General features: G+C 39.9%; 6 protein-coding genes and 1 non-coding gene across 14 annotated transcripts; 5 read left to right on the top strand and 2 right to left on the bottom strand.

Annotated features, from left to right (window-relative positions):
- Positions 1-46765: 46765 nt before the first annotated feature.
- Positions 46766-77506, bottom strand: ERCC5 (ERCC excision repair 5, endonuclease). Its single transcript, XM_075563438.1, has 15 exons — positions 76974-77506; positions 71669-71844; positions 70010-70125; positions 69364-69450; positions 67615-67675; positions 64882-65025; positions 63889-64096; positions 62474-63586; positions 60709-60953; positions 60249-60368; positions 59894-60107; positions 58334-58478; positions 55458-55658; positions 54757-54841; positions 46766-47465 (listed from the first exon to the last, which is right to left on the bottom strand). The coding sequence occupies exons 1-15, from the start codon at positions 77059-77061 to the stop codon at positions 46875-46877; spliced, it is 3594 nt and encodes a 1197-aa protein (XP_075419553.1). The 5' UTR covers positions 77062-77506; the 3' UTR covers positions 46766-46874.
- A 6611-nt stretch (positions 77507-84117) lies between these two features.
- Positions 84118-119823, bottom strand: BIVM (basic, immunoglobulin-like variable motif containing). 6 transcript variants are annotated; one of them, XM_075563440.1, is made up of 11 exons: positions 118406-118717; positions 116278-116359; positions 114504-115101; positions 107460-107586; positions 100533-100628; positions 100153-100257; positions 99877-99971; positions 91948-92080; positions 89811-89897; positions 87596-87692; positions 84118-85829 (listed from the first exon to the last, which is right to left on the bottom strand). In XM_075563440.1, exons 3-11 carry the CDS (start codon positions 114979-114981, stop codon positions 85536-85538), a joined length of 1512 nt encoding a protein of 503 aa, XP_075419555.1. In that variant the 5' UTR covers positions 114982-115101; positions 116278-116359; positions 118406-118717; the 3' UTR covers positions 84118-85535. The 6 variants fall into 6 exon arrangements, with proteins under 6 accessions (XP_075419555.1, XP_075419558.1, XP_075419559.1 ...); XM_075563443.1 differs by lacking the exons at positions 116278-116359; positions 118406-118717 and adding an exon at positions 119733-119823; XM_075563444.1 differs by lacking the exon at positions 116278-116359 and having other exon boundaries at positions 118670-118757.
- LOC142461884 (U4 spliceosomal RNA) lies at positions 104506-104641 on the top strand. The gene has a single exon (XR_012787054.1). It is a non-coding gene; the product is annotated as a U4 spliceosomal RNA (small nuclear RNA).
- A 156-nt stretch (positions 119824-119979) lies between the features above and the next one.
- On the top strand, positions 119980-135347 carry POGLUT2 (protein O-glucosyltransferase 2). The gene is made up of 10 exons (XM_075563446.1): positions 119980-120493; positions 122055-122260; positions 123795-124000; positions 124170-124247; positions 125993-126165; positions 126283-126520; positions 127792-128001; positions 131620-131709; positions 132618-132725; positions 135143-135347. The coding sequence occupies exons 1-10, from the start codon at positions 120312-120314 to the stop codon at positions 135158-135160; spliced, it is 1509 nt and encodes a 502-aa protein (XP_075419561.1). The 5' UTR covers positions 119980-120311; the 3' UTR covers positions 135161-135347.
- A 3345-nt stretch (positions 135348-138692) lies between these two features.
- Positions 138693-147821, top strand: TEX30 (testis expressed 30). Of its 3 annotated transcripts, XM_075563447.1 has the most exons (7): positions 138695-138822; positions 142864-142998; positions 143221-143294; positions 143768-143998; positions 145638-145689; positions 146189-146394; positions 147049-147821. In XM_075563447.1, the coding sequence occupies exons 3-7, from the start codon at positions 143280-143282 to the stop codon at positions 147220-147222; spliced, it is 678 nt and encodes a 225-aa protein (XP_075419562.1). In that variant the 5' UTR covers positions 138695-138822; positions 142864-142998; positions 143221-143279; the 3' UTR covers positions 147223-147821. The 3 variants fall into 3 exon arrangements, with proteins under 3 accessions (XP_075419563.1, XP_075419562.1, XP_075419564.1); XM_075563448.1 differs by lacking the exon at positions 142864-142998 and having other exon boundaries at positions 138693-138822; XM_075563449.1 differs by lacking the exon at positions 146189-146394 and having other exon boundaries at positions 147049-147222.
- A 7133-nt stretch (positions 147822-154954) lies between these two features.
- LRTM3 (leucine rich repeat transmembrane protein 3) lies at positions 154955-213060 on the top strand. The gene is made up of 6 exons (XM_075562693.1): positions 154955-155182; positions 155290-155323; positions 155413-155455; positions 187299-206776; positions 207002-210822; positions 210895-213060. Exons 1-6 carry the CDS (start codon positions 154955-154957, stop codon positions 213058-213060), a joined length of 25770 nt encoding a protein of 8589 aa, XP_075418808.1.
- Positions 213061-259432: 46372 nt separating this feature from the next.
- On the top strand, positions 259433-272439 carry METTL21C (methyltransferase 21C, AARS1 lysine). Its single transcript, XM_075562644.1, has 4 exons — positions 259433-259559; positions 261627-261778; positions 270867-270984; positions 272045-272439. Exons 1-4 carry the CDS (start codon positions 259433-259435, stop codon positions 272437-272439), a joined length of 792 nt encoding a protein of 263 aa, XP_075418759.1.
- Positions 272440-278606: the final 6167 nt, after the last annotated feature.

The following is a 278606-nucleotide window of genomic DNA, read 5'->3' on the forward strand; positions in this document are numbered from 1 at the left end:
TCTTACTGTACCAGTGCTTCTTCATAATCCCATATGTAGTGCAGCAGATTTTTAATGTGGCTCTGTAACTCCCACTAAACGCTCTTTCCGCCAGTCTCTGTGACACCCTCTAAGCAATAAATCTGTATAAGAGAAGTAGGGAAGGCTACAGATAGGACTCAGTTATGAGTGATTGTTCACAATATGAATTGTTATTGCCATCCTGATAGATAGATGATGAGCCATCTCTTAGTCAAAAAGAGGAATCTGTACAAGCAAGAGAGAAGAGCCAAGAGTAGGGCATGCCCTTTTTGGTCCCAAGATCCCTGCACGTTGAACTTCCTTGGCCTTGGAGACAGGTTTGACACCAGAGTGGCAGAGAAGCAACAACAGCAGAGCCAGATCATGACACAAAGCTGTGGACCTCCCAGTCCACAGGGAAAATAAAAATGAGTATTGGCAGGCAAGAGTCTGGTTTGTGGAGTGGAGTCCCTCTGTGCACTTTATTGGAGGAGCTGAATTTGCTGACCCCAGAGTTGTAGAGTCCCATCAGGTTGGGACTCACAGCAGAGTTGCAGGTCTTAAATGAGCTTTGTAATATTGTTCACGCAGGGCAGGGGCCAACCTAAGTGGTGAAGGGCAGAGAGGCCTGCCTGCAGGCATGGCAGAGAAGAAGCTGTCTTGAACTGTATCCTGAGCATGCTCACGTGAATTCTAATCTGTTTACTTCCCTAATAAGCCATATAATCATGAGCATTATCTATGAGTTCTGTGTGGCCATTTCAATGAATTGTCAAACCTAGCTGAAAAATAGAGACTGCTGTGAGAGAGAGAGCAGCATGGGACTTCAAAATCCAAACGGAGACTGCAGCTATATAAAGGCACTGATGTATAGCTAAAGCACCTCAGAATCAACAATAGATTCTAGCTTTGGATAGTATTTTGAGACATCTTCTCTAGCAATCAAGGTGTTTAGGCCCAACTTCCATTTAGAATATCTTGTTTAGGTGACTTGGCACATCACAAAGAGCATGAAGGAAACGAATGTGACTTTTCCATAGTTCATTTCTTGATTGAACTCGCTCAACTAACAAGGAGTAAAGATAGGACCAGGTCACAGTTGACTGTATAGTAAAAGCAACTAAGGCTATTTGATCTTAATTAATAAAAATTTTTTAAATATACTTACCTAGTAGAGTTGCCACAATAGAGACAAGCCCTGTTCCAGCTCCAATTTCAATTACATTTTTGTCAGCTAGATTGTATTGCTTTGCATTCGTTTCCAGAAAGTAGCATAGAACCAGAGCCTATAAAAATCAATAAATAAAATTTAAAAGTGGTAATAACAGAAAGCAAAATTAAGCTATGTTAGATTTAATAGATTCCACCAATGGCATACTATGTATCTGTGTGCATGTGTGAGTGTGTGTACATACAAGAGGCCTTCAAAAAGCTTGTGGAAAATTTTCATTACCTTTTAATTCCATGTTTCCACAAAAAGTATTGCAATGCTTTGCAAATATTGACTTGCTGTTGCAAGTCAAAAGTACTGCTACAAAATCATAGAAACTTTTACTAAAGAAAAATATCAAAATGAGAAGCTATTGTTTCTCCATACATATTCCGGTTAGGTGCATAGAGTTTGAAGGCAGTGCTCTAACCCTTCCCCAAAGAACTCTGGCTCTTCCACTTACAGCTGGCCAAAACAGCAGCTCTGGCGGCCTTGAGGGTCTCAAATCATGTTCCTTTCAGAATATTGAGTAATGGAAACAAAACCAGACCTGGAAGGGTCAAGATCACGGCTGTAGGGTGTGTATGATAAGGTCCCCAATGCAGTTCTGCTGCAGCAGCCATTGCTGCCCTCACATAAGGAGCACATTCATGGCTGTGATGGAAACAAATCCTTCATGCAGGTTTCTAGTCTTTTTCTCACCAATGCTGTTTTACAATTTCTTAAAAGTTCTTTATAAGAAGCCCAATGATCACTCTCCATCTTTCTAGAATGTATATCAAGATTATTTCTTTGGAATCCTCTAAACCCTTCACCATCATCGTCTGAGATGCCCTCTCTGCCTTGAGTTTAACTGTCCCAGAGGATCCTCTCAGAAGTCACTGTTGATTGGACCTTTTTTAAGACACTCTACTGCACCTAACCCTATAGGACAGAGAGGAACTGCCCTGTGTATTTCAGAGACTATAAGCTTCATGGGAGTAGGGGGCTGCATTCTCCCCCATGGAGAGACTGCTGATCTGGCCGTTAGCCAGCCCAATGGTAAGCCACTCTGCGTTCCTGCGAGGGTAGGAACCAGGACTCCGATACAGGGTCACTATGTGTCATCACTGGCTTGATCTCAGTGAAGTTACTTTTTGGAATGAGACTAAGACAAGTATTACTGAGAGGTTTTGGCTGCAGTCACCATGGATCACAGATATGTTCAAATATGTTTTGTTTGGAATAAACCCAGGCATATATAAACCAGATCCCTAGTTGTAATACATTTTCCTCTTTTATATAAAGCGCACACACATTATTGCAGAATTTCAACAGAAAGTGTACACTCCGATAGGGACCCCGTGTGCCCTAGGAAAGGTCCTTGGGGATAGTGTGGCGGATGGCAGAGATAAAACCTGATGATGTCGGAGTTCAGGTGCTCAGTTTTGATGACCTCGAAAGGAAGTAAGTTCTAATAACAAGAGCCATTTCAAAGGCATGTGTGATGGTAGAAAGTCTTGGACATGTGGGGAGAGGGGAAAAAACATAGAACAAAATTCAAAAGCATAAAAAAGACAACACTTATTGGTATAGCAGAGACTCCTGGAACTTTTTGGCATTGTGACCCTTAGAAGTCCTTCAAGCCTAGACCTGGCCTCACCTCCAGAGATGAACTTTCAGACCAACAACAGCCAGGCTTACAATGTGAATAAGAGCACTAGGGAGCACGGTGCTCTCAGCACAATCAACCATACAGGGCCAGGATGGCAGCACACGCCCAAAAATAGAACTCACAAGTCAAGGAGGCGCCAGAAAGGACACATGGAAATGGGGAGCCCAGCAAAGAAGTGTCAAGTGTGCCGTTACATTGCTGGAATGGCAACCCCAGTCTTACAATAAAACGTGCATCAGTTATTAAATGGAAAACTACTTTGCTCTGTAGATTTTCACCCAAACTACAATTTGAAAGAGACCAAACAAAAAGTGTGTGGGATCCAGACAGGCAGCAGTGGGGGAGCTCTGCCACCCTTCTTGGGATAATCGGGAAAGATAATCGGGAAAGCCTTTGCAAATACTCCATGTGTTGAGACTTGAACAAAATTTAATCTACGCATTCAGCAAAAAGGAGCCAGTTGAATTCAAAATTCTATTTTTTTCCTATTCTACATTAATAGTTATTTTTAAAACTCCAAGAGTGTCAACAACCATCTCTTTTAACCTGACTTTACTAAAAGAAATAGAATTGATGGAAGCAAATCCCCAAGAGCTTGGTCTCTAAAATGTTCGTGTTTGAAGTAACAAAGTAGAATGATGGAATCTCTTTTCTTCTTTCAATCACATCATAATAATAAGGGAAACACAACTTAAAAAGAGTGACAGGTAGCAAACTTGAAAAGAAATCATACCGATGGCCAAACAACAGCACCATAACAGTCCACGGCTTCAGTAATGCGGATCTCATGTCCGGCAAACCAAAAGCCTTCCCAGGGCGTTGCTGTTACTAGAGCTGGGGCGAAGCATCTCGCTCTCATCTCCTCCACGGCCTGCTCGGCCTCGCGGTCGGCTGTGCTCTCTGAAAGGAAAAGCACACGGGAGTGGGTGCACCGAGCACATCAGCAACACAAAGGAGGGCTTGGTGGAAGGACGACATTTATACTTTTTTATTTTTCCAAAACCATTTTATTGGGAATTAATACAGATCTCATACCATCACATAGTTCCGACACCTCAAGCAGTACTGTACAATTGCTAGCACAGTCCATTTCAAAACCTCCTTTTCCTTCCTGAGCTCCTTGACATCGGCTTCCTTTTAGCGCCTTTTAGAATAATAAACCCTTAGTCTGCCTGCTGTCCCTTCCGAATCATCATCCCTGAAAACAGAAACACATACGACAAAAATCCAAGAGAGTGACACCCCCATGACATAACACATCTGAGGTAAACCCCAAGATGTACAAAGAGCAACAACAATACAGAAAATATTGAAAACCCGACCAGACCTAACGTGATTCAGTGGGGGCACCAAATGACAAGATTTTCATTGTTCAGGTCAGGTTTATCACTTTGATCTTCCACTGTTATCTCGCCAGTGCACTCTGGTGACCGCTTTCCTCCCATCCCTCTATTTGGACCGAGGCTCATTTCCTATGTAGCTCCCATAAGTCGTGACCCCTTTGGGGATCGAGTGACCCTTTCACAGGGGTTGCCTAAGAACATTAGGAAACATGTATTTCCCATGGTCTTAGGAACCGAGACACCGCTCCTCTATTGTCTCCAGGCGGGTCCGCCCACATTCAGATACGCCCACATATGGGTACCCAACGTGAAGACTGTTACTGCTACACCATGCTTCAAGACAAATTTTCATTTATGTGTCATTAGAAATCAATATTTCACAATATAGAATTACATATTGTTTTTGTGATGAATCACTATGCTTTCATGATATTCAATTTGTAACAAGGAAAATACATCCTGCATATCAGATATTTACATTACGATTCATAGCGGTAGTAAAATGACAGTTATGGAGTAGTAACAAAAATATCTGAATGGTTGTGGATCACCGCAACATGAGGAACTGTAATGAATAAAGGGTCGCGACATTGGGTAGATTGAGAACCACTGCCATAAATGTACCTTGGACTCCCATTGTCATACACAGCCTTCTGCAAACTGAGTCCATAAGAACCTCTAGCCCTTGTTTATTTCATGCTTCCTTCAACAAGACTGTGCTAAAGGGCCCCTCTGTGTCAGGCACAGTGCTAAATGACAGGGATGAACAGTGAGCCACACAGACCTGCCTCCTACCCTCCGGAAGTTGAGCCAGCATTCACATAAGGTATCAGAACTTGCTCTAATGGAGGGAAAGGGAAAGTGCCACAGAAGCACAGCAAGAACTCCTTATCAACTTGTCAAATTCCGAGAAAATGTCACCAAGGGCCTCTCCTTAAGCCTATCTTGAGATTTAAAAGGTCGCGTATGTGCATGAGTAAAGCACAAGAAGGAAGAGTATTGACACAGATATGGATGCATGAAAGGATATGATATGAGAGATAATGTCAGGGGAAGCCAGCCCCTCACACATCATGACAGGGCCGGTAGGTGCAATTGTACAGTGATAATAAGTAAAGATCATAGTAAAGTTACTGAGAGCATGAGAGATAGAAGTGAAGTATTGAAATAAATAGAGTCAGTCACAATTCATGGTAGCATGCTCACCTCAGCCCCACTTGAGGGTCCATGTAGAGGGAGAGAGAGAGAGCTTTAATGCTAGCCCAGGCTTTTTATATTTTCTGGGGATGTGCAAGCCCCTAATTACAGGTGAGGACATACATCACTAGAAGGGGCTGTCCTATAGGTAATACAGTAATGAGAGGGGGGGTGTCTAGGGACATACACACAATAGGAAGAGGGATTGGGGGTATACATATGACAATATGGGCGGACCCTAGATTCAAGATGGCGACCTAACCTTCATCATCCTTGGGCAGATTTGACCTCTCTGGGATCTCCTACAAGGAAACAGACAACTACAATCCTTATCAGAAGGGCGTGGGCCCTATTTGTTGTGGGATAAACAGTGGTGGCTGCTTGCTCTAGATGGCTGATAGCTGTCAGGGGGAATAACCCCTGACCTACTTCTGATGACCTCCAAGTATAGTCATTCCCAAGCAGCTGTCTGGCATACATTTGGGGGAGACAGCTTGGGAGAAATCCTTCTGTATCCCACAAGATAATATATTCTACAACTTTATACATTTATTTAGCTAATGTCAGTGGTGGTGTTTAGGGTCAGGGAGCCTATTTTTGACTCAGAGTAATCCTACGTGGCTGAGTCTAGCTGCACTTTCAGGGTCGCCATGAGTTGGCATCAATTCATTGGCAATGAGTTGGGAGCTTTTTGGAATCGTTACAGGAACAGGTGACCTGGGTGTGTTCAAACTACCGACCTTTCAGTTAGCAGCTGCGTGTTTAACAGTTGTACTCTGAGGACTCCTTATCTTATATATCATAATATATAATACCAAATAGTCCAATTGTTGGATGTGAGTGACAGATGAGCTCAAACACGTAAACATGTACCAAGCACTTGTTATAGGTGATGCCCAGAAGATACAGTTTTATGAAGTAGGAAGTGGAGGAACTAATAAAAACCTCTAAGCAGGAAAGTAGTCTGAGAACGTGTGGCAGTGATGTGGAGAATATACTGGAGGAAATGTTGCGTAATGGTTCAATGGTAAATCATTAGCTTAGTCCACAAGTATTTACTAAGCCATTGCTGGAGCAAGTGCTTATGGTATAGCAACGAACAAGATAGAAAATATTTCTGCCGTTATGTAGCTTATGTTGCAGCAAACAAAAGTAGTTTCAGAAACTGATAAAGGCCATAAAGAAAAGAAAATAGTGATGCCCAGAATTAACCAAACTCTCTGCCATCGCATCAATTCCAAATCATAGCCCCCTATAGGACAGAGAACTGCCCCATGCGTTTCCAAGGCTGTAACTGGTTACAGAAGCAGAGAGCCTCATTTTTCTCCAGTGTAGTGGGTGCTGGTCTCGAAATGAGCACAACACATAACCACTGTGGTAATATTTTACTTTGTAAGAGTTCATAACATACTAACTAGTATCAAGGAGTCCCAAACGCCCAACTCTTCCAAGATGCTAGTCTGCTCCATTTCCCTCCAACTCCTTCCTTGAGAATTTCCTCATGTTTCTGGTTTCTGTGAATCACTGCATAGGCCACAGACACTCAAGGAAGGTTGAAGAAATGTATCACATGCTGGTGGGCACTGCTCAGTCCAACATCCCGAGGCAGGGCAGGGATAAGCCAGAAGTTGTGTCCAGAACATGAGCTCCACTTCTGGCTCTTGCTGATGATGAGATCACACCCCTGCTTCTCAGATGGTAGTTTTTGTCCAACAGTTTTATGGGCATATAATTCACACATCATACAATTGAATAGTTCAATCACATAAAGAAGAGTTGTACAGTCATCACTACAATCAAGTTTTAAAACATTTTCCGCAATCAGCTTTAGAGCACTTTCTTCATCCTGGTACTCATCACTATTAGCTCCCCGTTTTCTCCCAACCGTCCCCCATTGCAATAACCTCAGGGGACTTTTAATCCAGTTACAATCTCTATAGATTTACCTGTCCTGGATTTCGTTTATAGAAAAACATTGAAAAACATACAAACAAATAAAGTACAACAGATTACAGACCTCATTCAAAAAGAAAGGAGAAAATATTAAACGTGAGAATGAATTTGAATGGAACATAAAAGAGATCAAACGATCGCATGCTAAATGTTCACCTAACTGCGTCTGCAACAATCCACTTTCCGAAGCATTCTGCAGTATAGCCAGGCTGCTCCCTGGTCCCTTCAGTCTTTTTTTTTTCCCCTTCAAACCGAAATAGTTTTAAAATGCATCAAAAGGGAAATCAAATGATGAAATCTTGCATTTTGGCCGAACCACATCCACGATAATCAACTTCACAGTGCTCTCTGATGACACGGCTTTCGCATCCCTTGACTATAGTCACCCGAGGCTTAATACAGGGACCCTGCAAATGGATTTGGGACTTCCACCATCTATAGCCTTCAGGTGTTCGCAATTTAAGCGCTGATACCATTCCCTCAGAGGCCTCGTTTTAGACACAGCATGATGGCATTGCAAGGAATCCTGCTCATAATTACTCACAGGTAAATCCTATCAGTATCTGCCCCTACCTTTGGCCCAATACATGCAGGGAGATGCATTTCATGGGAGTGAGATAAAGTATCAATGGTGTAATCAAATTGACATACAACTCTTCACCCTGAACTGTATCTTATGGATGCACATATGAACTGCACCCTCTGGCAGGATGTTTCCAGTAGGCACTGGTTTCCTATTAATCTTAATCAGGCCACATCAGATGCAGCTTTTCTCCTTCCAGCTGTTGCTTATCGTTCCTTGCATCCAGTGCAAGCAACAGTAACCAAGACAGCCCTTGAACAGAGTGTGGCCCGATTCACACTTTCTACTAAGATAAGACCGGAATCTCATCCTATTCCTATTAGTTAGCAGATAATGCCCTCCAAAATGCGACTAGAGCCACAGGCATATAAAATGCAGAATTATAATATATCACATAAAAGATTAGGACTGAAAGGGACATATTAAGTATAACTCAATCATGTCGCCACCAGGGCTCCTAATAAATAGTGATATAATGAAAAATCAATGGGTGAGGGCTACTTTTGATTATATAAGTAAATTCTAAAGAGGGTACAAAATACTGAACAATGTACACAAATGTCCTCCAGGAAGATTAGGTTTAAATACGAACTTGGTTCCATAACGAGCAAAATGCTCCATCACTTCTCACTTCACTTCCTCATCTTGAAGTCAGGGGTAATAATCCAAACAAAGCTCTCTGGCATTCTTTGAACGATTAAATTGTGCAGTTCACAAAAAGGAGCAATTTAATAATTACTACTAAAAGACTCCAACTTAGTAGTGATAGTCGTGATTGTTATGGTTGCTGTGGCCGCCATCATCATCACCATCATCATCATCATCATGGACCAAAAAGACTAGGAGGAAAAAATCCATTGAACTTGAGTAGTAGAACAAAGAGGAGGAGAGGAATAATTATGACGTTTATGTAGCTGTACACTGAAGTGATAAGGGGATAAATGTAGACCATAGATATTTTTATTGCAGAAAGGTGACAACACTGTGAATTAAGCAAGTAAGTTGTCACTCCAGAGAAACTGGGAGTTTAAAAATGAAAGAAGTATCTTTGAACCACCCCAGTTGAAGAATGATCCAGGAAGTAGATGAAATTGTGTACTAGAAAAATATGACTTCTTTCCCCATGTTTCCCTTATTGTGAGATTCTTCCTGCCAGAGAGAAGTTGCTCATCTGACGTGTCGCCGACACATTGCTTAGGCCTTTTCTGCCAGTGGAAGGGTAACTGTGCCATAAAAGTCAGCTCTCCCGCACCGAGCTCTCTTCCCCTTGTTCTCTCCATGGGAGGCTTACCTGGGCAACGTTCTGTCGCATAGGTTGCATGACCCATAGAAGCACGCAATACTTGATTTCTCATGTAAAGCAGAATTATTGAGCACATGTATGTTTTTCACTAAAAGATGCCTTTAAATTCAGGTTGGAATTGCATTCAGTACTATGAACTTCACATTTGCTGGTTTGAAACATAAAAGACAGAAATGTGGCTGGAAAGAGTGTCTAGGTAGTTCAATAGGAGGGCTTTAGTGGCATAACTTTAATATTAAAGGGGACATACGATGTCATTGCTGGCTGTTGTCGTCGTGTGCCATTGAGTCGATTCTAACTCACAGCAACCCAAAAGAACAGAGTGCACGTTCCCTGTAAGGTTGCCAGGCTGTACTCTTCAGAGAAGCAGAGCTCCAGGTCTTTGTGCCTGCAGAGCCTCCAGGTGGTGGTTGAGTATTCACCATTACAACAGTCGGTTCTTTTAAAGAGTATATATGCGTGTGTGTGTGTGTGTGTGTGTGTGTGTGTGTGTGTGTTAAGGAGCCTTCAAAAGTTGTGTGAAAATGGAATTAAAAGATAATGGAACTTTTCCACAAACTTTAAAAAATATATCCATATGCATATGAAACATATATGTGTATATACATATCATATATATATCAGATACTTCTATCAGCTTCCCAAAAGTTGGAGAGATTTCTTCTATTAGATACTTAGCTCTATGACAAGTCCATAATCGCAAAGGCAGTATGGGATTGGTACAACAGCGAGGTGGACCAATGCCGACAACAGAGGGCTCAGAGGCAGATGAAGGAAATTATAAGTGATGGGTAAGGTGAAGAAAATAAAGTGTCCCTATGTAATGTATTGTAAAACAGTGGGTTCTAGATGAATTAAAGAAATACATTTGAAACAAAAACAATAGTTAATAGTAGATATCTTTGCAAAGCCTCTTAACTAAAACCTTCAATACAGCAAATTGATGAATATCCTTATATCAAAAGTTAAGACTTCTATCACTGACAGACATCACATTAAAAGATAGATGGCAGGCTGGAGAAAAGGTATTCTGCAAAAATGTAAAAAACTGAAAAGGGGTGAATGTTTAGAATATACAAGAAATGGGTGTGTCAGGCACATCCAGTCTTGGGGTCACATTAAACCCAAGAAATCATCAAGACCAGCTCACATCACACGCTTTACCAAAGAACAGAGAAACAGTTCAGTCATCCCATTATCACTGTCAGTGGGTCATTTCTGTCCCTTGGTGACCCTACAGGGCAAGTAGAACTTCCCCTGTGGGTTTCTGAGACTGTAAGTCTCTACAGAAACAGAAAGCCCCATCTTTCTCCCTCGGTGCAGCTGGTGGTTTCAAAGTGCTGCCCTCCAAGTTAGCAAGCCAACCTGTTCTCACTACGCCATCGAGTTCCCAGACATTATATTAGCTTTGAGTTAATCAAATGTTTGAGCAACTTTAACTAGATAACGTTTAAGTTGTTAATTTTCTACAGCCATGAGTGATGTCATGAATGTCCAAGTGGCTCTTAGCAGAAAAACAGATTGCCCATTCCTGGCCTGAGTTCTTTTAAGAATAACCCATTCTGCTATTAGTATATGTCTTCTTCATATTTTAACCATCAGCAATGTCCCCGCAAAAGTGAAATCATCTGTATATGTTTATCTTCCTCCTACTTTATTTGGGGGAGAGGGAGCAAACATTATATTGAAGCATAGCATACATGCAGGAAAGCAGTAAATTATAAATGTACAATTCAGTTCTTAGAAAATTTTCAAAATTTATAACTTTGTAAACAGTACTCATCAAGGAATAAAACTTTGCCATTTAAAAAAAAGAGAGAAATAAATTTGTATTATCTCCAAATCAACAAGAGAAAGGATAGTAACTACATTGAAAAATTATCAAAGGAGATGAACTGACAGATTATAAGAAATGAAATCTCAAAAAAGGGCAGAAATCATATGAAGCTGTTCAAATTTAGGCATGTACAAATTAAATTAAGTTATAATTCTACATACATTAACATTAGAAAGTTGAAGAATGATGAATGTTTGAAGACTTGTGGGGTGGTGAAACTTTAAGTACTACTAGGAAGAATACAGAATGTTGTGGTCTTTATGGAAAATCATCTAACATATATTGACACATTACATGTGTAAATATCCTAGGACCCATTAATTCCACCCCTATGTATACATCCAAAAATATGTGTAAGTGGATATGTCTGAGAATATTTATTTCTACATTGTTTGGGAAGTGATTCATATGTTCACTCTTAGAGTAATGTGGTAAAGAACACACCTTGGTATACCATGTAGCAATTAGAAGCTCAGATTAGATCGATATATAGCAACATGGAAAGAACTTTAAAGCATACCAAAACCAAACTCACTGCCATTGAGTCAGTGCTGACTTCTAGTGGTCCACTGTAGGTTTCTGAAACTGTAATTGTCTACAAGAGGACAAAGTCCAGTTTTCCAACTTCAGACCATGCAGATTGTAGCCCAACATGTACCCACTACACCACCAGGGCTCCTAAAACACACCACAAAGTAGGGAAAGAAAGAACCTATAGACTGATAACTATAACACAATATAACTATTTAAATTAATTACTGTATACAAAACATTTCACACGCACAAAAAAACATATACAAGCAGATGGAAACCAACCACACTAGAATGGGTAGCATGAGGAAGAAGGAGGGAAAAGGAGTGAGAAAATGGGTGGAAGGAAATGAATGACTAAATAATGAGTGCGTGAATGAACAAAACGTAAAGACAGAGACACACAACAGTAGGGCCTTGCACGAATTAAAGAGGAGAGGGCACCATGAACTCATAGATATGGCTAAAGCATACCTCTGTAGCAAAAAATAAAAAGCAAACAATAAATACAAATATTTTTTAGAAATTTAGGATAAGTACTGAAATTTCTCATTCTGATCTTCATGGAAGTCAAGGTCCACCTAGGGAATTTATTTCACCAATATCAGCAGTTAAAAATCTTAACCTTTTCCACTACTGCAATGTCAAACTTTGGGAACCGATGTAGCATTCAAGATCATAATCTTGTGCCTAACTCTGGCACCACGTTTTCATGTTAACTACCTATCCAACTTGTTTAACCTCTGCTTCGATATTTACAGAGGGTAAAACAACTGCTGCACACAGTGCCCGTAGTATAATTCAAAACATGATCATTGAAGGTTTGCTAATAGTAAACTAAAATCGGACATTAAGGATTAAAAATTATATTACAAAAGATATAATATCAAATAAAATCAAAACCAAACTCACTGCCATTGAGTTGATGCTGACACATAGCGACCCAATAAACAGGACAGGGTAGAACTGCCCCTGTGAATTTCCAAGACTGTAGCTCCTGAGGAGAGTAGAAAGCCCCGTCTGTCTCCTGCTGACCCACTAGTGTTTTCTAACTATTAGCCTTCAGGTAGCAGCCCAACACATAACCATGACACCACCAGGCCTCCTAGTATTTCTAAAGATAGGCCCAAGGATGAACACTGGAAAAAAGGATTCAGACTTTTAGGGTGTAGGCACTATACGAAGAAAAATATATATGAGTTCATTAACAAACTTAAAAACTTTACATTCAACAGCAAGTGAAAATCTGAAGAGACTTTCCAATGCCCCACTGCATTCAAGTGAGAATTCCATTGAGAGGGTCTTGAGTTCCTGGGCCCCAAGAAAAGAAGCAATTACAGAGCTCTGTCCTACAAGCTCCAGTGATACCATTTCCTAATATGCAGGGAATAGAGGGGCAAGATAGAGATAAGTTAAATTTGCCATTGCTGAAAACTTTCAATCACAGCAGGGAACTTGTGTCCTCAATTCTGTGATTCCTGGTAAAACTTTGCTAAGGACCCAAACAGAACCAGTATACCCCAAAACTTCCAATGTAGCTACATACCACAGCACGGACTCACTCTACCACCTCGCCCTACCAATACGAGAGGGTGCTCCCCCAAAATGGAATTTGTTTCCAAAGCTATGTATTTAAATTTATTACTAAACAACCTTATCACTTTCAAAGTACTCTCCATTACACTTATACATTTTTCAAATCCTCAATTCCATTCTTGGAAACATTTTTCAAACTCATCTGTTTGGTCTTCACCTCTTCTACATCATCAAATCACTGTCCTTTCATGTCCCTCTTCATTCACAGAAACAAAAATAAAGTACACAGAGTGAGGTCAGGTGAGTCAGGTGCATAAGGCAAGAAAGGCATGCTGTGTTTTTTGCCAAAAACTGGCACAATGAGATGGCTGCATGCGTGGGTGCATTGTTGTGGTGACAAACACAGTCCCCTTGTCTGCCACAAATCAGGTCTCTGTTGTCCCACAGTTATGCAATCTTTTCAGAACCTCGAAATAGAAAGCTTGATGAACAGTCTCACCTGGTGGAATGAACTCCACATGCACTATGGGTCAACGTTTCCATCCGTTCAGGAAGTTGACACATGTTCAGACATAGGTTTGTCATCAATCGACATTTCCCCTTTATTGAAATGAGGAAACCACTGGTACACTTGAGTTTTTCCCACAGCGATGTCCTTATAAGCTGTGTTCAACATCACAACAGTTTCTGTGGCACTTTTCCTTACAGCAGGCAACAAAATTTCACAGCTGCATGCTGTTCTCTGAAGTCAGCCATCACAAAATACAAGGTTCGAGTGAAACTGCTTTCACGGAAAATTCACTGTGACTGGGTGCACTAACTCAGAACAGGTTGCACGATGCTGGCTTAGAGAGGAAAATGCATAGTACGAAAGGTCTGCCCAGCAGAGTGCTTTTCCTGGATTTTTGGGGGTACCCCCTCATATAAACTTTGAGTCTTGCCAGAGAAGCACAGAAAACAGATGGGAAATCTAAGTTCTTCAGCAAAAGCCGCCATTGCTAATACCTTTCCTTATACTTTCCCATAAATGCACGTAAGGGCCCTGAGAACCAACTAATATTGGTACTCTGTTTTATTTGAACTTTAGCTTTCATTTCCCTGTATCCCGTTGCCTCTGCAAAGATTGCAAGGGAGGGGCAACCTTACTGGGGAAGTTCTTTAGGGAAAAGTAGAGAACATTAATAGCTGTCTTGACCTTTAGCTGAATGGGTCCTCTAGGACCTCCTTTCACACGCCTTGTAAATATAGCACTTCTTTGACAAGTCACCTAAGGTATCAGGGTTTAATAGATGTTAAAGTACAATAAATCCCAGGAGAAGCTCTTAAAGTTCCACTCTTTGATATCAAAACTTTGCCACTGACTCTTTACTGGCACAATCTGACATCTCTGAAGTTGTACTTTCTTTTAAAGGTTAGTGGGCCACATTGGGGCTGCTGTCCTGACAGACACAGGGTGGCAACCAAGGAGCTCCTGGTACTTTTTCACTCCATCTTTGTAAATAAACAGAGCTACTCATTTATTTTGAAGAATGATCACATCTTAAACTTTACAGGAAACATGAGATTTTAAACATGTAAAGATTATCATTGCAAATTACTCGCACCCTCAACATTAAATATAATGGATTGTTATAAAGCAGCCCTAGTCATTATTAGTTGTACATAAACTCTACACACAGACAGCTCCATCTCATCATCTAGGATAATTCAATATTAGTTATCTGAGTATAAAACTATGAAAGCTGTGTAGTAGATGGAAAACACGATCAGATTAAATTATACTTGAGAATGTTCTATATTAATATATCCTTCTGTATTTAAGTATGACCGTGAATACTATGAGTATTCCATTAAATGTAACACTCATACAAATAACTATCATATTAACAGCTAAAATCTAAAATACATTTTTGGTTGTTTAAGGTAATCTAGATTTAATAGGTGAGATATTTCAAAACAACCACACACAATTTATTTTTTTCATTTTTGAAAATACTGGCTGCTGTTTTCCAACATTAACTTCTATTTAAAGGTTTTTACAATTAAAATAATAATGTTCTTATTTCCATCAAAAATAAACTTACATTGTTAGCAAGAACACTGTCATTTTAAGATTGTAAACAAGATTACATGAACTGAAATCTAAAGAGAGAAGGTGCACTGTCATAAGGGCATCTCTAGAGTAGCTTTGTTGTAATAAAAGAAAAAAATCTCCCTCCAAACATAATTCACAAAGAACACATTCCTCAACTTTTATGCTTATTTATTTGTAGAATGTGGGACCAAGTGTTAAGACAATTGGTGAATTAGTAGGTATTCACTGATTTTTAGTTAAGACTTGAAGAATTATTCCCTCCAAAATTGATGGAATTATTATATAAATGGAATTCAAATATACATGTCTAAAAATTAATTTCTATATATCTTCTCACTTTATTGTACTGATTATTATCTAACTGCATAATCATTATCTAGCTGTGTAATCTTTCACAGAATAATAAACCTTAGCTTCCTTATGTTAAAAAAAAAAAAGAAAACTTAAGATTTTCTGTATATTTAGAGAAAAACTGTCAACCACAATCTTGGGGTGTTGGGGGTGGGTGGAAACCCCAGTGACACCAGGATTAAGCACTTGGCTACTCACGGAAAAGTTTATGTTTCAAACTCAGCCAATGGCCTCACAGGATAAAATCCTTTGATCTACTTCCATAACAACTAAAATTCATTTCCATCAAGTCAAAACATGTTGATCGGTTTCCATAAAGATGAAAACTCACTTCCATCAAGTCAATTGCAGCTCAAGAAAGCTCAATATATCAAGTCAAGGCGGTAAATATTTAGAGGATCAAATAGCTTCATCTTTTCTCCCAAGGAGTGGCTGTTAGGTTTGAACCATGAACCTTAGCAGTCCAGTGTTTATCTATAAGCACTACATAGCTACTCTGTCACATGGGATCACTCTGAGTGAGAATCAACTCAACAGCCTCCAACAGCAACAACTTAATCTTAGAATATTATTGTACTAATGAATTTTTAACTGAAACATAACATTATCTCTGCTCTTTCACCTTCCTGCTTCCTAGGCCCCAATGGGGCCTTCAAAACCTGAGAGCTGTCAGTACTCTGCCATGCTTCCATTGACCTTGGCTTTAAGCAACTCTGTAGGGACTGCCAGTGATCCCTCCCCTCCCCTTTTCACCTTTCTGTTCATTGGGCTTGCAGCTATGTGAGTTGGAGAAGGGCCCTGGCTAGCAGCAGACCCGTGCACTTGAGTTGGACTGGTTTGGGATCCTTCTTGGTATAAAATAACTTCTTTCTATAAAGCTCTTTTTTATACATATGAGTTCCACTGGTTTTGTTTCTCTAGAAAACCCAGCCTAATACAACATCTTTCGAGTATTCTCTGTCAGCTAGGAACCATCTGCCAGCAGTAGTGCTATCCCTGAGCCAAGTTCTCTTTGAATCTGGCTTGAATTTCTGGCAGCTCTCTGTTGATGTATTACAACAACCATTGTAGAGTAATCTTCAGCAAAGCTTTACTTACATTTGTTATTAATGATATTGTTAGATAATTTTACATTATGTTGGGTCACCATTCTTTGGAACTTGTGCAAATATAGATCTTTTTCAGTCAGTGGGCCAGGTAACTGTCTTATAGATTTCTTGGTATAAGTTAATGTTTGCTACTAGTGCTTCATCAACTTGTTGATATTCTTATTGGTAGTCTTGTCAATTCGTGGAGTCTTCTTTTTTTTTTTTTTGCTAATGTTTTCAGCGAAGCTTGTACTTTTTTTTTTCAGTATCAATGGTTCCTGATGATCTGTTCACTCTTAAGATGTTCGAATGTCAATCCGTCTTTTTTGCTGCAGTGGCTACATTCCTTCTATTTTATTTTGATGCTTCCCACATCATTTGACATCTTTTCCATTGTATCATTCAATATTGCATCTCCAGGCTTGAACTTCTTTTCCGTCAATTCTTTCAGCATGAACTATGCTGAGCATATTTTCCTCTTTGGTATTGTAGCTCCAAATCTTTTCATATTTTATTGTAATATTTTACTTTGTCTTCTTGAATTGCCCTGTGAAATATTCTGTTCAGCTCCTTTATTTATGACTTCTATTTGCTTTAGCTGCTCATGCTGAAGAGCAGATTTCAGAATTTCTCCTGGCTATGACATCCATTTTGATGTTTCTCTCTCTCACTTTAAATGACCATTTTTATTTCATGCATTATGTTCTTGATGCCATCTCATATCCCAATGACGGGTTTTCTGTCTTTAACATTCAATGCTTCAATTCTATTCTTGAAATGTTTACAACATCCAGATGGGATCTATTCAATTTTATTTTTTGACTCTCATGAACCTAATTTTCTTCAACTTCAACCTGAACTTATAGATGAGCAATTGATGGAAAATTTAAAAAAAACCATAAACATTAAAAGTGTGTAAATACCCTTGCCGGTCTAGCCTGGACCTGCAGTCGCCCTGTTGACCTGACTCTGCCCCGCAGCTTGCACACTGCCACTGGTCCCAGCACACCTTCTGCAGCCTCCATCCGTCACCAGTCTGCACACCTCTGTGGCTTCCCAAGCAATAGGTGTCCACAGCACCATGCCTGCTGCCTGCAATCTCTGGCCCATGTTTCCTAAGAGGGTTGCCTGTCCAGCTCTTCAAACAGCCTCCCAGAAAGAAAACTCAGGGTTCCTTGATACCTAGGAAAATTGTGCAGAGGACCTCTAAAACGACACGCAGACAGCAACATGCACCAACAACCTCTACAAGAAAGCAAAAGAAACAAAATGTACTGTCAAGGGATGACCTGAACCTAACAACAACCATAAAAGAAGCTGAAATTGATCCATCACAAAAAGAAATCTTTAGAAAGCTGCTTAGAATCATACAGGATATGAGGGAATCAAACTATAGAGAAGAAGATAGAGTCTGCATACGAAAGGAAACTACAAGGGTTAAAGGACAAGTCAACAAACTCACAGAATGAGAAAAGAGATTTCACCAACAGCCTAGAAAAAGCATTGAATGATATCAGTGATCTAGAAGAGAGCCATGCAGATTTCAGCAAACAGGGAAGACATTCAAGCAAAGCAATCAAAGAAGCTAAGGAAAACTTGAGAACAATGAACAATGCTATGAAGAGAAACAGTGTTCAAATAATTGGGATGCTAGGACAAGATGCCTGGAAGAAAATTTCCCCAACTTAATGATTAAGAATCAGACAACCATTCAGGAAGGATAGAGGACACCAATTAGACTGAATCTCAGGAAGAACACATGAAAGCCTACAATTGTCAAACTATCCAACTTTGAGGAAAGGGAGAAAAACATAAGAGCAGCTAGGGTGGGGGGCGGGGAAGGCAATCATCTACAAGGTACTCAGATAAGAATATGCTCAGACTTATCAATGGAGACTATGAAGACAAGCAGAGAGTGGAAAAGCATCTTACGAAAGCTGAAAAAGAACAAAGCCAACCCAAGAAGCCTCTGTCCTGCCAACCTATCCATTAAAATAGACAGAGAGGTAAAAGTTTTCCCAGACAAGGAAAAATTTACAGAATATATGAAACAAAACCCAGCAATACAAAAAAAATTTACCAACTCACTGTGTAACAGAGAACATCATTCACCGAGCACAAATAGGAGACCACTACATAACACAACTCCAACCATAAGTCAAAACAACAAAAATGACCCCCAAGATTGCATTGGCCCAATGGTGAAAAGAAGTCAAGAAGGAATACACACACACACACACACACACACACAACACACTGATAAGGAGGGAGAGAGGAAAATACCTAACACAAAGGGTACGAGATTACAACAGAGAACCCCAGATGAATATAACTCTGCATGTCCATGGTCTGAACTCACCTATTAAAAGACAAAGGCTAGCCGACTGGATTAGAAAACATTAGCCATCAATCTGTTGTCTGCAAGAGATATATTTTAAGCTTACAAACAAAACTAGGTTGAGAATTAAAGGTTGGCATAAAGTATACCAAACGAAGGGTAATGTAAAGAAAACAGGAGTCGTAATACTAATCGCTGCGAAAATAGATCTCAGGGTATGTGGATATGGATGGGAAGTATATAATGCTCAAGAGGTCAATTATTCAAGAGCCACTGAGCATAATAAATATATACGTGCCCAATGAAAGATCTGTGGAATTCATCAATGAAATTCTTCAAAAGATGAAAGAAAGGTCACAAGTCCAACAATCATAGGTGACTTTAATACACCTCTCTCCAAGAAAAATAGATCAATGGGAAAGAAGCTTAATAAGGAGGCCACAGAAGTAAACACTAAAATTAGGCAACTACCAACTATGAAGGTCTGTACTCCAACGAATACAACAATTTGGAAGAAATGGAAAAATATTCGGAAAATAATCCCTCAGCAGATTATCCCATATAGAAGTCAAGAGCCTGAACAGACTCATAGCAAAAGAAGAAAAAGATAAGATTATCAAGGAACAGCCAACTAAAAAACTCCCAACCCAGACAGCTTCACAGGGCAATTCTACCAAGCATTCAGAGAAGAGCTGACACCAATTCTAAGTAAACTCTTCCAGAGCATAGAAAAGGATGGCAAAGTCCCAAACTCATGTTTATTAAGTGAGTATAACACTGATACCAAAAGTGAGCAAGGATCCCACAAAAATAGAGAACTTCTCTTATGAACATTGATGCAAAAATCCTTACTGAAATTTTGGCCAATAGAATACAAAAGTACATGAAACAAATAATTCACCATGACTAAGTGGGATTCATCCCTGGGATGCAGGAATAGTTCAACGTCCAAAAGTCCATTAACATTATTTATCACATCGACAAGAAAAAGGACAAGGACCGTATGATAAAATCAATAGACCTGAAATTATGTATGTTTTATGGTGTTTTTAATGTTAGTTTGTTCCTTTTATTCCCTCCTTTTTTATCCTTTTTTATTTTACTTTACTTTTTATGTCTTTTGTTTTCTTTTTGTTTTGTCTCTGTTATTGTTGCTTTGCCTACTTATACAAGATAGACATGGGAAGCAAGTCCGTGGACAAAGCAATGGGACCAACAGTTCCAGGAGGACTTTGGGAGAGGAGGAAGCAGGGTAAAGGAGCAGTGAGCAAACAATGCCATAGAAAGAGGAACTAGGGAATTAAAAGCAACAAGGAGGGTGTAAAGATCCCGGTGGTGTTACAGCAACAGCAGTCTAGCTAAGAGGGATTACTAAGAGGCAGAAGAAAGGTGAGTGTGATGGTGGGGCAGGTGGAAGGTAGAAAGAAACAGAGGAAAGATCTAGGAAGCAAAGCTATGAATAGAGGGATAAATATAGGTGTACATGAATGTAAATATGTTAATTCATAAAAGTAGAGGTATTGGCCTATGTACATATATTTATATGACAACATTGAGGAAGTTGACAGACTTCAGGCCTCTGCTCAAGCCCTCTCTTGACGCAAGAACCTTTTGTTCTAATAACCTGGCATTCTGTGATGCTCACCTTCCCGACATGATCACTGAAGACAAAATGGGCGGATAAGCAAATGTGGTGAAGAAAGCTGGTAATCAAAAGATATAGTGCCTGGGGTCTTAAAGGCTTGACGTTTTAAAAGTGGACATCTAGCAGAGAAGGAACAAGCCCACATGGAAGAAACACAGCAGCCTGTGTGATCCTGAGGTGTCTATAGGATCAGGTAACAGGCATCAGAAGACCAAAAAGAAAAAAAAACCCAAAACAAAAGAAAAAACACATTGTTGAGAAAGAGGGGGCAGGAGCAGAGACTCAAAACTCATCTGTGGACAACAGGACATTTCTTTACAAAAGGGCCACAATGAAGGGATGAATCAACCAGGACACAGTATAGCACTGATGAAACACACAATGTTCCTCTGGTTCTTTAAGGCTTCCTCATGCCCCACTATCATGACCTCAGTCCTTCCTTTCAGTTCTGGCTAGACCGGAGCATGTACACTGGTACAGATAAGAGTTCACAACACAGGTAATCCAGGTCAAATAAACCCCTCAGGAATAGAAATGGGAATAGTGATACCAGGATAGTAGGGGGAACATGGGAGGAGAAGGGGAGGAAAGAGGAGTCGATCCAATGATCGATGCATAACCACTGCTGCTGCCCCCCTCCCCCCCACACACGGGGATGAACAACAGAAATGTGGATGAAGGGAGACTGCAGCAGGTGTAAGATATGAAAACAATAATAATTTATAATTTATCAAGGGGTCATGAGGGTGAGAGTGGGGAGGGAGAGATAAAAATAGGAGCTAATACTAAGGGCTCAAATAGAGAATAAATGTTTAGAGAATGATTATGGCAACATTTCTACAGATATGCTTGATACAATTGATGTATGGAATGTTATAAGAGATGTAAGAGGCCCCAATAAAATTATATGTGTGTGTGTGTATACAGAAAAAGTATTTGACAACATTCAACACCCATTCCTAATTAAGACACTCAAGAAGATAGGATTGGAAAGAAATTACCTTAAAAGGATACAGGTGCATGTAAAAAACCAATAGTCAGCATTATAGTTTAAGAAGAAAAGATGAAAACAATCCCACTGAAAAAGGGGACCACGCAAGTCTGCCCCTTGTCCCCACTTTTATTCAACATCACTCTAGAGGTCCTAGTTAATAACATAAGGCACAGAAAGGACATCAAAAGTATTCATCTGGGAAAATAAGTGAAGTTATTGTTATTCACAGATGGCATGATTATGTATATTGAAATCCTCCAAAACTCCACATTAGGAGTACTGGAAGAAATAGAGGAATTTGGCAAAGTGAAAGGATACAAGATCAACAAACAGAAGTCAATAAGATTGCTATATACATCAGATAAGATCACAGAAATGGAGCTCAAGATGGTAATGCCCTTCACAATAGCCAAGCATAAATTGTGATATATAGAAGTATAACTAGCCCGACCACACCCCCCCCAAAAAAAAAAGATCTGTATGAAAAACTACAAAACTTTATGACAAGAAACAAAAATGACCTAGTTTGGAATGCTCAACACTATAAAGATATCAATTCTACCAAGGCTCTATATAAGTTCAATAATCCTGACACAAATACCAGCATCCTTTTTCAAAGAAATGGAAAAACTGACTGCCAAGTTCATATGGAAAGGGAAGAAGCCCAGAATTAGCAAAGAACTCAAGAAGAATGAAGTCAGAGGGCTTACATTACCAGACTTTAAAATCTATTGTACAGCCACAGTTGTCAAAACTGCATGGTACTGGTATAACGACAGATACTCTGACCAACAGAAAGCAACAGAAACCCCAGAAATAAAATCAGCAGCATCCAAGCAACTGATTTTCAATAAGGCCCTTGCCATTCTCCCCGCTAACGGGCTGTTCCGTGCAGGCCCGTAAGACTCGGGGGTTGCTGCACCTGACTGAGGTTTGTTCTCTCTCTCCTTTTCAAGTGGAGACATAAACGATACCATCCCCAAGCTCCCCATTTGCCAACTTTTTCTTTCCCTCCTCTCTCTGTGGGCCTTAAAGGCATGAGAGAGGAGGATGGGATGCCTTTCAGTCCTGGTGTTATCTGCAACTTTTTTGTTTCTTCTTTTTATTATTGATGCCCTTTGAATGCTGGGATTTCTGTTTGCCCCCTGACAGAGCACCTGGTCCTTTGATGGGAAACTATGTGGCATGTTCGTTTTCCTCTATACCTGTTGTATTGTATGAATTCACTTCAGTGGACTCATGTGGTACTTGTCCTTCTATGTCTGGCTAACTTCAATCAGCATCATTTCCTCCAACTCTTTCAATGGGTCTTCATAAAGCATCTCGTCACAACATCCTCAACAATCTGCTTGTCCTCCTAAATAAAGATAGGTGTATTTATCTAGGTATGTACACACAAATAAGTATAATAGGGAAGCACATGGACTTTGGACCTCTACTTAAATCCGACCACAGTTCAAGAATGGTTTATTCTAATAATGTGGTAATGTAGGATACTATCTTACTGACACGATCGCTGAAGACAAAATAGGTACATAAGCAAATGTGATGAAGAAAGTTGATGGTAGCTGGCTATTAAAATATATAGCATCCGGGGTCCTAAAGGCTTGAAGTCAAACAAGCGTCCCTCTAGCAAGGAAGTAATAAAGCCCACATGGAAGAAACACACCAGCCTGTATGATCATGAGGTGTCGGCAGGGAAAGGTACAAGAAGTTCAAAAAACAAGCAGACAAACTGACATGAAGGAACAGAGGCAAGGTGGAGACCCAAAGTTCACCTGTAAGACAATCGGACAGTCCCTCACAGAAGGGCTACCCTGAAGGGATAATATATCCTGGGTGCCGTACAGACTGATGAAACACAAAACCATCTTTAATTCTTCAAAATTTCCCCCTCCAACTATTATGGTTCTAGTTTTACTTCTTGCTCATCTTGCATAGGTGCATGGGTACAACCAAAATCCTTCAATGCACAAAAGTAAAGCTAGCGTATCTCCTCAGAAACAGTAAGGGGATCAGTGACTCCCTGGGGATATGGGAAGGGGGGAGGGGGGAGAAGAGAACAGATAGTTATGATGACTATATAACCTCAGAGGGAAAGGGAGCGGACATCAGAATTTGAGGAGAATGGACACATGAGATGGTAAAAGTTAAGGCAAAACTATAATGATAATAATAATATACTAAGAGTTCAGATGGGTGGGAGAGTGGAGGAAGGAGGGGATAAAGGGGAACTGATATCAAGGAGTTCAAGAAGAAAAGAAAATGTATTGAAAATGGTGATGGCAACAAATATACAAATGTGCTAAACACAATGGAGGTATGCATGTATTGTGATAATAGCTGTATGAGCCCCCAATAAAATGATTAAAGAAAAGAAAATGAGGGCAGTAACTGTACAATTATGTTTGATCTAATGAAACTATAGATTGTAATAATATCTTTGAGACCTCCTGATAAATTTTTAAGTGTGTAATAAAATCAAGGCATAATGCATTATTTATAAAATGTTTATATGTAGAGCTTATTTTTAATTCTTTTAGATACCATACCTTCATTTGATAAATACAAAAATCTTGACACCATTTTCCTGCTATTAAATCTTTGCTGATCGTGAATAAAAATCTTCCAGGTGTTCTTGGTCTCCTGAGAATTATAGGGGTTTCAAGCATGCAGTGAAAATTAGCCATTTTTAGCACATTATGATGATGATTTTCTTCTGAGGAAAAGTCAATAGTGAATAGGTTTCCAGGACTGGGATGCAGCAAGCCTTTAGCAATAGAGGTTCTCTCTATAGTCTTCTCTTTTGTATTTTTAAGATCAATAACAACAATAATGAATGGCAGGGTCAGAGCACAGCAACACACCAGCACGCACTCTTTAATAACGATGACAACTGAATTCAAGCTTCTACTTAAGGGCTGTCATGAAAAATCTGGCAGCAAAATTTAAAGTAAAAATCCTCTACTAAATGAAAGATACTCTCATCCAACCAAAATATCGACTCAGAGATGAATGTCATGGGCGTCTTAGAAATGCCTAGAAGTCTTTTTAAAGATTTAAATAAATAACATGGGTTTTTTATCGTATTATTAGGGGTTCATACAACTCTTACAACAATCCATACATACATCACTTGTTTAAGCACATTTGAACATTCAGTGCCCTCATCATTCTCAAAACATCCGCTCTCCACCCAAGCCCCTGGCCTCAGCTCCTCATTTTACCCCTCCCTTCCCACTTCCCCATCCCTCATGAAACCTTGATAATTTATAAATTATTATTTTGTCATATATCTCCCTGTCCGACATCTCCCTTCACCCACTTTCTGTTGTCTGTCCCCCAGGGAGGAGGTTACATGTAGAACCTTGTAATTGGTTCCCCCTTTCCAACCCACTCTCCCTCTACCCTCCCAGTATCGCCACTCACACCACTGGTCCTGAAGGAATCATTGGCCCTGGATTCCCTGTGTTTCCAGTTCCTATATGTACCAGTGTACATCCCCTGGTTAAACGTGTTAAAGACATTTGCACATCGGTAAGTGGTCACAGGCAAACCTGAAAAATCCAGTTGTGAAGGCCTAGCAATGTCAAAGTCTTGGGTCGAACCAATTCCTGTGAAGATTCTACAGATACCTTCTGCTGTGATTCTGTGTATCATCAATAATTTTACTGAGGCTGGAGCTCTAATCACTAGACCAAGCTTTACTTCATTTTATTTCTTTACAACAGAAGGATAATTCATCTTTCACTGAAATTGTTCAGGATGCAAGTAAGGGGGTGGGGGAAAGAATCAAACTGGATGTACACAGAGTTTCCCACTGAGCTCATAGTGGGGAAAAACAAATAAATTTCGAGAAAATGTGATAAGTCCTATAAAGGGGATATTTCTTTTTTAGTATTATTTTTAAAAAACATCTTATTGGTGGCTCTTACAGCTCTTATAATAATCCATACATTTGTACATGTTGCCATCATCCTTTTCCAAACATTTTATTTTTTTATTTTTTTTTCCCCAAACATTTTCTTTCTACTTGTGCTCTTGGTATCAGTTGTTTTCCCCCTCCCTCTTCCACAGTCCTACCCTCATAACCCTTGATAATTTATAAATTATTATTATTTTCATATCTTACACCATCTGCTGTCTCACTTCACCCATGTTTCTGTTGTCCGTCACCTTACGGGGTGGGAGGGAAAGTGGTTATACAATAGTCATTGCAATCGGTTCCCCCTTTCTCCCCACCACCTTCCCCCTACCCTCATGGTATCGCTACTCCCATGACTATTTCTGAGGGGTTTATCTGTTCCAGAGGCCATGTGTCCAGAGCTTTTATCTGTACCAGTGTACATGCTCTGGTCTAGCCGGATTTGTAAGGGAGAATGTGGGTCATGACAGTTGGGGTGGGGTTGGGGGAAAGTATTAATGAACTAGAAGACTGTTGTATGTTTTGTCAGTGCTATGCTAAACACTTGCTGGCCCGTCCCTTCCTTGAGCTCTTTCTGTGAGGGGATATCCAATTGTCTGCAGATGGGCTTTGGGTCGCCATACCACCCCCCTCGTTGGCATTGATATGATTGTTTGTTTGGGGTCCTCTGATACCTGATCCCTGATCCTGTCAACACCTTGTGATCACACAGGCTGGTGTGCTTCTTCCATGTTGTTACTTCCCTGCTAGATGGCCGCTTGTTTATCTTCAAGCCTTTACAACCTCAGAGGCTATATCTTGTAATAGTCAGGCACCATCAGTTTTCTTCACCACATTTGCTTATGCCCCCATTTTTTCTTCAGTGATTGTGTCGGGAAGGTGAGCATCACAGAATGCCAGGTTATTAGAACAAACTGTTCTTGCATTGAGGGAGGACTTGAGTAGAGGCCAATGTCCATCTGCTATCTTAATACTTAACATTTAAATATATGTACATAGACCTATATCCCTATCATTATATATTAATATAGTTATATATGTACATGCCTGTATTTATTCCTCTATAAAAGTCTTTTGCCTCCTAGTTCATTCATTTATTTCCTTTTATGTTCCTCCTGCCCCATAATAATATCATATTAAACCTTCACTCGGCTGTCAGCAATTCCTCTTGGCTACATTGCACTTGATCAGGCCAAAAGGGGATATTTCTAAATTGTTATTGGAAGCAGCACTGGTTGATTGAATGAGAAGATGGTACTACTAAATCCCACGCACCTCCCGCCCCCAGTTGCAAACAAACAAAATCCAGCTACTCACACTGAGAGAAGTCCAACTCATAACAGAATTGCCACTTTGTGTTTCTGAGACCTTAAACTTTCATGAGAGCAGACAACCTCATCTCTTTCTCCTACAGAGCAGCTCATGGGTTTGAACTAATGACCTTGTGGGTAGCATCCCACTGCATAATCCACTACACCGCCAGGGCCCCTGCCTATTTATTACTAAAGGAGGAGTCCAGAAGATGAAACCCATGCCTAGGCATGGAAGCTGGCTCAGGGAGCCCTTAGAAGCTCAGTAGGGCTTATGTACAAAGTGTGTTTTAAAGAGTTCAAGAACATAAGCACCCAGAAGTAAAATAAGGTCACACTAATGTACAGTAGTGACTTTTATTCTGAAGGGAAAGAGGAACCAATAATAGTATTTAATAGAAAATAGCATCATCAGGATTCCTGGTGGCATAGTAGTTACATGCAGGGCTGCTAAGTTCAAGGTCAGTCATTCGAAACCACCAGCTGTCTTACAGGAAAAGGACAAGGCTTTCTATTTACATAAAGAGCTATCTTCTCAGAAACCCACGGGGCTAGTTCTACCCTATCCTAGGATCACTAAAGGTCAGCATGGACTTGATGCCAACGATGAGTTCTTTGATTACATGGTCAGATTGGATATTGAAGAACTACCTCTAGTAGCCATGTACTTGGAGGCAAGTAGACACTTGTGCCAGAATCCTGGTAAAATATGACTAGAGTCTGACCTAGTGCACTGGCATTGAGCCTAAGAAGCAAGAGTGGATGTGTGTGCTTTTGACATAGAAGAGTATCTCCCATAGAGCAGAACAGTTGATTTTCAACCTTGGCATTCAAACCTGGGTTTTTAAGACATCTGAGCAAATCATTATATTTAGGAACATTTTTACTCAACACGTGGAAAATATGTTACTCTCATGTGTCAGATACTTACTCAGGTTGCTTTCTAATCATTTAAAATGTGCTAACGGAAGACTATGACTTTAGCAATTATAGGTGCGTTAGCATTCCAGTGAGTTTGTTAATTACTTCAAACTGTAGTTTGATAGGTTTCTTAAAAACAATAAAATAATACAAATACACTTTATTCTTCATACACTGAAACAATAGTTCTTATGCATATTATACCATCCATTTACCTAACTTTACAGATGGAGGAATATACTCATGAATCAGATTGATAGAAGTGGGTTTATTATCCTTTTATCCTAGGTCCAAAAGAAGTCAAATAGCTGATGGATGACTGGAAATACAGGATCATCACTGATGAGGAAATTGTACCCAGATCCATTGTCAAGTGCAATTTGGACTGAGAGTGACCCAATAAAACAGATGCCTACCCCCACAGAGTTTCCATTTGTAACCTGTGTGGAAGTAGTCTTTCTCCTGCTGGGTTTTCACCTCATAGCTGAGTGCTTAACCACTGCATCACCAAGACTCCCTGAACAAATATTGGGTGTAACCAATAGGTTTAATTATTAAGAGCTGGGCACATTGAATACAAAGATCCATATAGAAAAGTTAGGGCTCCCATACGTCAGTCCTGAAGATTATGTGTGTATCAGTGACAGAAGAGGGGGAAAGACATTCCATACACAGGAAACAATAAAACCCCACCTATCTGGACATAGTTTCCTAATAGAGACCCTTTAAGACAGAGTAGGACTGTTCCCTACAGTTTCTGAGACCGTAAATCTCAGCCTTCTCTTCTGCTACATATAGTGGTGGGGCAGCCATAGACGTGTGTCATTCAGGTTCAGAGAATCTATTGCACAGAGCATAGTTGACAGGGCCTGCTGCCGTATTTCAGCGCCTGGGAGTCCAGGCTTCCCCTAGGGGCTGCTGAGTAAAGGCAGCCAATTTCGGCTCAATATAGGAATTCCCAAGTGAGCAACTTTTGCTGAGCAACTTTCCCCCTGTCTGTCTGCAGGCAGCTTTCTCAAAATCATGCTGCAGTGTGAGGCTTCCTGCCCGATCTGTCCTTCTTGCTCTCCTGTGACAGGTGTCAGACTCGTATGGTGAGGGCTCTTCATGCTTTTCTTCCTGCTTTCTTTATCCTTCACAAGAATTCTCGCAATAAATATCTCGTATGTTTTATCCCATTTTAGGATGTTTCTCAGAGGACTTTGTTTGTCGGAGTCCTCAAACTGACACGAGACCATCTGACCAACCAACATTCCAGTTGGATGTCAAGTAAGCCACTGGACGGCAGCTAGAGGAGCGATTATGCACAGGAGTCACCGAATGTGGGATGAGGATGGACCTATGCCAAGGCGGTGGGCCCGCGGGAGGACTCCTTTGTCTTACAACACACTGCACAGTGTGCTGACGGCTGGAATGAATGGCTGTTGGCAAGAGACGGGTAACATTGGATATTTAGATGAGGGCCTAAATGATGATGTGACAGTGGAATCCAAGTACACCAGAGTAATCATTTTATTCTGTATATAAATAAGTGACATCCCATGATTCTTGGATCTTCACGCCAGTATTAAAATACGAGAACTGGGCCATGGGTTTGTACTCTTTCCAAAAGCAAAATGCTAAGAATAAAGAGTTAGGACAGGAAAAGTCAACCTCCTCCGTCCTCGAGAACTGAGTGTTCCTCTGCAAGAGGAAGCCTTTCCAGCAGAGTGCTCCAAGAACGCACACTTAATCCCCTTAGCGCTGTCCCTATGAGCATATTTTTAAAGCTTTCATTAGCTGTTGATGATGGCGGCATGTTCGTGTTGCAAAATATTTTAATACTACTTCTCCTGGTGTCAAGGGCTGCATTGGGCTGCTACCCACAAGGTCAGCCTTTGGAACTGGCTGACCCTCTAGAGGTGGGTGAGGGTTTCTCTAAACATTTGTGACTTTGGAAACGCACAAGAGCAGTTACCTTCTGTCTTTCAGGGTCACCGTGAGGCGTAACAGATTTGATGCCAATGGGTTTCGTTTGAGTTCTACCTTAACTTTGCCTTGCCTTTTCAAAGACCATTTCACTGTGTTTGGGGTGAAGTGGTTCTGTGACCTTGATTGATATCCCCACAATGGGTCAGCATGCTCCCATTCCCCCTGCCTGTCTTGTTTCCATCCATGCAGTTTCCCTGCCCCTCCTTGCCTTCCAATCTTTCCTTTTGGGCAATAGTTACCAGTCTGATCTGATACACCTGATTGTTTGGAGAACACTTGTGGGTTAAATTGTTTGTTTTTTCAATCAATTATTTGGCTAAAAGACAACCTCTGGGAATAGCTTCATTTCCAGGTTAAAGGGCAGCTTAGGGTGAGAGACTCGTGGATTCCCTCAGTGCCAAGAAGTCAGATTGTCTATACTATACCTTGGATGTCTCCTATTTATTTTGCAATTTGCCAAATTATTGGAAACCAAGAATATTGAGTAACGGTAATGATAATAATGTAATTTTATTCATAAGCCTCACAGAAATTGCATCTTCATTCAACTAGTCTAAATGGTTGACTTTTGTAAGTGATAACTTTAAATGTTTAGGTTTGCAAAACTCACTACAGTGAAAGCACTCATGTTTAAACCACATACGCTGCCAACACTGGGCATGCACCCAGCTATCTTGGCCTGAATATATGCTCGCTCACCTAGGTAGAAGCCACCTGGTATGTCCTTACAAAATAAAAAAGGGGAAAGCAAGTACCGTTCTTAGAAAATATCTAAAGTGTGTGTAGATATGAAAAAAATAAACCAGGGAAATTAAATATGTGTTACAACTGTTCTATAAAAATAGAATAATACTCCAAGATCAAAGTGTGAGGTCTACAAGCTTAGTAGTCAGAAACAGATGGTTCGAACAAGACGATAGCCCATAGTCACCCTTCAGGTCTGGAAATGAACTTATCCCCATGACTCAATGTTCAGCCAGGAAATAGATAGGTCTAGAAAGGGAACAGTAACACTAGTGAGGCATGAATACCTCAGAATAAAAACCATTCAAGAGCTGAAGGGCAGCATTTCCTCAAGGATAAACTTCAGAAAGATTGGGAAAGAAAGGGGAATAGAAACAGGAAGGACAGGGAGGCAGGGGGTGGGTAAATAAATGATGCTACGTTACATTGTGGGGATTGCAATCAATGGCATGAAACAAAATGTATAATGATTTTTTTAATGGACAACTGCTCTGCTCTGTAAACCCTGACCCGATTCACAATTATACCTTTTAATGTCAAGATAATGCAGATCATTTTATGGTAGAGGTCATGCAATGTTGTCCTTCTTATTGAGATCCAGTAAAAAGTGAAATGTCTGGTGGTGCAAATAGTTAATATGTTCAGCTGCTAATCAAAAGGTTGGAGGTTCTAGTACACTCAGAGGTAACTTGGGAGGTGGGGCGGGGGCCGGGGGAAGGCCTGGTTCTCTACGTCTGAGAAATCAGCCATTGGAACCCAGGGAGCATAGTTCTACTCCAACACACAAGGAGTTTGCATGAGTCAAACTGGACTCAGCTGCAATGGGTACAGTCAGACACAGTGACTCACTCTCAAATAAGTGCATCGGAAGTAGAATGCAAACTTTAGGCTTTTCTCATAGCTAGAGGTCAAATTCTATCATGTATTTTCCTCTAAAGCATCAGAGGATCATAAGCAATGATAGATTTTATAATTCCAAGTTCATCTTTCATCTAAACATTAGTGAAAACTAGTGGTTTTACAAAAACTATATCTCTTTTGCCACCTTCCTATGTGAAATGAAGTAACTTAGAAATCACAATATTGTGTCTAGTGCTTAGTACTTGGAAAACAAGGGCATTCCAGTTTTGCAGATCAAAATATAAAACAATCTCTAAGTAATTAATCAACCAAGTATACAATTTATTTCCTGTTAAATTTATCTCTAACATATCATAAGGAATTTAGGCATTATAGCAGTAGACATGAAATATTATTAAACTTATTTTCAGATTAGCAAACACAGGACAAGTTATAAAAAACAGTTGATGAAACACCTAGCTCTATTTAAGACATTAATGAACACTAAGATTAATTTTTATTTTCTATTTTTTTGTTGTGGAATTGGTCACTTCACATAAAAAAAAAAGATTTACCTTTTTGATCACTTGGATCCATGAAGTGATGAATTGATGGATGACTATATTTTGATGTTTTCTGGAATATTTCTTCAAGACTAGGCAAATAATACATGAGAATATAAAAATGATTTTAAATTATTGTTTTAGTATAGTATATATACTAACCTTTAACTTCAAATGTAACAAGTAAATTACACTAAAATAGTATCTATTAATAAATTGCGAGTTAAGAAAGATCACCTAAACATAATATATAGAATACAAATCTAAACAAGGACAAAGAATTTAGACTCAGACGTTTTAGAAGCTACTAGGCAAACGCTCTTCACTTGGGACCCCTTCAGTCTTCACAAAGAAAGATACCATCCTTTTATTAACCAGGGAAATAGCAATCCTAAAATTTAGGAGGTGATTAAAAAATTGAAAATAAGTGGATGTGGTTCAGAGTTGTGAAAGCCATGCTATGACTCCAACCCAAATTCTTTGCAGCAATCAAGGCAAAAGCCAGCTGCTCCCACTGCTGCATCAGTAGCACGTGTGCCATGTCAAACAGCCCGCCTGCCTCAAGGTCTTGGGAGGAGCTTGTACTGTAAAGGATCCTCACAATCGTTACAAACATATACAGCACTGAAGAGATTAAGGCACTTAGTGCCACAAAAGTGGAGCATAAAATGTGAGCAAACTTAAATCTGTTAGTAGTTAACCTCGGGAAAACCACGACTCGCTGTTTTACAACTTAATGTTGTATCATCTAATAAATAATCATGAAATGAGCATGAATACAACACTCCTTTCTTCCAAGGATCTCAAGACACTTTTTATAGTCACTACACTTTCCTTTACAGTTTCCCTCAGTTAGTTAGAAAGAAAATTGCTTCCCCTGCAGTTTACAAATGAGGAAAGCAAGGGTTAAATCAAGTCAGAGCTCACAAACTAAACAACAGCAAAGGTGGTCAAACATCTTGTTTCCAGTCTAGCATTTCTTCCATTAAATAAAGCAATCTTTTTTTCAAATCATTTTATTGGGGGCTTGTACAATTCTTATCACAATCCGTACTTACATCCATTGTGTCGAGCACATCTGTACATTTATTGCCATCATCATTCTCAAAACATTTGCTCTTCACTTAAGCCCCTGGCATCAGCTCGTTTTTTCTCCTCCCTCCCCACTCCCCCCTACCTCATGAACCCTTCATCATTCATAAATTATTATTATTTTGTCATATGTTACACTGTCTGATGTCTCCCCCCGCCCTATCCCGTGCTGTCCACCCCAGAGAGGAAACTATATGTAGATTCTTGTAATCGGTTCCCCCTTTCCACCCCACCTTCCTTCCACCCTCCAGGTATTGCCACTCTCACCACTGGTCCTGAAGGAGTCATCTGTCCTGGATTCCCTGGGTTTCCAGGAAAGCAATCTATTTCATACAGATCTGCCTGAAGCACAATATTTATGAACTGTTAAGACTGAACATACCTAAATGAGGCGGAGTTTCTAGAAGCTTAAAAAGTATCAGCCACAACTTTTGTTTTCCGGATGAGGCCTCTAATTGGTCCTGAAAGAATTGCAGTAAGGCAGCAGCTCGCTACTGTACGCACTGGCAGCAAGTCCACACGGAATGGATGAAGGATCCTGACAGCTGCAGCTGCAGAACTCTGGTTATAGAGCAGGCTAGCTTTGGAACACCCATAGAGAAGGAACTGATGAGCAGTAAGGATCATTCCATGGAAGTGTTTCATCAGAACAGGGAAAGAGATAGTAGATGAATATAGACCAATCCTTCAGTGAAGGGGGACTGTCTGGAGGAGATAACCCATTTTTCAACTCTGATGCCAAGAGTTTTTCTAAAACTGGCTGTGATGTGCTAGCAGATGAAGGCCGTGTATTTTTCAGGTCACTTGCCTGGGTGTCAAAACAGTTTTTAGAATGGGACAACCACGCCGGAGTGGCTGAGACTGTGCGCAACATTGCACTGGACCCAGGGATCAAATTAGGAGAATTCCTTCTCTGGACTGAACAGGGAGTCTGGGGCTGTATGCTAATCTGTGCGCATGCACATGAGCATGTACATGTGCATCTCAGGGTCTGTACACGTCAGTCTCTCTTGTCACTACAGATCTCCCTAAGACAAAGTTTTTGTATGTTATGAAATCAAGCAACATGGAAAAATTAAACTTAGGTGTGTGAATACAGCTCCTAAGAAACGCTTTATGTACGACTGTTTCTGTAAGGTTGAATAAAGGTCATTATTAATAGGAGGGGTCGTTTTTAAGAACAGGAGTAGGAGTCTAAAGCCTACTTTGAGTTCTCCTGTCCATAATTTGCTTATTTTAAGGCATTTACTTAGCATGTTTCTTGATTTGCTCATCTACAAAACAGGAATAGCACACTACATATTTGTGGAATTAATATTTTAGGTATAAAAAACACTCAAGGAAGTTCAAAATCCTAGACAATGAAAAGTATTTTTCATAGGCAGTCAATTCAGGACACAGAGTACTCCCTTGGAGAGGGAGAAACTATCATTTGCCAAATAAAAGTCATCTGTCTTTCTCAAGGAGTTATTTAAACGATTATGCAATCCTCTGTGTGGAATTTCTTTGGGGACAATCCTTCAATCGATTCTCTTAAGCAAAATCCTGACAATGATTCTTTCTGCTGTATTGAACTTTTTAAAAAGTATAGAGACTTCTGACTCCGGGCAGACTTTTCTTTTCTTGAGAAATAGAAAAGCAGGTTTTTAAAGACACACACACACACACACACACATCTGTGATGAAGACGTTAGTGAGTGGCCAAGGCAGCCAGAGTGCTGTGCGTTTGCAGATTAGTGTCAGGGAAAGGGTGAGATGCCAAAAAAAAAGGATAAACTCTAGGAAGCCAGCAGAACTTTAGACAATTGTTTAGAAGAGAGGAGAGAAAAGACTAGTGTATGGAATGACCAAAGCGTCCAGGAATTGAGGGCTCAAGACTACACAAAAGAAGTAACACAGACATTAGCCTGGTGTTCAGCACCAACTTCTCTCAAGGCATCTCCTGATTAAACTGCCAAGGGCAAGAGGCGCAATTGCCAAGCACTGAGCAACTAAAATCACAGAAATCTCACAGCAGAGTGAAAGACACAGGTTTCCAGATGGTACCCATGGAAATTACTTTCTAGAACTAGGGGTTGGGGGTGGCAAAGAGATGATCGAGTTTTATAATCTTGAATCCTCTTGAATCACCCCCATTAGATTGAGGTGACTGGCCACCTGCCAGAATACCTTTTGGAATGCTGTCTAGAGGGAGATCTAGTATAGCTATAAATTTTCAAACAAAATGTCCAACATTCAATCAAAATCTGCCAAACATACTAAGAAACGGATGATAAAAATAAACACACAGATGACCCACCATTGGAATTATTTGGCAAGATGTTTACAAGAACTATGTTTAATAGGTTTAAAAATATATAATATGGGGGAAAAAACTATACCAGAGAAATGAAAGCTATTAAAAGAAGACCACTCTCCATAAAAAGAAAAATACATATAATAAATGAGACCAGAAACTAAATTGATGGGTTTTATAGAAATAAATCTTTAAAATATATTAATGTGCTGGAAGATAAAAAATTTTTAAAACAATTTATTAGGTGCTCATACAACTCTTATCACAGTCTATACATATACATACATCAATTGTATAAAGCACATCTGTACATTCTTTGCCCTAATCATTTTCTCTTTTTTTCTCCTCTTTTCTTTTTTTACATTTTATTAGGGACTCATACAACTCTTATCACAGTCCATACATATACATACATCAATTGTATAAAGCACATCCATACATTCCCTGCCCCAATCATTCTCAAAGCATTTGCTCTCCACTTAAGCTCTTTGCATCAGGTCCTCTTTTTTTATTCCCCTCCCTCGCCGCTCCCCCCTCCCTCATGTGCCCTTGGTAATTTATACATCGTTATTTTGTCATATCTTGCCCTATCCGGAGTCTCCCTTCCCCCCCTTCTCTGCCGTCCCTCTCCCAGGAAGGAGGTCACATGTGGATCCTTGTAATCAGTTCCCCCTTTCCAACCCACTCTCCCAGCATCGCCCCTCACACCCTTGGTCCTGAAGGTATCATCCACCCTGGATTCCCTGTGCCTCCAGCCCTCATATGTACCAGTGTACAACATCTGCCCTATCCAGCCCTGCAAGGTAGAATTCGGGTCATGGTAGATGGGGGGAGGAAGCATCCAGGCTCTGGGGGAAAGCTGTGTTCTTCATCGGCACTACCTCGCACCCTAATTAACCCATCTCCTCTCCTAAACCCCTCTATGAGGGGATCTCCATTGGCCGACACTTGGGCCTTGGGTCTCCACTCTGCACTTCCCCCTTCATTCAATATGGTATATATATATATATATACACACACACATACACACATATCTTTTTTTTTTTTTGCATGATGCCTTATACCTGGTCCCTTTGGCACCTCGTGATTGCACTGGCCGGTGTGCTTCGTCCATGTGGGCTTTTTTGCTTCTGAGCTAGATGGCCGTTTGTTCACCTTCAAGCCTTTAAGACCCCAGTCACTATCTCTTTTGATAGCCGGGCACCATCAGCTTTCTTCACCACATTTGCTTATGCACCCATTTGTCTTCAGCAATCCTATCATGGAGGTGTGCAGTCAATGATATGATTTTTTGTTCTTTGATGCCTGATAACTGATCCCTTTGGGACCACTCGATCACACAGGCTGGTGTGTTCTTCCATGTGGACTTTGTTGCTTCTGAGCTAGATGGCCGCTTGTTTATCTTAAAGCCTTTAAGACCCCAGTCACTATCTCTTTTGATAGCCGGGCACCATCAGCTTTCTTCACCACATTTACTTGTTCACCCACTTTGGCTCCAGCAGTTGTGTCGGGAGAGTGAGCATCATAGAGTTCCAATTTAATAAAAGAAACTATTCATGCATTGAGGGAGTGTTTGAGTAGAGGCCCAAGGTCCTTCCGCCACCTTAATACTTAACCTATAAATATAGACACATAGATCTATTTCCCCATCCTCCTATGTATATTTGCATGTACATGTCTTTGTCTAGACCCCCATAAATGCCCTTTGACTCCTAGCTCTTTCCTCCATCTCCCTTGACTTTCCTCCTGCCCTACTACCATGCTTCGTCACCACCTGGGCTACAGCTATACCTCTTTTCTACGCAACCTTACCCTTGATCATTCCCCACCAGGCCTGCCACTCCCCCCTCTCTACCATTTTGGGTCCCATGTTGTTCCATTGTCCCTGTGTATAGAAAAAATATTCAATGACCATCAGCCTAAATAAGTCACAAGTGTATCTGGTCTAGCTGGTTTTTAAAAAGGTAAATTTGTTTTCATGCTATTTATTTTAATCAGGTAGTCTGGATTATAGGAAAAATAGCGCTATAGATTTTGATTTAGAAGACTGACTCAGTTTATAGCTTTTTCTGACTAGAGAAATGAAATTGGTTCAGCCAATTAATGACTCTTAAACATCTCTCTTCTTTTTTCTAAGAGTTTTATTGCGATAGTTTATTGTGCCAGCCGGGCAATAAACACAAGTGGAATTAATTGAAGGGTAGCAAGATAAATGGCTCGGTGAGCCTCGCCTTTCTTGTCTCTCGCTCTTTAATCATTAGACCAGTGTGCAGCTGCCTAGCTTGTTCTGTGCCTCAATTTAAAGAGTACACTACCTGTGAGATGCCCAGCCTGTGGACTGTATCACTGTAAGTTGAGGTCCCTTTAAGCCCACACGATTGGAATGTACATCTCTGGAGCTGGGGACTGACAATTGGTGACAGTTGGTGACCTACCTTGCTGTTTGCTGCCTGTGTATATATATAGCCCAGCTCTCTACAGAGGAGGAACTGGAAGCTCTCAAGACTTAAAGGAGTGCTAGTTTCTCACAACTCTCTCAGGGGAGTGAGTTGCACTGAGCCATTTGTACTGCTTTATAATTTAACTGTTCATTTCTTGTATTATATATCTATCTGTATATAATTTAACAGTTCATTTCTTGTGTTATATATATATATCTTTATAAATATATAGAAAATTACTAGCAATCTGGTTTTGTCTCTCTAGGGAACCCTGTCTAACACAACATGTAATTCACATATCATACCAGTCAATGGTGTAAACTTATTAAAAACAGAGTGCAACCATCAGCACAATCAATTTTAGAACATTTTCTTCATTCTTGTACTCATTATTTACTCCCCATTTGCCCTAAAGTCCCCTGCTATAACCCTAAGAAACTCTTAGTTCAGTTACTGTATCTACACATCTACCTACCCTGGATTCCATATAACGAAAATCATAAAAATGAAGCAAAATAATCAAACAACCAGAGAAAACCCTCAATTGAAAAAATAAGTAGATAATCATTAAAACTAGAACAAATTACAAATGGGTCAAAAGGGAAAACAAATCTAACATTTAAAATTTTAACCGAACTACATCTGCATGGATCCACTTTGCAATGCACTTTATTAAATAGCAACTTAGTCATGCCCCTAGTCAAGGGTCAGAGGATATTTGCAGGAGGCTTAGTTCCAGCGAGGACACTGAAAATGGATGTTGGCCTTTCACTGTCATCTATAGCCTTCTGAAAGACTGTTGATCAGAATTTAAGCTCTGAAACAGTTCCCTCCTCCAATCTTGGATTTGAATCGCACAAGCTGGTTTGCTTCTTGCATGTGGACTTAGCGGACTCTTTACTTAGATGGCTGCTTGTTTTAAGAAAAGCTTTTAAGATTCCAGAAACTATTCTTCTGATAGTCAGGCACAATCTGATTTCACCACAGTTCGCTATAGCATCCATATCCTCAGTGATCTCTTCACGAGGGCGAGTATTGAGGAGGGTTATGTCTTATAATGAAAGTCATATCTTAGAAAGAAATCTAATGAATTCTAAGATTAGGGCTATAATTAAATGTGAGGTCAAAATCTATCTTTCTATCTACATGTATACATGATTTATATCAGTCCTTGCTCTACTTTAGAGATATCATTATCATTTTTGGGGGGAAAATCATAAACCATTCCCATAGGGCATATTCTGTTGATGGTATCATTAATTCTGTCAATGATATATAATTTGAAATGTTATTGAGAAATTTAAAGTATATGTGCATAGGTCAGCTTTTTAGATGAAATTAACATCAATTAATAACTTGTACAGATTGAAAACATTTAAGTGGCTGGACACCATTTATGCAAACAATGAGGGTTTGAAATAAGGCAAAACTTTCAATAATGCGCATTCACAAAGGCAGAACTATGTCCGTTGGACTAAGGCAAACCATGCTTCTTCTTTAGTAAAAGGATTATACCTTAGTCACAAGGGTGAGGAAAAAACATAATATGAAACTTCTCTACAAATACTGCCCTTACTGAATAATGCTACTTTACATGGATGTCCACTTTCCCCCTCATCCTAATCCCATAGACAAGAGCTGGAATTTCAAGCATTTCTACATGTGGTCTTATGCTTCATTCAGGCCAGTGGATACAAACACACGTGATTTTTCCAGTCACCTTGAATATAGGACCAAGCAATTACTCTGGACTTTGGTCCTTTCACCTTTTAGGAGGTTTAAATGTAGATGTAGCCGTGACCCAGATTAGACCATTCAAGCAAGAGAGCGCACCCAGGGGATGGCGGGATTTGGGAGCTCATAATGACCTCGGAGAGCACAATTGCTGTACCAGTTCAGAATGGCCAAACTGTTGAGTAGGAGAGAAACAATGTTTTTATTTGGGCCATTGTATGGGCGTAGGTCAAAAAGTACTTCTACAAAATCACAGCCACCTTTACTAAATAAAAATATCAAAACGTGATACCGCTATTTCTAAACATATACTCCACTCAGGTCAATATTCATCTAACAATGGTGTTTCCAACTTCTCACCCTTGCCTGAAGCATTTGCTGCCCTTCCGTTTCTACCACAGGTGAACAGTGATGTTGGCATTCCTGAGAGATGCAAACTGTGTGCCCTTTCAATGTTTTCTGGGACATCAAAAAGAAGTCTGAGGCAAGATCACAGTGACAGGATGAATGAAGGTTGCCCAATGAAAGTCTCCAAAGGCAATCCTCGCTACCCTTGAAGAATGACCGAATGCATTGTTGTGAAAGAACAAAACCCCTGACCTTTTTCTTAAAACATCTTCATAATAATCTCCCATGATTACCTTGTGTCCATTGAGAAAATTTCTCATGATCACCCCTTCAGAGTCTGAAGAAACAGTCCCCATAACCTTCTGAGCTGACCTCATGACTTAGCACTGACCCAGCAAATGCTCATAGAAGCTGCTATTTTGATTGGATCATATTGGTAAATTCAAGACATAGCCAGCTATGACTCATTCACAAAACTGTCTTATTAGCTTCAATTTTGCTGAAAAGAATGGATCGGTTTATTGAGCTGGCTGATCTTCACACACTTTTGGCACTCATCATGCGCAGTGGTTGCTAAGGCCAAGATGCTTACATAAGATTGAAAATTCTAAGCTTGGTGAGGTCCCAACTGCAGCAATTATCACACTAATGAGAAATCTATGGTCTCTACCAGTTTCTGGACTTCAGTTTCTTCATTCGGTGTTGAGGTTGATAGTCTTTCATCCCTTGACATATTTTTGAGATCTTCCCAATCTTTCTTAAAATGTTTAATCCACCAACAAAACAAAAAATTCCCTGGACCAGATGGCTTCACCAGATTCTACCAAGCATTCAGGGAAGAACTAACACCAATCCTACACAAACTCTTCCAGAACATAGAAAATGATGGCAAACTCCCGAACTCTTTCTATGAAGCTAGTATAACTTTGATGCCAAAACCGGAAAAGGATCCCACAAGAATCGAGAACTACAGACCAATATCCCTAATGGACATCGATGCAAAAATCCTTAACAAAATACTGGCCAAAAGAATACAAAAGTATATAAAACAAATAATTCACCATGACCAAGTGGGATTCATATGAGGGATGCAGGGATGGTTCAACACACAAAAGACCTTTAGTATCGTTTGCCACATTAACATGAAAAACTATAAGAACCACATGATAACATCAATAGATGCAGAAAAAGCATTTGAGAACATCCAACACCAATTCCTGTGTAAGACACTTAAGAAGATAGAAATGGAAGGAAAATTCCTCAAGACAATACAAGCTATCTATGAAAAACCAACAGCCAATGAGGTAGTCAATGGAGAAGACTAACACAACAATCCCACTGAAAAAGGGGACCAGACAAGGATGCCCTTTGTCCCTATCGCACCGGAGGTTTTAGCTAACAGCATAAGGCAAAGAAAAGACATCATAGGTATTTGTCTGGGGAAGGAAGAGGTGAAACTATTGTTATTTACAGATTATATGATTTTATATATGGAAAAATCCCGAAAGTTCCACAAGGGGAGTACTGGAAGCAATAGAGGAGTTTGGCAGAGTGGCAGGATACAAGATCAACAAACAGAAGTCCATCGGACTGTTATACACATCAGGTAAGACTACAGAAGAGGAGATCAAAAGGTGGTACCCTTCACAATAGCCAAATACAAATAGAAATATCTAGGGATATACCTGACTAAAAGAACAAAAGATCTATATGAGGACAACTACAGAACACTATTAGAAGAAACCAAGAGCGACCTCAACAAATGGGAGAATATCCCATGCTCGTGCATTGGAAAACTCAATATAGTAAAGATGTCAGTTCTGCCCAAGGCACTATATAAGTTTAAGGCAATCCTGATATAATTACCCTCATCTTTCTTCAAAGAAATGGAAAAACTGATTACTAATTTCATATGGAGAGGGAAGAAGCCCAGAATTAGCAGAGACTCCTCAAGAAGAAGGACACCGTGGGAGGGCTTACTTTACCTGACTTTAGCACATATTATACAGCCACAGTTGTCAAAACCACATGGTATTGGTATAATGTCAGATACTCAGACCAATGGAAAAGAACTGAAAACCCAGAAATAGGATCATCAGCATACAGACAATCTTTGATAAGGGGCCAAAAAACAGCCAATGTGAAGCAGGTGCCCTCTTCAACAAATGGTGCTGGAAAAAATTGATATCTACCAGCAGAAAAATGAAGCAAGACCCTTATCTCACTCCCTGCACAAGAATAAACTCAAGGTGGATCACAGACCTTGAAGTTAAACCCCAAACTATTAGGGCCATACATGAGGGAATTGGGACCAACTTGAGAACTTTGGCACAGGGAATACACAGGCTATCAGAAATAGGGGAAGACATAAGCACAGGGGAGGCACAAATTGACAAGTGGGATATACTGAAGATAAAACACCTGTGCACATGAAAAGAATTCACCAAGAGAATAATGAGAGTCCACGGACTGGGAAAACATCTTTAGCAATGACACATCAGACAAAGGCCTTATTACTAAATCTGCAATACTCTGCTAGCATCCACAAAAACAAATTGCCCACTGAGGAGGTGAGCAAAGGACCTGAATAAAAGTTACACAGAGGCAGAAATCCGAATTGTCAATAAACATATGAGAAAATGTTCCTGATCTTTAGCCATAAAAGAAATCCAAATTTAAACAACTGTGAGACACCACCTAACACCCTCAAAGATAGCCCAATTCAAAAAATCAGAAAGCAACATGTGTTGGAAGGGCTGTGGGGAGATAGGAACTCTTGTCCACTGCTGGTGGACCTGTAGGTATATACAGCCTTTATGGAAATTGATTTGGTGATATGTAAAACAGATGGAGATTTACCTACCATATATTCAGGGGACAGCACTGAAGTTGCAGCTTAGGGAGAGAGATGTATCTGATCAAAGCACATGGGAGCAAATGAAGGGGGATGAAGACAGTGGAGCACATCCTGGCCCACCAAACTGGAGGATGATATTTCTGTCAGAGCAGCCAATCCACAGGGAAGACCATATGGCCGACCCCACTGTGAGACACGATATCTCTCACTGACCCATAACCCTACAGGGGACAACACTGGAGACACAGTGCGGGAATTCTGCCCGATCTGATCCCACCACATGGACAGAAAAGATCGAGGAAGTGCAACAGAACAGCAAGGGGAACAGAGCAACGAAGTCCCCAGGGAATACCAAAAATAGACTTTGGGGCCAGGGCTTGACACCCCATCAGATTCAACCAGAATACACTCCTAAAGGCCAACAAACAGTCCTTGAACTAACTACAAGCTTTGTGTGTGTGTGTGTGTGTGTGTGTGTGTGTGTGTGTGTTTGATCTATATTGTTATTGGATTTGTTGTTGTTTTATTTTCTTTAGCTGATTGATTTTTCTCTGTCTTGTTTATGTGCATGTAATTATCTCCGCAAGTCTGTCTAAATAAGATAGGCTGGTTGAACAATCTGGAGGAGAAAACAACGGGACCAACAGTTCTGGGAGGACATTGGAGAGGGGGAGGTGGGGCATAAGGAAGTGGTGTTAACAAACCCAGGGATGAGGGAACAACAAGTGATCCAAATCGGTGGTGAGGAGGGTGTAGGAGGCCTGGTAGGGTATGACCAAGGGTAATGTAACCAAGAGGAATTACTAAAACCCTAATGAAGGGTCAGCATGATAGTGGGACAAAAGTAAAGTAAAAGGAAATAGAGAAAAGAGTTGGAGGCAAAGGGCATTTATAGAGGTCTAAATAAAGGCATGTACATATGTAAATATATTTATATCTGAGGATGGGGAAATAGATATATGTGCACATATTTATAGTTTTAGTATTAAGGTAGCAGAAGGACATTGGGCCTCCACTCAAGTACTCCCTTAATGCAAGAATACTTTGTTCTATTAAATTGGCATTCCATGATGCTCAACTTACCAACACAATCACTGAAGACAATGCAGGTGCATAAGCAAATGTGGTGAAGAAAGCTGATGGAGCCTGGCTATCAAAAGATATAGTCTAGGGCCTTAAAGAGTTGAAGGTAAACAAGCGGCCATGTAGCTCAGAAGCAACAAAGCCCACATGGAAGAAGCATACCAGCCTGTGTGTTCACACGGTGTTGAAGGGATCAGGTATGAGTCATCAAAGAACAAAAAATCAAATCATTGTGAATGAGGGGGAATGCGGAGTGGGGACCCAAATCCCATCTGTAGGCAACTAGACATCCTCTTACAGAAGGGTCACAGAGGGGAGAAGAGCCAGTCAGGATGCAATGTAGTAACAATGAAACATACAACTTTCCTCTAGTTCCTAAATGCTTCCTCCTCCCACTATCATGATCCCAATTCTACCTTACAAATCTGGCTAGACCAGAGGATGTACACTGGTACAGATAGCAACTGGAAACACAGGGAATCCAGGACAGATGAACCCCTGAGGACCAGTGGTGAGAGCAGAGATACCTACCGGGAGGGTGGAGGGAGGATGGGTTGGAAAGGGGGAACCAATTACAGGGATCTACATATAACCTCTTCCCTGGGGGACGGACAACAGAAAAGTGGGTGAAGGGAGAAGTTGGACAGTGTAAGACATGACAAAATAATAATAATTTATAAATTATCAAGGGTTCATGAGGGAGGGAGGGGGCAGTGGGGAGGGAGGGGAAAAATGAGGAGCTGATGCCAGGGGCTTAAGTGGAGAGCAAATGTTTTGAGGATGATGAGGGCAATGAATGGTCAAATGTGCTTGACACAATTGATGCATGTATTGATTGTGATGAGTTGTGTGAGCCCCCAATAAAATAATTGTTAAAAAAGGGAAAAAATGTTTAATCCATCTAAAATTGTTTATGTGGAGCAGCATTCTTGTCAACTTGTTGCAAGACTTCAATTATTTGGGGAGATGTCTATTCGTTTTTAAATTTTGTATCAGCCCTGATCTCAAAATTCTTTTTCCTACGGCACTAAGTATTGTGTTGCTGTTTTGAAGGCACCCTCGTGAGAATAACACTAGTGTGTCACTGAGAGAACTTGGCTGCAGCCATCCAAGGATTGCAGAGACATGTTCAAACTGACTCTCTGGAATAAACCCATCCATGTGTGAACTGGAGCCCCAACAGCAGTACTTTATGATTTCCCCTGTTATGTAGACACTGTGTTAAAAGTAGTTTAGCCCTTAACCCAACTGATGCAATATTAAAATAAATCCTATGAAAATTATATGTTAAAGGCAATATTATTTGCATATATTTTATATAGTTTTGCTATAGACATATTTAAACTGTTACACTGTCTACAAATACATAAGGAAATGTCCAAGTCAAAGTAGCTTTGGAAATAATTTGGAAATGCTAATGTCCTGGCCCCTAAAAAAATAAGCATTCAACTTTTCAAAAACCACCTGAGAAAAGCAGCAGTAAGGTAAAATTGTGGGGTTAGTTGCATGGAAGCCATTGTTGTGTTGACGCTAGACAAACTTGCTAAAGAAAACTGGTAGAGGCCACACACATAGTTCAAAGCAGGAAGGAATTAAATCATGAGCAGAAACCCCAGCAGTTACAGTGGTTGTATATAAGAAATTTAACCAAAGGCTCGAGTAGAAAGAAAATGTTTTGAGAATGGTGATGGCAACAGATATAGAAATGTGCTTGACACAATGAATGTATGTATGGATTGTGATAAATGTTGTACGAGCCGCCAATAAAATTGTTTAAAGAAAAAATAAATATAGCTGGGAAGCAAATATAAATGACCGCTTAAACAGAGGAGCTGGTGACCATTCATATTATTGGAAGTATTCATTTGTATTTTGCTTTCATTGGGAAAGATTTTTCAACTATTTCCAGGGAGAGCAAAGGGAATCAGTAAAGATGGAAATACTAAATATACCAAAGCATCTCAGACAGAGGAAGGTGCCCCCGAAGGCAGAAGAGAAGTTTAAAGCAATAGGTAATACTATCTTCAGACCGTTCTTACCCTCAGGGTAAGCTCTCGGGGGTTCTTACTGTGAGATGGCTCAGCTGGTGCAATCTTAAAATAACCTTGGCCAGGCCCCTCTGAAGAAATATCTATATTAATAATAACGGACCCCTGAAAGGCACTTCTAAGGTTGGCCCACCTATTCAAGTTCAAGGACAGACCCCAGGGCCCAGATTAATTCAAAAAGTCAGCTTTTGATACCTGAAATACTTTGAAAACCTAAGAAATGGTCAGATGTTCCTATACAGGTAGTTGTTACCAGTGGAATGATGTTCTCTGTGTGGATTTTTAAATTATTTGTCTTAACAATGCAGGACAGTCTTCTAATATGTTCAAGCTGTGGGATTCCCTACTGCTAGTCTTTCCCCTGGAGCCGGAGGGAAAATGGGGTGCAGCAGGACACTCGGCCTCATGTAGGTGGGTGGAACTGCCCCTACTGTGGTAGGAAAAGTAAGCAATTTCTCCTCCTAAGGCAGAGGGAACACATGTTGTCAGCGAGTGCTGCTCCATATAAATCCTCCTCTATTACGCACGTCTCTGATTTTCAGTGCGTGAAAACCAGGAGGGGTGGAGCTAGAGACAATGTCTGGAATAAGGGATCCTTCGTGGTCCAGGAGGGAATGTGGGAGGGTAAGGGGGAACTGACACCAAGGAGTACAAGAAGGGAGATGATGTTTGGAAACGGATGGTGGTAGTGATTGTACAACGCTGCTTGATAGGACTGAACCATGGAATGGTATGATGTCTGGGTTAGGTCCTAATAAAATGGTTTGATTGAAAAAACATTAAAATGGTCAGAAAGCATTTGACACTAGAAATATGAATAGACAGTGCCTGTGAATACAAGGCAATGATGTAGAAAGCACTAGAAAAATGACATTGAGAAATAATTGGAAAGCTTAGCACCTACTTAAAACCACACAATACACACAAAGGCGAAGTAAAGTTGTTTAATTTTATTATGTCCTCACAGCAATTTCATTAGGAAATGTTACAGAAATTTTACCTCTCTATATACACCCACATACATTCAGAAATATTTTCTTACATTAGGTTTTTCTTTTTTTCCTTCTTAGATTTTTCAGTTTCCCTTGTTTCTTCCCAAACACAGATCTGGCAGTTACCATGACTACTTTTGTTTCCTTTTCTTCGTCCTCACTAGAGCTGCTAGTAGTCACGCCTTCATGCGTCACATGATCGTGTTGCACTCTGCTCTGCAAATCCGAAGGACTGGTTTGTGACCCTGTAACTGCTTTTCCTCTTTGGATGCCAATTAAAGCTTCACTTTCAGCATTCTCACTTGAAGATGTGTCGGATGATTCTGAGGGGTAGGCCGTCCCCAAAAACCCACCACATTTATTCTCTTCTTTAGAATCAGAGAGCCTCTTTCTTTTCAGGCCTGATGAATCTTTCAGTTTATTTGCTATGTTTCTCTTCTGGGTTTTTCCTTTTACCGTATCACGTAACGCAGATTCTTTCTCCATAGCAACAGAAACTGCTTCTATTTCACTGGCTTCTTCTTCCCGCTCCTTCCTCAGCATACATGTCACAGCTCGGTTGAGCCTACGGCTCTTTATACCCTTAGCATCTTGTTTCTCTTGTTGAGCTACTCTAAAGAAGGTATCAATCCGAAGCTGTGTCTAAAAAAATAGAACAAACGCAAATGAGAAACAGCAAGTATCCGAGACAAATCAAAGCTCTCGGCCTTCGTCACTAGCATCTGATCACTATAGCAAAGGGTAGGGATTCTCTATTTCTCAAGAACCACTCTGCTCACAAATGAATTACATTTTAATTTCTGTATTATATTTGATGTAGCTCTCACACCAACTCCGGCAACAGTCCACATTTCAAATATGAAATCTCTTACAGGTATTTAAAAATGTCTAAAGCCACATCTCCTGCCTTCCTTTAGAGCAACATAATCCTACAGGGCCTCTTTCTAAACTCAGAAGTCCTGGTAGCATAGTGGTTACGCATTAGGCTGCTAACTGCAAGATCCGCAGTTCAAAATCACCAGCCACTCCTTGGGAGAAAGGCAGAGATTTTGACTCCCTTAGAGTTACAGTGTCAGAAACACAAAGGGGCAGTTCTACCCTGCCCTGTAGGGTGGCTCTGAGTCTCAGAATCATCTGACACCTGTAGGGTGGCTCTGAGTCTCAGAATAATCTGATACCTGTAGGGTGGCTCTGAGTCTCAGAATAATCTGATACCTGTAGGGTGGCTCTGAGTCTCAGAATCATCGGACACCTGTAGGGATGCTCTGAGTCTCAGAATAATCTGATACCTGTAGTGATGCTCTGAGTCTCAGAATAATCTGATAGCTGTAGTGATGCTCTGAGTCTCAGAATCATCTGACACCTGTAGGGTGGCTCTGAGTCTCAGAATCATCTGATACCTGTAGAGTTGCTATGAGTTGGTATTGACCCTATGGCAGTGACATGATTTAGTTTTTCATTTCTAAATTCTATTATTTTCTTTTTAAAAAAATATTATCATCATCCAATACCTTTACTAAGTAAATCTAGAATCTACATTAGAAATATTCCTGACTTTTGTTAAGCAAATCCACTTTTAGGAAAATTTTTTAAAAATCACTAGTCGAGAAGGGGGGAAGACTGAAGAAGATGGTGCTCAATTATATTTACCCGCCCGGAGCTCCTACTGCCAGGGCAGATAATTGGGAGTTGCACAGGGAAACACCACATGCCATGTAAGGTGCTCCAAGTCCCATGAGACAAACCACTATGTCTTCCTGTGAGATCAGCCAGTGAAACGCCATCCTCATAGGCCCACAACCACCCAACCAGTGTCGCATGAGAGGACTATCCAAATCATATTCCAAAGAGTGGAGTACTGGTTGGCTAGGGTAGCAGTGAAATCACAGCAGTATCCTGACACCCCCCCATCGTCCCCCCAACCCCAGTGCAGCTACCAGCAGGTAGTTCGAAGAATCACTCATACAAGTCCCCCAAGAGAGCCCAGTGCTCTCCAACTCTGGAAGATGGTGCCAGGCTCCTCTAAAACAACATGTAGACAGCAACCAGCCCCAAGAGCCTCAACAAAAAAGCAGGAGAAACAGAAGACAATGCTGGAAAAGTCATGAACCTAACAACGTACATAGAAGAAGCAGACATTGATCTAACACAGAAAGAAATCTTCAGAATTCTGCTTGGAGTCATACAGGATATGAGGGAAGCAATACAGAAAAATTATGAAATGATAGAGGAGATAAAGGCAATGCACCATAGGGAAATACAAGACCTAAAGAATGAAATAACAAAATCCATAGCAAATTAACAAACTTTGCCAACAAACTTGGAGGCAGAGGATCACACCAGTGACCTAGAAAATAAGCAGACAGATTCCAACAAAGGGGAAAAGCAGTCGAAGAAGACAATCAGCAAATCTGAAGAAAACCTGAGAGCCATGTCTAATGCTATGAATAGGAACAATATTAGAATACTTGGACTACCGGAACAAGGCACAAAGAAGAAGTCAGCAGCGAAAATACTGAGGGAATTCTTAGAGGGAAACTTCCTCAGCTTAATAAATGAAAATCGGGCAACCATTCAGAAGGCTGAAAGAAAACCAGTCGGACTGAATCCCAATAAGTCACCAAGAAACATAATAGCTAAATTATCCAACTATGAGGAAAAAGAGAAAATCATAAGAGCAGCTAGGGAAAAACAAATAGTAACTTACAAATGAACCCAAATAAGAATATATTCAGACTTAAACAGAAGTCGATCAAACTGCTATACACATTAGACAAGATCACAGAAAAGGCAATTAAAAAGGTAGTGCCCTTTACAGATAGCCAAGCACAAATTGAAATATCTAGGGATATACCTGACTAAAAAAAAATCAAAAGATTTGTAGAAGGAAAACTACAGAACACTATTATAAAAAAACAAGAGTGACCTCAACAAATAGCAGAATATCCTATGCATGTGGATTGGAAGACTTAACATAGTAAAAATGTCAGTTCTACCCAAGATACTATATAAGTTTAATGATATCCTAATATGAATACCATCATCCTTCTTCAAAGAATTGGAAAGACTGATACCCAACTTCATATGGAGGGGAAGAAGCCCAGAATTAGCAGAGAACGCCTCAAGAAGGACAAAGTGAGAGGGCTTGCTCTACCTGATTTTAGCATGTATTATACAGCCACAGTGGTCAAAACAGGGTGGTACTTGTAGAACGACAGATATTCAGACTAATGGAAAAGAGCTGAAAACCCAGAAATAAAAATATCAGCATAGGCAACTGATTTTTTATATGGGGTGAAAAAGTATCAAATGGGAAGCAGATGCCCTCTTCAATAAATGGTGCTGGAAAAAAAATGGATATCTACCTGCAGAAAAATGAAGCAAAACCCTTACCTCACTCCATGCACAAGAATAAACTCAAGGTGGATCACAGACCTTGAGGTATAACACGAAACTATTAGGGCCATCAATGAGGTAATTGGAACAAACCTGAGAACCTTGGCACAGGGAATATATAGGCTATCGGAAATAGGGAAGGATACAAAGACAGATGAGTCACAAATTTATAAATGGGATATACTGAGGATAAATCAAAAGAACTCACCAAAAGTATTAAGAGAGCCCATGGACTGGGAAAACATCTTTACCAATGACACATCAGACAAAGGTCTTATTACTAAAATTTACAATACTTTGTAAACTTACAATAAGAAAAAAACTAACTGCCCATTAAGGAGGTGGGTAAAAGAACCTGAAGAGAAGTTTCACAGGGGCAGAAATCCGAATGGCCAATAAACATTTGAGAAAAATGTTCCCGATCATTAGCCATAAGAGAAATGCGAATTAAAACAACTATAAGATACCACCTAACACCCTCAAAGATAGTCCAATTCAAAAAATCAGAAAGCAACACGTGTTGGAAGGACTGTGGGGAGATAAGAATGCTCGCCCACTGCTGGTGGACCTGTAAGTATGCGCAGCCATTATGGAAATTGATTTGGTGACATGTAAAACAGATGGAGATTTAGCTATCACAGCACCCAGCAATCCCCCTACTGGGCATATAATACTCAGAAGAGACAAGAAACAAACCATGGCCAGACATCTGTGCTCCAATGTTCATCTTGGCACAGTTCACAATTGCAAGGAGTTGGAAACAACCCAAATTTCCATCAACAGACAAGTGGATCAAAAACTGTGGTACAGACATACAATGGAGTACTACACATCCCTAAAAAGCAGTGATGAACGCATGAATCACATTGCTGCATGGAAAGAACTGGCGGAAATTATGCTAAGTGAAGAAAGCCAAGCACAAAAAGATAAGTACAACATGAGTCCACTGAGGTAAGCTTAAACAAACAAACAAAAAATGGGGCATAGGCGAAAAGCTACTATATACATCTATCCCTGAGGTGAGGTCCACCAAGGATGGCAGGGGCCAAACCCAATCCAGGGATACATATGACAGCCAACTAATAATAGGGGGAAATAATGAGGAGGAAAAATCATGGGTAGGGGGGAGCAGGGCACTAACCCACCCAAGGGGAGGGTATTGTTTATACTTCCACAAGAGGGAGAGATAGACCAGGCTTCAACCCAATGTGCCAAGAGATGAATACAACATACCAGCATGTACCAGGGAGCCAGTAGAGAGGTCTGCAGGGCCGGCCCCAATCACAGCTATGTGGACAACCCCCTCTGCGCCCCACCCCTGCCTAAGAATGCACTTCAGAGGACAGCACTGGGGCTGCAGCTTGGGTAGAGAGGTGTGTCTGATAACAGCACATGGGAGAAATGAAAAGGGATGGAAAGGGAGGGGAGGACATCCTGGCCCACCATGCCCCAAGGACGATATTCCTGCTCAGAGCAGACAACACACAGAGAGGACCATAGGACCGGCTGTACTATAAGACATGACGTTCCTAACTAAACCAAAGCGCTGCAGGGGACAATACTGGAGACACAGTGCAGAAATTGTGCACAATCTGACCCCACCACGCTGGAGCAAAACACTAAGGGCATGCAACAGAGCAGCAAGGGGAGCAAAGTGATGAAATTCCCAGGGAACACCAAAAAATAGACTTTGGAGACAGAGTATGGCACCCCATCAGACTCGACTTGAAAACACTCGTAAAGGCCAACAGACCTTGAACTATTGATAGGTCTTTCCATATTTGTCAGTGGCTTTCTTTCTGCTGTTGTTTTGTAGGTCTTGACTTTCTGTGTTGTTTTATTAATGTCTATGTATGTCTATCTAGATAAGATAGGTGGGATAAATAATTTAGAAATGAAAAGAACAGGACCAATGGTTCTGGGGGGAAACGGGAGAAGGGGAGAGGGTAGAAAGGAAGGGGGGTTGGGAACCAACCCAGGGACAAGGGAACAACAAATGAACTAAAATCAATGGAGAGAAGGGCGTAGGATGCCTAGTGGGGCTTAATCAAGGGCAATGTAGCAGCGAGGAATTACTAAACCCGAATGAGGCCAAACATGATGGTGGGACAAGAGCAAAGGAAAGGAAAATAGAGGAAAGAACCATGAGGCAAAGGATATTTATAGAGGTATAAATACAGGCATGTACATGTGTAAATATACATATAATGAGAGGGGAATAGAATAAGGTGACTAGATTTTCACATTGGTAAAGCAGGACACCAGCGGGACACCAATGATAAAACTCATATCCTGGCGAAATAGCCACATGGCAGCAGAAAACCATACACCCTAGCTTGTCGTGCATTCTTTCCAAGTATCGGGACTTTTTAAAAATGCCGCAGGACATGGAAAAATTGTTAAAAATCGGGACTGTCCCACCAAAAGCAGGACATCTGGTCACTTTAGAATAGAACTATGTACTCATATCTATATGTTAAGAATTAAGGTTGTAGATAGACATTGGGCTTCAATTCAAGTACTCCCAGAATACAAGAACACTTTGTTCTAACAATCAGTCATTCTGTGATGCTCACCTACCCTACATGATCACTGAAGCCCAAATGTTTGCATAAGTAAATGTGGTGAAGAAAGCTGATAGTGCCCGGCTATTGAAAAATATAGTGTCTGGGGTCTTAAAGGCTTGAAGATAAACAAGCGGCCATCTAGCTCAGAAGCAACAAAACCCACATGGAAGAAGCACACCATCCTGTGTGATCATGGGGTGTCGATGGGATCAGGTATCAGGCATCTAAGACCCAAAACAAAACCATACCCAAGGTGAATGGGGGGATGAGGGTGGGGCAAGGTGAATGGAGTAGAGACCCAATGCTCATCTTTAGACAATTGAACATCCCCCTACAGTGGGGTCACAGGGAAGAGATAAGCCAGTCAGGGTGCAGTACAACACTGATGAAACATGAAACACACAACTTTCCTCTAGTTCTTTGATGATTCCTTCCACCACTATCAAGACCTCAATTTTACCTCAATTTTACAAATAGGATTAGACCAGAGCATGCACACTGCTACAGACAAGATCCTGCAACACAGGGAATCCAGGATAGATAACCCACCCACAGGGCCAACAAGGAGAGTAGAGATACCAGGAAGATTAAAGGAGGGTAGGGGGAGAAAAGGGGAATCCATCACAAGGGTCAATCTATGCAACCCTCTCAGGGGACGAATAACGGGAAAGTGGGTGGGGGCAATGGAGAATGATGTAAGATATGAAAATAATAATCTATAACATCACAGGTTTGTGAGGGAAGGCGGGAGAGGGAGGGGGAATAAATGGGGAGCTGATATCAGGGGCTGAAGTGGGAAGAAAATGCTTTAAAAATGATGATGGTAGCAAAAAAAATGATGGTAGCATGTGTACAAATATACTTGACACACTGAATGAATGTATGGATTTGTGATAAGAGATGTAAGAGACCCCAAAAAAGTATTCAAAAATTACTAGTCACCTAAGAGATAAACTATGTACCTAATATTCATCATATTATTATTCATTAACTGAAATGTAAGGGTCTAATAAGTAAACTAAACTAACATTAAATGTCCTTGATGAAATATAATCTGAACACTTGAAACTATGAAAACTATAACACAGCAAAAAGCTTACATTAATAAGTGGGGGAGGGAGATAGATGTAAAATTATACTTATCTATAATAATAAATGAGTACATAAGGAGGAGAGAAAAGATAAAAGGAAATTAGCCAAAATGGTAATATCTACATTAGAGGAGGTAGATAAAAGTAATTTTATTTTTTTTATTTTAATGTTTTAGGGCAATAAATATGTATTAACTTATATAAAGGGTGAAAGTCTTACAACAAAATTCATCTGAAATTAAGGCGTAACCAATGAGTCACCACGCCAAATACAGTTTCTTCGCTGTTGCCTCATAATATTTTCAGTAGAGAAAGTTATCAGATGAATAAAAATAGATATATGCTGGAAATATTGCTTGCTCTACCTTTTGTTCTGTTCTTTAAAATGAATCAAAACTAATAGAAAACAATTAACTTAATATGTGGTCTCAAGGCATGTGGCCTCATTTATTGAACTGATTTATTTGTGTTTTATCGCTTTGTTCTGGGGAGGGAGAGAGCTTGTTTTGGAGTGGGTAGAAACATTCTCACAAGTAAAGTAAGATGTAACTACCTATGTGGGTGAACTGAAGACCACACAAAAGGCCTCTTTCTCTTCCAAAACTTCCTTCACTAATAGAAGCTTCTCATTTTCTGCCTTTCCCAGTCAGACAGAACAAGAAAAGACTCTAAAGCCCAGCTCTCAAAGTGAAATTATAAAGTGAAGACTAAGTCCGCCTTTCTTTTTCTATTTGCTGCTTCTCTTATCTACAGCCCCATCGTTTTCAAATGTACTTGCCATGCCCTAAAATAAAAATGAATGGGTTTTCAGTAGCCACCAATCAAGACCATAACAATTTACCCTTTCTCCTGAACTTTAGAACAAAGGCCTATGATTACCTGTTGGACATTCAGTTGCTTTAATACTGGAAACAGAGATTCATCTGTCTTAGTCTTGGTCCAGCCAAAATACCGCTGACAAAACATGCAGGCTGTTAAGGCTTATTAATGTTTTCTAAAGCATTTTGAGTAATAAATCAAAAGTCCAAAGAACCCACCCTTGAGCCCTCACATCACCCAATAATGTTCATATTATAAAGATTAAAGTGGTAAAAGAAATGAATTAACAAAACAAATTATACCAATATACTCATCTGTGCTTCTCAATAGCCTCTAAGACAAGGCATATCCCACTACTATTTTAAGACATCAATGGCTCTTCAGAAAAGAAAACTGTAGCTAATTTCTTTGAGGATAAAAAAACAGAACCAAAAGGACAATAGTTCAATTAATTCTACTTACAAACTTTTCAACATTCATTCAAATGCCACATTAGAAAGCACCCTAGTTCTCGGGACAAAATTAATCTTTTCTTTCTAATATTTAGCTATGTGGTGATATTTATGAATGCTTATCACTGATTATTTCCATTTAAAAATCCTCTTAAAAACTAGAGACAAAAAATGTACTAAAAGGATATTCTTCAGCTAATGGAATATAAGGAGGAAAAATGAATCAGATCAGTCGATGTTCCTGAACTTTTATACTAAGACACATGTTGAGCTCAATGCTCCTTCGTGTTTTAAGGAATCAAAGGATATTCTCGAATTTTCTCAAGATCAGGTTTCCCCCATAGAAACGATCCCTGTGACTCATCCACGGCGGGCTTAAGGTAGGCTTCTGCGACCGCTGGGTTAGGAAAGCCAGGTGCGAGCTGCAGGGTCCGCAACTTTTTTTTCACTTTCGTGTCATGAGGATTAGGTCTTATCTTCTTATTTTTTTGAGCTTCATGCCACCACTCTCTACAAGGGGAAGAGGAAACAATGATTGATAGAGAAATACAGACACCGTAGGAGAAGACATACTGTGGAAAAAGAGCTACCGTTGAACGAAAAATAAAACCCAAAGCTGTTGCCAGAGAGCAGATCCAACTTGAACTCAAGTCCCAACTTCAAGACAAATGACATCAACTACAGGGTCACATGATGACTAATGTTACTCATCACAATACTAAATGATGTTAACATGCATTGAATCTTTTTACACACCTCATTGCCACCATTAGTCTTCCTGTTCACCTCACCTTACAGAAGAAACTGAACCCCAAAGGAATTAAAATTAAACTTATTAAATTAAATCCCTTAAAACTTCACAGCTGGAACTGGTAGTCAGAACCCCAACAATTTCCTCTAGAAACCGCACTCCCAATAATATAAGAGCCACACAAAATCTCCAAGTCTCCTTCTCAATGCTAAAGCCAATACGTCTTGTCTAGCGTGAATGAAATATTGACTCAGTAACCGACCAAAGAATATTTAATCAAATGCAAAAAGGCCAAGAACATGTTAAATTTATAAAGTGTAGGACATAGCTGTACATAAAATGAGTCCAATTTTGGAAACAAAATGTATCTATGTGGTAAAAGTAAATAGAAATATTTATAAGAAACAATTGTATTTTATTGTGCTCGGCACTACTCTACACGCTTTATCTGTTATCCTGTTAATTGTCAAATCCCAAATCTGTAAGAGCTATTCACTTTTATCACTTTACAAATTCAAAAACTGATACATAGCTATAACAAATTAGAATGAAACATGTTGGCTAAATTGTATCTCCCTGACAGGTGCGAACTTAACTATTCACTTTCTTCTTTATATTTTATCATCTTTTTTAAAAGAAAATCATGTACGTGACTATGGAAGGTTAGCCATGTCTGTGAATGGGCATCTTCGTGGATCCTGGGGCCCAGATGAGCTGCTTGGACTGATAACATACGGAACGGAGTCAGGGCATTCTACCAGGGAACGCCTTGCTGAGGCCTGACCAAATTATGAATTCGTAGGCAAGATAAATGACTGTTGCTGTTTTAATCTAGTGACATTTAAGATAGTTTATATCACAATAATAAATAATCAGACAAATTTATACAATTAGAAAAACATAGCATAAAAGTTACAAACACAACACGATAATCATCATCAATCCATATAGTCCATGAAACCTTAAAACAAAACAAAAATCTATAGCTCATATTCTACTGCTTCACATATCTATTAATACTAGAAACTGATTCAGAATCCACCTGCTCCTCAGCCAGTGTTTCCCAGCACTGATGCAGGGGTGCCATCTAGCAGGAAAGCAACATAACTGCAGTCTTCATCATACAGTACCTTGTGCCTCTGTTTTACAATATTATTTCCCAAAGTTTGCTGGGGGTATACTTCTAACTACATACTATTTTTCCATCTATGAAATAATAATGATTACTAGCCAATAGTATCAGCACACACACGGAGCCTCCTTATAGAAAGCAAGCCAGGGTCATCATACACAGATGAAAGATGGCACTTGCCAACTAGCTTAGTTGGGAAGGCAATAGAAGAACTGTTAAAATGATGATGGCGACATTGAAGGCCACATGTCCTGAGCAAGGTGTTAGGAAGAGAGGGACATCTGTTGAAGCCATCCACCTATTTGGAGGGCATTTGGGAATAGGGGCACTGCAGTGCTAGATCTCCTTTTCTTCCAGAAGAATCTAACATTTTCTGTGAAATCTTCCTACGTTTACTGTGGCTCTTTCAAGATTAAGACTCTAGAAAAGAATGCATTAAATAAGCTAAACCAAACATTGAGGTTGAATTCCAGGCTGCAGGCTGACCCCAATGTGCCTCTGCTTTAAAGGGCGACTTACTGACCAGCCTGGTTAGGAAAAAGTCCAAGCAGAAAACAAAGCAAGACAATATTTTCAATAGTGCTGTTCTGTTTCCTCTTTTCCTCTGTTAAGTCGGGAACTAAAATCCCACCCCCACCCCCCACCCCCACAAGCCAACCAAACACAGAAACTGTGACTGACTCTAAAAAAATATAAACAGTGGGCAGAAACTGTTGAACAAAAGAAAACTACATAATGAGCATTTACTAAATTAGAAAGATAACTTATTAATATACATGAAAAATATATTAACTCGCTACTACTTAGGAAATCAAATTAAAACATTAAGATAGCATTTTCATTTATCCTAAAATAACAAATGGGCAAGGACTCCAAGATACATCTACAAGGACACTCAAATAAATATGGTTATACTTTAAAAACTATACTTTTTAAATTAAGTAATCATTATACACCCAGACAATAGACAACTGTGGAGTCCCTGTAAACAAAGATATAAATCAATACAGTGCTGATAACATGCCTTGTTGCATCACCAAAGGGGCTGCAGACAATGTAAAAAGCCTATGTAGTAGCTTCTCATTTTTGCTAAGGTGGGCATATATGTTTATGCATGAGTCCCCAACTGACAACAGGACTCCATTCCAGGAACTCCTTTATAAATTGGTTCTGATATAGGTTGAATACTTTTTGTTCTTGTTGTTTTTGTTATTATTATGTTAAATGATGAACATCTTAACTCAATTTGCTAATTTGAAGTCTCACATAAATTTCTGACTTAAAATATTGTGAAGAACTTACGAAAATTTCGTGAGAGGTTCTAGCCCATGTCCAGGGAATTCATTGAGAATTTCCATGGCTGTTACACAACCTACAGTTGGTATTCCTTCTGTATAATCACTTCCAAGCAAATATGCCAAATTTATTAATTTGTTCCGGTCTAATCCTATAAAAGCAACAAACAAAAATATATACATAATTTATAGTTAAATATATACTTAAGTATAAATACATATACTTATATTATCTAAATATACATATATCTGTATGTATGCATGTCTCCCCATCCAACAATCTCTCTTTTACTATTTAAAGTAGAATCTTAAAAAAAAAAGTTCTGTTAAGATTTCTTGGTTACGTGTTGGGCTGCTAACTGCAAGGTCAATAGTTCTGAAACCACCAGCTGATCTCCGGGAGAAAGAGGAGGTTCCCTGCTCCCGTAAAGTTATGGTACCGGAAGCCAACAAGCCCAGTCTTGTGCTGTCTCATAGGGTCACTATGAGCCAGAATCCACTCTACGGCAATGCTTTTTTGGTTTGGTTAAGGTTTCTCTAAGTTTCACTGTCTCCCAAATGTAGACATTTGGCCTGGATCTCACTTCTGAACGGCAATCATGTATATTCAACGAGATGTCCAATATGCTTCTCAAATTTACCACACCCAACCCTGAACTCTGCATTTCTCCCCTCCTCTGCGCCACTCCCTCCTCGTATTAAATGGCAAATCCACTCTACCAATTGTTTAGGACTTGAAATCATCTTTGACTTTTTTTCTTTCCCTCACAGTGTAGAGCCAGTCCACCTGAAACTTCTTTCTCTAGCACACCAGACCCACTTTAGTCTCTTCGTCCTCTCTGACCTCAACTCTGCCATTCTCATCTTCATTCATGGCTTCCTTCACATTGGCCTCCACGCTCTCCAATAATATGCCAAGCAGACTTCTGTCCCGGGCTCTGCAGCCACTGGGACCTTTGTCTGACATGCTCTTCACTGCTTCATTCAGGTCTCTGTTCAAAATTTACCTACTAAAGTAGCCTTTCCTGACTAGCACTCAACCTAAAACAACACCCTCGTCCGTGTCACTCTCTCTCCTATCTACTGCTTTCTATTTTTTTTAATATGGCACATATCACCTAGAGTCACATTATTTCTATTTATACATGTATATTATATATGTATTTTATGTCATGTTTAGCTTCTGATCACCTACTAGGCTGTTTTATTCTCAGCTGTATCCTCATTGCCAAGAACAACATGAGAGTCATTCAGTATGTTGGTTGAGTGAATAAAAGGACAAATAATCATGCTGAAAACACTGATGCACAACCAGGAGGCAAGTGACTCTAGTAGAAGTGACTCCCCTCTGCTTTCTTTGTCTACACTCTGGAGATCCCAAGTAGACAAACTTGGGATTTTCATTTCTTAATCCTAATGAAAAAAAATCATACAGACAAAAAATATCATTTACATAAAACTTTTTAGACACCTGTTGTTTCCATTATTTCATTAGGAAGAAATAATTTAAACCATCAATGAGTTCTGAAGGGTGAATTCCAGAAAGTAATTATACTCTGACCCTTACCTAATTGGTTATGAAAATCCACATACTGGTAATATTCTATAAACTTGTTTTTATTAAAGAAGTTTTTATAGACATGCCGTGCTCCAAACAGCCAAATGTCGCTGTCGTCAGTGATGGTGCCCGAAGTCTGGTCAGTCAGGTCGAGGATGGCACACTGTGCCTCCGCTTCCATAGGGGCCTCAATGTAGGGGACGCCGAACAGGCGAAGAAGTTCCTGAGGAGTTAGACACCATGACACCACGGAAATGTATCAACTCGTTCTTTCAAAAGTCGGAGAGTATTTTATTTACTGCATTCTCCAAGGGAAGCTAAGCAACAGCGCTGCTTAAGGAAGCCTGCGGGTAAGTCAGCCTACCTGGCTTTCCAGGAACATCTGTCCTGTCACAGTGGCAGCAATCCGCTCCTGCTGCTGCTTTTGAGCTTTCAGTGAGTTCTGCTCCTCTAAAAGGCTGCTCTCCAGAGTCTCCAGTTCTTCCTGGATGACAAGTGCATTTGTAGATAAGCGTACTGGTAAGCCAATGACACTGCTTTGTTACCCATCCCTGCATATCAGCTGTCTGAAGCAGCCAATCTGCCATTTCTCCTCATGGGGTAATTCGCGCCTGGATTTCTGAGCAAGGTCCTGTAATATCTTTAGAGTGCCCTCACCAAATCACAGGGGCGGCGGGGTCTGCCCCAGACAGCGACCTACAAAGGAAGAGCCATCCGCAGGGACAGGATGATGCATGCAAACACCTACTTATAGTCATGCCTTCGATCCCAAAAGCACATAGCTGCCTTAGCCAGTAAGTGAAAGCACAGTGGTATATCATTACCAAATTAATATCTTGCCATTCGTTGAGGGAATCAGCTGCATCTTGTCCCGCTTCTTCGTGTGGCTCAATAACCACACTCGCCCTTTCAGCGTGGTCACCAGAGTCGGCTTCGTCCATCTCAGCTTCTGTCTGTCCTTCTGCAGCGACTGACTGCACACTGCGTTCCGAGGGAGGTTTGGAACTGTCCGGTAACTCAGCTGGACTCTCATCATTACTAATTACACCCTCTACTTCAATGAAACTCCCTGTTCCAAAATAACAAAACCATGTTGCAACGGAAGCACTAAAATCATCTTAGAGAAAATGCTTTACTCTAAACCAAGAAAACAGTTGTTAGAAAGCACTCATTAAGAGTGTGGAGACCAACGTTCAAACCCTGGATAAACTAAGCCATGATTTGAGGAACACCGGGCTGAATATAGGCGGGACCTCATCCTGGAGGAGCTCCTCTGTGTACTCTTTCCTAGCTCCCACATTAGGGCCCATAATTTTAGTTATAATTTTGCTCTTAATTGCCCCTTGTCTCATCCAGCTCCTGCAAAACCGGCTCGGCGAGATCACCGTATAGCAGTCCACCAGATGCTGCTGCAGCAATACCAGCCTCTCCACCCTATGCCAGGCCAGGCATTCCAGTACTCTGCTTGAAACCCCCCCTCCCTGGTGTGAGTTCGTCTTCCTTAAGTCCGCAGGAAGAAGTTACAGAAGAGACTGACTCCGCCCCTTTTCACTATAAAGCAGAGTTGGGTATGCCTGGTCTTGGCAAAAGGGACTCCATTTTAAATCCGGTGCCTTCAGCTTGGCTCTTAGAATTCACCTCTCATTGACCTCCCTCTCACTGACCTTTCCCCTCCCCTGCTCAACCCCAAACACCTGGGGCCGGCTCATCCCGAAGCCAGAATGTTTTCTGAAGATAAGCACACCCCACTCTACCCAGCCTGGACGTATAGCTGAAATTAACAAACTCTTCTCTGCTGAAGCCCTGGTTGTGCACAGATCCTCCCCAGCTTTGATCCTTCCCAGCTGTGCCTGCCAGCAGGGGTATAAAAACGCAGCCTGAATTCCCCAAGGCCCGGTTTCAAAGGCTCAATTCCCTGAGTTGCTGAATCTGCCCACAAGCCTCCCAATAAAGCCTGCTTCTGAACTTTGCCAATTGGATCTTTGGTTCTGTTTCGTGCCCCAAAAATCCTTACAAAGAGTTTACAACTAGTTATTTAATTTTAAAATACCCGTTACTTCCAAGCAAGCCTTTTCATTAGCTAACTAGCTGGCCTTGTGGCTGAAATTAGTAATCGAGTTTTCAAAAATTGTGTGTTGCCTTTATAAATTAGGATCTGCGGCAAGCTGGGAGGGATCAGGAAAATAAACTGAGGTGTGTGTTCATATGTGGTGCATGTGATATAGTAAATACATGATGTGTGTATCATGCCTACATAGGGAGAGAGAGAATGAGAAAGCTCATGTGAGAAACTGAAATCCTAGGTAAAGGAACTAGAGTTTTCTCTTATATTTTTTCAGCTCTTCTTAAGTTTGTAGTTATTTAAAATTCAAAATAAACAAACTGAAGAGTAGCGTTCCTTGTCCAAATAGGACATTCTCTCCCTTTAAAAAACAACCAAAAGAAGAGTAAAACAGGAAACCTCAATATTAACATGATTAGTTGTTCGTCTTTGACATGTAACATTCAAGTTCATTTGCAGTCAAAAGCCGGGCCAGGACTAGACTGAGATCGACCACGCCCTCTCCCTACAAGCGCACAAGCACCTACCATCTGAGTCACTGTCTTCAGAGTCAGCCTCCTTCGGCTCCGTGGGCTGGGGAACTGCAATGAAATCCTGATCTGCAGATTCCATCGTCTCACTTTCGTGGATGGTGCTCAGCACATCCTCCTGCTGTTTAGCATTAAACGATGCCACATTTTCTAAGTTACTTAATGGCTCTGTAGGGACGCTTACTGTGTTACTTGTTGCTTGCAAACTGACAGTGCCAATGATCTCAGAAGCCCGTTCTTCGCCTTCCGTTTCATCATCACTTGAACGACCAGAGGAATCACATGGACTCTCAGATGCGCCAAGATCGTTTTGCAGCTCCAGAACTTTGGGATCGGATTCATGCTGTGACAATGAAAATGTTGACACGGGTGGTACCTGTTCCTTTCTGTTCTGGAGTCCATGTGCATCACTGTGCAGCCCCTGTGGATTCTCTAAAGCAATCGGATCTTTTCTGCCCTTGACCGTAGAGTCACTACTGGTCTGAAAGACATCACGCACCACGTGAATAGGTGCTGTGTGATCTTTCTGAGGACTGGACGTACTGCCTTGACATAAGAGCATGCTTGATAAATGAGCGGAGGCAGACGCCTCTTCTTCATTATTCGTGCCGGCTGCACTCGCCTCTACAAAGTTCACACTGGTGGAGGGAGGCAGAGTTCTAGACAACCTTCCTTTCCCAGCCTCTCTAAGCCGAAGTCCTTCATCAGTTTCCACATCTGAATTGTTCGTTGGTGGTTTGTTCACTCCCAGCCTTCCCATCTGCACATCATTTTCAGTATTTACTTTAACTTCTTCATCCTCGTCAAGAGCTTTCTGGATAGCTGAGAGAGTCCTCGGTGAGACAGAGCCTTCATCGACGATGATGGACGCCTTCTCCTCAGGGCCCTGCCCTTTAGCTTCACTCTCCAGCTCCTCTTCCGAGCCACTTCCCAGCATGGCTGCCTCCATAGCCAGTAAAGTTCTTGGAGAAGGAGGGGCAGCCTCAGTCTTGATCTCTGGCTTTGGTTTTTCACACGGAGCTGAGTGCACGTCACAAGACATGCTGTGCCCTTTGCTGGAAGAAGGAAGAGACTCGGGCTCTACTTCTGCAGCGTTCTTAGCTCGAAGACCTTGAAAAATAAAATTTACATACGCAGTTTAGCAGTGTGATGATATCTTAGTAGGCAGGCAAGCGAATACTGGGGTTCTGATAAATGAAATTATAAATTTTTATTTTATCATCATCTTAGAGTTAATTCCTTGGATAATTTAAAAATAGGTTAACGTGATAGTAGTTAATTCACTGATAGCTCTAAAAAAATCACTATTATTTAAGTAGGACTTAATATTATCAAGGCTGATAATCTGTAAAATTCAGAGACGTGCCATATTTTTGGCTTTTAAGTGTCAAATACATGATGGTGTGTGATACCTTTTATCAAGATGTAATGGGAAGTGTCTTCGGAGACCACTCTCCTTGACTCCACCTCCTTCAGAAATCCCCCTTCATCTTTATATTGTCTTTCGATTTGCCCTGAATGTTGCTGATTCATTTCTTTTTGCACATTCTCTATGTGCTGGTTCAAGTAGTTTTTTTTAAGTAAGCCTTTCAGTTGATACTGTGAAAACTCATTGGACTCCTAAAAGCAAAACACGTTAAAGCAATGATTCTCAAAAATGTGAAAACCAGATGTTACCTTGATCTCCATCCCCTTCCTCAACAGTGAACAAAGAACCACGGATGCCTCTCACTGGCAGTATTTTCACCTTACTAAAGTAAAATTTGAATAGCAGGAAACTTATAACTGACTTTTGGAAAAGCAATCTTTAAAGCGGAAGAGATATAAAACTATTGACATCACGCATGATTTAATCATTTATTGAAAACTATTCAATGAGCATCTAATGCATATCAGTCATAGTGACAATTGGATTATGGCTTACCAGAAAACATTCTAGAAGTAGATGTGCAAAAGAAACGAGCACAGTCCTTGACACAGAAAACACACATAGTGAATTAGAACAACAGTAACAATAGCTGACATTTTGCTCTTCTAGTGATTCTGAGGTAGGTGTGGTTAACACAAGTGAGAAGGACATGTGCATTTATAAAGAGACATTCTATGATGCTAATAGAACATTCCTCAGGGGGGAAAACATTCATTGGGAGATAAGACGTAGTCTTGGGTAGAAAGTCAAGAAAGATCTCCTTGAGAAAATGTTTATAAATTCAAACCCATAATTACCTGGTGTTTCACAGAATCACTGAGATCCACAATTGTATTTTGCTAGAACTGTACTATTACCTAAGAAATACCCATTAATTTTCTCTTCTTTTTAAGTTAAAAACAAATGCCCATTAAGTGTCTCTTCGGTAAAGTTTGGGTGAAGTTGTAACAGTCCTGTACCACTGTATATGTTATACCTCTGGCATTGCTTCAAATAATGTTCGCCTTCGCTTGGTAAACTCCTTCATATCAGTCAAGATTTCGTGCTTTATTTCAGGCGGCAGGCTGCTGAAGTCTTCAGATTCGATATCGATTGCCTGAGGATCATGGAAGAACTCTTCCTATAAAGAACAAAATGTGGCAACACAGAACTTACAATTTATACATTTAGTTCAATTTAACAGGACACATAATCCTTGTGCTTCTAATTGTACATAATCAACAATAGGCCTAAAAGCTAATAGGTATATTATGAATATATTTATTCATTCCATAGAAAAAAAGAAATCATGAGTCACCTCTACTGTCTAGGCTCTATTCTAAATGCTAAAGTACCACACTAATCAAGCCTACTTAAGATTCTTTTTTTTTTTAAGATTCTTATTTTAAGAAATGGAGCGAGGCGTGTAACAAACGAACAAATAGCACTAAGTGTTTTGAAAAAAATAAAACAAGTACACTGAATAAGAAAATGATTAGGACAATAGAGGAAAGAAAAAAAAGGATAAACAGAAAGTTCCCATTGAAAAGATGGCATTTGAACTTGAGAAGGTCTTGGGAGACAACAAAGAGCCTGTCATGGGAGGATGGGACACGGAGCTCCCAAACTGAATGAATGAAAAACAATGGCAAAATATCTATGATAAGGATGAGCCCTTGTGATTCTGAAGAATGTTTTTATTTTCCTTATTTGTTTTGTTCCACCTGAAATTTAAACAACTCTAACACTCAATTAAAAGATCAAAGTTCAGTCAATCAATAAATAAATGATTTTTTAAAGGGTCAAAGTTCTTTAAAATTTAACTAATCACCAGAAGTATTTCAAACCCTTCACTACTACATAATATAATTTAAAAAATCAGATGCCTGTATGTATGCACACTATGTCTGATATAAATAAATAAAACAACAATGAGCACTTCCCATGTTTAGTGGGCTGCTATCCTCAAGGTTGGGAGTTGGAAACCACAGCTGCTCTTTAGGAGAAAGACGAGGCTTTCTGTTCCTAGAAAGAGTAGTTTTGGAACCCTACAGAGGCAGTTCTAGCCTGTCCTACAGAGTCACTACAAGTCGGCATCAACTCGAGGGCAGTGACTCTGGTTGTCTGTGAGTCCCATGCTTTATTTCACTAAATGTTCCATCCAAGCGATGAAGAAGGTATCACTATTTCTGTTCTACAAAAAAAGAAATAAAATCTTAAAACCAGTAATACATTTGATTAGGATCACACAGATAGGAAACAGTGCAGACCAGAATTAAATGTAGGTCTTAGGGACATAATTTCAAGTCAACCTGAAGCTATATAAAAGTGTAGGCATGGTATTCCACCTGTCAATCGGGTCATAGGCTGATGGTGCCTCCTTGTGGGCCTAGTCTTCTCATAAGGAGGCTCTGGGAACCTCCCCCGTCTATCTGCCTTCCCCTTCCGGCTGGCTGACCCTGACTGCTGCTAGATCCACCGCCGCTGGATTCATTTAACTTAGCACCACAGGCTGGTGATCTTCCTGCGCTCTGCATCATTGCATGTGGCTGTGTGAGTCTGAAGAGGGAGGATATGATGGAGTCATATCAAACTTAAGGACTTGAGTTGGACTGGGCTGGGCTGTTTTCTTGACATATAATTACTTCTTAATATACAGCTCTTTCTTATACATATATGAGTGTCTCTGGATTTGTTTCTCTAGTCAACCCAGTCTAATACAACGTCCTCTTCCAAAGTTGTTATCAATTACTTTTTACTACTTTAGAACTTCCAGAAGTTGTTTCTAAGAATTTAGCTGACAGGTCTTCTTCTAGATGGAAAAAAAAGAATACAAATAAACAAGATATAATTAATGTGGGGATCCCAAATTGCTATCATATGCACTAAAAAGAAAACTTGAAAAATGTTTATTGGAAAACCTTTCACATTTTCTACTTCAGCTTATAAAATGTTATCCACAAATACTGATTTTAAAACCTGTCCAGAAATTCTTAGAAACTCTAACTTTTGTCTGCCTTAACAGAAGTTCTTAGTACTTGCTTCTAACCAATAACAGAAGGGCCAATGCAATTATCTTCAACTGTGAGGCTGCAAGAGGCAATGCAGTTTCTGCTTAGCACTTCCTCTTGATATTCTTGTTCCTGGCTCACAGTCATCACACTGTGGAAAACCCCAGGCCAGCCAGAAAGGCCACCTGCAGGTGTCTGGCACAGCCCTCACTGAGCTCCAACAGCTGGCACCAACTACCAGACATGAGGTTTACAATCCAACTGCATCGGCCTTCAACCGTAGGGCTGAGAGGCTGAGCGCCAAAAAGAGAGACTTGGCTGTTGGCTGAGGGCCAATGACTATATCCTTACTGTTTCCTGATCCTGATGGATAACCTTCTACTAAAGCCCTTTAATTGTATTGCCTATGACTTCTATCGAACCTACATGGAAGCAGAGTGCCGTGGAAGGAACTGTTGGTGTCAGACGAGCAGAGAAAGATGGAGGGTCGGGGCATGTCTAACCTGTGCTTCACGGCAATAGGGAAACCTGGAAATCAGATAGGGCCCTTCTCCACCTTGTTTTCAAAGAAGGCATCTGCCTTTAGCTTTTATCAGAACTTTCAAAAATTCATATAAAGAAAGGAATACATTTCTTCAAAATAACAATTCAAAAATTACTTTCAAATTTAATTTTGGAAATTGTTTTTCAAAGACTTAAAATTTAACCCAAAGAAATACCTGTAATACTTGTTTTTGATTCATTCTTTCTTGCCATTCTTTTTCATCTTCCTCTTCGGAACTGGAAGTTAAGCACACATTGACAGTATTTGATTTACAGAAAGATTGAGTCCACGGTGCCAGTAGTTACAGGAGCTCAAAAGCGAACACACAAAGACAGCAAGAGCTGTGCTGTCATGAATCTTCCAGTCTGGTGAAGAACGCATGTAAGTACACAAAATACGTTATTTAGTAACTATCGTCACAAGGGAAAAGCAGGTTGTTAGAGGTGCTATAAAGTCACCTCACCCCCATTTGGGGGTTCATTAAAGCATTCCAGGAAAAAGAGGTTCTCACTGTAGAATCTGAGGGAGAGTAATGGGGATGTGCTCCAGGAAAAGGGAGTAAGTTCTACATATGAAAATAAGGCGGAAAAAAAAAAAGAAAATAAGGTGGGGGGCGCGGGGGGCGAAATGGTGTCAGAGAAGAGAAGAGGGAAAAATATATGGCTGGAGAAGTACATAATAGTGAAGTTCCTTTCTGTAAGAGAGACAATTCTGTAAGAGAGACAATTCTGTAAGAGAGACAATTCTGTAAGAGAGACAATTCTGTAAGAGACAATTCTGTAAGAGAGACAATTCTGTAAGAGAGACAATTCTGTAAGAGAGACAATTCTGTAAGAGAGACAATTCTGTAAGAGACAATTCTGTAAGAGAGACAATTCTGTAAGAGAGACAATTCTGTAAGAGAGACAATTCTGTAAGAGAGACAATTCTGTAAGAGAGACAATTCTGTAAGAGAGACAATTCTGTAAGAAAGAATTTCTGTAAGAGAGACAATTCTGTAAGAAAGAATTCTGTAAGAAAGACGATTCTGTAAGAAAGGATTCTGTAAGAGAGACAATTCTGTAAGAAAGAATTCTGTAAGAAAGACAATTCTGTAAGTTATTTCTAAAAGAAAACAAGACATGCTTCAGGCAGGAAAATGACAGTATCTGATGGGTGTTTTACAAGGAATTCTACAATAGGAAGCAGAGATTGGGATTGGTGGGGAGCAGCACTGCAAAGAGGTCAGGTCAAATAAGACGGGGACCTAATCCAAGGCGGTCAAAGGTGGCAAGAGCACGGGGCTAAGCCAAGAGTACCAGGTGCCTCTCGGCGCTCTGGGAGCAGAGATGGGTAGATGAGGCAAAGGCACGCTGCCAAGGTTCTAGTCCAAATTCATTTCAACCTCAGACACCACGAACAGCTCACAGAGAGCCAGAGAAAGAGGAGCCCATGAAAAGATGCCTGAGAAGAGTGAGTCAAAAAGTACCGGAAAATCAGGACAGCGGGGCAGCGACAGTGTTCAGTGGTGGCAAGAAATCAAATAAGCTGAGACCCAGGAAGTTTTTCCTGAACTTAGTGACAAGAGCACCTTACATGGTCTCTTTGTGTGGTGCTAGAAGAGAAAATACATTGCACTGCCAACTGGATAGACACAGCATGTGTGCCGTAAGCAACGTGCAAGGAAAACTAAAATCCACGTGTTAAATCAACAGCACCAGCAGAGACTATTTAAAATGAAAAAAAAAAGCTCCACTATCACATATCACCAAAATATAAAGACCAGTTAACAAGCAGAAAACTTAGTCTTTGATGAGCATTCTGAGCAGGGTGAACAATATACATTTCAAGTGCTTTAATTCCCACATGCCTTATCCTAGAAAGGAAATGTAAAGATTTAAATCTGTATCCACACAGCGTTGATTTTAAATAGTTACTCATTTACCTATTTTTTTCTTCCACTTGTAAAGGTGGCAAAGCATAGATGTCATCTTCTCTTTGCACTTGAGTAAGGCTGGGTAGTGCTTCATCTCTAAAACATACACATATATTTAAACAGAGTTCATATAAAAGTTACACTTTACATTAACCATACTATTCCATGCATTACATGAACCCTGCTCAAAAGGTGAAGGAGAAAACACACTGGAAATAAACTTGTCCCTGTACTGACCTAGCTCTGTCCTAGCCTACCACTTTGGAAAAAAGTCCATGGGAAAACTCCATTATCTTTCATTCTATTTTTCCATGAATTTTTGAAGCCCCTTCATAAATGTAGCCTACGGAAGAAAGAAGGAAAGTGGCTGCAGTTTCTCAGGAGAGTTGGCCACAGGCATGAATGCATTTGGGAAGGAAAAACTGCACAATGCAACTCATCTTTTCTTTCATGTCACCTTTCAATTTCAAATTGAACTTTTTCCATATGCACAGAATGGAGAATTTTCACAACCTCACGATCCTGGGTCAAATGTCACCCTTCTATTCCCTGCTCCTATGAGCCGCTAGTCTCAGTTGAGAGGCCAGGAAACCACAGGAATACAACCCAGTGAACATAATAATAATCTTAAAAATCACTATACTATTTGTCTTGCCTTTTACTTTTCAAGGCAGTTTTAATAGCTTGTCGTTTCAAAAACGTTTTCAAGAGCTTCTCTGTCGTCTTTCTGGAGTCACTGTGGGCCACGTCTTTTCTCTGCCTTCTCTTTGCCTGTCAAAACAAGGGGCAGAAGACTTTACTGATCGGCATTAGTATATTAAAAACATCTCTGTGATGTTTCCCCACTAAATTTGGCTTATCTGAGCTTTCGGGCTAAGGATAGTTTAGGATTCCTTCCTAATTTCTGTGTCAAAGATCTTATCATCTTCAGGTTTCAACTGTGTAAATGACACCCGAATTGTATATCACAAGATATTACACAAGGTATTTTAGAAGTAATAATTTACTTTCAACTACCTTTAAGTGTTATTTGATATTTTTAAAAAGCTTAACACTTAATAGAATCAAGTCAATGCTATTCCAAATAAATTATGCTTATTAGTATATTCATTAAAATATCTACGATGGCAAGTTTCTAAAATTGTCTTTCCTTGTAAATGTTTTCTTAATACATCGCTGATTTTACTGTTAGCTGCTGTCAAGTTGACCCACAACTGGTCATTCTGTCCTTCACCATTCAAGATTACATGGAGGAATTTCCACAGTGGGTATTCCCTGGTGTTCTGACCAATGGCAGTGCATTGTCTTAACCTTTCTGATTGTGAACTGGATGAATATGACAGAGCAAATCAGTTGTCCCTTCAACAGCGCATACTCCTTGTGTTCCAGATCACCAATCGGCATCCCCACATAGGAACGTCGGGTCTCCCACTTTCTCCCTGTGTTTCGCTGGTCCAACCCTCCTTCTTTCCCAACCTCCTCAACCTTGTCCCTGAACAAATGCCGGCCTTTGATCTCAAGTGGTTAATGCCTCTGAGGAAGCTGGGAGCTCCATGGGTTATTATTCCACTTCGAGAACTGTCGCCTGTTTGGCTGAAAATCATGCCAGTGCAGTGCGTCCAGCTCCAGCCCTGAGTCTCAGGTCTCCACTAGTCCCTATTTGACTAGTAAGCCTGGTCTCGTCTGTGATTTTGTTTTGTTCCACTTTTATCTCCCTCTCCCTCCAGGACCATCTAACATGATCTCTTTCAGAGCAAGTAGTAGAGGTACACAGGTACCGGCTAGGTCTTCTGATCTAGGGCTCAGTTCACTGAGCAAATTGGTGCCAAGAGCCTTCAGTCTTCTTCATTCTTTGATCCAGTTGTACCTTACATGGCTGCTCACCAGCATTTAAGATCCCTGTCGTGACTCATCAAAATAGGATAAGGAACATCATCTTTATAGACTTTGTTAAGTCAATTGACCAAAGTGTTTTGGAAACTATGGTCCTGAGACCCCAGGCCCCATGACTCATTCCTTCAAGGTAATTGGAATGACAGTATCATTTGATTAAATGTATAATACCTAGAATTTTCTCTAAAGGGGAATCTGACTTTTGAAAATTCAAGTACTTTTATTTAAAATTCAAATTTTATCACTTCACTTATAATATACTTCATAATGAAACTGCTTTTTTACTGTGTATTTGTGCGAGATAAATACAAACATAACTGAGAAAAATTTTCTTTGTGCCAGTTTCTAAAATTCTAAAGAAGAAGTACATGTGTTCTGTTAACTTTGTTTTTCTAAGACGCAGTCATTAGAAGACACTTACCAAAGTCTGCTTCTTCAGTAGTGGAGCATCCCCATCAAAGACAAAAACAGGACGAATTCGAAAAAACAAGAGTTTGCAGAGGCGATGAAACAAAGTGAGAAGATGAGCATTTTCGACGGCGTTCCCGTGGCGATCTCGGGCGCCCTTGAGTGCTTGGTTCAACCAGATGCTAATGTCTGAAGGAATTCTTAAGGAAAAATACTTTGGCATTTCTTATCCTATTTTCACAATTTCAAGTTCCAAATAAGTAATCACATCCAAATGTTAGACACTAAACATTCGTTGCTATTCACATAAAATTGGGAAAGTGTTTGGCCCAGGTAGAATTTACCCAAAAATGCTGTGCCCTCATTACTCCTACCTAGATATTGAGTTTCAAAAACCTTGCAGAGACAAATATGCCCTTGACAAAGTCTAATAGCAAAGAATTGCTTCTAAAACAAAACTAATGATCTCTAAGAAATTTAAGTAAATTAGCACAACCTTCCTAAAAGATAACTCTGGTGACAGCAAAAACCTTAACATCTTGCAAACTTGCATTCAATGTAGCCTAAGAATTCCACTTGCAAGCATTTACCCTAGGGAAATAATTTGATTTAAGATAAGAGTTAGGTGTAAATACGCTTGTTTATAATAATGAGAAGTGGGAAATGATTTAAATACTTATCTCATCACTTTAAAAAACTAAATTATGATACATTGATTTGCTAGAATACTACAATCAACCACCAAACCAAACCTATTGCTCGAGTCAATTCTGGAAACCCTAAAGAACAAAGTTTCTGAGACTATAAATCAGGTAGGTTTGAACTATCAACCTTGCATTTGCAGGCGAATGCTTAACCTACTATGCCACCAAGTGGAAGTTACAGAAGTCTATGTAGGGATAATAGTCATAAAACAAGTTTCAAAAGTATACAGAGGGTAATTCTATGGTACTCTTAAAACTTGAAAACTGAAGTCTCAGATACCCAAAAACGAGTAATTATCTATGGAGGTTAGAGGTAGCATGTATTTTGAGGGCCGGGGCATCTGCGGGTCTTTCTGAGACCCTCTTCTTTCCTCGTCTGCACCACCTTCCTAGGCTACCTCAACCCTCTAACTAGCCCTATCTATAGCTCTGTCCTCTGGCTACAGATTCCAACTGGTGTTATGTCAGGCCCAGAGCAGCAGCAGAACCGTGAGAAGGAAGAATGCAGGAGTTGATGTAAGGTCAGAGAGAGTCCTATACAGCTTCTGGAAGTTTCTAGGAGGGGAGTGGAGAATCATTTAGATGGACAATGAAGAACAGACTATGAGGAATGGCACAAGGGAAGACGGATAGTGGTCATGAAGGGAGGATGCGGTGTTGGCTTACATCTGTGTTGTATTGGATAAATGGTCATGTTTGGCTTTTTTGTATAGGACTACAGAAATTTCTACTTAGCCTATCACTTGTATAATGAATAGGAAAGTCTAATTTCAAGCAGTGGCGCTCCACTAGAATCTGATCTGAAGGTTGAGATGTCGAGGTTACTGGAGCCCATATGCCTTAAATTCTAATGTCATAGGGACTTGGATGGGCTCTTTTCTACTTATTCTTTTAATTAACTATAGGTTATGCCTAACCCTCTAGGTTGTGAGTTCTGGTTTGAAATTTTAAGTCAGTTATGAAATATGCAAATCAAGCAACTAAGACATGTAGCAAAATTTGGTTTATCTAATTTCAACAAATTTATATAAGGCAAAATTCAATTTCTTCTGAGATCAAAAAAGTTAAAATCTGAAACAAAGCCAGATATCATTTAGAGATTAAAAACCACAAAGTCCAATGGTACTCTAAAACAAAAAAGTAATACATCTTAACCCACTGCTACCAAGTTGATTACACCTCTCAGCAACCCCACATAGAATTTCAAGATTGCCTAATCTTTCTCCAGTGGGCTGGCTGGGGAGGAGCTTGAACTACCAACCTTCAGGTTAGCAGCTCATTGTTTAATCCACAGCACCATTAGGGATCCTTAGGTCTATAGATAACCCAAAACAAACCAAACTCATTGCCATTGTCAATTCCAACTCAGGCTGTAGAACTGCCTCTGTGGGGTTCCCCAGGCAATAATTCTCAATGGTTCCTGGAAGCATGGTGGTGGGGGGGTGAGGGAGGTGAGTGGGGGAGCCAACCATGATGGGGACAGGGGAATATAAGGGTTCTAAAATTGATGGTGAGGAGGTTATACCTTTTCTGGTTGTGTTTGATCAACAGACTTGTATCCTCTGAGTAAATGATGGATAAACATGATAGTGGGCAGGAGAAAAGAAAAAGAGGAAACAATATATGTATGTTTATATGTAAATATATCAATATTTAAATGTAGGTATATTTGTTTATATATGTACATAAATGCTAATGGAACAAGGAAACAGAAGGACGTTGGGCCTCTACTTAAATCTTGCCTCAGTACAAGAAGTCTGTTTTAATAATGTGTCCATGATGATACCTTCCTGACATGATCGCTGAAGACAAAATGGGTGCATAAGAAAATGTGGTGAAGAAAGCTGATGGTGCCCAGCAATTAAAAGATACAGTGGCTGGAGTCTTAATGGTTTGTAGTCAAACAAATGGCCATCTAGCAGGGTAGCAACAAAGCCCACATGGAAGAAGCACACCAGCCTTTGTGATTATGAGGTGTCAATAGGAAAAGGTATCAGAAGTTCAAAAACAATCAAATTGATGTGAAGGGGTGGGGATGTAGTGGAGACCCCAAAACTACCTGCAAGATTATTGGACAGTCCCTCTCAGAAGGTCCACAAGGAAAGGATGATAAATCCAGGGTGCAGTTTAGCACTAGTGAAACACATAACTATCCTCTAGTTACCCCCTATTATGGTTTTTACTTGTTTTACTTCATTTATCATGCTAGACTTGTGTGTTCATTTGTATAATTAAGATCTTTTGATACATGAAAGCCAAGATAGATAACCATTCACAAACAGTAACAGGAGGGGGGATAACATTGATGACTGTATAACCATATGTGAGGGGAGTGAACAGCAGAATTGTATGTGAATGGATTTATTGGATGGTGTAAGAAGGGGCAATAGATAAGCAGATAGATAGATAGATAGATAGATAGATAGATAGATAGATAGATAGATAGATAGATAGAGGGTTCCTGTGGGAGGGGGGATAAAGGGGAGCTGATATCAAGGAATTCAAGACAGAAAATGTTTTCAAACTGACTGTGGTAGCAATTGTACAACACTTCTTGATGTGATAAACAATGGAATGTTATCTGTAATAGCTCTCAATAAATTGATTTTTTTAAAAGGGTAAGTCATCTTTTTCCCAAGAAGCTGGTGGTTTCAAACTGCTGACCTTGTGGCTTGTAGCCCAATATGTAACCACTACACCAGAGATCCTTAAGTCTGTACTACAGTGACATAAAACTTAATGCATCCCCATTGAGAGTGTACTATTTTGCCAATACTCCGATATACCTTTCACAAATGTTAAGATCAGTAGGAGACAATGTTAAATTGTTAATTCTGTATTATTTGTCACATATTTAGATTTTATAAATAAACGATGCTATGTATAGGGCTCAAACACAACGACTGTTGCCACGGCACAGGACCCTGCAGTGTTTTGTCATGTGTAGGTAGGTTTGTTATGAATCAAGGGTAAACTATGAACTTCGTATGGTCATTAGAAGCCTCTCACAAACAAAGCAATAAATCTTAATTTATTTCAAATGTTCAAATGTCATACAAATAGGACAACACAAAATGAATTGTGGAAACAGTATTCTTTATTTCTATGTACAGGTGGGGCAGTGGGTCAAGCATCAGGTTGCTAATAACCAAAGCCGCCAGCAGTTCAAAGTGATAGGTCAGCAGTCCAAACTCACCAGCTGCTCAGAGAGTCGGGGCTGAAGGCTCTCCTCCAGAACGGGCTGTTCTACCCTGTCCTACAGGATCATAAATCAAAATATCTTGGACTGTCCTCTGATTTTGTTTTTTTCTTCGGTAAAATCTAATTATTCCAAGAGCACCCAATAAAAAATGTTTTAAAAAATCTAATTATCCCATAAAAATTACTTATTTCAAAAGACAACTTTCTCAAAATAATCTAAATCAAATGCTCTTTAATACTTATTTTGGGAATTTCCAAAAATGTAAATGATGAACATTCATATGCCTTTTAAATAATTTTAATTGTTATTTCTTTGCGCAGTAGGCAACATAAAATTATCCTTGAGTAACCGCTACTTAAAAAAAAATCTTTAGGCAAAAAAAATCTTGACTGCAATGATACTGAGAAACCACTGGAGGGCAGCAACAGCAATTGTGTCACTTTCTCCACACAGGGTAACCCGTACAAACACTTCTCCATAATCCAAAACAGAAGCAAATTGCCACAGCTTTCTGACGGACAGCAGCTACTGGGTCCCAACTCTCCAACTTTGGGCTCACATTTAAGCGCGTAAGCCACCGAGTTATCAAGTTGTCTAATTAAAAAAACTTATTACAGATGTATTTGAAGACAATTACCTTCGAGAAAAAAAACCCTTAATTTACTTTCATATTATCGATATTTCACACTAACATACAAAGGTAGTAAGACGCAGTAAAGCAGGGAAAACTAATGGTAGAAGTTCTTGGTCCTGATATCCCGACAGAATAGTAATTTTAAGATGAGTTTTCACGCTGTTCTAAACCCCCTCTCTTTAAATAACTCCTTTATTCCTCAAACCAACTCTGTGGGTAAACTACTCCTAGCACCACTAATAAATGAGAGAACTAACACCAAAATCTCCAAACTCACTCTCATGGAGCCCATTCCGATTCGCGACCTGTACAAAGCAAGGAGTGTGTCGTCTTCCCATACATAAATTAGGCCAGTCTCGTGACAACAGTTCGACTCCAATGCCTGGGAAAGCAAACCATCCTAAAAGAGACCGCCCAGGAGATTGTACATCCAAACTACCCACGGAGAGATTAAACTCCGCTTTGTTCATGAGTCCAGAAAATACTGAACGAGTCCAACTGAACGGGAGAGCCCAAGTGAAACAAACAAACAAACACGCTCAGGCGATAGACACTAGCTTCCGCCAACACCCCCATAGAAAGCCCAGGCTGCCCATGTCCTGCGCGGCCCGCCAGCCAGACCTTACCTCGGCTCCGTGCCCGCGGGCCCCTCTTGCCAAATCCCCTCCCAGGCACTAGCTGAAACCGTCCCCCCACAAACGCCGCTGTGCGTTCAAAGGCGAGCGGAAGGTCTCCTGTAAGCCACCGCATCGCGGGTGTCGAGGGTGCCTAAGGATACCCACGGCCAGAATCTTCCCTTCCAGGGTCTCCGGGCTGACGTGCCTCCCGGAGCATTCCAGCAATTTCCAGAGCCCTTGGACTCCCATGAGGCGGGTGTGTCCTCTGCAGAACCCCCGAGCTGGATCCGCGGGAGACAGGCGATCTCGGAGGAGCTCGTCCAAGCGACTGCCTTTTAATTTTAATTCTTCTGCGAGTTACACCACCGCCACAGAAGGGGCTCGCGGTTCCTACTCTGAAAAGAGGCTGGACTGGACTGGGCTGGGCTGGGCTGGGCTGGGCTGGGGTGGGGGTGGCATCCACGAGAACCTGAATAAGGGGGGCAGTGGGAGGGAGGGGCAGAGATGCACGGCTGGGCAATGTCCAGCGGCTGACAACCTCCCAGAAGAAGGAAGGGACCGGAGAATGACAAACGCAGGTCCCGACCTAGCCCAGCACTTTGGCCCCCAAAGTTGGTACTCGTACTGGAAGACAGGGATCGGCACGGGCGAGGGAGAGGATCCGGAGAGCTACCCGGGCCGCACCAGTGCCATACAGTTGCCTGCAGTCTGATAGGGTGCTCCGGGAGGAAGTCCCGCCCCTTCCGCGGTGACGAATATCGGCTGCGCCGGGAGCGCTCCGGAAGTGGGTGGGCGGGTTCTCCCGACGCTTTGCTTCCGGACCGTGCACTTGCCTCAACGCTCCCCTCAGCGTCCGCTTTCAGGCGCCTTGTCACATTGGAACGTTGAAACGTTCAATACGTAGTATCCGGCTGCCGAGGAGACGAATTTCTACGTGTATTTTTAACATCGTAAATCGCTGGGGAGGATTTTGTAAAGATGTACAGATCAGAGCTGGAAACACAGGGAATCCAGGCCAGATAAACCCCTCAGGGCCAATACTGAGAGTAGAGATACCAGGAGGGGAAGGGGGAGAAAAGGGGAACTGATCACAATGATCTACATCCTACCCTCTCCCCGGGCGGGGGGGGATACACAACAGAAAAGTGGGTGAAGGGAGACATCGGACAGTGTAAGTCGTGAAAAATAATTATAAATGAACAAGGGTTCGTGAGGGAGGGGGGTTGTAGGAAGGGCGGGGGAAAAATGAGCTGATGCCAAGGTCTTAAGTAGAACGAAAATGTTTTTGAGAATGTTGATGGCAGCAAATGTACAAATGTGCTTGACACAATGTATGTGTGGATTGTGGTAAGAGTTGTACAAGCCCCCAATAACATGATTAAAAAGAAAAAAATGTACAACTATGGAACCCAAAGGGACAGGTCTACTCTGTCCTGTAGGATCGCTATGAGCCACGAGTTTGAGTTTGTTCTTTTGTTTATGAATTGAAGTCTACTGGATGGAAAGGGGTGTGGTTTGATCTGGGTTTTCTTCCCAGTGGGCAGCCACCTGTCAATGTTTCTTGTGTGTTGTTTTACACGTGAAGGGACAAGAATGGATGCATTGTTGGTGCTATTAAACAGCTTTAACCTTTGAAATCTGGGTTCATTTTCTACAGCATCAAGACTTTGCAGTTACACAGTTTGAGACTTGGACATTTCAGGCCAAGATTCTGATTCCGACCTTATCACATCTTAGTATTTGACATTGCTTAGGTCACAATTTTCCAGAACTTCCATTTCTTCACTTGTAATATGGGCATGAAACCAATCCAGCAGTCTGTGTATTCTACTAAGAATTTGAAGTGATCTATGCAAAGCACTTGGGCTAGTAGTTAATAAATGGTAATATTACCATACACACTAATTCAAATTTGAACTAAAAACCAAACCTAAAATCGGTAAATGGGTTAATTTAAATGAGCAGGTAATTTTTAAAAGACAAAACTATACAGTGTTTAGAAAAGACACCTTATGCCCCAACAATGGTTCATCGTGGCCATGTTTAGTTGACTAAGTTACAACTAAATATCTCAGGAAAAAGCTGAATATACTTTCCATGTCCTCCATATGTAATATGATCTCCAGAAATCGTTCCCAATTGTATTTAACTCATGGCGCAGTGCTCGGTTCCAGGGAGCCGATCTTAGAAACCCAGTTTTCAGCAAAGCAAACACTACCTGGTCCTGTACCATCCTCACAATCGTATTTGAACGCATGGTTGCAGCCTAGCATAGGGCAATCCAATTTATCAAGGGCTTTTTTTAAAAAAATTTTTTTTATCAAGGGCTTTTTACTAATAGGAATTGCTTTTTCAGTTTTCATCTCCTCCAACCACAGGAGACTGCAAACTTATTGAAGCCAAGAATTACGTTGTTGATTTATAATCTCCCAAGGGTTCCATAAATACTGCGTAAATTATATCTTCCAGAGTCTAGTCCAATACTCCAGTTGCATTGTTGCTCCGTGCTGGAAGAGAATTTCCTTCAAGTCAGCACCCCGTTGGCAATGAAACACCTTTTGTATAGCTCATAAGCTAGTAGATATCTGCTATTGTAGCCCCACTGAGATCATTTCAGTGCCTCAAGAAGCTGTAACACTGACTTTGGGAAAGACTGTTAGAAAGAAACATAACTAAAGGCTTTAATTTATAACAAACTCATTAGATGCTTTTTTTAAAGATGCTACTTAAAGAGCCATCTATAAACAACCTGAGCAGGAAAATACACACTTCTCTCAATAGTACATCACTTAAATAGTACTTTTTATACCTAGACACTGTTCTCAATACTTTACGTGTATTAACATGTTCTTCAAAACAGTTCAAGAAGTTCTTTTATTGGTGGAACGGTGGCCCCGGGCTCAGAGAAGCGGGTCCAGGGCACTCTGGGCAGACCCAGAGGTAGTGGGGCGGCAGCATCACGCCTGGCAACCTCGGCAGCACAGGTGCGGGACTTTGCGGGCCACTCTGGCCTGGCCGCCTTGCTCGACTCCACCCCCCTCTGCTGGCCGCCCAGGTGCCTGAGATGGGGAGCCACCAGCTGATGAGAAACCCCTCCAGCAATGAAAGGAGGAAGAGAGAAATTTCAGCGGGCGCTGCTTCAGGAAGACTCACAAAAGGGTGGCTACTAGGCACAGGACCCAAAACGGCCACGGGCTCGAGGGGGCTGTGTGGTCCTAGAGCGTTCAGCAAGGAGCCCTGCCACGGGTTCAGGGAGGTCTGTGATCTGCATCAGAAGTAGACGTCTGGACTGCACTTTGGGTGGAACAGACAAAAGAATCTGATTGCTCGTAAAGACAGTTCCCGGGATGGACAGCGCCAAGGCTAAAGCGCTTTTGAGCAGTGCGGTTACTCTGGAGAAGTTGTCTGACTGTGAAGAAAAATTCTGGGGCACGCCTGCCCCTGCCAGGGGACTGCCGGGCTGGGTCTGAGACCAAATAGGGCTCTCAGTTCAAGGATTCGGAGGAGCAGTGGCTGGCGTCCTGGCGGAACGGGTATGTGCCCCAGCCTGAGAAGGTAGTCGTGCTGGGCACCATGGAATACATCTGCTAGAAGCCTTTTGGAATGGACGTTCATCCTGGTGGGGGAACACGGGGCCCTGTATAGTTTAAGATGAGGAGCGACATGAACTGGCCCTGAACCTGAGGACTTCCTGGAAGTGGGCTTCAAGAAGCTAGGCCAAAAAGTGTAGCCTGACCAAGATGCCTTTTTCTGAGCCCTTGGTAAGGTCTCCGTCCCAAGGCTGGGGCAGAGACTGGGAGCCTACCTTGACCTTTAGTCTGGGGGTGAGAGGGTTGCAAAACACTGACTCCCTCTGGCTTCAGAGGTGGAAAGCGGGCAGGCTCAGAGAAGCTGGCCTTTTCTCCTACCTTTGTTAAATATTGACCAGGCCCAGAAACCCTGCTGCTTTACCTCTGAATACATCAGGTCGCCTGCTGTAAGTCTGCAGTGACACAGGGTTCCCCTCAGGAACTGGAACCAAGCTGACGGGGAGCAGGCTGCCCTATTAGATGTTACCAGTTCTCTCAGTAATAATGTCCTTTGTAGGACTTAGGATTTTTATTTTTAAAGTCAGAAGCCCTTTTCAAATTGACTTTGTATTTTCTTGTCCTATTTTTCCTCTTCCCCTTCACCACTCCACGGAGGTGTCCCCACGCCACAGCATTTCCTTTGAAAATTCCCATACTTAGCAGAGTTCAGAGACTTTCAGAGAGCAGGGCTCTGTAGCAGCCCCTGGGGGATTCCTAGGTGGTTGCTCTCCCCTGTCCAGCACCCCTCCCCCAGCCAGCAGGGAGCCAAGGCACCTGTGCACTTTTACCTTGAGTTTCCTATTATTTTAGATGGTTATTTTGATGATGAAAATTAACCCACAATAAAATGTACAAATCCCGGGGGGCTGTACTATTACCACCTTCATTTTAAAAATGAGAAAGTACAGAAAAATAAATTAGTCTTAACTTGGCTAAGCTCAGATAGTGAAGTACAGACTCAAGTTTTACTCTGTAAAGCATCTCTGGAGACCCCTAAGAGGAGATGGTCAAGAATATTAGACCAAAGCTGGGACTAGCCTTGCCATCATGCAGTCTGTGTTGCGGATCCAATTAGGTTAAAATTTAACACCTATCATTTAATGTCCCTTTTGGTGCATTTTAAATTTGTTCATTTTTAATATTTTCTTTCTTTTCTATTGAGGCCTTTCTCTATTTTACTTTTGTCATTGTTTTTGGGGTGTGTGTGTGTGTGTGTGTGTGTGTGTTCTTCTATATATGAAATCCAAAATAGGTAAGTCGAAGGGGAGATTAACTGAATTAGTTTCTTGCAGGTATAGGAGGGAAGGTTAGTGGTGGTGGGGAGAGGGGAGCTAACAATGAGTACATGAAAGAAGAAAATGTTCCAGAATTGACTGGGATGATTGTACACTTCTGAATATGATTGAATAAGTCAACTGTACATATAAATTACATACTGAGATAGTTTATTGTGCCAGCCTGGCCGATTAACACAAGTGGGATTAATTGAAGGGCAGAGCGGTAAGTGGCTCGATGAGCCTCGCCTTTCTTGTCTCTCGCTCTTTAATCATTGGACCGGTGTGCGGCTGCCTTGCTTGGTCTGTGCCTCAATTTAAAGGGCACACTACCTGTGGGACACCTAGCCTGTGGACTGTCGCTGTAAGCTGAGGTCCCTTTAAGACCACACAATTGAAATTGACATCTCCAGAGCTGAGGACTGGCAGCTGGTGACCTGGCTGAAGGTTTGTGACCTGCCTCGCTGCTTGCTGCCTGTGCTGGGATAGGATAGCTTTCTCTCTACAGAGAACTGACTACCTGACAGCCCTCAAGACTTGAAGGACTGCCAGTGTCTCACAACTCTCTCACGGGAGTGAGTCGCACTGAGCCATTTGTACTGCTTTACAATTTAACTGTTCATTTCTTGTATTATATATCTATCTGTATATAATGTAACAGTTCATTTCTTGTGTTATATATCTATCTATATATAAAATTATCAGCAATCTGGTTTTATCTCTCTAGAGAACCCTAACATATATACCAATAAAACGTTAAAAATAAAAGTAGAGATAATATGATAGTAATGTTCTTGAACATGAAAGATGTATGCATTAATCCTTGTTTACTCAAAAACTCATTGCCATCAAGTCGATGCCGACTCATAGCAACCCTACAGCACAGGATTGAACTCTCCCTTGAGTTTTCAAGACTTACTCTCTACAGGAGTAGAAAGCCTCATCTTTTTCCTGAGGCATGACTGGTGGTTTCAAACTGCCCACCTTATGGATAACACAGACAAAATGTACCACTCCACCACCAGCTCTCTCCAACTCTTGCTTAGTTTCAGAAAAATATGCCTCATTCAACTTTGTCTGTCCCTTACAACTACCAGTTAAGTTAGTAAATGCACATATATAAAGACACAAAAAACTGGCTGTGATTTTGTGTCAACTTGGCTTAGGATTCTCAGTGGTTTGGCAGTTAACACCAAGTAATCTCCAAAACCTGACCTAACACAATATAATCACAGTCAACCCTTGTAAACCTCCGAAATGGAATAAGATTAGGGTGGAATGCAACAGTCAAGTCACAGCCAATCACTCTCCTCTGGTCTGTAGCCTGCTTTCAAGGTAAGTAGTCATGGGAGATCCTGTATTCTTTTTGGTTAGGTCTAGATCCTGCATCTGGCTCACTGACTTCACCTTCTTTGGACTTGAGCTAACAGCCTGCCATATTGCCTGCTGATCCTGGGAGTCATCAGTAGCCTATCATCTGACCTACTGACCTTGGATTCATTCACCTCTGCAGCCAGTGCCTGTCACCTTCCTGCCAATCTTGAATTCATCAGCTCTTGCAGTTATGCAGGTCAAGAGAAGCTTCCAACCAAACACCTGACTCACGAACTTGGAACCTGCCCATACTTGGACTTACCCCTATCTGTAACTACTTGAGCCATTTTCTTGACAGAAATTCTTTCTTATAGATAGATAAGCTTCAATGATTTTGTTTCTACAGAGAACCCAGTCTAAGACATTAACCACAAGCCATAGTGTGCATAAATTCTTCCTCATCCCCTAGGTGTCACCCTATGATTTTTCTTATTTTGTATTGTTTCCTTTCCCTTTAGCTCTTCTCTGATTATTGACTTAAGCTATATAAAATTGCTGATATCCAACCATGTTTGACCTTAAAAAAATGGCAACTTCATTTGATTCAAGCTAAGAGATAGAAGGTGCTATAGTTTATTGTGCCAGCCTGGCCGATAAACACAAGTAGGATTAACTGAAGGACAGAGGGATAAATGGCTTGCTTGTTCTGTGCCTCAGTTTAAAGGGGTACACTACCTGTGGGATGCCTAGCATGTGGACTGTGTTGCTGTAAGTTGAGGTCCCTTTAAGCCCACACGATTGGAATATTCATCTCTGGAGCTGGGAACTGACAGTTGATGACAGTTGGGGACCAGCCCTGCAGTTTGCTGCCTGGGTATATATAGCCCAGCTGTCTCTACAGAAGGAAACGAGTAACTGGCAGCTCTCAAAAACTTGAAGGACTGCTAGTGTCTCACTGCTTTAGAAACAACTGCTAATTTCTTGTATTATCTATCTGTATATTATTTAACGGTTTATTTCTTGAATTATATATCTATCTTTATAAATATATTTATATATAATTACTAGCAATCTGGTTACCATGTATTTCAAACAAAATTGCAAGAGGATTTTGTACCCAAAACAATCATTCAAAAACTTCACACAAATAAAAGTAGAAAACAAAACTTTATTTGATGAAAACTTTTTTTTCAAAGTTCCAGTATGAAGTAACAAAATCAGCAACCTCCAAATCTCTTTCGGTCCTTTGCATTTCAAGCAAAATATTCTCTTCAGAAAAATGACCATTTCTTAATATATATAACCCTTTCTGTAGGCTCAGCATGTATGAGTAAATTGATATAAAATTCAAATGATAAAAAATGAAAATATTTTAAAAATAAAATATGAACCTTCCCTTTGAAGTGTATTGCAATATGGTTATCAACATATTCAGCACCTTTTAACAACCAAGTTAGTGCTTTGAGCCCTGGAATAAGCCCCTGAAAGAAAAACCAAGACATCCTAGAGTTTAGTGACTCATAAGTTAGCAGCAGAAAAATCCACAGCAGCTAGAGAGAGAACACATATATGAAATTCACACTTTCAGAAAATTTAACACTCACTTTAAACATATAATTGTCTATGGGTTTATAAAAAGAAAGCTCAAGGTTTGGAAATTAAATAGTTGTTCTCTGAATAACTTGGGCATTCCTAATACATCTTTAATGCTCTTATCACCATGACTCCTTATCATATATATCATATATATATATGGCCTTCAAGGGGCCAAGCAGATATATCCCACAAACTACCTTGGATACAAAAGTCCCCTTGCTCTTCATTCTATTCCTAAAGGAAAGTGTATTCTCAGTTTATAGATGTCTTTCAAGACCCCAAGGTCTTGCAAGTATCTGGTGGTAACATATCAAGTCAAGAATATCCTGAATCAGTGCACTGTCACCTTTTTGCACCAAGAGAAAAGATCGGTTTCTTGAGTCCTTTTTCCTTTACCTCTTAATGGAGAATCCTGAGAAAGTTTACCAGCAAATCACATGTAGTGTGGCGGACAAGATACCACAAGTAAAAGAAGTGCTAGACTCATTGAATCATTTAAAATGAGCTTTTATCATAAAAGAAAAATCTAGAAATGCAAAATCTCCATTTTTTAAAAGGAGGGAAAATGGTGCCTTAAAATCTTAATCTTGAAGTAAAATTGTGTATAGAATTAAATAATTTCATGCTTAAGTATTCTCTATGTCTCAATTCTACTACTGAATTTGACTTTAGATAGCAGTGAAAGTTTTAATTGGGTTTTGTGAAACTTTTTATCCTGCTTATTTAAATTACCCTTAACTTCAAAAGGACAATCATCTGTGCTTATCTGCTCATATATCTGAGATCATCCACCATAATCATATACAAGCTTATTTACTGGAGAACTAGGTTATATTTGTACCACAAGATCTATTCATATTAAATGTACTGCGAGACTTAAAATCTTCTATCTTAATACAGCTGTATGTACCCAGCTGCACACACCAGCCAGATGTATACATTAGTTGCTCAGTACCCAGCACACATACAGTCAGTCATTCCCATCATAATCGCTGTAACCCTGGTAGCCACTGTTCCTTCTTTCATGGATACTAGACATCTTTTTCCATGCCGAGTCCGGATGGAAACTAGCACTGAAAGATCGGCCCAGACGCCCGTGTTGCTTCTTGGAGATATTGTCTTCACTCTCAGATTTGGCAATTCCTTGGGCATGTGGTGGAGGTTGTGATTCTGGTCTAATGGTACCAAATGGAAAATTCCAAAGGCCAAATCTTTGCCAACTAAGTCTCTGGAATGCTATGATGCAATGCAAATTTCCACCAACCTGGAAAAAGTGAGGTGAAGAAAATGAAGAGAAATTATACTAACATTTCTAACCTTATATACTTTCTTCCCCCTTTCACCTGCCTCAAAGTAGTACTTTATCTTTCAGCTACCAGAGAGTGCATTCCCCCCATCTTTCTTGAACCAGTACTTTTATAAAGTATAACAATGACCACAGGAGGCCAAGGACTGCATCCTACATGCCTCTGTACCATGCACACATCTCCCTCACTATTCGTTATTCACACTCTCCACCTATAAGAAGGGTTAGTATCAGTCCACGGTATCTACCTTTCACTGCCAACTGGCCCCAGTGGCCTGCATTGTAATTCATGGTCACAGTTAATGTGGATCAGGGGTCAGTATCAAACCAAAGCTAAGCTGGTTTTAGTCATCCTCTCTCGGGACTACAGAATTAGCCTTGAAACAGGTCTGTCTCATCTAGATTGCACACCTGAAAGAAGACCTAAGTTGAAAGAGGATGGCTCCAGAAAGTAAATAATCAAATACGTAGAATGGAAATACATGGAGGCTGCAAAAGAGAGGCAGACTAGCCACTTGGCCCGTCATTCCAAAAGGTGACAACAATCCCTTTTGAGTCCAGGCTTTAGGCAATTACACCTCTGTCCTTAAATTAATTTTCCTTTTTCTGTTTAAGATGATCTAAATTGGGTTGGTCTGTTCACACAATTGCCTCTTTATCCATGAACTCCTCGTGAGCTCATTGAAGTGTTCTGAAAATCCCACGCTTCTCACGGTTATCCCTAGTTTATTATGGACCAGAAGAGAAGAAGGCAAACACTGCGTGCCTTAACATCAGGAAAGGTGGGCATCAGTGTTCTATCCCCTCACCACACTTGTTCAATCTGTAACTGAGCAAATCATGGCAAGCTCGCTTATATGAAGAAGAATGCTGCATCAGGAGTGAAGGGAGGCTTATTAGCAATCTGTGATATGGAGATGCCACAATCTTGCTTGCTGAAAGTGAGGAAGACTTGAAAACTTTTTGATGAAGATGAAGGATTGCAGCCTTTAGCATGATTTACAACTTAATAGCAAATTCCTCACAACTAGAACAAGTAACATCATGATAAATGGAGAAAAGGTTAAAGATGTCAAGGATTTTGTCTTGCTTGAATCTCAATCAATGCTCATGGAAGCAGCAGTCAGTGGGTCAAAAGATGCACTACATTAGGAAACGGCTGTTACTATGAGGATTGAGGTGTGCCTCACCAAGCCATGGTAAGTTCAATCGCCCCATATGCATGGAAAGTTGGAGATTAAATGAGGAAAACCAAAGCAGAATCAATGCATTTTAATTGTGCTGCTGGAGAAGAAACTACCATGGACTGCTAAAAGGACGATCCAATTTATCTTGGAAGAAGTATGGCCAGAGTGCTCCTAAGAGACAAGGAGGGCAAGACTTTGTCTTACATACTTTGGACATATGTCAAGAGAGACCAATCCCTGGAGAAGGACATCATGCTTGATTAGGTGTGGAGGCAGCAACAAAAGAAGGCCCTCAATGAGATGCACTAACAGTATGGCTGCAGCCATGGACTCAGGCCTGGGAGCAATTGAGAGGATGGTGCAGGATTGTGCAGTGGTTCATTCTGTTGTGTCACTAAGGGTTTTGACCAACTCGAAGGCACTTAACAAACAACAACAACAAACTGGGTTTGCATTGTTTACAGTCTAAGAGCACTGAACAAAATGCTGCATTTTTAGACAACTAGGAAATAAGTTCAGCTACAACAGTGTTCTTACCTTTTTTGTTTTTCGATACTGCAGACCCCTCTCTAAGTGCCGGATATCTAGATATTCTGGATTTTGAGTGTTTAGGTCTGTAACAATATCCACCCATCTATAGTTAAAAAGAAAGAATGTAAGTACAGTTTTCAAGTCCAAAATATCATTGGAATAGAACTTTTCACAAGAGCCAATCACTTTAATATTACCAGGGCAATCCTTATCAGGATTGTTCCACCTAAAAACACCTTAACTTTTGGTTTTATGACAAATTTGTTTTTCAACTGTTGCACCAAGGTTTTCACTTTTAAAAGTCATTTTTCCTATGAAGTCAGTGCCACCTGTTAGAGGACATCCTTCAAGCTCAAGCAGAAACATTCTGTGTTTCCTTTTACATCGGTCTTTTAAAAATAGACAATGAACTTCTGTTCATCAAAAGAGATCATTAAAATGAAAAAGCACATCACAGACTGGCATAAAATATTGACATCCAATAAATACTAACAAAAAGAAAGTCCAGTTAAAATAGGCAGACCACTTCACAGAACATGTAGAAATGAAAACAAGAGCATGAAAATAAGTTAAGAGTGAGTAGCTACACTAGAAAAATGCAAATTAAAAACACAATGAGATTCAATTTCATATCTAGTCCTCCCATTGCCTCTAATGATTCCAAATCACAGCAACCCTGTAGGATGGAGTGGAAATGGTCTTGTCAGCAGCAGACTGTCACGTCGCTCGCCTGTCTCGCACCCCTACAAGAGCGGACTTCAAATACGAGTGAAATCCGAAGGGCTCCTAAAACACACTGTGCTTGTGGTAGTAGTAAAGCATAACACTGCATGGGAAATTTCTCAAATATACATCTATTCTGCAATTCAAATAGTCCACTCCTATCTGCTCAAGAGAAACACAACACATGTCCTCTAAAAGACTTGCACAACAAAATGTGATCTATCCACATACATACAATGGAAAATGACTCAGCTGATAAAGGAATGGTATTTTGAGCCATGATGTAATATGATGAACCATGGAAATGTCTTAGGTGAAAGAAGCCAACCACAAAGGATTGCATTACTGTATGATCCCACTTAGAGTCAATGTCCAGAACAGGCACACCCAGAAAGACTAGTGGTTGTCAAGACCTGTGGATAAGGGATTAACTGTGAACAGGTATGGGGTTTCTGTTGGAAACGAAAATGATCTGGAATTACACAGTAATGATTGATGCAGAATTCTGTGATAACATAAAAACCACTAAATTGCACTTTTAAAATTATGAATTTTTAAGTATGTGAATGATGTCTCCATAGTTATTACATTTTAGTAAAAGACTTGTCCATGAGGATCTACATGTGACCTCCTCCCTGGAGGACGGACAACAGAAAAGGGGGTGAAGGGAGACGCCGGACAGGGCAAGATATGACAAAATAATAAGCTATAAATGATCAAGGGCTCATGAGGCAGGGAGGAGCAGGGAGGAAGGGGGAAAAAGAGGACTTGATGCAAAGGGCTTAAGTGGAGAGCAAATGCTTTGAAAATGATTAGGGCCAAGAATGTACAGGTGTGCTTTATACAACTGATGTATGTATATGTATATGTGGTAAGAGTTGTATGAGTCCTTAATAAAATGTTTTTTAAAAAAAGACTTGTCCATGAATGTTTCCAATAGCTTTATTCACAACAACCCCAAACCAAAAGGAATCTTAAATATCCATCAGCAGGAGAATGGATAAAGAATTGTAGCATATAATGGAATATTGCTGTTACTGAGAGTCATCACATATAGGTTGCACTTCTTAGCAAACCCACAGGGCATCACACTGCCGAGTCCTGAGCCCTCCGCACGTGTCTGAGCCCGTGGTTGCAGCTACTGTGTCAAGCCATCTTATTGAAAGTCTTCCCTTTTTGCTGGGATATTTCTCAGCAGTTAAAAAATAAAAAAGGACTAAACTACTGATACACATGACAAAAATGGGTGAACATAAAAAGCAGCATTTAAATAAAAGAGGACAGACATAAAAGTGTAGTGTATGATTCTATTCACATGGTACTCGAGACAAGGCAACGCCGTTCTAGGGTGACAGAAATCAGAACAAAGACTGCACATGAGCACTGACAGGGAGGGCTGATGAAGGGACTGCTATAGCACGCTGGCAGTGTTCCATGTCTGTGCATTTAACTACTTATAAACTGTACTGCAACGTAAGAAAAACAAAGGTGTACCTACTTTTTACAATGAATGGCAGGATGTTTTCTACTTGATTCTCCAATTAAGATCCAATATTCTACGTCTTGTAAGGAGAGGGGACCCCTGCTGAATAGAAAATATATTCATAGTATCCTTAATAATGGACAGTTGCTCCCTTGGGAATGTTGTTTTGACTGTATTTTAATAACAGATATACTAAAGTTCATTCACAGATGGAATTCATTAAAACTAGAATAGATATTAGGATTTGGGCTTGGATAACTTTTGAAAGGAAAGCATAAAATGGGTTTAAAAAGCATAAATTAAAACTAATTCCCTACTACAAAACCTAGGGCCCAAAGTTAAATATAGTCCACATTTCAGACCCTAGGATATAAAAAATATTAATAATAATAATAACCTAGCACAGTACCAGCATTTGTTACCCTCTTTTAATTTTCACTTAAAATGTTTCAGACGACATCCTAGAGATAAAATTCTACAGCAGTGAGCCCCTGTGGAGCTTTAAAAAATACTAGTCCCCAGCTCCTTTTCAAGGAAATTCTGGACAAGCAAGTCTGGAGCAGACACCAAGGTTTTGCATATTTAAAATAAAAAAAGGAAGAACCTCAGTTGATTCATAGGTACAACAAAGGTAAGAAATTCTTCTCTGAAAGAGGCAAACTACTGACTCCTGTTTTTATTTGGTAGCTGGCTAGTGTAAAAAAACATGATTTAAAGAAAACAGTAAGAGAAAGACAAAATACCTCACTAAAAAATGTCACCTCAAGATTTGTAGAAACCACGTGGTTTTCCTCTTCCTTTGCTTTTTTTATTAAATCATTTGGGGGCGCTTACAGCTCCATACATACATCGTGTCAAGCACATGTGTACATATGTTGCCATCATCATTTTCAAAACACTATCTTTCTACTTGAGCCCAGGACCAAAAAATCGTATCAATATGAATGAGGGGGAGTACAGAGTGGAGACCCAAACCCACCTGTAGTCAACTGAACATCCCCTTACAGAAGGGTCACAAGGAAGAGACAAGCCAGTTGGGGCACAATATAGCACTGAAGAAACATACAACTTTCCTCTAATTCTTTAATGCTTGGCGCCCCTCCCCCACCTATCATGACTCCAATTCTGCCTTACAAATTCTCTTTCCATTGACAAAAATACAATGATCAGCTTCCTACGGTAATTCTCCTATGTCACTGCTGCCTCTCTCAACATCTCACCCACCCCATACAGTGTCTCACCCACCACATGGACCTCCAGCTTCAAAGAACCCATCCCATACCCAGATGACCAAATGATACTTGCCTAACCTGACCATGGGCCCTCCCCGACATGACCAATTACTGAGAGAGCACCACTGCTGTGCATCCAGATGTGGGCACACGAGAACCTCAGCTAGGTGACGGGGCCACCACTGTGTGCGCTCACAGCACTCACTGCTTCTGTGGCCACCAGTCTCAGTGAGGGCAGTTCTCCTGTCACCTATCTCAACACATCATGAAGAAAACTTGCTAAGGAAGGAAAAAGTATAAAACGTCGTCACTCTCATTTGGAAGAGACTATATCTTTGGAAAAAAGGTTTGAGTGTACTTGTATGTTAAGCTATTTATACTTAGAAGAAAATCTGGTAAAGAAAAATTAAATAACCATAAGGTTAATAGCTATCCTGTCTTTGAAATAAAAATTGTTGGCGCCGAAATATAAAAAAGAAATAAAAATTGCTTTTGAGATTCCTTGTTGCCAGGACAAAAAGAAAACCTTGATTAACTTATTTTTCACCATGAGAAGGGAAGATGCTTTTCAAAAATTTACTCTGTTGAGACTAGATTCTCCAATACACTTTTTCATATGTATCTGAAGAGGAGACTCAGACATAATTTGTAAAGTTCTTTGTAACTGTTTTCCCATAAACATCGAAGCGATTATCATATGGTTTTATCTTGTCCTGTCTCAGAACAACATAATCTAAGCAGATAATATTAAAGTACTACTTACAGAATGAATTCAATTCTGTTAAAAAAACAAACCAAAAAAACTTTGTTTTTTTAATGTATGGTTTTAGTAGTCTGGCATAATCAAAGGCAGGCAAATCATCAAATCTCCAAATATATTTTCCTGGTGAAATATCTACAGAAGATACTTAAATTCTTACCTGAATGCTTTACTAGCTTTAAAAGGAGTTGCTTCAAAGCCAATTGGGCAAAAATAATGGTTTTGACAATGATAGATATATGCCAAGGATTCATCTTTTAATCCATGAGTTAATTTGGACAATGCTCCTGAAGCTACAAAAACACGTGGACAAAATTAAGAAACCATAAAGCAATGTCCCTGCTTTAGACAAAGGAATAATTAGTAATTCAATGGTAGAAACGTCATCACTTGGAAGATATGCACATGACCCACTGCTGGTGAGTCTAAGCAGACTCACAGTGACCTGTTAGGACAGAACAGACTGACCGTAGTAATATGAAGGCTGCACGTCTCTATGGACACGCAGGGCCACATCCCTCCTGGCAATGCTGGCCATTAGAGCAGCACTTGGCCACTGCTCCACCAGCGCTCTTTCCCAGTATCATTAACTGGAGTACAAGCCGAAAAGCTAGTGAAATGTACAGGAAGTATTAATAAACGAATGTTCAGTTCTACCTTTTAAACTGAAATTCAGAAAGTGAATAGCAAACTAAAATATTTCTTTGCTTACTAAGACCTTCATACAACATATATAATGACCTATAAAATTTAAACATAGTATAAAGCCTAGTACTTATTACTGACTATACACATCCATCACAAAGTTTTTTATTAAGTACTCTAAACATTGGTTATAAAGTCTGTATATATATATATATATATATATATATATATAAACACACATTACTCTATGAGTGTCTTTATTAAAAAAAATTTAAACTCATGTCATCAAGTTGAATCTGACTCACAGCAACTCTATAAGAAGGAGCGGAATTACCCATATGGGTTCCTAAGATTGAAAACTTTTGTGAGAGTAGATAGCCTCATCTCTCTCCTGCAGTATGCCCAGTAGAGCTGAACTGTTGACCTTGCAGTTAGCAACCCAATGCACAAGCCACTACACTATCTAATAAATTTTAAAAGTAAGCATTTTAAAATCAGATTAAAATAAAGACATTGTAATATTTTCTTCTTATACCACAATGATCATTTTGCACAATCTATGTAGCATATAACTCCAATTAGAAGGCCAAAAGTGTAGATGGATAAACATAAACTCCAGGAAACAAACAAGTTCCAAAATGCAAACCTTTGCACTAATAAAGGCTTTAATCTTTTCTACAAAAGTTACACAGACAAGAGGAACCACTGTGAGATAAGAACATCACTACAGAGATACACTGATAGTACCACAACATCCTTTATAATCTCTCCTTGTATTTTTCTCATAACCATATTCATTGCAAAGTAATTTTCAAAAGTTATTAGCATAAGAAACCAATGTTTACCAGCACTCAGTCCCTAAAAGCCATTAACTGAGGTTTCATTTTCTTGCATCTGCTAGAGGAAACTAAATTATTCACTAAGGAATTGACCATTAAAACTAGGAATTCTAATAATAGGTGAAGTAGACACAAGCTTGCAAATCATAGCTTTAATAATTTACTTTCTGGATACCAAAATACCTTAAGACTGACTACAGGACATACAGCATACTGAATAGATGTAGCACAGTCAAGGAGACAAGAGTTCCCATCACACAAGTCCCTGCCACAGACACAGACATAGCTGACGATCTCCAGGAGACAACAGACAGCCTCACTGATTTAGATCCTGGCAGGTTTCAGCTATACCTTTCCCACAGATTTTCACTGCATGACTGCAAGGGGATTCTTTCTACTCAGAATCTCCATTTGACAGTGACTAAGATGAATGCCTTTCTGCATTTTCTGGCTCAATCCGCTGCGTAATTAAAAACCTGATACCCAACAGCAGCTCAAAGTGAAGAATTATAAGAGCTTCAAAAGAGGCAACCTATTTTTTCCATACCTGAACTTGATTGCTAATAAGGCACATGAACACCTATAAACGCATGAATTTAAACATTTCCTAAACTCACTAATTACAAAAAAGATGCTTATATCACTATCTGGTTTAGAAAATTCTTAAAATGTATTAAAAATTATGATAATCCCAAATAAAATGTTTTCAAGGAACTTACCCTTATAGTACAATAACTTTTATTGTAATTGTTTTTTATGGAAACCTTTAGGCATTTCAAACTTTGCTGCTTCTTTGTGTCAAATACAATTAAGTAGTTTGATTTCTTTTAATGTCTGTTATCAATTTTGATCATAGAATAGTAAGGGGTAAATGTAGTTCTGCATCTGCCTTAATTGTGACTATGACTAGTAATTAGTCACTGTCCTGGAACATACTCGAGATTTCAAAGGCAGAAGAAATAGGTAAGGAAGTTTGCCTCCATTAAGTATCTGCACGTTGGGGCTGTTGAAACACTCGTTCCCACACTCTACTTTTCTAAAAGCATGAGGGTTTTCTGCCCCAGAGTTATTTTTATACAGTTAGCTGCTGCTGGAAGGTATTTTGTTCTCCTAACTTCAAGGTATATAGTAACCTGAATGACTTAGATCAGGGATCAGTAAACTTTTTTTAAAGAGTCAGCTGTAGACAGGTGAGGTATATGGGTCACAGACAATATTCACTCTGCTCACCTCGGCCACTGTGACACAAAGGTAGCCTGGACAAAACCAAGCATAGGCAATATGTAAGCTCACGAGTACGGCCATGTTCCAATACAATTTTATCTAAAAAGCAAACAGTTGGTTCACAGACTAGAGGAGGCCAACCTCTAATTTAAATTACTACTCTTCAAAAAAACAAATTTCATTGGCACTGACGGAGTACATGGTAGACTACTCTATAGGCAAAACAAAACTGCTCTGGGGAAACAGAGGCAGGGAATCTAGGTGTCCAAGTTTCTCCTTGGCCACCCCAATGACAACTCTGGAGCATTCCTAGGGCCCAGCTGAACACAATTTGAAAAATCACTGGAATTCCAATCACTCGAAGTCCCAGATTTTTATTTTAAAAATATTAATAAGGTTGAATACTCTCTTCAGAAAGACAAAAAAAGAGTAGTACTCAAATGTGACCACCCAGGATTTTGAGAGTATGCACACCTAGCGTGTCTGATCCAGGAGGTCTGGGAAGACACCGGAAATGTGCATTTCTAACCAGTTAGAAGGTGATGCAGCTGCTCGTCCCGTGACCACACTTGCATAGCAGTGGGCTAGGGTTCAGCTGAGAATTTAACTCCATAAGCTATTTTTGAGCACCTACTAATGATATAAGGTACTACAAACAAACAAACAAACAAACAAAAAACAAAGTAAAATGAAGTACGTCGCATGTTCTAATACGGGATGTTACTGTAAGGCAGACTACAACAGTGCCGTAAACGAGGTGCAGAATTCAACGGAAAAAGAGCGGAGGTGGTTTGAGGAATCAAGAAGGGGTAGCATTCGAGACAGAACTTAATGAAGCAGTAGGATTTCAAAAATTCATACAGGAAAGAACACAAGCGGAAAACAAGACCACTAGAGGAGAGGGAGCGCAGTCAGGGGAGAGCAAGAAGTCCAGCTGAGAAAAGAGGTGGGGCAAGATAGTCAGCACAAAGAGCCTACCGTAGGGCACCCCCAGAATTTCAGGGCAATGTCAGAAAAAGTCACCCTGAAAATAAAAGACAAACACAATATTTAATAAGATAAGGTAGTTGCCCCCAAATAATTCTGTATTTGATTATTTAATCTAGAAGACCAAAAACTCACTGCCATCGAGTTGAGCACTTACAAGGTAGAAGACAGTGTTCAATGCACTGCTAACATAAAAACTCACTTTTTATCCGTAGAACAAGTTAACATCTAAAATTTGGAAAACTGCCCAAAGGCACCAAAAGATGGTAGTAGGATACACTTCATTGAGAAGAAAAGCTATGACATTAATACACAAGTGCAGATGATTACGTGCTCACATATGAGTTAGGAGAGAACAGGTACCAACCATAAGAAAAAACGAGCTGAAAGTAGGGAGAGGTGAGTATTTTCTTTTCTGCATCATTAGAAAGTGCATTCCCAAAGAAGAATTTGGGTCTGGGAAAAAAATGTCTTTTAGAAGCCCCCTATAATAATTTCTTAAATTCCTTTTGCATTCCTTAAACTAGGAACTTATTAGATGTATTCCTGAGCACCCAGGATACCATGCTGTGCATGGTTTAAAATCGGAAAAGGCGTGCCATCAGGGCTGTATCCTGTAGGCTGAAAAAGGAAGCAAGACACAGCGCTGAGTGTGGGATAACACCGCATCAGGATTGGAGGGTGAGCCATGAAACATCCTTGTGCCTCCAGAGAGCGCAATCTTGCCTGCTGAAAGTGAAGTGGGCTCAAAGCACTCACTGACGAAGTTCAAAGAACAGCCTTCGATACAAACTTCATCTCACACCCAGAAGACAGCAATCCTCCACACTGGGAACATCATGTAAATGGTGCAACCGTTGACAGGGATTTACTTTACTTTCTTCTGAAATGAATGGCCATGGAAGCAGCACTTAAGTCAAAGCCATATTGCACTGGGCAAATTTTCTACAAAAGACTTCTTTGAAGTGTTAAGGAGAAAAGACGCTGCTTTGAGCACTAAGATATGCCTGACCCAAACCATGAAATTTTCAATCACGTCACACATGTGAAACCAATGGATAAGGAAGACCTTCCTTATGAATTGGTGAAGAACAGTAACTAGATCATGAACTGCCAGAATGTAAACACATCTGTCTTGGAAGAAGTACACAAGAATGCTCTTTACAAGTGAGAACAGTGAGACTTTGCTTCACTTAATAGGGAGAGTTACCAAGGAAGAACATCAAGCTTGGTCAGCTAGAGGGTCAGCAAAAAAAAAAAGCGCCTTATGGAGAGGGACACATTGGTTCTAACAATGGGCTCAAATATAAAAATGACTGCAAAGATGGCATTGGGCTGGGTAGTGTTTTGTTCTGTTTGTTTGTAGGGCCCATGAGTCAGAATCAACAACTAGCAACAACAATGCAAGACTCCGAAGCATGAATGCAAATTGGTCCCTCCCACAGTGCTTGACCACTGGACCCTAGCAACAGCAACAATAGCCGCAAACATTTTGATCAGAGAATCGATACAAAAATCCTGATCAAAAGAGGTAAAATGTAGACCAAAATTCTCACTCCTCCTGGAATCGAGGATTTCTGAGGCCACTGAGGTCAAATGGTCTACCCCCCTCCCAATCTACTACCCTGAGATTGCCCCTAAACCTGAATTCTGACACCAAAAATATGCTCTTCTGTAAACCAAGCAATTCTACAACTTTAAGAAGTCTTCCTTGAGTCCTGTGTCTCTGTGAGAACTACCTACCTAAGTGAGATCAAACTGACGACAAGAACTCAAAAGATTAAACTGGTACCTAGGGGTAGTGCGTTTATGTTTGTTACTAGGGGGTTCGGACAAGTTGAAAATGTGGAATGAGACAATTGTCCAACTTGAAGAATGTAGTCAAGGCTAAATTGTACATGTAAGAAATGAAGGACATCATGTTTGGAAAGTAGGGGGTCCACAAAAAGAGGGAAAAAAAGTTTTAAAATAATGTAAGCTTCATGAAGACAAGAGTTGAATTAAATTTTATAGTTATAGAGGTGATAAATATTTGATTTGGCAAGGTGAAAATGTAGACCAGCATCACAATAAACTACAATAAACTTGATATTGATATTAGATGTGGAACAAACCTAATTATTACTTTTCTTTCATTTGGATAAACAAGATATGTCTTTCTATAAAAACAAAACAACATACTTTCTTTGGAAAGCTGACACATATTAATATTAAAAAGTACATTATGGATCACCAGGGGTACTAAAATTTCCCCTTCCATACAAATGCTGAGATTTTAAATAGGAGGTCACAGGAAAAAGGAAATTAATGCACTAAAATTATAGAAAACATTAAATAACAAAGCAGAAAAAAATTAATCTACCAATGATTATTTTTGGCAAGTTAGATACCTTGAGTAACCCTGTCGATGAAGTAGCAAAAAGAGTGGATACAACATGAACAGATCTTGTAAAAGACACACTGAGGAGACCACAGAGATTCACAAAGGAATGAAAGTAGGGACCCTCGGAAATAAGCGCGTTTGAAAGCTGGCTGTTGTCTGGAAAATTTCTGCCAAACCCCAGCAAACACAGATTTACTTTGATGCCTACAGGAGGTACGCAGCACAGAAATCAAGTCTAGAGTTTGCCCAAGAGGGAGAGGCTCAGGGAGAGCTTTTGGTGGCAACGTAAAGAAGAAATACACTGACCACAGTGAAGAGGACGCAAGGAAATCTGCCCCTCTGAGTTCTGGTATGGAAGAGGAAAAACGAACTTCCTTAAGAGCTTATTTATAACCAGGAGCAGGTAAAACTCATATTTTTTGTATATTCTCAAACAAACAAACAAGTCTCAATTAAGAGATTTTAAATTAAACAGGGAAACATAATTAATTGGAAATTTCTGAAGACTTTCATAATTCTTAAATTCAATCCAGGCCTCTAAGATTTCTACAGAATAAGATGAAGTTAAATAGATTACACACAAGGAAAAGAAATCTCAAGTAAGATCCAGGAGAATATAAGATGCAGAATTAGCTATATAAAATTTTCGAAACAAAAAAACGTTTTCAGCTATCAGATCAAACGCATATAAAAATAAAGAAAGCATAAGAATGTCAGTTACTCTGGTGGTGTAATGAGCCATGATTCTACTGCTAGTCACAAGGACAGTAGTTCAAACCCACCAGGTATGCCGCCCGTCTACGCCTGTAAAAGATCTGAAGTCTCAGAAACCCAGACGGGCAGTTCTACCCTGTCCTATAGGGTCACTAATGAGTCAGAATCGACTTGATGGAGAAGAAAGTTGTCAGAAATTTGAGTAAGGAACAGGAAACTACTGGGGGGTGGGGAGCAGATATAGAAAAGGACAGACATTTTTTAAAGGGAAAAATATGATTCCATTTTATCTATTCAAACTCCATGAATAATTTACAAAGTTAACGAGACACAGCAAAAGAGAAAAATTCAGAACGTGGAAAATATCATGTATTTCCTGTTTGATCAATTATTAAGAAGTGTGTCAGCAGTCTTTCTAGAAATGGAAAAAATAGATCTATGATTTAAAGCTTCCCTTTCTACAGGGACAGGGCAGGTGCAAACATGCAGAATTCAGTCAGTAATAATAATATCTAAGATCTATTGAATCTTCTGACTGTCACATGGCTAATAGACACTCTTTCATCATCACAGTAAGCCTGAGACTCAGAAAGTGAGCGTCTAAATGACTTGGTCAAGGTCATAAACTAATAATGTGTAGGAACCAAGATGGAAATTCCAAGTTTGTCTAACACTTAATCAATATAATATGTCAGTTATAGGTCAACAGAAATATCTCATTTTTGTCCTACTTTTAACCTCGGTAAGCATAGACTCTCTCTTTAGTACAAAGTAAAACCAAAAGATCATTGTGACAGATTGAAAAATGGAGACTACCAAGTCATACAAATGATTTGATTAGCACATGACTTAAAACAATCTGTAAAATCAACTCCATTGGTCTTTGTTACAACTGAGACTCTAATATAACTGTCATTTTAGCAGTCCATTGTCCAATTTTAAAAATTTTATCAAACAGACCTAACAGCAAATATTTTAAAATCCTTCCAGCTTTTCAGGAAATTCCTAAAAGTTTGCTCCTCCAAGTTTTACACACATACCTTAGAGACCCAAATAACACTGTGTGAGTTGTGCTTATGGCATGGCTTAAAGTTCAACATGCAAGGATGAGAAGAGGCAAAACTGCTAAACTATACAATGAAAATATCTTAAAGATTATGGAAACAAAGTAACAGACTATGCTTAGGGTTTAAATATTAGCCTGAATAAGGACAGCCATCTCTGAGATGTATGTAAAGCATTTATGTGTGAATGGATGAATCTGTTTATGTGTATAAACTTCTGTATGTTTACCTACCAGTTTCTCCAGCTGTTTTGTTCTTTCCATGAGGTTTATATAGGACATAAGAACATCCTTTTACATGGAAGTGGTCATTAATTTGTCGAAACCATCTAAAAATAACAAGATGTGTTCACATTAACAGTTCGGTTACAAAGAGGGCACTATTCCAGTTGTAAGACAACTAGGTATAGTCCAAGGTAGCTAGACACGTGGATTATTATGTAACACGTATCCCCAGTACTTCTTCTTCACTATAGAAATACATATTGCCTCAAAGTGGGGGCTTCCTACCTCATCAGTGTTGTGTTTCCAGTGAAAGGACCAAATCTAATATCTTCAAATGGGGGTTGAAAGCCCAAAATATGCAGAGCCTCTTCCTGGGTAATAGGTGGAAGACTACAAAAAGAAAACACTGCCTTTCATTGGACAATTCCAATCACTTTCAGCTTTAATGCAGATCTGATTTGCAGATAATTTGGGAATATTTTAATTAACTTTTATTGTATCAAAATATTATGTATATGCATTTTAAGCTAAAAGTCTGGTAACAAAGTATAGAAATTTTTTCTTAGTTTATAAAAATCTATACTTAAAAATCTAGCATCACAGAAAAGCAACACCAAATTCCTTTTGAAAGGAAATGTGGGGTAACCATTACTTAACACGCTTACTTTCCAGCTCCCATTGTGCTATATAAAAAGTTCCAGCAGGACGTCAATGAGGAGATGCCACACGAAGTCTTATATTGTGGCCGGCTGATGCAGTACCTGAGAAATGGAAAACTTCACTTGAATGACTAAAAGGCATATGCAATAAAAATATACAAAAAACATACAAATTTCACAATAAATCATAGCACAATTAAAACTTTGATCATGTTAGCTAATGTAAAAATTTTAGTCCCTAAGAATACTTTCATATTAAGTATCAGTCATAAATACATAACAAAGATAGCAATTATGAGTAAGTCCTTGTTAAAGTCAATATTATAATCAAAATTATATGCAAATTTTGATACTATTTTAAATCTTATGTAAATTCCCAACTAGGCTGAACACATGGTATTTACATCAACATTGGATAAAACAAAATACATTGCCCCATGCATCTGCTTCTCAAAGAGTCTTTGATTTCAATGTTAAAAACCTTCATTTATCACCTACTCTCAGAGACATCCTGTGGTGTAGGGAATTACACAAGGGGCTCTACCCACTTCACAGGAGAAAGATGAAGCTTTGGGAATTCCTGTACTGACTTAGTCTCAGAAGTCCAGGCCTACTTTGTCCTGTAGGGCTGCTATGAGTCAAAATCGAATCAATGGCAGTGAGTTAGTCAGATGTCAATTTGAAGCTGGCCCAGATTAAAGCATTCGCTTGCTAACTGAAAGGTTGGCAGTTCAAACCCACAGGGGTAGTAGCCTGCTTCTGTGAAGATTTATAACCTTGGAAACCCAATGGCACAGCTCCCTTAGTCCATACTAGAGTGTCTATGAGTCAAAATTGACTCCGTGGCAAAGGGTTTGACTTTTTGTGGTCTATTTGAGGAGTCTTGGTGGCACAGTGGTTAAAGCAGTTGACTGTTAATAATCAAAAGGTTGGTCAGCGACTTGAACCACTAGCTGCTCATACCTCCAAGATTATGAATCAGAATTGACTGAGAGGCAATGGGTTGGTTTATTTGGAATTTTTTTGGGGGGGGGCGTGGTATATATTTAAGGCATACCTGGACAGCACAAAAGGTTATATTCTTGGCTACTAATCGAAAGATTGACGGTCTGAATCCACTAAGAGGTCCGTTGTTAATCAAGGCCTGACCATCTGTTTTCATAAGCTCATAGCCACTGAAACCTTATGGAGCCAAGTTCTACTCGGCCACACAGAGGGTGTCGCCATGAATCAGAACTTGAAGGCAACTGCCGAGGCTTTTCAGTTTGGTGTCTGTCGAGGAAGCACTGGGTGATGCAAAAAGTATTTGCTGTTGCAAACCAGAAAGGCCTCATGATCTGCTTCTGAGAACAGCAGCTATTGAAAACCCCATGGGGACACAGTTCTGTTCAGACACCTCAGGACTGTCATGAGTCAGCATCAACTCCACAGCAACCCGTACTGTCGTCTAAAACCCGTGGGTAGAAAGCCATGGGCCAAGTGCTTACTGTCAAGAGGATTTAAAAGTGGAACAAACTAACCCAGTATGTCTTCCAAATATCCATGTGTCAACAGAAGTGCAAGGGACAAAAGCATACAGAAAAGAAATAACCTATTCAATTTTAAGGAAAAACTAATGTTAAATTTAAAATTACTTTTCTCTAAATACTTTCTTCAAAGTGCTACTGTGTAGTAAAAATGAAAAGATAACAACACCTATCATTACTAAGCAGTTTTAGTCTTATCAGAGAAGTTACAAAAAAGAAAAATTATGTTAAAACAACAATGACTTGTCCCTTTATCTTTAGTCTAAAGATACAAAAGCTAATAAGACTCTGAGATACAAAATAATGGTCACTTAACATAACATAAAAGTTATCACTTAGGGAAGACTAAAAATTAGTTTATGTTCATAGAAAAAATAGCGTGCCGATAGGTGATTGTATTTATATATATTTGCAAGTCTCTTTAAAAGTGAATTCTTAGACACAAATGACCCTAGCTTTAAAAGGCTTCATTATACAGCTGTATATGACGCTAAGATACACGCTCTCCGTGTATGTATGTAGCTCTAATGAACATTCTGTTCTGCAACTACAATCCATACAAATGGGTTTAGTGCTCGCCAGCACTTCTTACCTAGCTTTTTCATTCTTGTACGCATCTTTTTCATTACCTTGGTTGGCTTAAATCCCTACAGTGAATAAGAGCTCCTTAACAAAGGAGTATACCCTAAAGCTGTGTATGGTTACAAGTCTTGTGGCTTTTACACTGTAGTGACAAACTGCATATAAAACTCTTGGCTGGGTGTTGCCTCTTCCTGAACTGTTAGCTCCCCCATAGTCTGGCAGCTCATTGCTATGACGGTAAACACTGAGACTAAAGGGGTATTTTCTTCTTGAACAATCAATTTGTTTTTCTAGCTCTGTATTCATGAAGTTCACTTACTCCACAAGAACGTACCTCAGTGAAGAGTTAATAACAATTTTCTTTTCCTGGATAAAAATTGCCCTGTCAATCTAGACCAGTGGTTCTCAACCTTCCTAATGCCAGGACCCTTTCATTCAGTTCATGTAGCGGTGACCCCCCCAACCAAAAAATAAATTTCGTTGCTACCTCACAACTGTAATTTTGCTACTCTTATGAGTCGAGCGACCCCTGTGAAAGGGTCATTGGACCCCCAAAGAGGTGGCAACCCACAGGTTGAGAACCACTGTTCTAGACACTAGCCTCCCTTGACTTCGGGAACATTTTTCAGTCTTTTAAGTATTTTCTTATCTGTTCAGATCTCTTCCTCAGGGATGCCACATTTGGATCTTATGTGTCTGTTATCCCTCTTATCTACTCTGTCAGGTAGGCGCTGGCCTGCTAACCTCATGGTCAGCAGTGGGGAGGTAGCAGAAGCTCCCATGACTCACAGGCAGAGGAAACCTGTATTGTATTGCTGTCAGAATCAACTCAGTGACAGTGGTTTTTACTCGTCTCTGGTATGTGCATATATATTTGTGCGTTAGCGAGGGAGCGAGAGTGAAAACGAGCACAAGTATGCACTTGAGCTGTTACTGAAGATTAATTTACTCCAGAATGCTTGTCTTCAACACCAACACTGGGAAGTCTTCCCTTCGTTGTTAAGAGGGGAGAGGTGTTCTCACACTTAAAATACAAGCAGCCAGTTTTGCTTTCACCACCTTCCCCAATCCTGCAGGGGCTGTCCTCAGCAGAGAAAAGAGGTGGTAAGAATAAAGTAGCAGTTAGCACGGTGCCTCATTCTGTCCATTTCTTCCTGCGTTTTGTGAAGCACTGGAGATGCACAGAGAACGCCCCTGTGTCTCCCCTCCACTTACAGTGAGTAGATCTAGGGAGGCTCACTCTCCTAGATGTAGTCACTCTAACAGGAACACGGAATGGGCCTTTCAGGACCCTGACACATACTACCAAGGGATCTGTCCTGCTGGAGGTAACAGTGGGCTGTGCAGTTCTGTCAGTGCACAGTACACAGTTTAGGTAAAAAATGTTTGAGAGTTTGTGCTTTGGATATGTTGCTACTTCATTTCAGAAAAGATTGCCACCACCACCCCACTCTTACCCTGCTATTATTCATTTTGTTATTGTTCTTTTCATGGGTTTTGTAGTAGGACCCTAAATATTGCCTATTCTTTAATGTATTTAAATCTCTCTGTGATGTAGTGGTTATACATCAGCTGCCAAATGCAAGGTCGGCAATTCAAGACCACAAGCCACGCTGAGAGAGAGAGAGTAGGCTTTCTACTGCCATCAGTCATAACCTCAGAAACCCCAAAAGGCAGTTTTACCTTGTCCTCTACGGTCACTATACGTCACATTGACTCAAGGGGTAGTGAGTATGGTTTTGGTTTTAGGGATATTTTTTGCCAGAGTTTAAGCTTTAGGATTACCGTATATACTCGAGTACAAGCCGATCTGAATATCAGCTGAGGTATCTAATTTTATCACAAAAACTTCATTAAAAATGTGCTAAAAAAGCTTTGCACAGTGGCAATATCGTAGCCAATGAGGTTTACCCGAGGCGCGATTAATGCTAATTGGGAAAAAAATGTGCTAAAAAAACTCGGCTTCTACTTGAGTATATACGGTATCTTAAAAGTTCAACATATTTTATGCATGATAAAAATAATCATAATGGGGGAGGGGAAGGAAGTAGGGGGAAAAATATAGGCGCTGATTCCAAGGGCTCAATGGAAAGTAAATGTCTAGAAAAGAACAATGGAATATTTGTATGAATATGTCAGATACAAATGATGTATGGTTTGTAACAAGAGCTATAAGAGCCCCCAATAAAATGATTCAAAAATAAAATAAATAATAACATATATTTAGAAAGTTATTACATGCATGCACATTTTCTTAATAAAACTAAATTTGGCTTTAAAGAATGTTTTAAAAGGCTACCTTCAAGAACTTTTATACTTCTTTAATAATCCAAACTTTTTTAGTGATCTCATTCATACCAGTTGTATATTTTACTGACATTCTACTACCTTCTAGAGCTCTTTCCACCCCCACTCTAATCCTGTATTTTAATTTTCAATGGGGAACAAGTGGTTATTTTGATGATTTCCCCCTCAAGGCAATTTTTCCATCTGCCCTTCCGCATACAAGCCCTTATTAGGTTACATCTTATACTACTGAAATAAAATCATTCAGCCTTTTTTTCTTTTAAAATTAATCTTGAGTCAAAAGGATAGGAACCAAAATAGACTAAGTCTTTCTCAAAAGAAAGTAAAATTTATGTTATTTACAATAGTCTTCTCCAATACAATCTACATACTAATTACTACCAATTTATCTCTGTAAAATATCCATCCCTTTACTACTAAATTTCCCATGATTTCTCTCCACCTCAAAATAGGGAGGAAGAAAGGAAATCTACATCCTTAACCTGATAATATCCAATAAATAGATCAACCATGCAATGTTAGCAGAAGGGGAGGAGTGCTGGTGGAGAGAGAGAATGAGAGAGAGAGAGAGAGAGAGAGACAGAGAGAGAGAGAGAGAGAGAGAGAGAGACTGAGGTTTTGAAGTTTGACTCTCTTTATTTGCCGTACAAATCTCCCATTTCATGTTAAGCAAACTGCTAAGCTTCTCTGAGCCTCATTCCAGATAAGCTGGTCTGCTCATTGTTAACTTGCCATCCCCTTATAAGAGTTTTATTTACTCCCTTAGCACCCAACCCAGTTCCTTGGCAAAGTGTTTTGGTGATCATGATAGCTCCTCTCACGTTAAATGTATTCACACCAATCATTTGGGAAATTACTAAGGTTATTTATATTGTTCTGTTTGGTCCCGACATTCCCTAAACTAGGCTTTAAACCTTACAAGAGCAAAGGTCATGTCTTATGCCTCTCTGTATTTTCAGCCTATGATAAAGGCTACTGTCGACAGTATTTCTAAACCCTCATCCGGTTACTTCTGAAACCTCACACAAAAGTTTTAAAAAATTCAAATCAAGAGATTACAAATAATTAAAGTTATCATGAACTAAGCATTTAATTCCTAAAATAAAAGCCATACTGCAAGGAAAACTAATCAACTAGTACACAAGCTTTGTTTTCCTTTAGTCAGAAGAATAACCACTAATAAAAGTAGAAAGAATTCTGAAAGATTACCAGTTTGCAACAAGAACTCATGCAAAGAAATGAATTTTGCTATTTAAAGTAAAGTCACTGGAGAACTGAAAAAAAAAAAAAAGGGATAGTTGGTTGTCACTATTTGAATTTCATTATCACTCTTAAATGCAGCACCATTGAGCCTATTCCAACACAAAATCACACTATATAGAAATGTCCAGGCTGTAAATCTTTATATGGAACCCGGGTGGTGTAATGGTTGCACGTTGAGATGCAATCTCATGCTCGGCAGTTCACACGAGCAGCAGCAGGAGAAAGACCAGGCTATCTGCTTCCATAAACAGTTACCATCGCAGAAACTCAGAGGTTCGCTATGAGTCAGCATCGGTTGGATGGCAGTGAGTGAGTTAAAAAAATCTTTATGGAAGCAGATAGCTTCATCTCTCCTTCGGGCATTACCTGATAGGTTTGAACTGCCAACCTTGCTATTTAGCAGCCAAAAGCTTATAATCTATTAATATTGACTAACCAGATATCCAGTGCTTCTTGATGTAATATGAAGTACACAACATCACTCAAGCAATATTCTTGCTTTAAGCATAATCTAATCAAGCCATTATATTTAGTTTCAAGTTTACAGGTAGTTAGATGAATAGGTAGAAAACTAAAAGGAAAAATTTCAGATAAATCCAGAAGGTAGGATATTCTAAAAGATAGCAAGCTAAATCTCTTGAATGAGTCAATCTCCTGAAAACAAAATAAAACACAGTAATGGATGATAAGGGAGTGAAGAGATTCATTCTTCCTCTTAGATAAAGAGACTTATAGACTATCATAATGTAAGGCTAATGGTTAGGTTCCACTTTGAACAACCACGTGTGAAGACATTTTTAATACAATCTATGAAATCTGAATATGGCCTAGAAATTGGATATAAATGAAATACATTCATTTTATTAGCTATGACAATAGCGCTATGGCTACATATTTTTAAGTTATTTTTTATAGATGCATTCTTAAGTAAATTGAGGTGAATTTAATGATAACTGTAACTTACTTAAAAATTCTTCAGCCCAAAAAAAGCATTTAACAACATCAAAATTTTCACAACTGTGAATCTAGAAATCACTTATGTGGAATAATATAGAATGATTCTTATGACTAGGTACATCTGGGAAATGGCATAGCTCAGTATTTATCTACTTCAAATATTTGTGGTACACTTGGAATATTTAGAAATCCTGGAAATAACTTTAGAATGAAAAACATTTACTATGTATTACTGGTAAACAGCAAAATTATTGCCCAAATAGATATTTTTAAAATTAAAAGTTGCCATAACAATTACCATCGTCTGAGGTCTAATACTTTCCGCTGTTTAATATCTTCAAGAGGAGAATGCTGAAGACACTCTCTCTGATGTCTTCCTTTTTTATCAGAAGTTTTTTTCTTAGAAATTTGCTTCTTCACATTGCCTAAAAAACATGAGTATAGGATGAGCAAAATGCTTAATATGTGAACTGCCACAGAACATAAAATTAACCCACCTCAGAATTTAAAACCGCACTAGTTCTAAAAGTGATATTCACAAAGATGATACAAGTATCTTTAATAAAACTGCCCTACCTAAGAGAAAATGAAAATAAATGTAATAATCATGTTATTTCACACCAAAATCTAACATTCCAATTCCAGAGCTGATTTCATAATCAACAGCAAAACCTTAAGTCCTATCCAGAAATTCAAACTGCCAACAGTAAGACACTGAACTGCACTTTCTAGAAAACAAATCCTTTCCATAAACATGAAGACCACATTAGTGCAACTCTGTTAAGAAACTGAACACATTAGGTCCAATAATGCGTTGATGGGATGTTTAAAAATATCTCCAGGCCCACAGAGACCAGTAAATGGATGAAGAATGATGCACAAGTGTACATTATTGAAATCCAACTTTAGCTCCAGGAGCTGAAATGGAAAAAGTCAGACGTGTGTGTGTGTGTGTGTGTGTGTGTGTGTATGCGCACGCGTATGCACATGCATGCACATCTCTCCTAAAGGAAAAGACACAACAAATCACAGTGGCTACCTAAGCATGTGTTTATTTGGAGGGGAAGGATAGGTAGAACAGAGGAGGTTGGAAATTGAACAAAAGGTAGACAAGAGTGAAGAGTGAGACTATACACTATTTTATTTTTATACTTATTTCTGATCCATATTAATGGATTACCCAGTCAAAAATCCCATAAAGCTTTAAAAATAAATAAAATGCAAACTTCATTTCACTAAAATATTATGAATATTTTAGATAGCCATGACCAAATATTATGCTCCTTTACACATATGCTGTGAGTCTTTACTGGAGCAGACAGCCTCATTTTTCTCTCAGGGAGCAGCTCGGGTTCTGTACATATTCTATTTTACTTAATCAAGTCTGTCATAAAAATTAACTAGAGGCACAATGAATGCATATATGGATTATAATAAGAATTGTATGAGCCCCCAATAAAATGATTTAAAAAATAATAAAGAATATAATAAAAAATTAACTAGAGGGCGGTCCCGTCTGGCTCCTGCCCTGACTGGCCGACGGGGTCGGAGGCAGAGGGGTGCGCAGCACCCATGTTCGCCCGCCCACGCGCGTGCGAACACTGGTCGCCAGCTGCGGTGAGCTCCGAGAGGGGAGCATCAGTCTGTCCATCTCCGTAAATGGAAGAAGAAAAAACACCAAGCAGCAGCAAGGTTGAACCAAGAATGGAGGCCAGTCTCCCAGGGAAGTTAGTGGCACCCAAAGAATAGAGTGGATCTGGGGCTGGGGGCATCATATACGAGTAGAGCACCAGCAATCTTAGCCTTCTGTGGTTGTGGGGAGACAGTTGAAAGGGCTGGTTTTGTTTCATAGGTATGAAACAGAAAGCCGGGGGAAAGAAGAAAAGACACCATGAAGCTGCAAGCTTGAACCCAGAATGGAGAGGCCAGTCTCCCAGGGAAGGTAGTGGTCCGCACAGAAGAAAATGGATCTGGTGGGGGTCATTGGAGAATGGAGCACTAAGCACCACACCTACCAGGCACTCAAGCACTGAACATGTCTTAGAACTGTCACACACAAAAGTAAGACTAAAACGTGTATTTTTTAAGTTAAAAAAATTAACTAGAGGCTAGTATTTAATTTTTAAAATCCATGTATTATAGATAAACCCCTAGAAAACAGAAGTGGAATTCCCCATATTGTATTTTATTCAATGGATCAATCTGACAGCCAGAAACAAGCTAGTACTCAGTAACAGTACTTCCAAGGTGATTTGCTATAATGTTTTAATGTCGTAATAATGAAGACTATAAAATTAAAGAATGAGGCCCTCTCACCCACTTTCACTTTAGTCATTCTTTCCACGTCTTCTCAAAAGCGCCAAGGTGCTGGGCAAACATTAGCAAAATCTCATTTTGCCTAATTTTCTTCATTAATGAATCCCAAGCCCGGAAAGAGAAAAACCAGTTTCTTGTCAAACTGTATAAATGTTGGGCTTTTTTCTTTCAATCATTCTTTAGATGTCTTCAATGACCCATAATGACTCAATTCTATAAGTAGTTTTCCCATCTGTTTAAAATGTAAGGGGCAAACGAAGCATCTCTGTCCTCATATTTAAATCTTCCCTCTGTTCTCCACTAGTTTACCCAATTGCCCTGCTGAAAACGAGCTTATATGCTTCAAATGAACATACATCACGAAATCCACACACTCTACACAGAGAATTGGTTTAACAGAGCAAATTCCACTCAGGGTGAGGGAAAGACGCTAAGTCACGGTGAAATCTAAGTGTGAGACGGGCATATAAAAGAGCAAAGCCTGAAGATTCCTATTCCTTCATCACATTCATCCTAGAAACCTTCGCCCTTGACCCCACTTCTACCCACCACACTGGCTTTTAGAGGAAGATGGGAGGATAACAGAAAAAGCACAAGGCGATCATAGTCACTCGAAGATGAGGTGAAGGGTGCTGAGTAAGCAGGGTGCAGACTGGGAGCTCAACATCTGGGTATAAATTTTGATTTAAAATTGGGCTGACCCATGAACAAACAAGCACAGAACAAGTTTCATGCAGTATGGCTAAGGCTGAAAGAAATGATGGAAGATTTGTGCTTACTGCTACCCAACACACAGACTCTACAGCTGTCGTCCAACCAGCTAACGCCACCAATTACAGAGAGAAAGAACAGCAGGAGCAAAAACAAACTAAAAAACTCCCAACATTCTTTGGTGGAATATGCTAGTATCTAGTCTTTATAACAAAGAATTCCAAATATCTAGGACACAAACCCAAAGTTAGAGCATGTGAGAAATTAGAAAAATGCAACACATTCTCAAGATAATTAAAACCAGCTTTGATATGACCAGGTTGTTGAATTTTACAGGTAATGACTTTAAAGCAGGTAACACATGGCAGAACCATAAAATGGTGATAAGTCAACAGCCACTTACAACTGCATGAAAACTGTGTTCTATGAACTAGATCAGGGGTTTTCCACCTTCCTCATGCTGTGACCCTTAACACAGTTTGTCATGTTGTGGTGCCCCCCAACCCCAAAATTATTTTCATTGCTATTTCCTAACTGTAAGTTTGCTGTTATGAATTGTAATGTAAATATCGGTGAGTTAAAGTTTATTGTGCCAACCTGGCCATACACATGTGGGATTATTTGAAGGGTAGAGAGATAAATTGCTCATTGAGCCTTGCTTTCAAGAAGAGTTCTCCAGTCTCTTGCATGGTGATGGTCTGACCAGGGAGCAGCTGCCTTGGCCAGTTCCCTGCTTCAGCTGACAAGGCTCACTTCCTGCAAGATATCCCTGAGAAGGCACATGGACCTAACCCAATGCAGCTCTGGGTGCTGGAGCATCCGTATGGAGACCCCTGCCAGCACTGAGATGCTTACACATTCATTAATTCAGCTTTCCTCCTGCAGTTGCCGTCATGATGTATGTTTTGTGAGATGGAGGAGGACTTTGTGGATTGATGTTGGATATATGGGTTAATGTTGGGCTTGTGGATTTGGGCAGCACTAGGTTGGAATGCTTTCTTGATGTACACTTAACCTTTATATAAAGCTCTTTCTTATCCATGAGTTTCTGTGGATTTGTTTCTCTAAAGTACCCACACTAACACAATCGATAGGCAGGATATATTTTCATTGTTACAAATTGAACATAATTAAAACATAGTGATTAATCACAAAAACAGTATGTAATTATATACTGTGAAATAATTATTTCTAATTACATATAAATGAAATTTTGTCTTGAAGCATGGTATAGCATGGGTAACAGTCTTCACACCGGGTATTGGTATGTGGGTTTATCTGCATGTGGGCTGACTCGCTTGGAGACGGATAGAGGAGTGATGTTTTCGTTCCTAAGGCAGTCAGAAATATGTGCTTTCCAATGGTCTTGGGCAACACCTGTGAAAGGGTCGTTTGACAACCCCCCCTGGGGTCACGACCCACAAGTTGAGAACCCCTGAACTAGACAAAGCACTCTTACAATAAATGCAAAGACAGCAAATCGCTGAAAAAAATTACTACTAGAAAGACCCAAATGAATACTCCAAAACTAAAACAATATTGATCTAAGCAATTCACAGGATAGACTCTAAAAGATACACTTTAAATATAAAGTCACAGTTAAGTTGAAAGTGAATGAAGGAAAAAGTTATACTACCAAGCACACTAATGTAAAGAAAACTGGAGAAACTCTATTAATGTCAAACGAAGCAGATTTCTAAAGAGCAAATACCACCAGGGATAAAGTGAGTCAGTTCATGATGATGAAAGGGTCAACTTATCAAGAAGATATAAAATCTTAACTATACCTACCAAATAGTAGAGCTTCAAATTAGATGGCAACAAACCCTGACAGAATTAAATAGGCAACGAACAGCTCCAAGATCAATTGTAGATTTTTAAAGCCCCTCTTTCAGCAATTGTGTAGAATTAGACAAGAATTTTCTGGATATACCTAAGACGTGAAAACGATCAGCTTACCTTGGCCTAATCGAGAATTTGGAGAACGCAGTCTTTTCAAGGGCATATGTCCATTCAGCACTATAGACCATACGCTGGGCCACACAACACAAGACACTGAAGGACTGAAATCATATGCTCTTTGTTCTCAGGGGAATTAAATTAGGAATCAGTAACAATATTTGAGGAGAAAAATAAACAAATCTGCAAGTATAAAACATGCTTCTTAATATGGCCTATTATCAAAGAAGAAATCATCAGAAAAATTTTTAATATTTCAAATTAAATGAAAACATATAATGCACTATAACCAAGTCTGTGGACTGAGATTAAAGCAATATTAAGGAAGCAATTTGGAGCATTAAATGCTTATGTCAGGAAAATCACAAAGCAATGATCTAAGGTGCTATCTTAGAAACTAGAAAATGATGAACAAAGTGAACTAAAAAAAAAGAAATAAGAAGAGGAACCAGCAAAACAGTAAACAAGTGGTGAAGCTAGCAAAGCTAAAAGCTGGTGCTTAAAACTGATAAACCTCTAGCTCAATTAGTGAAGAATTTTATAAAAAGTGAACATAAATTACCAGTTTAGGATAAAAACAGATTGTCACTAAAGGCCCTACAAAGGTTAAAGGATAATAAAGAAATATTTCAGGCAACTGTATGGCAATAAACATCACAAATTTAAACATTAAAATTTGCCAGAATTAATAAGAATATAAACCATTTCATAATGTTAGATTTAAATACCCATCATTCACCAATTGATACAACAAATCAATATATTAAACCCGACACAATATGGAATGGAAAACCTAAATAGTCCTACAGCTATCTTTAAAAAATGAATTACCACAAGCTTTCCGACAAAGAGAACTCTAGATCCTGACAGTCATATTGGTTAGTTCTATTAAATTCTTAAGAAAAAAAATAACACCAACCCTACATAAACACTTTCTGAAAATAGCAAAGAATAATGCCAACGTGTTTTAGGGAACCTAATCTCCAAATCTGAAAAGAGCACTATTTTTTAAAAAAAAGAACAGACCAATATCACTCACATAAGCAAAGTAAATGCCCCTCGCATCCTTAAAATAAAAAATTTACATCTCATTCTGTAAAACAAATTAATTTTGAAAATGATTTAGAGGTTGTATTGTACATGATCAGAAAAGCATAGGATAAAATACAAATCTTAATTCAACATCCTACTAACTGTGCACCTGTGCAAATGAAATATACCTTCAAAGGCTTAATTCCTTTACCTATAAAAGGGAGATACCGGTAATAGTTCTTATCTCAGCAAATCTTACATGAGTTCAAAACAAAGGAGTTCAGAGCGTTATTAGCTGCCACAGACCCATTGCACTGCAGTTGGGAAATGGATCAACTGCACCCCAGGTGAATACCGTGCTCAAGAATTATGCACTACATGACTTTCTCAGATGTGCATGAAGACATACAAGTTGCCTTAAAAAAACCTTCAACAACCAAGAAAAGATTCATGTTATGTGGTAGAAAAGAAAGACAAATGTTTAATTAGGAAGTATGACATTGTTCTACCAAAAGAACACAGTAGTATGTTATTCTAGCCATGTCATGAACCTTGTCTCTGCTACTATATACTTCCCTGTATTTTTACAGTATCCTTAGAGTTTTCAATGCTCTCCAAATGCAAATGTTATGCTTGAAGTTTCTAGAGGTAAAACATTAAAGAACTAAATGTCAAATGTCCACTACTAGTTGGTTTTTAACTGTGCAGGCACACCACAGAGATATGGTGGGTTTTGTTCCAGACCACTACAATAAAACAAATATTGAAGTCATGGGAGAAAAAAAATTGCTTTTGTTTCTATGGATGGAATCATGGTGGCACTAAGGGTTAGGCATTGAGCAGCTAAGGGACCAGTCAGTGGTTCAAACTCACCAAGCTCTGCAAGGGAGGAGAATGAGGCTAAGAGACTGTCTGCTCCAGTAGAGATTTATAGTCTTGGAAATCCAATCATGGGTTTCTAAATAAACTCAAAGGTAGTAAGTATGTTTGGTTTTGGCGTCTATAGCTTGCAACAGCATTATGAAAACAGTCTGCAATATTGTGAGCATCGGGCAAATGTGACACAGAGACACAGTGAGTACATGCTGTTGGGGGAAAAACATGACCAGTAGTCTTGACACAGGTTTGAGCACAAACCTTCAATTTGTAAAATGCAATCTCTGCAAAGTGCCACAGAGTACAAATAAAATGACATCTGCCTGTACTAAGACGAGATGGCAGCAGTGTTCCCACTCAGTATTAAAGGAACAAACACATGCAACGGCAAGTTAAAAACAAACAGTTTTATTCGTTTCACATATGAACTTTCATGGTTCCTCCTTACCTGATTTGTGCTTCAAATGTGTGGGCACCCCATCAAATTCAGATTTATCGATTTCCCACGCAAGAGGTAGCTTGCCCAGGCTGCTAGATAAGGCTTCCAGGCTATTGTCTTCATTATAGATGATTTCTGATGCACTACTTGGGATGCCGATGTATCTGGGTGAGCTATTTGCAGTAGACAGAGAGGTACTATCAGTGAGGCAAGAGGAGCGTGTTGGATTTGGAGTCTTACGGATTGAGGTTGCCTGGTTGAGAAAGGCGTAGTCTGAGCAGATGGCATAGATTTTTTCCCTAGTATGAGTCACAGGGCAACTCCAGGGATAATGACCATCTCCTTTAGGGCCCAAGGGTGCTCCCGAGGCACTTGTGCAGAAAGACCGTACAGCACCATGGAGATTCTCTTCAGGAGATGTCCTCTCAGGTCCGGGCTCCCCATTTCCAGACTCGTTTGACCTTTCTGTTTCCGCAACGTTAGGCATTGAATGAAACTATAGTTTTTCTACTATTACAAAGAAGCTGCAACACTTTGCTTCTCAAAGCACAACTTTCTCAATTGTTTACAGCATTCTATTAGAATGTGAAAACAGCACAACGTATTCCTGAGAAGAGAAAGAAAGGAAGATCAACAAGCCACTGGACACACAAATAGCACTAAAAAGTCTATCAAATGTTACTCATATGCCTTCCTCCAGAATTTATTTATTTTACCACTAGCTTTAGATTGCTAACTGCAGCGGTTTAAGCCCACCAGCCCCTCTGAGGGATAAAGATGAGGCTGTCTGCTCCCATAAAGATTTTCAGTCTTAGAAACCCTATATGGGGTCACTGTGAGTCAAAATCCACTAGATGGCAGTGGAATTTTTTTTGGTGGGGAGGAGAAAGGTGAGGGGGAATTACGCCTAATCTGAGTCCTGATGGCCCAGTCAGTAGTAGGGACTTGGCTGCTAACAAGGTTGATGGTACAAATCCAGCAGCCACTTCTTGGGGTAAAAATGTAGCATTCTGCTGTCATAAAGATGTATATAGCCCTGGAAACTATAGGGGCAGTTCTACTCTGTTCTATAGGGTTGCTAAGAATTGGAACTGGCTCAACAGTGATCACAGGATTGCCGCGAGTCAGAACAGACTTAACAACAACTAACAGCAATACACAAATGGTGGTTCCTGAGTGGTGCAAACTATCTGTGCTTAGCTGCTTGAAACCACCCAACTGCACTGAGAAAGAAAGGCCTAGCGATTTGCTTCTATGAAGATTACAGTCCAAAAAAAAATCTATGAAGCAGCTCTACTCTATACATACAAGGGGCCACCAAGACTCAGAATAGACTCAACAGGCAATGGCTTTTTAAACACCACTGACTACGTCTTACTAAATAATCTCCCCCCAAAAAAGTTTAATTTTAACATAAAATAAATAATTCATTTTATTTTAAAAGGGCATAGCCATACGGGATACATAATGATTATATGCTTATATCATCAAATTAAGAGAAATTCTCTTAAATATGTATCACCTAACGAAAAGAAGTCAAGAACCAATTCCGGTAGTCACTAAAATCTGTTCCGTTTCAGAGGTAAAATTGCATTTCAAGTCTAAACTAACTTCTTTTTAAATTAAAACAGAAAAGCTTAAATAGCAGTTGAGGGCATTCAAGGAAGTACCTGAACAATATAACCATTACAGGTAATCTAAGAGGTAACTGGATCCAAGTGTCTGGGGCAAGGGTACTCTCAGAAACAGTAGCATTTGTAGAAAGAAACTCAACACTCCTTACCAATAAAGTACGATCTTTAACATGGAATAGCTCTTGCCCAGTCACTTACTTAAAAAAGATATCTAAAATTAACTTTCATAGCCTAAAAAGAAATAAAACTGTATAAAAACCATCATACAAATACTGAATAAGAAAAACTGATTAAAAAAACAAAGAAAGAAAAAGCTGATTATGGCTGTAAGAAAGGAACAGAAATAATTCACACACACAAAAAGTTTCTTGGTTATCCTAAGTCTGTGAGAAGTAACAATGTAATATAAGTATTTCCTGAACTTTAAGGAAACAATAGTGCCACTCAAAATCCCATTACTCAAACACTGTTACTGTACCTTTCTTTCTATATTGAAAGTCTGATTCTTGTTTACCCCTCCAATTACACTTTAAACGCTCTGCTGTCAGGGACCAAGTGTCCTTTGCTTACAATTGTATACAGAATACCGCTCGGATTCTAACTTTCTTGAAGGGAATTCAGCATAATTTATTACTAAAAAAATCCTTAGATCTCAGCTGTTCCATTATATTTTAGTAAGTCTCAGGAAATGAGGTATACAGCCACAGCTGGCCCCTCCAATGACTAGCCTGCAGCTTGCAACTTTGGCACAACTTAAATCTCTTTAGGTCCCTATTCTTTTAAACCATCTAGTCACAGTTCCATTTCCATGCCTAGCTCTCACAGTCCTCATGGTCGGTTCTCCCCCACTGAGATTAGAAAACAAAGCTTACTACGTTTAAATACGTTTAAATCCTCACTATGACCTTGGAGTGTCCCTCTGCTCTGAGAATAAAAATCCATCTCCTAATCTCCACTTCACCTCACTGCTGCCCCCACCCCCTTCTGAGTTCACCCCCACACACCTCCTTTTGGCTCCTTATAGATGGCTCCTCCCACTCACTCCCCTTTACTAATTCCTCTCATCTTTCAAATCTCCAGTCAGGCGTTCCTTCGCCTGGGTATTTTTCTTTTCAAACAAGGCAAGGTCACCCTGCAGATACTCAATACGGTTTAACCTTCAGAGCTTTTATTGAACAAAACATTTAAAAAAACTAGTTCCTGAAGACACAACCAAACCTGTTTCCTTGGAGTAGATTTCAATTTATGGAACAGCATAGACAAACCCTCATAGGGTTTGGGGGCTATAATTTATTACTTAAAAAAGAAAAACAGACGGCCACATCTTTTTTTCTAGGGAGCAGCTGCTGAGTTCCAAATATGCCACCAGGGCACTAAGTTTATATTTATTTATGGTATATGATGAACCCTTAACACCTGCATCTCTGGTTTTGGTGACTTGTATCCCCGGGACGGTCCCATAGTTCTCTCTTGCTAATATCCCACCCTCCACCAGCCAACCTGCAGGAAGATTTACAGCCTTGGAAAGCCAGCTGGACTTTCTTTCATTGGGTCGCTATCAGTCAACACCCACTCCAAAGAAATAGTTTTAGTTGGTTGTATCCCTAGGACCTAGCATTTGAAGCTATTTTATTCCACAAATATTTCTTGCGTACCCACATCATGTCAAGCACAATTATAAGCAGTGATTAAGAGTGTGGATTCTGGGAGAGTTTGCTGTGAGAACCGAGGCTCACCGCCCCGTTCAGATATGTGAGGCACTGCTTTATTAAAATCTATACATAGGAATTATTGAAGGAATGAAGTCGCAACTTGATTTACCCAGATGATCCCGTGTCACTGGGAACACGACTGTTTTTAAATCGCTTTTGTGTGTGAAGCATTGTTTTGACACTAGCAAGCTTTACATGCATTCTGGAAGCAACGATTTAAAACCCTGGGGATGAATTATTCTGTAAAATACATGCGAGCCATTTTCAAAGTTCATAGTCATCACCTAGTTTGGGATTTGGGGGCTGTATTTCAAATCCATATTTCTAAGTATCTTAGAGACACATTTTTTTTAAAAACCTGCCTTCCACACAGGGCAACTAGTTCAGTCTACATTCTGTCTAGAAAATAAAGTGTCTCCCACCCAGGCAAGACAAGAACAGCTGCGTCCCATCAGGATTCTCTTCCCAGCCACTCTTCCCAGCCAATTCCCACCCCGCCCCCCTCCAGCCCCCTTCTTCCCCAGCAGCGCGCAGCTCCCCTTCCCGAGCGCGGAAAGCCGTCAACCTGCGAAAGGATACCGGGGTGGCACCGCACCCGGTGCCAGGACCAACCCCGGCTCGAGGGCAGCGCCGCGCGCCCCGCACTTCGGGAAGCTCTCGGCGCGGCCGGGCGGGAGGCCGCAGGCGCCGCAGGCCCGGAGCGGTCCAGCCAGTACGGGGGCGGCGCCAGCGCCGGGAGGAAGCGGCCCGCAGCGCCCGCCCTGCGCCCTCCCCGCGGCGGCGCTCCCCTGCGCGACGAGCGCGGCGCGGGAGGGCCTCGGGCCTAGACCTGGCGGGCGCGTCCCTGCCGGAACCGGGAGGCGGAGCGAGCTCCCTCACTGAACCGAGGAGCAGCTGAGGCCGCCGGCACGCCCCCTCCCGCCCCCTCCGCCGGAAGTAGGTGTTCGCGGCGGAGGGAGGAGCCCCAGCCCCCGGGTACTCCCGCCCGTGGCTGACTGGAGAGCCTGCGCGCATGCGTCAAGGGGTGTGGTTATGGTACGGAGCGCAGAGGCAAACCCTGCCCGAGGGCTCGTGAATAAGGGATGAGTTTCCTTTCATAGACGTAATTGCAACCCTGGTAAAACTCCCGCCTGCGTCTCCGGGCAGCAGGCTGGGACCCGAGAGGTGGGGAAGGGAAGGCAGCTGCGTTGGATGGCGCCGCTGACCCGGAGGGGGTCTGCAAACCCCTCCTAGCGACGGAGGGACCTGGGGACGGCCACCGTGCGCCCGGTGTCAGAGTCCCAGCCGGGTGTGCCAGGAAGACACGCGTGCACGGGAATCCCCAGTACTCGCAACACTGGCAGGGGCACTTCCAACTCCAGCTACGTTCACAAGCGGTCTCATCCTTCTCCTCCACCTTGCGCCCCAGGCTCCGCGGAGCTTGAACTCGGCCTTGGGGAAGGGAGGACATCAATGCAATGGTTCTCCTTTTGAGCGGCCACGGGGCTCTCGGACGGAGGTGACCTTTCTCGGGTGGGGCATGAGGAGCCTAACAAGGGGGGCGGCCAGCCTGCGCCCCCGGATTTCCTTGCAGGGGATCGGGGACGCTGTGCGAGCTCCCATCCATAGCCCAGGGTACCTCTGCTGCCCGTCCGGCGGGGTGGGGTCGCTGTGCCGCAGCGGAGTCGGGCAGAGTCCAGCGGTCACAGCTGCCAGCGGGTGGATAACCTGCTGGCGTCCGCCTGGATGCACCTGGAGTCACCCTGCACCCTGAATGACTGCGCCCAGCCATCAGTTGACAATACATTTTCCAGAGCCTCCCTGCCCCCACCCCCCATCATGTTTTACACCCGCTCTCTGCACGTGCGGAGGATCCAAGCACCGAAAATCAAATCTGAGCTGTGCCCTCGGACCTGAGTGCTTCGCCATGAGGCATCCATAGTCTTTACGCGATCCCCGAAACCTGCGGATGCAAAGCTAACAGATGAGTGGGCGCTGGGTAAACTCTGGCAGGATTTCCGCTAGTCGGATGGAGAACTACATATCCCAAGAAGCCCGTGGCGCCCGGACGCGTGTCCACTCCTCCGTCCACTTGGAGAAGGTCTTACTAAGCGTGGCCCGGACGCCCGGGCCAATCGCCTGGGCCTCACCTTGGTCTGGAACCTGAGGCGGACCCCCCCACAGATGATGCTCCAGCTGTAGCGCTCAGCAAAGTTTAACTGTGTCCTACAGGAAAAGCGGCGTCGTAGCTTTTGTCCCTTTCAGCCAGACGACGGCCATCCTTCACCTGAGCATGTCAGCCCTCGGCTTGTGATCTTCCTGGAGGAGAGTGGAAATCGGATCGCCTGCTTTGCACCTTAAGCGACACCTTTTGGAGCCCCGTGTGCCGCGCTGATTGGCAAGCGGTGACCCTGTCCAAGCCGCGGTTGGTCCTGCCTGCATCTTGTGTTTCTTTCTTTATCTGTAAATCACTTCGACACTCCGTGTTGTAAATGTTTAGCATTTTGCTGCTTTGCTGCTTCTTTCTGGGGAAAAGTCCAGCACTTGCTGAAACCGGCGGAGAGAGGCAACTGAGCCCTGAGAAGAGTGAAATATGGGGACCTGGGCTGAAAGCAGATGTTGTTCTTCCAGCCCGCTATTTCTACATCCAGGCAGTGGATGCATCAGGCAATACGTAAGTCGAGAAACGGCGTCCTAGGTATTTTGGTTAGCAGTAAAACATTTAAAAATTAATATTTTTAATATTAATTTAAAATATTAAATTTAAGAATTCCTTTCTCAAGAATTCCTTTCTCCACAACGGTTTAAATTCTGGGATTGGGTACTTACTCCACATCTGATTGTGCCAGACTTTCCATCCAAATTTTCATGCCAACCATAGAATTAATTCATAGATGGTTTTCCCTTCACTACTTTTGATGGAGATACCGGTATTACTAGGGGCAAGATAGAGCCCGTTCATTTCCTGAAAATGTCAGTACTGTTTCGAACTACTTTTCGCATAAACTAATAGGGCGTTTTAATCTAATGGTTAGATATGGTTGATAATCTGATTCTGGTGCTGCCCTGTTTTCAGAGGTAGACACTCGCAGGTAAGCATGTTTTGAAACTTAAAAGAAAAATGAAGCACTGTCTGAAACTTTAGAGTGTAAAGGGAAAGCCACAAGATGTCATTGTAACAAATTTAATCTTATTTTAAGATTGGTTTTTTGTAAGTCACATCTGAAATGATTGCCTTTTTATTGAAGAATTTTGACCATGTGTATTTGGTACCAAACAAATCTTAGATATAAAATGTGTAAATCTTGTCACCTGGGGACACTAAATGATATAGGAACGGTACTCCAGCCCGCCAACAAAACACTGATACAGTGTGACTAATAACAATTGACTTAGGCTGCCCTGGTGGTGTAGTGGGTTACAGTTGGGCTGCTAACCTCGAGGTCAGTAGTTCAACCCGGCAACCACTCTCATCAGCTGGTCTTTGAGAGAAAGATGAAGTTCTCTACCGCTGTCAAGATTTACAGTCTTGGAAACCCACCGAGACTTATGAATTGGAGTCAACTGCATGGCAGTGAGTATTGTTTTTGTTAGGCTTTGGTTTTGATTTTTTTGCCTGTTTCTGAAGCTGAGCACAATGTATTAGATTTTAAATAATTTCATTCAATTTTTCAAAAGATCGTTATCCTTAGAAGCACATTTGGGTTGCAAGCCACAAGGGCTTCAGTTTAGGCCTACGAGCTACCCCGGGGGCAAAAGACTATATGTTTGAGTGAAGATTTAATAGTCTTGGCAACCCTAAATTTAGAAATATGTTTTTCACATGTTTTTTTTTTTAATGTCAAATGTGTAGGGTTATAAGGGGAATAGACTCCACGACAATAGCCTAGTTTTGTTTTTGGATTTCAGATATGGTATATTTCCTAAAGGGATAGTCATGGAATCAAGAGGTTGATAACACATATTTTAATCTAGAGAAAGTGTAAGTAAATTTTACATGTACATAGATTATTAGACTAACATAGTCCCTTGTGATTTTCTGATGAAAATATTTTGTCATCTTGACTATTTTCTCATTTTTTTTGAAATAGTTACAATATTCTGTTATTAAAAGCGTAAGAGAGAATAAATAAGCATTTGGTTGGAGGCGAATCGTAAAATTATCAAACTAGAGAATATAATCATTGTGAGTTTATTCCTTACTATGTATTTATTTTTATCACTCCCCATCACAGATTCACATCTTCCCCAGGTGAAGAGGTGTTCCAGGTTAAAATCTCAGCACCCGAGGAGCAATTCACTAGAGTTGGAGTCCAGGTTTTAGATCGAAAGGATGGATCCTTCATAGTAAGATACAGAATGTATGCAAGCTACAAAAATCTGAAGGTAGAAGTTAAATTTCAAGGTCAACATGTAGCCAAATCTCCATATATTCTAAAAGGTAAACATCAGTTTAAAGCAAGAGGATTTAAAACAAGGAAATACTATATTCTAACAACAGAAATAAGTTAGCATTTTGTTTTGTTTTTCCCATGAAGTGAAATAAATACAAATTTTTTATTTAAACTAAATTAAGAGTCTAGGTAAAGGAGAAAAATTGAAGATTTGAAGAGAAATTATTAGGAGAGAGGTGAGTACATATTAATAGAAATGTTTTTCCTTAGGATAAACAATGAGAGTAATCAAGTTACATATATGTATATGTTCATGTGCAACACTTTTACTGCAGATGCACCTTAGACACTTGTGTACCAGACCAGTAGGTGTTACTGAAATTTGGTAGATGGCTATAGGAATGGAAAGGGATTAACTAAGGACAGGTGAAGAGTTGGTTGTTGTTGTGCCAATGCCATTTTTCCAGAGAATTCTCTTATGTTTCCTTTAACCAGCATGAGAGTGTAGCTTTGTTACCTAGAGCCATATCCTCAAATAGTATGAATAGAGGGACACACATTTTTTTCTGTCCCTTCTTTCTCCCTTCCCTCCACACAAGAAAGAAAAGCAATTTTTTTAAAAAAGATTTGATTTATTTTCACTATAGTCCATTAGGATCACATGGTAGAGTATATATAATCAACTAAATCTGAAAAAGATACTCCTTTTTCAACTATAACTTAAATCAAGTGGGAATCTCCAAATTACAAAAAGAATTCAGAGCATGCTGTATTAGTATTATTTCTGTAAGCATAGAAATAATTTATTAGAACAGTAATGAAATGGCCTGTATTAAAGGTTACCTTTTTCTTTGTAATTCTTTTTTTTAAAATACCAAACATATTATTTGTTATATTTCAAATTAATGATAACTGGCACTTAGAAAATAACCTTAGACATTTTAAGAACCTTTCTGTAACAAGACCTCTGAAATACTAATTTCAAATCATTTTTGTCTTTCATTAAAAACAAGTCTACTTCTCTGACATCCTGTGTCCTTTAACCAATGCTTTATTGTACCTATGTACTTAAATTATTTGAACTAATATTGAAACATAATGTCCACTGTAGAGCAAAAAATAGCTACCTGTTAGCTTTCTTTTAAAGGTGCCCTGGCAACATAGTGGTTAAATCACTCAGTGCCAAATGAAAGGTGGGAGTTGAAACTCCCCAGTCAGCCCTGCAGGAGAAGATGTGGCAGTTGGCTTATGGGGAAAACTGGACTCTGCTGGATGGAGTCTCTATAAGTCAAAAGGGACTTGGCAGCAGTGGGGTTCTTATAAGCTCATGCAAAGTGGGCCTAATTAGGAAACTCCCAGAAGGCTTCCCTGAGAAGCTTTGTCAAGAGTAAAGGGATAATTTACAATGGATGCCTCAATGTAATGGAAATGTGGGTTTTAAAAAGAAGTTTTAAATCAAAATGCTCTTCGTATTTAAGTAATTAAGAGAAAATCTGTGAGTCCATGTGACAGACATTTGTTGGGTATTTCAAATGCTTAGCAAATTATTACTATTATACATTATGACTTGTATGTAATCAGGGCCAGTTTACCATGAGAATTGTGACTGCCCTTTGGAAGACAGTGCTGCCTGGCTACAGGAGATGAACTGCCCAGAAACCATCGCTCAGATTCAAAGAGACTTGGCACACTTTCCAACCGTTGACCCAGAAAAGATTGCAGCAGAAATCCCAAAAAGATTTGGACAGAGACAAAGCTTGTGCCACTACACCTTGAAGGATAACAAGGTACCGTGCATGACTGAGGGATTTGTTTTATTGGATTTTTTTTTGAGCATTTGGGCATGAATGACTAAATCCTTTATTAAAAATCACCCTATTGCGGAGCATTGTGACAAGCTTTTCTCCAGAGAAGTCTGTCAGTGCTTTGGACTAACAAATGAACATTCTCTTTTAGGTTTACATCAAGACTCATGGTGAGCACGTGGGTTTTCGAATTTTCATGGATGCCATCCTGCTTTCTTTGACTAGAAAGGTGTGTAGATGTTTCCTCTTTGGTATAATGTATAATTTCAGCCAAAGTTTTATAGTATAATTTGTCAAAAAATAAAAATGATAATATAAATGGTTTTCTATTCTGTGGTCTTATTAGAATTCTGTTCTGAAGTTGTTGTGTAATAGGGTACATTTTTGGGGAAAAAAACAAATAATAAAATTATTTTTGTAGAAAATATACTTTGAGTCCAGGGAAGATTTGCTGTTCTTGGTATATTGTACTTTAGTAGGGTTTTGGTGGCATTTTTAAAATGACTTAAATAAAGACTATATTCTTAACAATTATTCGATAGCTATTTATTGTACAATCAGTGAACATATCTTGATTGAATTATCCTTTGAAAAGAATAGCTCCCTCTGACGGTTGCAAGGCATTTTCAGTCTGTGAATTCTGATTGTGGTAGCTATATAGTATCAATGACTATGTCCCCTTAAATATGGCAACTCAGTGTAAAGAAAATAAAAATCCTTAAAACTGGAGCATTAGACAGCCTCATGATAAATGAAGAAAACTTTGAATTTATCAAAGATCCACAATTAATGCTCATGGAAGCAGCAGTCAAGAAATCAAAAGATGTATTGGACAAATCTGCTTCACAAAGAGCTCTATAAAATGTTAAAGAGCAAAGAAGTCACTTTGAGGATTTAGGTGAATGTGCCCACGCCATGACATTTTCAGTTGCTTCATATGCATGTGAAAGTTAGACACAAGGAAGACTAAAGAATTGAATTATGGTCTAATAGAAAACACTAAAATTACCCTGGACTTCCAGAAGAACAAACAAATATCTGTCTTGGAAGAAGTATAGCCAGAGTGCTCCTTGGGAGGGAGGATGGAGAGACTGTCTCAAGAACTTGGGACATGTCATCAGGAGAGACCAGTGCCTGGAAAAGGACCTGATGCTTGGAGAAATAGAGGGTCGCTGAAAAAGAGAAAGACGCTCACTGAGATTGGGACAGTGGCTGCAACATAACGGAAATTGTGGGCTCAAAACAGAACAGTGATTGTGAGGAGGACTCATGACCAGGCAGTGCTTTGTTCTGTTGTACATAGGTTCACTGAGGCCGAATCACCTTGATGGCATCTAACAAAAACAGCAACCAGTTACTAACCGGGAGTGCTTCCAGTTTTTTCTTGCTCATCGGCATCAGTCCTTAAGTCAGAATGCTGTTCAGGTCTGACATTCCTTAAGAGGGTTCACAGACTGACCAATACAAATCTTGCCTAAATTTAAATCATTCATTTTATCATTACTTCCAGTTTGTTTCGTGACTAGGTAAAAGTTTCGACATTTCCAAGTAATTTGCCAGTAGAGGCAGCATAGCTTGGGAGTCAAAACAATAGACCTGGATTTGATCGTGTGCTTCACATGGTTAAATCCTGGCTCCAACATACACCAGATGTATAATTTTGACATTGGAAGCATCTGGCTCCTTAACACATAACTAGGTTTAGATTCCCAAGTGCTCTCCTTTGTAATTGTTCTCCTATCTCTCTTTATCTGATCATGTCTTTTAACAGTATTAGAATAGAGATTGCCTTCATCATTTTATCCCTTTTGTAGCAAATATATTGGGCAATAGAACCCTATTTGCTAGGAAGTTACCCATTACTCAAGCCAAAGTAATGATCATTACTTGAAGCTTATAAAGCTGGTCTTTAAATTCAAAGTATTCTCTAATGAGAGAAACATGAATGGTCAACTTTGTTTTGTTTTTTCCTAGGTGAAGATGCCAGATGTAGAATTTTTTGTTAATTTGGGAGACTGGCCTTTGGAAAAAAAGAAGTCCAACTCAAACATCCATCCAATCTTTTCCTGGTGCGGATCCACAGATTCCAAAGATATTGTGATGCCTACCTACGACTTGACTGATTCGGTTCTAGAAACCATGGGCCGGTGAGAGACAGGTTACAGTTGACCCAGAGCCTTGGTTTTATTTGGTGAGTTCTTGTCTACCAACACCTGTGATGTGAAAGCTTGGGAGGAAAATCTTTCGCACTTTCTGTCTTCTAGAGTAAGTCTGGACATGATGTCTGTGCAAGCTAACACGGGGCCTCCTTGGGAAAGCAAAAACTCCACAGCTGTCTGGAGAGGGAGAGACAGCCGCCAAGAGAGACTGCAGCTGGTGAAGCTCAGTAGAGAACACCCAGAACTCATAGACGCTGCTTTCACCAACTTTTTCTTCTTTAAACACGATGAAAGCCTGTACGGCCCCATTGTGAAACACATTTCATTTTTCGATTTCTTCAAGGTATGGCATTATCAGTGGCCAGTCTTTTTTATTTTTCCTGATACCTTCATGTATGTGTAACTAGTACTTGGGGGTGGGAAGGAATTGAAGCCTATACATTTCAGGAGCGGACAAGGAAAGCACAAAGCTTGGTGACTGTCAAGGCATGGGGATCTCGGGCTGGTTGGGGAGCCTGGCCGTATCATGAAAGACACATTGGGGGTCCTGGCTTGGGTCATCATTATTTTCCAATTAATTTTCAAGATAAACAAATTTCAACTGCAAATCCTTGGTCAGTAATAACTACTTGTAAGTCATGTTATAAATACTTGCCCCCAGAACCAGACAACACAACAGGTAAATGATTATAAAGCAGTGTCTTTTATTAGGCCTTTTGATCTTTTTATTGAATTAATTTATAAGTTGAATCAATTAAGACATAGCCGAATGCACTGCCTGGGAGCTCTGTAGAGAAGGGATAGTTGATTGTGCCTAGAATGTGGATTGCATGTGTTCTAGGGGGTACTCCATTTCCAATAATTCCCTTTTGCAACCAGTCACTCACTGCCCTACTCGCTAGACCACTGGGTGGTTTTGGAAGCCCCGTATCTTGGAGAGGAAGGAGGACAAAAGGAAGTCCCCTGCTTCAGTATGTTAGACGACCAGTGATTAGCAGGCTCTGTGCTGTAGACAGTCAGGTTTTCTTTCGCTACATTCCATGGCAATATATGGAATTAGATAAAAGAACTGAGACTGGCCACATCTCCTCACAGATGTGTGGTGATTGCTTGGCTTTAGACCAACCTGTTGAGTTTTCTACTAATGATGGTTGATTGCCACAATCCTGTGAATGTTTTTATTTACAGATGCTATTGCATGAGCGTATGTTAATTTCCAGAAGGCACTCATGCAGCCATCTGTTGTTTGGCAAAGATGGTTAACATGACACAGAATGTGACATCATTAGGTTCACACGTGCACATGATACATACCAGAGGAATTACAATGTCAAGAATAACTATATCTTTCCTCATGTTGTAGCATTACAAGAACAGTTTTATTACTACAGTGTTAAAATTGTTGCCTCCTTTGTGGTATTTAGGGACGAATCTAAATGAGTTTTTAGCTTTGGGTCCCACATAAACACTAGTACTTACAACCACAAGGTCAGCACAATAAGCCAGTTTCTGTCTGGGGATGGAGAGGGTTCATATGCGGTAAGGAGTGGAGGTTTAAAAGTTGACTAAAGGATATTTACTTGAAATTCTTCTAACTGACTGCTTGTTTTGTAGCATAAGTATCAAATAAATATTGACGGCACGGTAGCAGCCTATCGCCTGCCTTATCTACTGGTCGGTGACAGTGTTGTTCTGAAGCAAGACTCCATCTACTATGAACATTTTTACAATGAGCTACAGCCCTGGAAACACTACATCCCAATTAAAAACAACCTAAGCGATCTCCTTGAAAAACTTAAATGGGCAAAAGATCATGATGAAGAGGTAAGGTCAGCCTCCTTATGTATCATCACACCTGTTGCCTTCAAGTTGATTCCAATGCATAACAACTGTATCGAACAGAACAGAACTGCCCCGTAAGGTTTCCATGGAAGTAGACTGCCTTTTCTTTCTCTCACTGAGAAGCTGGTGGGTTCAAACTTTTGACTTTTCAGTTAACAGCTGAGAGCGTGACCACTGTGCCACCAGGGTGCCTTATTACACTGGTACCCCAAAGTTAGCGGTTTATTGTAAAAACTGTCTTGTGCCTGGGGAGATTTCATGATCCTGGGAAGATTTCATGATCCTCTGCTACAGAGTCTTAGTTCCAATTGTGGGACAGCCTTCCCATGGAATAAAAATCATATTAACTGTCCTTAGAGTAAGGTGACCAGATGTCCTGCTTTTGGCGGGACAGTCCCGATTTTTAACAATTTGCCCTGCGTCCTGCGTCGTTTTAAAAAAGTCCCGATTTGTGGAAAGAATGCACCACAAGCTAGGGAACGGCGGGAGAACAGGTAGGGAATATACATAATACATAACGCCATTCAAACAGTTGATGATTTGTTGCCCGTAGATGTGGAAAATATTGTTATTAAAATATATTCTTATATATATACACTGTGTGCGTGGAAATGCTAAAAGAATTTTGTGAAACTGCGCAAGTCGAATATCAGAAAATACTTGGATACAATAAAACGCGCTGGTTTGCTCTTTTGCCAGCTGTCGAAAGAATTTTGAAAATATACGATCCTTTGAAATCCTACTTTCTTTTTTAATCTTTTTATTGGGACTCATAAGGCTCTTATCACAATCCGTATATACATCAATTGAGCAAAGCACCCTTATACATTCGTTGCACTCATCATTCTCATAATTCACCTTCCACTTGGGTTCCTGGAATCAGCTCGGTTTCCCTTTTTTTCCCCCGTCCTCCTCCCTCCCCGATCCCACCCCTGGTCCCTTGATAGTTTATAAATAATTATTATTGAAATCCTACTTTCTATCACAGGATAAATGTCCTAGAATTTTAGAAGAGTTTTTTGAAAAAGAATCTTCAAAAGCTTGGCTAGAGCTTATACACAAGCCAGCAGCTCTTTTTCAAAATGCTATAAAACTTATTAAAGGTGACAAAATTTCAGTAATCAAAATAGCAAATGAAGTTAATAATTTAAAATATCAGTGTCAAGAGCGGTTAGAAAATAATGATCTTCTGTTAAATATCCGTAATAGTATAAGCCAGCTAGAAGAACAAGGTGCAATAAATCGTGCACATATTATGAATCACGTTAAAAAGTTCTACAGTAACTGCATAGATTATTTAGAAGAGTGGATGGTACATTACAATGATATTGAACATTTTCATTGGGTTACATTAAAACAAGACTTACTTGGAATGATGTGCACAAATCATTCGATCATATAACTCAAAATTTCCCATGTACTAATATTTCCGGAAATGATCTTTTTAATGAGTTATCATTATTAAAAATATATATTGATAAGGAAAAGGTTAAATCTTGGGCATCAGCAAAAATCACAATAGAGAACAAACGGTTAGAAATATTTAATCATTTTGAAACAAACCATGTTCCATACAATAATGCACTAAAAATTGTGGAATACGCGCTGTCCTTACCAGGAACTAATGCTGCAACTGAACACGTTTTTTCTACGGTAAATAAAATGTGGACATCAGAAAAATCACAATTAAGTGTTGAGACTTTGAAAGCCATTTTATGTGTGAAATATAATTTAACAAATTCTTGTGAAAAATGTCATGACCTTTTAAACAACGACAGCAATCTACTAAAAAAAAATTCACTCAAATGAGAAATTTGCCAAAGAATAAAATAATACTATACATAAATTTTAATGTATTATATTTGTAAATTATACTTATGTTGAAATTGTTAAAACTATATTACAATACTATTTTTGCATTCTATGAAAATTTTTGTTGCTCTATGTAGACCAAATTTTTAATCAAGAACAGGCACACCACCCCACCCCACCCTCCACCCCCCCCCCCCCCCGTCAAATGATGTCCCGCTTTACCAATGTTAAAATCTGGTCACCTTACCTTAGAGTGAACATTGGAATGGAACTTTCTACTCTGCATATGAAGCAAAAATACTTAACCTTGATCTTGATGTTCTCTCTTGCAGTCAGGTGGTCTGGGTCTTAGGCACTGACTTTAATAGTAGATATAAAATTTAGATGACCAGTCTTCTTGGAAAAGCAATTAATTGTGCTGTAGGTTTTAATAAAGGATCATATTAAATTAATCTTTAAAATAAGTGTCTACTGAAATTGTTAAGGCAAAAAAATAAGGCATCATTTTGCATTTATGTGTACCTTTTTTCAAGAAAGGCTTACTTCTAGATGGTTTTTGATTCAGTTCTGGTCCACTAATACGACTTTTCAAACTTCCCCATCTTCAAAATCTCCCTTTGACTTAGACAAAGGTTCGGTTAAATGGTGGCATAGTGGATGATATGGGGGGTTGTTAACTGCAGGGTCAGCAGTTCTAATCCAGCTGTTGTTGAGAGAAACATCAGGATGTCTGCTCGTGTGAAGGTTTATAGCCTTGGGAACCTTAGGAAGTAGTTCTTTCCTGTCCTGTCGAATTAAGAGTAGAAATATATTACAGAGGGGTTGACAAGGTGGCCACAAGTAATCGCAACATTTCCTGAGGACTGATGAGGGAGTATCTGAGAAGGGTCTGGTGTCAAGACGCTAATTTAGGACTATTCTTTCCATACCTTTACCTAGTACTGGTAGTTGTGGGCAATGGACGAGTATGCTAATCCCAAAGCTAGTAATTCGAAACTACCAGCCCTCCTGGGCCAAAAAAATGAGGCTATCCTGTAAGGATTTAGAGCCTTGGAAACTCACAAGCACAGCTCTATTGTGCCTTATAGGTTCACTGTAAGTTGAAATCAACTCAAGTTGGTTTTGGGTTTTACCATATAAGAAACTATTTTCCTTATCTATCTACTTAATGTTTATGATTAAACAAGTAGAATTATTAAATCTTTATAGTATATTTTATGTATAAAATTAATTTAGGATTACCATGAGTGAGAATCAACTTGATGGCAGTGGGTTTTGCTTTTTTAAAAATTCATTTACTGTATCAGTTTTCCCATGTACTTGAACAAGGTCCTAGTGCTACCATAACAAATTGCCACAAAGTGGGTGGCTTGAACCAATAGAAGTTTATTCTTCCACAGTTCTAAATGCTAGAAACTCAAGTTCATGGTGTCAGTAGGATCATACTAGCCCCCCATTTCTGCCAGCTTCTGGTAACACCAGACACCCGTTGGCCGTGGCAGCATTATTCCATGTCTCTACCACCACAGTGCTGGCATCCATCCCCAAATTTGTCTTCTCTTTGTATAAGGACACCAGTCACATTAAATTAGAATATACACACACTTACTCCAGTACCTCCTCATGTTAACTGATTATGTCAGCAAAGACCCTATTTCCAAATAAGGTCATGTTCACATATATTGAGGGTTAGGACTACTTCATCATATTGTTTTTGGTGGATACAATTCAGCCCAGGTCTGCATGGGAAAAACTTGTTTTATGATAGGGGTTTTTTCCCCCTTACAGGCAAAGAATATAGCAAAAGCTGGACAAGAATTTGCAAGAAATAATCTCATGGGTGATGACATATTTTGTTATTATTTCAAACTTTTCCAGGTGAGTATTTTCCAAAAAAGTAAATGTATAAAGAGTTAGGCACATCCTCGGGAACAAATGCTACCCTTAATTTCTAAGTGTGTTCATATGAGGACTTCGAATTCTTCTGTGAGTGAAAATCAGGGGAAAAACCTAAATAGTAATAAAGATTATTATAAGCTAAAGATTAGCTAAACGAGAAAGACACAGCATCAGGAAAATATTAGAGCCGTGTGGTATACAGGAGTCATGGTAGTGCGGCGGTTTGAGCATAATTGATAGGTTACGGTTTGAACCCACTGGCAGCTCGACAGGAGAAAGGTGTGACTATCTGCTTCTATGAAGATTACAGCCTTGGATATCTTAATGGACAGTTCTGTTCTCTCCAAGAGGGCCACTAAGTCGGAATCAACTCAGCGGCTAAGGACTTGGGGATATGTGGTATAGGAGAAGGCAGGTGATGTCCTTGCAAAGTTACTCTGCATGGATCCATATTTTCTCTATCCAGCATTGCTCCTGCCTGACCATTGCTTTGTCTAAACTGCAAGAAGGTGCAAATGAAGATGAAGATTAATATTTGTGTAAGCCGTGGTAGAGGGTAAGGTAGAAGTAGTCTTTCATGCATCTCGTAGGAAAGATCACAATGATTGTGTACACAGTTATTTTCATTTTAAGACAGAAAGTGGCAAAAAGACCCAAGGGTCATATAGATCAGGATGAAATGGGGATTGTGTTAGGAATAGGCAGCAGGTGTTCAGTGGTGAACTGTCTCTGAGAAGCTCGGTATGTAAAGTTGAGTGGGGAGTGGTACGTATCCCACATTTGACACATATATGTTAACCGAGCCATATGCTAGCAATTTTCAGTGTGTCTAATTCAGTATATACTTAAATCACTGAATTGGGAATACTTTGGTATTGTTCACACAGGAGTATGCTAATTTACAAGTGAGTAAGCCCAAAATCCGAGAGGGCATGGAAAGGGTAGAACCCCAGACGGAAGATGACCTCTTTCCCTGTACTTGCCATCGGAAAAAGGTAACTAGATTTGCCTTCAAGTTAACGTCAAAGTACGAGCAAGCTTTGATCTAAATGCATATTCATTCATATCATCATTCAATCAGTCAAGAAATGGCTGAGTTCCACCTGGGGCTTCCAAGGGAGTCAGTCTACCTGAGAGGCAAGGGCAACCACTAGTAATAATGCAAAAGAAAGGATGGTAAAATGAAGTAAAGTAAAAGTTGTAGAAGGCCTTTGTTAATTTGAGAATGCAGATCACATGTTTTCATGTGGTCCAGCCGATGTCGTTAATGCTCTGTGAGGTAGGTCTGGCAAATGTAATTATCCCAAATTCAGGGTAAATAAATGCATGCCTATGTTTACTCCTTCTATCAGAATTACTCATGTAAAATAAATTATTATTGATGCCATTATCTTATAGCTTCCTTTACAAAAGTAAGATTCATATATGCACTTGTCAGGCCAAAAAGGACTTACGAGAACATCTTATAAACGTCTTCATTATATGCTGAGCCCACAGGAATATTTAGCTCAAAATTGCCTGTTAGGATTTTGGCAAAACAGCAACTGAAAACTAGTCTGTTGCCATCAGATCTTGTGCATATTTGTATATAAAGACATCATGAAGCAGGGTAGGGTTCTTTCAATGGCAGTTGCTCTTGTTGGAAGGCGCATACATATCAACTCTAGCACAGAGAGAGAGCGAGCGCGCCCTGCTGGCACAGTGGTTAAGCACTCAGCTGCTAACCAGAATGCCACTGCTTGGGAGAACGATGTGGGAGTGCGCTTCTGGAAAGATGACAGTCTTGGAAACCCTGTGAGGCAGTTCTGCTCTGTCCTACAAGGTGGCCATGGCTCAGAACTGAGTCAACAGAAACGGGCCGGGTTTTGATACATAAAGATGTACATCTGGCTTGACGTTACTTTAAGCAACATCATCATATTTCTAAATGGAAAAACTCAAAATTGTGGTAGCATAACCAAAGATAAGAAAGCCAATTTGGCAATTATATCTTTCTCTGATGGAAGCTTACAGGAAGTAAAATGACCACTAGCCCCAGCAGTGTGCTGGAGCCAGCTAGCACATGCTTACAAAATTAAATATTCAAGTATTTTGCACAGTAGTTAAAAATTTTGTAGCCTGGAGTCATCCCAATGGAAATATTTACACCATGACTACCAGCAGGGTTACAAATCAGGATGGGATGTGTGTGGGTGTGGATGTGTTTGTGCTTGTGCTTGGAAAGCAAGATTACTACTAATTAGCTAACTCTCAAAATCAGTACCCCTGACAGTGCTGTGGGACCATCAAATCCATTAAAGTCAGTAACAAAATAGGAATTGCCAAAATTGAAAGATACTTCCTCACCAAGTCAGTGACTTGGTATCAGAACATCTGTGTCGGTGCCAAGAGAACTGGACAGTTCTTGTCTCATCTTAATCTTCGTCTCAGTGATTTTGGGGAGGTGCAAAACCAGTCTCTTACACTGATTGAAAGAAAAGTATTAGGGGCCAGAAGGATGGATAGCTTTGTTTATTTCTTACTCTCTACTCTGTCACTGTAACTATTCATAACACAAAACATCTGACAATAATATAGACTCTTAGATATTTAAGTGTCCCATCAGCCCTAGAAACACAATTAGGATTTCACCTTTCCGATTCTTTAGAAATAGCCCTAAATTATGAAAGCTTCTAACATAACAGCTTTTTTCCTTATATCCCCCACAGAGGAAAATAATTAATAAACTAATATAAAAACCAATTAATATTTATTTTAAATAAATAATTTTATTGAGGGCTCATACAACTTTGTGTGTGTGTGTGTGTGTGTGTGTGTGTGTGCGCGCGCGTGCGCGCCCAGGCAAGGTTGATTTGACAGTATTGTACAACTCTTATCACAATCCATACATATATCCATTGTGTCAAGCAAATCTGTACATTTGCTGCCATCATCATTCTCAAAATATTTTCTACTTGAGCCCTTGGTATCAGCTCATTTTTCCCCTCTCTCCCTTACGAACCGTTGATAATTTAGAAATTATTATTATTATTCTATGTTTTACACTGTCCGGTGTCTCCTTTCACCTACTTTTCTGTTGTCTTTCCCCCAGGGAGGGGGTTATATGTAGATTGTTATGATCGGTTTCCCCTTTCTACCCTACCTTCCCCTTACCCTCCTGGTATCTCTACTCTAATTATTGGTCCGGAGGGGGTTAGCTGTCCTGAAATCCCTGTGTTTCCAACTCTGATCTGTACCAGTGTACGTGCTCTGGTCTCGCCGGGTTTGTAAGGTAGAATTGGGGTCATGACAGTGGGGGAGAGGAAGCATTAAAGAACTAGAGGAGAGTTGTATGTCTCGTTAGTGCTATACTGCACCCTGACACCCTTTAAGAATGTGTTGCCTCTCACTTTATTTTTCTTCTCAACTGCAGACCAAGGACGAACTCTAATGTGGAAAATACTTTCTATTCAATCAATGGTGCTCTGAAGACTTCTTATGAGAAAAAGGAACGTTTTTAAATATTCAACAGATAATATGAAATATGTTCAGATTTTAATGTATCTTATGCAGTATTCCCATGACTATTCTTATAGCAAACATTTAGAATTTTATAATAAAACCATCTTTATTTTAAAGATCGACGTTTGGTTTGTTATGAACTGTGTTTGACCATAACCCATTGCAGTCAGTTTGATTCCACTGCCTAGTTGCCCCGACCAGCGGGACTTAGTTATTCAAGGGGTTTCCGAGGGGGACCCAGCCTGAAAGAGAAACGGGCGAGAGAGAGGAGCGAGACCAAGCAGATTCTTGTCAAGGTCTCAGTTTATTGCTACACAAGCCTCTTTTTAAAGGGTGAGGCAAATAAAGGAATTCCAAGGGAAGGTAAAAAAAGGGAGGACGGGGGTGTAGAGCACACAGGGTAGGCAGACACAAATCTATGGTTGGAATGTCCGGTGCTGGAGTAAACAAAGGTGGGCCATCTGGTGTTTGTCAGGGTAAGATAAGGTTGAGGCTGCCGGGCAGGCAATATGGAGTTGGTTTTGTCAGGCTGATTATGTCCGGTTCCCAACACCTAGTGACGGTGGTGGCTCGGGAGTACTGCCCGCTGGGGTTTCCAACCTTGTGAAGGTTCATGGAAGTAGACTGCCACATCGTTCTTGGACAGAATAGCTGATGGTTTTGACTCGCCACCCTTTCAGATAACCACGTGCTCAACGACTTTGCCTCCAAGACTCCTATTTGGACAGTAGAGCAGTAAAAAGAAGCAAAATCTGGCTCCTTAACTGGAGCACCTGTGGCAAAGGGCCTACGTATGGAGCTGTTGACTGCATGGGCAGCGGTTCAAGCTCACCAGTCACTCAAAGGTGAGATGATGAGGCTTTCTGCCCTGTTAAAATTAAAAATCTCAGAAACCCAAGGGACAGTTGTACTCTCTGCTAATGGCAGTGAGTTTTAACTATGAGCACATTGGGAGCTTCAGACCGCCTCCCTAGAAGCGGCTTACAAGATAAAGCCATTATTCTGCTCCCTTTGTTGCAGTTGCCACCACAGTGCTACCCTCATGATTGTGTAAAACACTCATTTGGGGTATCCAGTCACATATACGCAAACCTGATTCTAACTGCATACATAAGACCTACATCTTTAGTCACCTCTCACCTTTAGTTCAGTGGGACTAATCTTACAGGTCTTCAAATATTTTGTTTCGTTACATTGTATATGCTTTTCCCGTGGTCTGGAATATCATGTCCCTCTCTTCCTCATCTTGCTCAAACATCCTGCAACTATTCCTGAAGAGAAACGATCTTACCTTTTCCCTCTGCTTACTTGTGTCCTTGTAAAAACCAGGCTATGTGGCAACCATAGATTCGGTCATCTTCTTGGTCTCTTGCCCGATTTCACAGACTTGACTGCAGGGACCGTGTTTACTTCTATATAGTGCTTGCATCATTTGTTCCAGGGCCTAGAACTACTAAGAGTTTAATAAATACTGGATGAGTGAACAGCAGAATGAACATCAGAAACCCTAACTGAGCTATAATGTAATCTCTTTCAAATTCCTTTGAGGCATTAGGAGTTCAGTGGTAGAATTTTTGACCTTCCATATCAGGGTTGATTTCTACCCAGTGCACCGCATGTCTAACAACCCTCTGCTAGTGAGAGATTTCATGTTGCTGTGATGCTGAACAGGCTTCATCAGGACTTCTAAACTGAAACAAGAAAGAGGTCTTGGTGGCAATTAACAAATTTCTTTATAGAATAGTTCTCCCTTCCATCCCAGCTTCTAGTTAAATTGCAGTTTCACTAGATAATAGGGACTGATTTTCTAAATGTATGGTCCCAAGGTCACTTGCTCCAGAGCCAAAAAACAGATGATCTGGTTGCTTTACTTCCTTGAAATTTGGTATTAGGATTTTTAATTTTTTGCCAATCTGAAATGAAATGATAACATAATTTTGCTATATAATTAATAATAAAGCATGCCATATTTTAAAAGGGTTATGTACTATTTCTTTTTTAATTTGATAACTCATTTTTCTAGTACGTTTGATTTAAAATCTAAAAGATTTCATTTTTCAACTAAGTTTGATTGTTTCATAGAATTCTTCAATGTATTTTAGAACTATGCTTTGTTGGTTGCATATAATACAAGCCCTTCTTGTTTTTTGACAAGAATGTTAGATCAATTGGCATTTTTTAATGTTCAAAAGATCCTGATCTTAATCTACAGGAATTTATCAATATTTTCTTACATACTTCATGCCTTTGGAGTCTTGTTTAAGAAATTCTTCTGTATTCAAGATCACTTCTATAGTCCAAAAACATTTCTGTTAAAATTGGAAGGAACATAGAGATTTCTGCCATCATAGGAATTTTGTGAAGGAAATCTATGCTAATGGTAAATCTATGATCGCTGGATAAACGATAAAGTACTTATCTGAAGAACAAAGTCTAACACAAATGGACAAGATCTTTAAATGGATGGCTGTGATCTTTTTGAGCGAGACTAAAGAAAACTATAAAATTGAAAGCTATTACATGTTCATGACTTGGCAAGATCAATAGTTTTTAAATGTTCCTTAACCTCCTAACAAGATTTACAGATACAATGTAATCCCCAACAATATGCACACCTCATCCCCTTTTTAGCGGAATTTTGCAAAGTTCCAAGAATAAACACTCTTGAAGAAGGATTACGTCGGGAGACTTTTCCTCACTATATTAGTATATCATGACTTTTTACACAATTATAGTATTTATTTGATACGGTATAGGGATACAAAAAACAGAACAATGTTGGAAGAGTAATACCTTAAGACAAATCCCCAAAGCATTATTTGTAAAAAGCCACGAGCCTGTCTCTGTGTACTTATGCTATATAAATGTCTGCAGCCAACTAACTTATTTCCTTCACTCTGTGGCTCTGGCAAAGCATTAGAAGTTATGAACAGAAACGGCAACTCTAAAAGTTTTGGGAACAAGTATTTTTCAGTATACAGTTCTTTCTTTCCACCCTAAAAATGCCAAGTCAATTCACCACTGTGGCACTATCGGGTAGTTCCATGTATATCAAGAGCCACCTTACTACAGGGCTGACACTCCTGGCCATCCAGTGGGCTGCGCCGCACCTGACCTGGACAGGTACCCGGGGGATGTCCAAGACCTTGACTCTGGCAGAGCAGCTTAGAATTGCTGGTTAGCAACCCAGCGCGTAATTTACACCACCAGGGCTGTTAACAGAGGAAATCCCTCCACTGAAGATTGTTTTTCTGTGTGGTAAAAATAAAAATTAGTCCTGACAGCACAGAATGCGGAATATATCCCCGCCATCCATAGATGTACGAGACCAGGCGGTCCAGGCTCCCTGCTCTTGCCCCCGTGGGAATTGGCGGGAAACACGCGCGCGCCCGCCGGAGACGGAGTAGAAAACTCCCGTTCCCAGCATGCCCCGCGGCCCCGTTCGCGCGCCTGGGGGCGGAGTCGGGGCGCGCGTGCGCCGTGGCGAAACGCGCTGGCCGGTGAGGCGAGGCGGTCGCTTCGAGCTGGGCAATTTGCTCCCTGAAGGGAGCGAGGGCGGGGAGGTGCGTCCGGTTACCTGTCGCTTCCCAGGTAAGTGCGGCGGCGGCGGCGGCGGTTGAGGCAGCGCGGTCGGAGGGGAAGGTGGCGCATCTGCGGGCAGCGCCCGGAGGCGTTTCGTGCTTGGGTTCCTCGCCCGAGGGGCAGGCAGTTTGTCCGGATGCTTGTGGCGCGCGGTGTCAGTTTGGTGCCCGGGGTCTGCGATTTAGGAGGGCGCGGTGTGGGGAGGATTTCAACGCGAACGGAACGGGCTCCACCTAAATGCCCTTACCCGCTTACGCTGGGTCGTAGCAGCCTCCCGTTGGAGAGCTTCGATCTCGGGCCCCCGGGGAACGACCCTGCACGGCCCCGGCTCGCACGCGTTTGTTTAATGAATGGGAGAGGGAATAACTAGGACTCGCAAACTCATGTCATCGTTTCGAAATGTTACTTTTAATGTTTGCTATTTACCCGACCAGATGATACACTCCCTAGAAGACGTGAACTGTTTTATGTTTTATTATCTGCATGTCCCAGGACATTCGACGTAGTGGTGTTTTAAATGTAGCAGATGGTGCACACGAATTTTTAATCGACGGTTCATGTGGATGTGCCATTTTGATTTTGTAGTATGTGATCGCTTATTCTGTCCTGCCTATTAAAATGCATAATAAAAATAACAATGCTCCATTAAATAAGACATATACACACATACATATATCACACATAACAGTATATAAGGTTAATGTTATTATCTCCATTATTAAAGACATTGAGACTTTTCCAGGTTCATCCAAATGAAAGCCAGAGATTATAACCCAGATCATTTAGATCAGGCTGCTTCGAAATTGCATAATGGAACAATTTCAGATGTTCTCTTTCTGATGTAAGAACCTCATACCACCTTTGAAGAGCCAACTAGTTATCATGAAGCCTAGAGGGGTGTAGTTTTCCTGAAGGGGCGGGCATCAGAACCTATGCCATTTTTGGAGTGGAAGAGTACGATTGTAAGTTAAGTTGTTCAATTCACGATTCTGGATTGAATAAACTCAAAAATTCAGCAGTCATTGTGTTGATGCCATCTCATAGTGACCCTGTTAAAAACAAAAACCAGCTCACTGGCATCCAGTTGATACCCACTCACAGTGACCCTAGAGAGCATGGTATAACTGCCCCCCTGGAGTTCTCCAGACTGAGTAGTAAGACCCCTGATTCTTCCACAGAGGTGGTTTCAAATTGCAGGCTGACAATTTGACCACTATGCAACCAGGGCTCCTTATACATATGTCTAATTAAAAAAAAAATTTTACGCTTTTTATTGGGGGCTCGTACAACTATCACAGTCCATACATCCATCCATTGTGTCAAGCACATTTTTACATTTGTTGCTTTCAGCATTCTCAAACATTTTCTTTCTACTTGAGCCTTTGGTATCAGCTCATTTCCCTGGCCCCTCTCCCCTCCCCCCACTCAAGAACCTTTGATAATTTATAATTATTATTATTTTGTCATGTCTTCTACCGTCTGATGTTTCCCTTCACCCACTTTTCTGTTTGTCCCCAGGGAGGGGATTAAATGTAGATCCTTGTGATCGGTTCCCCCTTTCTACCCCACTTTCCCTCTACCCTACCAGTATCGCCACTCTCACCCCTGGTCCTGGAAGGATCATCTGTCATTTCCAGTTCCTATCTGCACCAGTGTACATCCTCTGGTCTAGTTGGATTTGTAAGGTAGAATTGGGATCATACATACATCTAATTTTACTCCTCCCTGAAATCTCACTAAAAATTATAGTAAAGGGCATTTTCAAAGAAATAAAATGAACAAGGATGAGAAAATGGACAGTGCTGTTGTTGGGTTCCAGAAAGCAAGTGTCTTACTTGACAAACGCGAGCCTAATTCAAACTCAGCAGTGAGGAATGCTGTGGAACCATTTCATAGAAACTGCGGAATAATCAAAATGCACAGACACTGGCAGACTGATCATCTCAGACTACTGTTGGGGAATGGGCTTGGAGGTGAACTTAATGACCAGGAAAAAACCGAAATTAAAAAAAAAACAACTAGGTATCTGTATTCTCATCCCCAGTTCACACTTGTGAGTGACTGGTTGCTTTTCTCACTAAAACTGGAGGCTGATTAAGAAAGTAAGAGCCGGGAAACTCCAGGCAGTTAATTTTGATTTATATTTCTAAAAACAGGGATTGTGTTAAATTCAATGAAGGCTCAGTTCCTTCATCTTCCTTCTCCCACTGGATTCCCCAAATCTTTGCAGCCGGTTTAAATACCTCCTAGTTTTAAATAAGAGCATTATTCTGTACACACATAAAACGCACAATAAATTCTCTATAGTCGCCATTATCTTCTATAAGGTTGCTGGCAACACTGAATTGGCAAACATGGCAGCTTTCCTCCTAGGGGGAAATAAAGGATTTTAAAAAACCCAACTCACCAGCTGCCGAGTCTGCTCTGACTAGTCCAGTCCTTACAGGACAGTGCCATTAGCTCTCCTTTCAGTCTTGGATTAGGTTCCTGCAAATCTCCGTTCACACTTTCATCTATGGATCAGCACAATATTTTTATATGCATTTTTGTTTGAAAGCACTAATATAGGTTGATTCATTAATGTGGACTTCATGGTCCAACAGCACTATAAGTCTTTCCCGAGTGAGGCGCATCTAATGCATATTGGCTATATATAAGGCACATCACAGCCACTGTAAGCTTGGGGACACCAGGCAGCACTTCAGCACTGTACTTGGGACCATTTTGAATAGCAAAATTACAAATTATAAGCATGATATGCAAACTACACAGTAGGAAAATAACTTCAACAAGAACCTTTATAGGTGTGAAAGCGCACACAAGGCAAAGCATTTGGCCTCAGCTGGGAATATGTGCGTAGGGTTACTCAAACCTTTTTTGCAGCTCTGTGCATGTTCTTAAGTGACCTTAAAAGCACTGTCAGTATTGATTATGATATTATAAACTTAGCAAGTGAGTAAATCCACAGTTCACAATCTGCAAATGACGAGAATCTGCTGTGTGCGAAACGGAACACCCTAGGCCAGGCCCTCTTGGTTGCATTTGGAGAAGGAAAGACTTGGTGACTAGGGACAAGAGTATAAGGAGATTTTTCACTGTTTCCATTTTGTTCTCTTAAATTTGTGTGTCATGTACCTATATTAGTGATTCAAAAGTGAATATTCCTTTAAAAATGAACATATCCTTTAACATGGAAATTCCTCTTCCAGGGATTTATCTTGCATCTATGCCTACACACTTGAAACAATGCAAGTGTATTGCCACTGTTGCAGTCTCAGTCTTCCTTAGTAGTTGGTAAGATAAATTATGTACAACCAACCCTCCAGTGGAGTAAACTACAGCCATAGAATACAATGAAAGAAGCTCATTTAAAGATAGCAGGAAGACTTCAAGATATATAAATGGGGGAAAGGGTTCAGAAAAGTTTACCACCAGTTTATAAAAATAGAAATACATTTATGAACTTCAAACAGGTCTCAGAAAAATTGAATTAGAAGATAATGGATTTTTTCCCCAAAGACTTTGGAAGCCTCTCTCTGTATATTGAAGGAGATTTGACTGTGTATTCTTCGTATCTTTTGAACCAAGTATTTGTTCCCTAATTAAGTAAATAGTACCAGTGTGGAAAACTAAGAATGAGTAGTGACTATCCTGATATTGATAATATCCTGCAAGTTTGCTAGCAGTAGGAAGAAATTGTATTGGGTTTCTGCCATAATACTAAATCCCAACCCCAAATTTTCAATGGCTCACAGCATATTGTACTCATAGTTCTTCAGATCAGCTGTGGTTTAGCTGAGCTGGACCAGTTTGGACTCCTTGAAATCTGCTATGTGTATCCTTATTTAGCTTTTCTCATGGTGCAGGGCAAATGCTTAAGAGGGCTATTGGGAATTTGCCAGCTTAGAAGTGTATTTTGACATGCTACTATATTCCATTGGGCAAAGTGAGCCATGTAGCCAAACCCCAAACCTCAGGAGCTCAAAGATGTGTACTGGGAGGAACTATAAGGTTGCATGACAAAAGGTGCTGATAATCCTTCTTTTGCAGGGAGGGACACAGAGTCAGGAACAATGATGATGTTGGCAATGTGTTGATACTTTCATTGAGGATAGTTGTTGAGGAAATGCTTAAACACATTTATTGACAAGATAGAACATTCTGCTGATAGACTCCCACATCAAGGTATCAGTATTTGCTTTGTCTCATCTTCCCTCCCCTATAACCGATTCTTAGTTTTTACGGGAATCATGAAACGAACAGGTAATTAATTTCTATATAAAATGTCTTCTCTATATTAGAGAAGTCGTTCTTTGTTTATTTCAATTGCTAAAAGTATTCATGCATAATTTTTGTGTCATATCCATATCTGCCAACCCACCTTTCACCACAGAATCTTCTTTTCAGGGAGATGTCCTTTGCAGCTCAGATGTAATACACTGTAAGCTTGTTATTCAACAGTGAAAATGAGTCATACAGAGGTAATATTTTCTTACGTTCTGCATTTTCAAGGTTCCCTGTACTTTGATGTTTAGATACTGAGATAGCTCAAGTGGAATTTTCATCTGTTTGGCTTGCACTGTGAGCGGCAGTATAGCATTGGCGGTTAAGGGTCAGGACTCGGGAGCATGGGTGGTTAAGAGTAAGGGCTCTGAGTTTGAATCCCGATTAGTAACTATATGACTTGAGCAAATGAAGCAGCTTACCTTGCTTCTCAGTTTTCTCATCTAGTAAATGGAGGATAGAACAGTACTTGCCTCGTAGAATCCCTAGGAAGACTAGATTATTTAATACACAGCATAAGCACTTTTTAAATAATAGCTTTATTAATGCTTTCTATTTAGAGGCTAGTCCTTGAGTCATGAAGCTTTGAGAACAATGTAGTTATAAATTTGTCTGAATAAGCAAGAAATTAATTGTTGATCATTAATACTTTTATTCTTTTGCATTCTAGGTTAAATTAAAAATACCCTTTGGAAATAAATTACTAGATGCTGTTTGTTTGGTACCTAACGAGAACTTAACATACGGAGTAATTCTGACACATGGAGCATCAGGCGATATGAATCTTCCTCATTTGATGTCACTGGCATCCCATCTTGCATCTCATGGATTTTTTTGCCTGAGATTTACCTGTAAAGGCCTTAATATTGTACATAGAATTAAGGCTTACAAATCAGTTTTGGTAAGAATTTGTTATCACCAAATTCGACTACTTAAATTCTTAATAAATTTAAGTTTTATTTAGCAGTTATGTCATTTTAAAATTCTTTAATAAGTATCTGTAGGAATTCATTAACATGTGTGCACTGGTTAAGGATCAGATGTTTTACATCACCGAGTTTTCATAGAGGTGTGTGCTAAGATCATAAATGCCCCTCCATAATGCTGCCAAAAAAGCTCCTTGTGATCCAGTTTTCTTACTGGGATTATCTGACAAGGGTATATTTTGGATTATTCTTTCTGCTGTATTATAAGTGGAGAAATACGGCCCTATGATCTGTATATGTTCTGTTATTTAGATATCATGACTTGAAATTCTTAGATAATAGCTAAAATTTCTTAATCGTCTAAATTCTGTTAAGCCTGCTAAGGTATGAATAGCTTAGCTCTGAATAATTACTTTCCCTAGTTAGGTGTTACAGTGGCACAGTGGCTAAGTGCTTAGTCGCTAACTAAAAGATCAGCAGTTCCAGAGCACCAGTGATTCCTTGGGAGAAAGGCCCGCTTAACTGCCCTCAGAAAGGTTACATCCTGCAAAATTATATGGGGCAGTTCTTCCCTATCACATAGAGTCCCTATGAGTCAGGACAGTGTTGAAAATGCACACCAATACTATACATTGCTATTAGTTGGGCAGTAGCATTAGGTAGAAGCCTTTGTAACCTTCAATTTATATAGGAGGGAGCTTTAAAAAGTTCATGGGAAAATAGAACATAATTTAGTTTGGGTTTTTTTAATCATTTTATTGGGGGCTCGTACAATTCTTATCACAATCCATACATACATCAATTGTGTCAAGCACATATGTACATTTGTTGCCATCATCATCATTCTCAAAATATTTGCCTTCTACTTGAGCCCTTAATATCAGCTCCTCTTTTTCCCCCCTCCCTCATGAACCCTTCATCATTCATAAATTATTATTTTGTCATATGTTACAGTGTCTCACGTCCCCCCCCCCCCCGGCCTCTTCTCTGCTGTCCATCCCGTAGGGAGAAGGCTATACGTAGATTATACGTAGATTCTTGTAGTCAGTTCCCTCTTTCTACCCCACATTCCCTCCACCCTCCAGGCATCGCCACTCTCACCACTGGCCCTGAAGGAGTCATCTGCCATGGATTCCCTGTTTCCAGTTCCTATCTGTACTAATGTATATCCTCTGGTCTAGCCAGATTTGTAAAGTAGAATTGGGATCATGATAGTGAGGGTGAGGAAGCATTTAAGAGCTAGAGGAAAGTTATATGTTTCATCGTGGTAATGTAGTTTTTTCATAAACTTCTTGAAACTTCCTTGTATATATGGTTTCTACTATAATAAATACTACTCAAATATTTTTAGATATATTCCTTGCATATTTACCTGTATCCCTCCAACTTACAATTTTATAGTAAAGGCACAATAAGAAGAGAAATGTACTGCTAATTTCTCAGAATTATTATTCTGGGAGATAGGGTAAAATTAAGAATCCCTTAAAGTTTTGTGGCTACCTTTTTACAGACTCATGTATTTTAGTGTTGATAAGATATAATATTTTTTAGTTCTCCTGTGAAGTAGTTTATAGGAGACTACTTGATGGGTTTTCTTTTGGTTAATTTTTGTAGAATTATCTAAAGACTTCAGAAGAATACAAACTGGCAGGTGTTTTTCTTGGAGGTAAGTTGTAATATTTATGAACACGTGTTTTAAAATCTACCTGTTTTAATGTATGAATATATAATTGAGAATTAACCCTGATAACAGGAGTCTAATAAAGGGATTAATCTTTATTTATGTGGATAAATTACCTCCATGATGTTAAAATATCCTTTATGTATTTAAAGCCTATGTAAACTTCATGTCTGTTTACTGAAACCCAAGAATCTTTCATAATCATATTCTTGATTCTTTACAAGATTTGCCCTCAAGCCTTTAAATATGTTTTAGAAAAATAATTGCTACTAATATGTTGACTTATGATCAGGGTTTCGCTCTTCATGAGGTAATAGGTGTCCATTTTATTTATTACATTTGTTAACTTCTACATTTTTGGATTTAAATTTGTTGATAAATATGACAGATGAACACCAAATGAAAATTAACTTGCCATACTATCACCACTACTTTATATTAATATTCTTATTTCAAATTCAATGTCAACTTAATTGATATTTAGGTCGTTCAATGGGTTCAAGAGCAGCTGCTTCTGTGATGTGTCATAGCGAACCAGATGATGCTGATGATTTTGTTCGAGGTCTCATTTGTATTTCTTACCCACTGCACCATCCAAAGCAGCAGCATAAACTGAGAGATGAAGATCTCTTTCGGATAAAAGATCCGGTACTGTTTGTGTCAGGCTCAGCAGATGAAATGTGTGAAAAGGTGAATTACAGTTCATTGTATGTGTGACTGAGAAGGAATTGGGGAGTAAGATATAAACCTACAACACTCACTCTCTATTAAAAAGTGTGATTGTGCCTTAATTATCGCATTTTCGAGAATGTGAAAATATAAGCATACTGACTAAATTCGTCTCTTTGAAAAGAGCTGATGAATGAATTCACCCATATGCAAGAAATGAAAGATTAATATGTGCATCCTCTGATTTGGGAATCACTAGGGGTTATCATCTCAATATGTTGGCAAATTCATTCTAAAATTGAATTTGGGGGAAGTACACATTACTGAATATTAGCTCACTATTATCAAACACCTGTGTATTTCCCAGAACACCTATTTTCCTTGAAAGAAGTACTTTTTAGAGGAATTTTGTTGGGTAATAAGCGCTCCAATTTGCATATTTTTTAGCATCAATAAAAATCTGTTTTTTAGAACTTTCATATGTGGAATAAGTGGATCTCTATTTCTTTGGACGTCTCTTTGTACATCTCATAGCCTAGAAAATTGTCTGTAGGTGTAGAGCAGGTATTTAATAAGTACTTGGTGAGTGAATACCAGCATAAGCAAGGGAAATAATCTCTTCATTAAACCCCAGACTACACTAGAGTGTCCTCTTTTTTTTTTTTTATCCTTTAGAACTTGTTGGAGAAAGTGGCACAGAAAATGCAAGCTCCTCATAAAATCCACTGGATTGAGAAGGCCAATCATTCTATGGCAGTGAAAGGACGGTCAACAAATGATGTTTTCAAAGAAATAAATACACAGATTTTGTTTTGGATCCAAGAAATCACTGAAATGGACAAGAAATAATTGTCATTAGTTAGAGGCCATGTTATTTTGAGTGCAAATACAGTTCATTTGAATAGCATTCTGAGACACATTTCGGACTACCCAGGTTCTTTAATGTTTCCTCTATTTTTTTGAATATGTTTCAATTGTGAAAATAATGTCTTTTATAAAATTTCTTTTTGTAAGTGCTGTTATAGTTGTATAAAGATATTGTACAAATATTGAAAGTGATCTAAATATAATTTATTTTCATTAGGATAGAAGTTTTGAAAAAATATTAAACAGTTGGATTTTGCTACAGTGGCATTTTTGTTTTATTGAGAAGCAGCTACGAAGGTTCTCTCCTGCATAGGGGCGGTTTGGATTGGAACCAATTTGATGGTACCTAACAAACAACAACTTTGTTCAGTGTCATTCAGTGGTTTAACTCGGAGACTTTGAACCCATTGTTGCAGCAATTGTGTCAACCCATTTCAATGAGGGTCTTTCTCATTTTCCCTGATGAGAGGGATTGACACTGTCTGCAGCCATAGATTCGAACTTGAGAACAGTTGTGAAGATGGCACAAGCCCGGGCAGTGATTCGTTTGGCTGTAATAGTATCACTGTGAGAACCAATCTGACTACACTTAACAACTAGTACTGCTTCACCAAACAGGAAGTCCTTTCCAGGTACTGGTCTGGTAACATGTCCAAAGTACATGAGTGGAAGTCTGTCTGTCCTTCTTTCTAAAGAGCATTCTGGTTGTACTTTTTTAAGAAAGATTTGTTTCTTCTGGCAGTTTACAATACTTTGAATATTCTTTACCCATACCATAATTCAAATGCATCAATTCCTCAGTGATTGTCTTTTTTCATTGTCCAACTTTCACATGCATATAAGGCAGTTCGAAATCCCCTGGCTTAGGTCAGGTGTACTTTAGTCTCCACAGAGATGTCTTTGTTCTTTAAGACTTTAAAGAGTTAAAGGGGCTTGTGCAGCAAATTTACCCAATGCAATTCACCCTTTGATTTCTTGACTGCTGCTAATAAGCATTGTGGATCCAAGAATAATGAAATCCTTGACAATTACAATCTGTTTATCTGGATGCTGTCTATTGGTCCAGTTGAAGATTTCGGTTATCTTTACATCAAGCTACAGTCTTTGATTTTCATTAGCAGGTGCTTCAAATCCTGTTCGCTTCAGTGAGTAAGCTTGTTTCATCTGGATATTGCAGGTGGTTGTTAATTTTCTTCCAATCATGTCACGTAGGTCATACATTCCAGCATCTTGAATTATTTGCTCATCACAACTATTTATTTTAAATAAAACTGGTAGTAAAAGATAAACAAATTCCAAAGCGAATAATAATGTAATCACTGGTGTATTCAATATTAATAGCTTGTGAAATAATAGGATTGTGAACTAGAAATAAAACTAATGGAAAGGAAAATACAAGAGAACTTTATTATAGACTGTAATATAAATATAATAAATAGATTTTTTAAAGTTACTAACCTTGCTATACAGTTAAAATATAACATTAAATGAGGTATAAGTATTTCAAAGATTCATTTTAAAGGAAAATAAAATGATCATTAAAAGATTATTATTCCTTGAGTAATCTGAGAAACGACTATTTAATGGGATGGCTTGCTATTTATGAAGTCATAACTGATTGGATAATGTACGAGTATAACTCCTACAGAAAGATGCGGTTGATAGGTCTAAAATTGAAATGACCATTTGAGGAAAAAAATCTAATCAGTTCTCCTGCATAGATTTGTCTTACAAGAAATTAAGTATCCCCCTAAGCATGAGATTATGGACAGGTAGCAATTCTGGAACCTCCTCTGACCCAAACTTCATTGAGTGGCTTTCAATGTATGACCAATAGCACAGAGGAGAACTCAGGAAGGTTTCTTGGCTGTAATCTTTATGGCAGCTAATTACCATGCCTTTCTTTTGTGACATGCTGGGTGGGTTCATACCAACTTTCACTCTTACTGCCATCAAGTAAATTCTGACTTACAGTGATCCTGTAGAACAGAGTAGAACAATCTGTGGATTTCTGAGACTAAATCTTTACAGGAGTAGAACGCCTCATCTTTCTCCCACACATTGGCTAGTGGCTTCAAATTGCTGACTCTAGCCAGCAGTCCAATGCGTAAACTGCTACTTCACCAGGGCTCCTTAATTCTAGGGTTCTGTTATGGAGGCCCTTGAGCAACGGACTCATGATGATGGTCCCTGTATTACAGAGTAGAACTGCCCCTGTAGAGTTTTCTTGGCTGTAATCGTTATAGAAGCAAATGATCAGGCCTTTCTTTTGTGGCACCATTGGGCGAGACCCAACCACCAATCTTTAGGCTAGTAGCCAAATGCAAACCAATTTTGCCACCCAGTCGTCTATTTCCTCTGGGAGCTTTGACTACCATTCTCCCAAACCTTAGCTACAGTCACCTATAGAGATCCCCTGTTTCTAAGGGGGCATTATCAATGGAGTATTGGAGAGTGGACACAGTAAGGATAATCAGTTGGGCTACTGCACTGTGAAAGGGCTGCAAAGTAGAATTAAAAGACATTTGCAAATGAAAATTTTGCAGACCCATTAGATCCAGATGAAAACTGGTTATCTGACTTGGAGTTTTGGTAGTGTAGCAGAGTGAAGAGAACTCTAGAGATCAAGAGTTCAGGAATTAACTACAAGAAGGAAAGTAGATTAGGGAGGTGGGTGGAATTGGAAGGTAGCTAATTATGAGGAAGAAAAATTAAAAATACCAAGCCTGGTTTGTCAACATCAAATTGATTGGCATTTAAAAAACAAAAAAATTGATTGGCATTTAAAGCTAAGAATTCTTTGTTGTGAGGGGCTGCCCTGTACTTTGTAGGATGTTTAACAATATTCAGGTCCTCTACTTGCTACATTAGTAGGACCCTTCTCCCCAACACAGTCATGACGAACAAAAAGTTTTCCAGACATTGCCAAGTATGCGCTAAGGGGCAAAATCAACTCTGGTGGTGACCCACTGGTCACGGAGAATGGCTACGTCATTAGGGCCTCCCAGAAGAAGCTGATGTCTGGGTGGCACAGGCAGATTGTACTTGGCTAGGTTATCCCTTAGGCTGCCAATCACAAGATTAGCAGTTTGAAACCGACTTCTTTGTGGGGGAAAGATGAGGCAGTCTGTTTTTGTAAAGATTTACAGCTTCAGAAACTATGGGGTAATTCTGTCTTAAACTTGCTGAGTGAGGGCTTTAGGATTACAGCAATGCATAATTTCCAAATTGTATCATTATAAAACTGCCAAATAATTGAGACTCATGGCTCAGCCAAGTTGACACATAACCTCAACCACCATAGCCGGTATTACTCTTACCTCATACCTTGTTAGTAGCTATGAGGCATATATTAATGTGGAAATTAGATAATAGACATTTTTTACAATTATATTGCATTAGAAATATCTGATAAAGGAGATGTCTGATGAGGAAGAGTAGGCATATGAGGGGAGTTGGTATATTTTCTTATTACCAAATACTACTTTTAACACCGTAAATAAATTCCCCTTTTTTGCTTTGCAGTTTTCCTTGAACTACCTCAAATTAGCCATTTCTCTGTTGAAACTCCTATGCTATCTTCCTTTATTAATCACACATTCTTTCTCATTAAGGTATATATTTGCCCCACCTACTTATATTAAAAATACCTTCAGATTAGAGAATACATTTTACTCATCTTAAAACATCTTTGATTCCTTATTCAGTGAATTAATGACTTCCCTACCCAGTGCCATCGGGTCTATTTTATTTCATAGCAGCCTGATAGGATGGAGTAGAATTCCTCCTTAGGGATTCCCAGACTAAATCTTTATAGGAACAGAAAGTCTCATCTTTCTCCCCCAGAGTGATTCAGGGTCTTGCATTTTTGTTATTCAATAACTATTTAAGAAATTTTACTGAGGTAGTTACAGGAGAATGTCTAACCATTTTGCACAATCTCTGGGTTTGTTTTGCTTTGAGGATTTTTCTGTTACACCAAGAACAAAACCCTACTTTATTGGTTGTTGTTTTTTTTGGGGGGGGGGGCTGGGGTTTGTGCCATTGAGATGATTCCAGCTCTGAGATCTCATGATGTCAGAGTAGGATTGCCCCATAGCATTTTCTTGGCTGTAACCTTTATTGAAACTGACTCTGTCCTGCAAAGTCACTGCAGGTTCAAACAGCCAGTCTTTCAGTGAAAGGGTCCTTTCACTGTCGCAATACCAGAACCCCTTACCTAGTAACCACTATCTAAATAGCCCAAGAATGTGATATTGTTTAATAGGATATTTTTTTAAAACACCTTTTAGTAGATTATTTTTTCTTGACTATTCTTGTATATTTATTACTGTTAGGAATGTAAATTTGAAACCTGAATCTAGTTTCGTATTTCTAATCTGCCACTCAGAGGTTTCTAGTACAAGAGACAGAGGCGTCTGTGCTGAAAAATAGGTGATTATCCTTTTATTAGTAAGCAAGTACTTAACAAACATGACAAATTCCTAGGGGAGAATCTGTTAACCTCCATGTTAGCATAAGGATGGGGCGGGAAGTAATTCACAGAAGTTTCTTTTCAGCTTTTATAATTTACTTATCGTACAGTGGTATTTAGGCCACTTTGGGATTCGGTACCATGATAATTTTAAGGATCTTGGAACTTGAAAGTGTTAAAATATTGAATCTCTTTTGAAGTAATTAATACATGAATCAGAGGGAGTCTACTAAAAGACATGAGAAATTTTAATAATTTGCCACGTTAGATTTTATAGGCCAACCCAGCAGAATAAAATCACCTCTAATATGTGTCATGGGAGGTCAAATGGAAAGGGGTGTCTTTTCCCATCCAAAACCCACTGGCACTGACTGTTTCAACTCTCAGTGACCTTATCTTGAGTTTCTGAGACTTAGTAAAATTTTGTGGTCGCAGACAGCCTCATCTTGCCCCTACGCAGAGGCTGGTGAATTTGAACCACTGACCTCGTGGTTAGCAGCTTTAACACTTAGAGCACCACCAAAAGCACCACCAGAACTACTCGTGTACTTTCCAATATCCAGTGAAAATGACGTTGCCTTCCCGAGCTAATGTCTACCACATTCTGGAAGGCTGTCTCTTCCTTACACAAACCCCAACATCACAGCCAAACCTGAATAAAGATTCCAAGTATCTATAGACCGGAGAACCATAAACAGTTGGTCATATGTGCCATTGAACTCATAACTCATTTGTAGTGTTTGGGGAGAGAAAAGGCTCAATAAATCTTTCTTGTGATCAAATGACACTGACATAACAGAAGAACTTTTCTTTGGTGTGAATAATATCTCACACCTCAACCTATCTTAAATAAGAAAAGCCAACCGAAGTAGTAATTACAGTTTCAAAGGAAAAGTACTCCAAAGTTAATGTTAACATTTTGCACTAACAATTCAGGCTGCCCTGTTTGTGACTAAAATTGTGTTTGCTCAGTGAGTTCACAGGTTTGCACTATGAAAGAGCGAGCTCAGTACTTAGGTCTTCATCTGCCCCACCTATAATTCTGACCTCAGGAAGTTGTTCCTTTGAATCACCCTCAAAAACCCATTGCCATTCAACCAGTTCCAACTGACTGTGACCTAATAAGGCAGGGTAGAAGCCCTTAAGGTTTCCAAGACTGGAAATCTTTTTTTCCTTGAAGTCATTGGGGACTCATACAGCTCTTATCACAATCCATACATACATCCATGTGTCAAGCACATTTGTACATATGTTGCCATCATCATTTTCAAAACATTTTCTACTTGAGCCGTTGGTATCAGCTCCTCATTTTTCCCCACCCTCATGAACTCTTGATAACTTATAAATTACTATTATTTTTCTTACACTGTTGTCTCTCCCTTCACCCACTTTTCTGTTGTCCGTCCCCCAGGGAGGGGGTTATATGTAGATCACTGTGATCAGTTCCCTCTTTCTTCCTCCACCTTCTCCTTACCCTCCTGGCATCTCTACTCTCATTGTTCCTGAGGGGTTGTTTATCTATCCTGGATTCCCGTGCTTCCAGCTCTGATCTGTACCCATGTACATGCTCTGGTCTAGCCGGATTTGTAAAGTAGAATTGGGGTCATAGGAAGCATTAAAGAACTAGAGGAGTGTTGTATATTTCATCGGTGTTATACTGCACCCTGACTGGTTTGTTTCTTCCGTGTGAGGAGCCGACAGCAGCATCTTTTATCTTTCTCCCACTGACTTGAACCACTGACTTTGTGCTTAACTTTCTAACACATAATCTATAGTTTCACTTGGCCCCTTGTTACATGACATTGAATCCATCCTGACTCATTTTGAAGCCCCTTCAAAATTCAGTAGCTTAATGGTCCTACCTTACTGTTTCCTATGCACAACCGAATGAAACGCTGCCTGTTCCAGTGTCCTCACAATTGCTGCTTGAACCCATTATTGCAACCACTGTGTCAATCCATCTCAGTGTGAGTCTTCCTCTCTTTCATTGCCCATCCTCCTTACCAAGCATTCTGTCCTTTTTCAAGGACTGGTCTCTCCTGATAACATGTCCGAAGTACACAAGACAAAGTCGCACCCATCCTCGCTTCTAAGGAGCATTCTGACTATACTTCCTCCAAGACAGATTTGCTTTTCTGGCAGTCCATATGCTTTCAGTATTCTTCATCAACAGCGTAAAATTTAAATATGTCTATTCTTCAGTCTTATTCACTGTCCAACTTTCACAAGCAAGTGAGGGGATTGAAAATATGGTTTGGATCAAGAGCACCTTAGTTTTCAAAGTGACATCCTTGATCTTCAACACCTTGAAGCATTCTTGTGAAACAGATTTGACAAGCGCAATAAGTCATTTGATTTCTCAACTGCGGCTTCCATCTGCAGAGGGAAAAGGAAGTCCACTGATGAACCGGCCCCGCGGCTAAGTCTGGTTATTAGTCATCAGTCATTTGTTGAAGAGGAATGTTACTGACAGACCTAACAAAATGAGCCATAAAATGAGTTCTATTTTAAGTGGGAGAGGGGAGGACTAATGAAACTCATAAGAAGCAAGTGATAATACAAAAAATTGTTTTATACTTGTCTGAAATACATATTTAACTCTATGTTGGATTTTTATTTGCGAAATATGTCAATCTTCCATTCCTTCGAAGAAAGGACCATATCTTCCTGACCACAAAGCAGCACAAAATATGCTGGTAGTTTTACAAAAAATTTAGCTATGCCAAATGCTTCCTACCAATTCAGATTTGTTATATGAGGTGGGCTGAGGGGTTTGTAAAACTTTATGGAAGAACTTGATTATCTTTTCATTTCATTTTTTCATGCACTTTATTAAACCTCATGTGTGCATGTATGGGTACATGTGTATAACGAGAGAGAACTGAGAAGACCCAATTAGGCTCACTGGTTGTTTGTAAATCATATTTCTTTTTATGAAATTAATAAGGGATTATTTTTTAATTTTAAACAAACTATAGCACTATGCATGTCTGACCAATGAACTTAGTAGTGCTGAAATAAGTTGATGTGAGCTCACTTGAGTACCCACTATGACACGTCTCTTACCTTACCCAGAGCAATCTCAGACTTGATCAGACAGTGAGCAGCGTTGGAAGTATTTTTTTTGGACTGGCAGAGCATTACATGTGGTTATGAGATGGCCATGCCATTATTTTGGGTTTGTGGGAATCCAAAATTGAAAACTTAAGAATGAGACACGAGTCTCTTTCATATGTTAAAATGCCAGTGCAATACAACTTCCTTAAAACGGAGTGGAGGGATGAAATGGAAAATAATACATTTTTCATGTTATGGGACCTTCTAGAGTCCTGTAATTTTCAAAATGATTGGATGGGCATCTTTATAATTTTTATAGGAATTCTTTTTGAAATAGTAATCATAAAAATTTACACATCCTTTCAGAAGAAGTCTACATTTCCAGAACATAATAGTTCAAATACCAAGAAGGTAAGAAAAAATCATTTATTTCCCCTTCCCCATATTTCAAAATCGCACGTAAAATTGAACTTTTGTATTTGGATTACTCCTCTAACATTTTGTCTCCCTTGAAATAGAAGAACAGCACGTACTTGAAAATTGAGAATGCAGGTAAGTGGCATATATGTTATATTTTAATATAGAAGTCATTTCGCCTGAGCTCCCATTAAAACTCTTCTTTCTTTTTAATTCCTGTTTAGTTCTAGATAATTGGTCTATGACTCATTCATCTTCAAAAACAAGGTAAGTGCTATATTGTGATATTAAATAAAATAGGTTATGTTTAAAATTAATATTTATTAACAATTTTAAACTAACATTTGCTTTTGAATTTCACATAAGGGTTTCCTCTATGCAGAAACGACCAGTTATTTTTCTTCTTTTTTACACGTATGAATTAGGTGGTAGTTTACTGACCTGACTGCCACTTTTGTATTCAACATTTCTTCATGCTTCCTAATGTCTTGCTCTGTTCCAATCATTTTGCCCACCCTTGTTTTATTAAAAGTTGCCTTCCCCTTTACCCACTTAAATACCTGTCTACTTTGTAAACCATGACTTCCCCTTTCCTCCATATTTCTCCCATTTCTCTTGTTGTTAGGTGCCACTGAGTCTGTTCCAACTGGTAGTGACCATGTGTACAATAGAATGGAACATTGCCTGCTCCTGCACCAGCCTCACAATGATTCTTAGGTCTCAGCCCATCAATGCAGCCACTGTGTCCCTCCATCTTGTCAAAGATCTTCCTCTTTTATGCTGCCCCACTACCTTCCCAGCATGGTGTCCTTCTCCAGAGACAGGAGTCTGCTGATAACATGCCTAACGTACTTCAGATGAAGTCTTGAAATACCTGCCATAAGGAGAATTCTGGCTGTACTATATCCAAGACAGATGTGTTTGTTCTTAGAACAGTTCATGTTCTTTTAATATTCTTTGACACCATAATTCCAATAACATGGATTCCTTTTAGGTTGACCTTATTCAGCGACCAATTTTCACATGTGAGGTGAAGGAACCTCCTTGCTTTTCAACTCTTGTAAGAGTTCTGGTGTAGCACATTGACTCACTGCAATATGTGGTCTGATTTCTTGACTGATGCTTCCATGAGCACTGTGGATCCAAACAAGAGGAAATCCTTGACAACGGCAATCTCTTCTCCATTTTCCACGATGCACCTACTGATCCAGTTGTGAAGATGGTTTGTTTTATTTACATTGAGTTTTAATCTGTACTGAAGGCTGCAATCTTTGACCTTCCTTTATCGACAAGTGTTTCAAATTCTCCTCACTTTCAGGAAGCCATGTGAGATCACCTACTTATGGCAGGCTGTTAGTAAGCTTTCTCCAATCTTGATACCACATTCTTCATGTAAGCCGGCTTCTCTGATTATGTGTTCAGCATACAGCTTAAATAAATATAATGAGAGGATACAACCCTGTTCCACACCGTTCCTGATTTTAAGCCATGCAGTATTTCCATGTTCTGTTCCCACAACTGCCTCTTAATCCATGTGCAGGTTCCGCATGAGCACAAAGTAGTGTTCTAGAATTCCCATTCTTCTCAAGGTTACCCATAGTTCCTTATGGTCCACACAGACAAATGCTCCTTCGGCATTGTCAATAAAGCACAAGTGAATCTCTTTCTGCTGTTCTTTGCTTTGAGCCAGGATTCATCTGATGTCAGCAGTGATGTCCATTGTTCCACACATCATTTTCGGAATCGAACCTGAACCCCCTGGCAGCTCTTTTCAATGTACTACTGAAACCTTTGTTGGATGATCTTCAGCAAAATTTTACTTTCAAGTGATATGAATGATATTGCTTTACAACTTTAACCATTCAGTTGAGTCATCTTTCTTTGGAATGGGTACATCTTTCTTTGGAATGGATGGATCTCTTCCAATCCTTTGGACAGGTAGCTGCATTCCTACTTTCCTAGCATACATGAAAGAGTGTTTCCAGTGATTCATCAGCATATTGAAACATTTCACTTGGTATTCCATCAATTCCTGGAGCTTTGTTTTTAGATAATGCTTTACTTGCAGCTTGCCCTTCTTCCTTCAGTAACATCGATTCTTGCTCATGTGCTCCCTCTTGAAATGGTTGAATAGCATCAGTTCTTTTTGGTACCGTGACTCTGTGTGCTTTCCATCATCTTTTGATGCATCTTGCATTGTATTGTGCCCATAGAATCTTTCAACATTGAAAATTGGGGTTTGAATTTTTCTGGAGTTCTTCCAGTTTAAGATAATGCTAAACATGTTCTTCCTTTTTGGCTTTTTAAGGCCTTAACGTTAGTCCTTTTAACATTTCATTATAATATTTTACTTTGTTTCTTGAGCTGCTCTTTGAAATATTCTGTTCATCTCTTTAACTTCATCACTTCTCCCAGGTACCTTAGCAATTCTCTGATTAAGAACAAGTCTCGGAGTCACTTCTAACATCCACTGAGTGTCTTTCTGTCTCCTGTCTTTTCAATGACTGTTTGCTCTCTTGAAGTGTGATGTTCTTGATGTCATCCCACAGCTCATTGGTCTTCTGCCATTAGTGATCAATATGTCAAATCTGTTCTTGAGATGTTCTCGAAATTCATGTCGGATAAACTTAAGGTTGTTTTTTGGATTGTCTTGGACTTGTTTAAATTTTCTTCAACTTCAACATGAACTCATGGACGAACTATTTATGATCTATTCTACAGTTAGTCCTTGGTTTTAGCTGCTAATATTGAGCTTCTCAGTTGTCTTTTCCTACCAATGTTGTCAGTTTGATTTCTGTGTATTATTTCTGGAGAACTTCACCTGTATATTTCTGGAGAAGTTCACCTGTATACTTGCCTTTTGTGTTGTTGAAAAAGATATTTTCGATGAAGAAGTCATTGGTCTTCAAAAATTCTATCATGTGATCTCCAGCTTCATTTTTATCACCAAGGCTGTATTTTACGACTATTATTACTGTCCTGTTTTTTCCAGATTTTGCATTCCAGTTGCCATTAATTATCACTACATCTAGATTGTATGTTTGGTCAGTTTCAGACTGAAGACTTTGGTACAGTTATTCAACTTCTCCACTAGCCTGGGTGATTGGTGCATAAATTTGAAAAATAGTTGTATTGACTGGATTTCTTTAAATTCAGACATATAAAACACTATCATAAGAAGCAAGATATAAAACCCTATCACCAGACAGCAAGATAGATATTGTACTTCAAGACAGATCTTGAAATGGCCTTTTTGGAGATGAATGCAGCATAGTACAGCCATATGCTTTTCTTTTTCAAAATGGCCAAAACCCTAAGTCCATTTCAGCTCATCAATGCCTTGAGTGTCGATTTTTATGTTGATATTTCTCCTAGACTGATACTTTGTACATTCCAAATTTGGATTATTAATTGATGCTTTCAGTTGTTTCTTCTCATTTTGAGTCATGGCTCATCAACAAATGAAGGTCCTGACAGCTTTACGCCCACAGGCTACAGTCCATCCATGTCATTATGGTAGATTCAGTGAGAAGGCCCATGCTTAAGCCACTGTGCCATCAGTGAACCACTGAAAAAAGAAGGTTAGAAGAATAAAAAAGGCATTCCAGAATATGAGAAAAAGTCAAAGAATGAGAAATAGTAGAGTATATATGTAAAGAAATTAGTTGTTTCACAGTTCCTGGGATGTCAAGTTTGAAGTAGAAAATGTAAGAGAGCAGATAAGTCAGATCACGCATAATTTTCTAGACGAGGTTAAGAAATGAATTTTTCACATAGATTGTGGACAGTAGCCACTGAAGGTGCTTACACAAAGACTGAAACAAATGAATATTTCAGCAAGATCACTAGTATCTCTGTGGGCGATGAATCTTGACATTACTCTTATGTATTTCCTTTGTTAGTCCTACAGGGCTCTATTGATTGAATCTGGTTGCTGTTTTCCTATTGGATAGTAGGCAACTCTAGTTCTAATGTAGGTGTCTGTCTAAGGTGGGAAGCTGTAACAATATTTGGAGGTCTAGGTAGAAAGGATCCTAGCTAGGAATGGTTGGGGACAGTCAGAGATAATTTGTTTCCAGGGAACTTAGGATATTTCAGTGGGAGTAATGAGTAAATGATTATCTAAAAACCTGTTGGGGAAGTTCTACTCTATTGAATTAGGGTCACTATGAGCCTATGTTTGAGATATTCAGAGCCTAATGGTGTATAGAGATCCAAGGTAAGGTACAAACCAGTAATTCACGTTTAGAGGGGTGACAGAGGAAGTACAGAATGCATTAGCCACAAGAAGTAGGATAATGTTTTCTAGTCAGGATGAAAGTGTTTTAAAATCTATGTGCTACCATTCCCTTCCTGCTTGTCCTGACCTAGTCCTTAAGTAGCACTATTCAAAGGGAGCATTGCTGGTGCACCACAAGTCCATTCCAGTTCATAGTGGTCCTATAGGGGAGACTAGAACTGGCCCACAGAGTTTTCTATGCGGCGATCGTCAGAGGAGCAGAGCCCTTGGGGCTCCTATCCAGGGAGCAGTAAACCAAAGCCAAACCCACTACTATTAAATACATCCCAACTCATGACTTTAAATCTTTATGGGAGCAGACCCAAAAGAACATCGTGACCCTATAGGACAGGGAATTTCTGTGCCTGTGAATTTCTGAGACAAACACGTTATGGAAGTAGAAAGCTTCATCTTTCTCCCTCAGTTGGCCTCAAATTCTTTCAGCATGACTGGTGGGTTTGAACCACTGACCTTGTGGTTTGTTTGTACCACAATGCCTAACCCAAAGCACCACCAGGATTCTTTCTAGGGGATGTTAAAGGAGAGTGAGAAGAGATTAAGATAGTGGCAGTAGAGAGATTATTTAAACTCAGTATACTTTCATTCCCTTATTTTAAAACTAGGAGTTAGAAGAATTATGGTATAGGGATAACACGAATATTAATTGAAATGACATAACAAAGTCAAAACATTTTGCCTTTGGTAAAGGCACTCCTTGGAGTCCCTATTTTGGGATGAAACTATATTTGAGACAGCATGTTAATAAGTAATTAAGAAATGAAAGGGAGAGCTCCACAGGTTGTGAATGAATTTTGTCTTGCATATAAGATAGGGTGCCGAAGGGATCATCTGTCCTGGATTCTTTGTGTTTCCAGTTCCTATCTGTACCAGTGTATATCCTCTGGTCTAGCCAAATTTGTAAAACAGAATTGTGATCATGATAGTGGCGGGGAGAAAGCATTTAAGAATTAAAGGAAAGTTGTATGTTTCATTGTTGCTACCCTGCACCCTGACTGACTCGTCTCCTCCCAACCCTTCTGTAAGGCAGTGTCCCGTTACCTAACGATGGTCTTTGGATCTCCACTCTGTATTCCCCCTCATTTACAATGATAGGATTTTTTGTTCTTTGATGCCTGATACCTGATTCCTTCCACACCTCGTGGTCACACAGGGTGGTGTGCTTCTTACAATAATAATTTATAAATTATCAAAGGTTCATGAGGGAGTGGGGAACAGGGACGGAGGGGGGGAATGAGAAGCTGATACCAAGAGCTTAAATGGAGAGCAAAGATTTTGAGAATGATGAGGGCAAATAATGTAAAAATGTGCTTGACACATTTGATGTATGCATGTATTGTGATGAGTTGTATGAACCCCCAATAAAATGTTTTTAAAAAAATAGGGTCAAGGAAAAAGAAAACCAAAAACTCACTGGCATTGAGTCGATTTCAACTGAAAGTGACCCCATAGGAGGGAGAGAGTACAACTGCCCCTGTGGGTTTCCCAGGTTGTATTCTTTTTTTTTTTTTAAATCATTTTATTGGGAGCTGGTACAACTCTTATCACAATCCATACATATACATCCATTGTGTCAAGGACATTTGTACACTTGTTGCCATCATCATTCTCAAAACATTTGCTTTCTACTTGAGCCCTTGGTAGCAGCTCCTCATTTTTCCCCTCCCTCCCCACTCCCCTATCCTTCATGAACTCGATAATTTATAAATTATTATTATTTTGACATATCTTACACAATACGACATCTCCCTTTACCCACTTTTCTGTTGTCCATCCCCCAGTTATATGTAGAGGTTATATGTAGATCCTTGTAATTGGTTCCCCCTTTACGCTCTCCCTCCACCCTTCCAGTATCGCCACTCTCAGCACTGGTCCTGAAGGGATCATCTGTCCTGGGTTCCCTGTGTTTCCAGTTCCTATCTGTACCAGTGTACATCCTTTGGTCTAGCCAGATTTGTAAGGTAGAATTGGAAGCATGATAGTGATGGGGTGGGGAGGAAGCATTTAGGCATTAGAGGAAATTTGTAAGTTTCACCATTGCTACACTGCACCCTGACTGGCTCATTTCTTCCCTGTGACCTTTCTGTAAGGGGATGTCCAGTTGTCTAAAGATGGGCTTTGGGTCCCCACTCCGCACTCGCCCCTCATTCACAATGATTTTATTTTTTGTTTTTTGGTATCTGATACCTGATCCCTTCGACACCTCATAGTCACACAGTCTGGTGTGCATCTTCCATGTGGGCATTGTTGCTTCAGCTAGATGGCCACTTGTTTATCTTCAAACCTTGAACACCCCAGATGCTATATATTTTGATAGCTGGGCACCATCAGCTTTCTTCACCACATTTGCTTATTCACCCACTTTGTCTTCAGTGATCATGTCGGGAAGGTGAGCACACAGTGATATGATTTTTTTGTTCTTTGATGCCTGATAACTTATTCGTTCGGCACCTCCTGATCACACAGGCTGGTGTTTTCTTCAATGTGGGCTTCTGAGCTAGATGGCCTCTTGTTTACCTTCAACCCAGGTTGTAAATCTTTATGAATCCTGAAAAGTGTCTGGTAAACCGGTAGAAGTCACAGGCAATACTCATGAAGATGGGGATTTACACCAGCAGTTCAAACTGTTGACTTTGAGGTTAGCTGACCTTGTAGAATCAGCCCAGCACATAACCGACTACACCATCAAGTCTGGAGATAGGGTGAAACAAGGGACAAAAAAAGGAACAATCATGTAAAAGTAGCATGAGGTTCATGACTTATTGATGTGAATAATGCTATAAGATGTGACTAGCACTCCATATCTGAAATTGGGGAGACCCATACTTGTCAGAGTCTGCTGTTTAGTTTTAGTGAGTATAGCAAGCAGCTGGTATTATATAGGATTGGGGAGAACAGTTTGTTTCAAGAATTTTGTTGCTCAGAGGTAAGCGTGAGTGAGCTTATACCACATTCATCGTCATATAAATCAGCTTCTCTGGCTTACAAGCTACTTGCTCAACATACATATTGAATAAGTATGGTGAGAGGCTACAACCCTGTCACACACGTTTCCTTATTTAAAACCATGCAGTATTCCCTTGTTCCATTCTACCAACTGCTTCTTGATCCATGAACAATGAATAGTCTGGAATTCCATTCTTCTCAAGGTTATCCATAGTTTGTTATGATCCACACAGTCAAATGCTTTGGTATACTCAACAAAACACAAATAAACATCTTGCTGATACTCTCTGTTTTCAGCAAAGATCCACCTGGCATCAGCAAATCTATCTCTTGTTCCATGCCCTTTTCTGAATCCAGACTGATCCCCTAGCAGGCCCTTGTCAATGTACTACCGCAATTTTTGTTGGATGATCTTCTGAAAATTTTACTGGCATGTGAAATCAGTGATATTACTCTATAGTTTGAGCATTCTGTTGGGTCACCTTTCTTTGGAATAGGTACAAATATGCATCTTTTGCAGTCAGTCAGCCAAGTAGCTGTCTCCCAAATCTCTGGGCGTAGACTAATGAGTGCTTCCAATGCTTCATCAGCTTGTTGAAACATTTCAGTTGGTATTCCATTGATTCCTAGAGCCTTGTTTTTGGTTAATTCTTTCAGTGCATCTTGAACTTCCTTAAGCACCTCTGGTTCTTATTCATATGCTACCTACTAAAATGGTGGAATGTCTAGTTCCACTAAAATGGTGGAATGTCTAGTTCTTTTTGGTACAGTGGTTTCCTGCCTCATTCCATGTTTTGTCCATAGAATCAAAATTGCCAATCGAGACTTGTAATTTTTTCTTGAGTCCTTTCAGTTTTAGATATGCTGAGGATATTCTTCCCCCTTAGTCTTTTAATTCTCAGTCTTTGCACATTTTATTTGGCCTGTCTCCTTTAGCTGCTCTTTGAAATTTTCTATTCAGTCCTTTGACTGCATCATTTCTTTATGCTCTCCACCATTTGTCTGTCAGATTGTCCTACTTTGGTGGCTTGTGTGTTGCTATAATGCTGGACACTTGGTTAATGATATTTCAAAGGTCACCCCGGTCACTCAAGTGAACAAGTTTCAAGAGCTTCCAGGCTAAAAAAAGTCAACAAAAAAAGACTGGGCTGCCTGCTTCCAAGGAAGAAGCCACTGAAAACCTTATGTATAGCTTCAAAAAATTGTCAGAGAATGAAGGCCTAATGACTGGAAGCAGAATGTGGTAGTTACATAATCTGGTGTCAACTTGAGATTTAAGAATAAAGGGGTGGAGTCTAGCCTGTAAATTAGGTCATAGCTTGCTGACCTTATTTAGAGGCACCACAGAGATAAATAACTCACCGGAGGAGGGAAACACACAGACTCCCTGCAAGATATTCTTGTTCACAAGTCACATGGAGCTGTTACACTAGAACCCTGGAGCTGGAGGAGCCATGTGGAGACCCCTGAGATGCTTCCACTGCCACTGGATCCACAGACTCTCTACCCACTGGTCTGTGATCTTCCTGCATTCAACATCATTGCATGTGTTGCATGAGTCTGTAGAGGAATTTATAGATTACTATCAGATATATGGCCTAATGGACTTGATCTGGACTGGGCTGGAATGTTTTCATAATGTACAATTACTCTTTGATATAAAGTTTTCTATTACACACATATGAGTGTCTATGAATTTGTTTCTCTTGTTAACCTGGACTAACACACAGACATTGTCTGAGATAATGTTGAGTTGGAAAGCACTTGAAATGTAACTAAGGAGAAGCTGACTTCTGGGAATATAGTTGAACATAGTGAGTGATTTGGATAAAGCCTTTGGGGTGGGGAGCCTTCAGGATCTTCATTTGATGATGCAGCATAACTTACGTAAAGAGAAACAGCTGCTAAAATTTGCTAATGATTGGAACTTGGAATGTGCCAAGTATGAATATAGAAAACAGGAAGTCATCCCAAATAAAATGTAACACATAAAGATTGATATCCTAGGCATTAGTGAGCTGAAATGGATTGCTATTGGCCATTTTGAACCAGAAAATCTTATTATCTACTGTGTTGGGAATGACAGTCAAGAAGCAAGGCATGGCATTCATTGACAAAATCAGCATAGAAAAATCCATCATGAAATACAATGCCATCTGGATAGACTTCTATTTATCCGACTTCAAGGAAACCCAATCAATACAGCTATTGCTCAAATTTATGCACCAATCACCAAAGTTAGTGATGAATAAGTTGAAGAAATATATGAAATGCTTCAGTCTGAAATTGATCAAACAAACAATCAAGATACATTGATAATTATTGGCTGTTAGATTGCAAAAGTTGGAAACAAAGAGGAAAGAACAGCAGTTGGAAAATACGGACTTCATGATAGAAACAAAGCTGGAGACCTCTGTAGGGGGGACATGGATTCTTCATCTGTGCTAGGTAAGAAGACAATGTATGTAAGTGCAGGCAATGCTATAGCTGTACAAGCGAGTGAAAAAGTTGAAAGGGCTGCTTTTATTTGGGGTGTGGTATCTTGTTTGCACTACATTGTATATTTGTTTAATTGGCATACAATTCACATATCATACAATTCAATAGTTCAGTCACATCGAGAAGAGTTGTACAGTCATCACCACAATCAGTTTAGAACATTTTCTTCATTGCTATACTCATCATTATTAGCTCCTCATTTCCCCCCAACTTTCCCTACCATAACCCCTTGGAACCATTAATCCAGTTACTGTGTCTATACATTTAACTCTCATGGATTTCATATAGAGAAAAACATTTTTTAAAGATGTAAAACATTTTAAAAACTTCAATAGAAAAGACAGCAGAAAATATTAAACATAGTTTCAGTGAATCAAAAGGAATGATAAGGTGTTAAAGTTTAACCTGATGCCATCTGCAGTAATCCATTTTCTGGTGCATTCTGCATGATAGCAAAGCTCTTCCCGTCCCTGGTCTATGGTCACAGGGTATTTATTCTCCAGAGGCTTCATCCATGTGGATTTCCCCTTCACTTTTTAATTTTTTAAACGGAAACACCCTAAAAATGGATCCAAAGGGAGATCAAATGATAAGATATTACATTTTAACCTAGGTCTGTCGTAGTTGAAAACTTGACAGTGCTCTCTGCCTGATAACAAGGCTATTCACAAGCCAGAGGAGATGCTTCAGAGTGTTAACCCACATGTAGGCTCTGCAAATGGATTTTGGGCTTCCACTATAGTCCACGGCATTACAAACCAGGTGTTCACAATTTAAGCACTGAGACCATCCCCTCCTTCAGATTTGGATTTTATTATTGACAATCCTTGGATCACACAGGCTGGTGTGCTTCTCCCATGTGGACTTAGTTGAAACCTCAGTTAGATGGCTGCTTATTTTAAGACAGGTCTTTAAACCCCAAATACTACTCTTTCTGCTAGCCAGACGCCATCTCTTTTCTTCACCATACTTTGCTATAGCATCCATATTTTTAGTGATCTCTTCATGAGGGTGGGTGAGCACCAAGCAGGGCCATGTCATAACTAATTGTTCTTATATTGGGGCTAGAATTAAGAGCAAGCCCCAATGCCATTCATAATTTAAGGTTGATGTATATATCTAGTTCACTTTGGAGATCATTCATTTTATGTTAGAGAACATTATCCATCATGCCCCTGGGCCTTCACGTCCACTGCCAATGAGTCAATGTTGACTAATATGGAAAGGTCTATTTTTAATTACTTCTACTCCCACAATGAGCTAGCCAGTTAAAAGTGAGGGTGGAGAAGATATTAGGGGTTAAGAAGCAATTAAAAAGATACAAATGATCATTCAAGGTGGCAAAACAAATGGACAAGAGACAGCAAGAAATAACAACAAACTGCTATTGAGTCAATTCCCACTCACAGTAACCATAGAGGACAAAGTAGAATTACTCCACTGTGTGTCTGAGACAATACATTTTTATGGAAGCAGCAGACTGCCTCGAGGATTTGAATTACTGAACTTTCGTTTAGCAACCCAGTGCTTAACCACTGCGCTGCCACACTTACTTTTAAACTTTAAACAGATGTCATAGTTTTCTACTAGTGTTGAGACCTAACCAGAAAATTGTTATTTCAACCCACCAGGTGCTCTGCAGAGCAAACATGTGAAAGTCAGCTTCCATAAAGATTATAGATTTCCATAAATATTAAGCAAGTCTATTTTGTCCTATAGGGTCTTTATGAGGCTGAATGAACTCCACAGCAGTGGGTTGGATTTTGGTTTATTAAAGGCAAACTTGAGGTCTGTTGTCATATTCATTCTCTCTTCTTCATTCACATTACTGCCTTATTTTAATAATATCAGGCCACAGAGTTTAAACTTTTTGTGTTTTTCTTTTAAAAAGGTAAACATTCCTGAGAACCATTCAGAAGTAGGCAATGGACCATATGCTGTGGTCTTGTGAACCCTGCTCTAGATATGAGAGCTTAGATGTAATTGTATAGTGTATTGCCTACTTTTATAAGCAAAGCTTTATTGAAAAAGAGTCCTGCCTATTTGTTTATGTATTGCCGATTTGGCAAAGATATTACTTTCAGTTTGAAGACCAATATAACCCAAACTGGTATTTTCAAATGCCTCATATGCAGCTAGTGACTTGGTTGGTTAAAGCATTGGGATGTTAACTGTAAGGTCAACAGTTCAAACCCACCAGCCATTAAAGGAGAGAAAGATGAGACTGTCTACTCCCATAAAATTTTATAATCTCTGAAACCCTAGGGAACAGTTCTGCTTTGTCTCATGGGGTCACTGAGTTGGAATTGACTCTTGGTAATGATTTTTTTCACATGTATGTGAAAGCTGGATAGTGAATAAGGAAGACCAAAGAGGAATCAATACATTTGGATTATCATGTTGGCAAAGATTATTGACTAAACCATAAACTGCAGGAAGAATTTAAAAAACAAAACTGTCTTGGAAAACATACAGCCGGAAAGCTCCTTACAAGCAAAAGGGCACGACTTCATCTCACATACTTTGGAAGGAACAGTCCCTGGAAAAGAACATCATGTTGGTTAGGAAGTTGAGGATCAGCACAAGAGAGGGAGCCCCAGTCACTGCAACAATGGGTAGCATGTCATTCAGTTTTACATATGAGTCAAAACCAATACAATTGCTCCTAACAGCAACAACAACATGGCCGCTTTCATACTGCAATGGCAGAATTGTAGCTGCAACAAAGGCCACGTGGACCACAAAGTCTAAAGTATTTACTAGACGTCTCTTCATAGATAAATGTCTATGACTTTTGCTCTCGATTTAGCATCCATTAATGATTTTTACATAAAGCAAATTTTATTATATTAGTTACACGATTGTGCTTTTCTAACTTTAGCATTCTTTCCCATTTAGTTGACTTCTCACTTTTAGACTCACTTTCTTTTCTCTTTCTCCCCTTCACTGTCATACTCTCTCCTCTTACGTATTAATGGATTGTATTTTTCTTATTTGATGGATTGTAATTATTACAACGTTGTTGTGTATTATCAAGACAACTCTGACTCATAATGACTCTATAGGATAAGAAAAGCTCTGCCCCCTTAGCGTTTCTAAGGCTGTAATATTTAGGGAAGAAGATTGCTACATCCTTCTCCCAGGGACTAGCTGGTGGTTTCTAACCACCAACCTTTTAGTTGGTTAGTAGCCTCAACCACTGCACCACTTGGGCGCCTCATAGATGTATGAAAACTGGACAATGAATACAGAAGACCAAAGGAGTATTATTACCTTTACATTTTAGTATTGGCAAAGAATAATGACTATACGATGGACTTCTAGAAGAACAAGCATATTTATCTTTTAAGAAGCACAGCCAAGATGTTTCTTAGTAACTAGGGTGGTGAGACTTCACCTTTCGTATTTGGGACATGTTATCGGAAGGGACCGGTCCCTGAAGAAGGACATCACTCTTGGTAAAGTAGAGGGTCAGCGAAAAATAAGGCCCTTGATAGGATAGATTGACACAGTGGCTGCAAAAATGGACTTAAGTATAGTTAGCAACGATTGTGAATATGACACAAGACTGGGCAGTGTTTCATTCTGTTGAACCATGGGTTTACTCTGAGTCAGCACCTTTGAACAATAATAAATTGTTACTATTCTATCCTATTTATCTTAATGTTTAAAATGCCCAAACAAACAACCCTTTAAGGGTAGCTCCTTTGGATTTTCTCTAGTGTCTTTTTTTTTTTAGCACTCCCTATGTCAGAATTATGCCAATGTTCTTGATACTTTTATACATTTTTAGGTCCATGACCTAGACCTAGGATCTGCCCTTCCCCAGTTTATTTTAGTAGGGAGGGGTTTAGAAACCACGTTCAGGGGAGGGGTATGCTCATTGCTACTGAATGCAATTGTTATTTGACCCTTTCAGTGCCCAGCCCTAAGGAAGAAATATATCGATTTCTCAAACACAACAGCCATTCAAATACTAGTTCTGAAGAGAAGTGTTAGTAAAGAACTACAGAGTGGCTTAACTCTATGTTTAACTGAATATTCTGTTTCAGTAATCTTTGGTGTTCTTAGTGATTATTGGTCATATAATAGGGACCAAATTCTAATCAAAGCAAGTGTCTGTCCAAATCTCCATGGATGTTGTGTCCCTTCTTTTCACAAACTGTGTCATAGGACATACCTCTGTGAGTCTATCAACCTTCGGTTGTTTATATAGGATCTTCATTTTAGCCATAACAAATAAAGCGAACAAAGACATCATGTTCTGGCTGATTTACCTTTATTTCGCATATATTTTGGGAAGCGTTTGGCTGTCTTTACTGGTCTAGAATTCCACATATTCCAAGTATAGTGTATATGTTTTTCTGTCCATCCATGGACACAGTTCTTGTTCTTTACCATAGGGATTGCCAGGTACCAAACCTGGGAACAGCAATGACTCCCCCCCAACACCCAACCTTTTTCTTTCATTCTCACAAACAATTTCTTAACCACTTATGTAAATTATAGTCAAGGGTGTTTTACATACCACACCCTCTTCATAACTGCAACTATTTAACAAGTTCTGTTATTTGAAAAAGCTAATCAGACTCCACAGAATATACTCATGGAGGCTTTTATTTTTATAAAATATGGTGAAGGCCTAAATATGTGGGTGCTATAGCAAAATGTGGTGAAAAAATCAGATGTTGCATAGTTGTCAAGAAAATAGCTTCTGGGATCTTCAAATATTGTCTTAAAACCAGCAGTCATCTAAGTGATATGTCAGCTAAGTCCACACAGAGGAAGCTCACTAGCCTGTGTAATCTGAGGACTGTAAATAATAAAATCCAAGATCAGAGGAGGAAATTGCATTAGAGCTTAAATTCTTAGTGTCTGGTTTACAGAAAGCTAAGACAGTGATGTTTCAAAATCCGTTACAGAGTTCTCACATGGATTATGCTTCCATTGAACTCCCTCAGACCATTGATCAGGGATGTGACTAGCCTTGTACTCAGACAGAGGGCATCAGAAAGTGAATTCCTATAAGTTAAATTTAACACCTTATCATTTGTTATCCCTTTTGATATTTGAACAAATAAAATAAATTACTTTAGTTCTCAGTGGGGGGTTTATGTATTTTTTTTTGTCTTGGATGTAGTCAAACTGAGCAGTCTAACTGGTATTCTAGTTGAAAACCTTCAGTAAACAGACTAAATGTGGATCTTCCCCAGGGGAGTTTCAGACTTTCAACAGTATGTCATAATCCCCACAGCATAACCAGACATCCATGTGGCCCCAGAGATGAAGTTGGAGCTATTCTAGTCCAGCTGTAAATTAGCTCTCTCCTGTACACACACTGAGAGAAAGATGGGGTTATCTACTCTCATACAGATACAGTCTTAGAAACCAAAAGGGGCAATTCTACACTGTTCTATAGGGTCACTGTGACTCAGAATTGACTGAATGGCAGTATATATATATATTTTTAATGAACACGCAAACCTCCATTTCTATTCCAAATCTTTAGGTTTCTTCTTTGCACTTCCTACTACATAGCTCTACCCTATTTCAATAATAAAAACAGTATCACAGCATCAATGTATTTAGTCTGCTCAATACTACAATAATACAAAAATTGTTCCAGATATTATGAAGAGAATAATATTTATTTTCAGCTTGCTTTTGTTTTTGTTTACATAGTGACTATGTAAAGACTGTTAAAAAACGATTTGAATTCTTTTTATTTTCTTGTCAATATGCCTATATGAATAATATCAAAATAACTTCACAAACAGTTCTGTTTTTCATCTGCTTGATTAATTTTTAGGGTTCTTTTTATACTTGATTTGTTTTGCGTTACATATAAAAAGTCAACCCTATTGAAAAAGTTAAAAAGATAAAATACTTTAAGATTAACAAATCGAGCTCACTTACAAGATGGACTCAAGAAGGCACAATCTGCAATCAGAAAACTTAGAGCTAAAGAGATAAAGACATGGAGAGAAGACCTTCCAAGGTCCGGAGCATCGTTGAAGTCAGGTGGATACACACGCTGTGCCGCTTAGCCTGCATCTCATGACAAGTTCTCACACAAAGGGCTGGTTGACAATTATATGGGGGCATACAGGGAAACATTAATACATTAGGCAAGCTGTTCATAGACAGGAGGGGATGATAAAGTCGGAAACAGGGAATAACTGATACTTTGCAGACTGCTGTGTTTCAGCAACTTTGTCAGGGAACAGGAGGAAACGTGTCTACTTTTTCGCAGGAAGAGTGTCAGATCAGCCAACGCATAATCAGCTCCAGCATTTGAGCCATCAGCCTTCTCCCAGGGGCCTTGAACTGTGGAAGGTGGTGGCCCTGCCCCATTTGCCTAAGGAACAAACTTTGCCCCACAAAATACCTTTTAATCCCAGTCTTATACTTTGTTGATTCTACCCTTGCTGGGTACCCAATTTCATTAATGTGTGGTTTACCTTTCTTGTGTCAATTTTTTATAGGCTAAAAAAATTTATTTCTCTTAGGTCAAAGAAAAAAATAACATCTAGCCACATACATTCTAACTCACACAATGGATACAAGAAATGTTTCCATCTTGTTGACTTATTTGTTCAGTATATTATTTGGGAAAGCAAATGCATCACCATTCACTGTTCTTAACACAGGGATATTTTGACCTGTAAGTACCATATCAATGTATCATTTCTCACAAGAGTGCTATAAAGATATTATGAACAAGTAAATTGACATGTGGTACACAGTTCATTGTTTTCAAAAATGAAACATGTAACATGAAGTGGCCTATTTTTATAAGATGTAATGTAACTAAAACTCAAGGATAAGCAGAAACATATACTACCTCATTTCTCCTTCATTAAACAAAAAGCATCATTCTCTCTTCTTATCTAAATTGCCTTTTATAATTCCATACTATGTCTTAGAAGCAGCCTATATAAATTCATAGCGCTCTATAGTAGCTTTCCATCCCAGATATACTATAGTTTGCCTAAGCAATTGCACACATTTGGATTTATGTACTATGCTCCCTTTCTTGCCACCTCCTCCCCCACTGTCTTAACTTGAAATTAAACAAATTTGGCTTAAAATATGTTAAATGCTTACCATCAATTTGTTGGTTTTCCCAGTCATCCTTTGATTATATGAAGCTCTTTCTCCAATATATTTCCTGAAAAGGACTTCTGAACACCTGATTACTCAAATGATTGATTTTTTTTTGTAGCCTTGAGTCTTAAAGTATACTTTCCCAAAAAATCAAAGTCCAAACCTATTGCCATAGACTTACTCTGATTCATGGTAATCTCACGTGTTATATAATAGAACTTCTCCACTGGATGTATGGTTGGCTATCAATGGGCTCTGAGTCTCCACTCTGCACTCACTCATTTTTACAGTGATATGATTTTTTGATCCTTTATGCTTGATACCTGATCCCTTGGACAGCTCGTGGTCACACAGGCTGATGTATTTCTTCCATGTGGGCTTTGATGCTTCTCAGCTAGATGGCCGCTTGTTTATCTTCAAGCCTTTAAGACCCCAGATGCTATATCTTTTGATAGCTGGGCACCTTCAGCTTTCTTCACCACATTTGCTTATGCACACATATTTTTCTTCAGCAGTTGTGTCGGGAAGGTATGCATCCTGGAATGCCAATTTAATACAACAATGTGTTTTTGCATTGAGTAAGTGCTTGAGTGGAGGCCCAATGTCCATCTGCTGCCTTAATACTAAACCTATAAATATATGCACATATATCTGTTTCCCCACACTCTTATAAAATATATTTACATATGTACATTCCAGTCTTTGGACCTCTATAAATACCCTTTGTCACCTGCTTTTTCCTCTATTTCCTTTTTCTTTCCTCTTGTCCCACTATCATGCTCAGCCTTCATTTGGGTTTCAGTAATTTCTCTCGGTTACCTTGACCTTGCTGAATCCCTACCAGGTCTCTCACACTCTCCTTGCTACTGATTTTGGATCACTTATTGCTCCCCTGTCCCTGGGTTGGTCAGTACCACCTCCTTACCTGCTTCTCCCCCTCTCCCATATCCCCCCAGAACCATTGGTCCCATTGTTTTCTCCTCCAGACTATTCATCCAGTCTATCTTATCTAGATAGATCTGTAGAGATAATAATATGCGCCAAAAATCAAGTCATAGGAAGATAGGCCATGATTGAGAACACAGTGATGACTACAAAAAAGAAAACAATTACCCATAGAAGAATAAATTAATTAAAAGAAAAATAATTTTAAATGAAAGAAAAACCTGTAAATAGATCAAGGTCTAATTTTTTATCTCTAGGTGTGTCCATCAGTCAGGTTCAATAAGGTACCATACTTTGGCCCCAGACTCTTCTTTGTACTCCCTCGGGTCCTCCCTGCTCTGCTCCCATGGTTGCTCATGGCCCTGGGCCATGAAGGGACAACATGTCTCGTGATGGGATCAGCCATATTGTCCACTCTGCCCATTGGCTGTTCAGAGTGGGGATATCATGCTCCAGGCCTGATGGACCAGGATGTGCTCCACTCTCTCTTCCTCCTCCTTCATTTGCTCCCATTTTCTCTGATCAAACATGCCCCTCTGCCCTAGTTGTAGCTTCAGTGCCGTCCTCTCAGGTAAATTCTTCTGGGGTGAGGGACAGTTGTCCATGTGGCTGGTATGGGGGTTGAGCCCTCAGGCCCCTCCACTGACTTCCCACTCCTTGCCTGCACAATGCATTTGTCTGGCACTGGCTTTATATCTGGTCCCTCTTTTGCTGTGGAGGGACAGTACCCTCCCATTGGGTGGGTCAGTGCCCTATTCCCCCATCACACATCGCTTTTTCTTTCCCCTGTCCTCCTTCCACCCCTGTTTTAGTGGGCTACCATATGTACTCCTGGATTTGGTCTGGCCCCTGCCATACTACCTGGACCTCACCGTTGGAGTGTTTGTATACAGTAGCTTTTTCCCTGTGCCCCTTTTGCACTTACCTTTCTGTTCCCATATATATATATATATATATATATATATATATATATATATATATATATATATATATATATATATATTACCTCAGCAGAATCCTTGTGATTATGAACTGTGCCTCAATGAACATTGGCGCACAGATGTGTGGCCATGGTTTGTTTCTTGCCTCTTCTGGGTATATGCCCAGTAGGGGGATTGCTGGGTCGTATGGTAACTCAATTTCCATTTGTTTGAGAAATCACCAATTTGATTTCCATAGTGACTGTACAAACATACAGGTCCACCAGAGTTCCTATCTCACCACAGCCCCACCAACACTTGTTGCTTTCTGATTTTTTGAATTAGGCTACCTTTAAGGGTGTTAGGTGGTATCTTAGAGTTGTTTTGATTTGCATTTCTCTTATGGCTAATGATCGGGAACATTTTCTCATTATGTTTATTGGCCATTTGGATTTCAGAGTCTATGAAACTTCTGTTCAGGTCCTTTGCCCACCTCCTCAGTGGGCAATTAGTTTTTCTCCTATTGTAAGCTCAGAAAGTATTGTAGATTTTAGTAATAAGGCCTTTATCTGATGTGTCATTGCTAAAGATGTTTTTTCCAGTTGGTGGACTCTCTTAGTATTCTCTTGGTGAATTCTTTCCAGGTACACAATTGTCTTATCTTCACTTGTCTATTTGTGACTCCTCTGTATTTGCATTCTTCCCTATTTCTGATAGCCTATGTATTCCCTGTGCCAAGCTTCTCAGGTTTGTCCCAAGGTTCTCAGGTTTGTCCCAATTCTCTCATTAATGACCCTAATTGTTTGGGGTTTTATCTCAAGGTCTGTGATCCACCTTGAGTTTATTTTTGTGCATGGAGTGAGGTGAGAATCTTGCTTCATTTTTCTGCAGGTAGATATACATTTTTTCCCAGCACCATTTATTGAAGATGGCATCTGCTTCCCATTTAGTATTTGTTTGGCCCTTATCAAAGATCAGTTGCCTGTATGCCAATGTTTTTATTTCTGGGTCTTCAGCTCTTTTCCGTTGGTCTGACTCTCTGTCATTATGCCAGTACCACACTGTTTTTTGACTACTGTGGCTTTATAGTACGTGCTAAAATCAGGTAGAGCAAGCCCTCCCACTTTGTCATTTTTCTTGAGGAGTTCTCTGCTAATTCTGGGCTTCTTCCCTCTCCATATCAAGTTGGTAATCTGTTTTTCCAATTCTTTGAAGAAGGATGGTGGTATGAGTATTAGGCTAGCATTGAACTTATATAGTGCCTTGGGCAGACTGACGTCTTTACTATATTCAGTCTGCCATTGCACGAGCATGGGATATTCTTCCATTTGTTGAGGTCACTCTTGATTTCTTGAAGTAGTGTTTTGTAATTTTCCTCATACAAATCTTTTGTTTTTTTAGTCAGGTATATCCCTAGATATTCAATTTGTGCTTGGCAATTGTAAAGGGTACTACCTTTCTAATCATCTCTTCTGTGGTCTTGTCTGATGTGCAGAGCAGTCCAAGAGACTTCTGTTTGTTGATTTTGTATCCTGCCACTCTGCCATAGTCCTCTATTGCTTCCAATACTCTGCTTGTGGAGTTTAGGGATCTTCGATATATGGAATAATATCATCTGCGAATAATGATAATTTCGCCTCTTCCTTCCCCAGCTGAATACCTTCAATATCATTTCTTTGTCTTATATTGTTTGTTAGAACCTCCAGTACAATGTTAAATAGGAGTGGGGACAAGGGGCATCCTTTTCTGGTCCCTTTTTTCAGTGGAATTGTTTTAGTCTTTTCTCCATTAACTACCACATTAGCTGTTGGTTTTTTATATATGGCTTGTATATTGAGGAATTTTCCTTCCATTCCTATTTTCTGAAGTGTTTTAAATGGGAATGCGTGTTGGATGTTGTCGAATGCTTTTTCTACATTTATTGATATTATCATGTGTTTCTTATCATTTTTCCTGCCAATGTGGTGAATAATGCTGATGGTCTTTCATATGTTGAACCATTCCTGCATCCCTGGTATGAATCCCACGTGGTCGTGGTGAATTATTTTTTTAAATGTGTTTTTGTATTTGATTGGCCAGTATTTTGTTAAGGATTTTTGCATCGATGTTCATTAGGGATATTGGTTTATAGTTCTTGAATCTTGTGGCATCTCTGCCTGATTTAGGTATCAAAGTTTTACTGGCTTCATAGAAAGAGTTTGGGAGTTTTCCGTCTTTTTCTATGTTCTGGAAGGGTTTGTATAGGATTGCTGTCAGTTCTTCTCTGAAGGCTTGGTAGAATTCGCCTTTGAAGCCATCTGGACTAGGAATATTTTGTTGGTAATCCCTTGATTACCTTGTTTATTTTTTCCTTTGCTATGGGTCTGTTGAGGTTGTTGACATCCATCTGGGTTATTCTAAGGAGGGATTGTGTTTCCAAATATTGTCCATGTCTTCCAAATTGTTGAATATATTAGAATATAGACCTTCATAGTACTGTGTAATTATCCTTTTGATTTCAATAGGGTCCTTTGTAATGTCCCGACTCATCCCTCATCCTTGCAAATGTCCTTAGTTCCTTCCTTTCTTTGCTTAGGTTTGCCAGAGGTCTATCAATTCTGTCAGTTCTTTCAAAGAACCAACTTTTTTTTTCTTTTCTTTTTTTACATTTTATTAGGGGCTCATACAACTCTTATCACAATCCACACATATACATACATCAATTGTATAAAGCACATCCGTACATTCTTTGCCCTAATCACTCTCAAAGCATTTGTTCTCCACCTAAGCCCTTGGCATCAGGTCCTCTTTTTTTTCCCCCTCCCTCCCCGCTCCCCCCATAAGCCGAATTTTTCAGCACAAAAAAATGTGCTGAAAAACTGGGGTACGACTTATACACGGGTCAGTGGTACCCCAGTGAGGTGTGACATCTCGCTGGGCACCCCCCCCCCCCCCCCCCCCGCCAGGGAGGTAATGGGATGAGCACCCATTATCTCGCTGGTGATTGCCATTTCTCCGCTGTTCATTCAAAGCCCCGCTGACACTGCAGGGCTTTGAATGTTTGTTTACTCACATCTAACCAATCAGAGCCATCCTATGACGTGTATCTTTGAATAAGTCTTTTAAACCTTTTAAAGACGATGTGTGAAGGATGTGGCATGAATGAATGCCATCTGGTGAAGCCCGACTAACAAAAGGAGAAAATCTCATGAAGCCTGACATATAGTTAATAGCAAAGTGGGTTCAAGATGCATGGGAAGACATTTCAGAAATGTAGTATTTATTAGTAATGCTATGGATGGCAGTGAAGACTGCGCTTTGTATGAAAATGGCCGTGAGCTCAAGGCAACCAACCGCGTGGAGAGCTCCGGTGTGGGGCTCCCCTCGTGTCTGGGACTCTGTCCCCTCTCTGGTGTCTGCCTGCAGAAATCGCTGCACCCAGGGCTGGCCAAAGCTAGAGCACTTCAGAGCGCTCTTGGTTTGCTTTGTGAGTGGAAGTCCCACACACAAAGGGGTTCAGGCAGGACTCCACCTCCCATTTCCTTCACCTTACCTCCTAATTTTCTGGTTTGGCAGCAGGAGCTTATCTGGTCAACATTTTTTCCCCTCTCATGGTAATGAATTTTTATTACCTTTCATCTTCATTTTCTGTTTTCTTCTTACATTTGGTTCTTCTAAAGGAAGGAAGCCGGGTTGATTCCTAGCTCAAAAGTGCCCTCTTCTGTCGGAATAATAAAATGTAATTTCCTTAATGGATGACTTTTTGGTTGTTCATGAAAGGATGTGTTTCTGTAAACTCTTTAGACTTAATTTCTCAATTTTCCTCACCAATGTTCTTCTGCTATGAGTCAGAACTGACTTGATGGCACTGAGTTTTTGTGTATGTGTGTATGCCTCCAAATTCACATGATCATCTTAATGTGTTCCAAAAAAATCATGGTAGGTCCAACATTTTCTTCACAATGAAAACACTCAGCAGTAATAGACAAGATTCAACTTAATAAAGAGACTTTATGAAAAATATACAGCTAACATCTTAATCAATGGTGAAACAATGAAACCTTACTCCAAAACAAGACATGGACACCTATTTTTGCAACCTATATTCAACATTCTTTGTGAAGGTTAGGATTAAAAATATATTAGCAAGAAAAATAATGACATCTATCTTCATTATCCAGTGCTGCTATAACAGAAAAAATACAAATGGTTAACCTTAACCAACAGAAATTTATTCTTCCAATTTAGGAGACTAGAAGTTAAAATTCAGAATGCTGACTTTGTCTCTCTATTGGCTTTGGGGGAAAGTCTTGTCTCCTGCCAGCATTTTTAGGCCCAGCAGTCTCTGGAGATCTCCAGATGCCTTCTCACCAGTATTCTCCTGGATGTGGGAGCTCCACAGTGCAGGGATCCCTGGTCCAAAAGACATACTTCACTTCCCCACTTTTATTCTTTGCAGTAGTAGATCTCCCTGATCCCTGGTAGTTTCTCTTATAGGATAGAATATGTTTCTGGAAACACCCTTTTCATGGGATTAGGGTCATTTTGGGTTTACAGATTTTGCACTCCACCCTTCTTAGTCTGGAAGCTCAGCTGAAACCTGAACATCTTCGTGATCCTGCTGGTATTTGAAATACCAGTACCATAGCTTTCAGCATCCAGCAACGTGTAAGCCACCACAGTACACCAAACTAACAGACACGCCTAAGAATAGACTGTGAAGAAGGAATATGAAGCCCATATCTGAACAACCAGCCAATGAAAAGCTTATGAGGAGCACCTGCGCATTGTCAAACATATAGTACCAGAAGACGAGTCTCTCAGGTTAGAACACAAAATATACCTGGGGGGAAGAGTTGCTTATTCAAAGTAACAATGACATTTCCTCTTCTTTTTTTATTAAATACTTTTATTGGGGCCCTTACATCTCTTATCACAATCCATACATTCATCCATTGTGTCAAGCACATTTGTACCTATGCTGCCATCATCATTTTCAAAGCATTTTCTTTCTACTTGAGCCCTCAATAGCAGCTTCCCACTTTCCCCCTCTCTCCCCACCAGCTCTCCCTCATGAACCCTTGATAAGTTATAGATTGTTATTTTTCATATCTTATAGCGTCCTCTGTCACCCTTCACCCACTTTTCTGTTGCTCGTCCCCTTGGGAGGGTTTATGTTGAGCCTGTGATTGATAACCTCCCCCCCCCTTCCTCTACCTTCCCCTTATCCTCCTGGTATCTCTACTCTCATTGTTGGCCCTGGGGGTTTATCTATCCTGGATTACCTGTGTTACGGGTGCTTATCTGTAGCAGTGTGCATGTTCTGGTCTAATCCGATTTGTAAAGTAGAATTGAGGTCATGATAGTGGAGGGAAGGCAGCATTAAAGAACTCGAGGAAAGTTTTGTGTTTCATTGGTGCAATACTGCACCCTGACTGGCTCATCTCTTCCTTGTGACCCTTCTGTGAGAATATCACCCCCACTCCCTCCAATTCACATTGAGTATGATTTTGTTCTGGGCCTTAGATGCCTGATACCTTATTCCATCAACACGTCATCATCACAAAGGCTGGTGTTTCTTCTAGGTGGGCTTTGTTGCTTCTCAGGTAGATGGCCACTCGTTTATCTTCAAGCCTTTAAGACCCAGATGCTATATCCTTTGATAGTCGGGCACCATTAGCTTTCTTTACCACATTTGCTTATACATCCATTTTTTCCTCAGCAATCGTGTCGGGAAGGTGAGCATCACAGAATGCCGGATTATTGGAACACCGTGTTCTTATGTTGAGGGAGTACTTAAGTCAAGGCCCAGTGTCCATATGCAACTTTAATTCTTAACACATACACATATGTACATAGATCTATTCCCCTCTTGTTTATATATAAATATATTTACACATGCACATGCCTTGTATTTAGACCTCCATAACTGTCCTTTGCCTCCTGATTCTTTCCTCGATTTTCTTGACCCACCACCATGTTTGGCCTTCATTCAGGTTTAGTAATTCCTTGCTGCTATATGGTAGCATTGACTTTAATGACATGGATGGAGCAATGCTTTGGGGACCTTCAGTTGCTGGTGGGGCATGACTCAAAGTGAGAGGAAATAGTTGCAAACAACTGTTAATCAGAACGTGGAAGGTACAAAGTCTGAATCTAGAAAAATTAATAACCCTCTTGAATATTTGTTATATGTTTTTTTTCAGTATAAGAAACCCAGGATTTATTAACCTATAGAGAGAGCAAGTAGAATAAGAGTTATGGGGGTGTAGAGTAGGGGAAGGTAGGAACTAAATGGGCAATGATATCAAGAAGTTCAAGAAGAAAGAAAACATTTGGAACCTGATTGTGATAGTAATTATATAATACTGCTTGATGTCATTGAACTATGGAATGATATGCAATCTGTATTACATCCCAATAAAAAGGTTTTGGGGAAAATAAAAGGCCTCAGAAATTAAATGAAACTCATAAATAACAATATCCTAGTCATTAGTGGGTGGACATGGACTGGATATTGGCCATTTCGAACCATACAGTTTACTATGATGGCAGTGACAAGTCCAAGAAGAATGGTGTCAAAAAGAATATGTAAAGATTTTCATGAAGTACGTTGCTCTCTTTAATAATATCTCTACAAGAAAGACCAGTGAATACAACTATTTTTTCAAATTTGCACACCAACCACTAAAAATAGTGATGAAGAAATTGAAGAATTCTACCATCTTTTTCGATGCTATTCATAAGGTTTCTGGCTAATTCCTGTGAAATGGACTGCGTATTCCTTGGATGTATTGAATAATAAAAACAGATGAATCAAATAATTTGAATAGTGGTGCCAGAGAAGAATATTGAAAGTACTCTGGACTTCCAAAAGAACCAATAAATCTGTCAAAACAATGCTTCTTGGAGTCAAGGATGGTAAGATTTCATCTCATGTATTTTGACCCTGGCATCAGGAGAAACACATCCCTGGAAAAGGACATCGTGTCTGGTAAAGTAGCAGGGCAGCGTCAAAGAGGAAGATACTCAACAAGATGGATCGACACAGTGGCTGTAACATTGGAACAATTGTGAGGGTGGCACAGTGTTTCTATTGTACATGGAGACCGTATGGGTCAGAATGAACTCAACAGCACCTAACAACAACAACAAAAACTTCTTCAGTCTGAAATTGGTCAGAGGAGCATGTATAATTATTAGCAATTAGAGTGCAATGTTCGAAACAAGAAAGAACAGTACTTAGAAAATATGGCTTTGGTTATAGAAACAAAAGTGATTGCATGATGGAATTTTGTAAGACCAATGACTTCTTCATTCCAAGTACCTTTTTTTCAATATCATAATGATGGATATATATGTGTGGACTTCACTAATGGAATACATAGGAATCACACTGACTACATCTGTGGGAGAAGACAATGGAGATGCTCTATATCATCAGCCAAAACAGGGCCACGAACCATCTGTGGAACAGACTATTAATTGCTCATATGCTAGTTCAAATAGAAACTGAAGAAGAATAAAACAACTTTACAACAGCCAAAATATGACTTAGTATATCCCACCTAAATTTAGGGAATCTCTTGAAAAGAGATTTGATGCAATGGACACTATGATAGAAACCAGGTGAGCTGTGGAATGACATCAAGAACATCAGACATCATATATGAATAAAGAAAAAGGAAAGAAAGAAAAATCCAAAAGTGGATATCATAAAAGACTCTGTAATTTTCTTTTGATAGCTAAATCACAAGGAAAAATGACAGTAAAAGAGCTGCACAGAAAATTTCAAAGGACAGCTGAAGAAGACAAAGAGTATTACAGTGAAATGTGCATAGACCTTCATACGTCTTAAGTTAAACAAACTGAAGGAAAAAAATTCAAGCCCTAACTTCTGTAGTGAAGGATTTCATGGAAAACATTGAATGATGCAAGGGTCATCAAAAGACAATGGAAGAAATACACAGAGTCACTGTACCAAAAAGCGTTGGCCAACATTCACCCATTTCAAGAGGTGTAGTATATGATCAGAGTGATTGGTGGTGAAGGAAGAAATTCAAGCTTCACTGAAGACATTAGTGAAAAAGTTCTAAAAACTGATGGAATATCATTGAACTATGTCTACAAGCTAATGAAGCATTGGAAGTCCTCACTAGTTACTATGCCAAGAAATTTAGAGGATAGCAACCTGGCCAACTTATTGGAAGAGATCTATATTTGTGGCCATTCCAAAAAGTAAGAAGACTCAACAGAATTGAGACATTACTGAACAATATCTTTAATACCACATACAAATAAGATTTTGTTGAACATAAATGTTCAAGTGGCTTTAGCAATACATTAATAGGAACTACCAGGAATTCAAGCTGGATTGAGTAGAGGATGTAGAATGAGGGATATTATTTCTGATATTAGATGGATCATGACTGAAGGCAGAGAATATCAGGGGAAAATGTTTACTTTTGCTTTATTGACTATACAAAGGCATTTGACAGTGTGGATCTTACCGAACTCTGGATGGCATTGCACAGGAGGGATTCCAGAACACTTCATTGTGCCCATTCAGAACCTATACCTACACCAAGGAGCAATAATTTGAACAAGAGTATGTGCTGTGTAGTCCCAAATTAGGAAAAGTGAGTGTCAGGGTTATCCCTTTTCCTGATACTTATCCAATCTTGATAAATCATCCAAGAAGATGGACTCTATGAAGAAGAACTTAGCTTCACTGTTGGAAGAAGACTCATTGATATTATCTAGATGAAACAACCTTGCTGTCTGCAAGGGAGGACTTGAAGCACTTATTGATGAAAATCCAAGACTGGAACATTCAGTATGAATGGTAACTCAATGTAAAGACTTCTAAAATTTTCACAACTGGCCCAATAGAAAACATCATGGTAAATGATGTTTGAATAGATATAATAAAAAGAAATGTGAATAAATATGATATTTTAATACAGGATTGAAATTGTCAAGATTTCATTCTGATTGCCGCACAATCTGTACTCATGGAAGCAGCAGTAATCAATGTCTTCCATTGAGCAAATCTGCCTCTTTAAAGTATTGAAAGCAAGGATGTCACTTTGAGAGCTAGGGTGTATCTGGCCCAAGCCATGGTATTTTCAGTTTCCTCCTATGCATCTGGAAAGTGGACATTGAATAAGGAAAACCTCAGAAGAAATTGAAGCGTCCTTACTCTGATGTTGGTGAAGAATCTTGACAGTACCGTGGCCAGCTAGAATGCGCCTTTGAAGTGAGTAGTATAGTGGGACTTCATCTCACGTATGTTGGACATGCTATCATGAAACACTAGTCCCTGGAAAAGACTATTGTGCTCGAATAAACAAGACCTCAGAAGAACTGATACATTTTAATTATACTGTTGGCAAAGAATATTGAAAGTACCATGGATTGCCAGAAAAACGAACATATCTATCTAGAAACAATTGCATTGCGAATGCCCCTTACCTATGAGGATAATGAGACTTAGTCTTATGTACTTTGGCCATGTTATCAATGGAGACCAATCCCTGAAAAAAAAAGGGGGGCATCATGAAGAGAGGAGAATGGATGAAAATGCAGAGGACCTTCCATGAGCTGGATTGCACCCGTGGTTGCATCAATGGGCTTAAACATAGCAATAGTTGTGGGAATAGCACAGACTCATGTAGTGTTTTCTTCTGTTGTACACAGACTGCTATTAGATGGAACCAACTCAATGGCAACTAACAACAGCATTAACAGGGAAACTCAGAAATGCTATTATTTAAATTTGTGCACCAACCACTAATGCCAAAGATAAAGAAACTGAAGATTCTTACCAACTTTTGTCATCTGAAATTAATCAAACATAGAAGAGGCATTGATAAATACTGTTGATTGGAATGGAAAGTAGTAAACAAAGAAGAACCAGTATCTGAAAAATACAACCTTGGTGATTTAAGCAATGATGGAGATCCCGTACTATTATTTTGCAAGACCAACCATCTATTCATTAGAATTGTTTTTTCAACAACATAAACTGTGGTTAGAGGAATGCAATGGGTCAGCTATAAAACAGACCATCAATTATTAACATGCAAATCCAAGCTGCAGCTGAAGAAAATAAAAGCCAGTCCAAAAGCCAAAGGAAAACTTGGAGCCTGTCCCAAGAGACTATCTCTAGAATAGATTTTACATAGTGAACACTAATGACCAAACTCCCCAAATTTTCGGGTGATGCCAAAAGCATCAAGCATGAATAAGTCAAAAGATCATTTTTAAAAATAGGAAAGAGAAGTCTAAAATGGATGTCAGAAGAGACTGAATTTTTTTTCTTATGTGTAGAACAGTTATAGCTAATGGAAGAAAGTAACTCTGATTGCTGCCCAGAAGATTACAAAGTGGGGCTCCAGAAGATAAGGTATTATAGTAAAATTAGTTGGCAAATGACCAAAACCAAATGGTACTGAAGGCAATCCAAGTTTCATTGAAGGCATTTGCGAGAAATGAGGATTCAAGAATTTAGATGTTTCAATAAGCAAATTCAATGCTGGAAATACCAAAAAAGAAAAAAAAAAGGTGAAAGACAGCTGCCTGGCCAACTGATAAGAGATCCATATTTTTGATGATTCCAAATAAAAATAATACAACAGAATGTATACAATATTGAACAATATTATTAATATCACACACAAGTAAATTTTTGCCGAAGGTAATTTATAAATGTTTGCAGCTGAACAGTAACAGTGAACTTCCAGAAATTTAAGCTGGATTTAAAAATGAATGTGGAGCAAGGGGTAGTATTGTTAAACCAGGTGGGTCTTGACTGGCAGCAGCAAATATTAGAAAGATGCTTCCATATGTTTTAATGACTATGCCAAGGCATTTGACTGTGTGGATCATAATAAATCCTGGTTAGCATTGCAGAGAGTGAGAATTCTAGAACACTTCCTTGTGCTCATACAGAGCCTCTACTTAGAGTGAGAGGTGGTAGTTTAAATCAGCAAAGTTGTCGGTTGGGGCTGTATCTTTTCACTATACTTATTCAATGTGCATGTTGAGCAAATCATCCAAGAAGCTGGACTATATGAAGAAGAATACAACACCAGAATTCTAGGAAGACTTGTTAACAACCTGCAATATACAGATGACACAGCCTTGAATGCAGAAAGTGAAGAGGACTTGTTGAAGATCAAAAATTAAATCCTTCAGTTTGGCTTATACCTCAACAGAAAAAAATTTAAAAGACCCACAACTGGACCATTTTTCTTAGAACCACAACCAATGCCATGGAAGCAGCATCAAGAACCTAAAAGGCACATTATATTAAAAGGTATTTGGGACAAATTTGCTGCAAAAGACTTTTTGTAAGGTGTTCAAAAGCAAATGTATCACTGAGGTCTAGGGTGTACTTGACTCAAGCCATGGTATTTTCATTTGCCTCAGATTCATGTGAAATCTGGCCAATAATAATAATAATAAAGAAGATCAAATGGGTGGCTGATATCAGGGGCTCAAGTGGGAACAGATTGCTTTGAAAATGATGGTGGTAGCATATGTGCAAATGCACTCGACACACCGGATGAATATATGAATTGTGATAAGAGATGTAAGAGTCCCCAGTTAAAAGACCCAATAATTGATGGTGTGTTTGACAACCAGCTTCTATATTTGTCCTGGCTGATAATTTTTAGCTCTTTCAGCTTATCGTTATAAATGTGTAGTCCCCCCTCCCTTGGGGGATGGATAACAGAAAAGTGTGTGAAGGGAGACATCGGACAGTTGTAAGACATGGAAAAACAATAATAATTTATAAATTATCAAGGGTTGATGAAGGAGGGAGACTGGGGGAGGGAGGGGAAAAATGAGCTGATACCAAGGGCTCAAGTAAAGAAAATCTTTTGAGAATGATGGTGGTAACAAATGTATAAATGTGCTTGACAAAATGGATGTCTGTATGGGTTGTGATATGAGAAAAACTATAATAATAAAGAAGACCAAAGAAAACTTAATGCCTTTGAATTTTGGTGTTGTCAAGGAAGCGAGAAAGTACCATGGACTGTCAGAAGAATAAACAAATCTGTTTTGAAAGGAATACAGCCAGAATACCCCTTAAAAGTATTGTCACTGTCTGAGACACAGACTATCTCACTCACTGTTCACATGCTCTCTCTGAAGAAGGACATCATGCTTTCTAAAGTAGAAAGTGAGTGAAAAGAAAAAAGGACCTCAACAGGATGGATTGACACAATGGATACAGCCCTGGACTCAAACATCGCCATGCTTGTGAAGCTGACACAAGACTGGGCAGTGTTTTGTTCTGTTGTACAGACTGTCACTGTGACTTGACACCAACTGGACAGCACCTACCAACATGGTGAGATTGAACATTGGCATTGCTAACCAGTTTCCATAGGATGGTGAGATAGTTCGTTTATTGTGCCTTCGTGGTCGATAAACACATGTGGGGTTAATTGAAAGGCAGAAGGATAAATGGCTCGGTGAGCCTCGCCTTTCTAGTTCTCAGGTCTCTTGCTTTGTGATGGTTGCACCAGGGTGCAGCGGCCTTAGCCAGTTCCCTGCTTCATCCGGCAAGGCTCACTTCCTGCAAGACATTCCTGAGGAGAAGCCACATGGACCTACCCCGATGCAGCCCTGGGTGCTGGAGCAGCCGTGTGGAGACCACTGCCAATGCTGAGATGCTTACACGTTCACTAACTCAGCTTTCCTCCTGCAGTTGGCATCATTGTTTGGGTTTTGCGAGATGGAGGAGGACTTGTGCATTGGTGTCAGATATATGGGCTAATAATGTTGGACTTGTGGGCTTGGGCAGCACTGGGTTGGGATGTTTTCTTGATGTGCACTTACCCTTTATATAAAACTCGTTTCTTTAAAGTACCCAGACTAACACAGATACTGATGGTTTTTGACTAAGGCGCACATTTTGAATTGCACTGCCCTAAAATGTACGGTGTTTAGCTCACCAAGAAGTAAAGTGCGAAAAAATTGTTTAATGAAAAAAAAAGAAGGAAAGTGTTGGTTAAAATAATTTGGACATAAGTGAAAAGTGCCAGTTATAGAAATGGGCATTGTTATGTTGTACTGATAAAATTTGAATAAAAATATTTTCATTATTTTACACACTCATATAGAACAAAATAAGCTATTTCCTGTTAAATACTACAGTGTTATTCTGTAATTTGGATTTTATTACTTGTAGAGAGGTTTTTAAGGTAGATAGGACATAATTCTCTAAAATATGTAAATAATTTGCTTTATTTGACTTATTAAATGAAAGGCACTAGATATTGAATCCTTTTGTAATTCAGATAGTAGTTTTCTGATTTATCCTAGGCCCTCTTCAATCAAGAAGAGATTTCTTACCATAAATATGCCTTAAACAATAATCACTGTTTATCTTGTATTTCAGAGTTAATACCTTTTCAGGAAGAACAATTACTACACTTACATCTGAAGCGAATGGAGGAAGATTTAGTGGTGGAATTCCTTCATCAGATGAAATCATATGGTCAAGTAGCAGTGAAAGTGAATATCTAGTAAGTCACTTTAGTGAAAACCATATGCCGTCATTATTTGAGACTACCTCATCTTTGTCAGTATCCGGTTCGAGAGTAAAAGAATATTTTCAAAGCCCTAGACAATTTCTAAAAGATGAATATGAAAAACTACAATTTTCACCAAAGCAATTATTTTCAATGATGAAAACCGACAAGAATAAAAAAGTAACACCTTCTGATCTCAACTTCTCAAGAACGTCTAGATTAACTCTAGAAAATGAATATTTAGATGTGACACCATGCTCTTCTGTCCACTTACATCTTTCCAGAGAACAAGTTAGACATCTGGAAGAAAATGCGAACAGTCAAATTTCTATAGAGAGTGAATCTATTTCTCTATATTCAAGATCTAAAGATTCCTTGATTGAGAATCAGCATTCTGTTGGAATGGTTATTTCTGCTCAGGCACAAGATTCATTTTTAGGGCAAAATGTTCATAACCAAGCCCAACAGTTTATTCAGAACCAACAACTAACCAGCAGTCAGTCTTCTATCAACGTCAGATCCTTTGCTCAGCCTCAAAATTTGATGAGAAAATCATTTTCCTGCAGCACACAATGCTCTTTTCAGACCCAAAGTATGGATAGCCACCAAGGTTTGGTCAGCATCTCATATTCTGTAAAGAATCAAGATTCACTCAAGAGCCTGGAGTCTGATAAACATTTAGAGGGGGCTCATTATTATATGTGGTGTGAAGATTCAAGCAAGAATAAATACATAATCCCGGGGCAAAATGCCCCTCTTGAGAATGCTGAAGTTCTAGTTTTAACTCAAAGTCCAAGCTCAGTTGCTGCTGAGATACCACAACCAAAGGGACAAACTCCTTCATCAAAATCAACCCAGGATTCTGCATATAGTACAGTGACTCTTAAACCTACTATAAAAACACATAAAAACAAAAGAAAGCCCTTAGAAACTAGAAGTAAACTCAGTCCCCAAGCTACATCTCTAAAGGCAAAGAAAACACCAATTTCATGGGTACTTCAAATCACAGCCTCTCACACTTCAAAATGTAACAAGGAGTTAGGAAGCAAAACTAACACTGAGATGAAGGCATTGCATCATACTGAAGATGTATCAGACAGAGTTTTACATCTTACTTGTGTTTCCAAGGTTGCCCCCCATTACATTAAAAAATGTCTCCGAGAAAAAGCAATGAGAACCACACCAAATATACTCAAACAAAGACATTTTCTCTGGAAGCAAAATAAATCACTGGACAAAGAGAAAGTAAATGCAGGTTCTGTTGAGGACAGAAGCACCGCAGGCACCATTGACAATGGAAAGCAGCTTGGCACAGAAAAGAAAAGACCAGGAAACATCTCATCAGCAGTTCTGTCCAAGCTCACACAGGCTTCCAAGGTCAACACTCACGAATTAAACACAAGCAAGTATTCATTAACAGAAACAAGCTGGAAGAATAAGGAGTCTCTTAAAGATCCGATTGGTGGTACAGAGTTTGGGGCTTCAACTAGTAGAACAGCATTTGATCTGCATACCCCAAAGCATGAAGCACCTTTAGAAGAAGTCGCTGAGCCTATGCAGAAATTTGGTTTATCGCCCCAAATGGATTCGAACGGAAGCATGGAAATATGGGAAGACCTTAAAAATACAGATCATTGCCATATTCAACTTTCAAATGGAGAGCAACACCGAACAAGTACATCAAAATTCCAAAGGGGCTTTCCAAAGGAAAACACACAAGAGCAAAAAGATCTTGAAATTGTGGTGGAGACTTCTGATATCAATCTGCTCGTTTCACTAAGACTCAAAAATCATAAAAGCAGCGACAAATTAGCAGGCATAAAAATTCAAGGAAATAAACAAAGTGTAATTTTGAAGGAAAAAAACCCATCAATACCTAGTACCACAGACTATGATCATCTAAGTCCAGGTGAGGAAATGGAATGTAACTCTAGAAACAATATTAAAAATATGCAGAGAGAGAAAATATCAGATAGAATTCCGAAAGCTGCTTACACTACCATTTCTGAACCATCTGATTTGGAGATGCACAGCAGAATAACATCTAAGACAGATACACCAAGTCTCTCAGCAACAGGGCAAAAGAAATTAGCAGATAATGAGAAGCTATATAACACCAAATACATCGAGGAGGACTATATCAGAGATAGTTTGCAACATCCACAGTATGTCACAGGGGAAGAGCAACAAGAAGCGTTACAGAAAGCAAATCCACAGTTGACACGAGATAACAAAGTAAACACACATCTAACGCAGCGGTCCCCAAATGTCAAATCTGAAATGGAACAGGGCTGTTTAGAAAATAGAAAAACTCAATACAAAGAGCAAGCAGTACAAACACAAACACCTTTTATGGATGCGCCATACCTCACAATGGATGCTTTTCAAGTTGAGAAGCTGAAGCAAAGCAGAAACAGTAACACAGACAGAGACTATACTGCAAATGCAAAGAACCTACGATCACTGCCAGAGAATTCACCAGTTGGTGAACTTTTAAACGAAGCAACAGAATGTGGTGTCCCACTTGTTGGAAACCCTAAAAAGTCACCAGATGATCATGTTGAACAAAAAAGGGAAAATTTAGGCAGAGTCTTTGCTGAAGTTGCGCTGGAGACTTTTATTACCCAGGTGCATACTTTACCAGGTTTTAAAAGGCCAAAATTCAGGGGAAAATTATCAAAAGTTGGACCCAGTCACAAATACATAATTATGAAAGTCAAGAAGCCAGCAATCTCGCTAATACCATATATCAATGGACACGGTACTCCCAATCATAGAAAGAAAGTAGGATTTTACTTTAAACATATAATCAAGCAAATCCTACAAGGTAAAATTATGGCAGATGTGTTTCCGAATGTTCTTTGCCCTGACATGACTATTGAGCCTAATAGCACATTAAAGGCAGAGAATCCTAATCATACCAAACGAAAGCAAGGGAAGTTACAAATAAAAAGAGAAGAAATGTCTTCCTATTCCATTAGTAAGGGAATTGCCACTGGATACAAGCTAAAAACTAATTTTCAAATTGACGTGAACAAAGAAGGGCTACCGAAAGCAGAGCCGCGTGATAGCTGTCATCTCAGAGTCAATGCAAACCCAGTGAATGAACTTAGCACAGAAAGAGAAATAAAACCAAAAATGCCATTCATAGAAAGGACTCTGGAATTTAATCTCTCCCCTTTAATGAATCCATTTCCCAGGGAGAATATACAGAAAAGCCTAACACCACCAACTGAAGTAAAATGCACTAAGGATTCTAAGATGCTTCCTTTGGCATCCGGAAAGTCACTGACTGGAGACCCTTTTAACCAAGTAAGACAGACTGGTACTCCAGATACTGGAAGTTCTACAATGGAAATAAGTGACAATATTGAAGAAAAAAGAAAATTGGCAAAAGTTTTACCAGAAACTTGCCCGGTGACTTTGAATTCTTGCATACTTGCTTTATCTCATTCTAAACGCGAAATAAGATTAGCATACACAAAAAGTACGGAGAAGCCCAGATATATAACTACAAAGGCAACAAGATCATCGATTTCAAAAATATTTACTATCATAGCATCTCATAACTTTAGCCATAGCAAGGCCTCAGGATCCAACTTTAAGATCAAAGCTAGAAAGATAAGTCAAGCTAAAGGATTGATAGATGAGTGTCTCAATACCATTTGCGGTCCCATGCATAGCAGGGTAGAACCAAAGTCAAACAGTTATTTTACACAGAAACAGTCTATTGAAGGACGAAATGTGCATCATCAATCATTTTTTCCACAAATGGTTTTAGAGGCTAGCCCCAGGGAAGTTTCAGAGGACTCCAGAGAACTTAAGTCACTACAGAAAAGTGACAAACCAGAACATAACATCGGAGTCTCTGCAGCAACAAAAGCTCCACTTCCAAAAGTGGGAGACATGCCACTCAACAGACTTTTGACCACTACAGCAGAGTATGGCTTGCCATCAAGTAGAAACCCTAAAGGGGAATTAGAGTCCTTTTTTGTGGAAGAAAATTCTGAGTTACCAAAAGATTCAGAACAGACACCCCTGCAGTCTTCTGATTCCAATACATCTTTTGTTTCTGAATCTAAAAGACAGAAAAACACATTAGCAAACAAGCAAACCATGAGTTCCAAGTGTGCAAGAATGAAGGCAAAACAGCCACCAATGCCCAATATGTTTAATGGACGATATAGCAAGCGATGCCATTTGTACATGAAGTGGAAAGGGCCACCAAGATGTAAAAATATAGCAAATGGACATGTGGATACCATTCATTCCATGGTGCCTATTTTGCCCACCATCAAAACAAGTCACAGCTTGAATGAGACAGATCTCCACCTTATACAGACCACAAGACTTGGTCAGGTGCAGCCGATCCAAGATGCAGCACCACATGAAAGTAAAGAATGGCCCCCAGGATCTATTCACATGCATGGTGCATCCAGCAGGGTGAATTATGAAAAGGAAGAGGGAAACCAAGGAGCTTTACCAGCCCCAAAGACTCAATATTCCAGGTTCAGTGAATATCAGAAGATGGATTTTGACCTTGGCAAATCAAATGAGGAGCCAAGCCAAATAGGAAATATTAATATTCAGGTACCACCAAAAACACCCTTTACACAAACTACTTTGGATTCTGCTTCATGCCCTATAGTGAATCAGTTTCCATTTGAAAAGCAAGAGAAATTTACTAGTCTTTCACTTTTAAAGTCAGGGGAGTCAAAGATTGATGAGATCATATTTTCCACAAGGGAATGTGGTGCCCTATCTGATGGCAACCATCAAAAGGAACAGGGTGGTGATATTGAAAAGGAAAAGAGGGAGACTTTTGACGTCTATATGCCCGAGTTATCTTCATCCTCAAGGTGGCAACAATTCAAGCAATTGTCAGGCATAAAAACTTCAAAGAATTTTAAATGTGACATTATGAAGGCAACGAGATCATCAGATTCACGCATGTTTAACATCAAGGGTGGAGCTAGTTCCAAACATCGAAAAGAAGTAAAATGTACTTTGGCCACCAAAGTGACAGAGATGCATCAAGATAAACAAACAGAGAATTCAGTATGCCCTTTTACTATTATTAGATCTGACATTATAATGCACAGCAAAACTGAAAGAGAAAAAATCACACCAGGAGTAAAGCCCAGTTCTGAACAAGTAAAGCAAGAACGATCTGCACATGAAGGGAATATTACTTCAGATGATACCAAAAAAACCCATGTTTGGAATGGAGGAGCAGGAGAAAAAGAAGAAGAAAGTGAACATGAGGCATTGTTAAAAGTAATTCCACAGTACAGTCAACATTTCATATTCTCTTCAGGTAAGGGGAGGGGACTTGAGCTTCATGAATCAGAAAAACAAGGAAGTAGGAGAATTTTGTTTGTTACAGAGCAAGATGTACCAGAACAGATACATCCTTCAGATCCAATTCGGTATGAGAAGCCAAAGAAAAGTCTCCCAAAACAAAAGGACACAACATGTACAATGAGGTCGACACTTCCTCCTCTAGAGTCAGAAGAATCACTCAAAATTGGTGAAGTCTTCCATGATATGAGAAACGGTGACGCCCCAACTGATGGAAGCCATGCAGGGGAGCTGTACTGTCCTCATGGGGAAAAAGCAGGGTTCAATAATTTGCAAGAAGCTTCCCCAGAGTCTTTAGATGTTGATATTTTATTAAAAGTAAGTCTACAGTACTTGAAAAATACGGGAAGTGGAGAAGAACAAAATATATTTATTACAGAGAAAGAAGCACAGCAACAAGCACTTGCCTCAGAAAACGTATTCGACACGATTTGTTCTTCTAGTATGACTCCATTTCAGATTGAAAAGCTAAAGAAGAACTTACCAGCTCCAAAAAACATGCAACTGACCAGAGGTGGGAAGGTTTGCTGGCCAAAAGCAGCTAACGCAATGATTGACAAGCTTTTAATTGATAAAACAGAGTATAGTACTACATTTAATGGAAATCCTACAAGGAAGCTGAGTGGTAGTAATTCCATTTTCCTACAACCCAAGGAAGGAGAAGAAACCACAATAACTCAGAAAGTGGTAAAATGCACATCTGATAAAAATAATCTACATCCCAAATCAGGGAATTTGGTGGCTGGAGAGCCATATGATGAAGCCACTGGAAGGAAGAAAACTCAAGAGTTGCAAAGAGATTTGCTAATGATGAGCATGATTTCTCTTTTATCTGATTCTAAAAGGCCAAAAAATGCATTAAAATGCCCAGAAAGGAAAGGCATTATGAGTCCCAAAAATGTAACTATGAAATCAAAGAAGTTTCTGTGTTCAAAAGTGCTTAATATCACCAAGCATGTTAATTTATACCACAGGAAGGAACGAGAACACAATTTTAAACCCAACATAAAAGACATGCAACAAAATAATATATCTCACTCATTGTCTTTCACACCAGATGCAAGCAAGACAAATGTAGATGCTGAAATGCATACAAGACCAAAAGTAGAGACAGACAAAACAAAAGTAAAAACATACTATTCTATCCATCCAGAAAGAGAGGAGTCACCACATAATATGGAAACATGGAAGGTCAATATGACTGATCTGCAAAGTACAGCAAGCAGCCCACTGAAAAGGAGCATACAGTACGAAGAGGGCGAGAACTTTAAAGCAATGGTAGAAGATCCAGTCACATACTTCCAATTTTGTTCATGTCAAGGGAAAGATACTGGCAAACCAAAATCTGAACTAAATAGTTCAGAATACAGGAAGACCCAGAGTTTGCTTTGTACAGGGCAAAAGACGAAGCAAGAAACAGATGATAGAAAAGCTGTACTGGGGCCTATTTTGAGACACATGAAGCAAGCGCTCCACACACAAGAAGGAATAAAATGTACGGTAGATGTGAAGACTCCATTTCCCAAAGCAAAGAAATCAAAGATTGGCTTACCACTATGTGACACTCCTTGGAATTCAACTCCTAGAAGGAAGTGGGAGAGCCCTCTTTTTGAGAAAAGAGCATTAGATAAGAAATACCCATTATCAACAACTCTAAAAAAATTTAATTTCTCATCTGAAGGTAAAAGCCAGAGATATGCAGAGTTTGTGACGAGGAAAGGGAGGATGAGTCTCAAGCACATGATGTTGAAGGCAAAGAAACTACCAGTTTCACAGTTCATCAATATCACAGTGAGCCATACAGTAGATCCTAAAAAGAAAAAGAAACACAACTTTAAGAACAAAATGAAAAAAAGGCAACAGAATGGAAGAGTGGGAGAAGTGTTACTCAGTGCCACTCATCTTCCTGTGTGTGCGTCACCTGATATGAAAATGATTAATGTCTCAAAAGCACACACAGACTTTCCTGGAGTCAATGTATTCAGTGATAATCAGCCAGCACAAAATAAGTCATCAGATGAAGAGGAAGCCTGGCCTACAGATTCTTTTGAGAAGAAGGACATGTCAGTAATCATAACAGAAACTAATCTGCAAGATAAAAAGAACAAAGAGGCATTCGTGCATCAGAGTCAATCTTCATTAAAAATGGACATTGTGAAAGAAAGCATCCAAGAACAAAAGCCCACAAAAGGTAGAGAAAATCCAAAGAGTTCATCTCCCAAACAGGAGAAATCAGCGAAGGGAGGACTTTTTGTGGGCAAAACAGAATGTGGTGCTGCTTTTGATGAAAGCCCTGGGAGGAATATGGACAATCCAATTTTAGGAGAAAAGGCAGGGTTTCAAAAAGCTTTATCAGAAACCGTAGTGGAGCATTTTGCTTTATCTATGTCTATTAATAAAAAGCAGAGAAGTACAGTAAAGCCAAAGGGCAAGAAAATAACTATGGATTGCAAATATTTAACTACAAACGTGAAGAAGTTACAGAGTCCACAATTATTTTCTAACACACACCAGAGTTTTCCAAGCCATAAGTGTAATTACAACATGAATTGGAACTTACAAGATCAACATGAGGCAGATGTATTTCTGAATGCAAGTTGTCTTTTTATGGCTGGTCCAGCTGACACTGAAATGGATAAGAAATTTAAAGCAGAAATGGACATGCTAAGGCAAACAATCAATCTCCCACAAATAGAGCAAGAAAAATCAGATAACAGGAAAGCATGGGCTACATATTCTAGAAAGAAGAGAAGATCCTCAAGAGATAAAATTAAAAAAGCATTAGAGTACCAAGAAATTCCACTAAAAGAAAGTTTACCTGATGGACGCTCATTCAAGTCTGATACATTCCAAAACAAAATTCCTGGACGGGTCAAATCTAAAAAGGAAATGTTTCGTTCCCAAAGAAGAAATGTTTGGGATGTCCTTGTGAGAGAGCAAGATACACAGCAACAAGCATCATTTCCAGAAATTATTTCAGATTTCACTTCTTGCCATATAATGAATCTACTTCAAGTCAAGAAAAAGCAGGAAGACCACCAGACACAAGAAGGAATACCGGTTCCTGACAGTGCTAAGATTCTTCCCCCCAAAGTAAGGCTTGATGAACTCTCATTTGATACAACAGAGAGGGATGTGGATCCTTCTAGAACACTCCGAAAAGCCCTGGGAAGAGATATTGCAGCAGACGAGACAGAGTTAGTGGAACATTTAGCAACCGCTTTCTTGGAGCCTGTAGGTGTTCTCGCACCTGTTTCAAATGACTGTAGAGCCCATATAGACCCAGTACACCTTTCAGAAAAGAAAATATTACTGAATTCCAAATGCCTAACTAGGAAGGAAAGGAAACCACCAACTTCACAGATACTTAAAATCAATCGGCAGTTTGCTACAAAACAGCAGTATAAGTTTGGATTTAACTTAAGAAACAAGATAAAAGGGAAGTTTCAAAGTAAAAGTGTGACTGCTACATTTCTAAATACTATTTACTTCACACCAGATATCTACGCCAATAAAGAACAAAGCATAGTCAACACAGAGACAGATACAAGTGTACTTAGATTTCGTCATCTACAGCTACCACAAGTGGAGTCACCTGTTGAAGGGATTTCAGGGCACTCAGATTCCACTGGGAAGGGGGAAGCTGCAAACAGTTTAAAGGAAACAAAACTGTATGATGGAATATGCGAGGAAGAGAAACAAGAATATCTCATAGAAATAGGTGCAGTGTATGCCAAAACCTGCAGGATAAATGCTAACCTCCTAACGGAACCAGATTCTGGCACATCAAAAGGTGTCATTTTAAGTGACTCTTTCCAAACCAAAAATCATATGTACAGAGGGTGTCCAGAAAAACATTTAGAAAGAGTTGGCATGTCAACTCCAAGTCCCAAGGGTATAGCTTTGACGGTAGAGCAATCACTTAAAGCTGTCCTGCGCATTAATAAGAATCGGGAACAAAACTATAAGCCCCAGAAGATAAAAGGCGAAAAAGAGAGAACCGTATTCAATGCAAAGGTAATTTCTTTACGTCCTTCTATGTATATTTCACCACACATAGGAATGGAGCAGTCACCTCATACATGGGATATATGTACCGAACCTTCTGATAAGAAAATGGCCTCAAATAAAGCCAAAGCTAGAGAGAACAAGGTGTGTGAACAACAGGTGCTGTTTAGAACAGATGCACAGTCTAGGCAGCCATTTAGGTTTGGCGACGATCAAATGAGAGAACCTGGTCCTTTCAAATTCGAAGTACCCTTAGTGAGCACAGTTCACCCCAAGGACACATCCTCATGGAAAACTGAAATCAGTTTAACAGGGCACGAAACAAAGATAGAAGTTGTAGGAGTGATTAGGCCAGAGTCTCTGTTTTTCTCTAAGGTGTGCCAAATTCAGACTGAAATGCAAAAGAAAAAATTTGAAACAGCAAATTGGAAAACAATAGCAAATCCACAGGTGCAGTCTTCAAAGACAAAGCAATCATTCATCAATTTACGGCACAGAGAGAGAAAAGAATTCGAGGGGTACAGTCATGCTGCCATGCACAAGAAACAGCAAGGGCCATGTGCCTCAGAAAATATCTGCAGTTCTGTTTATGCCCAATTACTTATACCTGAAATTAAGAAGCATAAAGTTAAGGCAAGCATAAAGATACGGGAAAACACTCTTCATGTCAAACAAGTAAAATTGAAGACAAAGAAAGCACCAGTTTCCCAGCTGCTCAGTATTAATAAGTATGGTACTAGAAACAAACAGAAAGAAATGAGACGTGGTATTAAACAGGAGAAATTAATTTGTGAAAATATTACAGATTTCGTTATCAGAGCTGTTTACGATTGTGGATCCCTTAGTTCTCACATTCAAAAACGCACAGGAGAAATGAAAATAAAGAAAGACAAGCCTAAAGGAGAGATACTCTTTGTTCCACAGCTAAAACTAGAGAACCCACTAAAGGAAAGGCAAACATTATCTCCAGGATCTATCAACAAATCCAACAATAATAAAAATCTCAAACAGTACACGAGAGAGCAAAAACAACAAAGCATTATAGTAGACATGTCCCAACAATATAAGCAACAGTCGAGGATTATCTTACAACAATGGAAGAGGTATCATCGTGTCAGATTCCACGTAGCTTCTCAGAGAAAGATATGCTCAGAACCAACTTTACAGCAAGGAGCATCTGATTACATGGCACCTGATATCCATGGTAGACAGGGAAGAAGCGCCTTCCTTAAACCACAAGAGGCACAACAGCAGAATTCTTTCCTGAAGCAAGAAATGCAAAAACCAGAAACGTCTCCTGAAACCTGTCTGGAATCGACTCCTCTTCACTTAACAGACACAATAAAAGTCAGAACAAAACAAGATTTCAACTTCTCAATTCCACAGAGGAAGAAAGCGTTGAAGTTGGCTGACAGCCTGTCAAGCTGGAAAGAACAGCAGGTTCTTGCTCCAGAGGTAAAGGTTCAACAAAAGGAGCCTTTCACGGGAACTCTTCCGATGCCTGTGTCCTCTTGCATGCAGGAGCAAGGGCAGACTGAAAAGCCAAAGGGACAATTGAAAAGAAATGATATTATTTTAAAGCCTTCATATCAGCGGGTAAAGAAAATCTCAAACCAAACCCATGTTCCAAGTGTAGGCCATATGTCAAGCAGTACAGAAAAGAAGAGGGGGGAACATAGAAAGAAGAAAAAATTCAAAATCACAGAAGACATGAAAGCAAAAGTGATTTTCAGTCCAGTTCTAGAACATTCACCAGTTGGAGCACAACTTTCTCACAGAACAGAGCACGTTGGCACATTTAATCAAAGAGGTAGAAATGAATTCAACTGGAGGCTGGAGGTGCAAAAGGGACAGCCCAGGTTGCATGGTCCAGGGACGATTCTGGATTCTGTTTATACAAATAGACTTATTTCTCCTCAAACAATCAGCCACAAAGGTAGACGAAAAGGCACCACGAAAAGCATCATGTGTCCCAAAAGGATAAAAATGAAGGCAATGCAAAAACTTAATTTCCAGCTCCTTAATATGACAGAATATGAAACCCAATGGAATAAAAAGGAACTGAGATATAATATTCAGAAACAGAAGAAAGAGTCCCAGCAAGTTAAAAACGTAGCCAGTTTAGTTGTGAAAACTACTTGTGACTTTGGATATATTCCAGAGTCTCATATTAATGGGTTTATGGAAATTAGGGGAAAGCATAAGACAAAAAAGCAGCTGTGCATTCCTCCACAGCTGGAGGTGAAGAAATCACTGTGTGAAAGAAAAATGCCGCATTCAGAGTCCACTTGTAAGAGTATTATGTCAAATAATATTATAAAAACTCATCAACACATTAGAAAGCAAAAAGAAAAGCACCAGTATATGTTATTATATTTTCTTCTACAATACAGAAATCAGTTAGTGATTAACAAAATGAAGAAGTATAACCGATTTAAATTAAGAGTAGATTTGGAAAGAGAAGCATATCCTGATCTATTATCACAAGACAGAGAAATCAATCATACTTGGGTTGACATCCCAAGAATTAGAGCAAATGTAGATGCTGAAGTTCCCATTAAGCCTAAAGTGAAGGAAGATGATGTAGACATTGAGAAACATATATTTTCAACTCCACGGGGAAGAACAAGATCAGAGAACAAAGATATATCGTTAAATTCAAAAGCACAGAATACGCTTCGTACAGAGATGGATACATCTCAACATAAGACTTACAGGGAGCAAAAAAGGCTGAAACAAGAAAGTATTCCAACAACAAATCTGTGGTGGGCTACTTGCCCCATTAAGGAACCCTTTCCTTTGGAAAACACCGAACAGGTGACTAAGGAAAGAGATCTGTCCCTTAACAAAAGAAAAAGTCCCCATCCATTGGAAAGAGAAGGATTAAAGGATACTGATATCTTGCTAGATTCAAAAGAGCAGACATATCTTTGTACAAACCGAGATATTCAACAACCGATATCTGGAGTGCAGAAAGAAGTGAAACCAGATTGCATTGCTGAAAGAGCTTTGAACTCTGTCCCTTTCCCTCTTTGGGAGCCTCTACGTTTAAAGCCGAGAGTAAGTAAAAAAAGGAAAGAAAATATTAGCATCTCTGTACATTTAAATGTAGATCCGCAGGGAAAAGGACAATTAAAGTTAATCAATATTCCACTGAAAACAGACAGAGAGAAAATGAACTTTGCAAACATAGTGGGGGCAAAGCAACCAAGCCTTTCTAGAGAAAATATTGGAGAATCTATTTCCTCTTTCAGGGTCCATCAATTTCCTATTGAGAAGCTAGAAGAAGACATATTAGCAGAAGCAAATAGCTCAAAAGCTTTTAGGTCAGTGCTAGAGAAACCACCAAACAAAGTAGACAACCTAGTAGATGAACATTCATATTTTGGAGGAATCTATTTGCATGGTAGAGGAAGGGAAGTCAGTCAGCAAGGCAGGAGCTGCAATACGTGTCCAGTGTTTGTTTCGCCCTCTTCAATAGATAAACCTCAGATGACAATACGGGCAGGTGAGAGTCCAGGGTGTCCCACTTCAAATATAGAACAAATCGACTTACTTAATGCTGGAAAGGAAGAGGAGCAACCCCAAAGTACAGAGCAGACTTTTTCCAAGCCCAGCTTTAACTCTTCAGTGGATACATTTCAAAGTCAAACACCATTTGCAAAAAAGGCTTCAAAAGAAGTAGATGGCATCCTATACCACACTTTGAGTGCAAAAGAAATTGGCTCGCTTATGGCAGAAAAGGAAGAACAACCAGAAACTGTACCCCAGGCTATTCCAAAGCCAGCTTCTTATCCATTGATGGCTACCGCTCAAAGTCGAACACCCTTTGCAAAAAAGGCATCAGAGGAAGGAACTGGCACTGTTGGTCACCCTTTGGGTGCAGAAGACACTGGCATGCATATTACAGAGGAAGAAGAACCAGAAACGATATCCCAGACTATTCCAAAGCCAGCTTCTGACTCATTGACGGCTATACCTCAAAGTCAAACATCATTTGCATTGAGCGTCTCGGAAGAAGTACTTGGGGTCATGTATCACACTTTAGGTCCAGACGAAACTGGCTTGCTCAGGACACAAAAAGAAGGACCGGAAACTGTACCCCAGACTATTTCAAAAGCAGTTTCTCACTCATTGACGGCTACAGCTCAAAATCCAATGCCATTTGCAAAGAAGACATCAGAAGTCAATAGCGGAGTGTATCACACTTTGGGTGCAGAAGAATGTGGCTTGCTTTTGACAGAAAAAGAACAACCAGAAACTATGGACCATACTATTCCAAGACCAGCTTCTCACTCATTGATGGATACACTTCAAAGCCAGGCACCACTTGTAAAGAAATTATCAGAAGAAATAGTTAATGTCACTTGCTGCATTCCAAATGCAGACCCACCTGGCTTGTTTATTACAGGAAAGAAAGAGCGGCAAGAAAAAGGTCCATGTGAGACTCTTTCAAGGCCTGCATCGCATTCCAAAATAGATCGACCTGAAATTGATATCCCAAATCAACAAGTAAAATTAGATGCTGTTAATACCATTCATTCTGTGTATCCAACTTCTCAGGCCAATGAAGAAGTACAACAAGTGCATGATAGGGGTGTATGTAATGAAAAATGTAAAACAAGACAAGAGCCAAAGCAGCATCAGCGGTCAGATTCAGGCGAGGATTTTCTGGAGTGTATATCTTACCCTGAAAGGAATCCCCATCTCCTCCAATACTTAATGCTTCAGGAGAAGGAAGCATTATCAGAAGTAGATACTTCACCAGATGGGACACAGGCAATGAATTCACAAAAAAATAGTAGCTCACCTCAGCCACGAATCCGAAAGAATGTGGAATCCCATAATGTGAATCAAAAGGCACAGAATGAAGAATGTCTGCCTCAAACTTATTTATGTATACCTATTTTTCCTAAACGTACAAATCAGAATGATCACATTAAAAATGGAGATAAGGACATAATATGCCCTCAAAGGAGGATTTTTAAGGTCAAGGGATCAACATGTTCACATAGACTCAGTAACATTGACTGCGGTCCCCCAAGCAACAGACCAGAACAACAATGGAGCATAAAAGAGGAAATGGTAAATACAAAACCCAGAACCGGTGAGCCAGATGTGCTTGTGACCCAAACACGTGATTTTATATCTTCTTCTCACCCCAAAATGAATAAAAAGATAATCGATGGAGTTGGCTCAAGTATTGTAAAAGGAGATAAAAACATATTCCAGCAAGAGAAGAAAAATAGAGTAAAGGAAGCTGATCTGAAAGGGATAATGGACTCTCAAGTGATAATATTGAAAATAGAGGGCTCACCAGTGTCACACATACTCAATGAAAGGGACTTGCTATTGCAATTGAACATTAAAACAAAAGAAAGGAAGGTGCAGGAAGGTATAGGTAAACCAGGTATACGAGCGACAAACGTGTGTAATTTTTTACCATCTCTATCACATCTTAATTTGGATTCAAGAATAAAAGTAGAAAAAGATAAGCCAGGAATACTTCCACCACTAAAATTCCAGGCAACATCAAATATCAGGGAAGCATCATATGCAAAGTCAGACAAATACGTTTTAAGCAATGGACCAAAATCAGAGCAACCTTTGCCACAGAAAAAGGAAAATAAAAGAAATATAATAAATGTAAAAGATATAATGGGCCCCAACTGTATCCATCTGAAGGCAAAGAAGACACAGTTCAAATACATACTTTATGCAAAAGAAACAGAGTCAAACCTTCATAAACAAGAAAAAGCAAAGCAGGAAATGAAAGCTGACTATGATGAGGTGCTGAATAAACCCTCTGTATCCATTCTTTCTCCACCTCTCTTGCAATGGGGTCCAGGAATAAAAGGAGAAGACCTGCAAAGAATAAGAAGATGTGGTGGTTCACCATTAACACTCCAGGAATTATCAAATCCAATGAAGATATATGAAAGTCGAGTTGATCTTTCAAGTCAAATTAGAAAAGCAAGGAATCTACAACAGAAAGGTGAAGGCAAAGGGAAACAAGCTCTAGAAGAAGTCACACATTCCAAAGGAGGAGCTGTGAAAGCAAAGCCTTCAATTTCACAGAAATTGCCACTGAACATCAAAGCAAAAGAAACAAAAATGGAGGAAGATAAACAAGTTGGAACTGAGAATAAACCTCATAGTTCCATCCCTCTCCCACCTTGCTCTGCAGCAGACACAAGGCTGATTATAGGAAAGGAAACCATGTCAAGGATAGCAAGGTTTGGTGGTTCCCCACTAACACTCCAGGAATTCTCAGACACAATGAAAATACGTGAAGAGTCCGTTAATGATCTTTTGAGCCAAATTAGGAAAGCAAAGACCACGCCACAGAAAGGCAAAGGGAGAGGGGAAATAGCTTTGGAAGAAGACATACATCCCAGAGGAATAGATTTGAAGGCAAAGACGTCTTCGCCTTCACACAAATTGCCGCTGAACATCAAGGAAAAAGAGAACGGGCAGAAGGATAAAGACAAACAGATTCGGAATCAGAATAAATATCGTGCTTCCATCCCTCTTCCACCTTTCTCTGAGTCAGACACAAGACTGCTTATAGGAAAGGAAACCATGTCAGGACTAACAAGGTTTGGTGGTTCCCCACTAACACTGCAGGAATTCTCAGACACAACGAAAATATATAAACAGTCCGTTGACGATCTTTTAAGCCAAATTAGGAAAGCAAAGCCTACACCACAGAAAGGCAAAGGGAGAGGGGAAATAGCTTTGGAAGAAAACATACATCCCAGAGGAATAGATTTGAAGGCAAAGACGTTTTCAATTTCATACAAATTGCCGCTGAACATCAAGGAAAAAGAGAACGGGCAGAAGGATAAAGACAAACAGATTAAGAATCAGAATAAATATCGTGCTTCCATCCCTCTTCCACCTTTCTCTGAGTCAGACACAAGACTGCTTATAGGAAAGGAAAACATGCCAGGACTAAGAAGGTTTGGTGGTTCCCCACTAACACTCCAGGAATTCTCAGACACAATGAAAATATGTGAAGAGTCCGTTGATGATCTTTTAAGCCAAATTAGGAAAGCAAAGACCACGCACAAGAAAGGCAAAGGGAGATGGGAAATAGCTTTGGAAGAAGACATACATCCCAGAGGAATAGATTTGAAGGCAAAGACGTCTTCGCCTTCACACAAATTGCCGCTGAACATCAAGGAAAAAGAGAACGGGCAGAAGGATAAAGACAAACAGATTCGGATTCAGAATAAATATCGTGCTTCCATCCCTCTTCCACCTTTCTCTGAGTCAGACACAAGACTGCTTATAGGAAAGGAAACCATGTCAGGACTAAGAAGGTTTGGTGGCTCCCCACTAACACTCCAGGAATTCTCAGACACAATGAAAATATATAAACAGTCCGTTGATGATCTTTTAAGCCAAATTAGAAAAGCAAAGACTACGCCACAGAAAGACAAAGGTAGAGGGGAGATAGCTTTGGAAGAAATAACATGTCCTAAAAAAATAGCTTTGAAAGCAAAAAAGTCTTCAATTTCACAGAAATTACAAACGAGCATAAAAGAAAAAGAGCAACAGGGGGAGGACCACACAGATAAACAAGTTTGGATTCAGAGTAAATGTGCTTCCATCTCTCTTCCTTGCTCTCAATTAGATACACGAATAAAAGATGAAGAAGACATGCTAATAAAAACAAGGTCTTTTCTACAACTAAATTTTATGGAATCATCACATATAAGAAAAATCTATAAAACATCTACTTGTGATATCTCAGTCAGTGTACAGAAGGACAAAGAACATGTAAGGCAGGAAGAAGACATAACAAAAATGGCTAAACTTACACCTTTAAAGAAAAGTAAATCACCAATTTCACAGGAATTTCAGTTGGACTTTAAAGAGCAAGAGAAAAATATGCAAAAAGTTAAAGATCAGACAAGTATGGTTATAAATAATGCCAGTACTTTCCCGTCTCATGTAAAATTAGATACAAGAACAAAAATTGAAGAAAATATCATAGAGGCACAAAAATATGCCCTTGCAAAACCACACACAAAATCATCAGATCCCTTAAAAGTAGTTAGTAAAGAGTCCGGTGAAGTACATCTACTGACTACAGAAGACGTACTATATTCAAATGATAAAGACTTGAACGTAGAGAAACCCTTTTCACAGAGCCTATTGTTGAACATTATAGAGCAAAGGAAAATGAATCACGACGATGATAATGAACAAGAAGTAGCTGTGACCACAAATGAGGCATGTAAGTCTTTTCTACCTCCTGATGAGTTAGACAAAATAAGAGAAAGACAGAAAGATGTACCAAGAATAACAAGACCTGCTGTTTCTCAACGACAGTTACAGAAATCATCTGATGGAGAGAAAATACCATATGCAAAGTCAATGAGGGATGATAGAGCTAATGATGTCAAAACAGCAGCCTCAAAGTATAAGTCACAGAAAGGGGAAGAGAGAGGAAAAACGTTAAATACGGAATATGTAATGCACTCAAAAGGTGCACCCTCCGAGGCAAAAAAAATGTCACTTTTATATGTAACCACTGTCACTGGAGGGAGTGGGTCCAAAACGAAAGGACAGATGAGCATAAAAGAGAAAATGAGACATGAACATGGAAGAAACACTGAACACAATGAGGTTCCGGCAACACCTTCTCCACGTCACTTTAAATTAGTCACAGGTGTCGAAAGCAAGAAAGAGAAGCCAAGAGTAAAAAGATTTTCTCTTTCATGTGATATGGAATCCTCAGATGCAGGGAAACGAAAATTTGCAACGTCAACTTTGAATGATACCTTAAACAACATAAACAGAACGAAACATATGTCGCAACAAGGAGATCAAGTAAATGCTGCTGTCGACAAAGGCCTGGTGCATCCAAACAATATAGCTTTGAGGGCAAAGAAATCACCCCTTTCCAAAATACTCAATATAAATACCCTCCAGTTGACCATCAAAGAGCGCGAGAAAACAGAATGGGCAAATGACGGTGAAACAGTTGTAATCCTTAGCCAAATGTGTACTCTTGCAACTTCTTCAACTCATCTCAACCTAGCTACAGCAAATGAAGAGCAGGGTGAGCTAGGCACAGCGAAACGCTATTCGCCACAACATGAGCTCCAGGAGTCATGGGCATCCGGACGCATAGAATCCGCAGACTCGGTGGAGAGTAGCATTTTGAGCCATGCAAAGAAAAGAAGACACCATCTAGGACAAAAAGAGAACCGAGTAAAAACAGTCGCCATGAATGGACCGATGCTACACAAAGACAGAGTTTTCAAAGCAAGGACATCATCATTTCCACATGTGTCCAAAGTCATGGAGACCGGTCTGCTGACTCAGAGAAAAGAATCTCAGTGGAGTGTTAGAAAGAAAGTGGAGTGGGAGCCAGAACGAAAAGGAGAAGCCAGTCTGAGGAGGACAAAAACTCACCCTTTCATGCCTTTTCCATCTCACCATAAAGTGGATACAAGAATCAAAGCAGACAATGGCTTGCTTGCAAATACAAGATGCTCTCTTTCACAATTAGAGACCCAACGATCATCAGATGTGGGGGAGATCAGCTGTGCAGATTCAAATAATGGTCATAGTTTGCACAATGTAGTAATAAAAGCAAATCACGTGCCTCACAGAGAGAGGAAAGATGAACAAAAAATGGAAAGTAGGAAAGGTATAAGACTCTCCAGATTAATAACTTTGAAATCAAAGCCATCCCCACTTGTGCATATATTTAATACAAATACATTACTTTTGAGCGTTAAAGAAGTAAGAGAACAAGTTCAGCACGACCAACATAAATCAGGAGTGGTTCTGAGAAAAACGTTTGTTTCCTTACCTCCTTCATCTTACCGTAAATGGAACGCGAGAATGAATGAAGAGAAAGACACAGTAGGAATTACACAACCTTATTTTCCACCGTCAAAGAGTCAGGGTCTTTCAGATCCAGGTGAAGAAGCATCAACTGAGCCAATTGATATCTGTATGTTGAATCATGGAAAAGGCTCGGAGCACTCTCTCACACAGAAAGAAGAAAATACGTTCCAAAAAGGAATGAAAAACAAAATGCTCCCAACAAATGTGGATTCGAAGGCAAATAAATTGCAGTGGGAAATTAAAGAAAAAGAGATGCCAAGAGACAAAAATGGATCAGCTATAAATCTAAAAGCCATTGATGTCTCTTTACTTATTCTGCCACATCTTGAAGTTGATATTATCAGAGAAGGAGAGAGGTATGTAATAAGAATTAGGAAGTTGCCTCTTCCACAGCTAGAGTCGAAGACATCCGAGTCAGAGAAAATACTTGCTGGAAAACTCCCAGATGCTGGAAACGCATTTCGAGACCAAATGCTACAGCAAGAAGAGAATGGTAGTAGTAGAGTGGAGCTCAATGATGGGGATTTGAAGGCAACAGAATCCCCTGCTTCACATAGACACACTATACCTGACCTTCGCCAGACAACTAAAGAGCAAAGTAGAAAGGTCCAAGCGTGCCAATGTGGTCCCGCTGGAGAGCTGACCAGACCTTCTGTTTCCCAATCTTCTCTCCCTCCCCTTAAAATGAAAAGCAGCATCAAGGGAAAAAGCAGGTCGTTATTCACAGGCGCCTACTTTTCACAAACCAACATCCAAGAATCATCAGATTCTGGGGTAGGAGGGCATGCAGAGTCCATTGCTACCAATATTTCAATCTGTCGGGAAAAAGGAACACCGCATATGCCAGAGAGAAAGAAAGAGGATGGAGTAGCAATCCTCTACAACCCAATGCCCGGCAAACGCGAGGAGAAAAAGGTGCAGGGACACAAGGATGAAGCAGACAGAGTTCTGGCTAAAGCCTCCACTTCATTACTGTCTCTCCCTCCCCTCAAACTGGATAAGGAAATACAAGTGGATGGTGACCTGCTAGGAATAACCGGGTTTGCTTTGCAGACAATATCAAATATTGGGACTATCGTCCGGGCAACATCAGTTGGTGGTGATATCACAAAAGGTATTAAGAGAAAACAGAATGAAGAGGACAGAAAAAATATTGTAGTGACAAGAGCAATTCACCACACATATATAACTCTGAAGGCATGGAAATCACCTCTTTCGGATATGCTGCACAGAACAGAACTGCATGTGAACATTAAAAGCCAAGAGAAAGGGGAGCAGGAAAGTGAAAATAAGCCACCACAGATGGCTCAAAGAAAAGTGTGTACTTCCAAACCTCCTCCACCCAGCCTCCAATGGGACCGAGGGATTCAAGTAGACGGAGAAATGCTGGAAAGAAGGAAAGCATCTCCGCTCCCGTGGATGCTGACAGCAGCTGCCTTCGCCAAGAACAGAACAGAGAGAGGGATTGTGGATGGTCATGTAAAGAAAGAAAAACAGCAGACGCCACAGAGAGAAGGGTCCAAGAGGAACACCGAAGATACGATGAAGGTGCACTGCAAAGGAGCAAAACTTCCACCCATTTCACGTATGCTTAATACAAGGGAATTGGTGTTAAGTATTAAAAAGCCAGAGGGGCCAGGGCGTGAAGATAAAGGTCAAACATGTAAGAGTCTAACAAAGACTTTTATTTCCATGCCATCTGTATCCCCCCTTTCGGTGGCTCCAAAAATCCAAATGGACAGAGACACCACAGAAATGACCGCAGTGTCTCTTCCACAACATAAGCCCCAGGAATCATCAGCTATCCAGAAGCCTGCAAATAGAAAGCCTACCGATGGTGATAGTAAAAACGGTTTCCTAGAACTCCACATGCCACTGGAAGAGTCAGGGCAACGATGTCCCTCAAGCTTTCTGGTCAGTATACAGCCAAGGAAGGAACTTCTCCGAGTCAGATCGGAGGGAGATCTGGATGAGTGGATTATAAATTCACAGGAGGAGGACATATATTTCACAGGATTTGGTACTATCAGGAGGAGGAAGAGGCTGGAATGGTTATTTACAGAGCAAAAGGCTGAGCCAGGAAAATACAAAACAGAAACATGTACTGCATTTCTTTCTTACCCCCCAATGGATCCAGCTAACACTGGAAAGCTGAAGAGAGAAACGGGCCCACTGGTAAGCCGAAACCATAAAATGCAGCCTAAGGCTTTGGTTCCACAGTTTAGAAAACCGTCCAAGGAGCGGCATATCCCAGTGGCCACCCCTGCCAATTCAAAAGGACAGTTACCTGTTTCTGACGGTGAAGCTCCACAACGAAGAACTTTATCACAAGCAACTCCAACATCTGTACATTTATGTAAACTTGGTAACTCCAAGAAAGATGTACTGTGTGGTAACAAAATACGCAAAGGGTGTCCTCCCAAAATGTTAGCAGTACAGACCAAGGACTTACCAGATAAAATGCCTCTCACAGAGTTGAATACCCACCCAGAGACGCAAGATCAGGACCTGGGCACGGTAAAACTAATGGGGCAGCAGTCCGAGAATGAACGTAGTAAGAGCAAGCCCAATTCCATCCTCGCGCTAAAGTTTTCACTTCAACTTGGAAATCAGAAGACAGTGTTTGAAATAGATGTGGGCATAAAAACAAAATTGTCCCCTGGAGGGCTGACAGCACCGGAGTTACAGCATATTACACAGCCGGATTCCATCAATGCGGGGGAGGGTCAGGGACTGCTGGTTTCGGAACTAGCCGAGAGCATTCTAGAATCCCTTCAGAAATGTTTGGTCCCTCACTTGACTTCTCTACACCAATCTGTAAATCTGGAGTGGGGAAATGGAAATGACTCCAGCAGTGCTGTCAATCTGGAACAGGAACGATCAGGAATGGACAATATCAGTGCTGTATATCAAGAAGAGGAGACATTAAAGATAGATACAAGTAAAAGTGTACAGCCGCAGGTGAAAAAGGAGCAAGTGTCCCAGAATAATCCTGTGGAACTAGAGAAGGATAAAATGAACATGGGGTCATGTCATATTGTAAATCTGCATGCTCCATCTCTAAATGGAGATGAGTCTGAAATTGATTTTCAGGCAATCACTCGTGGCCCGACTGAGCAAAAACGACTCTTGCACATGACAAATGTGAAGCTAACAACTCAGCCACAGAAATCAACACTAACAGATTTGAAAAGAGAAAGTAAGAAATATTTAAGTAAGAAAGTCCCAAATCACCCAATTTTGCAGACACTTGGCATCTCAGGACATAGCACTCTGAAAAAGAGAAAGAAATTAGAGTTTAACTTTAACAAACAAAAGAAAGTGGCTTTATGGAACACAGATGCCTCAGGAATATTTATCAGAAGTCTCTCTCTTTCTATGATGAATCAGGCCCACACTGAAGAACCCAAGACACACGTAGAAAGAGAACAGCGAGACCGTCTTTCTAAATTCCGGGAGAAATCACGAAATGCCAGGCAATCTGCTAAGAGGGCCACCTCGAATACTGTAAAGAAAGGGAGGCCAAAATGTGTTACAAAAATGAAAATCCCCGAAGATTCCCAGCCACTCATGATTGATAAACAGCAGATGAAGAAACTTCTTAGTGTCAAATTCAAAGTCAACCTTGCTGATGAAATAAGCAAAACTAATTTAATTCCACCAACAAAAGAGGTTGTTCCAGAGCATGATGCCTCAGAAACTATAAAAGAACGTGGTTTGAATTTTATTAATCAAGGAGAAAATATACCAAAAGTCATTCTGGAGCCCTCAAAGTCTCCATCAGTGCTTGGAGAGACAAAGGACCATGTGGTTACCCACTTGGAAAGTACCCTAAGTACGACTGTCCCACCCTTAGGGGGAGACACATCGACATGTGGTTTGCAGCTATCTGATACCAAAGAGTATGCTTCATCCCCCAAGCAAAGGGAACCTAATGTCTCTGACAGAGCCACACAGAAGATGGAACAACACCAAATTTTACCGGGAATGATTTCGAAATCGTGTCTGGGACAATCCGAAATGATGTCCATTCCACCACTATTAAAAAGTAATGAAATTAATATAGGGTCAACTGGTACAAGTGCAGAAAATTCACTTTCTATTTATGAAGAAGCTAAAAATGTTCGTGAATCCCAGAAGGAAAATATGATGGTCAAGAGGGATCAAACATTTGGAAACCAAAGGGACAAATCTTTAGAGGCCCAGCCATTCACTTTGGTTCAGACTAAAGACAAAATTTCTGCTGATCAACAGGAGATAGAGCAAAACCATATGTGTGGTGATTTGAAGTTAGCACCTTTTCCAGAAGATCCAGAGCCAATGTCAACAATACTACACCCCAAGTTGCCACCAAAACCCTTCCTAAATTTTACTACTATCGAACAATCTAAGCTCACGAATCACTTAGAGTCAAAAGCACTGGCAATAAAGCTGAGTCTGATACCAGAAACGGCAGATAAATCCTACCAAATGTTCCGCACCTATCCACCACAGCCATTGTCACAAGAGGGCAAAAGTTGGGGGCGGGATCCAAGATGTCAAACAAAGTGTTTTATGTTTCTTGAAGGGATTGATACTGTAGAACTTAATTTAAAACAAAAAGACTCATCTGCCAATAGTATGAAAACACTGGTTGTTAATGTTTCCAGTGGCAAGGAGGAGATAACGACAAAGTTAAAGAGTCCGAATAAACTAGTATTAAATGTAAAATCTGCAGTGACACCTGCTAATAATGAGACGCCATCACCTCATATTCTCCAGTACTGCTCAGTAGAAGAAAACGACAGATTTCTCATGCATTTTTCTAGAAAATCATTGGAGATTCAAATGAAAGAATTTCCCAGAATTGTAAGAGAAAGTTATGCCAAGGTTAAAGCCCAGAATAGAAGGAAACCTGTATCAAACTGTATTCCTTCTGTTATCAAAGTTCCCAAATGCAGAAAGAGAACTTTGTCATCTTTTGAGGACGAAAGTCTTCATAGAATAGATCTTGACTTACAATACAAATACCTTTGTTTTCTTCTGGGGCTCACTGCTGACAACATGGTCCCTAAACCAAGGGCAACTTCTAAACATAAATTGAACACAGGTATAGAGCATAAAGACGTAAAGGATGTTGGAGTGAGTTGTAACCTTCCGATTGATACAGAACTATTAGAACAGCATATATGTTTCAAAAAGCAGAGTCCTCATGAAAGCTCATCACTGATCAGAACATCCTTGGAGCCAACTCAGGTGGATGATCCTGGCCCTCTGGTTACACATAGTGCAGTGCTGAAAGAGACCAGCGTGGTTTCAGGATCAAAATCTCCGGTGATGTCAGAAAAAGATAAGGAATATCACGTATGTTTTCAACAAACCAATATGAATAAATCTTTTGACTTAAAGACTCAGGAAAATATTAGTTTAAGTAATACTCATTCCATTCAGGTTTCTGAATATATCACTGGTGTTCAGACAAATTTAGAGAATTCATTTAATGTAGAGAAATGTCCATCTCTCGAAATACATGACAATGAGGAATACACATTTTTAGATGCCAGCCCTTACATAAATCAGGACCCAGAAAGAATTCTATTTGACTTACAGGAAGGCATTCCTTTGGAAAATATCTATCCGTTGAAAAATGTCAAAACTGGTTTGAAGCAATTTTACCATGCAGATTCTGGTTCCCATGATATTAAACATAAAAAACACACCATAATCATGTCACCACCTATCTATAAATCCCACAAAAACAAAAAGCATAATTCATCCTCGAAAAGGAAATCTCCTGGTTGGTTTTGCCATAGTTCATTAAACACTGCCAAAATCCAATCTATATCATTCAATGAAGAGAAACTTTCATGGACTACAAAGAGCAAAACAAGCTATTCTTTGGCTCCCTTAACAGAATCAAATATCAGGTTACATCTTTCGAAAATTGAAGGCAGCCCTTCCATTCATCCAGAAAGCAAACAAAAAAAGAAAGTCAGATTAGATTTAATGAAAAAGCACCACATTCATCTGGACTATGATTATAACTATACACAGAATAAAGAGAAAGGAACCGGAGTAAAGAATGCGCATGCTCATCAGCGAGAAATCCCAGATGGGTATCTCCAAAGCAAATATACATCAGCATTAGAACCTCAACAAGAGTATATCAACCTCCATTCTGCAGCAAAACAAGGCAGGCCATTTTTTTATGCCTGTGTACCTGCAGACTCACTAGAGATCATTCCCAAAACCATTCGATGGACCATTCCTAACAAAACATTAAAGAACAGAAACTTCAGAATTCCCCTGGTGGTGAAGATAGCACGCACTTGTAATATATGGAGTTCTTCCAAAAAGTTGTTGGGATCATTATCAGGAACTTTTATCTCACATTCCTTTCACCACAAGTGATATTTCCAGACCTAGATTCCCTCCTAAGTGGAAAACTGGTTTTATGGGGGATATTCTTTGAAAAATAAAATGATATGATGTCAAATGCTTTCGTCATGAGATGTTTTCTAAGATGCTATATCTCATTTCTGCACTAGACTTGTGCAATTGTACTGGGAGGCTAGAATAGGGAGCCAGCTGTCTTTGGGTTTGGTACTGCCCTGCATGCACAAGCTCTCCTTTTAATTTATGTTGCACCCTTGTCATTCAAAAAGAAAATCCCCTCACAAGTGACTGAAGGGTGAGTTGTGGTATTGTGCCTATAAATGAGACTCAGAAAATGAGTCTTAGGAAGCCAGGGACACAGTAAACACAGTTTCAAAGAGGAATGAGATTTCATCCGTGTCAACAGGAAACGCAGATAAATACTGAGTGTTGAGTGTGATAGAACAAATTGGATAGTGTAGTTCTTTTTATTAAAGAGAATTTTTAATAGATACAAAAAGAATAAGTAATATACTGGACTTCTCTAGACTCATCACATGGTTCCCAAACTTTCTCCTTATCCCAAGCTGTGCCTTATCTACCTCCAATCCCAAAGGCCACATTTCTATCTTGAAGCAAATTCCTTATATCCTTTTGTCACTGCTATTGTAGGAGGCGTAGAGTGTTCCTACTCATAGCACCCTTATGTAAAACAGAAGAAGCCACTGCCTGGGCCTGGGCCATCTGCACAATGGCTGTGTTCAAGCCCATCCTAGCAGCCAGGTTGTCAATGCATTTTGTAGACGATCTTCCTCTTTCAACACCAAGCTTGGGCTTCTTCTCTAGGACTGCTCTCCCGATAGCAAGTCTAAAGTATGTGAGATAGTCTCACCATCCTTGCCTCTAAGGAGTATTCTGGCTGTCCTTCCAATTTTGGTTTCTTTGTTATTTGGGCTGTCCATGGTACTTAGAATATTCTTCGCTAGCACCATGATTCAAATGCATTGATTTCTTCGGCCTTTCTTTTTTTTTTAAACAATTTATTAGGGGCTCATACAACTCTTATCACAGTTCATACATATACATACATCAATTGTATAAAGCACATCTGTACAGTCTTTGCCCTAATCATTTTTTCCTCCTCTTTTCTTTTTTTACATTTTATTAGGGACTCATACAACTCTTATCACAATCCATACATATACATACATCAATTGTATAAAGCACATCCATACATTCCCTGCCCCAATCATTCTCAAAGCATTTGCTCTCCACTTAAGCCCTTTGCATCAGGTCCTCTTTTTTTTCCCCCTTCCCTCCCCGCTCCCCCCTCCCTCATGTGCCATTGGTAATTTATACATCGTTATTTTGTCATATCTTGCCCTATCCGGAGTCTCCCTTCCCCCCCACTTTTCCTTGTAATCAGTTCCCCCTTTCCAACCCACTCACCCTCCACTCTCCCAGCATCGCCCCTCACACCCTTGGTCCTGAAGGTATCATCCACCCTGGATTCCCTGTGCCTCCAGCCCTCATAGGTACCAGTGTGCAGCCTCTGCCCTATCCAGCCCTGCAAGGTAGAATTCGGATCATGGTAGTTGTGGGGAGGAAGCATCCAGGATCTGGGGGAAAGCTGTGTTCTTCATCGGTACTACCTCGCACCCTAATTAACCCATCTCCTCTCCTAAACCCCTCTATGAGGGGATCTCCATTGGTCTTCGGCCTTTCTTAATATTCAACTTTCACAAGTGCATAAAGTGATTAAAAGTACCATGGCTTGGGTCAGGTGCACCTTATTCCTTAAAGTGACATCCTTGCTTTTCATGTTTTCAAAGAGGTTTTGTGCAGCAGGTTTCCCCAATGCAACAGGATGTGCTCTCTTGACTGCTGCTTCCAGAAGCATTGACTGTGGGTCCAAACAGGATGATAAATAAATAAATAAAAACAAAGCAATGGGTTCTTGCAGATATATAATGCGATGTTTTGTCCATAAATACTCTATTGTTTATCTGCAAGAACTATTACCCATAATGCTATGATCACATTAGAAAATATGTCATTTCTTAATATCAAGTATTGCATCAAACAATTTCCAATTATTTCATAAATGAAATTTTTAATAGTATAAATTGAGATATAAAGAAAGTAACATTGTCCATTAAGGTCTATTAAGTTTCTTAATCTGTAGCTTTCTGTTCTCATTACTTGTTTTTCTCCTTTGAAATTTTTCCAACTGAAGAAACCAGGATTTTTTGTCATATAACAGTCATCATTTTGCTAATAGTTTCCCTATGACAGGTTAAAATCTCATTTATAGATTTAATTTATAAAATTTATATGCTGCTTAAAATAGCATAACCTGTGTTTCAGTATTTAAAATGTATTATCTCAAAATGTTGTCAGACTACACAATGTAAATTAGAGCTGTTAAAAACAGGCAAATTTCTAACCCTAAATTATACATATTTTGTGCCTCTTCCTTATATTGTGACAAAGTATCACTGAGGCATAAAATGCCTGCTAAAAGTGGCTTACTTCAAATTCTATGTAATTCAGTGCAGCCAAGATAGAGAAACCATGATTGTTTCCCATCAGGGAATGCTTGACAGAGTTTCATATTCTTTATTGCCCCCCAAGTTATTTGGCCTATCGTAAAGCCCTAACGAGGTCACGATCACAAATAAGGATAATAAAAAAGAGGCACTGTTTTATGCAGGCCCGACTATGATCAAGCATGATCCATCTGAATATGTGAAGAATAGGAAGACATGCTATGGTTGTTATCATTAAAAAGGTGATATGTAACTATACAAATCTTTTTAAAAAATAAACATTATGCCCCTTCTGCCCCCACCCCCTGCTCCCTGAAAAGCTGTTAAGTTGTTAGGACATTCTAAATCTATGAAATATGAAAATCAATAAAATACCTTAAATGCTTGAACATTTGTTTAGGACAGATTCCAAAATGTGGCATTCTGAGTGTAAGGATGTAGGCTTTGTAAAAGGTACTTGCACAATTTGGCTATGCTGTTGCTTTCCAAAAAGCGTACCTGGGTTAGACAGGGTTCTCTAGAGAGACAAATCAGATTTCTAGTGATTATATATGAATATATTTATAAAGATGGATATATAATACAAGAAATGAACCCTTAAATTATATACAGGTAGATAATACAGGAAATTAACAGTTAAATTATAAAGCAGTGAGACACTAGCAGTTCTTTAAGGCTTGAGAGCCGCCAGTTGCCAGTCCCCTTCTGTAGAGAGAGCTTGGCTGTATATATCCAGGCAGCAAACAGCAAGGCAGGTCCCCAGCTGTCATCAACTGTCGGTCCCCAGCTACAGAGATGAACATTCCAATCATGTGGGCTTAAAGGGACCTCAACTTACAGCGATGCAGTCCACAGGCTAGGCATCCCACAGGTAGTGTACCCCTTTAAACTGAGGCACAGAACAACCAAGGTGAGGCTCACTGAGCCATTTATCCCTCTGCCCTTCAGTTAATTCTATTTGTGTTTATCGGCCAGGCTGCCACAATAAACTATCACAGTACCCAAAGTTGCTGCCTCAGTGTCCAGTCACTAACTTGGGATCCATTTCAAATGGTGGTTCGTTCTCCCGGGTAAATGGAGAAGTGTCTCTCTTGAGTGAGGGTTTCAGACACGTGTTAGCTTTTACTCTGTCAATTCATAACTTAGAACTTCTCACTGCCTTCAAGTCCGTTCTGGCTCACAGTGGCCCTGTAAGGGTAGAACTGCCCCTTTTGGGTTCCCGAGACTATTACTTCACAAAAGTAGAAACAAACCCCAGTCTTTCTCTCTTGGAGCAACTGGTGGAGTCAAACAGCCCACTGTGGGGTTAGTAGCCCCGTCCGTAACCTACAAGGGCAACAGAGCTCCCGCAGGTCTAACTTAGATACCTTTCTCAGTTGAGTTATGAAAGACGAATGCAGTCATATAATCAACTCAATCGAGGCACAGAACAGTTCCATGGCCTCAAAAAGGTCTCTTGTTCATCAGTTCTCCCCCAGCCTCTAACTTAATAACCGCAGTTATTAACTTCACCATGGTTATTTTTCTAGAGTTGGGCCTTTTCCCAAATTTCATATAAATGGAACCATATATAGAACCTTTTGAATCTGATTTCTTTCACTTGAAAAATGCATGTGAGAGTCATTCCTCTTGTCTATATTGGTGGTGTGCTCTTTGTTACTGCTGAACAGTAGTTCGTTGAATGTACATATACCAGGTATCCATTAATTGAAGAATTTGGGAGTTGTCTCCACTTTTTATCAAGAATGAGTGAAGTCATTGTCAGCATTTATGTTCAGATTTTTTAGTTGCCAATGCCTTTCAACAAAAGACCACCATAAGTACAACTGTGATTGAGCAAGTTGATCTAATGATTCTACTACACAACACACTGATTTTTTTTACATTTTATTAGGGGCTCATACAACTCTTATCACAATCCATTCATATACATACATCAATTGTATAAAGCACATCCGCACATTTCCTGCCCCAATCTTTCTCAAAGCATTTGCTCTCCACTTAAGCCCTTTGCATCAGGTCCTCTTTTTTTTCCCCCTTCCCTCCACGCTGCCCCCTCCCTCATGTGCCCTTGGTAATTTATACATTGTTATTTTGTCATATCTTGCCCTATCCAGAGTCTCCCTTCCCCCCCCTTCTCTGCCGTCCATCTCCCAGGGAGGAGGTCACATGTGGATCCTTGTAATCAGTTCCCCCTTTCCAACCCACTCACCCTCCACTCTCCCAGCATCGCCCCTCACACCCTTGGTCCTGAAGGTATCATCCACCCTGGATTCCCTGTGCCTCCAGCTCCCATATGCACCAGTGTACAACCTCTGCCCTATCCAGTCCTGCAAGGTAGAATTCGGATCATGGTAGTTAGGGGGAGGAAGCATCCAGGATCTGGGGGAAAACTGTGTTCTTCACACACTGATTTTTTTCAGCACTTCTTTTTATTTACCTAGTGACTGAAAACTCAGCTTCAAAAAAGAAATTCTTTAAAAGACATGCAGAATAAATGTGACATAAAATGTGAAGGTAGTGTAAATACGACATTAAAATTTTATACTGCCTTGAACTGGTTGTTCACACAATGCCCAACAGATGTCACTGTGTTTCTCTCAAAACATAAAAATAGTCCACATAGTCACAGGGCACATGTTTGGAACTTTCACCTGAAGCTTGGTGTCATCCTCTATTTTCTGTGGTTTGTTCAAGAACAGGCCTTCAAGAACAAGCGGCTCAGAAAAGGTGGCAAGAAGCGAGCTAAATTTGTTTTATTCTGTCCCCAGGTTACCTTACAGTCTCACCACCATTCTAATCAGAATCACTTTAAATTTGTGACAATTAAACTCGATGGACACAATCACATCTTCATATCCACAGAATTCCCAACTCATGTCTCTCCTCAAACCTCAAACACAACTTTCCCCATCACCACCAGCAGATGGCCTTGCTGCCTACTTCCTGAGAAGTTAAGAAACTTCACCCCATCCACACCTGTGTGCTTTGCCTCCTTATTAGCATAGCTGAGCAATCTTTCCAATTCAAGGAAATCCCTCCATTTGTGCACTAACTCCCCTCTCTTCTCATCTAACATGCCTCCTCTCTCCTCACTGAATCATTCCCAAGAACACACACAGTATTATATCCTAAAAGAAAACTAGCTAGGGACCTCAGGACTTAAGGAAAGACAGTGAGTTACTTGATTTATTTTTTTCACCCCTATAATACTGACCTGGGAATTGAATAACCACAGAATTTGAAAATACCAACAAAATGAGCAGACTTTTTTTAAGCCCCAATAAAAGAACTTTTGAAACAAAACACATGAGAAAAGGAGGACTGAGTAGGAAAGACACCTTTGACAATACCTTCCATACTCCAAACACCACAACCCCTCGCCTCATCGTGTTCCCCCACACCCTTCACTCTCTCCCCTGAGTCCTGTACCCAGTGCCAGCAATCTGGTAAGAACTGTAACTTCCATACCTGTCTTCTTGGCATCAACTGTGGAAGGCATCTAAAGAGACTGTGAGTGGAGTTCAGACTTACATGCTCATATTACAGTAATGAACTGGCGCTTTGACCTGCTCAAGGACAGAGAGAAGAGAGAATTCTGAAGAGGATAAAGAAGAGAATGAGGGGAAATCATTATTTGAAATTTACATGTGACATTCTGGGAAGACTCCCAGGTGGCCCACGCATACAGCCAACCAGAAAAAGAAGTAAACCATTTGGGTGAAATGCCAGGTGAATTCGATTGGCATCTGTTGTTAGGCGCTGTCAAGTGCGTTCCAATTCACAGAGACTGTATGTACAACCAAATACAACACTGCTGACCCTGAGCCATCCACAGTTGTCGCCACTGTGTCAGTCCATCTTGTCAAAGGCCTTCCTCTTAGTCTCTTAGATGACACCTCTCCTAAAGAACACAGTTCTCCATCTGAACCAACTGCAGGCCATGCACCTCAGCTACTCACCTTGGTCCTTTGCCAATTGCAGCGTGTTGCTTGAAGGATCTTACATTTGCTGGGGTTGGTTGGATGTTGCTTTGTTTGTGGGTGCTGTGGAAGAGAAGAGATGACATGTGACTTACTTATGTGTTACTTTGATTTCGAGTCAGTACCTTCTTTCCCTGGTGTTCATATTTGCCATTATTTGGGGGAAGATTCTAATTTATTTTAGAGGAGGCTTTTACTTGATGGAATGAAATCTGGTTTCCTGTGTTAGTCTGGATAAACTAGAGAAACAAATCCACAAAAATTCATATGTATAAGAAAGAGTTTTATATGTAGGATGTGTACACTCAGAAAGCATCCCAAACAAGTCCAGTCCAATCCAAGCTCATAAGTCCGACTTAGCCCATATGTCCGACACTGATCTACAAAGTCCTCCTCAAATTCACAAAGCACACACAGTGACGCTGAATGCAGCAGCATCACAGGCCAGTCGGTAGAAAGTCTTTGAATCCAGTGGCGGTGTAAGCATCTCAGCACTGCCAGGGGTCTTCACGTGATTTCGCCAGCACCTGGGACTGCATCAGGGTAAGTCCATGTAGCTTCTCCTCAGGGATATCTTGCAGGAAGTGAGCCTTGAGAGCTAAGGCAGCCTCACCCTGGTCCGACCATCAGAGAACAAGTGACCAGGGAACTAGAAAGGCCAGGCTCACTGAGCCATTTAGCTCTTTGCCCTTCAATTAATCCCACATGTGTTTATCGGCCAGGTAGGCACAATAAATCTTCAGTATCTCATTTCCTGACTGTTAAATTGTTTGTTCATCTCATTTTAGATCTCTTATTGTTAGAAACCTTAGCAATAAAATGATTTTGTCTAAACATTGAGACATCAATTGCACAACGGACATAACACTGAGGTAGGCTATGGGATTTCTGGACTGATGTTCCCCATAGAACAGAAATATTCTGCTGTGATGTTTTGAGGAGTGCCTTATTTTTTCCCCTTGGAGAAAAATGGTAATACAACAGTGTAACCTTCTTCCCTCAAACTCACCAACATGTAGTCAATTCTGACACAGAACTGACCCAATAAGACAGAGGAGAACTTCCCCGGTGGGTTTCAGAGACTGTAAATCTTTCTGGGAGTCCCAAGTCTTATTTCGGAATTGGATTAAGTAGCATCTGGTGCCATCAAGTAGGTTCCAACAGAACACACCATTGCCTGTCCTGCGCCATCCTCGCAATTGTGCTTACGTCTGAGCCTATTGTCGTAGACACTGTCAATTCTTCTTGATGAGGGCCTTCCTTTTCTTTGCAATTCCTCCACTTGACCAAGGATGATACCTTTTGCCAGGAACTGGCTTTTCCTGACAACATGTCCAAAGGATGTGAGACGATGTCTCCCCACACGTACCTCTCAAGGAACATTCTGACTATACTTCTTCCAAGACAGATTTATGTGTTCTCTTTCAAAAGATTGGCATCTACATTGCATGTAGATAGAGCAGACCAGGATGGTATTACATAGGCCTTGGAAACAAAATGGACATGAATAAAGGTATCAAAATTTCAAAAATGAGCCAGGAGGTATGTTCTAAGCCTAAATAGCGCTATCTGCAAAATTATAAGATTTAACTTCCAGGAAAAGATTGTCATAGCAGAGAACTCCAAATGTTCAGAACACAATAGAGTATTACTCATTATCCTAAGCACCAGGGAAATCTCGCCTCAACTGAGAAAAGACAACATCATCATGTAGCATCAAATGAGGCCAGATAAGACTATTGGGAGTATCTGGCAAAAACTTTAACACTGTCATGAAAATGGTTTAATAAGAAATGATGAACAATCTTAAATGAAATGGAATATATAAAAAGAATCCAATGCAGATTTTAAAACTTAAAAATAATCAAAACTAGAAGTTCACTAGATGACTTCAATAGCAGAGCTGCATGTTTCTGAGCAGGTTGTTTTTGATAGGTCAGATTTAGGAAAATACAAATCATAAGGCTGGTGTTAGTTCCTTGAAAATTCTGGAATACATGGCTAAACAAATAGTTTTTTAAGAAATCGAAGAACGCATGAGATTTTGTTGTTAGGTGCCGCTTTATGTACAACACAACTCCCTGGTCCTTATGCCCTCCTCGTCACTTGCTATAATTGAACCCATTTGTTGCAGCCACTGTACCAATTCATCTCATCAAGGGCCCTTCTCTTTTTCACTGACCATATATTTTACCAAGCAGGACATCCTTCTCCGGAGTTCCTGCTCTCTCCTGCTAACATATCCAAAGTACATCAGACAAAGTTTGGTCGTCCTTAGTTCTAAGGAGCATTCTAACTATCCTTTTTGCAAATGAGCACAGATTTGCTCATTTCTTCTGGAAACACCTGGTATATTCAATATTCTTTGTCAACATCATAATTCAATGGCATTAATTCTTTTTTGGCATTCTTTATTCATTTTCCAGTTTTCACATGCATATGAGGCAATTGAAAATCACATGTTTGGATCAGGCACACCTTAATGTAAGAAATGTACTTAGACTAATGTGAGACACATAAACAAAAATCACACTGCCAGTGAGTCCATGACAATTCATGGTGACCTTATGTAGGATTTCTTGACATAGTGGGTTATGTATTAGCCTACTAACCTCAAGATCAGCAATTTGAAGTCACCAGCCCCTCAGAGGGAGAGAGATGGAGTTTCTGCTCCAATAAAGATTTACAGTTAGAGAATCCACAGGGAATTTCTATCTATGCCAATGAATGAGTGAGTGAGACGCACACTGCAGGCCAGTCAAGGTTGTTGTCATTATTACTCTGCTCTGGTGAGCGTGCACTATCACAATAATTAAACTTTGCAATTTTTTCTTTAGGAAATTAGTTTGTTTTTTTTTGTTGTTGAATCTGCTGCACAATTCAATAGTTTATTTATGGTTTTGATTTTCTCATACACAATTAACTAATCACTGTCCCTCTACTTTAACAAGCATGATGTTCTTTTCCAGGGACTTGTCTCTCCTGGTAACATATTCAAAGAGCATGAGACATAAAAGTCTCACCATTTTCATTTCTTTCTTTTCTTTTTACCATTTTCATTTCTGAGATACATTCCGGCTATACTTCCTCCATGGCAAGTTTGTTTGTTCTTTTGGCAGTTCATACTATCTACATTCTTTGTCAGCATCATATTTCAAATAGATGCTTCTTTGGTCTTCCTTATTTAATATCCAACTTTCACATGTGTAAGAGGCAACTGAAAATACCATGGCTTGGGCCAGGCACACATCAGTCTTTAAAGTAACATCCTTGCTTTTCAACACCTTAAAAAGATCTTGTGCAAAAATATACCTAAGGCAACACATTGTTTCAACCCTTCATTGCTGCTTTAGTGAGCATTGTCTGTGGGTCTAAGTAAGACAAAATCCTTGACAGATTCCAACTTTTCTCCACTTATCCTGATGTTACCAATTGGTACAGTTGTGAGGACGTTGATCTTTACATTGAGTTGTAATCCATACTAGAGGCTACAATTCTTGTTCTTCAAATCCTCACTTTGAGCAAGCAAGTTGTGTCACCCTGTATATCGCAGTTGTTAATATACCTTCCTCCAGTAAGGGGGAAGGTGGGGGAGAAAGGGGGAGCTGATCACAATGATCTACATATAACCCCCTCCCTGGGGGACGGACAACAGAAAAGTGGGTGAAGGGAGACATCAGACAGTGTAAGACATGAAAATATAATAATTTATAAATTATCAAAGGTTGGAGAGAGAGGGTGGAGGAGGGAGGGAAAAATGAGGAGCTGATACCAAGCGCTCAAATAGAAAGAAATTATTTTGAGAATGATGATGGCAACAAATGTAAAATGTGCTTGACACAATGGATGGATGGATGGATGGATTGTGATAAGAGTTCTATGAGCCCCAGATAAGATGATTTTTCTTAAAAGCCTTCCTTCAATCCTGATGCCATATAATCCAATAATCCATATAATTCATATAATCCAATTTCTTGGATTGTTTGTTCAGTGTACATATTGAACAAATATAGTGAGGGGATACAGTCCTGGTGTACACCTCTCCTGATTTTAACCCATGCAGTATTCCCTTGTTATGCTGGAGTGACTGCCTCTTGGTCCATGCATGGCTTCCACATGAGCACAATGGAGTGTTCTGGAATACCTATTCTTCTCAAGGCTGTCCATAGTTTGTTATGATCCACGCAGTCAAATTTCTTTCATAGTCAATAAAACACAAACATCTTTCTGGTATTCTCTACTTTCAGCCAAAACGCGCCTGATGCCAATGATAGCCCTTGTTCCACGTCCTCTTCGGATTCCAGCCTGAACCTCTGGCAGCTCCCTTCCATCAATACCTGCAGCCTTGTTGGTGCCTAATGCCTTCACTGCAGCTTGGATCTCTTCCTTCAGTACCTTTGGTTCTTGATCATATGCTGCATCTTAAAATGGCTGAATGTTGACCGGTTCTTTTTGGTACAGTATTTCTGTGTATTCTTTCCATCTTCGTTTGATGCTTCCTGCATCGTTCATATTTTGCTCGTAGAATCTTTTAGTATTGCAGCTTGAGGCTTGAATTCTTCCTGAGTTCTTTCTGTTTAAGACAGGCTGATGTTCCTTCCATTTTGGTTTTCTCACTCTAGGTCTTCGTACAGTTCATTAAAGTCCTTTGTCTTCTCCAGATGCTCTTTGAAAAATTCCGTTCAGCTATTTGACTTCATATTTTCTTTCATTTGTCTATTGAGGATGAGCAACTTTCAGAGTTTCTTATGACATCCACTTTAACCTTTGCTTTCCTATCTTCTGGTGACCTTTTGACCTTCCTTATCTAGTATGGTGTTTTGTTGTTTTTTTTCTGTCATCCCACTTCTCATCAGATCTTCACTCATTAGTATTCAGTATGTCAAATCTGATCTTGAAATGTTCTCAGAGTTGACTGGAAATACGCAAGGTAGTATTTGGGTTCTCCTAGATTTACTTTATTTATTTTTCACCTTCAATTTAAACTTAATTTATGCCTCCTCCAAAATTGGCTCCAAAACTACTGATGTTGAACTTTTCTCCATCCTCTTTCCCCACAGATATAGTCAATTTGATTTCTGTTTATTCCATGTGGATAAGATTCCTATAATCATAAATGAAAATTGGTTGATCATGGTAATACGAGAGGTGTAGTAATTGGATGGTTTTGTGTCAACTAGAATCTCCTGTCTGGAAATGGAGTAAAACATGTCAAGCAGGTGGTGGCTTGATGACACCTCCTTGGGCAGGTGGCCTTTTGTATGAGAGTACGGGGCCTATTGAAAGAATTGAGTGATCAAAGTGTCTAAATAAGAAAATCAGTGTGAAACATATAAAAGGTTTCATTCTTTTACTGATATATTTTATATCAAACCAAACTCGTTGGTACTGAGTCCAGCTCACAGTGACTGTATGTAAACAAAGTGGAACTCCATAAGATTTTCATGGTACTGACATTTCCCCCAAGGCACCTCTAGGTTGATTTGAATTTAAAAAATTTAATCACTTTATTGTGAGCTCTTTTAGCTATTATAACAATCCATAAAACAATTATATCAAGCAAACCTGAAAATATGTTGCCATCGTCATTTGCAAAACATTATCATTCTACTTGAGCCCTTAGTATCAGCTCCTCTTTTTCCCTCCCTCCCACCCTCACGAACACTTGATAATTTATATATTATTTTTTCATATCTTAAACCATCTGCTGTATCCCTTCATCCACATTACTGTAATTTGGGGTATTATACTGTAATTTGGGGTGTTATACATTCATCATTGCTATTGGTTCTTCCTTTATCCCCCTGTCCCCACCGTCCCCCTCCCCTCATGGTATTGCTATTCCCATTACTGTTTCAGGGGGAGGGTTATCTATTCTGGTTTCCATGTGTTGAAAGTTCTTACCTGTACCAATGTACATCCTCCGGTCTAGTAGGATTTGTGAGGTAAAACTGGGGCCATGGTTGTGGGACAAGTGGTGGGGTTGGTGGAAGGAAGCATTAAAGAATCAGAGGAATGTTGTGTGTTTCATTGGTGCTATACTACACTCTGGCTGAATTGTCCCTTCTACGTGACCGTTCTATGAGGGGTTTTCTAATTGTCTACAGATGGGCTCTGGTCTCCACCCAGACCACTCTCCTTCACATCAATGTAATTGTTTATTCTGGATCTTATGATATCTAATCTCATTGACACCTCGTGATCACACAGACTGGTGTGCTGCTTACATGTGGACTTCGTTGCTTCCCTGCTACATGGCCCCTTATTTAACTTCAAGCCTTTAAAACCCCAGGTGCTGTAGCTTTTAATAGCCAGGCACCATCAGCTTTCTTCACCACATTTGCTTATGCATCCATTTTGCCTTCAGGTATCATGTCTGAAAGTGAGTATCATGGAGGGCCAGGTTATTAGAACAAAACGTTATTGTGTTGAGGGAAGAAAAGTCCATCTGCTACCTTAATAGTTTAACATATACATATATGTACATGGATCAATACCCCTATCCTTATATAATATTATATTTATATGTGCACATGCCTATATTTATATCTCTATATGGATTTTGCCTCCTAGACCTTTCCTCTGTTTTCTTTCAGTTTCCTCCTGTCCCGCTATGATGTTCACCCTTCACTCGGTTTTCCGGAATTTCTCTTGACTACATTACAATTGATCACTACACCCTCCTCTTCATTTATTTTAGATTCCTTGTTGAGCAGTATATTGACAGAATGCTGTCACAAATTCAGGCCAGATTCAGAAGAAGCCTAGGAGCAAGAGAAATAATTGCTGATGACAGATGACGCTTGCCTGAAAGCAATACCATAATGATGTTTTATTTTCTGGTGCTTTATTGTCTATGCCAAGGCATTCAACTGAGTGGATCATAACAAACTATGGATAAACATGAGAAGATAATGTAATAGTTTTTTTTGTGACAACATGGCACCTGTACGAAGATATGGGTGGAATCTAGCCTCAATCAGGTTGCAACTTGATGATCTCATTTGGAAGTGCCACCAAGATAAATGGCTCTCTCAAGGTGGGCCACTCTTTCTCTGTCTGTATCTTCCTGTTGACGAGTCACACTGAGACCTGTGGGAGTCCTGGAGATGCACCCACTGCCTTTGATCCACTGCACCCACCATCCTATGATCTGCCTTCATTTTGTATTGTTGTTTGTGGCTACATGAGTCTGAAGAGGGATTTATGGACTAATATCGGACTTATGGACTTGAGTTGAACTGGGCTGGGTGGTTTTCTTGATACACAATTACTTCTTGGTATAAAATTTTCTTGCACATTTATCAGTGTAACTGAATTTGTTTTTCTAGTCAACCTGGCCTAACACAAATGGGCATTCCAGAACACTTCAGTGCACTCATGCAGAACAAGTACATTGATCAAGAAGCAATAATTTTTGTTGTTAAAATATTCATGAGGAAATCTTAAAGAACATATAATTTCCTCCTTTATACTTTAGTCCTTGGCTAATTATCTACTGAGCTATAATAGAAATGCAAGTGAATGGCTCTAGCAAACAAAATTTATTTTCTCACTGTTTTAAGAAGCTAGAAGTCCGAATTCAGATTGCTGGTGAGATAGTTTATTGTGCCAGCCTGGCCGATAAACACAAGTGGGATTAACTGAAGACCGGAGAGATAAATGGCTCGGTGAGCCTCGCCTTTCTTGTCTCTCACTCTTTACTCATCAGACCAGTGTGCGGCTGCTTTGCTTGTTCTGTGCCTCAATTTAAAGGGTACACTACCTGTGGGACACCTAGGCTGTGGACTGTGTCGCTATAAGTTGAGGTTCCTTTAAGCCCATTGGAATTTACATCTCTGGAGCTGAGGACTGACAGTTGGTGATCTGCCTTGCTGTTTGCTGCCTGTGCTGGGATAACCTAGCTCTCTCTCGACAGAGGACTGTGGCACCTCTTAAGACTTGAAGGACTGCCAGTGTCTCACAACTCTCTCATGGGAGTGAGTTGCACTGAGCCATTTGTACTGCTTTATAATTTAACTGTTCATTTCTTGTATTTTATATCTATGTATATAATTTAACAGTTCATTTCTTGTGTTATATATCTCACTATATATATATATATATATATATTCAACAATCTGGTTTTATCTCTCTAGAGAACCCTGTCCAATACAGCTGGCTTTAGGAGAAGGCTTTATCTTTGTCAATTCTAAAGGAAGGTACTGGCTTCTTCTCCATATCATTGGGTCTGGCATCCCTGGAAGATTTCAATGTATCTTAGCATCAATCTACTCTTGGTTCTAGAAAGTTCATATCTTAGGAGTCATGGGCTCCATTCCTGGTTCTTTTTTTCTTTGGGTAGAACCAGATTCCTCTCTCTCTGCTGCAACCAGAGACGGTGTTGTATCCCATTCTAATTTCCTTACAACTGTTTGACTTATCACATCATAGAGAATGATCACATCATGATATAACCTCCAAATTACATATTTATAAAACAACTAAGTCCCTGAGACACATGGTCGAACCCAGTTGACATATTTTGGCTAACAAAATTCAGTCACAAGAGTCCCTAAAAATATATGAACATATCTTATCCAGTGTGGTAGTTACATCATCGTTGTCAATTTGAGACTGAGGGAAGGGATGGAGGTTAGCCTGCCAATCAGGTCGCAGCTTGATGACCTCAGTTAGAGGCACTAAGGAGCTAAATACCGGAGGCAGAATATACACACACTCCCTGGAGACATGTTCCTGATGACAAGCCTGATGATGCAAACAGAGCCCTGGAGCTGGAGGAGCCATGTGGAGACTCACACCAGTGCTGAGACATTTACAATGCCACTGGATCACAAAATTTTCCACCCAGTGGCCTGTGATCTTCCTGCATTCAGTGTCATTGCATATGTTGTGTGAGTCTGAAGGAGACTTTATAGATTGGTATCCAACTTGTTGGCTTATATCGGACTTATGGACTCAATCTGACTGGACTGGGATGTTTTCTTAATATACAATTACTCTTCATATAAAGCTCTTATACACATATGTGTCTATGAATTTGTTTCTCTAGTCTACCAGGACTGACACACACACAGCTACAATGTTATTCATCACACCTAATAAAATGAATCATTCTTCAGTTCTCCCAATTGTATAAAAATATTTGTAAAGATTATTTTGCAAATTAGGATTGAATCAACTTTGACTCATTACTATTGGTAGTTTTCAAGTTTCTCGTAATCAAACTGTATACCTCCTCCACTCTCTCCTGTCATTCACTAGTTCGGTGAGTCCAGTCACATTAACTGTGGATGATTGCAACTTCTAATTTGTTTCTTGTCTTCCTGGGGTTTCATTTAATTTGCTTCTCTTCTCCATATATTTTTATGCTTCTCTCTAGAGATTTGATTATATTCCAGTTTAACTTTTCGCTCTTGCTGGCAGGAATATCTTACAGTTGGCGTCTGGTGAGTTATATCAGGAGGAACCGAATGTCTGGTTTCCTTTTTTAGTAAGGCTAAAATTGCCCAAATAATTCAGGTGGTGACAGTCTAATCCTTCCTTTATAGAATCCTACCAACCACTCATCAAATGATATTATCCTTTGGTGATTGTTGCATGACTCAATTATTTCAACAGCGTGGCAAAGCGATGATTTCCTAGTAATATCATTCCTTAATATGTGTTAGCTGGAAATCCCCTCTAGATTAGCTCTTTCATCAGTTAGGAGTAGTTGATTATTCTGAAAAGCAATATTAGTTCCTTTCTGTTTTAATAGTCAATTTTTCAGAGTAAAGTACTGGTTCCCTGGTACTTTTAAATAGTGTTCAATGAGCCAAAGGCTAGTATATAGCTATCTCATTCTCAGAAATTCACCTAGTCTAATAAAATGCATATCTTTTTATTAATAATTTCAAAATTGTGCATCTTTGACTCTGAATTTATATCGAAATCTCTTTTGTCACACTGGCAATGATATCAATCTAATTATTTATTTAGCAGCTCTGGTAGCATTGTGGTATAAACATTGGTTTGCTAACCACCCATCAGCAGTTCAAATCCACCCATAAAGATTTGTTGTATCAAAAACCTATTCAGGTTGCTGTGAATCTGAATTGACTCAATGGCAGTAGGTTTTCTTGGTTCTAATAATTTCCTTGAATTATCATATAATATAGAAAATATTATAAATGCTAGTAACACTTTTGCTGCTTAAAATTATACTAGTGAAAATGTAATATTTATTGGCAGCTCTGTTCATCTTTAGAATACATTTCATTATGATTTATAGCCCAAAATTCACCCACCTTCTTGACACAATTGCTGAAGACAAAATGGGTGTACCAGCAAATGTGGTGAAGGAAGCTGATGGTGCCTGGCTATCAAAAACTGGAGTCTTAGAGGCTTAGAGTCAAATAATCAATCATCGAGCAGGGAAACAACAAAGCCCCCATGGAAGAAGTACTCCAAGCTGTATGATCATGCGATGTCGCTGGGAAGAGATATCAGAAGTTCAAAAAACATACATCCAAATTGATATGAAGGGGAATGGATGTAGTGGAGACCCAAGTCCATCAGCAAGACAATTAGACAGTCCCTCTTAGAAGGGCTTTATGGGTGGAGGAGAAATCCAGGGTGCGGTGTGGCACTGATGAAACACATAACTGTCCTCTAGTTCTTTAAGATTTCCTCCTCTTACTATTATGGTCCATACATGATATACTTCATTGATAATATTAGATTTGCGTATGTTCATTTGTACTTGCACCTTTAAGATCACTCGGTATGTGGTAGTAAAGAGAGATGATCCCACAGAGACACTAAAAGGAGTAAGGGTTCCCTGAGGGTTGGGAGGAGGGAGTTGACAGCATCAGTGATTGTATAGCCCCACCCAACAGGATTGAACCACAGAACTGTATGGGAAGGGAAGGAATATATTGAATGAGTAATATATGTCAATAAAAATATTATTTGAAAAAATATGTATAGCCAAAATAATAACTTCTAAAGTCACATGAAGTAATTGTATTCTATTGTATGTCAACCATTAACTTCATTTATTGTACTTTTTTCAGTATTTAGAGTTTCAAAGCTTTTATTTAACTTTGAATATGTCACCAACATCAATACAACAAATTACATTCAGAGGAAATCACGTTCTTGTTCCCTTTACACTGATTATTTCTTCTCCATATGCTTAAGTAATTTTTTAACTACTTAGTTTAAGAAAATACATGAAAAATATTTCTTTAAGAAAATATAAGAAAACATGTATTCTTCCTTACTTGCACATCAGATTATAGACAATTTTCACTGTACTTTTTTTCACTTAGAAGTATATCTGGAAATGATTCCCCATTAGTGTATGGAATCTTCTTTTCTTTTTATTGCTGTATAATTTTCTGTAGGTAGAATAATTAAGTAATCAGTTCCTTATAATTAAATATTTTATCTATAAGTAATTTTATAGTTTTCTTCCTGGTGTACCTTTGGGAAATAGAAATGTTTGGTCGAAGTATAGATATAGTTCACTTTTCCCTTGGGTATGAATATATGAGATGACTTCAACCATTCGTGGACAAATTCCATTTTCTATGAGCATCTTGAAGCCCTCATACTATGGCCCATTTTCCATTTTCATCAGATTGCTTCCAACTATTTGTTGCAAAATTTTAGATCTTAGGTAATCTGATAGATCAGAAGTGGGTTTCAATATATCTCATTAGAATTTATATTTTCTACATGAGCTTGAACATCACCTTGTGCATTTATAGCCTTTAAAATTTTTTTCAGTGAATTTTTCTACATTTTGGATATTTATTACCAGGACATTGATTTTTAGCTTTTCTTAATTAGCAGAAATATAGCCCTTCATTAGAGATGTAAGTCATAATTATCCTTTCTTAATTTGCTCACTTATCATGTGGACTTGCATATACATTTCTTGTCAGACAGTATTATTTAGATTTCATGTGGTCCTATTTAGAAATATTGTTTTAATCATTTATGTGATTGTTAATAAAGGTTTCTTAACTCCAGAGTCATAAATTGACCTATGTTATCCCCTAGTGCTTACATAATTTTATTGTTTTCCATTTAAGGATGACCACTTTGGCATTTATCTTTTCCAAATAGTCACTCATTAGTTCTTAAATAGCCCAAATTTTCCTCAATCATAAGTGATCATACCCACCTTGCATACTAAATGTCCATAATCATTAAGGCCTACTTCTGGGATTTATTCTCAAAGGAAAATCATTCTGTTTCTTTCCTTATGAGCCAAGATCATGTAGCTTTAAATATAGATATTTTAGAAAGTATTTTAATACTGTTTGAATCCCATGTTGTAGTTCTTTCCAATACTTTCCTTGACAGTTTTGTTTCTTTATTGATTATTTTCATATACATTTTACAATCTGATCTCGAGTGGCAAAACATGTTGACTTATTTAAGTGGGGGTGTATTACATTTTTACATTTATTAAGAGGAAAATGGCATCTTAGAGAAGAGTCCTAAAGGTAAGAATGTTGGTTAGGGCAACCTGGCGTTTTTATTGGTATTTTAATGTCTGACAACCAGGAATAAGGATACTTGTTTTAACTACTTCTATTAAATATAGGACTGAAATATGGCATGAATAAAATAATTAATCTAGATGGGAAATAAGAACAAAAATTATCACAGGCAATATAATTGAATATGTAGAGAACCCAGTGGAATCAGCCAAAAAGCCACTGAAAATAAGCAAATTTAGGAAGACTTTAGGATTTAAGATTCATATACAAGAATCAGATATATCTCCACTAGGGTAAAGTCCAACACATTGCCACTAGGGTTCCAGTTCATGCATGTTTCTTCCTAACCTAGGTGTTTAAAGGCATCTGTGTGGTGAGTGGCATCGACTGTCTTCTGGGGACCGGGGGTGGGTAGTGGGGGGGAGATTTAAGAAGATGGCCAGCTGCAATGATGAAAACAGCCAGAAACTTTGCCTGCGGTTGTTTTGTTCTGATTTTCACCACGGGAATGCGTGCACTCAACTTTAGAGAGCTGCTGTGTGAGCATTTCATTGGCATACCTCACCGTGCACCCCATGGCCCTGATGCTGCCCCTTCAAACTTCGATTTGTTCCCCAAACGAAAAGAACGTTAAGAGAAATAGAGTTTGAGCCCCTCAGGATGTTAAAAGAGCACAGAATTCTTTTGAGGGGGGAAGCATTAGAGAGAGAAAGACACCACCCCGAAAGCTATATAGCTCTAGATGGAGCGATGTCAAGAAACAGCACTTTGTGTGTGTGTCCTTTTTCATTAAATTAAATTATTTTATAGGGGGCGCATACAACTCATCACAATCCACACAGACATCCATTGTGTCAAGCACTTTTGTACATTTGCTTCCCCATCATTCTTAAAACATACTTAAAGCTTTCTATTTGAGCCCCTGGTATTCGCTCCTCATTTTTTCCCTCCCTCCTCGCTCCCCCTTCCCCTATGAACCCTTGATAATTTACAGATTGTTATTTTGTCATATCTTACACCGTCTGATGCCTCTCTTCACCCACTTCTCTGCTGTCCGTCCCCCCAGGGAGGAGGTTATATGTAAATCCTTGCAATCAGTTCCCCCTTTCTTCCTCACATTCCCTCTGCCCTCCAGGTATCGCCATTCTCACCACTGGTCCTGAAGGGATCATCCACCCTGGATTCCCTGTGTTTTTTGTTTCTGTCTGTACCAGTGTACATCCTCCGGTCCAGTCAGATTTATAAGGTAGAATTGGGATCATGGTAGTGGGGGGATGGAAGCATTTAAGAACTAGAGGAAAATTATATGTTTCATCATTGGTACACTGAACCCTGACTGGCTCGTTTCCTCCTCACGACCCTTCTGCAAGGGGATGTCCAATTGCCCACAGATGGGCCCTGGGTCCCCACTCTGCACTCCCCCTCGTTCACAATGCTATGATTTTGGGGGGCTTTGATGCCTGATACCTGATCCCTTTGATTCCTCTTGATTTCACAGGCTGGTGTGCTTCTTCCATGTGGACTTTGTTGTTTCTCAGATAGATGGCTGCCTGTTTATCTTTAAGCCTTTAATCCCTGAGATGCTATATCTTTCGATAGCTGGGCACCATCAGCTTTCTTCACCACATTTGCTTATGCACCCAGAAACAACAGTGTTTTTTGTTGTTTAATCCAGAATGCTATTATTTTGTTGCAGTACTCTTTACTTCCCTACAAATACATTAGCAATGAATAATCTAAAATTTTAATTTAACAAGGGAGGGTGTTAATGAGTTCACTGTAGTATTCTGCGGAAAATGTAAAAATCTTCAGACATTTAATCACCACTTTATGCTCTAGACTAGCCTTATGATAGTTCATTGAACTGTTTTGCTTCTTTGTGTACTTTTGTGATACAAATATGTAATGCAGCATACTAGACTGACTAGGTATTCTGAATTCAAGAATCTGATTAGTGATGAAAAGAGAAAATATTAAATATTGAGAAGAAGCTTGAAACACAAAATGTTTTGGTTTGTTCTGTTTTTTTTTAAAAGAAATTTTAATATCTAAGAGTAAAAGATTTAAGGGAACTAAAACTATGAAGACAAAAGAAAGAAGAATTTCATACACCAGAATTGCCAATTATTTGAAATAGGCTGGTAAAGCTCTTTTAGTAAACTTCAAATAGCAAGTAATATCCACTTCAGCATTCTGTCTTTGTGGAATGTTGTTTCAATTGAAGTCATTAAATTCAAAGCCATTGAAAGCATGCTTTTTAATTTCATATATATATGCAAAACAACTAGCTAGATGGTGCCAGGCTATCAAAAGATATATATAGTGTCTAGGATCTTAAACACTTGAAGATAAACAAGCGGCCATCTAGTTCAGAAGCAACAAAGCCCACATGGAAGAAGCATACCAGCCTCTGTGACCACGAGCTGTCGAAGGGATCAGGTATCAAGCATCAAAGAACAAAAAATCATATCAGTGTAAATGAGGGTGAGTGCAGAGTGGAGACTCAAAGCCCATTAGTAGGCAACTGGACACCCCCTTACTGAAGGGTTGCGGGGAGGAGGTGAACCAGTCAGGGTGCAGGGTAGCAATGATAAGACATATAACTTTCCTTTGTTCTTACTTGCTTCCTCCCTCCCCCTCACTATCATGATCCTAATTCTACCTTACAAATCTGGCTAGACCAAAGGATGTACATTGGTACAGATAGCAACTGGAAACACAGGGAACACAAGACAGATGACCCCTTCAGGACCAGTAGTGAGAGTTGTGATGCCTGGAGGGTGGAGGGAATGTGGGGTGGAAAAAGGGAACCAATTACAAGAATCTATGTATAGCCTCCATGGACAGCAAAGAAGAGGGCAGGGGGAGACGTAGGACAGTGTAACATGACAAAATAATAATTTATGAATTATGAAGGGTTCATGAGAGAGGGGGGAGTGGGGATGGAGGGGGAAAAATGAGGATCCGATATTAAGGGCTCAAGTAGAATGTTTTGAGAATGATGATGGCAACAAATGTACAGATGTTCTTGACACAATGGATGGGTGTATGGACTGTGATACGAATTTTACAAGCCCCCAATAAAATTATTTTTTTAAAACTAGCTAGAGTTAATTACATTTGTGGATGTCTTTCATCATAAGAATGTGGATATCTTTCCCTATATCTCTCCCACATAACTCAAACCCCACAAAACTTCACTATGCTCTCTTCTACTAAGCTAAAATACTAAACTCTCTGTACTAATTAGTTAGTCAGTTGAGATTCAAGATAGTCAGAACTGTGAGTGGATTTTTACTGGACTTTCAGTGAACAATTATTCTAAAGTAACAGAAATTGTTGGAAGCTAGAGGAAAGTTAGCTAAGTTTACACCTTACTGGGAAAATATAAATGTAAGTGTATGTGTTGAAAGGGAACATGATGAGCAGGAACTACCTCAGAGCTGAGATAGGACCTCCTCCTAGACCCCAGAGCTGAGATCCAGACTTTTTTCTTTTTTTTGGAAGGGCATGGCTAGAGTTTACAGGCTAACATATCACCATGGTGCTTGCCCCAAATCCACTCCCTAGTGTGCCAGGGAGAGGAGCCCTGGTGGCCTTGGGTGAGCACTGCCAACCCCAAGATTGTTCCAACTCACCAGGCGCTCCATGGAAAAATGACAAGGCGCTCTGCTCCTGTCATTAGTTTCAGACATTTCAGAAGCCCTGTGAGTTTGAATGGCTCAGATGGCCATGGGCAACATTGTCAGGGAAACTTGCTCCTGAGGAAGGAAGGATTCACTACAAAACAGTTTAAGAGAGTGAGCAAAGAGGACAAGGTGAAGCTGTTGCCAACAGTCCCTCTGACTGAGTGTTGGAGAAGCTGGGAAGTACACAGGCCATGGACCCTAACGGAGTGGCAGATAGGAGAAGCAACCTGGGCTGCAGGAACACACCTGAGCCAGGAACCAAAACTCTGACCCTCTGCACCCATTACCTACAAAATTTATCATAGTTCCTGTCAAAAGGGGAGGAAATATTTAAAGGGCATAGATCCATTTTTCACAGAGCAGACCTAAAGGGTAAGTTCAAAGCTGGTAAGTTACTAAGTGGTAAAATGTATATGTTGAGAAGGATCTATTCATTCACCATCAACAACATCAAAAACCTGGAACAAATATGATATTTTCAAAATAATATTTAAAACAAATGTGAAATCTTAAATTGTAGGAATTTTGGTGTTCATTCTTTCTCTTATGAATTTGTATGTATATTAAATTTAGCAAAGAAAAATCTTGGTGATAAAAAAGCAATCTATATATTACACCTACATATTGAGAAATCTTGAGCTGGTAATCCTAACTCTCTACAGATAAAGAAGCTGACTATTTATGTTTCTTAGTGTGCTGTCAAACATATACCACAAGTAGGTGGCTTCAAAGAACTGACATTTATTTTCTCACATTTCTTGGGGTTGAAAGTCTAAATCAGGCTCTTGGCTGTGTCACTTCCTTCCTTGTTGGTCCTTTGGGGTATGGTTCCCTGGGAACCCTCACATGGCATCTGTCTCTCTTCCCCAAAGTGCCTCTCTGTCGAATATGCTCTTTTTATAACTCACTTTATCAACTTTTCAAACTTGTATGCTCTGCATTTTGCTGAAGAAATGAAAGTGTTTCCCTGTATTCATTCGTAAATTCACTTATTCAACAAACCCCATGGAGCATGTTTTCCATGCCAGTCACCATACCTGACACATCACCTCAACCATGGAGTTATTCGCAGTTCAGTGAATGAGAGATCAATTATCAGAGAATCAAACTAGACAATACAGTAAATGCGCTGGCGCCCTGGTGGCCTAGTGGTTATGCATCGGCCTGAGATCGAAAAGTCAGCAGTTCGTAGAACACCAGCCACAACACCGGTGAAAAGACAAGATCTGCTACACTCCTAAAACAACTGGATCTTGGAAATTCACAGAGCAATTCTATCCTGTTCTATAGGGTCGCTACAAGTTGGCATCAACTAGATGGCAGTGAGGTTCGGGGGGGCTTTTTGGATATAGTAAATACAGAAGTACGGGTGGTGTCGTAAATCACACATTGGGCTGCTAACTGAGAAGTCACTAAGTTGAACCCATCATGCTCCAAGGGCGAACAAATTAGGCATTCTGTTCCCATAAAGATGTACAACCTTGACTATCCAAGAGGGAGTTCTACTCTATCCTCTAGGGTGGCTGTGGGTCAGAATTGATTCAACAGCAGTGAATGTTTTATATAGTGAGAGTCACAATATAAAGAAACCGAGAGCAAGCCTTAAAAGGACATAGGAGGGAATCTTACCAAGAGCGATCTGGAAATCCTTTTGGCACAGGGAGGCCGGAACCTGCTGGAGCAAGTAAGAATGATGTGGGTGCGGAGAATGTTCCAAACAGAGGGCGCAATAATTTCTAATCCCCTACCAAAAAATATCTAGTTCCAAATTTCACCTAAAAATAATCAACTAAATCAAAAGAATGGGGGAAAGTCTACCCTATAAACAAGGGCTATCTATACGAATTAGCTTTACCCTAAATACTGGTTAATTTTTTGTGTGGAGTTACAGCATTTAGAAATGATTTTTTTAAAGAAATATTTTTTAATCCCACCAGAGTTTTTGTGCCAGGAGAACTAAAAGAAGGGAAGCTATTTTGGAATCACAATCAATTTCCTGGTTGTATCTACGAATGTTTAATGTTTACATGGGTAGGATCACCCCATGCGCATGCGCATTGCGAACTAGCATCCAGACAGTCAGCAGCAGGTGGCACACAAATGTCTCGTGAAGTATGCGTGTCAGTGCACTCATCTTCGAGATGAAAGGGAGGCGGCGTTTGCATGTTCTTTCCTGTTTATTCTGGGCCTGTCAAAGAGGTCCTGGGAGATAAGATCACTGTTTTCCACGTATGTGTAACTGAGTATTTCCAATCTTATTGTCTATGTGCTAAGGCATGCCACAACCCTTTCCATCGGAAGAAGCCGTGTGTTGTTATTCTAATCTTGAGAATGATTTAGCGGTGTGGAATGAAAAGATGATATTCCTACCGTGCCACTGAAAACGCCATCGTTACTGCTGTGCTGGGCGCGGAACCAAGGCCGTAACGAAGTCAGCTGATCTTCCACACTTGTAAAGCTTTTAAGCCACGCTGAAATCCAGGGCTTCAACTTGCACTGACTTGACGATTGAATTCTGATTTCCAGTCAGGGTTTTCTAATAACACTGAGAGAAGACATTAGTAAATATTCAACTTTTTTTTCTCGGAATAGTAAAGCAGACTCCCAACTGAGTTATAAAAGGAAGATAGAATAATTGATGGATTGGAATTGTGGCGTGGTCGAAGAATATTGTACATACCCTGGACTTCCTGGAGAACAAACCAGCCAATGTTAGGAGAAATAGAAGCAGAATATTTCACAGAAGTGGAGATGGTGAGACTTTGCACATGACGTCAGGAAAGACATGAGAAAGCTCAGGAGTGGGATTTGCAGACGAACTGAAATATCCCACTCTACTGCTTTCATTGAACATAGCCAATAGAACCTTATCATTTATTAAGTTAATTAATTCTTCACACATTGCTCTGAAATATACGGTGGGCTGCTCTTTCTAATGGTTTCGTAATTTGAGAGCCGACCTGCTAAAATTAATCAAAATGAGCAACAGGTTCAAGCAGACTCTCAAATGTTCTGTTTTGGGAGAATTAGAACACTTCATTTTTCCGTGAAATAGAGTCCATCTTCAGAAAGCCTCATAATGATAGCAACAACATATTGGAAAATGGATTTTCAATACTGATGGCCTTCCTTAATTTGTGTTTGTTTCCAGTTTGAGTTCAAACAAAACCGGATGTATGATTTAAATGTAGCAAACATTAAAATCTCTGTAAATTGAACTATTTTCATGTTTATCAACTACAATTAAGGTGTACCCACTGCTAATGCAATTGCTAATTAAATTAATTAGACCTGACTCGCTGGCAAACAACATCATACACAGAGCACACTTATAGAGAGCACAGTAGCCGCTCTGTATAGTTTTCATAATTAATTTGGTGAAAATTAAAAATAGATTCTAGCTCCATCCCCTTGTCCGTCACCTTGTCCATTACCATATAGACATTTTCCACACAAATTTTCAAATGCCCCATTTTGATGTTGACAAATATGCGGCCCTCTTTCAAGCCCATAATTTATATCCTTAGAAGAAAAATTATTCCACAAAGCAGGATCTGTATTTCTGTTATTTATGGAGTCTGTAAATGCAATCATTTCAGAATACAATAGTTTCACTTCTCATATTATTATTAAGTTTATAAACGTATAGCAAGGAACAGATGCAGAATTTGGAACAAGTCCTCTTAAATTTGTATATATATTAGTAATTTCAGTACTAGCAGTACTAGTACAATGATTTGCACCCACTAAAAGCAAGCATTCAATGAAACAAATCTTCTGATTCACTATGTTTTTAAGAGGAAGTAAATTTTGGAACTATCTGGAGGGATTTCAAATTCTTATTATCTTATGAAAATTTTTGGTTTTGCTGTCCACTAACTTGTTGCCATTTAACATAACCTACATATAAAATTGTGGGATTTTTAAAATTTGGTTCTTCTATAGCAAATAAATTGGAATAAAACAAATGAAACTTATAAAAGTTACCTTTGAATTTGAGTATAAATACAAACGTTTATATTTGAAAACTATTAGGTAAAAATGATTTGAAACATGCCATTCTATTTTTTGTTCTGGGATCATCAAGGGAAATATTACTTACAAGGCGGTGTAAAGGCCCTTTATTCATTTGCTGTAAGCTGTCTGTTTATTGTTGGGTCAATTGCAGGTCTCCGGAAGTGTTTTGTTGAAGTTCTTGTTGTTTTGAGATAATACCTAAAACCTGCACACTCACTTTCTGTCCTTTGATGCTGTGTCTTCACTATTCATTGGGCTACCGATGATCGCCGATGGTGCAAGAGTGGTCACAAAGAGCATTATATGAATAGCAAGGTATCGTCGATCTGTGGATGCATCTTCGTTTGCTTTGTGCTTCACAAGATGCGTCACAGTCACACACGTATAGGGCTACTGGAACATTCTTAGGTGGTCCACAGGAGAGAACTGCAGGTGAGAGAATACTGCATCTGAAATGAAAAGGACAACAGAGTCCTTTGCTTTATCCAAGCCCTACTTTGCTTATTGGTTACCTAGCTAGAAAGCTCTTACTTTTAAAATTAGTAGTTTGACTATATAATTTTATAATGCCCGCCCCTTCAAAGTAGCACCTCTTTCCTGCCCTCAGTAGATACCTTCTTGTTGGCAGCAGCGAATTCATGTATTCCCTGAATTTTCCTGTCCAGAGACAAACAGCTTCTTTATAGCTAAAAAGACTTAAGAGGGTTCTTTTGAATGATGTAGATAGTTTGGTTATGGGCCCTGATTTTAATACAATACTGTGCACAGCTGAAAATGTTTCTTTAATGTAAACATGACTGGCAGTGCTCTGGGCTAGGAACTGAGCTGCCAACCAGAAGATCGGTGGTTTGAAACCATCAACCACTTCAGAGAAAAGAGGTGAAACTGTCTTCTCCTTTAGAGGGTGAAGTACAAAGATAGAAAAAAAGAAAAAGCTTTCCTTGGAAACCGGATGTGGAACCACTCTGAGTCAGGATCAAGTCAATGGTCGTGGGTGTGCTTTGCTTTTGGTTAAAGTAAACATAAGTTAAACATGATTATTTAGCTACTTGTTCACCTTCATCTCTTACATTGTCACATTTGTCCTGGAAAATAGTCCATCTACAATTTGATTAAAACATATTTTCCATTTCTCATCATAAAAAAGTGATGTAAATAATTCTTTGCATATGAATGCAAAGAGTTATATACATTTGGTCCTTTCCCTATGGAAATATAGAGTCTAAACTAATATATCATGACAGACATTCAGAAGAATTTGATGACAGTCAGAAAGCTTTATGATAACATAAAAATATATAGATTAGACCATTTAAATGTAAATTACATGGGAAAGCATTTGAAAATCTTAATCTTCTTAAGAAATAGTTATGTTTAATTTAAAATGAAACAACCCAAACCACTTTTTCACTAATTAGCATCTATTCTTTCAGGTGACTCAAGAACAAGTGTTACTTTAAATTTTTTGTTCTGCCATGCCGCTTTGGAAAACTTAGAAAAGCAGCTCAGCATTCACGTTTTTACTGATGTTTCTCGTGATTTGCAATTATGCTCCATTTGCGCCCTAAAATGACTCAATATGCTACAGTGTTTGCTGACTAAATCTGACTGGAAACTTGGCCTTTCCTCTGAAGTGCCTTTCAGTACGATTTTTACTCCTTTCATTACAAAGTAGCCTAAAACTTTCGGACTGTCCCAATCAGATTTCTGAGGCACCAGGAGCAGCCAAGCTTACTTGGTTGGTTTAGAGTCAGAAAAAGGGTATGGTTCATCTACGGTGTTTCACGAATAAAGGCCAGACATCTTCTTCCAAAAGATACAGCCATTGAAACACTAGAACTCACCATTCTCTTCTGCTGCACATGGGGTCGCCATGAGTCAAAATCAATTCAATGGCAGCTGGCCTAGTAGCCCCAGGTGCCAAATGGTTAGGCTCTTGGTTGGGAACTCTAAAGCTGGTGGCTTGAATGTATCCAGAGGTACCTCAGAAAATGTCTACTTCCAAAAGAACACAGCAGCCACAACTCAAAGGAAAGTAGTTCGACTCTGAAACATGGGGTGGGGGTGGGGGGGACTCTCAACAGGTGGGTATGCGATTTAGCCACAAGGAGGTTGCCAGTCTTCTGTCACATCAAGGGAAATACTTTTTGTCCATTTGCTGTATGTTTTGGTTTTTTTCAGTCTCAAGGTAGGACGCATTCAACCCTGACTACTTCTGCAGCAACTAGAAGGCACTGCAATTATACCTACCGTGCTTTTGAAAAGATATTTTTACTCTTTCATTGCTTCTATTTCTGATTCATCTATTTATTTTATACCTACCTATTGTTTTACATTGGCTTTGCAATTTGTCTATTATTTGCACACTCTGTAATATTACCAGCACGTTTGTTGAGTCAGCTCACTCTTGCTCATGGTGGTTTGTTTCTTTTGTGGTTTGGGATTATTTTTTAAATCATAAATTTATCTTCCGTGAGATTTTTATTTCTCTTGGGAGTTCCATACTTCCTTGTGTGGAGGTAGTTTTCCCTTTATGACCTGAGCTGCGAGTTTGATAAATTCTGATATACTAGTTGAGGTGTGCCACCCTGGCCGATAAACACATGTGGGATTAATTGAAGGGAGAGAGATAAAAGGTTCGGCGAGCCTCGCCTTTCTTGTCTCTTGCTCTTTGATCATGGACCAGTGTGCGGCTGCCTTGCTTGTTCTGTGCCTCAATTTGCAAGCTACCCTACCTGTGGGACACCTAACCCGTGGACTGTGTTGCTGTAATTTGAGGTTGCTTGAAGATCTGCTTCACCACACAATTGGAATTTATATCTCTTGAACTGGGGACTGTCGGACCCTGTCATCTGGCTGACTGTGGGTGACCTGCCTTGCTGTTTGCTGCCTGTGCCCGGATAGCCTGAATGGCTCTACAGAGACTCCCCGGCGGCCCTCAAGACTTGAAGGACTGCCAGTGTCTCACAACTGTCTCACGGGAGTGAGTTGCACTGAGCCATTTTTACTGCTTTATAATTCAATTAACTGTTTATTTCTTGTGTTATATATCTATCTATCTGTATAAATATATAAAAATTATTAGCAATCTGGTTCTGTCTCTCTAGAGAACCCTGTCTAACACACTAGTGTTTAGGTTAGTTTCTTTAACCAGAGGCCTACATAAAGGAAGTAAAGGAGGTTAAATTCTACAACTCCTTCTAACTCGGGACTAAATGAACTATATGTTCTCTTTCTTTCCCATTTCAATACATAGGAAAATATATTTCTTTTTTCCCCTAGCTTTTTCTTTCTCTCTGTCTCTCTCTTTGTTGTTGTTGTTTACTGATTTTTATTTGGAATGGGCAGCCCTTCAAATGGTTTAAGCTTCAGGGACTACCTTGTGCACAGCTCCGGTCCGATGTAATTCTTTCCCTGTCGTTAAGTCAACTCACTCACTACCATAGAGTCGGTTGGATTCATAGTCACCCTCCAGGACAGGGTAGCATTTTCCCTGTGGGTTTCCAAGACTGTAATTCTTTACAGGAGTAGAAAATCTCACTGTTCTCCTGAGCAGTAGCTGGTAGTTTCAAACTGCTGACCTTGTGGTTAACAGTCCAACACATAACCCCTATGAACCAGGGCTCTTAGTTACTGTCAAGCTGGCTCTAACTTATAGCAACCCTATGGATTACAGAGTAGGGCTTTTCTGGCTGGAATCTTTACAAAAGAAGTTTGCCAGGCCTTTTCTTCCCCCAAGATACTGGCCAGGTTGGACCATTCACTTTTAGGTAGTAGCCTACCATAAGCCACTAGCACCGCCCAGGCTTCTGTGTGCATAACAAACTTAAACCAAATCACTGTCAATGAGTCTATTCCAATTCATAGAAATCCTATAGGACAAAATAGAACTGCTTCTTAGAGTGTCTGAGGCTGTAAATCTTTATAAGAGCAGACTGCTTCATCTTTTTTCCTGAGAACCAATGGGTGCATTTTAACAATTGATGTTTAGTTAGCAGCCCAAGAATGACCTTACTGTGCTAGCAGAGCTCCTTATTTGCAGGGTAATATGTGTAAAAATAAAATCTTCAACACATGACTAAAGTGGCTCTTTCTTACTAACATAACTCCACTCTCCACCCCCCCCCCCCAATGTTAAATAGCGTATGGGAGCTTTTGTTCTCTGGTGAAAGGAATAAATTAATTTCGTGTGTATTAATTGGATATGTTTACATGGCTCCTAGTCATGATTTGCTAATTGTGTTGGTGGTATTGGAAAAGGTTCTCAATACTTCTCCAAATGAATGAGAATTGGATGATATAAACATATTAGAAAAACATCTAAAATTTAGAGATAAGTTAATTCTGTGTATTGATTTGGAAGTTTCCCCATGGTGCATTGTTAAATAAAAGAGCAAGAAAGTGGAGACAAGGAACATGGTTGCCATAGAACAGACGTAGGCCGAGCTCCTCAGCAACGAGGGACAGGTTCCTCTAGCAGGAATATCTTGCAATTCCTGGAGGCAAGCTAAGTAGACCAATGTAGACACAATCTGGTGCCAACTTGAGACTATTAAGAGTGAAGGGGTGGTACTGGGTATATACCCAGAAGAGGCAAGAAATAAACCATGGCCAGACATCTGTGCTCCAAGTTTCATTACGGCACAGGTCACAATCGCAAGGAGTTGAAAACAACCCAAATTTCCATCAACTGACGAATGGATTAAAAAACTGTGGTACATACATACAACGGAGTACTATGCATCACTAAAAAGCAATGGTGAATGTATGAAGCACATTGCTACATGGGAAGAACTGGAGGAAATCATGCTAAACGAGGTAAGCCAAACCCAAAAGGAGAACAATATGAGTCCTTTGAGGTAAGCTTAAAAAAATGCAAAAGGGTCATATGGAAAAAGTTACTGTATACAAACATTCCTGGAGTGAGGCCCAGATAGTATGGTAGGGGCCAGATCAAATCCAGGGATACATATGGTAGTCAACTAAAATGGAGGGGAAGAAAGGTAAAAATAAATAAATACATTAAAAAAGAAATGGGTAGTCAGAACACAGGGCACTAACCCACCCTAGGGGAGAATATTGTTTATATCTCCACAGGGAATGAGGGCCAAGGCTTCAACCCGGTGCTCCAAGATGTGAATGCAACTTGCTGGCATAGAGTAGGGAGCGAGTGGAGAGGTCAGAGGGGCCGGCCCCAATCCCAACTAAGTGGACAACTGTCCCTCCCCCTAGAAGAATTTATTTCAGAGGACAGCACTGAAGCTGCAGCTCAGGGAGAGGGACATGTCTGATCAGAGCACACAGGAGCAAATGAAGGGGGAGGAAAAGTGAGTGGAGCACATCTTAGCCCACCAAGCCTTGACGAGGCTATTCCTGCTCAGAGCAGCCAATCCACAGAGAGGACCATCTGGTAAGCCCCACTATGAGACACGACACCCTCACTGACCCACAGCCCTACAGGGGATAAAACTGGAGACACAGTGTGGGAATTCTGCCCGATCTGATCCCACCATACCGAGGCAAAACACTAAGGATGTGAAACAGAACAGCAAGGGGAACAGAGCAACGAAGTCCCCAGGGAATGCCAAAAATATGCTTCGGGGCCAGGGAGTGGCACCCCATCAGACTCTAACAGAAAACACTCCTAAAGGCCAACAAACAGTTCTTGAACTAACTACAAGCTTTTCTTTTTTGTTGTGTTTTGTTTTTTTGTCATTGGCTTTTGGGATTTTTTTTGTTTTCTTTTGTTGCTTGGTTTTGCTCTGTCATGTTTTTGTGCATGTTATTATCTCCGCAGGTCTGTCTAAATAAGATAGGCTGGATGAACTATCTGTAGGAGAAAACAGCGGAACTTACAGTTCAGGGGGACATGGAAGAGAGGGAGGTGGGGGAGAAAAGAAGTGTTGTTAACAAACCCAGGGACAAGGGAACAACAAGTGAGGAGGGTGTGGGAGGCCTGGTAGGGCATGATCAAGAGTAATATAACCGAGAGGAATTACTGAAACCCAAGTGAAGGCTGAGCATGATAGTGGGACAAGAGGAAAGTAAAAGGAAATAGAGGAAAGAGCTAGGAGGCAAAGGGCATTTATAGAGGTTTAGATAAAGACATACATAAGCAAATATATTTATGAGGATGGAGAAATAGATTTATGTGCATATATTTATAAGTTTAGTATTAAGATAGCAGATGGACATTGGGCCTCCACTCAAGTACTCCCTCAATGCAAGAATACTTTGCTCTATTAAACTGGCATTCCATGATACTCACCTTCCTGACACGATTGCTGAAGACAAAGCGGGTGCATAAGCAAATGTGAAGAAAGCTGATGGTGATTGGCTATTAAAAGATATAATGTTTGGGGTCTGAAAGGCTTGAAGGTAAACAAGTAGACATATAGCTGAGAAGCAACAAAGCCCACATGGAAGAAGCACACCAGCTTGTGTGATTATGAGCTGCCAAAGGGTTCAGGTATCAGGCATCAAAGAACAAATATATTATCATTAAAATGAGGGAGAGTGCAGATTGGGGACCCAAAGCCCATCTATAGGCAACTGGACATCCCCTTACAGAAGGGTCGCTGTGAAGGGATGAGCCAGTCAGAGTGCAGTGTAGCAGTGATGAAACATGTAACTTTTCTCTTAATGCTTCCTCCCTACCCACTATCATGATCCCAAATCTACCTTACAAATCTGGCTAGACTAGAGGATGTACACTGGTACAGACAGAAACTGGAAACACAGGAAATTCAGGGCAGATGATGCCTTCAGGACCAATGATAAGAGTGACAATACCAGGAGGATGGAGGGAGGGTTGGGTAGAGAGGGGGGAACCAATTATAAGGATCTATATATAACCTCCTCCCTTGGGGACAGACAACAGAAAAGTGGGTAAAGGGAGACATCTGACAGTGCAAGATATGACAAAATAATAATTTATAAATTATCAAGGGTTCATTAGGGAGAGGGCAGCAGGGGAGGGGAAAAATGAGCTGATGCCAGGGGCTTATGTAGAGAGCAAATGTTTTGAGAATGATGAGGGTAATGAATGTACAAATGTGCTTTATACAATTGATGCATGTATGGATTGTGTAAGAGTTCTATGAGCCCCCAATAAAATGATTTTTTTTAAAGTGAAGGGGTGGAGTTTAGCCTGTCAATCAGGTTGCAGCTTGATGATCTCATTTGGAGGCACCACAGAGATTAATAGCTCACTGGAGGCCAGGTACACACAGACAATCTGCTTGTCTTCTTCCTGACAATCCACAAGGAGACCGCTGATGGAACCAGAGCCCTGGAGCTGGAGGATACACATGGAGACCCAACCCAGTACTGAGATGCTTCCACCGCTACTATATCCACAAGACCTTCCAGCCACTGGCCTGTGATCTTCCTGCATTCCGCATCATTGCATGTGCTGCGTGAGTCTGAAGAGGAAATTATATACTGGTATCAGACAAATGGGCTAATATCAGACTTAAGGACTTGATATGGGCTGGGCTGGGATGTCTTCTTAATATACAATTACTCTTTGATAAAAAGTTTTCTGTTACACATATGAGTGTCTATGAATTTGTTTCTCTGATCAACCCAGATTAACACAACAATGTTTCTTAAATTGGGAGAGTAGCAAGAACTGCTGTCAGACTCCCCTTGACCATTAACCAGTGTGCAAGCTGCTTCAGTGTGCCATGCTCCCTCCTAGCACAGCGGATTTGTCCCAGCCCATAGGGACCCAGCCGGCCAAACCTCACACCTCACTGGCTTCAGAGGTTGTGTGGCTAGAAGATCAAATGGCAACTTGGTACAGTCTCAGTCCCCCAGACGCACTTTTTCTCATCTTCCCCTTTCTTCTTTCTTTCCTTTGTTTTACCCAGCACCCTCCTGCACGTGTGCCCCACTCTCCTCCACACAGCATATACAAGGAGGTACCCCCCAAACAGAATTTTTTTTCAATGCTATATATTTAAATATTTTTCCAAAACAACCTACCACCTTCAAAGTACTCTCCATTACACTTAATACATTTGTCAAATCTGCACTCTCGGAAGCATTTTTGCATTCTTGGAAACATTTTTCAAACTCATCTGTTTGGATGGCTGACAGCACCTTCCTTTTTTTTTCTTCACCTTTTCTACATCTTCAAATCTCCGTTCTTTCATGTCCCTCTTCATTCACAGAAATGAAGTCTCACAGAGTGAAGTCAAGTGAGTAAGGCTTGTGGGGCAAGAGAGGCATGTTTTTTGCCAAAAAATTGGTGCACTGAGATGACTGCTTGAGCAGGTGCATTGTCATGGTGGCAAAACCAGTGCCCTGCCTGCCATAAATCAGGCCTTTTTTGGTCACACACTGTTACACTGTATTTTCAGAACCTCTGCCGTGATTAACAGTCTGACCTGATGGAACGATCTCCAAGTGCACTATCCCCCTCACAGAGAAAAAACAAAAACAAATGGGCATTGTCTTGATCTTTGATTTCATGTAATGAGCTTTTTTGGGGTGATGTAACAATGGAGTCTTCCACTGGCTTGTTTGAAGTTTGCTTTGGGGATCCTAAGAAAAACACCATGTCTCATCACTAGTAATGACCTTGGGGGGGGGCAGTTTAGGTCCCTTCAGACCTGTTCTTTCAAAGAAGCTCTTTTGCTGGTCCGTCAGAACTCGAGGCTCAAATTTGGCAGTGGCCCTTCTCATTCCCAAATCTGCCATTAAAATTCACTGAACTGAGCTCTGAGATAGTCCAGATAACGTTCCCATCTCAGTGCTAGTCCGTTGTCAGTTTACAAGCACAAGCAAACACATTTTGGTGACATTTTCATCTGTTTAGGAAGTTGACGGACATCAGGAACGAGGTTTGCCATCAACATTTCACCTTTTCTGAAAGAGAAAACCATTCAAAGACTTGAGTTGTTCCCACAGCGCTGTCCTTGTAAACTGTGTTCAACATCACAGCAGTTTCTTCAGCATCCCACCCCCATCTCAAAATTTCACAGCCATACGCTGTTATCTTAAATCGGCCATCACAAAAAACAAGGTTGGAATGAAACTGCTTTTATGAAAATATTCACTATGACCAGAGAGAACCTTCCGAGATGGCACCACAGAGTGCATTAACTCAGAGCCAGTTGCTTGATGATGCTCACTAGCGGGAGAAAGGCTTATAGTAGCTGTGTTTTGGGCTGTGATCCTCCTGATCGGCAGTGCAAACCCATCAGCAGCTCCAAGGGAGACACTCTGTTCTTCCTACTCCCGTGAACAGGTAGTCTCAGAAACCCACAGGGCGTCACTATGACTCGGTGGCAGTGCATGCATGGAATAATATTAGGAAGCAGTGTACAGTATTGTGGGAATTGTCCAAATGTAACACAGAGAAATGAAGTGCACTCAGGCTATTGTCAGAATGGTATAGAGGTAGACTCTGGGATGAAGAGCCCTCCTAGTTGCCAAGTGCATTGGAAAGTGGATTGGGGCAGATATAGTTAAGCAAAAATTTAACACCTTATCATTTGATCTCCTGAAAAATCGTTCTGTTTTTTTAATATTTTCTGCTTTCTTTTCAACTGAGGTTTTTCTGGATTTTGTTATTGTTGTTAGCTCTTTTGTGTTTTTGTTTTTGTACGTTTTTTGGTATAGGCAATCCAGGATGTAGAGACAGTAACCGAATTAATAATTCTTGGGGGCATAGTAAGGGAGGTTGGAGGGAAATGGGGAGCTAGTAACAAGGAGTAAAATAAAGAAAATGTTCTAAAATGGATTGTGGTAATGATTGTAAAACTCTTCTTTATATGATTGTACTATTCAATCATATGATATGTGGATTAGGTCCCAATGAAATAGTTTATTTATTTATGTTTTTAAGTGAGGTAGTTGTGCCAACCTTGCCAATAAACACGTGTGAGGTTAATTGAAGGGCAGAGGGATAAATGGCTCAGCGAGCATTGACTTTCTAGTTCTCAGGTCTCTTGATGGTTGGACCAGGGTGCAGCTGCCTTAGCCCGTTCCCTGCTTCAGCTGGCAAGGCTCACTTCCTGCAAGACATCCCTGAGGAGAAGTCACATGGACCTACCCCGATGCAGCCCTGGGTGCTGGAACAGCCATGTGGAAACCCCTGCCAGCACTGAGATGCTCACACATTCACTGATTCGGCTTTCCTCCTGCAGTCGGCATCATTGCGTGTGTTTTTTGAGATGGAGGAGGACTTTGTGGATTGGTGTTGGACATAGAGGCTAATGTTGGACTTGTGGGCTTGGGCAGCACTGGGTTGGGATGTTTTCTTGACATGCACTTAACCTTTATATAAAGCTCTCTCTTATACCTGAGTTTCTGTGGATTTGTTTCCCTAAAGTACCCAGACTGATACATTAAGAATAGCGTAGACTTGCGGGAATTCGGGGTTTCACATCCTTTAGTTTGTACAAATTGCACTCTCTGTGAAGTGCCGTCCAGCTCAGAACAATAAAGTGGGCTATGCCAGCATACACTCACACACACATATTCTAATATTTGTTAAATAACTTCAACACGGTCCCAGATGGAAACATGTTTCCAAATGGAATGCTTTCAGGAATGTGGGGAAAGAATGAAAGAAAATCTCCCTGTCGCACAACTTACCCCACCAGGAAAGTAATTTGTTCTAATATTGCTCCAGCTAAAAATAATATTATCTTTGTGAACACGGATCAATTCCTATAGCTAAAATTGGAGCATGATCAGTGACAACTAAATCCCTTTTAAAGAGAGTGATTTCCCAGCAGCTGATGGAGATGTGGAAAGGACAGATGGGGTGGGCGGCATCTGCTCCCGGCTGTGCATTTTATCCTGGTCTTTAGGCAGGCCTTCCAGCTGGGACAAAGCTGCCATATCCCATTCTCATTCTCAAGGTTGAATGGCTTTGAAGAGATTCTCTCTCCATATTCATGGATTTATCTGGCTCCATAGATCCTAGGATTTAGCCCGGAAAAAAAGCAAACAGTGATGTCAGAAAGCCATCCCTTTATTAACGTTTGACCAGAAAACATTCTGCCAAACTATCCCTTGTATCAGAAGCAGTTTTTGGTTCAAAACGCTCAGATAGACATGCTGCCTGAACATGAAGGGGCTCCCTGTGACTAATATCATAGGTTTCCAACTCATTTCTAAAGCATTCTTGACTATTTCGATGGCATGACGTGTAGCGATTACTAATTGGTAGCGATTACTAATTGGGATTCACACAGTGCAGCTGTTGGAGGTTCTTTGAATGCAATTTTAAAACTTTAAAGGAAAATCTGTTTGAAGAACTGGCTTGGGGAAAAAAAATTAAAAATAGAAACAGACAGCTAAGTACCTACATGTGTTCTCCAAAATATAGATGAGCTCATCAAGGCAACTCCCTGGTCTCCTGTCAGAGTGACTCTAATGCAGACAATTTATGGCAATGCATGTTAGTCCATGCAGTTCAGGAGGAGACCGACATTCTTGTGAACCAACATGTCCTATTTTTAAAATGGAATGACTATGGCTTTGATGACTTGCTTCTTCAAAACATACTGGATGGTTGTGCTCACATTCTCTCTCCTTTCATAGCAGTCACGCTTGTCGTGTAAAGGGCATTGAAGATGAAACGAAACAAAATTATGTTCATGTTTACAAGTGTGACTCATTTAAGTTGCCCAAACCGTGCTGCACAAGGTGACGTTTGCCCATTGTAAATCAATCCTTTTATGAGGGGGCTTCAAACATTTGTGGAAAAAAATGGGATGGAACGGTAATAGATTATTCCCCCCACCACCGCAAACTTTTGGAGGCTCCGTCTATACTCTTTGTGTGTTTTAAACACGCCTTTAAATTTTTCATTTTAAACAAGTTTTAAACATTTCCAGCACAGATTTTGAGCGTCTACTTAAAATTCTCTGTTGATGGCCTCTCTCTATAGCATATAACATCTATTGTCCTCACGCCCCAATCAAAACCAAGGCAAGAAGTTCTGCGACACAGATTTCCCTGTCTGGTGGCATCTGCAGTGCTAGATAAATTTTTTATATCCCACACTGACTAAATGCAAGCAGCATCACTAGATGCTTTATCCTTGGCATTCCCTGGCCTGGCCCAGAAGTATGGCAAAGGAGTGGGTGTTAGAACAGCCTGAAATCCTTTCCAGAAGGTGTTATGCTCTTTAGCCAGTGCTATCACGTAATTGTATTACCACAGAATGGAAGGACTAGGAATTATGAAGGCACATGATCTTACATTCACTAAATATTTTCAGCATAACACACAGAATATCACATAAATTTTGGACTGTTCCTGGGTTTATTAAAGAACATCTAACTATCTCTAAGTGTGAGAATCCCCTCTGCCGTCTCCTCTATGGTAGATAGCTTGTATTTTTGTCTGATCAGAATCCATTTCCTTTGGAAACATTTTCTCTCCTCTGCACCTTGTGACTCTCAAATCAGGAGCTTAATTAACTCTTTTCTGGGAATTTGAATATTAAGTGGCACACAGAGAATAAAAGATGTTTGAAGGTGTCATTCCATCCATATCAGTGACTTATATGTCAACCCAGTAGTTTCTGGTATTACAAAACCCCCAAATGTCCTGATATGTATCCTTCTAGAGACCTCGTTCAATATTCTTATGTTCCTTAGTTAAATTATTTAAACAAATTATGTTTGAACACAATCAAAAACCCATGACACCAAAATTGGTACCACTGGTTGTATATAAGCAAAGGATTCCCAGGAAATTTTGAGGTATATTGAATTCACTGAAAATTGCTAACCCAATATCTATACTTTCTTTTTTTCTGTCACTTCTGTAGAGAGAAGTGGCCATGGTTACAGGATGGCCACTGTTGAAAACTTTCAGGAGAGCGCCTTAAAAGAAAACTTACGAAACTCAGTGTGGTAGTTACAAAATCTCATGTCAACTTGTGAAGGGGTGGAGTCTAGCCTGTTCATCAGGTCATGACCAATAATGCCTCTGTGTGGGCGCCGCCTTCTCCTGAGGGAACTCCTGTCTTCCTCCCTACAGGGGGGACACACACACTCTCTGCTTCCTGCTGATAGGACTCATGGAGCCACATTGTAGCCCTGGAGCTGGAGGAGCCACGTGGAGACCACTGCCAGCGCTGAGATGCTTCCACTGCCCCTGGATCCTCAAGACTTTGCACTCACTGGCTTTGATCTTCCTGTATTCGGTGACATTGCATGTGTTGTGTGAGTCTGAAGAGGAATTTATAGATTGGTATCAGACATGTGGGCTAATATCGGACTAATGGACTTGATCTGGACTGGGCTGGGATGTTTTCTTAATAGACAATGACTCTTTATATAAAGCTCTTTCTTCTACGCTTATGACTGTCTTTGGATTTGCTTCTCTAGTCCACCCAGACTAACACACTCAGCTAGCATTTGACTTTGGACCAGTGGGAGTCTCCTTGTTTCCTCCTTGAAGCACTGACTTGATGGCCAGAGCTATGGGACCCCTCATGCAAAAGTGGTCCTGAGGAGAAGGCCAGAGCATTGTGTCTGCCTTAGATGGTTTATGTCAGACTTTTAAATACACGAGAGAGAAAGAAAACGATATCTTGTTCATAAGACCCTGGTTTGCTGTAAGCACTCACTGATGCTTGCATGCCAGATTGTTTATCAAATTAAGATAAGGTGAAACAGGAAGGATGTGCTCCAACATCTTCTGGGACAGCAGTAGCAGCACATGACAGAGTGTTCATCAAGGTGTTCCCGGTGGTCAACAGGGATCATAGCTCACTTGACAAAAAAGCAATGCAACTGAAAAGAAGCAGATATCCCCTCGGGATACAATAACTGAGTATGACTTTAGGTTGTTTCCATAGTAGGCAGGTTGGGTTTCCACTTTGAAATTCTAAGTATTAAAAAAAAAAGAAGTGTGAAAATACAGTATGGCCAAGAAGAGCAGGGAAGCCATAGTCTCAGCTCAAAGACTAGGTTTTTATGTTTGTTTATTTCTGTGCTAGTCCTCCTCTATTTCCTGAATGCACAGACTGAGACTCAAATGGTCAGGCTCTTTCCCCAAACTACACAGCCAGTATAGGACATAGCTATGATGGTAATTAGGTTTTACTTTGTATCTATGAGCGCCCCATGCATTTTCCAGGACTGGGGTTTTTATCCTTGACGCTGTTGACCTTGGCGCTGACGATTCTTTGTCTTGAGGGCCAGTCCTATGCACTGCATGAGGTCTAGCAGTCTAGCAGCGTCCCGCCTCTACTCACAAGCTGTCAGCAATGCCCTCTCATCAAGCACTGGCAAATATTTTCAAAAAGCCCCCAAATCCGCACTATGGGGTGACAGAGTGGTGCAAAATTGCTCTGTTGAGAACCATCAGTCTGGAGAGCCAGCTGGAAAACGTGGTACATCAGATGGCTACGCTGAGCAGAGCAGGCAGGGCAGTATACACACGGCCCCTTTATGGACATTGCATAAACCTTTAATCCAATCTTGCATCTTCTGACTCCAAATTCAGACTGCTTTCCATTGTGCTAGGCTTCCCAAGATTAATTGTTCCATTACTCCGTTAGAGAGTTTGTTTCCAAAGCTACTTCCCAGTAACTTACCTCACCAGTGTGCCCTTCAGAGCCATGCAGAAGGCCTAATCCCCCTCCATGTGATGGCATTTCAACCATTTGCCAACAACTTTTGGGTCCCTTGCCCTGTCCCCCTCCCCGCGCCTCTCCCTGAGCTTCTTGAATTCTTCCTCAGAGGCTCGCATTCATGAGAAAATACGGAAAATAAAGATGGACACCCAGACACACAGGAAACAGTTCTTTGACAGGAATTCCCAATCCTGTGTTTACAGAGTCCCAGCTTCTAGGTTCCCTCTCATGCCTTTAAACACGGACTTCTGGATCCTGACGGTCTCTCTATCTTAAAGATTCCAGGTGATCCTGAGGCAATCCATCTGGAATTTAGGGGTCTCTGCTCTAATTTACTTGGTTCTAACAATAGGTTTATTGATTAAAGCAGCCATAAAGGTTGGGGTTTGAAAATTATTAAACAGAAACTTACCTTGATAGGTATATAATACTGCATCAACTATGTACTTTCTTCTGTCCACTCTTTCAGTAAAAAGTTTATTAAAAAATTTAAGCCTAAAAATTGATTATATATTTAAACATAAACAGGCTTGTCTCTCCAAATTATGGGATTAAAGTGGATTATACATTTTTTCTTCTTTGTGCTTTTCTGTATTATGAAAAAGTATCTGAAATAAGTATTATGTATTAATACACATGAAGTTATAGAGTATATAATAATACACATGTCATATTACATATAGTCACGTATACATATATATCCAAATACACTGCAATCTGTTTTAAAAGTTACTTATTCATCGGATCACAATGATGATTGTCTTTTTGCTGTTTCTTATTTGGATGATGGCACCTAGTGGGACACAATTTCAGAAATAACTCATTTGAACATTAAGAAAACATCCATCCCAACAATAGAGTTGAGGTGGGAGGAGCTTCGTTTAAATGCCAGGAAAAGAAGCCTCGTCGTTGTGGCTATCGGCTTCCCAAACATCCACACAAAGACCCTGACTAAGTTCCAACATTGTCTATATATTTTTGGTTTTTGTTCATAGCGGGGTTTATCTCAGGTGGACTTTGTCACTGGGGGAGACCCTTCTGGCTTTGTGTTCTGTGTGTTTCTGTTTTTCAGGGTATGACATCTAGGGCTGATGAGGCTACAAGGACTACAAGTAGAATAAGAGTGTTGGAGGCAGGAGAAAAGGCAGCTCATGTCAGGAGGTCAAGAAGGAAGAGAATGTTTGGAAACTGATTGTGGTAGTAATTGTACTATACTGCTTGATGTGATTGATAGGATAGCTGTATTATCCCAGTACATAGTTTTGCAAAAAACTTTTAAGAAACTGGTAATTATGATTATTATTAGTAATGTCAACAGAGACGAGAGTACCATGCTTAGGCTATGAAAGCAAAAAAAATTCTCTCCTATCTATTTCAGTTAAATCGTTACACACTGTCCGATGTCACTGTAAGCCAGCATGAACTTGATGGCAGTGGGTGAGAGTAAATGTGGTCTTTCAGAAATGAAAATGAGTCTTTACCTCCTATTTGCCTGCAGTTTCGCTTTTCATGACCTATGCTGTATTCTGTCTTAAGGATCACCCCACTCCAGCCAGTGGGTGGGGGGAGGATGAGGCTATCTGTCCTGGGAAGATGCACGGTCACCCCCGTCGGGGCACCATGAGTTAGTATGGACTCAGAGTGGTCCTTTTCAGCTTCCTGAATGAGCTCAGGACTTTCATCCTCCCCTCAGTCAAACACAAACAAATGAGTAAACAAGCCAACGGCCATTGAGTCCCTTCCATCTCATAGAGAGACCCTATGGGACAGACTCAAACGACTTCATGGTGTTTCTGAGACTAAATCTTTACAGAAGGAAGTAGTCTCAACTTGCTCCCACTGAATGGTGGGGTGGCTCACACTGCCAACCTTCTGCTAAGCAACCTAATGCTTAAACCACGGCACTACCAGGTTCCTTTGCCTCATGTAAACCAGCCCACCTGCTGCCATCAGAGTATTGATAAACTTTATATAGGATTTGCCAAGACTGTAAATCTTTATGGGAGCAGATAACCTCATCTTTCCCTGCCCTCTCCTGCCCGTTTTCCCTTTATTTTAATAAAATAAATGACAATGGCGAACCTTTTTCTTCAAAGTGTTTTTCTGGTTTCCTGTTCATTGCTGCATCTCCTAAATATCCCATCTGCAAGTCTTTGACTCGCATCCCCCTTATGGATAGACATCTCTCTTCTATGTCACCCAAGTTCTCCTCCCTCTTTGTAGTCTCTGGTTAGTTATCTCTAGATCACAGCATCGGGTGCCAGACCCAGTGCACTGCAGACACGGAGTTTGCAGGTCTTTACAGAGCTCCAGCGGCCCAACCCCCATTTCTTTTAAAACTGAAATATAAGTTTACATTTCAAACTAGACTAGAAACTGGATACCACACGGGACAGTCTCTGTCCTACCAGAGTAATATTTCTGGATCTTTCGAGGGTGATATTGTGATTCCATTGCATATTGCACAGGCTGTGTGTATGTGTGTGTGTGTGTGTGTGTGTGTGAGAGAGAGAGAGAGAGAGAGAGAGAGAGAGAGAGAGAGAGAGAGAGAGAGAGAGAGAGCATAGGAAAGAGAGAGAGAAAGGGAGAGAGAATTCTAGCAAAATAACATATCAACAATAGGTAATGTTACCCTAAATAACTGGGCGTTCCACTGGCGCTGGCTTTGCGAGCTCCTCCAGCTGCCGACCTGTATAAAACGCAGGGTTGCAGAATGCTCAGGAGCCTCAATCTCTTCTGCTGCACAAGGTAAAGACACGTTTAACCTAAGTTTTCAAAATGACCTCGGGGTGATTAACAAGTCATTGGAAAAACCTTAGAAAGTATTTTTAAAATGCTAAATAAAACTTTTATTAAATAAAAACCTTTATTAAGATATGTTAATTATATGAAATATTACATGACGTGTGGAACTAATAATTAACACTAGAGAGCCTGCAGCAGTTATTTTCTTGATTGCTTTATGAGTCAAAATTAACTCAAAGCCAATGAATTTGGTGTTTTTTTTTGTTTTGTTTTGGGATGTTTTAGGAAAAAGTTGATTTCTCATCTGAACAATGATGGAGGAGGGAGTGATTTAATTTCACAATGGTATTTGTTTGGAAATAGCTGCCTTTGCCCTGTGTCCAACATGAAGGAAATCGTGTTTGCTTTCTATTTAATAAGCAGAGTTCCAAGGTTACAGGTGGGAATTCGGTATAGGGTGGCTGTAATGTAGAACATGAAACTGCTCTGTGGAAGGGGCTCGGCTCTTAACTCCTACCTTGGCCATTCCAAGTCGGCATCCCTTCTCTCTCCATTTTCATTATGGATCCTTTATGACGGAGTCAAGATCCAACTGCCTAGCAGAGCTTAGAGAGCCCATGAGGATGTTCTGGGGATGGACTTATACACGGCGGGTGGTTTTCATGTTCTGGGGGGAACGGCCAGTTGCCTGGAGCAGGAAGAAAGGTGAGGAGGAGGAAGTAACTGCAGGAAATCAACGTCTCCCACAAGGCGCAGATCTATAGCACACCCTGACTCCCTTTGTGAGCTGTGGGTTGGGGCCAATATTTGATGATTTGGTTCTGGAGCAAGGAAAACACCAAATGACTCTTGCGACCATTTCTTTCCTCTGAAGTCTGATCGCACAGCAACGGGATGGGCATGCAACCTCTTTACGAAGAGCCTGGGGTTGCACCCCTGGGAAGGAAGGCATCTTCTCTTGTCTACTCTGTGCGCTTGCTCACGGGGAGACCGGGGCCTGAGCAGCTGGGCGTCGTGTTGGGGGGTTCAGTTCCTCAGGAATGCTCTGGTGGGTGTGTCTACTTCCTGCCCCAGTTGTCTGAAGCCATTCTGGCATGTGAAGAATGAAACCAAGAGGGTAAGCACAGATGAGACGAGTTTTATTTTGTAAAAATTCCTAGCCAAGGTCCCTTGGACACCATGGGATTTAGATCCAGGTGGCATTCTGAGTAATTCCAGGGCCAACTAGTGTAGGGCACTGTGACTGGAGCTGGAGTGTCTTTAGTTGGTCAAGCGTGGCTTCTGCAGCTGGACGTCCTAGCGCAGACCCCTGGCTCAGGTTCTGGCGAACGATGTGATGTCAGGCTGATTTCTTAATTGCTGTGGCTGAAAAGTTCTCTCCTCTGAGAAAAGGTATAATTAATAGTCTCTGCTTTACTGGTTTGCTATTATAATTAAATAAATCGCTACATTTACCACACTAGGACAGTCTCTGACAACAACACGTTATGCCTGCCCCAAGCAGGAGGTTTTATTTTGACGGTGAGCACGGATCCAAATAATCGTGGCCTCTAATTCTAAAGTAAAGTTCATTTTTCTGTGCCTTGCGACTCCCTGTCTTGACTGTTTCTTGCCGCAGGCGTACGAAGTAGGCAGATATAATTACCCCCTTTCTGCTGATGAGGTAAAGAGTGATGAGGGGATTGAAGGAGCTGCCAAGTGTCAGGGTGAGGAGCCAAATCGGGTTCCTGGCGCTCAGTCCCAGCTCTGTCTGCTATCCTGGGACGCAAGTGTTTACTCCAAATCCTGGCTTCTCCATGATTTCATTAAACCCGCCATCCACGGTACCCGCCCCTACCGTGTTACAGAATGCTGCGCAGGGGGCGTTTAAAGGTGCCATCCCAAAGGTCAGGAGACATGAAGCTTAGAGACCTCAATTTAGTGACGTGCTGCAAGGCTTGGGAGGAGCGATGGCAAAGGAGAGATTTGAAAACATACTGAGCAACATACTGCCTCCTTTCCGGCTCTAATGACTGTGTTTGTTTGTTAGTTAGTTTGTTTGTTGCAGTTTCTCGTTCACACAGTAGATTCGATCATGTTTAAACCATCTTCCTCTACTTTGTGCCACAAAACCAGGCTGACAACCCCTTGCGTGGATCCCCACCCCCCACCCCTATCCCCAGGGAGCTGAGCTGCAAAGCAGGCACTCCTTTGGGCTCCGCAGTTGCTAAGGCGATAAGCTACACCATTTAGAGGCCTCTGGAAGGTTCAGACTTAACTTGGGCAGAGAGACTTGGGTGCCTTCCACCTCTTTCCCTTTCAGAAGGATCCGGTTATGGATGGATGTCTGAGCTCGCAGAGGCCGGGTGGCCTTGGAGAAGCACCGCGCACCCCGGGTGGCTGGTTAGACGCAGACAAGGAGGGGCCTCTCCAGGAGGATGACCCCAGGGGACCCCCACGAGGTAACACCTTCTCAGTTGTTTTCTCTGGCAAGGCCCTTTTCAAGGAAACATCAGTGACACAACTTTTCCATTTCCTTTCTTGCTACATTTGAACCAAAATGAACTATCGTAGATAAGCAAGTATAAACATAGCATTTAAGTAGTCTGGTTTGTTTTTTTTCCCCCAAAATTTACTTGCTAAAGTCCACAAATTTCTTTTACTTTGGGTAAAGTTCTAAGGGTATTCTATTTTTGTAACAAGATGGTTTGGTTTGGTTTTTAGAGAAATTAAACGGAGATTCGCTTCTGTCTTAGTTCAAATGCATTCCTGGCCGTTGTAAAACGTAGTGGATCATGGTAACTGAAGCCTCATTGTCCCATGAAGACAAAGTACTGGCTTGGGGTTACATTTCTGGGCAAGGACTCGGTTGTAAATAAATAATAGATATGACAAATGGTACAATAAAAGCTAAGACATATCATTTAAAATGCTTACAATCCTTTGACATGGTATGATGACTATTTTCCTACTAAATGTGGGTAAGTTATTCATTTTTAAACTAAACTGCACATAAAAATGAAAATCAACTTGGGTGGACAATCTGGTCTCTCAAAAATGATCAGCTAGCAGAGAGACAGTAAGCTGCAATTACTTGATATCCATAGTTGGCTTGATCTTTGTAGAATGTCGTGAGAGTGTCGTGAGAGCAAATTAAACGCTCATATTCTTTACAAAGTTCATCGGAAGTGTGAGCTGAGCACCTGGTCAGCGTGCTTCCCCAAGAGATGACGAACCATTCAAGATCACTTCGCTAATCTTTCCAATATCCCGGTAAAGAACCTCAGTCCCCAGATGGTAAAAAGTGGACGTAAAGGTAGCAGTCCAGGTTGGCGGAAGGTGGGGGAGGAAGGGACTCCCTGGAGGCTGACACGAGTCCCTCATGGTCCTGGTTCTCTGAGGCAACTTCTCTAGAGGCATGGTGAAGTGGCTTGTTCTGGCCCCGCATTTCAGAAGCTTTTCAAACTCTGTATCAAAAGGGCTATTATCAAAATTCAAATCACATAATGCTTTAATTAAATAAATTATATCCAAGCGAAGGTTTACCAGTTACTCTATTGTCCTTCATTATTACGTGTGTTCTTGAGGTTCTGTCTAAGGTATGTCTAGGTTCCAAATAGTACATCATGCTGTGCTACTGCATAGCTCCTGACAGGGATATCACACTGGTAAACTACCCAGTCTTATCCCAGGCAGTGAAGGCAGAACCCATGCCAATATAAGTGACTTTCTTCTGATGGTTGGTCCTAACATCTTTCCCTCTGCCAATGCCAGCCCCTGTCTGCATATACCCAGCATCCTCATGCCTGCCATCCAACACACTCGCCTTTTGATTCTTAGACATTCTGGAAAGACTGCTGTGACTTGAGAGTGCATTATGTCAGCCCCTGAGCGGATGCTCTTTTCTTACTAGTTTATATGCTATTTGAGAGCTGCTATAGCGGGTCATGAGTTTAAAGAAGTATTTAGAGCAATAGTAACTTAATAGCCAGGGCTCATCTGACAACTTCGCTCTGGACTGTGAAACTGGCTCTACTTTGGGTAGCCTGCACCTTTTGAGGACCAGTTATCTGAAGGATTGAAGTAACATCCTCCAGCCAACAGGCTGGAATGCTGTTTCACTTCAAGACCTAAAAATATCAGACTGATGTTTACCTAGTTCCTCCTGAGCCAGATAGCTCACTCGTGTCATTTTGCTGGTAAGATAACTTCCTCTTGTCATCGCAATGAAGGCTGGGAGGTAGCTGCCCAGGGTCAGCGCCTCTCCTATCCTGCCCTAAGATGAAGGAAGGCCTTGGGGCATCCTTTTGCTCTTTATAATGCAAATTCCATGTCTGAATGTCACGCCTCAGTCAATTGCACAATTCCATTTCTGAGTAGTTTGCAGCCGCTGTCAAAGATTATATACTCCCATTGGTTTATGGAAAGATGGCTGAACCTATTCCCATAGGAACACTTACATCAAATTATATCATGTGTACCTTTGCACAGGATTAACCATACAACTGATTTTATTTTCCGCTGCACAGATTCTCCTGAGAGAGAGCCATCTCTTCACAGTCTCCAGATGTTTGCTCCTACAGATTACGCCAGTTACACTCAGGAGAATTATCTGTATGCAGGCAAGAAGATTGTCATTCAAGAATCAATAGAGAGTTATGGAGCAGTGGTGTGGCCAGGGGTGAGAGAATCACTGCATTTGAAATGGCAAGGTCTCTAGACAAGCTACTGACCATGTCTTATACAAGGTCTCTAGACAAGCTACTGACCATGTCTTACACAAGTTTCTAGAAAAGCTACTAACCATGTCTTACACAAGGTTCTAGACAAGCTACTGACCATGTCTTACACAAGATCTCTAGACAAGGTACTAACCATGTCTTACACAAGGTTCTAGACAAGCTACTGACCATGTCTTACACAACGTTCTAGACAAGTTACTGACCAGGTCTTACACATGTGTTGCCTTGGACACCTTGCAAGTGCTTTGACTTTTTGTTCTTCCCCATGTGAGAATCCACTGCTGTTGCTAGGGATAGTGATGGTGTGCTTGGGAGCTGCAGGTTTGGCAGAGGCACACACTCTCTTTCTCAACCTTCGTTTTGACTCAGTGGTAGACTTGCTGTGATAAGCATCCTCAAAAACATTACCTCTAAATTAAGATAAGCTAGGCTATATCAGAAATATATCATGCAAAAGCCAGATGAATTGCTTAGGAAACAGACAGGGCTTTAGAGTTTATTCTTTGCAGCAGGCATTTTAGATCATGTCCATACACAAAATTGACATCGCTTCCTCTTGTACATTGTGAATCCTTAAGGAGGAAGTTTAGGAAGCATCACTCTACCTCATGAGAATGGGGCAGGGCTAGGGGGTGGGGGGTGCTCCTAGATTTAGAGTCAGAAAGCTTACCATTTCCTCAGTGGCTGCAAACCCATTCACTTCCCCTTCATGTGCCACCTTCATAATGTGGGGTAGTGACGATGCCTATTGGTGGATGGGATTGAGAGATGGGAAACAGTACTATGAGCAAAATCAAGTCAGCTTCAATTATTAATGTAATGTCCCATGGTCTTTCTTACTGCTGAGTAAATGGGGGCGGCTCAGAAAACTTCAGTGGTTTGATAAAGCTCTTTGACTGAGAGCCTCAAGGGGTGTGGGGGGTGGCAGGTCTTAGCGGAGACTGTGGACCTTAAGATGCCAGCTCTACTGAGGGTTTGCACTGCATCAGAAGTTTTTAGCCTGTGCTTGGAAAGGGTCCAGATGAGAACGTCTCAAACGTTCGCCATCATGTGAATCATGTTGGGATCTTGTTAAAATACAACCTCAGGCTCATAGTCCTGGAGGGAACCTGTGACCGTAGTTGTTACATGTTCCAAGTTGACGTGGCTGCTGCTGATTCAGGAGCCTGTCATAAAGAACGGTTCCTTGGAGATTCTTCCTGGTGGTCTGGGTAATGGAGAGAATAAGGGAGGAAGAAGAGAGACAGCCACCACATTCCCACCACACCCCCAACACATCAAACCTCCTATCTACCTCCACCTTCAACCAAGCTTACTTTTTTTTTTTTTTTTAGCCAAGCTTACTTTTTACACCTTATGCATATGCTCTTTTTTCAAACACAGGCTTATTTTTGGTCTAAAAAGTGTGAAAACCACCACAGTGTCCCCAAAGTGTCTTTATATTTGGCAAATAGGAAACTATGAGCAAGCATGGACGTAAACACCGCAATAGCTTGAGATGGAACATTCATACCTCTAGAAAGAAGCCATGGAGAAGGTCCAAAGAGGCCAGGCCTGACAGTGGAGCAGACCATCAATTGCTCCTCTGTAAGTTTAGGTTGAAGGTGAAGAAAATGAAAACATGTCCAAGGGAAGCCAAAATACGACCTTGCGTGCATCCTACCTGAATGTAGACAGCATCTCAGGAACAAATTTGACACATTGAGAACTGATGCAGAGACCTGACAAATGGTGGGACAACACCAGGAACAATCACACATTAAAAAAAGAAGAAAAAAAGCAGTACTTTGTGAAAAGCACAGGGATAAAAGCAAATATAATGGTGGATGTTAAGACCTGAAAATTTCTCTTGAATGTAGAGTTACTAGAGCAAATGAAGAAAGGATGAAGCAAAAGAGGTGAACTAGGAAATATCCAGGGCAGCTGTAGAAGACAAAGTACTGTAATGGAATGTTCAAAAATCTAGACTTAGAAAGTCGTAAGGGAAGAACACACTTTGCATACATCAAGCTGGAAGAACTGAAGGGAAAAATTCAGGCCTCAAGTTACAATATTGAAGGATTCTAGGAAAATTTTTTCCAGTTAATATAACTATTTTTTAATTAATCATTTTATTGGGAGCTCTAACAGATATTATAACAAGCATAATTTTACAATTGGTACCTCCTTCAGTTTCTAAATGTTTTCCTCTTGATCTCTTTGATAATAGCTCCCCTTTATCCCCTCTCTCCCCCACCCGACACCCCAAGAACCCTTATTATTTTATGTATTATTATTGTTACGGTATCTTACACCATCTAATGTATCTGTCCACCTGTAATTCTGTTATTCCTTCACCTTGAGTAGGGTTATACAGTCATCATTGCTATCAGCTTCCCCTCCCCCATTTCCCTCACCTCTCTTCTCATCCCCTCAGGGAATCATTGCTCCTGTTACTGTTTTTGAAGGGTTATCTATCTTGGCTTTCATGCATTGAACATTCTTAATTATACAAATGAACATATGCAGTCTAAAAATATTAATGAGGCAAAACAAAGAGTATAATAGTAAGGGGAGGATATATTAAAGAAGGAGAAGATAGTTATGTGTTTCCTCAGTGCTATACCGCTCCCTAGATTTATCATCCCTACTATGTGAGCCTTCTGTGAGGCACTGTCCAATTATCTTACAGGTGGGTTTGGATCTCCATCTATGGGGAAAATCTTGAATGATGCAAGAAGCATCAAACGAGGATGGAAGAATTTGGGTTGAGGGGATGCTGAGAGCATGGGTACAATAGAGTGACAACTTTTAAATTCAAGGAAATGGCCAAACATCTGAAGTTCATTGTCAGAACAGTGATAGTATACGAAGGAAATGTGGAAGATGCTTACAGGACCCGAAACAGAAAATCCTCACCATGGACATTAAGGAGAAATATATTAAGTGAAGATGGTGCTAGGAGAAATCATGTAGCAGACCACAGTGGGAAAGTGATGACATCTGCCAGAGGATCTACAATGTGGAAATGACTCACAAATTCCAACTTTTTTCTTTTTTTTAAATCTCAAAAAATATTTTGTTGAGCTGTTAGCAAGTGTTTACATAGCATGTTAGTTTTCCAATGAGCAGATCACACACACACACACACACACACACACACACACACACACACACACACACACACTGTTCTGCGACGTTGGCTGCAATCCCTGCAATTTGTCAGCACTCTCATTTCCTCTCTGGGCTCCCCATTCCCATTCATCTGGTTCCCTTGTCCCTCTCTGTGTTCCCATCTTTGTCTTTGGATAAATACTTCCCGTTTGGTCTTGTGCAGTCAGTTGTGCTAAGTTCGGTCTTCAATCTGTTTTATTTCGGTTGAAAATTGGCCTCTGGGAGTGTTTTCAGTTTCAAGTAAGAAAACCAACACTGTCCGTGTAAGCTGTGTTCAACATCACAACAGTTTCTGTGGCATTTTTCCTGAGCAGGAAGCAAAATTTCACATCCTCACCCTGTTCTCTTAAACCAACCATCACAAAAAAAAAAAAAAAAGAAGTAAAAGGGAAACTGCTTTTACGAAAAAATTCACTGTGACCAGAAAGAACCTTCCCAGGCAATGCCACTGGGTGCACGCACTCAGAGAGAGTTGCTTGGTGATGTTTGCCTAGCCGGAAAAAATGCATGCTATGAAAGCCTCACTCCACCCAGTGAAATTCCAGTTGGGAGGGGGGTAACCCTCGTACACTTGCCTATTCTAGTTTATAAAAGTAAAGTTGTCCATTATTTATCCTTTTGTGACTGGCTTAGTTTACTCAACACAGTGTTTTGTCTTGCTTTTAATTTTGGCAGCCAAACAGAGGGGATAAATCTAATATCTAGACAATGCATTCTTAAAGGGAAGCATACTTTGCACATGAGTAGCTTCACAAAGATAGATTTCTCTTACACTAATGTTACAGCACTATGTGGAAGAAAAAAATGATTCTTTAAAATTGTAATTCAAGAACCAAAATCATGGTGTCAAATGGATAACCATTTGGAATTTTGCAGTGAAGGGGAAATGGCATGAAATAATTTAACCCCTACTGTTCAAAAATCTCAGCATGCAATATTTCTTAAATATTTACTAATGTAATAAAGTTTTCCTATTTTCAGATAACTCCTTAAATCCCAATGTAGTTTAAAAGTAGAAAAAACATGAAATCTTACTGTTCTAATACAACTGGTCCCTTGATTCCAAAGCACTTGATTGATAATAGAATTTTCTTCAAATAGGTATCCCAAATGAAAACAAAATGTCATGCACTGAGATTTTATTTACTGAGTCATGAGTACATTCTGAAATTATATTTCACACACAGGAATATATATATATATATATATATATATATATATAGCATGTGTGTAGAATATAAATAATAACAATAGAGGGAACAATTCTGTGCCTACTAGGTTTAATATGGAGAACATTGTCAACACTACTGAAGCCTTATTCTGTGTTGTTGTTGTTGTTAGGTGCCACCGAGTTGCTCAATCCACAGCAGCCGGTGCCCAACAGATCCAAACACTGCACAGTCCTGTGCCATCTGCACAATTGTTCCTATGCCTGAGTCCATTGATGTAGCCACTGTGTCCATCCATCTCATTAAGGGTCTTCCTCATTTCCACTGCCCTTCCACATTACCAAACATGATGCCCATCTCCTGACAATATGTCTAAAGTATGTTAAGATGAAGTCTTGCATTCCTTACCTCTGAGGAGCACTCTGGCCTTACTTCTTCCAATACAGATCACTTTGTCCTTTTAGTAGTCCATGGTAGTTTCAATATTCTTCACCAGCACCACAATTCACATGCACCTATTCTTCTATGGTCTTCCCTATTCAATGCCCACCTGTCACATGCATATGATGCAGTGGAGAATACCATGGCTTTGACCAGGTGCACCTGAGTCCTCAAAGTAACATCTGTATTCTTCAATATTTTAAAGAGATCTTATGTAGCAGATTTACCTAATGCAATACATCTTTTGATCTATTGACTGCTGCTTCCATGAGCATTGATTGTGGAGCCAAGTAAGACAGAATCCTTGACAACTTCAACCTTTTCTCTGTTTATCATCATGGTAACTATTGGTCCAGTTGTGAGAATTTTGGTCTTCCTTACATTGAGTTGTAATCCAGAGTAAAAGCTACAGTCCTTGATCTTCATCAGTAAGTGATCCAAGTCTTCCTCACTTTCATCAAACAAGGTTGTGTCGTCTGTGTACCACAGGTACACAACAAGCCATCCTCCGGTCCTGATGCCTCAGTCTTCATATTATCTGGCTTCTCTGATGACTTGTTCAGCATTCAAATGGAACCAGTATCATGAGAAGAAACAACCCTGATGCACACCTTCCTGATTTTAAACATGCAGAATTCCCTTGCTATGCTTGCATAACTGCCCCTTGATCCATGTACAAATCTAAGTGAGCACAACGAGTATTCTGGAATCACCATTTTTCTCAAGTTCATTTTGGCCCACACAGTTGAATGCCTTGAAATAGTCAGGGAAACACGAGGAAGCATCTTCCTGGCATTCTCTGCTGTGAGCCAAGATCCATCTGACATCAGCAATGATATCCCTTGTTCCCAGTGCTTTTCTGAATCTATCCTGGATTTCTGGTATTTTCCTGTCAATGCACTCCTGCGATTGTTGCCGATGAAAACCAACCGGGAAAAAGAAGTCACTCAACTGGGTGGATCAGCACAGGGGCTGCAACAATGGGCTCAGAAAGAACAACAATGGAAAGGATGGTGCAGGACTGAGCAGTGTTTGCTTCTGTTTTACATGTAGCCACGAGAGTACAAACCCGCTCCACAGCTTCTATCAACAACAACAACAACAAATAAGGGTATCAGAGATTGGGAATTCAGGAAGGACATTTGTCCACTTGAACGTTTTATTCTCACTAAGGTCTCAATCTTTCATGTGACAAATATCCACCTCTCTTGGAACCCAAGGTACTGAAAGCTCCTTCAAAAAATATTTCTAAAAAGTAGGGAAACATGTTTTCCTGGTGTGACTTCCAGTGCTGTAGTCTGTGAAAGAGGTCCCTTTGGAAAGTTTGCCGATAAGGCACATGGGACCAGCAGAGTCTTTGAAATGAAACAGGATACGATTGTTTCTGAGAAAATTGCCTCCAGATCACACCCCACATGGGGTCAGCCTTTCTCTGAGCAGAAGACGTAAGGAAGGATGCCTGCATTCATTCATTTCCGTAGAAGATTCCTCAAAGCACAAGTCTGCTCGAATGTTCCAGTTAATTCTCACTTCCTAATGTTGAAATACAGAATAATCATCCTTTCTCTTTTACAACCCAAAGAAGGTTTTTCGCCAAAGTGATTTCCTTCTCAACTCCCGGAGTAGCTGCGAGGTGACGTTTGGTGCAATCTCACACATCTGTTACACTCTCACACGCTAACTTCTGCCTGGGCTGTGTTTGTCACCTGTTTATTGTCACTCCCACTCATTCGTCAAGATCCAGGCCACCTGTCTCTGGCAAAACTAGGTCAGCCCTGACTACCCAGTTGCCTCCATTATACTTCCCCCACCATGTCCTGCCTATGCCTTCTTGTGCTACTTGTCTTAATCCAGTGCAGTTTGCAATTAGCTTACATGCCTTGTTCGCCCCCCCTTCACACCTGGAGGGTAGAGGGAGCTGAGCTGTGTGTCAGTGTAAGAGTGGGCTTACTTACTAATCTGAAGGGGAAAACTACATTTTTTACCACGTCAAAGATGCTGCTTCTAGGAATGACTGGCATCTGCCTCTCTCTGAGTCCCACAGCACCTGCCTGCAGAATCCATGCCTCCCTTCAACTTGACAGTCCCTGCCGCAGAATCAAGGGAAGCTCACCTTTACTTGCGCTTCCTTGTCATCTGTAATGAGCAAGGTTTTTTTTTTCCTACATTAAATATGGAAATCACATGTCAGTGTTCGCTGTCTTAATAAGCACAAGCAAACCTAGGTTTATCTTGCTTACTAGGCAGTCCACTCCTGGTCGTAAACAGAGGTGTTGGGGTGCTTCAAAACAACTATTAGGAAAATCCCATTATTTTTTCAATCCATCTTTCCACAGACTTTATTCTCTGCAACCACTTGGCTTTCATCTTTGCAGGTGGATATGCAATTAATGTGCAATTAATGCCTGTTAGAGATCAAATGAAGATGACATGGAGTGGCTAATTGGATTAGGTATGCCACTATTCTGCCCACTGGAAATGGTGAAGCAATTTGCTTGAAATGATCCTGGCTTCCCTCAGCTCCAACCTACACCCATAAGAGGAGTGGAATCTTGCTGAGTCCAGATGTTCTGTAGAAACATGCGGCCTATCTGCAGCTATACCCCCAAAGTTTAGGAAAATGAAAGTTGAACTTTAATTTTTTTTTTCAATGATCACATTCTCAAAGTAGGCTATTCAAAAAATTTACACTCAAATTTACGTGTCTATCTCCTTCATAGCACATCTTAAAGGTCTCTCACCCAGGGGACTGCTAGCGGAACCTTCGGTGACATACATAAACTCAACCACCTGAAGCATTAGTACAAATCCACTGCACTAATAAATACATAAACTCAACCACCTGAAGCATTAGTACAAATCCACTGCACTAATAAATACATAAACTCAACCACCTGAAGCATTAGTATAAATCCACTGCACTAATAAATACATAAACTCAACCACCTGAAGCATTAGTACAAATCCACTGTCCTTCCTCTTGTGTAGAAGCATCAGAAAAGGGGAAGCAGAAGAGGATGAAGAAAGAAATGGATTGCAATTTTCTTTACATTTTAATTTATTCACATCTTAAAACAAAAACTCTTGCTTTTACTCAAAGTGTAATATGTGAACCAGCAGCATAAACACCACCTGGGAGCTCGGCTGGATTGCAGGATATTGAGACTGAATCCAAACACCAAAAACAAACTCACTGTCATCCAGTTGATTCTGACTCATAGTGACCCTGTAGGACAGTTTCTCAGACAAAATCTCTTCTCAAAAATGCTTCACGGGAGTAGAAAGCCTCCTCTTTCTCCCGAGGGGTGGCTGGTGGTTTCAAGCTGCTTACCTTGAGGTTAGTCTCTTCATGCCTAACCAGAACCCACCACAGGGCTCCAACCCTCCTAAATCTGCACCTTTAAATCATGTCCCGCCTGATAGGTGTTCACACGGAAGTTTGAGAAGCCATGAATGTTCTGACTGCCGGAGTGCTTCTTAGATAAGTCACTTGGTAAAATACTTAATCACTGGCTAGATGTCTAGTCTAGAAGACAAAGTCCTCTCTGAGCTCTGTTTTGATAACGGAGTCAAGAAAGAAGTTTTTTCAAAGTTTATACAATAACAGTCTTACAGCATTTGGAGGTTCGATTTGACTAAACCATGGGAACTTGTTCTTTCGCCTTACATTTCTAAGAGCTGGCTCTTCTAACTCCTGGGAGACCGATCTAGGTTTTCTATATAGGCAAGTTTAGTGAACAAATCTGTTTTTTCATTTCTGCAGATGTAAATTAAACATTTTACTTACCACATAGAAGCTATTATAACGTTCATATTCCAAATACCTAATTCTAATATAAAGAATCCTGGTGGTATCACATCTAAGCCCTCCACTGCTAACCTAAAAGTTGGCAGTTTGAATCTACTAGCTGCTTTCTGTAGATGGAGATGGGAAGGGTAAAAAAGAGGGGAGACTAGACAATCTGACTCCTTAAAGATGACAACCTAAATTAGAGATGAGAAAATTATTCAATTTCAGTAATTTTCAACAGCCTCAGAAATCCTATGGTCAATTCTTTCTGTCCTATTGGGTTGCTATTAACTGGAATCAACTCAATGACGAAATAAACAATATGGCATTGAATGTATCCTTTAATTCCTATAAACTCTTCAGTAAACTGAAACTATTTAACAACATGTCTCTTAGTATCTAACTTGGGATGCAGGGGTTGTAACTGGTTCCCCAAGTGTCAATGCTAATGCAAAACTGTAAATTTTTTTTTAGGCTACAGCATTGTGTCAGTATTTGGAGGAGCATACAGAGGAACTGAATCTTCAAAATGCTAAAATACTTGAAATTGGTGCTGGACCAGGCCTGGTTTCCATTGTGGCTAGTATTTTAGGTTTGTTTTTTATTCTGATGTTATTTCAAATGTCATTTACTGTGACAATGATGGGTATTTACATTAGGGCACAGGTGCTCAGCCCTGATTTCTCTCATTGAACATGACCCAATGCCACAAAGTGCGACTTTCTACTGTTATTCCCAGACATGATTGGGGTTGAGGATATTCTTAAGAAAGGGTGAGTAAATTATTCAGCCTGCCGAATTATCAAGTGATGGATATGAAATCCAGGTGGTATTAGTCCCAAACTCCTCTTACAGTCATTTGATGCCATCTCCTACTTTTTATTGCATCACTAACGTTTGTTGAATTGGAGATGAGTTAGTTATAGCGAAGACAGGCTCATAAAAAAATGCACACCAAGAATTCCTGGGTGCTGGTCAGGAGGTGAGTACAGTCTGGACCGGTTCACTGTTCTTTTCTGTGGAGACATTCTGGAAATATGGAGCTATATTCTGTGAACCCTTGTTTCATAAGAGTCCATTTAATGCATTTATGTAGTGGCAGACCAAATAAAGCATGTTTTATGGAGAGAAAATCAGGTACTGAATACTGTGTATAAGAGAAAGCTGTATCTTCAGATAAATACAAGTCTAGAGAGGAAAGCGTTATAAATTATTATTAAAGTACACAAATTTGAAGAAGCTTAATGTGTTAAGGCCATTATCATAAAATCCTTTATTGCCCTCCTATGGTTAATGCCTGGCTTCTTAAAAGATGGGAACACTATTCTATTTCAGTGATGCCCCATGGATTTTGTTCATCAAGGGACAAGTGACAAGGTCTGGGGACAAATTTAAGGGGCGTGTGGATGGGCACTACTGTTTGTGATGAAGAGTTTTAGATGCTGCTAAACATCTTACTGTGCACTCGGCAGTGCAGCCCCGCCCCCAGTAATTACCCTGCGCCAACACCTCAAAATACACCTCCTCCTCACGTGTCAATTGGGTCAAGGCTGAGAAGACTAGTTTCTATTTCCTGTGTTTCTTCCTGCGTATATGTAAACTATGTTGCTCAAATTACAACATAATTATGACAAATCTGCTTTCTTTCTTAGGTGCTCAAGTCACAGCAACTGATTTGCCTGATGTCTTAGGGAACCTTCAACACAATCTTTTAAAAAACACCCTGAAATGTGCAGCACATCTGCCTGATGTGAAAGAATTGGTTTGGGGAGAAGACCTGGAAAAGAACTTTCCCAAATCAACGTGCTATTATGATTATGTTGTCGCCTCTGATGTGGTCTACCACCATTACTTCCTGGACAAGTTGCTCACCACCATGGTGTACTTTAGTCAGCCAGGGACAGTGTTGCTTTGGGCAAACAAGTTCAGATTCAGCACCGATTATGAATTTCTGGATAAATTCAAGCAAGTGTTTGATACAACACTATTGGCTGAATGCTCAGAGTCATCAATCAAAATTCTTAAAGGAATACTCAAATGGGACTAAATTAAGCAAAAATACGTTTCAAAAGCATTAGTGTGTATTATGAGTTGTGTTAGCAACTTCACTAGCAATACAAAAGTATTAATGAATTTCTTTTATTAGTGAGAATATAGTTCACTGAAACAACTCATCTGGATAGACCCAACATGGCCATATTGCAACAACTAGCTAAAATAAATGATCTAACATAAAAATGTAAAAGTAGCTTTCTTGACTTACAACAATCCTAGATAAATGTTATATAAAATTTACATGAAAAAATAAACCGGGTTCTCATTATTTCTGCTGCATACCATTGTCAATATACTGAGCTTTTTTTAGTATAGGAAAGAGCTTTATATCAAAGTGTAATTATATATTAAGAAAGCATCCCAGCCCAATCCAGATCAAGTGCATAGGTCAGATGTTAGCCCATATGTCCGATGCCAGTCTATCAATTCCCCTTCAGACTCACACAACACACATAATGATGCCAAATGCAGGAAGATCACAGGCCAGTGGGTGGAAAGTCTTGTGGATCCCATGGTGGTGGAAGCATCTCAGTACTGGCCTGGGTCTCCACATGACTCAGCACTAGCCTGGGCCTCCACATAGCTCCTCCAGCTTTAAAGCTCTGGCTGCCATCGGCAGAGCTCCATGTGTCTTGAGCAGGAAGCAGAGAGAGTGTGTGTCCCACCTCTTGGAGGAAGACAGCAATTCCCAGAATCCTCAGGAGAAGGCCAGGCCCACACAGAAGCATGATTGGCTATGACCTGATTGACAAGCTAGACTCTACCCCTTTGCTTAAGTTGACAGGAGATTATGTAACTGCCACAGTCTTTATGGGTTGGAATCAACTTGATGGAAGTGAGTTGTTTGTTTTTAAGTTTCTTTGTTTTTTATGCTGGTTTTTACTCATTTTATTAAAAATTGTATTGATTTTATTAAAATTTAATATGCATGTTATTAAAAATTAATATTACCATTTCTGCTCTGTTTTGATTACCATTAGCTTGGTATATATATTTATATCTTTTCATCTTTAGTCTCTCTTTGTCTCTGTAAGGTATGTCTATTGTAAGAAGTATATATTTTCTTATCTATTGTGCTTCTCATTATCTCTCTTTTTTAATCATTTTATTAGGGGCTCATACAACTCTTTTTACAATCCGTACATACATCATTTGTGTCCAGCACAATCGTACATATGTTGCAATCATCATTCCCCAAACACCTGCTTTCTACTTGAGCCCTTGGTATCAGCTCATTTTTCCCCTCCCTCCCTGTTCTTCTTCCCTCTGAACCCTTGGTAATTTGTAAATAATTATTATTTTATCATATCTAACACCATCCAATGTCTCCCTCACCCAGTTCTCCGCACTCCTTCCTCCAGGGAGGAGGTTACAGGTAGACCTTGTCATCTGTTTCCCCTTTCTCCCTCACCCTCCCTCCACTTTCCCAATATCACCACTCTCACCACTGTTCCTGAGGGGCTCATCTGTCCTGGATTCCCCGTATTTCCAGTTCCTATCCATGCCATATACTGAGCTTTTTGAAAACCTTTTTTTAGGTTTAGGTTTATGAAGATCATCAGGTTTACATTCAATAATTTACATATGCTTTGTTACAACGTATCGATTGCAATTTCATTGTACTATTACATATCCCATTTCCTTCCAGTGTTTCCTGTTTCCATTCCTCCGTCTTCCCCAATCCTCTACACGTGGTCATTAGGTAAATGCTACCCTTTTATTCAAAGGTGTGTGTGCCTCACTGGTATTATTGTTCTCCTTTGAATCTATTATTTCAGTTAAAATTTATCCATGCAGGTGAAGTCCAATTCCAGAGGCAAGGGGAGATTAGGAACCATAGTATTTGGGGGTTTCACCAGCCCCTATCTGACCAGAAAGTGTGATTTCTTTTGTGATTTTGAATTTTGTTCCACATTTAACTCCTACCCTATCAAAGCCCTTCCAATGTGATCCCTTTCAGAGTTGTTAATATTAATAATCAAACGCCGTCTAGTTCGTCTGGTCTCAAACTTGTGGAAACCGACATTTGTGTGGTCCATTAGACGTAACTGTTCTATGTGTCTTTCAATTTTCATCACTATTTTTTCCTCCGGAAATCAAAAACTGCACCTTATAAGACGTTAGTAGCTGTTCACCAAAGTAGAATGTAGAACATTTTCTACTTGAACGATGTTAAGCCAATTGGCTTTAGAGTCCCTGAGACTACGACTCTGTGTCCCCAGGCGTAGTGATTCATACTCTTGAAGCATTTGGTTATGTCTAAGAACTTTTCATAATATTGTCCACTGTATGCTCTGTCACATTCATGGATATATTTGCAGCAAATAAAACTATGTACAAATAATACGTCAAACATATATAACCATGGGTATATGCTCACTCTCCAAGAACTGTAGAGTCTATATGTATGGAAGCATCTACTCATAGATCAGTTATTGCAGTACTGTACAAATCTCCCAGTATATTCTACCTCCATGATTTTTAAAGCAAATTCCTTCTTATTACATTGCCTACCCCTTCAACCAAGTCAACATCTGTCTCCTCTCTAGCCAAGGACTTTCCATCCCTTCTCCTTACACCCTGATAACAATAAAAACAGTAACATTTTGCCTTTAAAAACCCATTTATTAGGCGTTCTTAAAGATATTATTACAATCCAGTTCCATTAGAACAAGTATAATTGTACAATTGCAGTCATCATCGTTTTCAATATTTTTTCTTTCTTCTTGAACTCTTTGATATCTATTCTCCTTTATCCCTTACCTCCCCTATCCGAACACCCAATGGACCCTTAATATATAATCTATTATTATTATTATTGCCATATCTTACACCATCCCATGTATCCATTCGCCTACAATTCTGTTGATTGTTCCCCTTGAGTGTGGTTCTACATTCATCATTGCTATCAGTTACCTCTTCCTCCAGGGCCCCCACCTTCTGCCCTGCCCTCAGGGAATTGTTACTACCATTACTGTTTTTGAGGGGTTTGTCTATCTTGAATTTTGTATACCGAAAGATCTTGATTGTGCATGTGTACATATGCAGGGCTAGCACGTTTGGTGAGGCAAAACTACGTCCTTAAAAGCAGGGGGAGGAAATATTTAAGAACTAGAGGGGTTAATGATTAGGAACGCTTATATGTTTATTGGCCATTTGGGTTTCCTCCCTTTTAATTCTTTTGCTCAGGTCTTTTGTTCTCTTATTCAGCAGGCAATTCACTTTATTATTGCAGGCTTGCAGAGTTTTGCAGATTTTAGTAATAAATTCTTTGTCTTATATGTCATTGCTAAATATCTTTCCCTAATTTGTGGGCTCTCTTATTACTCTCTTGATGGTCTTTTGATGTACACAGTTGCTTTATCTTTAGCACGTCCCACTTGTCTATTTTAGCTTCCTCTCTGTGTGTATCCTTCTTTATTTCTGATAGACTAAGGATTCCCTGTGACAAGGTTCTTAAATTTGTCTCAATGCTCTCATGGATGATCCTAATAGTTTGGGGTTTTGCCTCAAGGTCTGTGTTCCACCTTGAATTTGTTCTTGTGTATGGAGTGAGGTAAGGGTTGTTTCCATTTTTCTGCAGGTAGATATCCAGTTTTTTTCCAGCACCATTTGTTAAAAAGGGCATCCATATGCTATTTGATTTTTTTTGGCCGTTATTGAAAATCAGTTGTCTGTATGCTGCTGATTTTCCCCCCCTGGATTTTCTCTTTCTTTCCATTGGTCTGAGTATATATCATTTTACCAGTACCATGCTGTTTTGATCACTCTGGCTGTATAATAGGTTCTAAAGTCAGGTGATGCAAGCCCTCCTACTTCATTCTTCTTCTTGAGGAGTTTTTTTTTTTGTTGTTGCTAATTCCGGGCTTCTTCCCTTCCCATATGAAATTAGTGGTCAGTTTTTCCCATTTCTCTGAGAGAGAGAAAAAAAGAAGTTGGTATTTGTGTCAGTATTGCATTGAATTCATATATATTCTTGGGTAAGATCGACATCTTTACATTATTGATTCTTCTAATCCATGAGCATGGGATAATTTTCCCATTTATGAAGGTCACTTTTGGTTTCTTTTACTAATGTTCTGTAGTTTTCCTAGTACAAATCTCTTGGTTTTTTTGTTAGGTAAATCCCTAGATATTTCCGTTTACCCTTGGCTATTGTGAAGGGTACTGCCTTCTAGATCTCTTTTTCTGTAATCCCCTCCAATTGACTTCTGCTTGCTGATCTTATCTTGACACTACCATGTTCCTCTATCATTTCTAGCAATCCTATTGTGGAGTCCTTGGAATTCTCTCTAAAAAAATAATTTCATCTGCAAGTAATGATAATTTCACGTATTCTCTGAGGTTAATACCGTTCATCTTTTGTTGCCTTATGTTATAAGCTAAGACTACCAGAACAACGTTGAATAAAACTGGGGATAAGGGGCATCCTTGTCTGGCATCCTTTGTCAGTGGGATTGTTTTCATCTTTTCTCCTTTGATTAAAATGCTGGCTGTTGGGTTTTCATAGATAGATTGAATTATGTTGAGGCAATTTCCTTCCAATGGTATCTTAGGAATGGATGTTGAATGTTGTCATATGCTTTTTCTGCGTTTATTATCACGTGGTTGTTGTCCTTTTCTTGTTGATGTGATGTTAATGGACTTTCAGATGTTGAACCATTGCTGCATCCCTGGAATGAATCCCATTTGGTCATGATGAAACATTCATTTTATATACTTTTGTATACTATTAGCCAGAATTTTGTTGAGGATTTTTGCATCAATGTTCATTAGAGATATCAGTCTGTAGTTCTCTATTCCTGTGCAATCCTGGCCTGCTTTTGGTATCGGTATTATACTAGCTTCATAGAATGAGTTTGGGAGTTTGCCGTTCTTTTCTATGCTCTGAAGAGCTTGTGTAGAATTGGTATCAGTTCTTCCCTGAATGTTTGGTGGAATTCTCCTGTGCTGTCTGGACTGGGGATTGTTTTAGTTGATAATTCCTTGATAACCTTATCTATTTCTTCTTTTGCTGTGGGTCAGTTCAGGTTCTTGACATCTACATGGGATAATCTGGAGAGGGATTGTTTTTCCAAGTATTTGTTCATGGTTCCCTTGTTGTAGTCGTTGTTATAAACCTTTATAATACTGTGTAATTAATCTTTTAATTTCATTAGGATCTGTTGTAATTTCCTGTTTCATGCCTAATTCTGGCAATTGATGTGTGCTCCTTCTTCTCTTCGGTTAGGTTTCCCTAACCAAAGCAACAGCCTGTCGATTGTTAATCCTTTCAAAAAACCAGCTGTTTCTTACTTCACTGATTTTTTTGTGTCATTCTCGTTTTCCCATTCATTTATCTCTGTCCTGATTTTTATTCTTTCTTTTGCTAATAGAGGGATTATTCTATTGACTCTATTCTAATTGCTTCCTCCAACAATGCATTTTGTTTCTCTTGCATTCTTTTGGAGGTTGCTGCTTCAGATTGTCTGTGTTTCATTTTGGTGTAGCATAAGTCTCTCTTCCTTTTTCATATGTGCATATATCACTATCAAACATCCTCTGATAACTGCTTTTGCTGTATTCCATAAGTTTTGGTAGGTTGTGTTCTCATTTTTGTTAATCTCTAATTTGGACCTGTACCTATTCATTTTGAAGAACATTGTTCATGCCTTTTTTTTTTTTTTTTACCTTCCTTTTATTGATTTCCAGCATTATGGCATAGTGGTCAGAGAAGGAAGTCTGAGTGACCACTATGTTGAGTTTACTCAGGCTCGACTTGTGCCCCAGCATGTGGTCAATTTTGAAATATATGCCAGGTACACTTGAAAAGAACATGGATTTTGTACATTTGGATGGAGAGCTCTAAATATATATCAGGTTGAGTTGTTTACTTGTGGAGTTTAGCTCTGTAGCCTCCTTGTTGAGCTGCTTTCCTACTGATCTTTCACGGAGACTGGTGTATTGAAGTCACCTACTATGATCGTTGAAATTGTGATTTCCTTTTTCTTTTGAAAAATTTGATGGATAAATTTCACTGGTCTCTCGTTGGGCATGCATATATTTATTATGCTCACTGGATCGATCTACTGATGCCTTAAGCATTATATAGTGACAATCCTTATCTCTTGTTATGCCTTGCACTTTGAGATCAATTTTGTTAAGAGATTAGGATAGCAA

Source organism: Tenrec ecaudatus, chromosome 11, assembly GCF_050624435.1.
Source record: "Tenrec ecaudatus isolate mTenEca1 chromosome 11, mTenEca1.hap1, whole genome shotgun sequence".
NCBI lineage: Eukaryota > Metazoa > Chordata > Mammalia > Afrosoricida > Tenrecidae > Tenrec > Tenrec ecaudatus.

Excerpts from the sequence above, each read along its gene's own strand:
- ERCC5 (XM_075563438.1), bottom strand. The coding sequence starts at position 77,061 with ATGGGAGTCCAAGGGCTCTGGAAATTGCTGGAATGCTCCGGGAGGCAC. Across the intron at positions 70,126-71,668 it reads TACTGAAGAAGCAGACTTTG|GCAAAGAGAAGGCAGAGAAA; the intron begins GTAAGTGTCTTC and ends TTGTTTTGACAG. Across the intron at positions 55,659-58,333 it reads GAACCTCTCACGAAATTTTC|AGAGTGGTGGCATGAAGCTC; the intron begins GTAAGTTCTTCA and ends TTCCCCTTGTAG.
- BIVM (XM_075563443.1), bottom strand. The coding sequence starts at position 114,981 with ATGCCTAACGTTGCGGAAACAGAAAGGTCAAACGAGTCTGGAAATGGG. Across the intron at positions 100,629-107,459 it reads GTATTAGACCTCAGACGATG|GTACTGCATCAGCCGGCCAC; the intron begins GTAATTGTTATG and ends TCCATTTCTCAG. Across the intron at positions 89,898-91,947 it reads AAAGCTAGTAAAGCATTCAG|CAGGGGTCCCCTCTCCTTAC; the intron begins GTAAGAATTTAA and ends TTTTCTATTCAG.
- POGLUT2 (XM_075563446.1), top strand. The coding sequence starts at position 120,312 with ATGTTTAGCATTTTGCTGCTTTGCTGCTTCTTTCTGGGGAAAAGTCCA. Across the intron at positions 124,248-125,992 it reads TGCTTTCTTTGACTAGAAAG|GTGAAGATGCCAGATGTAGA; the intron begins GTGTGTAGATGT and ends GTTTTTTCCTAG. Across the intron at positions 126,166-126,282 it reads GTTCTAGAAACCATGGGCCG|AGTAAGTCTGGACATGATGT; the intron begins GTGAGAGACAGG and ends TCTGTCTTCTAG.
- TEX30 (XM_075563448.1), top strand. Across the intron at positions 145,690-146,188 it reads GGCAGGTGTTTTTCTTGGAG|GTCGTTCAATGGGTTCAAGA; the intron begins GTAAGTTGTAAT and ends ATTGATATTTAG. Across the intron at positions 146,395-147,048 it reads CAGATGAAATGTGTGAAAAG|AACTTGTTGGAGAAAGTGGC; the intron begins GTGAATTACAGT and ends TTTATCCTTTAG.
- LRTM3 (XM_075562693.1), top strand. The coding sequence starts at position 154,955 with ATGCCAGTGCAATACAACTTCCTTAAAACGGAGTGGAGGGATGAAATG. Across the intron at positions 155,456-187,298 it reads CATTCATCTTCAAAAACAAG|AGTTAATACCTTTTCAGGAA; the intron begins GTAAGTGCTATA and ends CTTGTATTTCAG. Across the intron at positions 206,777-207,001 it reads AACTGAGCCAATTGATATCT|TTGATATTATCAGAGAAGGA; the intron begins GTATGTTGAATC and ends CACATCTTGAAG.
- METTL21C (XM_075562644.1), top strand. The coding sequence starts at position 259,433 with ATGGATGGATGTCTGAGCTCGCAGAGGCCGGGTGGCCTTGGAGAAGCA. Across the intron at positions 259,560-261,626 it reads CCCCAGGGGACCCCCACGAG|ATTCTCCTGAGAGAGAGCCA; the intron begins GTAACACCTTCT and ends TCCGCTGCACAG. Across the intron at positions 261,779-270,866 it reads GAGCAGTGGTGTGGCCAGGG|GCTACAGCATTGTGTCAGTA; the intron begins GTGAGAGAATCA and ends ATTTTTTTTTAG.